The sequence below is a fragment of the Siphateles boraxobius genome, unplaced genomic scaffold (genome assembly GCF_051911475.1).
Source record: "Siphateles boraxobius isolate OS27281-9 unplaced genomic scaffold, OSU_SipBor_1 3, whole genome shotgun sequence".
NCBI classification, from domain to species: domain Eukaryota; kingdom Metazoa; phylum Chordata; class Actinopteri; order Cypriniformes; family Leuciscidae; genus Siphateles; species Siphateles boraxobius.
Window position 1 is genome coordinate 8,086,152 of NW_027508919.1, and position 288,358 is coordinate 8,374,509.

A 288,358-nucleotide genomic window follows, 5' to 3' on the forward strand; every position below is an offset into this window, starting at 1 on the left:
ACTCGGTTAATAACGTAACCTCGGTACTCTCTATAGAGGGAACGAGTACTGCGTATCTTGTCGTGCATACAACAGCGCTGGTTCGCTTCAGTGATGAAGACCAGTTTGTATCAGCCTGTCGAGCGTATCTATAGGCCAAGGCCACGCCTATTCTGGCGGGACGTGACGAAATGGGCGCAAAGCGCCCCCATTGGGTATCACGACACGCAGGGCCTCTCTCGATAGGCTGCTGCTGTTGCCGCAGGGCAGCCAATAGGCGCGCGAGCCGTCTTGCCTATGTCTGCATGCTGCCGCACAGCGTTTTACATTAATTCAAAATTAAGGATAATTTTTGGCTTCAATATCTCGTGGAAAAGAGGTTTTCCCCCATAGCGTAAGATATTACGCAGTACTCGTTCCCTCTCTAGAGAGAACCGAGGTTACGTTAGTAACAGAGTACGTTTTATTGAACTTCTTTAATAATTTAAAAATTAACATCAAATATATTTGAATGATCCTCATATAGCCATACACATCATTTATTTAGGAAATTCTTGTATTCTTAGATTTATTTTTAGTTAAAATCATTATTAATCATTGCATTCAAGTTATAAATTTTTTCAGTTCATGCATTGCTTCGGAATCCCATGATCTTGCATGACCTTGAGCACATGCTTTATTGTTTGAGCAATTATGAAGAATGTGTGTGATATATGTGCAGTTTGTCTAAATGCTAAAAAATTACCTGTAGCAAGTGAATGAGAAAAAGTGAACTAATCTACAAAAAGCATGGCCCCATTAACCCCTCCTAGTAGATTTCATAATTATACCATCTGGCAGCAGAAAGCATCATATACAGTTTTGGGGAAGGTTACTTTTAAAAAGAATATGTTACAATAATGCATTACTCCCTAAAACGTAACTAATTGAGTTCCCTTTCAGGAACGTCGAGCTGCGTGAAACGCTATGGCAACGACACGCAGCGTCTCGTTCCTTCAGGGAACTAGGGTTACATACGTAACCCGGGACGTTCACTTTCAGGAACGTCGAGCTGGGTGGAACGCTGCGGGAACGCCTCTTGCGTTGTGCGTCATGAAGCACGTATGGAATCAGCCCAATGGCGAGACGGAACGTCACGAACGTCACGTCAAACTATAAAGCACACCCCTGAACACAATAGCGACTGCTTCTGTTGTCTTCAGCAAGCGCTCTGTGTGTGAATCTGTCCCTGTGTTTTTGTCTGTTCTTAGTGATTGCTAGGCAGGAGTTTTTCACTTAAAAAAACTATATATATATTCACATATATCAGTATGACGAGCGAGCAGCAATACAGAAAGTGTGTTCCCCCCTGTACTCGTTTTCTCACGGGTGGGGATACACACGATCTGTGTGTTGTTTGTTTGGGAGTGCAGCATGCCCAGTCAGCTCTCGAGGGGGCTGATTGTGAGCATTGCGAGCGTTTTCCATTAAGAACGCTCTGCTCCCGCCGATCACTCTTCGAGGAGAGTGGTTCGGTTCGCGCTCCCCACGGGTCGGGTCCTGCTTCTGTCGAGGCAGAGCGGCTGTCCCCAGATCCCCTGTCGTGGGGATCGCAAATGGATCTGTCAGCGGGGTTTGAGACGGGCTCTGCCTTATCTCAGCCTTTACCTGCCAGTTCCAATGCCTCAGTTCCGGGTGTGGAAGCACGCATTGCAATTTCTTCCCCCCAGGCTGAGGCACCAATACTGCAGCTATCCAGTTCTGAGGAGCTGGATGTTGTCAGTATTGAGACAGGGGATGTTGAGGACTCGCGATGCCCAAGGCGGAGGAGACTCTAGCTAGCCATCTTTCTGCTGAGTCTTCCTCGTCTCTTAAGGCACCAGCTTTACCCACCAAGCCTCTCAGAAATACTTCGGCTCTGGTGGGTAAGGCTTATTCGGCGACTGGTCAGGCTTCGGCGTGTCTGCACACAATGTCAATATTACAGGCATACCAAGCCGATCTTTTAAAAGATATGAGTGAGTGTGAGGAGGTCAGCACTGACGTGGTTCGAGTACTGCGTCAGGCTGCAGATTTATCTCTGCGTGCCACCAGGGAATCGGCTAAACTAATGGGCCGTTCTATGGCAGCCCTGGTGGCCGCAGAGAGACACTTGTGGCTTAATCTGTCTGATATGAAGGATAAAGAGAAAGCTTTTCTTTTGGATGCTCCACTTTCTCCATCTGGTTTATTCGGTGACGCGGTAAACACGGTCATAGATAAATTTCAGGAAGAAAAGAAACAAGCTGCAGCTTTTCAAAAATTCCTCCCACTTAAAGTTCATGTCCCAGGGTCTGCTGGGCGAGGGCAGACCAAGCCGTCGACTAGCTCCTCACATAGGGCGCAACAAAGGCAGAGTGTCGCGTCTCGTGGCCCCCCTTCTAAACAGTGGGAACAGACGCGACAGTCTCAGGCGAAGCCTTCTAGTGGTAAGACTGATCTGAGGACAGTCATTATGGCAAGGAAGGCTTCGTCTAAGAAGTCCTGACGCCACTGGTGTCAGGATGCTGAGGGTGGTCCCCACCGTGAGAGGGAGGTGTTCACCGCTTCAGACGGTGCCCGTTCTCTCACGGTGCCCTCAGGGGTCCCTTCTGCCAACCCCGTCTTCGTGTCGGGGCGCAGACGGGCCCAGCGAGCGCTTTCCCGAGGGACGCTCGCCCCCTCTGAGGAGGGGTTTAGAGCAGTCAGACCAGTTGTCCCCTGCCGGTGCGCCGTTACAGGGCGCTGTGTCTGCTGCTCAAAATATTTCAGAGGCCAGCGTCGGGAGGCTGGTACCCTTAGTAGATTTTCTGGCAGAGTGGAAAAGTCTTCCAAAAATATCTCAGTGGGTTCTGCATTCGATAGAAAGGGGTTATGCGATTCAGTTCAGATCTCCTCCTCCTCGATTCAACGGGGTCCTGCCCACCGTGGTGGGCCCCGAGCAGGCTCTGGTAATGGAACAAGAGGTGAAAACGCTCCTTCAAAAGGAGGCTATAGAACGGGTTCCTCCTCCCAGCGAGGAGTCAGGTTATTACAGCCGATATTTCATCGTTCCAAAGAAGGATGGGGGGTTGCGTCCAATTTTAGATCTGCGCCTATTAAATCATTAAATCAGGTCCGAGGACTGGTTTGTCACAATAGATCTGAAGGACGCATACTTCCACATCTCCATCCTTCCGCAACACAGGAAGTTCCTGAGGTTCGCTTTCGGGGGCGAAGCGTACCAATATCGTGTTCTTCCGTTTGGCCTAGCTTTATCTCCCCGCACGTTCACGAAGTGCATGGACGCAGCGGGACTAGCCGCTGCGGCTCCAGGGCGTTCGTATACTGAACTACATAGACGATTGGTTGATTCTCGCTCAATCGCAGCAGCAAGCGGCTCGGCATCGAGATGTCGTCCTCGCACACATCAAAAAATTGGGGTTGAGGCTGAATGCCAAAAAGAGTGTTCTATCTTCATCACAGATAACATCTTTTCTGGGGGTACTATGGGATTCTGTGGCAATGCGGGCTCGCCTGTTGCCTGCCCGCACTTCTTCGATTCTCTCAGCTGTAAAAAGAGTAAAGCTAGGCCAGTTGCTCACTGTAAAGCAGTTCCAGAGACTGCTGGGTCTGATGGCAGCAGCGTCCAGTGTTATACCCTGCGGCCTGCTGTACATGAGACCATTAAAGTGGTGGCTCAGGACCAAGGGGTTCTCCCCAAGGGGAAACCCCCTCCGCGTGATCAAAGTTACACGGAGTTGTCTCCGTGCTCTGGTCATGTGGAGGGATCCTTGGTTTCTGTCCCAGGGACCTGTGTTGGGAGCTCTTTGTCGTCGTGTAACGCTAACGACAGGCTGAGGGGCGATCATGAGTGGTCGCCCAGCCCAGGGTCTGTGGCAGGACCATCATTGATTTTGGCATATAAATTGTATAGAGATGTTGGCAGTGTTTCAGGCTCTGAAGCACTTCCTTCCAGACCTGAGAGGTCATCATGTTCTTGTCTGGTCCGACAACACATCGGTGGTCTCTTACATAAACCATCAGGGGGGTCTGCGCTCTCGCCCGTTATACAATCTGGCTCGCCGGATCCTTCTATGGTCCCAGGGGAAGCTTCTCTCATTGAGGGCGATTTATCTCCCGGGGTATTTAGATCAGGGAGCGGACATCCTGTCGAGGCAGGGGCCGAGGCCCGGGAAATGGAGACTCCATACGTCATGAAGCACGTATGGAATCAGCCCAATGGCGAGACGGAACGTCACGAGTGACGTCATCGACCAGGAAACTATAAAGCACACCCCTGAACACAATGGCGACAGCTTCTGGAAAAAGTCTGAAGCAAGTCGATCAAGGGAATGCCGGGAGTATGGCAACGACACGCAGCATCTCGTTCCTTCAGGGAACTAGGGTTACATACGTAACCCGGGACGTTCCCTTTCAGGAACGTCGAGCTGCGTGAAACGCTACGGGAACGCTAATACCCACGTCGCCATAAGAGCAAGTGACCGACTGTGTGAATCAAAGATTAAATTCAGCCGAAAGCACCTGTGCCCCAGGGGTGGACCTGAGGTCTAGGTCATAAAACCTGACGAAAGTATGCAGTGAGGACCAGCCTGCCGCATCACAAACGTCCTGGAGGGAGACTCCTGACAATAAGGCTTTGGAAGCCGCCATACTCCAGGTAGAGTGAGCTCGGACAGCCAAAGGTGAAGGCTGACCAACCGACTCATAGGCAAGTGAGATGGCCTCAACCACCCACTTGCTCATCCTCTGCTTAGACACTGGGGACCCCTTCTTAGGTGGTCCAAAACAAACGAACAGCTGTTCTGATTTTCTCCACAGGGCAGCTCTGTGGACGTAAGCATCTAAAGCCCGAACAGGGCAGAGCAGAGAAGGTCCCCGGGCCTCGGCCCGGGGAATGGAGACTCCACCCCGAGGTGGTGGAGCTCCTTTGGATGCAGTATGGTCGTGCCGAGGTAGACCTATTTGCGTCCAGGGAGACATCACACTGTCCACTGTGGTTTTCTCTCAGTCATCCAGCCCCGCTGGGGTTGGACGCTATGGTGCAGGCGTGGCCAAGGTCACGCCTGTACGCCTTTCCCCTGATTGCTCTGCTCCCAGGAGTTCTGGAGAGGGTTCGCCGGGACGGGGTCAGTCTATTATTGGTAGCCCGGTTTTGGCCGGCCCGAGTATGGTTCACGGACCTAGTGTCTCTTCTAGACGGCTCTCCTCTGGAGATTCCGATCAGGAGGGACCTTCTCTCTCAGGCGAGCGGGTTGATACTTCACCCCCGCCCAGAGTTGTGGAAGCTATGGTCTTGGCCTCTGAGGGGGCCCAGCTCGTAGGGGCTGGTCTCTCAACCCAGGTTGTTGAGACCATCCTTCATTCCAGAGCTCCTTCCACGAGGAGGTTATATGCCTTGAAGTGGAGGCTCTTCACTTCTTGGTGTGGAGAACACCTGTTGGACCCAGTTAACTGCCCAGTGGGTGCAGTGCTGGAGTTCCTGCAGGAGAGTTTCTCCTCAGGGCTATCCCCCTCCACACTAAAGGTGTATGTGGCGGCACTTGCTGCTTACCATGTCCCTTTCAGTGGAGTCTCTCTGGGGAGACACCCATTTATAACTCGCTTTCTTCGTGGTACTTCTGTCCTCCTCCTTTTACATCATCTGATCAGGAAAAACTTAATCTGCTCTGCCCTGTTCGGGCTTTAGATGCTTACGTCCACAGAGCTGCCCTGTGGAGAAAATCAGAACAGCTGTTCGTTTGTTTTGGATCACCTAAGAAGGGGTCCCCAGTGTCTAAGCAGAGGATGAGCAAGTGGGTGGTTGAGGCCATCTCACTTGCCTATGAGTCGGTTGGTCAGCCTTCACCTTTGGCTGTCCGAGCTCACTCTACCTGGAGTATGGCGGCTTCCAAAGCCTTATTGTCAGGAGTCTCCCTCCAGGACGTTTGTGATGCGGCAGGCTGGTCCTCACTGCATACTTTCGTCAGGTTTTATGACCTAGACCTCAGGTCCACCCCTGGGGCACAGGTGCTTTCGGCTGAATTTAATCTTTGATTCACACAGTCAGTCACTTGCTCTTATGGCGACGTGGGTATTAGCGTTCCCGCAGCGTTTCACGCAGCTTGACGTTCCTGAAAGGGAACGTCCCGGGTTACGTATGTAACCCTAGTTCCCTGAAGGAACGAGATGCTGCGTGTCGTTGCCATACTCCCGGCATTCCCTTGATCGACTTGCTTCAGACTTTTTCCAGAAGCTGTCGCCATTGTGTTCAGGGGTGTGCTTTATAGTTTCCTGGTCGATGACGTCACTCGTGACGTTCCGTCTCGCCATTGGGCTGATTCCATACGTGCTTCATGACGCACAACGCAAGAGGCGTTCCCGCAGCGTTTCACGCAGCTCGATGTTCCTGAAAGGGAACGTCCCGGGTTACGCATGTAACCCTAGTTCCCTGAAGGAACGAGACGCTGCGTGTCGTTGCCATAGCGTTTCATGCAGCGTCTCGTTCCTTCAGGGAACTAGGGTTACATACTTAACCCGGGACGTTACTTTTTATGGACAGTAATGCATTACATTACTTAGTTTTTGCTTATTATTATGGTGGAATTGTATCATGTAAGGTCAGCAGCAAAGATGTTGTTCATAAAGGAAGATTAAATACATATTATATTTGTATAATACGTATGTTTGTATTATTTAACATATTTTTAAAAAATTTTATTACTGAATCTGTTTTTGTGCAAGTGAGACGAGTAAATGCATGCATCATATTTAGTCTAGAACTACAGTAACCATCATGTTTACACAGTGCAGTGAGCACATGAAAATATATAGTAAAATGTTTTAAATTGTGGAATGGATTATTGAGATTTTAGAATTGAAATCTAAGGTTGGAGTCTATTGAAACGTAATGAACACTAAATCTTCACATAGTTGTTTGAGAGCTGTGTTTGGATGCTATAACCATTTCAGGAGACCTGGCTATGGCACTTCTAACCCCTCAGAGGTGTCCTCACCTCAAAAGCACCTGCTGCCTCTGAAATCACTTAAGATGTTGTGATCCCTCAGTCTCCAGCGGTTGAGCCGCTACTTTCAGCTTGAGTGATGCTTGAGATCCCATATGATGTGATCTAGTTAGCTGTACAGCTACCAAGCACATGGTTAGCGATGCTAATTACACTGAGAGACAGGTATGAAAACAAATGATGAGGCTGTAAAGCCCTTTCTGTTTTTCCATCAGTTAGAATAAGCCTAAACGTCTGAATACTAAATGCATTTCTGCTTAGCTGTATACTTTGTGTTTGAATCAAGAGCCTTGGGGGACATTTGATTTCTTGAACATTGCTTAGCAAGGTGGTAAACTAATTCAGAAAGCACTGTTCATAAATCTCTGCAACATGCAATTTAATCTGGATCAGATTTTAAAGATGTACAAAGAGCGAGAATTTGATGCAATGAAATTGAATGGTATAGTTACGAACCGCTAACCCTTCTTTTCCTCTGTCTCGGTTTTTTCCCCACCCGCAAGCATGAGCTGTCAGTGTACACTACCAATAAAGCTCTTCTAGTTGACTACAAAGGGATTCACACTATCAGAGACTTCCCACTCACACATTTCTATCGAAAGCTCTGCCAAGTCCTTCGCTCAGAGGAGCCAACGACCCAAAGCTCACTTCAGCTCTACAGGATTGCAGCAGACTGTCGAGTGGCCTTGCATCAAGCAGTTATCTTATGGGGATGATGGTTACAACCCATTTCTGATGGGGGTTGGATGTGCAAGAATGGCTAGAAACATTTTGTTTAATTGAATAAGTATTTAAAAAAAAGGAAAAGGGATAATTTAGGAAGAACTTGGGTCATTCCGTGTCGGGGGGGGGGGGGGGGGGGGGGGGGGGGTGATTACTTCATTCCATTTTTTGATGAAGTATCCATTCAAAAGTTTTTTGTTCTTGTTTTTTTGCAGTGCAGCTCTGTACTCAGTGTTTTAAATGAGTAATCACCCTTGAAAAATCATGGGTATGTTCCTACAGGACCAGATTGAAGCCGGCTTGGTAAGATTGTATTAATGGGATCTGCTTTCCTGGGCAGTTAATGAGAGAGTGTGCTACTAATGCAGGACAGTGATTCGGTCATTAATGAATGTTTGTTAGGGCAGGAGGGAGCAGGAGCACTTGCAGTCAGTGTGTCCCCTTTGTGTGGAGGCAGGTGGCCTGCAGCTGGCCAACCGTTTCACATCACAGTCACTCCTGACCAGTGTTGGGGGAAGTGCATTACAAGTAACTTGAGTTACGAAATCAGATTACTTTTTCAAGTAACTAGTCAAATAATGCATTACTTTTCAAATTTACAACAACATATCTCAGTTACTTTTTCAGATAAGTAACGCAAGTTACTTTGTTTTCTCATTTATTGACTGACCGCTTTCTTGTCCCCATGCTGAGACAAATCGTAAGTGCAGAGGCGTTGTATGTAAACATGATGGTTATTGTAGTTCTGTCACCATGCATTTACTCATCTCACTTTCACAAAAAAGATTCAGTATTCCTCAAAATGAATAAAATCAGTTATATGCAAAATCAGACTATGCAAACCTCCAATAATTAAATGTTAAATAAAACAAATATGTCTATGCATTTAATCTAACTACTATTGGTCAACTATTGACCAATGTTTCAAGATTCAAAGGTTTTTATTTGTCACATACTCATACAAGATGTGCAGTGAAATGTTTTTGTGACGTACTGTACTTCTGTGCTCAATTGAAGTAAAAAATAAAAATACAATAAAAACACCATAGATACAATACAATAAAGTTATAGCGGAAGTTATAATTAAGTTACTATTAAATGATAATTAAATTATACTTATGACTATTTTACATGTGCAATAGTAATGCAGTCAGTGTGCAGTGGTTAAAAATAAAAATTCATATTTTGTCTATGAATTAAAACTAGACAGGCAAATGTACAAATGTTAAAATTGAGTGACTGGGTTAAAAATGTTGAAAGTGTATTCGAAATTAAAAAGTGTTCAGAGTGCAGAGTTCAAGGCTCTGATTGCCGCAGGGAAAAAACTGTTCCTCATCCTCTCTGTATGTGTTTTATGGCAGCGCAGACGTCTACCTGACCTGAGGGTTACGAACAGTTTATTGCAAGGGTGATGGGGGTCCTTGATAATCCTTCTGGCCCTGTTAGTACAGCGTGTGATGTATAAGTCATGCAGAGGAGGGAGTATGATGCCCATAGTCCGCTCAGCGGTCCTCACCACCCTCTGCAGAGCTCGCCGGTCCCGACAGGAGCTGTTACCGTACCAGACAGAGATGGCTCCAGTCAGTATGCTCTGTACAGCAGCATAATAAAAGGAAATCAGGATCCGTTGGGAGACCCTAAATCTCCTGAGCTGTCTGAGGTGATAAAGGCGCTGTCTTGCCTTCTTCACCACAGTATCCGTGTGTAGAGTCCATGATAAATCCTCGGAAATGTGCACTCCAAGGTATTTAAAACTGCTCACCCTCTCCACTGGTGTCCCATCTATCAGAAGAGGGGTGTAGGTCCTGCGACGTTGTGGGCAGAAGTCCACCACCATCTCCTTGGTCTTCTCCCCATTTAGCAGTAGGCTGTTGTCCTTGCACCACGTTATCAGGTCTGACACCTCATGTAGATAGGCCCGCTCGTCGTTGTTAGTGATCGGGCCCACCACAACCGTGTCGTCCGCAAATTTCACGATGGTGTTGGAGCTTTGCCTGGCGGCACAGTCGTGGGTATACAGAGAGTACAGCAAAGGACTCAGCACGCAGCCCTGAGGGACACCAGTGTTGATGATGAGGGGGTGTGATGTGTGCCCTCCTGCTCTGACAACCTGAGGCCTGGCAGTTAGGAAGTCCAGGATCCAGGCACACATTGATCGATTCAAACCCAGGTCATACAACTTAGTGGCCAGCCTGCTGGGGACTACAGTATTGAAAGCTGAACTGTAGTCTACAAACAGCAGTCTGACATAGCCCCCTCCTGCGATGTCAAGGTGGGAGAGGGTGGCGTGCATGACCTGGGAGATTGCGTCGTCTGTGGATCTGTTGGAGCGATAGGCGAACTGCAATGGATCTATGGTGCTTTGAAGAGAGGAGCAGATGTAATTCTTTATCAACCTCTCAAAGCACTTCATGACCACCGAGGTCAGTGCTACTGGACGGTAGTCGTTCATACCAGCTGGGGAGGCGTTCTTGGGCACAGGGATGATGGTGGACATCTTGAAGCATGTGGGGACTGTGGATTGTGCAAGAGAGAGATTGAATATGGAAGTGAACACTGGAGCCAGAAGGTCAGCGCAGGTCCTTATGACTCTTCCTGAAATCCTATCCGGACCTGCCGCCTTCCTGGTGTTTACCTTTTTCAGCTCCCTTCTCACGTCGTGCTCAGAAAAAACGGGGCTGAGTGCTGCCTCACTTGTAGAACTCCATCTATCTGCATTAATCAGGCCCATGTTCACATTGCCAGCGTTAGTATTGCTAGATTCGAAACGTGCATAAAAGGAGTTCAGTTCGTTCACCAGCGTCACGTCTGCACTCACCATGCGGGGGCGGACCCCTTTATAGTCCGTGATCTCATGTAATCCCTGCCATATGCTTCGTGTGTCCTTTTCCTGGAATTTTGCTTCCATCTTGTCCCTGTAGCGCCGCTTAGCATCCGCTATGTCCCGCCTCAATTTGTAACGTGCAGCCTTATATTCCGTCATATCACCCGACAGCAGTCCAGCATTGTAGGTGATGGTGCGTTCTTTCAGTGCAGCACGGATGGATCTGTCGACCCATGGTTTTTGATTCGGAAAAGACTTCACCATCGCCGTGGGTACAACATCATCCATCAGTGTGACCACAAAGCTCATAACTACATCCGTAAACACACTGACATCATTGTCTGCGCTCTCCCGGAACATTTCCCAGTCCACGTCACTCAATGCGTCGCGTAGCGTCTCCTCTGATTCGGCTGTCCAGCGTCTGACCTCTCGCGTCACTACCGGCTCTCGCATCATTCTCTGTTTATAATCCGGGATTAAAAAAATGGCCTTATGATCCGATTTCCCGAAAGCTGGAATAGGAATGGATTTATACCCTTTTTTAAAGGGTGTATAGCAGTGATCTAGTGTCTTGTCATTCCTAGTGGGAAAGTTGATATGTTGGAAGAAATTAGGCAGAACTTTTTTAAGATTTGCCTTATTAAAGTCCCCTGCCACGATAAGTGCAGCTTCCGGGTGTCTGGTCTGTAGTCCAATTGTCACGTCGTGTAACACTGACAAAGCCTTGTCGGTGTCTGCTTGTGGTGGAATGTATACTGCCGTGGAAATAACTGAGGTGAACTCACGAGGAAGAAAAAAAGGACGACACATAATCGTCAGATGTTCCAAGTGGGGCGAACAGGAACTCGAAAGGATTTTGATCTCCTTCGGGCTACACCAGTTGTTGTTTATCATGAAACAGACTCCTCCACCTCTTGTTTTACCGGACTCTTCTGTTCGGTCCATGCGGAAGACAGAAAAGTGCTCAGCTGGAGTAACCACTGTGTCCGGTACGAGGGAAGATAGCCATGTTTCCGACAGACAAAGAATGTTACAGTCCCTTATGTCCCGTTGGTACGTTATCCTAGCTCTGAAGTCGTCCAACTTATTTTCTAAAGATTGGACGTTTGCGAGCAGGATACTGGGCAAAGGTGGTCGATGGGCCTGAGACCGTAGCCTGTTCCGTATACCCCCTCGACGACCTCGGTGCTTCCTTTTTCGCCTCCATCGGGTCTCGCCGCTATTGTTGTTAGGATTGTTGTTGTTGCTGTCCTCATCCCTCCGTATTTCCACAGGCCACGACAGAGAGTCGGATAAAAGGTCAGTAAAACTGTTTGTTTGCAGTATTCTGATGCAGCAAAGTGTTTCTCGGTCGTATTGTAACATTCCAATTATTGTAAAACAACAACGGAAAAAAAGAAGAAAACAAACGGTCCTGAAAAGGTACAAACAGACAATAAAGCACAGTCATACGAGAGCAGTCACGGCGGCGTCCGAACTCAGTCGCGCCACCCAGCGCATATTGGTGTGTACTTGCTGCTAAAGCAAAAATGTCTTTATATGTATTGTTTTTATTGGTGAAGTGTTAACTTTTTTCTCCGGCAATCCTGAAAGTGTGGTTAGAGCTGCGCCCTCTACTGTACACCTATGAATTTGCACTTCCTACAGCCTGAGGCTTATTATTTCAATTTTGGTGTGAAAGGGTCTTTACATTTGCCAAAAAAATAGCACCTTTGGGTTATAAAAAACAAGTCCAGCCCAGGTGAGAAAAAGTAACACAAAAGTAATGTAATGCATTACTTTTCTTAAAAAGTAACGCAATTAGTTACTTTTTAAGATAGGTATGCAATATTGTAATGCATTCATTTTCAAGTAACTTTCCCCAACACTGCTCCTGACACAGGGGAAAACACACACTGCTCCTACAGTTGCACACATCAGTTTTATTTTTCATATACACATTTGTATATGTATATTTAATGCGTCCTTACCGTGTATGTGAATACGGTCACCGTGATTTTGCCAAGTGACATTAACATATTTTGTTGTTCCTGGAACAACGTACCCGTCCAAAAATTTTGTCCTAACCCTATCCATACCCCTTAACCTAACCTTTACCCATAATTCATCCCTAAAATTAGAGGGAAATGATAGGTACATAACACTGATGTAGAAGCACTTAACTTAAAGGTACAATATACAAGGATTTTTCGCCACCAAGGGTCGCTAACCTCTTACAATAACAAAGGCTTATACTGATGACGTATATTCCACATTAAGCTGAATAATGGATCTTGTCGTCAAGCTGATGGATCTTTTATGGATGAGTGAATACATTAATGTTTTTAACATGACTGTGGTATGAAGCAGGGCGCGATTGCTAGATGTATACCAGCGCCACACGCAACGCGAGTCCCGCGGTTATAAAAGAATAAGGACATTTCATTCTACCGAACTACACACAAGTGCCGAATTAATACTCACACAGATCAGTTTATTAGACGAATCAAACTTGAGGTAATGCAGCGCTGTTTCACTAGCTCTAACAGTTACACTATCACACTAAACGGCATTTGAGTGTGTTGAATGTTGTTAGTTAGGTTGTGTGTTGGCTGTATGAGACTAAGTACATTAAGCTAGATCAACATTAGAATAACATACAGGTCATATTCTAACATTTCATCATGTTGAACTAAATAACATTGATTAACATTGATAACATTTGTTTTATGTACATTTGCAAACCTGTCTAAAAGTACATGCAACACTCTGTCAAGTCGAAGTTAGTCGCAGACGTGGAGCTCTCGACATCTCGAAAGATTTTGATCTTTGTTTTAGCCCTCTTTTGTCTCAAAGTCTGCTTGCCATGATCCAAAATGTTTCAACAAAACAACAACAGCGTGAGCGTCCTGCTAGGCATAACAGGCCAGTTGTCAATTTCTGTCACCATGGTTACTACGGAAACTGAGGGTAACGCGGATATGACGCCATTGACTGGCGACTCCTCACCCCTGCTCACACGCCCCGTTTCCTTGGTTAAAATCGCAATTTTCTCACGATTTACAAATTGTTTGAAACATTTGGGATATTGTAAGTAATCAACTAAACAAAATATATAACATTGGCCTAGTGGTTTTTGCATATTTTACTGCAAAAATCCTACATATTGTACCTTTAATTGAAATCTCTGACTTTTGATTGTAGACATTTTTTACATTTTTAGATATTTTCTGAGACTCTAAAGGCAAAATTGTAGATTAATGGGGTCTCAAAAGAAAAACTTTTAAAGCTAATTTGCACATTTGCACGTTATAGCTCTATATTCTAACACCTTGTCTCATTTGTTCCTATTTTTATTTGTCCTATATAAACCACTGAGACAAAGTTCATATTGCATGAAAAAATAATTGAGAGGTGAAGTTTCCCTTCAGGAAAATTCACCTGTCTTCTAAATTTGTGGCCCACATGGTGTAATAGAAAGAGCTCATAGAAAGAGCTCACTGTACCTGCTAACATCAGGGTGCATATTTAATAAGCCATTGGTGTCTGAATAACCTGTCCCTCCACAATGCTGACATATAGACTATGGATGTAATAGGAATCAGGATGTGTTTCATATGAAGTAGCAGAAGTGTGATTTCACCTAAATGAGGGTTACAATGTTTTTTTCTGTTTGAAAGACTTGCATATGCTCAATCGCATTCTCGGCTGTTTCACACACGTAAGTAATGCTCTGCATGTGCTATTCTCAGGTTTTCTTCTGATGTTTTTCACATAGTGTCCTTTTTTATCCTTTTTCATTTTATTTTTTTCTTTCTTGATGAGTACTTGCATCAGTGTTAGGGCTTAGAGTTGATGCTAAAAATAATTGATTCTTTGAGGCCTTGGGAATTGAGAGTGGACTCCAAATTCCTGACTACTACTAGAAGAGCCTTAACATTTAGTAGAACGGATTAGATTAGGATTTGAGTAATCCCAGTGACTCAGATCTTTTGATTCTGTTCAAAAGACTCACTGATTCATTCAGTTTCTCTTTCTGTAGGTTACATCATTACACCAGTAGGCAGGAAAAGGTGAGTGAATTATTGATTTATTCACTCAAAAGATTCACTCAAATACACCAGTAGATGAGGAATGCCAAGTGTTTTTGATTCAGTGATTCAAAATGCTATCTTATTACCTCAAAACACCTAGAACATTGTGCATGATTTATAAACTAATAGATTTTGATGTTTTCATCACATACCAAGCTCCGTGTGTATGGCTTTTCTGATGTTGTAAACTTGCTTGGTATACAGATTCGCACTTGCAATGTAGAACGTTCGATTATGAGTTTTGTGAAACACGACACTCGTTACGACCCTCGATAAAAGAGCTAAAAGCTATGAAGCTAAAACGCAAGGTTGCTTCAGCAATTGTCTTTTTTTTTCTCAAGTTAGTTTTTGGTTAGGATTAGGGTGGGGTTTGGGTACTTGAGTATTAGCCTTTTAGAACGCAGTTCATTTCTGAACTGTCGTGATAAGTACAAAAACCAACATAAAATGTTTTCACAGTCACATTTAAGTGTTTCGAATTGACGTTTAAGTGTTTTGTTTTTATATTGAACACACTATTTAGAGCCAGTCTCTGGATATTTTACTTTGAAACTGCTACGCTGCAAGTAACCAACAGACGTTTTTAGTGCCACATATTTTGGGTTCTGCAGATATGTTGGCAGGACGTATTTCCAATTAGCCTTGGGAATCTTCAGACTGACTGAAAATGTTTGAATTTAATAAAATGTGTGAATTATTAAAGAGATAGTTCAGATAAAAATGAAAATCCTGCCATCATTTAAGAAGAATGCGGTTAAGCAAACAGTTGATGGGCCATATTTACTTCCATATGGAAAAAAATACTATTGAAGTCAATGTGCCATCAACTGTTTGGTTTATGACATTCTTAAAAATATCTTTTTATGGAACAACTTGAGGGTGAATAAAGACAGAATTAAAAAATTTTGGTGAAATATCCCTTTAACATGGCATCCTGAATCAGATTACTATTTTTATTTTTATTATTTCTAATTTGTATATTTTCTAATATTGCACTGTTACAAGATCTCACTTCACCTTCTATAAGAATCAAGGGAAAGTAGTCTGAAATTGACTCTTGAAATCCATTGCATTCATTTTGAAATTGTAATTAAACAACCCTAATTGGTATTTGCCTTGCTACACACAATTGTCCTGTGATTTTACCATTTTAGCAATTGTTAAACTCTGATAGTTATGGATCTTCTTCCGATAGTCAATTTGACAGCCATGTTGACACGACTGGCATCATTTGTTCCACAACAAAAGAGAAGCCATGATGATAATTTGATCACCTTATCAACTGCAATCTAATAGATTACAGGAGGTCATTCTTTCAGATAGAAGGTCAGTCTGTCATCCATCGTTCACTTTCTGTCTTTCCTTTTTTTCTCACATCCTAAAATTCTCTCCCTCTTTCTTATTCTCTCTCCTTTGTGTGTCTGGCACACAGCTTTGACAGACAGGCTGAAAGGTAAAGGCTCATCAGTGTTATCAGCAGGGGACAGAAAGACACAGGCAACTATACAACTGTCTGTGCTGAACTGTCTGCCTAATCATCCAAACCCATCACACATAAACACTGGCCTTGTGATTTGAGGGGGTCAAGATCATGTTGGTTTATTTTTATTATACCAAATAAAAGGGTGCAGCAACTACTAACAATCAGTCCTATGGTTTTTAGGCCAAGAAATTAATTCATAATCTGTTCCAGAGAGACGACTGTTACATTTGTTCTAATATTACAATCTGCTGTTTTCACTGCTTATGCTCCCAGTTGGTTTCAAAGGTGCGCTGAGATCAGCCAGCCTAATTGTCATCATATTTCTCTATTTAAATGAGCTATACAGACAATGTATCCTAGAATACCCACTTAGAAGTTTCCTTGATTATGCATAAGGTATTTATCTCTTTTTAAAATTAACAAATTGGGAGCCTCATTCTGCTATTCGGCTAACTCTTTTAATTGAGAATGAGTTAACTTCCTTGAAAAAATTATGATATCTGAACGAGTCAGCATGCAAAATCTTTTTTCAAAGCGTCAACGTGGTGGTATAATACACCACGTTGACACTTTGAAACAGATTTTGCATGCCGACTCGTTCAGATATCATCATATGCATTTTATGTTTTGGTTGTTAAAATCATTTATAATGTTAAATGTTCATAAACTGTATTTATTAGCAAGAGCATTTTGTCTGAATCTTGTCGCTCTGGTAGGATTAAGCATTATTTAGGGGAATAAGGTTTGGCTGGTTAGTAATGCCATATAAAAACACCTTTAACTAATATATATATATATATATATATATATATATATATATATATATATATATATATATATATATATATTAGTTAAAAGCAAAGTAACTATATATTAAGAAATGTCCATCTTTCGGTGTCCATCTTATTTATACATGTCCAATGAACCATAAACAAGTATTGCCCATCCACCTGTGGAACAGTTCTTAAGACAAAAGTTTACATGCGGAAGACTATTCAAGTCACAGTTCCAATAACTTGTTGTCACGAACACACACGGGGAAAGACAGATCCAAAAGCAGTAAGTTTATTAAAGGGGTAATCCGTACTCACAATCCAGTCCATGCAAGGTTCAAAATCCAAAAGGCAGTCCAAAACATAAAACACCAACAAGTCACAGGCAAAGGCAGGGCACAGAAGTGTGAGGACATAGAACAACGACTCCGTCAAACACTAAACAGACCGGGTATATATACACACAGAACTAACAAGGTGATGGGAAACAGCTGTGTGCAATGAACAGATGAGTGGCAGAACAGAATGCTGGGTAAGGTAGTCTATAGTGAATGACACAGTGAAAACGAGGACCTCTAGTAATCCCCAGGGAAACACAACCAGACACTGTGAAACTTGGGCACTAAAGAGTCCTTTCTTCTCACTCTGATAAACAACAGGAGAAAGATGCTCAGGGTCTCTGATCACCTGCGTGAAAATGCCGTAGTCCTTGTGGGTGTGTGTGCGTGTATGCATGCGCGTGCGTGTTTGTTGTGTACTGCGTCAGCTCAGCTACTGCCATTTTAGGTGGATGAGAACGCTAATATGATAGCTTTCTCCAGGTATCATAAACCTCCTTGGCACTACTACATAAACTTGATGAATGTGTGACCTAAAGGTGTTTATTACACAGCCACGTATTATTGTCATATCAGGATTACACACTCATAATCCTCAAGTAGCCAGGGTGAAATGAAAGTCAGCATTTAGCCTTAGTGAAGTTTCAGTTAAGTGTTTGATTGCATAGTTTTCAGTTTTATTCTTTTTTTTGTGGAGTCTCCAATGAGTAGTATTAACAATGATGGAAATTATTTTTTATCATCTATAATATTAGCTAGGTTGTACAGCTAAAGGTGAAAACCAGATGGTTTTAATAGTTGAGTGTTAATAGTTGTTTTTAATAACATAATTATAACAGAAATGCAGATGAATAACAATGATTTTTGTGCAAGTTGTGGCATGATTATGTACACAAAGCATGAATGAAATTGCATCAGAAGCCTATTATGCTCTTCATGCTGTGGTGCTACAGGTTGACTGCCAAAGCAAAGCCTGCCAGTAACATGAAGGAAGTAATCGCAGAGAAATGGCTTTATTTTTAATTCCCCCTCTCCCCTGCTTTGTGATAAAAAGATTATAGTGTTGCGAATTACTTTAGGAATACATTTGTTTCAATGACCTTGGGGAAAATATTCTTTTAGAAATTGATATTAGTATTGATGAATAGTTGGAAGCCAGGAAGGTTGGATAAGTGGACAAAGCAACATCCTGAACATTTCATTGTCAAATGAGATTTGTGCCGGGGACACACTTAATGAATAGCTGAAACATAAACTGAACTGAACACACTTACAGACAACTTGAGCGGATTTTAAACACCGACTGTGAACACCGACTGAACACAACTGTCTCTGACTCGGCACGTTTGGGCATGATCAGTTGTAAGTTTCAAATTACATTCATAATCGGCCTTACAGTTGTTAAGTGTGTCCTCAGCTTTAACTAGTAGCCTGCAAAATTTTTCACAGGCCCTCAGAGTGAGATTCAAGTTATGACAGAAGTAATTAAAAGAACTGGACCAAGGAAGCTGGGATTCATGTGAAAGATATTTTGTTCTGTTTTGTAAAGAGAATATTACTCATCAAAATCAAAGATTGATTACAAAATGTAATTTCCTTTTTCACAAAGCCAACCAAAGACCATTTTCCAGCCGATATAGGTTATCAGTCAAACAACAGCAATGTTTTTAAAAGCTTGAACACTAGCGGAGAAATCCGTAGAAGTCGGTATGTATATTTTTTGAAGATTTTAGTATCTTTACTTTTTTGCTGTTTTCATCTCCCCATATATATGGAAGACATTTTCATACATATAAGCAGTATGGTTCATAAAGTTTGCTTCATATTTTAGCTCCATACATTAATGCTCATATTTTGTCTACAACCAAAGTCATGCTCTTTCTCTTGGATAAAATATAATAATTTATTTTCTAATAGCTTTCCCTTGATTTCCCCCATGTACAGTATAATAAGGATTTCTCTGTAAATATATTTAGTGTCCTAAAGTTCTAACTAAAATTCCAGTTCCTAAACATATAGGGGTTTTGTTTTTGTTATTGAAACACATAGTAAGCTCATATAAGTACCAAACTCTATTAAAATATTAGTATTCAATAGAAGACAATGGCAGTCATGACACTTTTTACTTTTACTGACTACACATTGTCACAAACTTTACTGGGGAAAGTTTCTGTTACACTTTACAATAAGGTTCCATTTGTTAATTTACAGTCGTAACCTGAGACATTCTTAGAATATAATTCAAATCTCAATATAGTGTATATCTGATCTTTGCTTTATTTAATGCTGGTCTGGTTTTATTATGTTCACTTATTTGAAACTAACATATTGTAAGGTCCTTGGGTAAATGAAGAGGATGACGGAAGGCGAAGATACGATATAGCAAATGTTTTAATTCAAAATAGAAACGATTCAAAACAACAGTACAGTGTGCTAGTGCACAAACAATAACCAGCAAAGACAAGCGTGAGAGGGGAACTTAAATATACAGATAATGACAACAGGTGACGGTGATGATGATGATGAGGGTGATGAGGCGTAGGTGTAGGTGATGATGACAGGGGATGCTGGGAAGTGTAGTGAAGACACAGACGAAGAAGGTGGTGAATGTGACATAACTCCCCCCTCCCACTAGGCGCGACCCGCGCCGTACAAGACAGAACACGGGAGGGGGGGTGGGGATCCTGGATGGTTCATGGCGGAGCAGACAGGTCAGGGGGCCATGGCGGAATAGGAGACCACCCCTTGGGCAGCCAGGGCGGAGCAGGACGTGCAGGCGGCCAGGGCGGCGCAGGACGTGCAGGCGGCCAGGGCGGCCAGGGCGGCGCAGGACGTGCAGGCGGCCAGGGCGGCGCAGGACGTGCAGGCGGCCAGGGCGGCGCAGGACGTGCAGGCGGCCAGGGCGGCGCAGGACGTGCAGGCGGCCAGGGCGGAGCAGGACGTGCAGGCGGCCAGGGCGGAGCAGGACGTGCAGGCGGCCAGGGCGGAGCAGGACGTGCAGACTGCCAGGGCGGAGCAGGACGTGCAGACTGCCAGGGCGGAGCAGGACGAGCAGACTGCCAGGGCGGAGCAGGACGAGCAGACTGCCAGGGCGGAGCAGGCCCTAGGAGCGACTACGGCGATGAGGACCCTTCGGGCGGCCGTGGCGGGGAGGACTCTTCGGGTGACCGTGGGCTCTTGGGCGCCCACGGCAAGGGCCTACTGCCCCCCCCCCCCCCAAAACCAAAAAAAAAATACTTGGGGTGAGTGACAGTCTCTGAACAGGACGGACTCATCGGTGAAGAGGACTCTGGATTGGTCGGCGGCAGCGGTGAAAAAGTCTTTGGGCTGGACGGCGCCAGCGGTGAAGGGGTCTATGGACTTGACGGAACCAGCGGTGAAGCGGTCTCTGGACTGGACGGAACCAGCGGTGAAGGGGTCTCTGGACTGGACGGAACCAGCGGTGAAGGGGTCTCTGGACTGGACGGAACCAGCGGTGAAGGGGTCTCTGGACTGGACGGAACCAGCGGTGAAGGGGTCTCTGGGCTGGACGGCGTCAGCGGCGAGAACTCTGGGCTGCACGGCGTCAGTGGCGAGGGCTCTGGGCTGCACGGCGTCAGCGGTGAAGAAGGCTCTGGGCTGGACGGGACCAGCGGTGAAGGCGGCTCTGTGCTGGACAGGACCAGCGGTGAAGGCGGCTCTGTGCTGGACGGGACCAGCAGTGAAGGCTCTGTGCTGGACGGGACCAGCAGTGAAGAAGGCTCTGGGCTGGGCAAGACCAGCGGTGAAGAAGGCTCTGTGCTGGACAGGACCAGCGGTGAAGAAGGCTCTGTGCTGGACGGGACCAGCATTGAAGAGTCTGTGAAAGTCTATTAAATCCAACTCCATCAGATTCTGGAAGAGGACCAGCGGTGAAGACTCTGGACTGGGCGGCACCAGCGGTGAGGGCTCTGTGCTGGACGGAACCAGCGGTGAGGGCTCTGTGCTGGACGGAACCAGCGGTGAAGGGGTCTCTGGACTGGACGGAACCAGCGGTGAAGGGGTCTCTGGACTGGACGGAACCAGCGGTGAAGTGGTCTCTGGACTGGACGGAACCAGCGGTGAAGGAGTCTCTGGGCTGGACGGCATTAGCGGCGAGAACTATGGGCTGCACAGCGTCAGCGGCGACAGCTCTGGGCTGCACGGCGTCAGTCGCGAGGGCTCTGGGCTGCACGGCGTCAGCGGTGAAGAAGGCTCTGGGCTGGACGGGACCAGCGGTGAAGGCGGCTCTGTGCTGGACGGGACCAGCGGTGAAGGCTCTGTGCTGGACGGGACCAGCAGTGAAGAAGGCTCTGGGCTGGGCAAGACCAGTGGTGAAGAAGGCTCTGTGCTGGACAGGACCAGCGGTGAAGAAGGCCTCTGTGCTGGACGGGACCAGCATTGAAGAGTCTGTGAAAACTGGACGAGGACCAGCGGTGAAGACTCTGAACTGGACGGGACCAGCGATGAGGGCTCTGGCGGGCCGGCGACTAAATTCCGGATGAAGGCGGATGGCGTGGTGAAGATGGGTGGTGTGTGTGATTGAGTGGTGATGTCATCCTCAGCCTCACCAACGGTGAACGCTGACCCACTCAACCACAACCCGTGATCGAAGTAACCGGCGAAGTTTCCTGGAAAACCCGCTGCTGGGGCTTGCTGGTGCAGATGACTGTCCAAGTCCAACCAAAAGACAGATTTAAAGGTGTCATCTGACCACCTTACCTCAGCAGAGAGTTCCAGAAATTCAGCGACGTAATCCTCTAAAGACCGACCGTCCTGGACAATGGTGAGTAGTGAGTGAGCTGGGTTAGCCGGGACGAAAAGACTCCCCATGCTGACTCTTTTTCTTGGCTGGTTATTCTGTAAGGTCCTTGGGTGAATGAAGAGGATGACGGAAGGCGAAGATACAATATAGCAAATGTTTTAATTCAAAATAGAAACGATCCAAAACAACAGTAGAGTGTGCTAGTGCAGAAACAATAACCAGCAAAGACAAGCGTGAGAGGGGAACTTAAATACACAGATAATGACAAGGACAACAGGTGACGGTGATGATGATGATGATGAGGGTGATGAGGCGCAGGTGCAGGTGATGATGTCAGGGGATGATGGGAAGTGTAGTGAAGACACAGACGAAGAAGGTGGTGAATGTGACACATATATCCTCTGCTATAGGGAAAACAATAATTTGTGTAATATAACTTCTGTCTAAATGCGCCCTTTGTGACAACTAGCCTCAGTCTCCTACGTGTACTGTACCTCATACAGTATATATTATGAGCTGTAGTCCAATTGGTTATCTGTTTCAGTCTCCTGTAGCTCAGAGAGAACAGTGGGCGCTGGAAAGAGATAGCCATGTCAGAAGTGAAGGCCTCAAAGCCTCTGCCTCCGAAAAGACTCTTTACCAAAGATTTTACTTCGAACTCAGTAAATACCTCCTAGTGGTCTCCCTTTCTCTCCCTTTGGCTTTCTCTCACTCTCTCAAGACAGCAGGCTCATCTATCTTTTATTTTCTCACACTGTGTTTTCGTGGCAGAAAGTGGGCAGAGAAAAGAGAGATGGCTGAGAATGCAGTACTCATCTCAAAGTGCCACACCTATTGGATTTCCTCAGATCTTAGTTTTATTTTTACTATAGTGAAAAGCTCATATACGCAAAGATATCAAAATTATATCTAAGTATTTAAATTGTGCAAGCTTGATGTGTGAATGCACGTTCCATTTAGTAACAATAAATAATGCTTTTTAAAGCATATATGGCCTTTTCAATTAGTAAAGATAAAGGCATTTATGGTGGTATAATATGCTTTGGTTGTTAAAATAATTTATAATATTAAATGTTCATAAACTGTATTTATTAGCAAGAACATTTTGTCAATCTTGTCGCTCTGGTAGGATTAAGCATTATTAAGGGGAATAAGGTTTGGCTGGTTAGTAATGCCAGGTGTATAAAAGCACCTTTAACCGATATCAATTAAATCATGATATATATATATATATATATATATATATATATATATATATATATATATATATATATATTAGTTAAAGCAAAGTAACCATATATAAAGAAATGTCCATCTTTCGGTGTCCATCTTTTTTATGCATGTCCAATGAACCATAAACAATTATTGCCCATCCACCTGTGGAACAGTTCTTAAGACAACGGTTTACATGCGGAAAACTATTCAAGTGACAGTTCCAATAACTTGGGCACTAAAGAGTCCTTTCTACTCACTCTGATAAACAACAGGAGAAAGATGCTCAGCGTCTCTGATCACCTGCGTGAAATTTGCCGTAGTCCTTGTGGGTGTGTGTGCGTGTGTGCATGCGCGTGCGTGTTTGTTGTGTACTGCGTCAGCTCAGCTACTGCCATTTTAGGTGGATGAGAACGCTAATATGATAGCTTTCTCCAGGTATCATAAACCTCCTTGGCAGTTTTCAGTTTTATTCTTTTTTTGTGGAGTCTCCAATGAGTAGTATTAACAGTGATGGAAATTATTTTGTATCATTTATAATATCAGCTCAGTTGTACAGCTAAAGGTGAAAACCAGATGGTTTTAAATAGGAGTGCTAATAGTTGTTTTTAACAACATAATTATAACAGAAATGCAGATGAATAACAATGATTTTTTTGTGCAAGATGTGGCATGATTATGTACACAAAGCATGAATGAAATTGCATCCGAAGCCTATTATGCTCTTCATGCTGTGGTGCTACAGGTTGACTGCCAAAGCAAAGCCTGCCAGTAACATGAAGGAAGTCATCGCAGTGAAGTGGCTTTATTTTTAATTCCCCGTCTCCGCTGCTTTGTGTTAAAAAGATTATAGTGTTGCGAATTACTTTAGGAATACATTTGTTTCAATGACCTTGGGGAAAATATTCTTTTAGAAATTGATATTTCTATGGATGAATAGTTGGAAGCTAGGAAGGTTGGATAAGTGGAAAAAGCAACATCCTGAACATTTCATTGTCAAATGAGATTTGTGCTATAGGGACACGCTTAACGAATAGCTGAATCATAAACTGAACTGAACACACTTACAGATGACTTGACCAGATTTTAAACACCGACTGTGAACACCGACTGAACACAACTGTCTCTCTCTCACGACTCGCCACGTTTGGGCATGATCAGTTGTAAGTTTCAAATTACATTCATATTCGGCCTTACAGTTGTTAAGTGTGTCCTCAGCTTTAACTAGTAGCCTGCAAAATTTTTCACAGGCCCTCAGAGTGAGATTCAAGTCATGACAGATGTAATTAAAAGAACTGGACCAAGGAAACTGTGATTCATGTGAAAGATATTTTGTTCTGTTTTGTAAAGAGAATATTACTCATCAACATCAATGTTTGATTACAAAATGTAATTTCCTTTTTCACAAAGCCAACCAAAGGCAATTTTCCAACCGATATAGGTTATCAGTCAAACAGCAGCAATGTTTATAAAAGCTTGAACACTAGCGGAGAAATCCGTAAAAGTCAGTATGTATATTTTTGAAGATTTTAGTATCTTTACTTTTCGCTGTTTTCATCCCATATATATGGAAGACATTTTCATACAAATAAGCAGTATGGTTAATAAAGTTTGCTTCATATTTTAGCTCCATACATAAACACTCATATTTTGTCTACAACCAAAGTCATACTCTTTCTCTTGGATAAAATATAATAATTTATTGTCTAATATTGATTTCCCCCATGTGTAATAAGGATTTCTCTGTAAATACATTTAGTGTCCTAAAGTTCCAACTAAAATTCCAGTTCCTAAACATGTATGGGTTTTGTTTTTGCTATTGAAACAAATAGTAAGCTCATATAAGTACCAAACTCTATTAAAATATTGATATTCAATAGAAGACTGGGGCAGTCATCACACTTTTTACTTTTACTGACTACACATTGTCACAAACTATACTGGGGAAAGTTTCTGTTACACTTTACAATAAGGTTCCATTTGTTAACTTAACTTAACTATGTTAATTAACATGAAATATAACAATGAAAAATACTTTATAAATCTTGGTTAATATTAATTTCTACATTTACTAATACATTATTAAAATCAAAAGTCGTATCTGTTCATATTTAATGGGCCTGAACTGACATGATATAATAAGGAACAGTTGTTGTCATGTGGAGAGAGAGAGAGAGAGAGAACCCAAACGCAAAGGCAGATCAAATGTCTCTTTAAATAACTCAGGGGAGCCTCTTGGCAATAATCAGAAAACAGGAGCCAACAGGCAAAAACAGTTCAAACAGAAAGATGAGTTGAAGGACAACTGAGGAGCGTCCGCACACAAGGCTCAGGAAATCCCCTGGAGGATGCAGCGAAGAGTCCGGGTTGCTGATGGGCAGCGTTAGACCTTAGTTGGACCCGACAGCCAGAGACAGGGCAAGCAGATGATGGTCAGGTAACAAATCAGGAGACGGCACATACCACAGTAGACACGACAGGACTAGAGAATGACAGAGACACTGGTACGTAACAAACTTCTGAAAATACTCCGACAGGTAACAAAGGAAAAGAGGGAGAAGAAACAGGGCGAGGAATCAGAAGGAAGAGAGAACAGGTGTGAGCGATTAATGAGATGAGATGAAGAGCAGCTGAGCGAGGAGAGAGAAAAGGAAAAAGATGTAAAGAGGGGGGAACCCCAGGAGAGGGCGTAAGAGAGAAAGGAAAGGGAAGGAGCTCGACTCATGACAGTACCCCTGGTGCTCCCGAGGAAGAGGACTGGCTAGAACGGTAGAAGTCATCAATCAGCGAGCGGTCCAGGATGTTACGGGCCAGGACCCAGCTTCTCTCCTCAGGACCGAAACCCTCCCAATCGACCAGAAACTGGTGACCATGGCCAAGGGGACGCACATCCAGTAACTTACGGACTCTGTAAGTGGGGGAATCCACGACGCGGACAGGATCGGTGACAGGACAGGACGGAGAACGAACAACAGGTTTAATGCATGAAATATGAAAAACAGGATGAATACGACGGAGATCAGAGGACAACCTCAATTTGACGGCGACAGGATTGAGCACCTTAAGGATGCGAAATGGCCCGACGAATCTGGGGGCTAACTTACGCGACGGAAACTGGAGTTGGAGATTGCGAGTGGACAACCAAACTCTCTGGCCGGCTACATACCGGGGACCCTTAACACGTAAACGATTGGCAGCCCTGCGTGTACAAGCACGAGTCTTACATAGGGCGGACCTAACCCTTCTACAGGTACGTTTAGCGCGTTGGATAAAAACCTTGATGGAGGAAACGTATCAGTCTCCTGAGAGGCGAAGAGCGGAGGCTGGTAACCAAGGCAACACTGGAATGGAGATAACCCAGTAGCGGAGGAGGGAGTGGAGTTATGGGCATACTCTGCCCAGGGAAGCTGTTCTGACCAAGAAGCCGGACTACGAAATGCGAGACGGCGTAGAATGCGACCCACGATTTGATTGGTACGTTCGGCTTGACCGCTGGTCTGCGGATGAAAACCGGATGACAGACTGCCAGAGGCCCCGATAAGTCGACAAAACTCCTTCCAAAAAAGGGAAGGGAATTGAGGACCCCTATCAGAGACAATGTCAGAAGGCAGACCGTGAATCTTGAATACTTTGTCAACGACAATTTGGGCTGTCTCCTTGGCGGAGGGCAGGTTAGGGAGAGGAATGAAATGAGCGGATTTGGAAAAGCGGTCGACTACCGTGACTATTACAGTGTTCCCCTCAGACGGAGGGAAGACCTGTAATGAAGTCCAGTGCGAGATGAGACCATGGTCTAGACGGAAGAGGAAGGGGTCGCAGCAAACCTGCAGGAGGCGTGTTGCTAGACTTGGTCTGTGCGCAGACAGAACAAGACGCAATAAAACGACGAATGTCGCGCTCACGAGTTGGCCACCAGAACTTTTGACGAATATATGCAATGGTTCCCCTAACACCAGGATGGGCGAATAATTTAGAAGAATGCCCCCACTGAAGGACAGCGCGACGAGCGACTGGTGGGACATATAAAAGACCCCGAGGACAAAGGCGAGGAGTGACAGCGTGGGAAAGAGCGTGTCTAACGTTTCGTTCTATTTCCCAGACAGCCGAACCAATAACCATGGCAGGAGGGAGAATAACCTCCTGTGTGGGAACTGCTTCTGAAGAGGAGAACTATCGCGAAAGGGTGTCTGGTTTGAGGTTCTTGGAACCGGGACGATAGGAAATAGTAAAATCAAATCTGGCAAAGAAGAGTCCCCAGCTCGCTTGACGCGCGCTGAGCCTCTTGGCGGAGCGAATGTATTCGAAGTTACGATGATCGGTCCAAACTATAAAGGGGACAGAAGTGCCCTTCAACCAATGGCGCCATTCACCGAGAGCCAAACGAATGGGAAGCAGTTCGCGATTACCGACATCATAATTGCGCTTGGCGGGAGACAAGCGATGGGAAAAATAGGCGCAAGGATGGACCCTCTCATCGGACACATAACGTTGGGAGAGAATGGCTCCCACGCCCACCTCGCATGCTTCGACCTCAACAATAAACTGTCTGGTGGTGTCAGGGGAAACAAGAATAGGAGCGGTAGAAATTAAGGACTTGGGCCGATCGAAGGCGATTTGAGCAGAACTTGACCAAGAGAAAGGAGATTTGGCACACGTGAGTGCAGAGAGCGGAGCGGCGACCTGACTAAAATTCTGAATAAAACGACGATAACAATTAGCGAACCCCAGGAAACGCTGGAGCGCGACTCGGGAATCGGGAACGGGCCATTCTGTGACGGCGCGAACCTTGGAGGGGTGCATAACAATCCCCTCGAAGGAGATGACCGAACCAAGGAATGTGACGGACGTAGCGTGAAACAGGCACTTCTCTGCCTTGACAAATAAACGATTTTCAAGAAGATGCTGGAGAACCTGACGAACGTGTTGAGTATGAATCTGGAGAGAGGGGAAAAAATTCAAATGTCGTCGAGGTAAACGAAAACAAAGATGTTTAACATGTCTCTAAGGACATCATTGACCAGAGCATGAAACACGGCAGGAGCGTTGACCAGCCCGAAAGGAAGAACACGATATTCAAAGACGATGGGGAGGGAGAGAAGTGGCCCGGGAACGACTGAAAACCGCCCGCAGATCATGGTACTCCTCCGGGACTCCGGACAAATCACCGGGCTCCTCCTGTAACACAGAAACAGAAGAAACGGGAGGGGAGTCAGACGGTAAAGGTAAAGAAGGTAAAGACCACCTCACACTGATTCAGGAATGTATGGAACTCGGCCGGCTCACCAGCGTAACAGGACGGATTGTTGACTCTAGGCTCCGGTGAAATGTGGGGCCTGGCTAGGGGCGCTTCAGCTCGAAGATGCAGAATCTGTTGAGTTAAGTCGGCCACCTGGGCAGCGAGAGTCTCCACAGCATGACGAGAAGCAGCGAGCTCGTCCTCGTGACGGCCCAGCAAGGTCCCCTGAAGCTCGAGGGCGGACTGAAAATGACTCTCCTTTGCTGGGTCCATGAACTGGTCGGAGTATTCTGTCATGTGGAGAGAGAGTGGATAAATCACCAGGCTCCTCCTGTAACACAGAAACAGAAGAAACGGGAGGGGAGTCAGACACTATACAATTCATATAACAAGATAAATTCCAAGAGAGAATGGAACCTCTGGCCCAATTTATCTGAGGATTATGTTTGACAAGCCAAAGATGGCCCAAAACAATAGGGGTAAAGGGAGAGTGAAAAATTAAAAAAGAAAGATTCTCACGATGATTACCGGAGACAGTGAGACTCACCGGAACCGTGGAATGGCGTACCCTGGCAAGAACACTGCCACGAGAGCGTAAACAGGGGTGGAAACCTTTAAATCAATAAGTCCCCTGAGTGCGAGCCCACGTCTCGTCGACAAAACTCTCCTCGGCCCCAGAGTCAATGAGTGCAGAACAGGTTACAGCCGAGCCCGGCCAGCGGAGATGTATCGAGAAAGTAGTGCGATAGCAGGGCAGAGGGACTAATGTCGAAGCGCTCACCAATAGCCCTCTTCTTACTGGTGAGCTCTGGCTTTTACTGGACAAGATGAGTGAAAGTGACCAGCAGATCCACAGTACATACAGAGGCGTTCGGTTATCCGGCGCTGGCGTTCTGCCGCGAAAATCCGTAATCCTCCTATCTGCATGGGCTCCGTGCCAGTGTGGACAGAGGATGAAGAGACAGGAACAGAAGGGGATGATCTCTCCGAGCCGCGAGCCCGGCGGCGTAAATCGAAGCGCTTCTCTGTGCGGAGGGCAAGATCAATAAGAGGATCTAAGCGTGAGGATGAATCACGAGCAAGGATCTCATCTCTTAAATCGACATTCAATCCCTCTAGGAAACGGTCCTCTAAAGCTGGTTCATTCCACGCACAGGAAGTTGACAGCGTGCGAAATTCGACAGAAAAGTCAGCTACAGACCTCTTGCCTTGACGAAGTGATGAGAGAAGTCTAGAGGCCTCAGCACCATGGACAGAGTGGTCAAAGACGCGTAACATCTCCTCCTTAAAATCGTCATAACAATCGAGACATCCCGACCCAGCGCTCCAGACAGCGGTCCCCCACTCCCGAGTGCGTCCGGGGAGGAGAGATATGACAAAGGCGATTCAGGAGTGGTCCTGGGCATAGGTGGTTGACCGCAAGGTAAAGACCCCCTCACACTGATTCAGGAATGTATGGAACTCGGCCGGCTCACCAGCGTAACAGGACGGATTGTTGACTCTAGGCTCCGGTGAAACGTGGGGCCTGGCAAGGGGCGCTTCAGCTCGAAGATGCAGAATCTGTTGAGTTAAGTCGGCCACCTGGGCAGCGAGAGTCTCCACAGCATGACGAGAAGCAGCGAGCTCGTCCTCGTGACGGCCCAGCAAGGTCCCCTGAAGCTCGAGGGCGGACTGAAAATGACTCTCCTTTGCTGGGTCCATGAACTGTTCGGAGTATTCTGTCATGTGGAGAGAGAGAGAGAGAGAGAGAGAGAACCCAAACGCAAAGGCAGATCAAATGTCTCTTTTAATAACTCAGGGGAGCCACTTGGCAATAATCAGAAAACAGGAGCCAACAGGCAAAAACAGTTCAAACAGAAAGATGAGTTGAAGGACAACTGAGGAGCGTCCGCACACAAGGCTCAGGAAATCCCCTGGAGGATGCAGCGAAGAGTCCGGGTTGCTGATGGGCAGCGTTAGACCTTAGTCGGACCCGACAGCCAGAGACAGGGCAAGCAGATGATGGTCAGGTAACAAATCTGGAGACGGCACATACCACAGTAGACACGACAGGACTAGAGAACGACAGAAAAAACATCAGGTACGTAACAAACTTCTGATAATACTCCGACAGGGAACAAAGGAAAACAGGGAGAAGAAATAGGGCGAGAAATCAGAAGGAAGAGAGAACAGGTGTGAGCGATTAATGAGATGAGATGAAGAGCAGCTGAGCGAGGAGAGAGAACACTTATTTGAAACTAACATATATCCTCTGCTATAGGGAAAACAATCATTTGTGTAATATAACTTCAGACTAAATGCGCCCTTTGTGACAACTAGTCTCAGTCTCCTACGTGTACTGTACCTCATACAGTATATATTATGAGCTGTAGTCCAATTGGTTATCTGTTTCAGTCTCCTGTTGCTCCGAGATAACAGTGGGCTCTGGAAAGAGATAGCCATGTCAGAAGTGAAGGCCTCAAAGCCTCTGCCTCCGAAAAGACTCTTTACCAAAGATTTTACTTCGAACTCAGTAAATACCTCCTAGTGGTCTCACTTTCTCTCCCTTTGACTTTCTCTCACTCTCTCAAGACAGCAGGCTCATCTATCTTTTATTTTCTCACACTGTGTTTCGTGGCAGAAAGTGGGCAGAGAAAAGAGAGATGGCTGAGAATGCAGTACTCATCTCAAAGTGCCACACCTATTGGATTTCCTCAGATCTTAGTTTTATTTTTGCTATAGTGAAAAGCTCATATACGCAAATGATATCAAAATTATATTTAAGTATTTAAATTGTGCAAGCTTGATGCATGAATGCACGTTCCATTTAGTAACAATAAATAATGCTTTTTAAAGCATATATGGCTTTTTCAATTAGTAAAGATAAAGGCATTTATAAATAGATGGAATAATAACTGAAAACTTCTGGTTGTCATTATTTAATACCAATTATTTACAGTTTTTTCCAATTGCTAACACACTAAACTGACATGCACAGCTCAATTATTTAAACTGACACACAGAGAGCAAAACCTCTTCTCAAGTCTCCAAAAGTCTAAACACATTTTCTGCTTTACACACATTTTGCAATTCAAAATGGCACTTTTTAAATGCACTGAACACGGTTCTCTGCATAAGACACAACAATCTGACATAAAGTCACATGTTTGCCATTTCAAAACAGTGCCATTTAAAATGACACTACATGAGCTAATTGGTTAATACATGTGCCAGCTGGCCAAACACCTCAATGGTTAATGGTTAACACTTCAATCAGGATGTAAGTACTATGAAAAGACCACAGGTGAGCAACTTTTTTTTTACAACAACAATGGAAGACGAGGAAGAGGAGGAGGAAGAGAAAGAGAAGGAGGAAGAGAAATAGGAGGAGGAGGAGGGAGAAGAGGAAGAGGAAGAGGAGGAGGAAGAGGAAGAGAAAGAGGAGGAGGAAGAGAAGGAGGAGGAGGAGGAGGAAGAGGAGGAGGAAGAGAAAGAGGAAAAGGAAGAAGAGGAAGAGTAGGAGCCCCTAGAAGAGTTATTTTCAGCATGGCGGTGGAAGGTATACGACCGGCAGCCCTTTGTGCGCATGCCTCTTGTGCAGGCTATGGAAGAGGCATGAGTAGATAGATGTGGGTGTGATTCAGGCTTTTGTACCATTTCGTGCAAAAGTTTGATTTTGATAATGCTATATGTAGTTCCCTTTCAAGGGAACTCGAGCTGCGTTGAGACGCGGTGGGAACGCTCTGCGTGATTGCGTCGTGAAGCACGTGTATAATCAGTCCAATGGAAGAGCGAGACGTCATAGGCGGGTGACGTCATAGACCAGGAAGCTATAAAGCACACCAGAAAACAGACCGCGACAGCTTCTGTTGCCTTCAGCAAGCGCTCTCTGTATACTGTCCTTGTCTATTTACTGTTGTCTGTCACAAGCACATTATCTATTTATATATATATATATATTATGGCGAAACAAGAATTCAAGCGTTGTGTGGTCCCTTGCCCTCGTTTCATCACGGATGGGGACACACATCAGCTTTGTGTTGCTTGTCTGGGAGTGGAGCATGCCCAGTCAGTTCTCGAGGGAGCTGACTGTGAGCATTGCGAGAAGCTGTCCGTGAGGACGCTCCGCTCTCGCCAGGCGTTCTTTGAGGAGGACGGTTCGGTTCGTGCTCCCCGAGGTGCGGGTCCCGCTGCTGCCGAGGCACAGCGAAGGCTTTCATCTTGGGGTTCGCATATGGATCTAGTAGCGGGGCTTGAGACGGGCCCAGCCCTTTCTCAACCCTTACCTGCTGGATCCGGTGCCTCTGCCCAGGAAGGAGCCCGCGCTGCGGCTTCTCCTTCCCAGGTTGGGGCACCATTGCTGAGGCTATCCAGTTCTGAGGATCTGGATGTCGTCAGTGTTGATATGGGGGATTTTGAGTCTTCGCCAGCTCATGCCTCCGGTAATGATGAGGAGCTTAGGGAGGTTTTATCTCGTGCTGTAGCTAGATTAAATATTGAATGGCCAGCCGATGATTCTCAGAGTGTTACTAAGAAAAGTTTATTAGATGAAAGATTTCTACCATCTAAAACACAGCCTCCACGTCGGGGACTCCCGTTTTTTCCCGATCTCCACAATGAGATTTCGAGATCGTGGAATAAACTGGCGTCATTCAGAGTATTTAACCCACAAACTTCCAACTACAGTAATGTTTTGGGTGCATCTGATTATGGTTATTTGACGGTGCCTCGGGCTGAAGAGACGCTCGCGAGCTATCTCTCTCCCGAGTCATCGTCATCATTAAAAGCCCCGACGTTACCCACCAAGCCATTAAAATCTACATCTTCGCTGGTGGGTAAAGCTTATTCGGCAGCAGGTCAGGCTGCGTCATGTCTGCACGCTATGTCTATACTATGTCTATACTATACTCATGTCTGTACTCTATGTCTACACGCTATGTCTATACACGCTATATATACTGCAGGCATACCAGGCTGATCTGCTGAAGGATATCGATGAAAGTGAGGAAGTCAGTGCTGACGCAATTCGAGAATTGCGTCGCGCAACAGACCTGTCTCTCCGGGCCACCAAGGAGACGGCCAAATCAGTGGGCCGTTCTATGGCAGCCCTAGTGGCCATGGAGCGGCATCTTTGGTTAAATCTGTCTGATATAAAAGATAAAGATAGGTCTGTTCTTCTGGACGCACCACTGTCACCTTCAAGTTTGTTCGGCGACGCTATCAATTGTGTCGTCGATAGGTTTCAAGAAACGAAAAAACAATCGGCTGCGTTCCAGAAGTTTCTTCCTCAACGTTTCGATGTCCCCGAGACTGCTGGGCGGAAAATGATTATTAAATCCGAGCAGTCTCGTCCGAGTACAAGCTCCTCACAGCACAGAGTGCATCAAAAACAGAGCGTCGCCACTCGGGCTCCTCCACAATCTGGGGAACCTGGGTGGTGGTCGCAGCCCAGGCCAGCTAGGGGTAGGCAAGATCTGAGGACTGTCATCTCTAAGAAGGCTTGGGCTAAGAAGAAGTCCTGACGCCCAAGGCGTCAGGCTTCTGAGGGTGGTCCCCTCCGAGGAGGGACGATTTCGAGAAATCGTTCATCCTCGGCACCCTCTGGGGGGCGATTCTCTGAGGAGAGTCGCAGCGCTGCCACATCGGTTGTTCCCTGCCGGTTCGCCGCTTCAGGGCACCGAGGTGTCAGCGTCCCCATACGATTCTCCGAGGAGGATCGTAGAACGGTCAGTTCGGTTGTTCCCTGCCGGTTCGCCGCTTCAGGGCACCGAAATGTCCGTACAACCGAATCCCGAGGCCAGTCTCGAGAGACTGGTCCCCTTTGTAGAATTTCTGGCAGCGTGGAATCTACTGCCAAATATTTCTCAGTGTGTCCTGCATATAATAGAAAAGGGTTACAGAATTCAGTTCGGTTCTCGTCCGCCCAGATTTCAAGGGGTCCTTCCCACAGTGGTGGACCCAAGGCAGGCTCGGGTCATGGAGCTAGAATGAATGACGCTTCTGCGAAAAGGGGCTATAGAAAGGGTTTCTCCTCCCAGCAGAGAGTCAGGGTTTTACATCCGTTACTTCATCGTTCCCAAGAAGGATGGGGGGTTGCGTCCTATTCTAGATCTGCGTCAGTTAAACAGCAGAGTTCAGAAACTCAAGTTCAAGATGCTTACACTCAAACAGATTGTATCACAGATTCAGTCCGAGGACTGGTTTGTCACAATAGACTTGAAGGTCGCTTGCTTTCATGTATCCATTCATCCTCATCACTGGAAGTTCCTGAGGTTTGCTTTCGGGGGCGAAGCATACCAATATCGGGTCCTTCCATTCGTCCTAGGTTTATCACCCCGCACCTTTACGAAATGTGTGGATGCAGCGCTGGCTCCTCTGAGACTCCAGGGCATTCGCGTATTAAACTATATCGACGACTGGTTGATCCTGGCTCGTTCCGAGCAGTTGGCAGTTCGGCATCGAGATGTCGTTCTGTCTCACATAAAGAGGTTGTGGTTGCGGCTAAACACCAAGAAGAGTGCAATCCTCCCAGCCCAGAGGACCACTTTTTTAGGGGTGATGTGGGATTCGACAACTATGCAAGCACAATTGTCTCCAGCACGTATTTCTGCGATTCTCACAGCCGTAAAGATGGTAAAACTAGGCCAGTCACTCACTGTGAAACAGTTCCAGAGACTGGTGGGTCTCATGGCAGCTGCGTCCAACGTAATTACTTTTGGCCTTCTGCACATGAGACCCCTGCAGTGGTTGCTCAGGACCAAGGGGTTTTCTCCGAGGGGAAATCCGTTTCGCACAATCAAGGTCACGCGGTTATGCCTACGTGCCTTGGTCATGTGGAAGAAACCTTGGTTCCTCGCCCAAGGACCAGTATTGGGGGCTTCTTGTCGACGAGTAACGCTATCGACGGATGCTTGCCTCACAGGCTGGGGATCGGTCATGAGTGGCCGCTCGGCGACAGGTGTCTGGCAGGACCATCAGCTTTCGTGGCATATAAACCAACTAGAGATGATGGCGGTATTTCAGGCTCTCAAATACTTCCTGCCAGACCTGTGAGGCCATCATGTGCTTGTCCGCACAGACAACACATCGGTGGTCTCTTACATCAACCATCAAGGGGGTCTGAGGTCCCGATTATTATGCAAACTGGCTCATCAGATCCTCCTATGGGCCCAGTGGAAATTACTGTCACTCAGGGCAGTTTATATTCCAGGGTGTTTGAATGTGGGAGCAGATATCCTGTCAAGACAGGGGCTGAGGCCCGGGGAGTGGAGACTTCACCCCGAGGTGGTGGAGCTCCTATGGGAGAACTATGTTCAAGCTCAGATAGATCTTTTCACATCTTACGATACAACCCATTGTCAGCTTTGGTTCTCCCTCACATATCCAGCTCCTCTCGGACTGGACGCTATGGTACAGGTGTGGCCGAGGCTGCACCTGTACGCATTCCCCCCGATATCATTGCTTCCGGGAGTTCTGGAGAGGGTTCGCCAAGAAGGGGCTCATCTATTATTAGTAGCCCCGCACTGGCCGACCCGAGTGTGGTTCTCGGACCAAGTGTCCCTTCTGCACGGCTCTCCCATGGAGATTCCTGTCAGAAGGGACTTGTTATCTCAAGCAGGGGGCACGATATTTCACCCTCGCCCAGAGTTGTGGAAACTGTGGGCTTGGCCTCTGAGGGGGCCCAGCTCTTAGAATCCGGTCTCTCGACTGAGGTCGTTGAGACCATCCTTCAATCCAGAGCTCCTTCCACGAGGAAACTATATTCATTGAAATGGAAACTGTTCTCTACATGGTGTGGAGAACATTTTTTAAATCCTGTTAACTGCCTGGTTGGTACAGTTCTCGATTTCCTACAAGACGGTTTATCTGCTGGATTATCTCCCTCCACCTTAAAGGTGTACGTAGCGGCTATATCTGCTTATCGCTCTCCTCTGGGGGCTTTTTCTCTTGGCAGAGATCCTCTTATTATTCGTTTTCTCCGTGGTACATTGAGGCTGAGGCCTGCACTGCACTCTAGAGCACTGGCTTGGGATTTGGCCTTTGTACTTGAGGGTCTGGCCCTGGCTCCCTTCGAGCCTATTGAAGAGGTTTCAGAGAAGTTCCTTACACTAAAAACTCTATTTCTTCTCGCTATTTCTTCTATCAAGAGAATTGGAGATCTGCAAGCCCTGTCGGTGGCTCCTTCATGTTTGGAATTTGCACCTGGTATGGTGAAAGCATTTTTACACCCTAGGCCGGGTTACATTCCTAAGGTCCCCACTAATGTGGGAGGACCTATTGTGCTTCAGGCTTTTTGCCCTCCACCTTTCATTACCCCAGATCAGGAAAGTCTCAATCTGTTATGTCCCGTTAGGGCTTTGGATGCCTACGTTCACAGAGCTGCCCTGTGGCGTAGATCAGAGCAGTTATTTGTCTGCTTCGGTTCAACCAAGAAAGGTTGCCCTGCATCGAGACAGGTAATGAGCAAGTGGGTAGTTGAGGCTATCTCACTTGCTTATGAAGCGGCCGGACAGCCTTCACCTATGGCTGTCCGCGCCCATTCTACTAGGAGTATGGCTGCCTCTAAGGCTTTAATTTCAGGGGTTTCCCTTCAGGACGTTTGTAATGCGGCAGGCTGGTCCTCACCGCATACATTTGTCAGATTTTACGACCTAGACCTCTCCACTCCCGGGGCTAGGCTGCTTGTTTCTTAGTGTGCGCAAGGACTCCACACAGAACGGGCATTTCTCTTTATGGCGTAGTGGATATGGGGTTCCCACCGCGTCTCAACGCAGCTCGAGTTCCCTTGAAAGGGAACGTCTCAGGTTACGTATGTAACCCTGGTTCCCTGAGAGGGAACGAGACGCTGCGTTCTCCTGCCATACTTCCTGCATGCCCTGATCGACTTGCTTCAGGCCTTTTCAGAAGCTGTCGCGGTCTGTTTTCTGGTGTGCTTTATAGCTTCCTGGTCTATGATGTCACCCGCCTATGACGTCTCGCTCTTCCATTGGACTGATTATACACGTGCTTCACGACGCAATCACGCAGAGCGTTCCCACCGAGTCTCAACGCAGCGTCTCGTTCCCTCTCAGGGAACCAGGGTTACATACGTAACCTGAGACGTTTTGGTTGCAGTGCTTCATTTTGCAGGAGATATGAGGTATTTTGCAGTTTGTGGTTTTGTGAATTGTGTTAAGTATTTTGATAAAACCAGCATAGTTTGCAAAATTGTGTGTTAGCAATTGTAAAAAAACTGTAATACCAAAGTTATAGAATATGGTCTATCTACATTTCTTGCAATAAAGTATTAAGGGATTTTCACTGTTAAAAAGTATAATTGTAAGAGAGGAAGCAGCAAATGTTTTACACTATAGAGAGCAGCTTATGAGAAAAGCAGTGCATCTGTATAGGGTAAAGTGGGGTTTGACTGAGTTTGGCACAACACCAAGTGTCTGTGTTTGTTTGTGTGTGTGTGTGTGTGTGTGTGTGTGTGTGTGTGTGTGTGTGTGTGTGTGTGTGTGTGTGTGTGTGTGTGTGTGTGTGTGTGTGTGTGTGAGAGATGGGGGGGGGGGGGGGGGTTGCATTCAAGTGGCAACAGAGCAGATGGCTGACTAGTTTCCATGTCTCAATGCACAGGAGTGCTGATGAATATATTTCATAAGTACCACTGTATGGAATTTACTGAATATGCTTTGGTGAATTGAGTCTTAAACTAATGCATTACAATGAAAATGTAATAAACTCAAAGTCAATTGTTGCTGCTTATAGCCTATCGGTCTGATTTATTATATTGATATGTAAGACTATCTCAAAAATTTTATTATACATCTAAAAATTATAATATTTATTTATTTATTTAGTCTTTCCTTAATTGCTTCCAACCTCCCTACCTAAGGATTTATTTATTTATTTTAGTGATGTCAATGTCAACGCGTTAATGCATGCGATTCATATTTCCAGTTTTAACGCAAAAATTATTTATCCTGTGCACAAACAGCGCACCAGAATCGAGTTTTCTTTCGTGCTTGAACAATAACACACACATAATTGTGCTGAAGTGTCCATTGTGTATCCTCTTAGTATCCTGATAAGAGTAGGCCTAGTCTTAAATGACGTGACCATGAAGAGTTGTGAGAGAATGAGACACACGTCAGAACCGCGTCATGTGCAGCAGCGGCAGGTCTTAAAGTGACAGCAGCGACTAATGCAGTCTTTTGTAGCTTTAATAAGGATTAATCTATATTTAAATGATAATTTATGCAGTGCAGACTGTTCAATTTCTCTTAAACAGGTATAGCCACAGGTAACTATGACATTTATTATGGGTTTATGTGGGGATGCTTTTAGGTTCACTTAAAAGTAGTTATATTTTTCTAAAGCCTATTAAATGTGAAACTTTTTTTATAGCTTTCAATTACAAATGACTATAATTAATGTTTTAAAATGGGCGAGGGGGGGGGGGGCGGCATTCTCATTGAGACATCAGTAGCTGTATTAGTATCAGTGATACTGGCCTTCATTCATAAAAAGAGGCCATTAAACAAGTATTTAAAATATACTGTATGTTGTTTCTACATTAAATCGGAGATTAACTGTGAAAATATTATATTATATATATATAAAAAATATATAAAAATTTAAATGTTTTAATCACGATAAAATGTGTGATTTAATCTAGTGACAACACTTATTTATTTATTTATTTTTACACTTTTACAATTTCCCTATTACTTCATGTCTATATACCTTCAACCATGTAAAATTTGGTACATTTGTCATGTGATACACTCAAAGTACTGAACTTAATGTTGCTCAGCAACTGTCTAAGTGTGAGACAAAGGGGTTGACAGAAGACTAGTTAATCATTTGATGTAAAAAAAAGAGTAATCTTTGTGTTGTTTGTGTTGTTTCTTTGTGGTTTTAGACTGTAAGCTGGAGGCCATTGTGTTGGGGTGTGTGTGCAATGACTGGTAGGGTATTGGTAGATTATCGGTTCACATGTCGCCAGGCGCTAGCTATCTGTCACGTCACATTTAAAAGCGCCAAAACGGTATTTATTGTTTGAATTTCGTAATAAAATTGACAGAATCTCAGGATCTGAGAGCTGAGAATTGGTTTCATATCAAAAGTAACCTGCTCTATCTTGTCTGTCACGGTGTCAGTGTCCTCTTTGCTTCACAATTTTTCTCAGCGTGAGAAAATGGATGTGTGGTGCGACAGCGTGTGAAAAGGGTCAGTTGGGTGAGTCTCACGGTGAATGCGTGAGGGTTGGCAGCTCTGTGCAAGTCAAGTCTGATTTAAGGTCAAAATGGATGGTGGTTTGCCCGTGTAACCTAGTGCTCATTCTAATGGTCCATTATAACCATGGGCAAGAGGTGACTGATGTAAGGGCTTTTTGTTTGGCTCTGTAGCTACAAAGGTTTGAGTTTCACTTCATCATTAGGCTGAAGGACAGATAGAAGGACACAGAGATGACCCACAGTATTTCCTTTCTGTCAGCATTAATTTGCTGTTGCACATGATAACTTTTGTCAGCATCAAACTGCTCATTAGCTCACACTCTTTACTTGTGCTGCTGTAGACGCTTGGTTACAATAGGGGTGCGCCGATCCGATACATTTTTGCCGAATCGGATAACGGCCAGACGAGACCATCCAAATCCGATATTGTGCTATGTTATTGTTATACAACACAAAAGGCACAAAAACATTATAAAGCACCATAATGTTTTCGTGCACTATATTCCAAGTTTTCTGAAGCCATTTCCAATAGTTTAATGTGAGGTACAGATTTAAGTCGTTAAATTCAAGTTCACCTAAGCAGTCATTCTCCATTTGGCACTTAAAGAGCGTGTCGCGCTCGGTTACGACAGTCAACACGATGAAACTCTCTCCAAGATGATTCAATGTTCCGATTATTATACTGTAGATCTGTAGATAAAGGTCTATGGTTTTGCATAAAAGGACGTTATCTTGCTGGAGTTTCACATGTTACTTTCTCCCGGGTGTCTGTTAGATCACAACCAGGGGCGCCGCTAGCAAATTTGGGCCCTATGAAAGAGGTTGGTATACCGCACCCATTCCATTAATCTCTGGGGATCCCAAAAGTGCATGGGCCCTTAGAATCATCCTAACTTTCACCCCCTTAGCGGCGCCTCTGATCACAACACTGAGTAGAGAGTGATATAATTGTTCTTCACGTGCACAGTAACTGAAATTTAAACTGTTAAAAGGCTCAAACTATTGAATACATAAATATATATATATATTTATATACCAAAAAAATGTGCCACCCCTAGTTACAATCAAAGGTGATAAGTGTGACGATCTGTGGCTGGAGTGCCCGCTTGAGCCTCTGGAGGGCACTCCTTCCTAGTTTATTGTTTCCATTATGTTTCACCCTGGACTGATTATGGTTTATTTGTTGCACCTGTTTTAGATTGAGCGTCCCTGATTTAAGCCTGAGTTTTCCCTTTGTTCAGGGCTCAGTATTGTAAGTGTTTGTATGTGTCTGACTGCATTACCTAGCCTTGTTCCAGTTTCCTTATATTCTAGTGTTTCGGTTCCTTGATTATCTGCCTGTTCCCGGTTTCCCGTTTGCCTTATCCCTGCACGGATTTGATGTTTGTTTGGACTGCTTACCTGGTTTTGACCCCTGCCTGTTTCCTTGTACCTGTCTCTGGATTCTCCTCTTAATAAAGCCCGCGTTTGGATCACCTCTGTCCATGTTCCATGTGCAGTTTCATGACAGAATACTGAGCCACAACTGATCCAGCGGCTGAGAGGAACACGGACCTCGATATGGATCCCACAGCGCAGATCGTAAGCCTCCGTCAAGGAGAACGTCCTCTCAAGGTTTTTGTGACAGATTTTTTGAAGCTCTCTCGTCAGTCCTACTTGAATGATTTCTGTTTGATGATGCTCTTTCGGGGAGGACTGTCTGAACCGCTCGGCTCTGCTATACCATTTCCGTGTTCAAGCTGGACTCTAACCCAATATATTGACCTGGCCCTTTCCATGAGCGGTTCGGCTTTTACTGTGGATTTTTTGAAACTTTTGCTTCACAAAGGACCCGACGATTCGCCACTTTACAAGGTACCCACTGAATCCACGCATCAATTGTCTCCCGGTGAACCAGCGCATCACACGTGCTCCGCCGAGTTTGCGCTACATGAAAGCCCAGTTGAACCAGCGCTTCGTAAAGGGTCCGCCGTATCCACGCAACATGTGAATCCCGACGTTCTAACACTTCACGTAAGCTCCGTTATATTCCTGCCTCAAGGGTTTTCTACTGAGTCTGAGCGCGTGCCAGCTGAATCTAGTGAGTCAAGTGCCGATTCAAGTGAGTCAAGTGCCGATTCAAGTGAGTCAAGTGCCGATTCAAGTGAGTCAAGTGCCGCCTCAAGTGAGTCAAGTGCCGCCGAGTCAAGTGAGTCAAGTGCCGCCGAGTCAAGTGCCGCCGAGTCAAGTGCCGCCGAGTCAAGTGCCGCCGAGTCAAGTGCCGCCGAGTCAAGTGCCGCCGAGTCAAGTGCCGCCGAGTCAAGTGCCGCCGAGTCAAGTGCCGCCGAGTCAAGTGCCGCCGAGTCAAGTGCCGCCGAGTCAAGTGCCGCCGAGTCAAGTGCCGCCGAGTCAAGTGCCGCCGAGTCAAGTGCCGCCGAGTCAAGTGCCGCCGAGTCAAGTGCCGCCGAGTCAAGTGCCGCCGAGTCAAGTGCCGCCGAGTCAAGTGCCGCCGAGTCAAGTGAGTCAAGTGCCACCGAGTCAAGTGAGTCAAGTGAATCTAGTGCCGTGTCAAGTGAATCTAGTACCAAGTCGAGTGAATCAAATGAGTCGAGCCAAATGAGTGAATCCAGTCAAGTCAGTGTATCAAGCCCAGTGACTCGCCGTCGCAGGAGGAGGAGGACTCGTTTGGTTCGCCAGGCTCCGGTGGGTGTTCCCAGACTCCTCGCCCTGCCGGCTCCGCCTCTGCGCCTCGCCCTGCCGGCCCCGCCTCTGCGCCTCGCCTTACCTGCGCCTCTCAAGCTTCGGGAGCCTTTTCCAGTAGCGGTTTCCAGCCCGGAGGCTTTAGCTTTCAATTTCCCCATGAACTTTTTGGGGGGGGGCAATAGGTACCCTAAGAGGGCCATGGAGGTGGCATCTACGTGGACCCTTGCACTACCACCTACACCTGAGAGGGTCATGGAGGTGGTGCCTACATGGACCTTTGCACAACCACCTTCGCCTGAGCTTACCATGTCACTGGTCCTGTCCAGCCCTGTGCTCCCCACGTCTTGGTCCCCTGTTAAGTGTACTCTGCCCTGGTCCTGTGTTATGTGTACGCTGTCCTGTTCTCCTGTCACTTATGCTCCAGCCTGTCTTCCTGCCAAGCATGCTCCGCCCTGGCTACTTGCGGAGCGTGCCTCCCCGTGGTCTCTTGCCCTGCTCTGGTCTCCGGGCCCCGGGTCTCTCCATGGGCCTGGCCCCCTGCCTCTCCACGGGCCTGGCCCTCCATCCCATCCCCCGTCGACCTCCCTCCGGAGCTCTTGGGAGCGTCTGGAAGCCGCTCCTTGGAGGGGGGGTTATGTGACGATCTGTGGCTGGAGTGCCCGCTTGAGCCTCTGGAGGGCACTCCTTCCTAGTTTATTGTTTCCATTATGTTTCACCCTGGACTGATTATGGTTTATTTGTTGCACCTGTTTTAGATTGAGCGTCCCTGATTTAAGCCTGAGTTTTCCCTTTGTTCAGGGCTCAGTATTGTAAGTGTTTGTATGTGTCTGACTGCATTACCTAGCCTTGTTCCAGTTTCCTTATATTCTAGTGTTTCGGTTCCTTGATTATCTGCCTGTTCCCGGTTTCCCGTTTGCCTTATCCCTGCACGGATTTGATGTTTGTTTGGACTGCTTACCTGGTTTTGACCCCTGCCTGTTTCCTTGTACCTGTCTCTGGATTCTCCTCTTAATAAAGCCCGCGTTTGGATCACCTCTGTCCATGTTCCATGTGCAGTTTCATGACAATAAGTAGCATTTAACAGCACATGTCCTGTTATATTTCTTGCTTGCTTTATTCTTTTCTTTTTCTTTTTTCTTTAAACAAAAAGCATGCTGTACCAGTAATTCTCTACCTGAGATGTGTTTTATTAATGCTACTTTAATAATAGTAAACTGATATTTATTTAACAATAATATTGGGATGGTTTAAATGTTACAATAATCATTTTTATCATTTATTTTTTGTAATTATTTGATTTTACTAAAGTTATCCTACTTTCAAAGATTAATCTATTTGATCTATTAAATCTATTTATTTAAGCTTAGACACAACCATACAGATTGGTTAAAAAAAATACAGACTACATTTTATTTTGATTGTTTGTTTAATAATGTTATTATTTTTTAATAAAATTAATGATCATTTTAAATTATATCCAGTATAATAATCCTGGGTACCCACTGCATGATTTTTAAAGTCGTTTCACAACAAGTTATACAGGGAATGATGTAGGATAACGTGAGACACTGGATTTTTTCTTGTGAAAATTATGCACACAAGAAGCTTATGATTCAATTTGTCTGTCAAAACACATTTCACACTGCATGACTTCGGCTACTTCTGAAAACGTTAGTCAAAAACATACATTTACACACAAACTGACCATCAGCTACAACTTTGAGACAGCGTCTTTATTTTTTAGCTCAATTGTCACAGAATGGAAAACACAGGATTGTGGGATATCAAATGCAGCGAATGATATATGCTGCCTTCAAAATTCGACCAGATGAAGTTGTCTCAGGAGTCAGGAAGTCAAGCTAACTTTGGATTCGGACGTGCCTTGATGCCTTACATTATTACGTTTTTCGGTCGCAGCCTCTGAGTCGTAGACTGGTATATTTAGCATGCTAAATATTTCATGGGCATCAGCGACACATCTGCTCTCAAATTGCATCTTTGATTTCTGCAAAACTGACGGCAAGTAATAATCGGGGCTAAAATCGAGCAGTGTTGTACCCATCATAAGAGTTAATCTACACACAAACAAGAGAAACCTATTTCTGGATTGTTAGGTAGTTGAACCCTATAGGTACATATAACCAAAAGGACTGAGAAACACTCTTATGTACCACAAAAACTCTTCAGGCAAGTGTTTTGAGTAACAGTCAATGGCAAAAGTGTTTATTTTTCAGTCATGCTGGTGTAATATTTTTGGAAAGGCAAAAATAGCCATGCAACTAGCCATTAAATCTACATGAAACAAACTGTGTGTGATTTCTGACTACACTGCTGACTGAACTCAGCATGCTCTCCTCAAGTGCACCTGCGATTGCCATGTGAGAGTCAGCGGTTCATCTCCACCTGTTCTACAATTTATGGCTCGCAGCGGTTGGACATTTCATTTCATGCGTGTCACTTGCTCATTACAAAACAAGTTAGCAATTCATACACGTTGGCTGAATTAGGCTTCAGTGTAAATTAAACTCAGCACATGCAGTGTATATAATGATGATGTTAGATGTACATTATTATCAGCAGTTAGAGATGTCTACAGAAAGCAGAACCTATTGAACATGCTCTGAATTTTGCAGCACTAGGGACTATGGGTAGAATGAGTAAACTGCTGAGGGCCGTGGAGATGTATCTTATTGGTGTTAATGGCTAGAACTTGGCTTTACTGTGAATGTTGAAACTCTTGCGGTAGAGCCTCTGAGCGCTGTAGATCCAGTCTCTCTCTCTCTCTGTCTCTCTCTCTCTCTCTCTCTCTCTCTCTCTCTCTCTCTCTCTCTCTCTCTCTCTCTCTCTCTCTCTCTCTCTCTCTCTCTCTCTCTCTCTCTCTCTCTCTCTCTCTCTCTCTCTCTCTCTCTCTCTGAAGTGTGTCAGCTTCTGAGCAGTGTCCCTTAAACAGGATTATGGAGAGATTTTTAACTTGTGGCCATAATCTGTTGGACCTTTTTCTGGGGATACAAAATATATTACAAGGGCATATGGAAATAAATTGTGCTCCATTTGTTGTGTTATATTATTATTATTTATATGTAATATTATGTAGTATTTATATTTTCCAGATTTATTTATGTATTTATAAATGGACCTTGATACATGAAACAATATGCAGTATCTGACTTATAGGAGGGAGTCCCATGCAAAGACATCATCATATTCCGAGGTCGGTGGCATCAAAAAGATTGAAAGCCCCTGGTCTGGCGTAGAAGCTGAGTAGTAGAGCCTTCATTTTTACTATTATTTTTTTTTATATATAACTGCATAGGTTTGCATACACAGGGCAGTGAATCAAAAAAAAAAAACTGATGATGTTGTTGTCGGAGAGATTGTACTTTCAGTGTCCAGGAGAAAGAAAAAAAAGATTTCGGAGATTTTTTCGGAGAATTGGCCAGTTTGTAGACCATGTATCAAATCATAAATTAAACAAATGATCTGTGGAGCAAGTGGACGGAAATATGTATGGCATTTAACTTTAAAAAATTTGGAAATTTGTCAAAAAAGGGAGGGAAATTAAGTATTACAGCCTGATCTCGTAATGTATTTATGCCCTTTTTGTACTATTTTATAACCCATTTGTAACTTGTTTTGTACATTGTAGATTTGGATATGCACTAAAGCACAATGTCAAAACAAACTTATAAAATTGAGGTAACAATTTTCGCTCACTTTTATTCTGTAGATTTCATTTCATGTGTTGAGTAAAGGCTACACACTAAAATAAACTAGATAAAGTCTTCCTAATGTATGTCAATATAATTTCACAGGTTTCCAACTCTTCCAAATTACAGTAGTTATGGTGTGGACGCAGCATAAGCTTGTTGTTTTGTTTCAGGTGGAACTGTAAAAGGTGGCTGCTGTTTCGGTTATGGTGCTTGCTTAAATGCTTACAGAGTCATCTGTCTAACTCTGCATAGCATGAAACGTGTTAATGACGTGATGTCTGCGGAGGTATACATACATTGACAGACTGGTAGGACATTGCATTACTGCATTTGGAACGAATGCAAGGATTGGACGAACATTTTATGGTCCTACTCCTTCCACAGATTATAGATGGATGGATGGATGGATGGATGGATGGATGGATGGATGGATGGATGGAAAAGATACATTTGAACCACTGAACATAGTGATTGATATTAGATAGATAGATAGATAGATAGATAGATAGATAGATAGATAGATAGATAGATAGATAGATAGATAGATAGATAGATAGATAGATAGATAGATAGATAGATAGATAGATAGAGATACATTTGAACCACTGAACATAGTGAGTGCTATCAGTATGTGAAGAGATTTTCAATGTTTCTGGAAAAAATCACCTACCCTGCCTTAAATATGTCAAATTGAAGTTTACTTAAAGTAGATTGGACACAATTCAATTAAATAGAAACTAAGTTGTCAATAATTTTGCTTTAAATGTAATCAAATAATTTAACTAGCAGTTTTACAGTGGATATAGACATATTAACAGAATCTAAAACTTAAAAGTATTTTTGACTGCATAGATCTCGTGAATCTTTATGAAACATTTGCAGTATATTGATATTATAAATGTTTTGGTATGGTTAATTTTACTATTATGTACCATGTTACTGCCTGTCAATATTGTTGCATCAGTGCCTGCCAAATGCATAAATATCAAATCAAATCAAATAGAATCTGCTAAACGCTGTGTATCATCAATACTTCACTATACTCGCTGTTCCTTTTTGTCTGATTTGAACCCACAGTACTCCTCCGGGTCTAATTACCTGTCCTGTCTCCTAGGTTACACCGGAATAATTGCTGCTGTTGACTGCAATTCTGTCTCTTGATAATTATTTTGCTTTGTTGACTTACTGATCCTGAAGGGGTTAGGCTAGAGGTGACATCATGTCACTTGTTGTTAAACCTGTTATGTTTCTCAGGTCGGGTGAGAGGGGAAAGTGAAAACCTGGAAAGTCACAGGCTGATGTAATTAAAAGGATCGCTTCATGGATATCCACTGATCAGAAAACTCAGTTTAAAATTTAATTAAACACCTGGATATTTATAGATCAGAGGTAATTGATGTTACTAAACAAAGAAAAGGGTTGTGATGAAGCAATTAACCATCAAGTGCATAAAGAGGAACAAACTGAACCAACATGGTATTTTTTCTGTAAATATAACATATTTTGTATCAGGCATCATAATGGGGTCAAAATATATTAATTTTCAGGGGAATTTTGACTCACAAAGGCAAAGGTATCATTTTTGTCAATAATAATACATTGTATTGAATCATGGGTTACACTTTATTTTGATTGTCCACTTTAGACATTCTACTAACTATAAGTAACTTTGCATCTAAATGTCTAATAACTCTCATTAATTTGCAACTACATGTCAACTAACTATATTAGGTTAGGGTTAGTAGAAAAAGTTGACATGTCCTTGCAAAGTTACTTAGATTCAGAATGTTTGTTGGAATACCATCAAAATAAAGTGTTAGCAGATATTAAGCAGACAGTATACTAATACTCTAATGACTGATAGTTTACATGTAGTGTACTATCAAATTAAAGTGGTACTGAATCATGTGATTTTGGTTTATGACAGTCAGTTTAATATTTTGTTTACACAAAAAATAATAGTACAAAAATATATATTTGTAAAAGGATCAAGGTATGATACATTAATTATAATTATTATTATTTTTTCTTTATCATAGTGATTTAGGTCGGTTTGATACCTACACTCACTGGCCACTTTATTAGGTACACCTTGCTAATACCAGGTTGGACACCCTTTTGCCTTCAGAACTACCTTAATTCTTTATTGCATTGATTCAACAAGGTGCTGGAAACATTCCTCAGATATTTTAGTCCATATTGACATGAAGCATCACTCAGTTTCAGCAGATTTGTCTGCTGCACATCCATGATGCGAATCTCCCGTTCCGCCACATCCCAAAGATGCTCTGGATTGAGATCTGGTGACTGTGGAGGCCATTTGAGTTGAGTGAACTCACTGTCATGTTCAAGAAACACGTTTGAGGTGATTTGAGCTTTTTGACATGCTGCGTTATCCTGCTGGAAGTAGCCATCAAAGATGGGAACTCTGTGGTCATAAAGGAATCATAGACTGTAAAAAAAGATGGACGACGCACCTTCACTCTCTTCCATTGCACTGACATCTTGCACTGATTTGGGACCTAATTCTGCACAGTAGTGTGTGTGATGTGGAGCCGTGGTATCAAGGCCCGTCTCGCAGAATCGGTTAGTACTGCAGAACAACTCGTATGTTGGTGTGAAATGAAATTAAATTAATTAAAGTTGAAGCTCCAATCTCCTCCCAAAAATCCACCCAAAAAGTCTGTTGGTGCCTCAGTGACTACTTCACTCAGAGAAGCTGTCAATCACTGCTGTCAATCATGATGTCACACTCACGTTGTTTATAGCATCAAATAAATAAGTCCATATTTATTTCAAAAATCAAATACTTAAACTTACATCAGCCTGATAAAAACTACTTAAAAGGACAGAAAACATCTTTGGAAAAAATTAATTTGAAGTGTGTAATTTGGTTTAGTTTGGCTAACGTCCCATTAGACTACATGGAGAGGGCGTGGTTTCTGACGTATACTGAGACCAACCATATGGGGGCAATCGAGACGCTTTGGTCAGCAACAATACTCAGGTAGGCTGTGGTATTTAAACAATGCTCAATTGATACTAAGGGGCACAAAGTGGGACAAGAAAATATCCCTAAATCATTACACCACCACCAGCAGCCTGAACCGTTGATAATAGGCAGCAGTTTCTGAAATACTCAGACCAGCCCGTCTGGCAACAACAACTATGGCACGTTCAAAGTCTCTTAAATTTACCTTCTTCCTCATTTTGATGTTCAGTTTGAAATTCGGTTACAGTTCAGATACAAATTGCCAAATAATGTGTGTGTGTGTGTGTGTGTGTGTGTGTGTGTGTGTGTGTGTGTGTGTGTGTGTGTGTGTGTGTGTGTGTGTGTGTGTGTGTGTGTGTGTGTGTGTGTGTGTGTGTGTGTGTGTGTGTGTGTGTGTGTGTGTGTGTGTGTGTGTGTGTGTGTGTGTGTGTGTGTGTGTGTGTGTGTGTGTGTGCGTGCGTGTGTGTCTGTGCCTGTGTCTGTGTGTAAAGCTCAATGGTGTCCTGCTGCTGATTGAGACTGTGCAATTAGCTTCCTCCATAGTGTGGGTGGTTAAATCCATCCACAGCACCCCTCCGTCTGCATCACTCTGATTCTGTGAGTGCCTTTATCAGCTTTATTGCGTGAGTACTGTTTCCTCAGCCTATCAGCTTGAGCCATATGTGCTTTGTCTTTGCAGCTCTCTCTCCGTCATTTTTACTGTAGGTGTTTTTAGATAGCTAAGTGGGTCTGTAGTGAAAACAATTATATGAATATGCTCGCTTGCTCTGCAAGCTGTTTTGGGGCACTTCCAACAGTCGGCTGAGATATGTGGCTCTCTACCCTCCAGACTAGTTGCCCTCAGAATCCCTCTCTCATTGTCTGTAAGGTTGCTTTGACTTCCTCGCTTTCTCCGGTGTATCGTTACAGTGATTTATTGTTCCAGTCGGATACATTGTCTGATTGATATGTACTCCAATGTACAGTCACAAACATAATAACTTTTTCCATGTCAACTGGCTGCACCTAACAGGAGGTCTGTGAAGTCTAAATGGTACACCGTAGTGTAATAGCTACGATGGCTGAGGCGTTCATGTTAATATTTGTGTCCAATAGCACTACAGAGATAGACAGAATAGCAATTTAGAAAAATAGAGGTTGCTGATTTGTTGTGTGGAAATGCAGAATAGAGCTCTCTTTTTAAAGCAGCATCAAACCCAATGTTTACTTTACCCGAATCCAGTGAGTGAAATAAGTGACATATTTTTCTGTCGTGTTCACTCGACAAAGCCCCTCTGAGCCACATAATTTTTGACACCATGATGAACTGATGAGTGTAGAAATCAGAGAGATGCTTGAGACAGATATTAGAGTCCCAGCACAGATGTGAAGATGCGCCTCCAGAACATGGGTGGAATTCTGAGTGGAAGTGTCGCTGAGCAACACTATTGGTGGTTCTCAGTCCTGGTCCTGGGGCTGCACTAATGCTGATTTCATTAAAAAAAAATATTTATATTTTATAATTATAATTATATTATTGAAGGTATATACATGCAGCTACATTTGAGTGTTTTTATTTCATTGTATGTTACTTAATCATTATTTTAGTGTAATGTATGTTGCCTTTTCATTGTACCATCTATGTTGTTACTGCATTTTACAGTAACAAACCAATTTTAACAACTCAAATATATTAACATTATATGATTTAATAACATAGGCAGTTATTAATATTTTTCTACCTTTTTTACAGGTCAGAAATCAATGCTGGACGTGAATCTAATGATTTACATTTACTGACCACAATATAAATCAATCTGGAAGCACACGCAAATGCACCGTGTAAGGAAGGGAGAGGAGAGGACAGGACAGCCTGCACACAAACTCTGTTCATCTTTGTCAAGGACAATTCATCTAAACGGATGAGCTCAGACAAGTCGGCTGGCTGTTTCCACTCGTCGGTTTTTGCGCCGGAGTTTTTGATTGGCTGATTGTATTATTGTATGCAAATCTGGTCGGGGTTGCAGCCAGTAGGTGAAAGGCTCGCGCTGGTGTGGCTCTCGAGACCCGAAGCGCGAGGTGAAGCCGCTTTCTGTTGAGCTGTCCACTCGATGAGGTGCTGAAACCAGGATTTTCACGTCAACCGACAGTTGGAAGGAATGGACTAACTCCGAGGACGCTTTACAGCAAAACCAAAACGGGATTGGATTTACTTCGCAGTTAACATTATTGCTCAAAACTCTATCGGAAATATCTTTCTGGATGACTTGTAGTTGGATTCACAGGTATGTTTTCTTCTTTCTATGATGTACTACATATCCTGTTGTGATGTAAGATCAAGCCTCGGGTCCGTTGATACAGAACGGATTAATTTCAGTGTGATTTAAACGCATTCACTGTATTATTTGTGCTTGCTTTTAGACTGGTATGCTGTTTTTCAAAGGGATTTAATAGAGAGGCACTGTGGAAACCACTTTCGCTGTAGAGTGTGAATAATTTAGCATATTGTGCAGTGACATTCAGCGTAGCGGGCACAACTGACTGAATGCCAGTAGCCGTGCTTGATGGAGCTTGATGAAGTTAGACGAGCTTTTTCCATCGACCGTTATCAGGGACAAGTTCACTCGTCGGTCGATCCGATGTCATGCTCCTTCAAACGGTGCTGCGATATTCCTCAAATGAACAAAGTAAATGTTAAGCGATCGTACGGGACCCTGGGCAAAGCTCGTGGCCGTTTAATTTAGCCGCAGGGTACTTAGCAAGTTGTTTTTCTTAGCACGCAAATCCTTGAGTGACACCGTGCGCGCGCGGGGGATTATACTCCTGTTTGCCTCGTGCAGATTAAATCTGGCGTGTGTGTGTATGGCGATCGCTGGTAATTGACGTGGCTGGCTGGAGACGGGCGACAAATTGGTGTCTGTAGTGCAATTATACGGAGCCGTTCATATAGGACGTGTTCTTGCGTTCAAAAACAGATCGAAGCGGCGCATCGCAACACAGCACAGGGCTCTCCCTACGCTTTTTAAGTAGTTTAACTGTTATAACTTGACAGCTGGATGAGATGATGCAAACAAAGACGTCTGTTTTACGTAGCCTGTTTGTACATAATTCGACTTTTTGAAAACATCGAGGATTTAATACAAGGACGCGTCCTGTGTAAACGGTTCAAACGCTTTAACGCGTTCAGACTCAAATTATGTTACATATATGACCATACTTTATTTGGGTGCAGCCATAAATTATGACAAATCAGTATATGATAATTTTACAGTTATTTCTAAGGTCCATTTTAACCAACATCGAGATTGTTGTGGTTTGCACTTGAGATATTACAAGAAACTTTGTCGATTATAAATTAATTAAAAATCCTTGTAAATATTGTTGTTCAGATTGTGTGATGTGGCACTCATAGATCAAATTAGCAGCATCTAATAATCCTGATAATTTGGTTGGCACCAAATTACATAACCAAAACTTCCAAGAACATTTGAATGTGATGTCCGTTAGAATGGACACTGGGTCTAAATGGGTTAAACATGACATGCATCACATCACTGTAAGATATGTATCACCATGTTCACAAGGTAGGTATAGATTTTTTTTTAACTGCCTATTTTCTAATCGAAAGTGGTCATCAATCAATAGTTCTTGTTTTCTTCAAAGTTGATAGGTTGTTGGTGTAATTTTAAAATTGTATTTCATTTATTGCAGCAACATTAGACAACAAGACCTCAAGAGACAGCATTTTAGATTTGAAGCCAAGTTGTCACCATTTAGTCTGTGCCATGTTTTCAAGCTCTCCTGTTTTTTTTTTCAGCTCCTGTCCTGTTGGTTTGGCTTTGCAAGGAATATTTTGATTTTTTCCTTGATTTCGCAGTCAGGCATTGACATCTGCTCTTCCAAGCTTTTGTTTGAAGCCAGTGATTTGTGTACACTGTTTGACTCCAGTTTATTTACAAAGTGAAAGGTATAACAGCTAAACTTGACTTTATATTATAAAAAATCACAGCAAAGAGTAAAAACAGAAAGGTGGGTGGAAATGCACGGCACCACCTTCTCAGCGTATGACTGATGAGGCTCATAGTTAATGTATGAGAATTCAGTGAGGGTCAGCTACTATATGAGCTCCCATTGCTTTTCTGCTCGAGTCATTCTAATGCACACCAAATTCTCCATCAAACAAGTATAGGTGCAATCCTGGCACTTTTTCTATAGCGCTTAGTAGCAAAGGATGCATTTTAGACAAAGGCTCTACAGGGAACTCACACAGTGCAGAAAGCGAGAGGAACAACACACATTTGCTTCTCCCACAAGATCCAAACATGCATACTTGCACATATAGAAACAAAAATTAAGCCTCAGATCTGACAAACACATATTAAAGAGCACTGAGTAGGCCATTAAATATGCCTCGAAAGCAGATGTCCCTCAAAAAATCTGTAAGAAACTATGAAACCTAGCCAGAGAGATTGAGGGAAAAAAAATACTAATTGGAAATATATCAATTTACATCGGCAGAAGGGAAAATGTACTGCAAGTACATCCTCAGCACTCGATTTTCTCGTAATACTGTACATGAGACCACATTATCCTTCCTCATTCTGTAGCAAGACCTCACCCTCTCACTTTTCTCCAACTCTCTACTTTGAATGTTTCAGCTGCAGGTAGAAGAGCTACTGTAATGCTGTGCTGTGAACTGATGGGAGAAACGCTGCTCATAGTGGAAATAAATGTTGGCACCATTACGCATGAGAGTGGTTTTGCATGCGAGGCGGGAAGGCTTCCGTTACATCATCTAAAACAGGAAACTACTTAAAGGGACAGTTTAGCTAGAAATTAAAAGATTATTCACCCTCATGTTGTTTTCCTCCAAACCTGTTAGACTTTTTTCAGAAGAAGATTCTGCTAAATGTCCATATAAACAAAAATATTTGGACCCCAACATTCTTTAAAATATCTTATTTTGTGTTCTCTGAAGAAAGTGTAACAGCTTGGGCCCTATCATACACCCGGCGCAATGCAGAGTCAGACGCAACGCAAGTGTTTTTTGCTAGTTTCAGCCCAACACAGTTATCATTTTCACGTCCTACGCCACGTTGTTTAAATAGCAATTTGCGCCTATTTGTGCACCCATGGGCTGCTGGTCTGGAAATGAGGTGTGTTCAGGTGCATTGTTGGTGCGTTGCTATTTTGAGACAACTCAAATAGACTGAGCCATTGACCAACTGAAACCTGGTCTAAAGTCAATGGCACAGAAATTTTTATTTATTTATTTGAGTGCGTTAGTAATGTGCGCCTATAGGCGGGTCAACAACGGACATAGACTCATAGACTCTGCTTATTACACATGCAGGGACCTAAAGTAGCACACAAACTTGGCAAATATTAAAAATAAAAGGATTACAATGTAAAAGATTTATACTGTGTACATAAAGATGGTGGAATCTGGATTGTCCCGTAGATGGTCTGCTTGGACGCTTTAACCTCATGCAGAGGCAGATCCGTTTCCTCTCTGGAGAAGCGTTCAGTCTTTCCGCTTGCAAATTCCGCCATGTAAATAGCGAATCCACCATGACGTGAGCGCAACTGGCTTTTAAAGGGAATGGGAGATGAGACTCAAAAGTTACGCCCAAAACACACCCATTACTCATTAAGAGAATAGGGATAACCGACCATTTTTCTAGTTGTTAAACTAGCAAAAATGGATTCGGACACACACTAAGTGCACTTGCGCCGTGCACTTTAGACCAGTGGTTTTCAAACTTTTTGTGTGTGTGGACCAGTATTTGTAATCAAGAATTTTTCGCAGACCACCTCATAATACACATAATAAAATATGTCTACACACAGTCCTACCTGAATTAATCCGCACCTCTAAATAGGCTTACTAGCACTAAAACTATAACTGATCATCACATCAGTAGTACAACAGGCTTGTTAAAAGAAAGTTTACTGGACTCAACGGCTGCCACATATTTCATCTATTTATTTACTCAAGCGCGTTCATTTGAAGGTTCATTTGAACAACAGGCTTATTTCCATAGCAAAGGAGTATGAAATCTATACAGTAATAAGAACACTTGGATATAGTCATCATTTCAAAACCTTTGGCAATTTTAGGGGATTATTAATCTTCAGAGTTTTACAAGTCCTCAAAAAGTAGGCTTGAGTTTGTCCACTTAACAGCACATCCGCAAAACATTTCAGAAACGCGAGATCAAGAAACTAACTGGAAATTAAAATAATAACAGGCCTTATTCATTCCATTTATAAACATTTCGTTACCTCTGCCTCTTTTCTCTTCAGATAACCTGTTGCTATCCACTGATCCATGTTGTGGTTCTAAACTTGAACGTCACGGCCGAGCAGTGTTGCCAGATTGGACTAAAAACTTCCAGCCAAACTACAGCTTAAAACACGCCCATTTAAAAAAATACTAGCCCAAAATACTGTTATTAAAACTGTTATACAATAAAACTTATATTGTTTATATTGTTATATTTTAAACTTAATTTATTTTCTTATTAAACAAACAGATTAACAAATCGCAGAGCATCATGCTCACACCACAGTTCCAGTGCATCTTTTTTAAAATGTAAATAATAATTTTAATAAAACACAAGGTCTACATCGGAAACCTAAGAAGGGGACAACAGTTTTTATTGTTCTTGTGCTCAGGGATTAAAGTTCTCCGTCGCTATGACGGATTTCCGTTAATTGCAGCGAGTCTATGACGGATTTCCGTCAACTGCAGGGTTCCCGTCTGTCCTTAATATCTTAAGTTCACTTTTCATAATTTTAAGGCTGTAAATAGGCTTTCATTTCTCAAATAGTGTGATAAATGTCTTAGTTTTAGTTTGAATAGGTCTTAAATTAAGGAAAGACGAGGTGTATTCACCCTACTGAGGGGAATGTGATAAAGCCTGGATTGGAGCGAAAGCACGTTCCTCTATCCACTCTAAGCATTCTGTAACCACTTTCGCTTATGGGCCAGTCCGGGTTTTCAATTCCCTCTCACGGAAAAACTGCGCCATGTTCACTCAATTAATCTTAGTTTTGGAGAAGTGCATGTCAGGCTACAGCTGGTTCACTGTGGTCCGAATCCAAGCGCGTTTGTCCCTGCGCCCCCCGCAGCGTTGGTCTGGTTTCACACTCAACTTGATTCTATCGAACCCTGGTGCGTTTGCGTGCATATTACGTCATCGCAAACGTGCACGGCGCATGATAGAAAACAGAACGTGGGCCAATATTGGCCGTTCCTCAATACCAAGTACGCAAACTTCGGACTTGCGTCCTTGGTAGTTCAGACTTGCCAAGTTCGACTCAGGAGAACCGAACTCCCGAGGATGAGAGGACGTGAGTCAGGTTATTCTCCAAATGGAACAGCGCGTTCTTGATCGCGTCACTCAGCTCGCTCTGGCTACTCCGTTTATATCTTTATGTATATTTTAAGGCAACAATAAAACGAAATATGGTATAAAATAGGTACAACTCTGCCTCTTTTCATCAACAATAAAACGAAATATATATAAAACACCTCTTTTCATTTATAAATGAACATATTAATGGCCACACAAATGTGGTTCAGGCAACGCACATTGATTATCTTCGCTGCATATATTTATAACAACACGAAATATAAAACAAAACCCTGCTTCTTTTTGTTTTCATTTCAAAAATATGAAACATTATTGATCATTAAAACGATACTCGGTTACTAAACGTAACCTCGGTTCTCTCTAGAGAGGGAACGAGTATTGCGTAAGTTTAGCTTACGCTACGGGAAAGATTCATCTTCTCGAGATATTGAAGCCAAAAAATTATCCTTAATTTTGTATTCATTGTCAACGCAGTGCAGCAGCTAGCAGACCTAGAGCAGGCCATCTCGCGTGCTCATTGGCTCCCCTGCGGTCAACTGCTGCAGCCTACCAGTCAACACGTCAGCCCGGCGTGACGTCACGCCCAATGAAGGGCGCCCGCGCCTTCATAGCGTCACAGCCCGCCGGAATGGGCGTGGCTTAGCGTCTATAAAATTAGGGGCTTTAGGCTGACTTCCCTAGTTTTTCGTCGACTGAAGCGAAGTCGCTCGTGGCGCGAGCACGGCCGGTTAAGCAATACTCGTTCCCTCTCTAGAGAGAACTGAGGTTACGTTTAGTAACCGAGTATCGTTCTCTTACGAGAGGTTCTCTCGTTTTGCGTGAGTTTAGCTTACGCTATGGGAATACTTTGTCAATGCCGTGCGCGCCAAGCATCCACCATGAGACCCTGAACTTTCAGGGGAACCCCATTAGTGGAAAAAATAAGGTGGCCAGCCACGCGGGCCATCACTTGTACATAAGCACACATAGGGAATACAGAGCAGCGCGCCGGTCTGTATAGGCACATGGCACATTCCCTACTAGTGCAGCTCAACCAGGAGAGCTGAGTCACGTGAGAGTGATCTGAGCATGAAGATCTGGGCAGAATACACCTCTCCTTCAAACTGACAAAAGTTTTAGCCTGCAAGGCAGGAACTTCTAGGTTATAAAACCTGACAAAGGTAGATGGAGAGCTCCAGCCCGCCGCTACACATATGTCATGGACAGAAATCCCACTGGACCATGCCCACGATGAGGCCACGCCTCTCGTGGAATGAGCCCTGATGCCCAGAGGGCATTGCAGACCTTTTGACGCGTAAGCAGCTGCTATAGCGTCCACTATCCATCTGGACAGGCTCTGTTTCGAGGAGGCGAGACCCTTGGTGCGCCCACCAAACGAAACAAAAAGCTGTTCTGAACGCCTGAAAGAGGCGGAGCGCGTAATGTAAAATCTCAGCGCCCTGACAGGGCAGAGGAGATTCACCTCGCTTTCGCTGTCAGATGCTGGCAGAGCTGACAGCGAAATAACTTGCGCTTTGAATGGAGTGCCCATCACTTAAGGAACATAGCCATGTCTAGGTCTGAGGATGACTTTAGAGTCATTCGGCCCGAACTCAAGACACGACGCGGGTCCCCCACACGTTTTACTGACGACAGTGCAGTCAGAAAAACGGTTTTCAGTGATGGATATTTCAACCCCACGGAGTCTAGTGGTTAAAATGGAAAGGCTTTCAGGGCCTCGAGGGCCAATGAAAGATCCCACATAGGAACCGAGGGGGGGCGCGGCGGGTTCATCCTTCTATCTCCTCTAAGGAAGCGGATGACCAACTCATGTCTTCCCAGTGACTGGCCATGCGTCGATTCTGCGAATGCTGCCACGGCCGCCACGTATACTTTGAGCGTGGATGGGGACCTCCCCTTATCCAACAGCTCTTGTAGGAAGGTGAGCAGATGCGCCACCCCGCATGTCCGTGGGTCCAGACTTCTGTCGGTGCACCATCCGGAGAACACCGACCATTTAGACGCGTAGAGCCTTCTCGTCGCTATGCGTGCAGAGACCAGCGCTCTGGATGGGGATGCCAGATCGCGCCGCGAGCCCCAGAGAGGAGATCTGCCCTCACCGGAATCGGCCACGGAGCTGTAAGTGACAGCCGTGCTAGTTCCGGGAACCAAATCTGATTCTCCCAACGCGGGGCTATGAGGAGCACTGAGTGGCGCGTTTCCCTGATTCTCGTGATCACCTGTGGTAACAGAGAGACCAGAGGGAAAGCATATAGCGGGAGGCTGGGCCAAACCTGGGCCAGCGCGTCCCCGTCCTTCGAGAAGAACGTCGGGCATTGAGCGTTGTCTTTTGACCCAAATAGGTCGACTTCCGCTCTGCCGAATAGGCGCCACAGCTTCTGGACCGTTTGGGGGTGCAGGGACCATTCCCCTGGGAGAACATTGTCCCTGGACAGTTTGTCTGGGCCGTCGTTCAAATGGCCAGGCACATGAGCCGCCGTCAGCGAACGCAGGTGCATCTGAGACCAAATAAGGAGGCGTTCCGTCAGATTGCAGAGATTTCTGGATCTGACACCGCCCTGACGGTTTACATAGGATACCACAGACATGTTGTCCGAGCGGACAAGAACATGTTGGTCCTGTATGAACGGGAGGAAGCGTTTCAGCGCGTTCTCGACCGCTATCATTTCCAGACAGTTTATGTGAAAAAACTTCTCTTAGTCTGACCACTGGCCGAAGACCGGTCTGCCCTCGAACAGCGCGCCCCAACCCGAGTTGGACGCGTCTGTCGAAATGACTTTCCGATAAGAGATGTTTCCCATCATCACTCCCTGCTGGTACCAGTCGGCTACTAACCAGGGCTGCAGAGTCGCTATGCAGGTCTGAGTCACTCTGATTTTCTGGCCGCCAGAAACCCAGGCTCGGCGGGACGCGCGAGCATTCAACCAGCGTTGGAGCGGGCGCATGCGCAGTAGGCCCAGCTGAAGCACCGCTGCAGCTGATGCCATACAGCCCAACATCCTTTGAAATGTTTTCAAAGGCAGAAAGCTGCCCTTCTGGAAAGATGCGGCTAGGTGGCGAACACGGCGCGCACGCTGTGTCGATAAACGAGCCGTCATGATCACCGAGTCCAGTTCTATTCCTAAAAAGGAAATTGACTGGCTGGGCAGTAATGAGCTCTTGGTCCAGAAGCACTGTTCTGTGAGATAGCAGTTCTGTCTCTGACTGTGCCAATATCAGCCAATCGTCCAGATAGTTCATTATTCGCAGCCCCTGACTTCTCAGGGGGGCGAGCGCCGCATCCATGCACTTCGTAAATGTACGGGACACTAGGGACAGGCCGAATGGCAGGACGGTGTATTGATATACCTGACCGTCGAAGGCGAATCTCAAAAATTGCCTGTGACAGGGTATTATCTGAATCTTCAGATCTAGAGAAATAAACCAGTCCCTCGGGCGAACGTGCGCGAGGATTTTCCTGGTCGTAAGCATTTTGAATGGTCTTTTCGCAAGCACTTTGTTCAAATGTCTCAGATCTAGGATAGGTCTGAAGGCTCCGTCCTTCTTGGGTACGAGAAAATATCGGCTGTAAAAACCTGACTCGCTCAGAGAAGGCGGTACCTTTTCTATAGCCCCTTTGCACAGCAGCTTTGCTATTTCTGCGTGAAGTAGGTGTGCTACTTCCGCATTCACTATCGTCGCGGTCCGGGCTTGAAAGCTCGGGGGACGGCGAATGAATTGAAGTGTATAGCCCTGCTTTATTGTGCTCAGCACCCATTCTGAAATCCCTGGGATAGTTTCCCACGCAACTATGTGAGCCGCTAGGGGGCGAATGGCCTCCGGGTTCAGATAGCCGCCATTTATGGGCTTGTGAAACTGAACCGGAGCCGAAAGCGTGGCGCGCGCGCTCTCAAGCAAGCGTGAACGCTCTCTGGAGGGCACGAGACTTACATTCATAACCTGCTTTTTTGATTATGTAACAGAGCGGGCAGATAGTGGGATCAGTTTATACTCTTTCTGAGATTTTTCTGGGTCGCCGTGAAAACAGCGTTTTTTGTGCAGGCAGGAGGGTGAACAAACCGGCTCGTTGGCTGCTAAATGAACCACTGCAGTAGCCTGTTGAAGGGGACTGACGGGGAAATAAACTTTGACGGCGGTCCGGCCGTAGTGGGACAATCACGTCTTTTCTCTCTCTTTGTTAGGAGGGCTTTGCGTGCTCAGACTTCAGCGCGATCTTCTGCCGAGGCCCTCTGGGGGGCGACGGTCTGTGATGGCTGTCTGAGCGCGACCTAGGGCGGCCGCCCTGACGTCGCTGCGAAGGCTGAGGCTGTGCTGGACGCTGGGCGCTGGCTCGCACAGGAGGCTGGGTTTGTCTCTCGCGAGAGCGGCCTGTAGCGGAGCTCGAGCGTCGCGGCAGGAAGAGGTTCATGGCCTGAGTGGTCTTCTGTACCTCAGAAAAATGGTCAACGATCCCGTTCACCGCTGGGCCGAAGAGACCAGTGGGGGAGAGCGGCGCATTCAGGAAGGTGGCTCGCTCAGTTTCCCTCATATCCGCGAGTGTCAATCAGAGGTGCACCTCTGTTAGTCAACGCAATGGCTTGAGCTGCGGTTTTAGTGGCGAGGAGAGAGAGATCCGTCGCACTTCTCAGGTCTGTAACCGCAGCTGGATCCTGGCCCTTCTCATCCCATTCACGGAGGAGGTCGGCTTGCAGGATCTGTAGCACAGCCATGGAGTGGAGAGCAGACGCTGCCTGGCCAGAGGTGGCATATATGCGCGGCATATATGCTGCAAGGCGGAAGTGGCTCTGCAGGCTTTTGACGGGAGGGCTGACCGTGACCGTCATCTCGCGGAGGGCGGGCAAAGGTGCGCTGCGACCGCCTCTTCCACAGGGGGAATAGCCGTGTACCCTTTCTAGGCGGCGCCGTCCACTTGGAAGAGCGACGCAGAGGCCTGGGACTGAAGTCTCGAGGAGAATGGTGCATTCCATGACTTCGTCAGCTCCGAGTGAAGTTCAGGCAGGAATGGAGCGGGCCTGCTTGCTGAAGCTGCATGGCGGCGACTTTGAAGGAAACAGCCGTCGAGCCTGTCCGGCGCGAGTTCCTTCAGCAGCGACCACTCGAGCCCGAGACGGTCAACAGCCTGTGTCAGCAGGCGCATCAGTTCCGCATCAGCTCCAGCGCGAGTACGGGTGGATTCCTGGATCGACGAGGAGGCGGAGTGAAGCGACCATTCCTCGATGTCTGATGCCAGGATGGAGCAGCAGTCTCTCGTGGCGTGTCCCTCGGCCTCATCCTCAGATGCGACGGCAGTGAGGCTCGTGAGGAGGGGCGGGGAAGGCGAAAGCGAGGCTCGAGGGAGGTTCTCCGGTGAGCGCGTCGCTGTGGCCACAGGTTCCGGCTGTCTCAGGGAACGGCGCTTCTTCCTGCGCGGTCCCACAGAGGGCGGATTGACTGTTGCGGTGTTGAAGGCTTCGAGTCGAGCCCGCAGGGTCGACAGCGGAAGCGCTTCACAGAGCTCGCAGCCCCCGGATGCGAGGGCGAGCTCTGCATGTTCCAGGCCCAGGCAGAGAGCGCAGATCAAGTGGCGGCCTCCGGCGCTGAGCGGGGCTCTACACGAGCCGCAGGAAGCGTGAGGCATCTTTAAAAAGACATTCGCTGCTCTTTTAGAATAGGTTAGCAAGGTAAAGGATACGTCGCCAGATAGCGTAGCTCGCACGGATGGCTGAAGGTGGCAAAGACGGCCGGCTTCCTCAGCGCTGGGGGAAGCTGGCTGTTCGCTGTTCGACGGCGGCGGTGCTTCTCTCAGATCCAGCGACGCGAAGAACTCGCTGAAGAGACGAAAAATCAGGGAAGTCAGTTAGAATATATAACATTACACAACCCTGTCTCTTTTTGTTAAATGTCAGTTTTAATGATTAATAATATCCAGTATAAAAGTATAAGTAGCCTAATAGGTAGGCTATAAGAAGCTATGCAATGAGAAATAAAGCAAACAATTCAGTCAAACATTAGTCAGCTCTCTAATAGGCTACAAACTTAAAGTTAAATAGCCTAAATATAAAGTTATGAAACTTCACTTTGCCCTCAGCCAAAACGATTTGCCATGGAACAAACTATATATTAATGTAGTTTAGCATTGTTTGGTCTTATAAGATAAATAAAAATATGCACTAAAAAGTTATGTAGATGGTTGAGTATTTGTCAAGCTAAGTAATTTTTTTTCATAGATTAAAATAGCTTTTAAAATATATAAACTGGCAAAATTAAAGCGGTTTACAACATCTCCCCTTAAAACGCTATTGGTCTCGACTATTTAAATAAAGTTAAAGGAATATGACTTGGCCAGAAAAAAATTTCAGTCAGAAGAATTTTTTTCACTTTAATCCCTGTGTGCTACTATTGTCAGAACTACAGTTCTTCTCTAATAGGCCAATTCTCAAATAATTTCATTACACTTTACTTTTTGTATTAGTGCTTAAAAATGTGTGCTTTATTTACAACTAATTACATTTTTTATATTATTATTAAAATTATTATTATTATTATTATTATTATTATTATTATTATTATTATTATTATTATTATTATTTAACTTATAGGCCACTGGGCAAATCAAGATGAATTCTCATTTTTTTCCTTCTTTTAATTTTAAATAAAATAACGACTGTGTAGCAATGTACAGGGAAGAAGGAGGCGGGAACCGGCGAACAATCAAATAAACTTTATTTAAAATAAAACAAACAAACCAAAATACCGCCAGCAGCCCCTCGCGGACGACTGCTGGCTAAAATAAAATACAAAAACAAAAACCAAACACAACTAAAACACAGGCCTGTTCCTCTCTCCATCATCAACGTCGTCGCTCCCCCTTTATGCTTCCGCTCCTCCGTGAGAGATGCGAGACCGGTGTGCTTCACAGGTGCTGCTCATTAGCAATCGCACCACCGGCCTCGCGCCGTTCTCTCACGTCCCTCGGCCGTCCTGTTCGCCACAGACTGAATGATACACTGAATTGTCACTAGACACTACATCAGCTACCTGTAGCCTATATGTTATTAGGTTTAAAAAAATTATCAAACATGACATCAGAATTATACAGCAAAATAAAAGTGTGCTATAAAAGCATAAACACGCTTACCTTTTAATATGGAGTCCTCCGCAGAACTGATGAAAACGTATTTACAAAATGTCTTTGACTCATCGCCTACCACGGGTACAATCCATGTTTTCAGAGACGGGTCGCTCTCTCATTCCTTTCTGTAGGACTTTTTATATTTACCCCACTTTGGCATGATGATGATGAATGATGATGATAAATTCAGTTTTGACAATATAACGAATAGAACGATTAGCCTACAACAACCCGCCAATCAAGCTTGAAGTCCGATTGGACAGGATTCCCCTGAACCTTATTGGCTAACCTGAACCATACCTAATTTAAACGTCATCCTACATTAAATAATTTATTTTATAGTTCGTTTTCATGAAAAATATAAAAACATATTGTTTATAGTTAAAAATAAAAACCCGCCCGTTGCATCAAAAACCAGCCCAAATTTTAAAGACCCGCCCAATGCATTTTTTTCCTGACGGACGTGACCAAAAGGAGGCCAATTGGGCGGGAACCCACCCAATCTGGCAACACTGCGGCCGAGCGCCACTAGCCTATTTTAGTAATCAGTAACTTGACAATTTAATTTAAATTTTATATCAATATATGTACATTTCCGAAATGCACTTTCTGTAAAGCTGCTTTGAGACAATGTGTATTGTGAAAAGCGCTATACAAATAAATTTGAATTGAATTGAATTGAATAGGCCTACATATTATTTAGACTTTTTATTTTATATGAGAATTTTTCCTGGTAAAATGAAGGTAAAAAAATATTTTATATTTTATTTTGCCTTTCCACGGACCACCTGCAGTACCCTCACGGACCACTAGTGGTCCACAGTTTGGAAATTGCTGCTTTAGACCATGCGCTTAGATCGTTAAAATAGGGCCCCTTGAAGGTTAGTAATTGATGGCAGAATTTCTATTTTTTTAGGTGAACTGTCCCTTTAACATGCATGCCAGTAATGGATCAGAATGAGGCATTAATCATTTTCCTTAGAAATAACAGCCTTGTTTTTCATTTTCATCATCACTATCTTCTTCATCATCAGCAAAATCGGCAGCCATAGCTGCATGTTCATCATCATCATCATCATCACCACCATCATTGTCTTCCTGATTTTCTCATTTTCCGCCTTCATCACAACTCGTGGAATCGTTACTGTGCGAGCATAATAGTAGCCTGAGATTTGCAGTTGTTTACTGCGCTGAAAGGCACTGCACTCACACGATTAGGCATGTGCCGGTATCAAATTTTCATGCTGCGATTAATTGATTGAGCTTTTATCACGGTATACGGTATTATCACGATATTTTAATTGCACAAGAGAAACAGACGGATTGGGGGTATCTAAAAAAACTTGCATCACAATGTGTAATTGTGATTGTCAAAACATTAATTTTATTTTTTAGTGACAACATGTTATAATGTTTACATGGTACAGTTACTGAGGCTACTGTTTGTATTATTGCTTAACACAATTTTCATGATTTCAATTAAATTCTTGGATTTAATTTCAATCTTGATTCAATATTGACTCATTTGGATAAATATTAGGTAGGCTACAGTAGATAGCCTGCATTTAATTTTTTATCAAGAAAAAATATATCTCACATAATGCTGTAAACATACAGAGAGAAATTAAATATAATGCATACAATATAAATATAATAATAATATAAATATAAAAATGTAATATGCCGTAATTTTCATCATAATAACAATTATATAATGACAAGTAAACATATATTAAAATATGTAATATAGTGCACATATTTAGCAAAATACTCCTCTCTATAGCTATTTTCTTATAGTCAACTAACATTAAATGGCTTTCCTGAGGTAAATGTAACGTTCTGTGACATAATTGTTCTCCTGCAGTGTTATTGACCTCTTTCCGTGGTTGAAAAACACTGATTGATCGAAAGTACGTATACCTTTCTGTGGGTTGTACTGTATCTTTAATAAAAAGTAACAGATGATCTGTTTACTTGAACTGAGGCGCGCGATCTGTCACGTCATTTACAAGCACCAAAACAGTATTTATTGTCTGAATTTCGTTATAAAACCTGAGAGCTGATATTTTTTAATATCAAAAGTAACTTGCTCTGTCTAGTCTGTCGGTGTCAGTGTCCTCTTTGCTCCGCGATTTTTCTCTGCGTGAGAAAATGGATGTGTGGCGCGAGACCGTGTGAAAGTGTCAATTGCGTGAGTCTCAAGCTGCTGAATGCGTGAGAGTTGGCAGCCATGCGGGGGATAAATAGTCGCCAGCGTTCCTCCTTCCGCCGTGCTTCTTTTCCATGTGAGGATTGTTTACATTAGACTAGAGTGCACACTGCATTCACACAGTGCTTATACATGTGATGTGGGGATTGTTTACATCAAAGTGCGCACGTGTTTTGCGCAGCATATACGCATTGTTTTTTTAAGCGGTTGATGGAAAATAAGCTGATGCGCGTTCTAAAAATCTAAATTCGGATCTATTATTTTTCACGGTATTTCGAAGTCCCCGCGATAACAATATCGTGCATATTCATTACCGCGATTTATCGCATTACCGAATACCGGCACATGTCTACACACGATACAAAAAAAATGAAGAGGGGCAATACAAACACTCTAATGGCTTTCAATAATTAATCTCCTCAAATGACTGCCTTGCCTTTTCAGCCTCGACGTGAATAGCATCACCCCGAGATACACATTCAAATAAAACACCAGCATTATTTTCACAGATGCATGTGCCGAGCAAACTTTGTTCCTGGTGTCTGTGGATACCCCAGTCCATAGATATGTTCATCACAGACCTGAGTGAGTTCTACTGTTGCACTAATGAATCCTGACACCACCCACAGATTGGACAGGTCAGTGCAATCCTCCGTGACCAGCAAATAACACAGTTCACTGCTCAGTGGACATAGAGCTGTCTCATAGACTGAGCTCACAAAAGGCCTTTCTGACTTGCTCTATGTATCCATCTAGCAGTGTGAACTTTGAGTTTAGGGCAACTTTGTTGTATTTGTTAAGTTTTGATAGAAGTTATGGAACCCAGTTTAAAATCTATAGGGCAATCATCTCCATTAACTTTTAATGTTGAGTTATGGCAAAATGTATGGCAGACTTGATATGTGCTTGATAGGGAAGATTTGGGTTTGACAGGGCATAGTCACAACTTACTGGATCTGGCTTTGGGCTTGGAAGAAATTAATTATATTGTACAACTGCCGTTTTGAAGTTGAATAGATTAAAGAACAAAGCCAAGCTTGGAAAAGTGATTTGAACTCGCATAGGGAAATTGTCAGGATATTTTCAGCTTGTTCTCATCAGGCTTGTTCCCAGATTGGTGGGCTGGCTGGCTGATCCTGCTGATGCAGTGTGTGTGTGTGTGTGTGTGTGTGTGTGTGTGTGTGTGTGTGTGTGTGTGTGTGTGTGTGTGTGTGTGTGTGTGTGTGTGTGTGTGTGTGTGTGTGTGTGTGTGTGTTGTGCCCACATTGCTCTAGGTGTGAGCTCTCGAGCATGTCTGCACACAGACAAAAGACCTATCTTTGTGAAGGAGGATTGTTTTTTAAACTCTGGCCAATGAGGTCATATTCTCTTAGACTGCCTTTGTTTATTATATGTGTATTTCTCTCTCTAGCTCTTGCTCTCTCTCTTTTGTGCGTGTTTGTGTGTTGTGGGATACGCAGAGCCTCAGTATGACAGTCTGAGCCGACTTCCTGAGCTGTCGTATTTTAATGGATACAGGTGCCAGTTTCACAAGGTAGCGTCTGTCCCGAAACACAGGTACAGCTCTAGAAAGCAGTGTATCTGTTGCATAACGAAACGTGTCTCTCCTCTCAAATCTCACCTCTGCTGGCTGCTAAGGTTGTGTGTGTGCACCACATTTAATGAGTCCAGATTACCCGGGGAGAAATGCTAAGCAGCCCAGCCATGTCATGACAAACTAAACTAGAAGATCAGGATGCTTCTTTGTAGGTCACAGTGTTATAATGACACCGACTCAGACTATGAATAAAATAAATTACTTTAAATTGCACTGTTAATTGCAGTAGGTTTATACAGATGCTTTTGTTTAAATAATAAATAATTATTCTTTTTTTGAGTCAGAACTTTTAAGTGAACCATTTGTTTTGGATGAAAAACGCTGGTTCGGTTCTCAAAATTCACTGATCCGGTTGTGGAAGTTAACAACGCACAGAAACATTATCAGAAAATCACAGTTTTAAATTCTGTCTGTCTATCACACAATTTTTTTGTATACACTTGCAGTAGAATATAGCACACAAGTTGCATGAACTGCTTTTATGAACTACTTTTTATAGTACTTTTCCTTCCTTTCTAAAACTTATTTCGTAAAATATACTTCAAAATATCTGAAACAGAAAGTCATATAGGTTTGATCATAACATGGGGGTGAGTAAATGATGGCAATTTTCATTTGATGGTGAACTATCACTTTAAAATCTCTTCTTTCCCATAAGGCTACACCCTTCAAGTGAATTTAGTGAAATGTAGGTTGAGATGGACGTTTTGGGGATGGTTTCGGTTAGAGGATAAAGCACTTGAGGGGGAGTGCAAGCAGGAGAGCTCCCTCAGGCATGACTACTTTACGACTGTTTGGTCCCGTTGTTACGCCTCTCATCTTATTAGATTTCAAAGAGCAAGACCACACATGCTCAAAAACGAGAACAGAACCATTTAGAGAAATCCTTATGCTCTGCCCAGGGGACTGCCTTACAATCTAGACTCATTAGCATATTACCCAGCATGCTCAGAGAACTCATGTTAGTGGGTGGGGAGACTGAGAAGTGAGTCATTCAAGGTGGGAGAACCCCTATGGGAGTTATTCCAGAATGCTCATAAGTATGTTTGCACATTAATCTAGTTTTAGTCCAGCTGAACATTGGCTTCAAAAGGGACCAAATGGTTTTATCAAGAGAAATTGAGATGTGAGCCCTTGTACTTGCTCTCCCTTCAGCAATGTAGCGCAGTTGTGATAGTCTTACTTCTGAGGTTGGTGGCTCAATCGTCTCAATTCTGAATTTGATTTGAAACTTGTTTATCCTCCTGGATATGTAGGTCTGTGCTGGATTTCGAGAAGGATTACCTCTAAAGAGTGATTTAGCTCTGAGCCCAATTTCCACGTAAAACGGGAAGGATTTAAGCATTTGTGTCTCCTTTCTGTGTTAGACCCTTCTGAGCTGAACAAGAAAGGAAACTGGAAAAGTAACATCAAATGAAAGTTCAAGTTCAGACTTGAAAATGTTGAACTTGTTGTTTTTTTAATACCTACAATGGTTGAATGGTTGATGTTCCCCATTTCTTGCACATAAATTCTTCTTCAGTTGTCGTGCACATGTGTTTTTATAATGCATTATATACACACACACATGCAACTACAGAGCCCCTAAAGGGACATGGGGAAGGGAATAAAAATATTTGTCAATGTTTTTGCATTTTCTCGCAAATATTTTGCATTCCTCTGAGAAACTTTGCGTTCACTTGCAAAATGTTTGAGTTCCCCCGAGAAACTTTGCGTTCAATCCCAAAGAACATAAAAGTTTTGCGAGGGAATGCAAAGTTTCTCGGGAAAACACAAAACTTTTGCGAGTGAATGCAAAAGCATTAAAACATATTTTTCTTCCCATCTCATATTTTTCCCATTACCATATCCCTTTAGGGGCCCAAAGAAAACTGTGGTTCTCATTGGAAAACAAAAAATAGCATAAAATAGCATAGCATAAAATTAAATTAAATAAATTTTGAATTTAAAGGTATTATTGTTTACCTTTATTCCCTTATAATTAGGTATTTTAGTATTTATTATTATTATTATTATCATTAATATTATTAAGCAATGTTGGTACTGTGTTGGGTCAGCACTTGGTCTAATGGAAATCTGAGATAAAATATCGTTTAATGGATATTTTCAGATGCAAAATGTGCTTTAAAAAATAGCCCACTGTTGACACACAGATACATTCATGAGCACACACACAGATACACCTTCCTCAACTTTTGACATTTCTTTATCAGTGACATTTCTTTAATGCACAAATGACTTACTAGGAGATATGCAATAAAGAACTGTGTTCAAAGCATGCAGCAATTCACGCATTTTGTGATTAAAGTGCTGCATTTGGAGAGATATCTGTATAAAAAGATTACGCGTCTATGAAAATGATGAGCAACAATAAAAAATGCCACCAGGTGCACATGTGCAGAGCAGTGTTTACACAAGTCCTGATCTCTTTTCTCATCTGTGATTGCATGTTCCTGCCAGCGTGTTTTTATCTTTGTTTTTCAGCAGAACTTCGGGTGTAATGAGTCAAGGATATTTATGTACCCTACACTGGGATGGATAAAGCTTACTCCTCTCATGCTAATCTGGTTAAAGAACCAGCACATGGTTGACCCACCCGGCTAAACCCTGGTCATGTGATGTTTATCTGGTCACATGATGTCCTCTACAGTATGTGTAAGCTTGAGTGTTTTTGTAAAATGTGGGATGTGATTAAAAATATTTAACTCATTGATAAAGAAATTATCTCTTTGTTAGTGCCTTGTCTTCTATTTGAAGTAAACTCAAATATATGCCTTTAGCCAATGGGTAAATTTATTATCTTAAGAGATGTTGCACAGAAACAAAATGTACAGATGGAATATTATATATTGAGAATGATAGACCTTCATTAAGGAAGGACATTCACACAACTCTTAAATGTTTTGTGCCCACTGATTTCCCTATTTTTCAAAACATCTAACAAAAAACAATGCAAAGTCTTATACATGACTCAGAAACATGATGTGATGCTGCTTTGTTTAAAACCATCCCTTGTCATTTTAAGTTTTTAAGGCTAAATGTACATGACAATTGTTGACTCTTTTTTTCTGCTCAAAATACTCACACATGTGTATAAAGTAACTTTTTTTTTTTTTACTTATTTGGATCCTTGTAGAATGAGATAGAAAATAGATAATTTGTAGCTTTTTATACATTTTGCGATATAGCTACAACAAATAAAGTGAAGCATGTGGGATTACCGTATGGTGTTCGACCCGATGAGTTAATTCAAGTTAATTGTAAATCACTTTTCTTGTGGTAAAATGTAATTCTCTTTGAATAATTAAGTGCACAGAATGCATGTGTTTGCTGTTGTTGTTTTGTGTACTCACTGTTTAAGAATGTAGTAGCATCATAAATTGGGTATATTGAATAATTTAATGCGTCTTTTGTTTGAAAAAAAAAACTTTACCTACCCCATCATATGACTACATTTCTCTAAATGTGTACGGTGCTTCTGGACTAAAAGCCCTTGACATAACAAACCCATTAGAACTTGAATGACTGCATTGGTATGTACTTTTTTAAGATCCTAAACATCCTAGATTTGTACTTGTGACAAATTAATATATTACTGTTGCTGAACGATTTCTGTTACAAAACAGTGATTAAATATTAAAGTTAACAACTTGATACCTTGAAGTTGAAGTATTCTGAATTATTGAAGTTGAAGACTTAATAAATATAGTTTGTAAAAATGTATGTACAAATTTGGCATGAGATTGGGGATCCTGCATGTGCACCAACAGGTTTGAATCACTTCACTTTTTTCCAGCTCTGCTTTACAAATTCAATAATGAAGCATTCCACTTAGGAGTGGGTTTATGAGCATTGCAGATGCTCACACTATAATCTCACAGTTCACCTGGAGGCCTGACATAAAAATTCCCTGATCATTGTTGTTTTGGAGTAGCAGTGATGATGTATGTTATTGCAAAAATATGCTCTGTGATCAACAAAAGTTTATGATACCAAGATAATTTTCACAAATGAGCATGACTTTTATTAATTTTGAAGCCTAAATACAATCGCCAGAAATAAAAAGCTAACCTATAAAAAAACTATGCGTGGTCGCTCCACTACGTCACCACAATCACCAAGCTTCCGACACCTCTTTCAGTCTTTAAAAAAAAATTTAATTGGAATAAAAAAATTATATTTTTTCCCTGAAAGTTAAAATAGTTTGCAAGAACGTGATTATAAACACAACAAGGCTGTGAAAATGGACTAGTGAGTATGAGTTTACCTGTTCGGCATGATGAGGTTTTGCAGGTTTTCATTTTGTGAGGTGACATTTAAACACTGATTTCCGTTTAATGATATTGAAACAACAGTGGAGAAAGATATTTTGCATGACCTTTAGGACACTCATGAGGTTTAACAATATTGCAGGCAAATTCTCGGTCTTTTTTTAACACAAGCTTTTCTGTACAGTCCAGTATAATTAGAGTTTCTGCTGACAGTTTACACGATGACAGAAAAGTCACGTTGACACAAATGGCCAACATCTGTCACTGCCCGCAGCCCAACGGTTTGACAGACTGCACAATATATAGACGAGATTTTCACAGGGATTTGTTAGTGGAGCATTTCCAGACTTTAACAGTCACTGTCACTTCTCTCGACATGGCGCCGTAAACAGTTACATCTCAAATTCTCAGGATGAGACATAGAAGGGAGCAAGATTGCAGAAAGATCTGGGTTACCAACCCTCTACGCACACCTTGGCAATAGAATCACCATTGTCTAGTACATTTTTTAGTTTACTCGCCAGACTGATATACCATTTTACACACACACACACACACACACACACACACACACACACACACACACACACACACACACACACACACACACACACACACACACAAACACATATAGGCCTACACATATATATATATTACATTATATTATGATAATCAAGCACTTTTTAATGATAGCACTTTAGTAATTATAAGTAAAAATTGGTAACCATGTATGAATGCATATTTGTAATTTTAACTGAACTAAGGACTGGTGGTGGTGCTTAAGATATTGTTGGTCATTTAGTTACTGTAAAAAAATAGATAATAGTAATAGATAATATAAATTATTATTAAAAGGTAAAACTACTACTAATTCTACTACTAATAACAATACAATGCACTGAGGATTGATGAGCTGCTGGGTTCATGAATATTAATCAAGTTGTCAGCGTTTGCTCAAACTGATTTGCAGAAATCAAAACAACGATAAGCGCCAGTCAATGAGATTGCCATTTGCGCATTAGTTAGAGAAACCGACATATCTACTGCTTGTTCTTAAAAGCTGAATAATTTGAAATGACTTCCCTCCTTTTGACAGGAGAATACAACAAATAATATTGTTTACATGTAACACATTGATTCTGCGTGTTATGTAAAACTCTAGCTCTCTCTTTCTCTCTTTACGCTGTTAAACTCTTATGTATGTACAAATAAATTACACTATTCCACTGTCCAAATTTGCTGAGAACAAAAAATAGCAGCCACAATGAGTGTAGGAAACAATTATGCATATTAATTAGACAACTGAATGAATATTAATTAGGTTGCGCGACATGTCAGTGACTGATTTGCTGAAAAGCAGGTAAAAGGGACTACCTGGATTACCATTAGGATTACATTTTCATTTGTTCGATTTCAGAAGTTGCTTTTAGTTGGCAGAGACTTTTGCTTGCTCTTAAATCGCTGATAATAAATGTGCAGAGTTTAATTGGGTCCAAAATATACATTTAAAATTCACAGATATGAGCAACAGGACATGGAATAAAAACAGGCGGAGAAAGTAAGACAAAGGCATTTTTTTCTGACTCTCTCTGTACGCCTTGTTGCATGATAAATGTTGTATTAAGTCTTCAAATCACCCCAGCTGGTCAGTTTAGTTTGATGTTGAAAAGACCATTTCAGCTGAAAATACATTTGCACAAATGACATCAACACATAAATGTTTTTTCTTCTTCCCCAAAGCTAAAAATTGTATGCACAGTAAGTGCTAATAGAATGTTATGTTTGTTATTGTTGTAGCTGCCAGCCATGAAACCCAGTAACCAGACCTTTGGGACTGCTGAACAGATTTTAGCCAACAATAAAATAGGGTTTGTGTGTTTTACTGTATATACTATTGCTACACTTTTCTTTTGTGATATACAGTGTAATCCAAATATTTATGCATCTTTTGCAGCCCTGCATGTTTGCGTCACAATTCACAATTCAAATAGTCAGAGCTTTTTACCTCACAGGAGAATAACAAACAGTTGCAAGCTCTGCTGTTTTCCTAAATGTACATGGCCTGATGCAGATGTCCATCATAGTTGACCAATATAAATGCTGAATAGCCATCAGGACATAGGTGGTCATCACCTGCAAAAGGACCTTCATGTCGGAGGTGACAGTGATGTTTTTGGTCAAGATGTAGGCCAGAGTTTTTAACCCATGAGGAAGTGGAGATGTTGTCTAATTATTTCTTCTTCTTTCTTTTTTTTGCCCTTTGTTTATTTCTATGATTTCTCAAGAACTGACTCTTTCCACGTCCCCCTGATGGAAATCAGATTGAAATCTGTGTGGGATGCATAATATATCATGAAGTCAGTTGCAACAATAACTATTTTAACTTGTTGACGTTAAGCAATTGTTAGTCTTTTATAGCCAGACTTTTTTTTCACATTGATTTCTGGCCAAAAAGCTTCACACTGTGCCCAGTTACTAATTTTTTTTTTTTTTTTTTTTTTTACTATTTTTTTTTTTTTTTTTTTTTACTTTATTATTTTATTTTATATTTAACACTTATTTTAAATTTTACACTTATATTTTATTTTTGCTTCAAAAATAGCTGTTAATTTCTGTAAAATAGCTGTTAATTTTGTAAATACCGCTAATTTCATTTAGTCATTTTTGCAGTCGATGAGCCACTTTGGCAACCTTGCCAATCTATTATGGTCAGTTTTGGATGACCATTAGATGAATTAAATACTTTATAGAGGGTGGCATAAATTGTTACAACAAAGATTACAAATATCTGCAATGCCAGTGTTACCAACATTATTCCTCTAGTCTACTCGAGCATGGGGGTGTACCGAGAGACGGAAATAGAGAATGGTTCAGAAGATCATGCTCTGAATACATGACAGTACTGATCCGTAAACAATCACTGCAGGTACAGTTTAGATGCAGTAGGAGACAATCGTATCGCTCTGCCTGCTGGGAGACTGTCACACGATGATCTATTGTGAACATTGTGAGTGATAGACAGCCCTCATTTGAAAGTCAAAGCCAAGACACTTGGCATGGATGTGGGGTAGACGATTTATGGCCACCTGATAAAGTTATGATGACTGTCCCTATAGGTGGTTGCACAGCTTTCAATCTTCCTTCTTAATGCTCCCTCTCTTCTTGGCATACAGGCAGCCTGAAATATGACAGTCATGGATGGCAAGATTGAAATAAAAGCACAGATGGGTAGCACAGGTTTGCATCGAGAGCGCTTGATCATTTTTTGGGCCAGTCATGTGCCTGACTTCAAACCGATTATGTAAAATGTGGATGGTGTTTGGACATATCTCTTCTGAATTGCTTAGTTTTGAAAACCAATGGCATGTCATTCTAAACTATTGTTTCGATATCAAATCCCTGAACTCTTGCAGGACAACTCTCTCATACAGTAATCGTCCCTGGACCTGTGACGAGGGGGGCCTCGGAGTACATCCTACTCAGTTGAACCCATAACAAACTGCTCTGGTCCCCATTGCTTTGTACCCTCATCCATATTTATTATTTGTTTTATTTATTTTTCTATATATATTTTTGTAATGTTTATGAGCTGACTTTGTTTGCTTCGTTGCTTTCTCTGACAGAAACACTCTTTCTTTTTTGCATTGAAATACTGTGTGCAAAAGTGGCACATTTGTGTTTAGTGAATTCAAATATATTTTTAGATGCCTTATTGTGTCACATGGGAAGGGGTTTTCAGTCTTTTAGATGCCACTGAACCCCAAATTCTCAACTGTATAAAATGGACATTGTAAATGGGTGTACAATAATAACAGTTTCTATTTCATTGCATCATTACTTTTTTCTACTTTAGTACTGAACTCTGTCAGATTGATTGATTGATATTTTTTATTTCTTTTTTTAATAATTTCTTTATTTTTATCAATGTATTTCTTTATTTAATACATTATTATTTATTAATTTCTTTATTTTAATCATGTATTTATTTAAATCTATTTTTGTATTATTTATTCATTCATCTTTAATATTTTTTATTATTTTGAATTTCCTTAAATTAATATTCTTTATCATTTGTTTATGCTAACCAATTTTATTTATTTATATAGTTAGGTTAGTTAGTTAGTTTAATCTAATTTTTAATTTTTTTTTTTTTTTTTAAACCACTGATTTAAGACATGAAAATGTTCCATATCACATCTTAATCTAAATGTTACCTCAATATGTGTGCCTGACTTAAAAACAACTGCAATCTAATGCACTCTCTGTCATCACGGTAATATATGGATCCTTTTTCTCAGCTTTATCTTTATTTCCTCATGGTGCTCATTATTGCTTAATTGATTCAAAGCAGATTTAATCTTGCCATTGAGTGTGGGCTTCTTATTGAAAGCATTAGTTTTAAACCCACAGTAGATTGGCATCCTCCTTTGTCTGCTCTAATTAGCTGAGCTGTGATGCATTGTTTGTTTCAAAAGGCTTCAAATGCTCCGCTTGACTTAACCTAGACAGTTTGTTGTTTATTTGTGTATTCATGTCTTTTGTTTTATTACAGGAGGGTAATGAGAAACTCTAAAAGATGGTGGGCAGCTGTCCTGCTCTGGGGGGTAGCGCTCATCGCAGAGGCACGTCCAGGCAAAGAAGGATTTAGCCCTCTGGCGTATCGACCTCTCGTCAGATTCCGTCACAAGGTATCGATCTTTCCTATTTCATTAGCCATCCCTTTACAAGAGGAGACTCCTGTGTGGCCGGTTATGATGCTAATTACTATGGAAATCTGCATGGCATCGAATGTTTCTGGTTTGATTATTGTCACATGACGATTCATTATTATACTTTTGTTCATGAACCACGTATCAGATATGCATAATAATATTTAAACTAAAAAGTATTGGATCTATGCCACTGGACATTGCGAACTGCAGGCGAAAACTCCAGCTGCGCTGACATCATGATGAAACAGCACAGCGTGATTGTGTAATTGAATGTTTATTGACTGGCCGTTGCAGCGAGCTTTGTGGACACACACAGTCAGATACCAGCAATTGAGGCGTAATGCAGCACTAACAAGCTCCACTGGTTCACTCTTTTCTTTTTACTTCATCACCTCCATGAGCAAACGTTCATATTATGTAACAAATCAATTAGGCCTAAACTCCGACTGAGGGAGGGCACTGACTGACAGAACGGGGACTCATGGGAACACTTTCCTTTTATATCAACATAAACAGCTGGGAAGGGGGTCACAAAAATCATCCCTTTAAGACATTATTATCTTTCAGTTACCTGAAACTCTTGGAGTGTTTTCATACAAAACCTTTGGTGCAAAGTCTGTTCGACGTTTGACGAGAGAGTTCTTCTTGGAAATGTGGTCTGGAGTAAATTGAGTAAATAAATCGTTATTGATTATGTAAATGATACATCTTTGCATGCTCCCTGTCACACTCATTACACTATAATGCATTTCTCATAGCTTCTTGTCTTCAAAGAAATGATCTTTGGAGAGCATCTTTCATTATTTTCATCTCTTGCAATACGTCTGCAGCTTACAAACAGACAAACTGAAGTGACGTTGTGTGCATGTTAAGTTTAGCTGGTATATCTAAAGGGACAAGTACTTCAATAACACTGGTGTATTCTCCTCCTGAGTCATTTACCTAGCTACAGTAAACAGCTGCCATTAGAGAATTACTGTTTGAGATGATGCAATCATTCCACTGCCCTGATCCAAATGTACAATGTGGAAAGAACCAAGCAATTCAACCAAATGTGAAAAAAAAACAGCCTAATGGTGCGTTCACACCGGACGCGAATAGAGCGTCTAGCGCGAGTGATTTCAATGTTAAGCCAATGCAAAGACGCGTTACGCGCGTAAAAGATTCCTGCGGCGCAAATGAGGCGTGTAGCGCGACGTGGTAGACGCGAATTCGCCTCATTCGCGCGTCAAGTTCGCGCGAATAGAGCGAATTGAGCGTCTGGCACGTTACGCGCTAATGATTTATTTAGTGCTTTTTGTGCATTTGTAAGCCTGTTTATTGGTCCAATGAGGGTTTCCAATAATACAGGTGAAGGTCTCTGCGTGTTACTGTCTTCCCTTTTACGCAACACAACAAGATTAAATGGAACACACTTTTCTCATATGTATTGACTCGTTATTTCATCTGACTCCATAAATGAAAAAGGATTTTAATGATATCTGGGTATCATTAAAAGTGAGCGAATGTCTGATTATTCTTTTGAAACTCTTTAATTATGTTTTACCCGTTCAGATTAGGAAACTATGCCGCTTAGAGGTCCTCACATCTACTGCGGGTCTCACGATCACAATCTCGTCAGTTTCGTCACTAAACAGAGGTTTTGACTAATATCTCAGACGGTCGGATTCACCCAAAACACAATCAGAGATACTTTTATTTTAGTCCCCTTGAATTGCATACACTTGAACTTAATTTAATAGTTATACTTTAGTAGAGGTTTTGGCCCTATTATAGGTATGAGTCGACCAACGATACTTTCCTCATAATAGTTTAGACTGGCCAAGCCCGTGATCTCTCACGTACACTTATCTAAAGTTACATTAAATTAAGACAGAGGTAAAATAGACGTACCCAAATTTAGGCTGGTCAGGCAGCGCGTTAGCTACCCCTAAACGGAATGCCCCGTCTCTACAAAGCAAGTACACTTGAACTAGTGACAAAGTAATAGCCGTCGCCAATCTGACGCAGAATTGCGGGAGCATACGAATCCGATAATCTCCTTGGGAGAACAAACTCAAGAGTCAATCAGAGTAAAATCAAACGTTTACAATTTATTTACCAGGTAATGAAGCAATAATTCAAAATCCAATTCATGAGAATAAAATCATCAGTTGATCATATCATAACAGAAATCAAGGAATTTGTAGAAAGTATTACCTGGCAATCAGAATTACACACAGCGATTGTGTGGGCAGTCAACCTACAGACTCCTCGAACCTTTTGCCCATTTTCCTTATAAACCCAGATAATTCAATTTGCTTACCAAATGGTAGTGTCTGCCATTATAATTAGATTTGGTCCCCTAGTGAGGGGCTCACAACTGTGAGATCAGAATGGAGGATCTGGGGGAGGGAACACCTTAGAGGGATACACTACTTCTCATATTTTGTAACTTCTTTTAGCTTTCTATTATGGTTGGGAGAATGAGACCATTTTACCAGGCGCACTGAGATACTTTAAATGATACCAAACATGCATAGTTACTTATTTTGTACACATTTAACATTTCATGGGTTTTCAGTGAGTTTCAGGTGAGCAGGAGAAGGGGGGGATTGTTCAAGTGAGGTGTGAGGTGTGAGTTGCACTGTGTGCTGCGTCTCGGATTCTGCTGTTATATCATTATGCAAGGGAGGGTTCAAATGTTAATTCTCAGGAGCCTTTTGTTTCCACCAGGGGTGGCCCAGACTTTTCGGCACCCGCCTTACAGTTCCCCCATTTGGCACCGTGGGCCACTCATAGGGTTTCCTGCGGTGTCACTTCAGTCTTTGTAAGGTGGGCTGCTGTAGGGGGCTGAGAGTTAAGATCGTGTTGGTGGATGCTTTGACTGATCTGATGAGGTGTCTGAAGTAACAACATTGGAGTAGCGTGAAGGAGAATATGAGTGCGCTTCCAACCGCACAACCTCGAAGTACCCAGTCCCACCAGGTGTATGCCGTCTGTGCCGATCGAGTAGATGAGCTAGACAGGATCTGTGCAGTCTTTCGCGCCAAGTTTGTCTCTACTTGCGCTTGAGAGAGGTGGTACTCTGTTTGGAGGATGACGTTCTGTACCAAGTCCATTGTGTCGACCAAAGCTTGTGTTCCGTGTTCATAAAAGGTGTCGTCCCACCATGGGGAGACCTCGGCGTCCTTTGGCATCCTTCCGAGGATGTCGATTTGACCCATAGAAAAATCCTCTGTCACTTCCAAGCAAAAGGAGTGATTAGCAGGACAGGTCAGTCCTCCATATGTGAACGAATTCATCTCACTGATGACGCACCACTGTGTATGAGACACTTGAACAGCATTTGAATGGCCATGCAAAGATTCAACATTTATGAGTTTGCTATCATTGGAAGAGAAAGGCTGCAAGGTGTTACATGTACAAACAACGTAATTGTGAGTTTCATGGCAACAAGTGCGGCTGGTAAATAAGGTCTCAGTACCCTTCAAAGTCATATATCCAGTGAGGTGATCCCATTTAATTACCTGATCTTTAACTACCACGCCAATGGACCGAATAGTAGTGGAATTTGGATAAACTTGATCTGGGTGGATTAAAGGAAAAGTGGCAAAAAACCCAATACAACCAATACATTCGTTTCCTGTATACATCATAACTGTGGATAACAGTTCTGAATACTTAATATTTTTCATTTTTTCTGAAGAGAACCATCTATGCAAGTCTAAAACCTCAATTAAATCATTCAAAACATGTCTAGGGGTCTTGTGAAGACGAAGGTCTAAAATTTCCTGTCTTGTTGCAGTGAACAAATCTTGTGCATATGATCTGCAGGCTAAGTCACGTTCGATGGTACGGGTCTGATTGAACAATTTGTGGCTGATCGTTAGAAGCGCCTGCGCCTCGGAACGAACTGCTTTGATAATGTTATCATTGCTATTGGTGATGTGTTGAAAACCAGTGGCCATCTGATCTGTCAACCATGTGGAGAATTGGGATTGTTTGCTTATTTTATAGGTGTTGGCTGCTGAATTAATTGATCCAAACAAGCCGGCTATACTGCTGAGTAGGTCTCGCTTTGAGCGAGTAGGTGGAATTTGGACAGCAAGTCTGTCTTTGTAATCAGAAATTAAATCATCGATTCGTGACTGTAGCCATTCATATGACTCATCATTAATATTACAATGTTTTGTGTAGGCAGAGAATATGTTGGAAATGTTGTATGTTACATGTGTCATTATCAAATTTACATCATGTAATAAAGTCTTGTTGATGTTTCCTCTAATCAGTCCACCAGGTGGAATTGAGTGCAATTCCGGACACTTTTTGGGTTTAGTGTATCCACAGGTGGTCAAATTAAAACAATAAGTAATAGTCCATGTACAGTTGTGGGGATTGGTGAAATTGTCTATGCTATGTGAACATTTTCCGACACAATATGTTCCTTCCTTCCGGTTGGTCCACACAAAAGTTTTTGGTTTTGGCTCGTTAGGTGTGTACGATGTGAGATTATACATTAATTCTGTGAATCTTATATGGGTGTCATTATGTGTTTCAGTATGTGTGCACCTATATGTTGCAGGTTCCAAATTTTTTACATAATAGCACAATTTTGGATCTATGCCATTGTTGTTGTTTTCGTGTAGAGTGTGCATGTTGCCTATTGTGTCGCCTGTATCTATCTTAAGTTGATACCAGGCAGTGAGATTGTGCATGAATTTTGGTGCTTGAGTGTATCCCGAAATGTTTTCTGAAGGTGGGTGGGTGCTACCTGAACTACAGCAAATTTGTGGTGTGCAATTTGGATCCGGTACTATACCGGGAGGCCATGTAGCTGTCTCTTTAGGTGCGACTGTGATTTTTGGTGTGGATGGCCCCTGGGAGAATTTCCACACCCACCTCCCACATTTCAGGTTGTGTGTGAGTGAAACCCTTTGGCCCAGTCTGATGCACGTGGGCCCGGACACTTTCCTTTCATCCGGCCTCCATGGGATCGCTGCAGTCGACCTGGAAGGCAGGAAGAGAAGACAGTGACAGTTAGTTATTTATTCTGCAAACTTTTAAATGATTTGCACTGAGACATGTGATACCATCGCAGTTTCCCTTTTACGGTTGTGGCCACACAGCTGTTGCATACAGCTTTTATTTCATATGGCCCATGCCATCGGGGTGTGAATGCACCTTGCTTCACAAAAACGCGTATCATTACCATGTCTCCTTCTGAGAATTTTACCTCAGAGTTTGGGTTGAATTGTGTATCATTTATTAAGTCTGATTGCTGTTGTTTCAGAGCAGCATGTGCATGTAGCACTTCCAGTCTGTCTCGTAATTGCTTTAATACAGACTGTTGAGTTGCAATCACGAGAGGCCCCAGGTCTGCTGGGGTAATTTCTGGGTCGACGGGCAGCTTCATGACTCTCCCAGTCATGAGTTCAAATGGACTGATACCTGTGGCTTTTGAAGGAGTTGCCCGCAATACTGTTAGGACCGTGGGTAGGGCATCAATCCATTGGTTTTTGTGTTGTGCAACCTGTTTCGAGATGCTTTCTTTTATGGTGCGATTAACGCGTTCCACCATCCCGGAGCTCTGCGGCCTGTATGAAACGTGAAATCTTTGTTTGATGTTTAGCATCTGGCATATATGTTTCATTATCTGACCTGTGAAGTGTGTGCCCTGATCAGATTCAATTTGGATTGGTGCTCCCCAGAGTGGGAGGATTTGGTTCGCTATCACACGTGCCACTGTGTTTGCATTGTTATTGCGAGTAGGAATCGCTTCGACCCATTTGGAGAATTTGTCAATTATCACAAGGCAATAACGATATCCCCCTTTGGCACTGGGTAGTGGACCTATAAAATCCAATTGGAGCGACTCCCAAGGTCCTTTGGGTGGCTCTGGTCTGCACAGTTTTGTACGGCCAGTCCTACCTTGATTAATGGTAGCACATACGATGCATGTGTCACACCATCTTTGAATGTCTGATGCCATCTGTGGCCACCAAAAGTTCTTTTGTATAAGCTGTTGTGTTTTGGGGGCTGATACATGTGCATAATCGTGGTACAACTTTATCACTGGTTTCTGCAGGGCTTCTGGGACGATGTATTTGTCGTCTCTTAAAATCATGCCTTCAGTGACCTTGACTAATTGGTCCTGCTGCAGGTGCGGTGTCAGCTCCCCATCAGAACTCCACAGTTCTTGTTGGTACTGTTTCAAGTCAATAGGAACAGTCTGAATCGCACTCACAGCAGGAACAATCAGTCTGTCAGGCTTCCATTCATCTCCCTTTTGTGCTGCTAATTTAGCTAATTGATCTGCGATGTTGTTGTTTTGTTCGTTTTCATTTGGATTTTTGTTAATGTGTGCGCGCACTTTGACGACGGAGAGTGTGGAATCACGTTTTTTAATCTCCTGCCAAATCGAAGTTATGATGTTAAAATGTTTTATCGGCGTTCCGGCAGATGTGAGGAATTTTCTCAACTGCCACTGTGCCATAAAATCATGGACTGCACCAAAAGCGTATCGACTATCAGTGTATACACACAGCGGCTCGTGATGTGATCTGATTGCTTCGAGTAATGCAATAAGTTCAGCTTCTTGCGCAGATGTGTTTTCGGATAGTTTGATTAGCAATTGGTTAGTGCCGGAATTGGGAGAGTGAGGAGTCCACACCGCACATCCTGTGTGGAATTTGCCATCATGCCAATATCGGGAACCATCAATGTACACCAGTGTCTGATTTGGAAGTTCTTGATCATGAACTGGGCTCTGTGCTTCCGGTTTGGTTTGGCATGTGTGTGGGTGGCCCTCTACATCTCCCAATAAATGAGGTAATATTCGGTCGTTAACAGTTGTGATGTCACGTGCCTGTATGTCTGCTAGCCATCTTGCTAACCTTTGCGACGACACACCTTTTATTCGGCCCTGCAACAGCATTTGTACTGGCGTGTGCACTGTATGCACAAGGATAGGTTGAAAACCTACAACCGGTTCAGTTGTTGTCAACATCCAGTGAACCGCCAGCACGTGCTGAGTGCATGGGTCGAAACCCTGTTCGACCGTGGATTTCTTTCGGCTGTAATAGGCGATCGGACGCAATTTTCCCCCATGGTCTTGAGCTAAAACGCCACTTAGTGTGTTTTCATTCACATCCACTTGTAAGTGAAAGGATTTTTTGGGGTTCGGCAGACCGAGCGCGGGAGCACAGCATAAGTTTTCTTTTAGACTCGTAAAGGCTTTTTCGTGTTCCTCTGACCATTCAAGGACGTCAGAGGGCTTTGATTTTCCTTTTAAGAGAGAATATAATGGCGTGACGATGTTTGCGAAGTCTGGAATGAAGTCTCTTAAGTAGTTTGCTGTTCCTAGCACTTTCTGCAACGCGTTCAGCGTGTGTGGTCGGGGAAGTTCAGCAATGCATTTTCGCCTATCATTTGTTAATGCTCGGTGGCTTTGCGTTATTGTGTAACCCAGGTACTGGACCTCGCTTTGTGCGATTTGAGCTTTTTCTTTGTTTAATTTGAAGCCAGCTTTGCCGAGTGTTAACAATACTTCATCAACGAGTAACAAATGATCATCAATTGATCCCTCGGTCGCGATAAGTATATCGTCAACGTAATGAATCACGTTTCCGGTCCCTGTCAGTGGATTGAGCGCGTCTTCTAATGCCCTGTGAAAAATCGCAGGACTGTTATGGAGACCTTGTGGCATACGTTCCCACGTGTACTGTATTTGATTCACAGTGAAGGCCAATTTCCACTGATCAGCGCGTTTGATTGGGATGGACCAGAAACCGTTCTTTACGTCGAGCACTGTAAACCAAGACGCTTGTGTTGAAATCTGTGATAATAATGTCGACGGATTTGCCACTATAGGTGTAGCCTTGGGCAAAACTTTGTTGAGACGCTGATAATCAATGCAAAGACGCCATTTACCGTTCGATTTTGGTACTGGTAAACACGGAGAGTTCGTGGTTGAACTACATCGACGGACTATTCCTCTGATTTCAAGTTGTTGTACTATTTCATGAACAGCCGACTCGGCCTCTGGTTTGATGCGGTATTGTTTTTGTGGGGGAGGGGGCTCCCCCTCAATGCACACAACAAAGTCAATGAGACCGCAGTCATGTTCATGTGTAGCCCAAATGCAATCATGTTTGTTTACCATCTGTTGAATGGGATCTGGGGTGGATATGGACATAATGTTCGTTCTGTTTTTTGGTGGGCACTGTTTTACTGCTTTGTCTGTTTTCAATTCAATTTGTTTTTCAAAGCAGTGAATTACAAAGCCATATTTTCGCATAATGTCCATTCCCAGCACAGTCCCTTCACTGTTATTAGGTAAATACCAGAGGGGTTCTTTCAATACGGTCACGCCTAAATCGAGTTCAATTGGCTGTGTTTTTGTCGCAATCATTGACGTGTCGCCGATGCCTGTGACCTGAATAGTTTCGTTGGTTAAAGGTAGGGGAATGTCTGTACAGGAGCAAGATGCGCCAGAATCAATAAGTACGTTAGCTAACCGGCCTCCTAAATTAGCCCTTATTTTTATTCGGTTTCCACTCTTAATTATGCTCCCTACGGCGATGGAGGCCACGTACCCCTATTGGTTATGATGTTTTTCAGTCGTTCCGCTCGCGCTGTGGGCGTCGCCATTTTGACTTTTTCGTTTTTTAAACTCCGTGATGAAATTCGCGAATTGTTTGTACAGGTCCGAGTCGTCACTAGAGGGCGTTTTTTGGCAAAGTTTTGCTTGTTCTTTTAAATCTCTTTCTCTTTTTTGGCAATCTTTCATTAAATGGTTAAACTTTTGGCAATAGTGGCATTGCATTTTGCTTGGAGATCTTTGGTTAAATTTGCCTGGGCTGTTCCCTTCTGTTAACCATTGTGCGGACGCAACGCTACGGGGTTTTGATCTCCATCTGCTTTCTATCCTAGTACCCCAGTCTACTATTGCTCTGAACGTGTTTTCGGCCGGGTCGACGCCATTTGACAGAGCCTTTTGAACTGGAATGCCAGCATTGTTCTTAACAAGTTGTAGTAACACGTCATGGTTGCGCTCTACATTCTCTATGCCTGAGTGTTCTCTGTATGTTACCCATAACCGTTCAGCGTATGTTTCAAACGACTCATTACTCGCTTGTTTGATTTCTAATATTTTGTTCCAGTCTGCATGCGTCGGTCCCCTCATGTCTAACAGTGCCTGTTTAAGACGCTCGTAGATTATTTCGTCGGTTTCATGAACGTTTCGGTTCATTATGTTGCCAGATTTCATATCTGCGGTGAGTTTCGGTCTAAGCTCCTCAGGGATAGTGAGGAGAGCTATTTGCCATACATCTCGAATTTCTAATTTGTAAACAGTGGCCTGTAACATTAATGCTTCCCAGTAGGGTTGAAACGGCCCTTTTCTCGGCATAACTCCTACGACTTGTTTATGTCTAGAACATTCTTCGCATGTTAATGGGCGGCTGATTTTTGTGATTTCATCATCCGCATTCGTCATAGTTTTAATCACAGCCATTTTAACTGATTTCTTTGGCAAGTCATTCGATTTTGTTCGAGTCTTTACTGGGCTTCGCAGGTTTCGCTCTTCGGGCCACAAGCTCACGAGAGCTCGGTTACGAGGTTCTCTCCGTGGCCTGTATCCTAATGCGGCGTCATCATCATCGTCACTAATGTTATCATTTATAGTCTCTAGATCAGAGGTTTCATCCAGTGCTGCTTGTTTAACTGCGGCTACTGGAAACCCTGATTTATCACAGCAATCTTCGAGAGCAGATATGTAATTACTGCCGGTTTGAAGTTTTCTTTGAATTTGATCAATTTTCGTGGCCATTTCTTCGCGCTGTCTAGCCCACCCTTGTTGCTCGTACGCGAACGCTTCGACTTGTTTTCTTAACTTTTGCAATTCGTCAGATCGCAATCTTTCTATTTCTTGGATATTTGCTATCGTTCGTTCCTTCTCGGTTATGGTCTCGAGGTCGTTACGACGAAGCAAATACACAATAGCAGCCGGAATTTTCTTGTATTTTGATTTGGATGTTAGTTTCGCACCCTCGGCAGAATACCAGGATATTATTTCGTTGTTGTTCCACTTTAAGTTTAATCCCTTGTCGCTTAATCGAACAAGGAGCTTTTGCAATTGCACGCCTAAAATCTCCATTATCTCCTCATCTACGCTGCTGCTGTTCTTTCCCTGAAAAGACATGTTTCCCGTCTAATTCTTCCCCACCGGATTTTTCGGTTCCGGTCTCAACAGAGGGTATTCCGACCCGTACTAAAAATGTGTCTATATGTGAAGTGCAAACAATCTCTCCCTCAACGCTTCTAAAAGGCAAATTAGATTGACTTACCACAGCAGCTGGAGATGGATGAGAAGGAGCTCAAACCTCATGTTCCGGGCAGAGTTCAAGTTGAATGTCGCGCCAGAAAGACGTTGCTCGTCTGGTTTCGAGATCACGTCGAGGTCACCACTTTGTAAGCCTGTTTATTGGTCCAATGAGGGTTTCCAATAATACAGGTGAAGGTCTCTGCGTGTTACTGTCTTCCCTTTTACGCAACACAACAAGATTAAATGGAACACACTTTTCTCATATGTATTGACTCGTTATTTCATCTGACTCCATAAATGAAAAAGGATTTTAATGATATCTGGGTATCATTAAAAGTGAGCGAATGTCTGATTATTCTTTTGAAACTCTTTAATTATGTTTTACCCGTTCAGATTAGGAAACTATGCCGCTTAGAGGTCCTCACATCTACTGCGGGTCTCACGATCACAATCTCGTCAGTTTCGTCACTAAACAGAGGTTTTGACTAATATCTCAGACGGTCGGATTCACCCAAAACACAATCAGAGATACTTTTATTTTAGTCCCCTTGAATTGCATACACTTGAACTTAATTTAATAGTTATACTTTAGTAGAGGTTTTGGCCCTATTATAGGTATGAGTCGACCAACGATACTTTCCTCATAATAGTTTAGACTGGCCAAGCCCGTGATCTCTCACGTACACTTATCTAAAGTTACATTAAATTAAGACAGAGGTAAAATAGACGTACCCAAATTTAGGCTGGTCAGGCAGCGCGTTAGCTACCCCTAAACGGAATGCCCCGTCTCTACAAAGCAAGTACACTTGAACTAGTGACAAAGTATTAGCCGTCGCCAATCTGACGCAGAATTGCGGGAGCATACGAATCCGATAATCTCCTTGGGAGAACAAACTCAAGAGTCAATCAGAGTAAAATCAAACGTTTACAATTTATTTACCAGGTAATGAAGCAATAATTCAAAATCCAATTCATGAGAATAAAATCATCAGTTGATCATATCATAACAGAAATCAAGGAATTTGTAGAAAGTATTACCTGGCAATCAGAATTACACACAGCGATTGTGTGGGCAGTCAACCTACAGACTCCTCGAACCTTTTGCCCATTTTCCTTATAAACCCAGATAATTCAATTTGCTTACCAAATGGTAGTGTCTGCCATTATAATTAGATTTGGTCCCCTAGTGAGGGGCTCACAACTGTGAGATCAGAATGGAGGATCTGGGGGAGGGAACACCTTAGAGGGATACACTACTTCTCATATTTTGTAACTTCTTTTAGCTTTCTATTATGGTTGGGAGAATGAGACCATTTTACCAGGCGCACTGAGATACTTTAAATGATACCAAACATGCATAGTTACTTATTTTGTACACATTTAACATTTCATGGGTTTTCAGTGAGTTTCAGGTGAGCAGGAGAAGGGGGGGATTGTTCAAGTGAGGTGTGAGGTGTGAGTTGCACTGTGTGCTGCGTCTCGGATTCTGCTGTTATATCATTATGCAAGGGAGGGTTCAAATGTTAATTCTCAGGAGCCTTTTGTTTCCACCAGGGGTGGCCCAGACTTTTCGGCACCCGCCTTACACATTCATGCACTTGATGCGAATTCGATTCTGCCGCACGAGTTGAAAAATCTGAGCTTCTGCGTCAAATTCGCGCCGCGTTAACCAATCAGGAGCCAGCTTGCTGCTGTCACGTGGTGAAGTAAATATTTTACCACATAAAAACTTGATTTTAATATATGAGACATTCATTTTGTACATCGATATCATGTCAGCCAGTTTAATTAATTATCTTATGTGGAGTGCAATTTAAGTCTGATTTATTTACAATGACTTGGAGGAAAATAACAAGTTAACAGGCTTTACATTTGTTTTGCATCTGAGAAATCGAGATAGTAAGAAGATGATGATATATTATTATTATTTAATATTTTGGGTATCTGAGAAATTAGGATACTACTGCTATTATTATTTATAAATTGTTATTATTATTATTATTATTATTATTATTATTATTATTATTATTATTATTATTATTATTATTATTATTATTATTATTATTATTATTATGAGCAGCAATTGACATTAAACATGAACCACGTCTTAATGTGACCCACTAATAAAAGTGGAAGATCACTACTACTGTTGTGTAAATGTGTTTAAAGTGCACATTTAACCTAATGACACTGTCATTAATTATCTGAAAGTAACCTTGAATATCCCACTCCACTCAAGTATCAGTGTTGTTTGCTAATGCTCACAACCCTCTTATGACATTCATTTAATAAAGCTGGATATTATAAATGAAGATGCCCTTCGCTCTTCTCTTTCACTATTAATTGCTAATGCTCTCATATGTATCAGGAGGCATACATAGTTGAAATGTGGGAACTGTGGGAACACGTAGTTGCCATTTTTCTTGCAATAACTTCCTTATCAGGCCACAGTGTGTGGAAAATCCATTAAGTGCAAAACAAACAAACAAACTCCAGCCTCAGATAAGAATGTATTTGATGGCACAAACCAGAAACAATATTAGTAATTATAATTATGCTTAGTGGTTGTGTTATATATGAATCTTATATCAAGGGTCACATCATGCCCTATGAGTGGGGTTATTATGGAGTTTTCCAGTAATATGAAATCATAAAGATGTCTGGCTAGGGTAAGGCAACTGACGTAGCGATTCAAATGGGGGAAGGTGTGTTGGACGAGGGCTGCAGGGTTGAGCCTGTTTTTCTGGCACGGGCACAGAGATAAGCGGTGACCCCATTAGCTTTCCCTCAACTCGGCCTGCTTCAATCATCATGAGTAATTCAGCTTATAGTATGAAGCTTTGTCCTGCTCTGCAAAAGCCAATCTCTTGTCAAAGCCAAAGGTTTAATTCACAGTAGCCCCATCCTTCCTCAACCTCCACTCAGATTATGGCCCAAATTTAGCCCCACCCCACATTTAGACCAATCAAAAAACTAGATTTTTGAGTGACAGATGAAGCACATGTAAGATAAAGCAGGTAGGGCGGGGTCTTGTAGGATCTTATTATAGCTGGGATTTCATTTCTGTAGTTCAGTTGCATAATTGATGTACAATTGATTCCAGAAAGTTAATCTATTCACCAAGCCTCAAAAGTCTTCAGAGAGTCACAGCGGAATATTTGAGCTTTTACCATGAGCTAAATGCTTCCTCGACTATTGCAGGAATGTGACTTTAAGATAACATGAAATGAATAACAGTTCAGGGCAATTATACTTCTTCCTCGATACATTGAATCAAGAAATAACCACTGTATGCTTAACCTTACCAGTCGCCCCCCTTTTGGCAATCGAGTGCAAAATCACATACCCATAATAAAATGGTTGTTGCTAAGGAGTCCTTCTGACTACACACAAAACCATGGTATCATTTAAAAGCTAACACTTGACAGTTTACTGTGAAATACTCAGAAGTGCTCTAGCAATTACTAATAGAGAGATAAAGCAGCTCAAAAACAATGCACATTTTTTTTTAATGTAAAATTCGGGATCACCAGTGATCCCTGCGGCTCAAGGGGTTAAATTTTATTGAAGCCATTATTTTAAAAAGCAGTGCAGCTGCACAGCGAACACAGAGCATCTAGCTCGCTCATTGGCTGTGCTGCAGCAATTGCACGAACCTATGGCGAGGCAGCTGAGACGTGTGAACCAATCGGGTCGCTTCTCGCCCAGGGCGCATCAGTACCTGCCAGAATGGGCGTGGCTTATGCCTATATAAGTAGACCATTTCGCCATAGAATCAGGTTAAATCGACAGCACCTTAGCCAAGCGTAATAGCACGGCAGGCTATACAATACTCTCAGGGGAAAGAGGTTACGTAAGTAACAGAGTACGTTGCCTTTCGAGAACGTTCACTTCGTATTGCGAACCCATTTTTAAACGCCGTGCTATTAGCTAGCGACTTTGCCCTGAACTATTACCTGGGGCTAAGTAGCCCGAGGTCAACAGTAAAGTTTGAAAGTCACAATTCACCCTAGGACCAGACAAAAGTCGGGCCCTTTATTAAGGTATAATGTTGCAGAGGCTCGGGGCCGAGGCCTTTAGATAGAAAGTACCCGTGCCTGCAGAGCAGGGACCTCTAGGTTATAGAATCTCACAAATGTGGATGGTGTGGACCAACCTGCCGCCGCAGGTGGACAGATGTCTTTGATTGGTACACAACTGGACCAAGCCCATGAGGAGGCCATGCCTCTAGTGGAATGAGCTCTAAGACCTATGGGGCATTGAAGGCCCATGGAGGTGTAGGCTAGAGAGATAGTGCCAAGATCCATCTAGAAAGTCTCTGTTTTGTGACCGGCAGACCTTTAGCGCAGCCACCAAAACACACAAAGAGCTGTTCCGATTGTCTGAATATGGCGGAGTTTTAAGAGAATCTGACCAAAAGTTTTAATTTTGGGTTGGCCAAAGCTTCTGGTTTACAATTTTGTTACCCCTTTTCTTTTCTTTTTCATATTATGACACTGTTGTATGTCTTCCTTAGAAGCAAAATGATAGCTTACATTAGCATTTCCCATTTGTCTCTAACGGTGGAATGTGGCATTCTTTGACCTTTAGAAATAGACTCGTTGAGAGACTGCCGTACCCTGGCTGGTCTGAATAAATGAATCATTTAACTCATACTGACAAATAATTCAGGCAACAACATTTTAAAAGAATATTTAGGCTTTCTATGGAAATATGCCAGAGGAATTATGTATAACATACTTTGAAAGAAAGGAGCAGCAGTCGGTTAAATAAAGTCACATTGTTCATTTAATAATACAATTTTATGAAGAAGGGAATCAGATGTGTGTGGGGTTCTGCAAAACATTACATTTCAAGAGTGTTTTTATATGTGATCAGGACTCATTAAGGACTCATAGGACTCAAATGACATTCTATACTGTGAATGTATTGTAAGTATTGTTTTTCTCTCTGTTCTTGTTCCAGCAGGATGGGATCTCAGAGAGTTTACGGATTAAAGGTATGTACAATCACCACTTCTCTCTCTTCCCATCTTTTTTAGACACTCATAGCAAATATATTTAAAAAAGGACCAAAAGGTACCAGTATTTTACCATTGTGGACTTTGAAGTACTTGAAGTGAATATGGTTATGATTTCGTGCTTTGCTATACAGTATCTGTATTGAGAATTGAGAATTGGTTAGCTTTGTAAATTTGTAAGCATTTTGAACTAGAGACTTTGTATTAATTAATGTATCCCTTTAAAAAAAAGCTGCATGATGCCAGTATTTGGGCTGAATTCATGTTTATTTTGTGTGGAGCAGTATCGGGTACTCAATCAGGCAGCATACAGTATAGCCACATTAATTATCATGTTAGCAAACTGTCTGGTTTAAGGTGTAAATCATGTGTTGGCTATTGCCCAGCAGTCATCTGTAATTAGGATGGCACAAGAGTTAGTCAGATGATGCCAAGAACCTACAGAGAGCGCTGAGATGTGAAAAATCCATCTCACTCCTCAGACACTGTGTGAGGTGAAGTCCCACTATAAATTTTATCTCAGGTCAGATCAAAGGTGCTTGTGTTAGCAGCTCCTTTGGCTACAGGTAATATAATCAGACTTTAATAGAGAAGCGGGCTGTATTACTGCAGAAGGTCAAAGCTGAGTTGGCATTGTGATAAAAAAAAAAGGATCTCACTTATCTATAGCTGTTCAATCAAATGGATGCTCTCTGTTTTGTATTCTTTGCCTTTTTAAAGTCAGTGAGCTAAACATGCACATCGATATGCTGATAACTCCCAATAATCAGCTTTATTTATTTATTTATATTATATGTACATAGCGCCTTTAACTAAGGCGCTGAACAATTTTTAAACTAAGCAGCGCATTGAAAAGAAAAGGCTGAAGGAAGAAGGTACGTTTATTGGGCAAGGGTGAGTAAGTAGAGTGGTGCTACAGTGAGAACAGAGGCTATGGCAGGGTTGGGCAAGCAAGCAGAGTCCTGACCGGGGGTTAGGAGCTAGGATACGCAATGGGATGGGCTAGAGTGAAAAGATGAGTTTTAAGGGAGGAGTGAAAACTGCGTAGTGTAGGGGACTGTTTTATATGGAGTGGGAGTTTATTCCAATGAAGGGGAGCCAGAAGGAACGGCCAGAAGGAACAGAAACGGGATTGGGCCAGGGCGAGGGTGGGACGGAGAGGGAGAGCAGAGATTGAGAGCATAAGGGACGGGAGGGAACATAGTAGGTGATAAGTGCAGCCAGATAGGGTGGGGCAAGACCGCGGAGAGATTTGTAGACTAGGGTAAGGAATTTAAATAAGCAGCGATAGTAAACAGGGAGCCAGTGTAGCTGATGGAGAAGAGGGGAGGTATGAGAGGAGTGCGGGAGGTTGAATATAATACGGGCAGAGGCGGTATGGAAATAACTTGTTGTCCTGGTTACATGCAAACCGATAACCCGGCAATGCAACTAATCTATGTTTACAAGACTTTATTCATAAATCAGGTTATTTTGCTGTTCTGAATGTAATTATTATTGAATCGGACTAGTATTCCATTATGTTATGTCAGTTATGATGTTAAATAAATCATTAAAAACTGAAGAGTATACCAGTGGAATACTTACAGACTCATATATTGTCCTCTCATGCAGTTACACATACAGAATTTTGATTGAACCACTTCAGGGGGTCGCACACCGGACGAGGGGCGCAGCGCCACGCCGCGTCGGGTCTAGGACAACTCGAGGTATCGCACACCGGACGCGCACTTTCTCGGTTTATGGCCAGCAATATTGTTATGTTTAAGGAAATTATGGAATTAAGATAATGTCTGTACTATGTTATGATTGTACTGTACAATTAAATACAATCGTTGCTAAGTCTGCAGTCTGAACACTAACCTCAGAGCGTCCGTTAACTTAATTAGCGTATGTTAAAATCCGATAACATCAGCAATTTTCATTCAAGCTGCTGATTTCTGTAAATTAATTTAAAATTAAATGTATATTACAGCACAGAGTGAAGTCAGTATACATTAACGACAATTTGAGACATTAATGCAAATTTAATATAAAACTATGTAAATGACGCTCTGTGGCGCGGCAAGCTTTTGAACAAGGTCCTGAGCCGTTGCTGGGTGCCGCGGACAGACGCCGAATGGTGCCGCTGGTGTGTGTACACTCATAGAGAATAATGTGTTCAAATTTTAAGGACGTGGCGCAGCACGACACGGCGCTGCGCTTCTTGTCCGGTGTGCGACCCCCTTTCTACTTCGGCTGCATGAGATGAGAACGCATTTTTAGAATTACTTGGGTCAAGAAAGAGTCAGAGTTTGCAATATATTTCCTCGAAATACTCTGAATGCGCTTAAAGGGTTAGTTCACCCAAAACTGAAAATTCTGTTTGCACAAATGAAGATATTTTTTATGAAATCTGAGCAATTTCTGTCCCTCCATTGACAGATTACACAACTACAACTTTTAAGTGTCAAAAAGTTCATTAACACTAGAACTACCGGAATTCCATAACTACTAGAACGACCATTGAGGTAATTCTGACCGCTCATACTTTGACGTTCATATTGCCGTACTAAACGTCATTTTCGTCATGCCACAACTACATTTGAACCTTCTCTTTAAGTTTTCCGATGAAACATTTAATTCCTGTCGTCATGTTATGACGTCATCGCCATTAAAACCGCTTAAAACAAACACGAAAGAAAGATTGTCCCGACACGTGCTGCCTCTCTATGTGAGGAAAGTTTTGCGTCAAAAAATGTTTTTTTCACCGCACTTACCACATGATAAGACATGCAAAAAGTTAGGAAACGTCAAAGCTGTTTAGTACAGCCCTGTTTGTAAATAAGTTCAATAATCAATACAAAATCTAAAAATAAATGGATTCAAAATGCTACGATGGGTAATAATAAAGATCAGGACCCAACATTTAAATTCAAATGAATGTGAACATTTATTTTCCAGCCTAATTGATACATATTTTCTTATTTTCTTTGTACAATAAAAACAAATATTATGATACAATAACTTATAACATATATACCATAACAAAAACACTACCTACATTTGAATACACTGTAAAAGACTTTCATGGACAGTATGCAGCACAATACAGTACAAAAAAACAGCAACATTAGCTAAAAAAGAAAACTGCTTTAGAACTATTAGTTTCAGTAAACAAAAAAACAAAACAAAAAACTTAATGAACAAAATCAGGTTGAAAAGTTTTCCCCAAAGCTCATTTGAACGGCGCAAACACCCCGCATCATTCACTGACGCTTATGCACAGTCCACACAGGTAAACACCGCCTTTCGTGTGCAGCTCCCACACACCACTTTACGACATTTGGCACATGTCTCTTTGGTTTTATTTTGTTTGCAGTTCCTCCTTACTTGGCACTGCCGCCTTTTCTCCATCTTCTGCTGCTCCTGCCCGGGTCCTGGCTCTAGCACCACCAGTTGTGAGGTTTTTGATCCCATGTGGTCGGAGCGAAGTTCGCTCGCCAGTCGCATGATGAAGTCCCTCCGTGAAACTTGCTCATTTGTGCACTTCTTGTACAATATGTGTGCGTTGATTGCAGCCAGGTCAAGGATGTTATAGAAAACAGCTACTGGCCTTCTACGGGAGGGTGCTTTTACTGAATATTTTCTAGCCATTTGATCTAGAACGTCTACTCCTACCTTGGTCTTGTTGTAGTATGTTACCGTCTCTGGCTTTCTTTTCTGGCCACTTGTGATGCCAACAGCTGTGTGGACAGTGCTGAGGATGCAGACATTCTTTTTTTTTTTGCCCTGATACACGGTCAGTGTTGCATCGCCACTTTTCAACACCTCTGTGCTGAACAGAGGAATTTGCGCCTTTATGCACGGGGGGAGCTCTCGTCTGCTCTTGTTTAACGTGCCAACCAAGCTGGTTTTCTTGGCCTGAAGTGCCTTTGCCAATTCAAAAGAAGTAAAAAAATTGACGGTGGTGACGTTTCTTCCCTTCCCCAGGTATGGCTCGACCATTTTCAGCACCACACTGTCTGCAAGTCGTTGACCTGGCCTCCTCGTCTCATCTTTGCCCAGATAAGGCGCACCGTTTACCATATATTTGGTGTCGACATCCGCAGCAAGCCAGAATTTGATTCAGAATTTGTCCGGTTTGTTTGCAATATACTGTATGAAACTGCACCTTGATTTTGTAGGGAACAGCTGCTCATCCACAGTGATGTCAGCACCAGGCTTGTAGCAGGCGATGCAGTTTTGGACAAATTTATCCCAAACATCACTCATAAGGGCAAACTTGTTGTCTCGCAGGCGTGTGCGTCGGGTTTCCCTTCTGTCGAAACGAAGGAATAGCATTATTTCCTGAAACCTGTTTCGGGACATGGTCTCCTTGAAAAAAGCGCAGCCCCAGTCGGCTGACCAAAAGGTCGCCAAATCCATCCCTTTTCCACCTTGCGCACCATGAATGTAAATTAAACTAATGAAGGCTTTCAGCTCTTGAACTGTAATGTCCCATAGGTTGTCCTCCTTGACTCAATGGGCCTCAGCCACAGTGCAGTCCCTGATGTGTTTCAGCATGCCATCATCCACCAAACACAAAAAGGCTGTAAGGGCATCTTCAATATTGCGCTTGGCGTGCGCTGTGGGGCCTGCCGCTTCTGTTATTACATTTTGGCATTGTCGCCTTCCTCTGTCTTCACCCAACTTTACATAGGTCCACACTGTGCCGTCTGTCACCCGTTTCACGCCTTTCGGCTGAAAGTGTGTTTATTGGGCCAGGCTCGTCATCTCGTGGCGGACTGCGTTGTCTTGGCACAGAAGGCACATTTGATGGATCAGGATTTTGCACTATTGCCAAAAAAAAAAAAAAAAAAAGAACAGAACAGACTATTTATTTTTTAGTTCATGAAATCATAATCTTGATAGGACTAATTAGCCCATATGATTTCTAATAGCCTGACAAATAATAATAGCAATAGAATAATAATAATGAAAAGGTGTGTGTGCCGGTGGAGGTGTGTGCCTGACGTAAAAATGTGAATGACTGGATCGGTCATCAGGAAAGTTGCGTGTTTGCGTTGGTAACAGTGGTGGGTGTGTGAGGGGAAAATTAATATGATAACCGATCCGATCGGTAAAGTTATAGCCTACATTAGGTAGTTAGAGATGGATAACTTTACTTTGAAGTTACGTTACAACGATTATTGAGCTAGTCTGCCTCGCAAAGTATAAAAAGATAGCGAAGAGAAATATACCTGGAATATTATCCGATGGAACAAGGTCAGTTCCAGGATCGGAGATGTCCAGCCGGCTCTTTTTTCGACGGGGAATTAATTCATTATCTGAATCACTCTCAGCGCTGGATGAACTGTCCAGGGACCAAGAGACATCGCTGTCCCTATCCGTATCTGCTCCTCCATCAGACTCCTCATCGTCAAGCATTCTAAGCATGGCTAAAACCTCTGTGGCTGTCATTGTTCTTTTTGATGACATTTTGTTAGCTCAAATGTATAATATTTATTAGCGTCGGAATAGCGTGAACAAAAAAAGACAAATCGTTGCTATGCAACGGGGACACTCATTACAGAGGCGGGAAATGTAACGAACGTTTTATGATATCTAATGCGTGCGGTCAAAATGACCGCCATGGCCATTCTAGGTAGAAATACTCAGAACTGTTTTGTGTTTTCTGATTTTAATAAAATAACAGTGTCAGAATAAAATATACACATATTTAGGAAAAGTCAGAGTCATACAGCCAGATGGATTTTATTTTAAAAAAGTTATTACACTGTACAATTCAAAAACGGTCAAAATGACCGCCTTGGTAGTTCTAGTGTTAAAACGAATCCCTATGAATATAGCGGTTTAGTCAAAATTAACAGATTTAATTTAGGATTTTATTCACATACTAGCACTCATCAACGCACACATCAGTTGTGGTAAAAGGAAGCTCAAGCATGCTTACTTGACGTGGGATAGATAACTAATAAGCTTCGATCTCGTGTGTTACGCAGCACGTATGAGCTTCCACAAGAACCCGGTTTGTTTTTCCTTGTCAAGCAGGTTCGGTTGAGCTTCTGTTAATGTCTGCTGAGGAATGTTTATATGTCAATACAACCCTTTTTTTTTTCTTTTTTTTCTTTTTTTCTAACCCTTTAAATCCACATGTAAGGATGCTTTTCTCTCACATATCAAAGCGCAGTTCAATAAGCCGAAAGAACGCCGGTTAATGTGTTTAAATACTAGGAGAAATCGGGGTATGGGGCAGAAATCTAGTTTTGATGATCGGTTTATGCTTAAGCCATTTATGACCTTAGTCCGATAAAGAGGTAAGCAGGTTAATGCGTTTACATGACCACGTACATGTTGGCTTAGTAAGCATAATCAGGTTAAGAATGTGCATGTAAACATAATCAATGTTAAATCAACATTGACCCTCTTTACTTTTTTTTCATTCATGTTCCTTATTGTGAAGGTTAATCTTTGTTTGTTATCAAAATGTTCTTCATGAATTTGAATTTGAATTTAATAAGTTACTCTTCCTCTAAAATAACTTATGTTTTGATTTTTATCACCACACAACCTATTGGATAATGTTAGCCAACAACCTAATGGCTAATTATTAGTCATTGTTGTAGCAAACTCACATTCAGTCTATCCAATCAGTTTTATATGGTTAAAATCAAGCCCTGCCCCTATGTTTCTCATATCTGAAGTGAAATGTGTTGCGAACAAGAATGCACTTTTAATTTAATACTTAGTACATATATTTTGGACACATTTGAAAATCTTCATTAGCCAAACAAAAACGGATTCTCATAATCCTATATATATATATATATATATATATATATTGAGCAAGAAAACCAATGTGGAAACACTCGGACGGCTTGTTCTCCTCTCCACTTAAGATTCTGTCAGAAAATTATTTTTGAGGGGCCGTTTCAATTATTTATTAATCATTTTAATTATTCAGGCTAATTACTCCATGTTTAAGTGGATTAAATTCTGACTTAGGTATATTAACTTAATGAAGGTTTTGGAAGATCCCTCCTGTGACTGTGTGAAAGTCTTTTGATGAAGTTGATTTATTTCTTTTGATGAAGCTCATCTATTGAATAATTATTTCACATTTTGAAGTACATTAAGCTTTAGTGGTGAATACATTCAGTACAGTCAAGACAAACCGCTTTCGGCTTAATTTGTGACATGGCAAATGTTTCCTGCTTTGTGAATTTTCCTGCTTTGTGAATTTAGTGTGCAGAATATAAAATATAGCTGGAATTAATATGAAGCCAACTGAAATTGGCTGTCAGAATTTGGAAAAGAGAAAAACTAAGAAAGCCTGCACAAGCGCATAGCAGAATGCCCTGTAATTGGAATCTTCAATGAAGTGGTTGGCATATCCAGCTGAACTCAAAATATCTTACTACTGAGGGTGAAATTACATCTTTTTGGGTTGAAGAATAGCTTTTTTAAATAGTATGAAAATTGGAGGTAGTGTATTTGGACCACCAGCAACTCGACACTATTACTCAAACCCAGCTCTCATAGCATGCTGGCAAGTTCTTTACTTCTCACACAAAAGCTTTCAAAGACAAAAGCTTTCTTTCTTTTTTGTACTTTTTTCCAAATACGAATATAGCTCTTAGCATGCTCATAGCACAAAAGCAGGCCTGGTTCCCTGATCATAGCTTTCAATATTTTGTCTCAACTTTGTCATTACGATACGATGAAATAATAATGTGCATGCAGAGACACCACAATGGTCTGCAGTCGATGAAACATTTTGAAATGATAAAGGCTTTAGCTCTAAATTGTATGTTAATCCTGAAATTGGGATTCATTTTCACATTTTGAAAAGGAAAATTACATTGTGTCTGGTGAGAATGGTGCTAGACTTACTGTCAGGCTGCAGTAGTTCACTTGACTGAATCTCTTATGGGCAACTTCCCACCGTTCATCAGCTACTGAACATCCGATGTGTACTTGAAGAGCTCTTTTCCAAAACGCAATAAACGCCATTAAAAAAAAAAAAAAAGAGTTTATCATGTAATTTTGCTGTGTACTGAACCTAGTCACTGCTCCATCAACATTTCATGCCAAATCGCTATATTTCCTTGTTTAAAATGTACTGCAAGATGCAGTTTCTTTCCAAACCGCGATAAGCGCCAAACCTATTTTTAGCCTAAATGCATTAAATCCTCTCCTGAGCGTTCTACGCAATCCAGCACGGCGGCACTCTGAACAGAGGTTTGTTTATGTTCATTCATTCCTCAAAAGGAGTGCTAGTTTTCTAGTCGACTAGTAGTGGTTCCTCTAAGACATTAGTTTAATCACATATTTATATTGATTTAATTAATTAAATATATATGGGAGAGAAACCATAATGAGCATTTTTAATTGCCTATTCCGCATCTCATTGCAGGCATTAAGCTTGCCACAAAGAACCGACAAAAGTAATGATTATACATGAAACATTTGAATTGTTTGTTTTTGAATTTAACTAGTGTTTACCGTCAGTGTCAGCTGCAAAGATAAATTTGACGATGCTGACTCGCCATCTTCGCAGTAGTGAACGCGCATACAGAGAGAAATGCACACTTCGAATTAGCCTACATACGCAGAGAGTAGCCAATTTCTTTTAGTTTTATATTGTTATGTTTAAAATTAGACATTTCAAGCTTTTTATAGATATACTTCTCAGGACTGTGAGGCAAGTTGCTGTGTTTCGGTTAATTTATGAGACGCGCTCCAGTTCACGTGCGGGCGCCTCCGTGTCCAGATTATATGTCTGCTATATTTGCTTCTTATTTATTAATCCAGTCAATTTGTTGATGAAACATTGATTACAATGAAGATACAATTTATATAAAACGAAATTCACTTTAAAGAAAGGCTTTCTACTAAAAAAAACTTAATGGCCCTCATTTATCAAAAGTGCGTACACCAAATTTCCAGCGTACACCTGGCGTACACCCATAACCACGGTGACTTTGATATTTATCAATATGGACGTTGGCGTACGGCACGCTCAAATCCTACGCCAGGTCAGGAGGTGGTGTACATGTACGCACGTTTAGAGTTAGTGCGGAAATGCGCAGAAAAACAATTCCTTACACCACAAAATGCACTGACAAACTAAAAGATATGAGGAGTTCTTTTCCAAAACGCGATAAACGCCATTTTTAAAAATAAATTTGTATTTTATTTCTATTAATAAACTAGTGTTGTGTCTGCAAAGATGAAATTGATGATCACCATCTCCGTAGTAAACGCGCCTATAGAGAGTACTTTTCGACAGCACTTGATTCAGTAGTACTAACACTTTCTCTTCACTTTCTCTTCTCTTCTATTCTATAAAAAAAAAAATGCACTAAAGTTAAACTGAAAGGGGTTATAGCACTTGCATATTGTTGTCCTACTGTTAGTTTAACTGCTTCTATTGTTTTCTCATTTGTAAGTCGCTTTGGATAAAAGCGTCTGCTAAATGAATAAATGTAAATGTAATGTAAATGTAGGGAGAGTAGCCTATTTCTTTTCGTTTATAATTGTTTCGTTTAAAGACATTTCAAGCTTTCTTTATAGATATATTTCTCATGTCTGTGAGGCATATACTGAGTTTTGGTTAATTTGTGATGAGATGCGCTCCAGTTCACGTGCAATGCAAGGGACCGCACCTGCGCCTCCATGTCATGACTCATGATTATATTTTCTGCTATTTGCTTATTTATTAAATCCAGGCAATCCAGGTTGATGAAAAAAATATTAAAATTAAGATACAATTTATACAAAACGGAATTCACTTTAAAGAAAGGCTTTCTACAAAACAAAACTTAATTAAGTGGCCAAAATCATGTCTGAGCATGTCTCCCGATATATTGCGCATCCTATCTTAGCCTATGTTCACTTTTCATAATCAACATAGATGGGGAAAAAATAACATTATTATTTTTTTACAAATATGAAACTAAATGCACTTAGTTAATGGTTACAACACGTAGCCTAATAGTAGGCCTGAATATTGTTAGCATTACTTTTCAAGTTCGGCACGAATGACTATTAGCCTAAATGTGTTACTAAATGATTTGAATGTATTTTTAACATTGTTGTATTTAAGGACTGTATTTGTGTGTTATTTTTAAATTATTTGTTTTATGTGGTGGACAATATTGGAACGTGACATTGGAAATATTTATTTTCATTTTTACTATTTAATTTATTTTACTATTTATTTTGTTTGGCTTTTATTTATTTCATGCAGTTGCACTTATTTAATTTATATTAATTCATAGTATGAGTCCCTGATTATATGTTGCATGTTCTCTTGTTGTTGTTTTTGTTGTTGTTTTTTTAGACAAAAAATGGATGGATTTATAGCGTTTTGAAAAAAATATAATTAACTTTGAATTTATCATCAACAATATTGTTGTTTGATTTAATAATAATTTTTCATGATGGTGATGGTCTCGATCTCCAGAGAAGTGTCTCCTCTTTGCCGTCTTCCGTGTGTCCATGGCGTAAAATGAGGGCGTGGGGGACGCGGATACTTGAATATATAGGGGCGTGTTATTCTAATGACGATCGTTTTCAGCCGCGGCATTTATCAAGGGCAGGTATTGCGTACACCTGGTTTTCAAAGGTACGCACAGCTTCATAAATCAGGCGGTGAGAGGAGTGTAAGCATAATCTTACGCCAACATATACGCCCGTTTCTACGCAAGAATGATAAATGAGGGCCAATAAGTGGTAAAATCATGTCTGACCCATTCCAAATGTTTTCCGATATATTGGGCATCTTATGAACCTATCTTACTCATCTCATGCGGTTCCCTTTTCATATAATCAACATAGATGAAATAAAAAAATAACATTATATTATTAAACATAAATATGAAACGTATGTTTAAGTTTTTTTTAACTTATATTTAAGCATCACTCCGCTCCGCTTTGCTCGCATGCTGTGTAGCCTATTCATGAATGTGTGTGTGCATGTGTTGGAGGGGTGCCCATCACTACTTTTGAATATCGTTATCATTATTGAATTCATTTTTTTTTTTCATGCATATGTAGTGGACAAATTGGTCTTACTTATTAGAGGTTTGACACTTTACTAAAAATGACTCTGAATGTATTACTAAATAACTTATTGAATAGCTATTGATATCATTACTATTTTCAGGTTCTGCACCAAATGACTATTAGCCTAAATGTGTTACTTAATTTAATTTATACTAGCTTATAGTATGAGCCCCTGATTATATGTTGCATGTTCTCGTTTTTTTTTTTTTTTTTTTTTTAAGACAAACCATACATTTTTGGAAAAAATGTATGGATTTATAGCGTTTTGAAAAAAAATGATGGATTTATAGCGTTTTGAAAAATAAATAAATTAACTTTTAATTTATCATAAACAATATTGTTGTTTGATTTAATAATCATTGTTCAACATGTTCAGACTGAGCCAATAAAACATTTTAACAGGATAAATTGAATATTCACAAAATGTGTGGGTCTAGGTAAAAAATGTAATTTTCCTGAAAACTATTGAAATGGATTTATAGCGTTTTGGAAAAGAACACCTCACTTGTTCATGTACGATCACTTAATGTAATTGAATTCTATTTATGCAGATTTTTGCTAAGTGCTGTATTATTTTGCATACCTAAAGAGGAGAGAAAGATGATATTTTGTAATTGGATGCTTGAAGGAATATTCCGGGTTCAGTACAAGTTAAGCTCAAACAACAGCATTTGATTTCCACAAAGGACAATTTCTGGTTGCCTCTCAATCTGGGTTGCAATGAAGTACTTCCAATGGAAATCAATGGGGGCCAATCTGCAAATGTTAAAATAACCCACTTAATTTGTTGAATTGTGAAAACATTGCATACCAATGTTTTTTTGTTTTTTTTTACAACTTTATTGCCACGCGAATGCAGTGCTGTAAACACAAATGTCCTAAACTAACTGTAAAAATTATGATTTAAACAGTTTCACAGTTCAAATAATGCACACATCTTAACAGAAAAGTTACTATGCACGTTTTTATAAAATTATAAGCTTTACATTTCTGTTTTTAAATCCCCCCAAAATTTGCCCCATTACTTCCAATGTAAGTGCCTGACTGAAATCTTGATTTTTGCTTCGACTTCTTTAAAAAAAAAAAAAAGATGAATCTAAATGATTGTGTGAGCAAGTCAACATAATATCACAGATTAAGCTTAAAACTGGAATATTCCTAAGAACAGGCCACAGCGCCCAGTGTGGTAAAAATCTTTTATTTCTCAAATTTGTCTTTAACCATTAAGACCTTTAATTTATTTTCAGAATAAGTGTTCAACTTAGTAGGAAAAGTTAATATTGAACATCATGAATATTCATTAGCGAAAAGAGCCAATAAAGCATGAGGGTGTCTAATTTCAACAAAGGGATTTGCACATGGAAGGTAATGAATCAAAAAAGACTCATATGGGAGATGAATGCTTCTGTTGTTGATCTTAACAGATGTTGTCTTAGCGACATCGCCACAAAAGCCAGACACCTCTTGCTGAGAGTGTTTTTAAAAGTCCCACTTAAGCGGTTCTTATAGCCCATATACATATAATGCTAATAAATTATTTAAACGGGTAGCCTAGTTCTCCTAAAAATTAAAAGTCTGTCATGATTTACTCACCCTCAATTTTTTACAAACCTTTCTGAGTTTCTTTGTTCTGCTGAACATAAAAGAAGATATTTTGAAGAATGTTGGTAACCAGACTGTTGATGGTAGCCATTGACTTCCATAGTATTTTTACTTCTACAACAGAAGTCAATGGCTACCGTCAACTGTCTGGTTACCAACATTCTTCAAAATATCTTCGTTGTGTTCAACAGAACAAAGAATCTCATACAGATTTGGAACAACTTTAGGGTGAGTAAATGATTACAAATGTATCCTTTTAATGCTTATTTAGTATTCAGCTAAAAGCACAAGTAATTCCTTCAACAAAGTACAAATAAGACTATTTCAGACAAATTGGATTTTAATTTTTTTATTATTATTATTTCTCCTCCAAATGTGGAGTTAAATTATCGCCAAAAATTTATCTCAGTTTTTCTATTGTTGCAGTTCTGATACATCTGGCCTGGACTGAATCTTGCCAACTCAGTAAAGTAAACTGCAGTGGTTGCATACTATAAAAATAGACAACTAATTTAATGGTAGACTATATGAATAAACAAGACAGTGATATTTGCTCATTTAGACCTAAGGCTGAGAATGGTTAGCTGTGTGGTGGCTGAAAGTGCAGAAATCTAAAGTAGTTTTTTTTTTTCTAAAGACTTTCTAATCTAAAGACAAGTTTTTTTCCGTAGTAATGGGTGCCTGCTGCTCTTTCTATCCCTATCACTCTGACACTCCTTTACACACTTTGTTTTTACCCCACATTTAAAGTGGCCGTTTTGGAAGTTGTTTAAGAAGCCACATGGACTCTTTTCGAAAACTTAGTGAGCTGTCTGCTGCCTACATTGGCAGCTGTCTTCTAAGGCGGCATTCTAACTGAAATGGAACCTCATAAGTGACTAATTTGGAACGTTCTGCATTGGCAGCAACTCAGTGTGCTATACAAATGGCACATAAAATGCACAAAAGACTATTGATTTCAATAGAATTTGATGTGGGCATGTTATTTTACCTAAATATTGGGTTAAATAGATCATTTTAATTAGATTTAAATGTATTTATCAGTGCTTTTCAGCATTACATAGTTAATGTTTCAGTGCACTATGGGAGAGCTTCTATTACCCTACATGGGTAACTCACTAGATTTAGCAGTATTTTATATTGTGAAAAATGTATATTGTAATATTAAATTTGTATCTGCAATAGGGCTACATACTGTTCTATTTATTTATTTGTATATTTTTATTAGTTATGTCGTATGTCTTGGAGTTTTATTAAACTTCCTGTTTCCTACTCTGTTTGCCATTTTTGTACGTGTCAGGGATCCATGTTATGTTTATTTATTTATATTTGCACCTTTAAAATTACATAAAAATGACAATAATAATAATAAACAAAACATAAAATATAAAACAAAATAAGACAAATATTAACAATTTATATGATGTGCAGGAAGAGTCAAAACACCCCAAAAGGGCTTGACTTTTGTTTCTTACATTAAAACCACAGCAGTTAGATCCATATCTCTGCCTGCCTTCTAATTAAATTTGTTTTATTATTATTTATTTATTTAAATTATTAACACAATTTTATTTTCCACAGACCCCCTTGTTCTACAAGAAACTCTTGAAACAACCTGAAAGAGTATAGATGATGCATACAGTGATAGTCGGTGGAATTGCTCAATGACACAGAAATGGTTTAATGTTTAAAATATGAATTAGCAGGGTGAGGTTTCTGTGGGGTGTACAATTATTGAAGCATGGTGGTGCCTCATAAATAGTGTAACTCAGTGGGACTTAATGACTGCTGCTTTTTAATGGGGTTTAACTCCACTCGCTGTACAGATCTTAACACTTTACAGATTCCACGTCCTGAGCTTGAATTGATCTTGTAACCATTGACTTTGGCACAGGGTTGCTTTCTATTGAACACTATATCTACTGCTTTATGGGAACTAGTCTATAACAGCAACTGGCTAGTCATTAGCTGTAGGATGCCTTTACGTCAGTTTGTAAGTTCAGGCAAAAGTCGATTGGACTAAATTTGCATTCAAACAATCATTGGGTCTGCATTGTTTTTCATAGAAGATCTTTTGAGACCGATTGAAGATAAACAATGTTGCCATCTAATGGTTGTTCTTTTTTTTTCATTTGATTTAAACACTAACAAGGAAGATAATAGTGGTAGAATAAATAGTGGTCTTCAACCTTACAGAGGGAATCAAATTGTCCTTGATCCTTTGAAGTCTTATACAGTGCACTATGAAAGCTTTCTGTAACCTTCAGAACTTAAAGCATCATCCCCAGTTAATAAAGACAATTCATTGAAACTAAGTTATATATTTGGTAATATGCTTTATATATTGTGCATTAATGTATAAACATTTATAAATGTATTATATAATATATAAGTGTATTTATAATGATAATGTATCTATTAATTAAAAAATATAAAGGTGTGTAGAATATACAATCTCTCATTGGATATAAGGGAAACATTCAATTTCTCACCCTTTCAAATCCACATAGAAACATTCACATTATTGACTTTGAGTTTGGCTTAATCTCAGAGCTAAAAGGATGAAAAAGAAATGAAAATTCAGCATTTGTTTCCTTTGAGAAGTTTATTCTCTTTGAGGCACAGTATGTTGCTTGCATTGGATAAATGTGATTAAAGGCCTCTATGAGGAAACATTATTGAATACTTCATTTTTATATGAAAAGCTCTCTGTTCAATCACTGGAATATACCAGCATTACGATGTATGAGAGAACATCTTTACATCTCCTTGAGATATCAAATAAGCTTGACTTAAAATTACTATAAATAGTAGGCTACTTTTGAACTAAAATTTAAGGGTCAGAGTTTAAGGGTCAAACTTTGTTTGAAGCGCTTCATCATAGAGTGATATTTGTGTTTATTAATAATTCAAATATGCAAATTACAGTGCATGCAGTAACACTCTTCTTGTGTTTATTGTCCTTCTGAGGCATCTCGTTGCAGTTTGTTATTGTGTTCCGTAGCTGCTCTCGTTCCTTTCGACAGATTTATTAGAGCTGATCAGTGTCAGGTAATAAAGGAAAATAAAATAATAAATGAGAAATAATGCCACAACTGATTCATAGTGACGCGTCTCGGAGGAAGCAGATCGCAGATCATTACGCCTGAGATGCTGTGCCGTCTCACTTTAATTTAGCCAGTGCTGAGACGTGAATCGGTGTGCATAGTGATTGTACAGAAGAATGTTTAATGAATGAAAACTGGGAGCACATCAAACTTAGTGTTTTTCCACCTTTTCCATATCGAAGCGGTCTATAAATATGGCTCCTCTCAGCCAGGTGCTTGTTAATACAACCCTCATATATGAGAACCCATCGTTTTGTGATATCTCAGTCTGCACTCCGGCAACGACTCCGGGAGAGATTTGGTTTGTTTAATGGAATCGCAGAGTAGTTGGTAAAGAGAGAGCTGATGGAGGAGGCAGGTGAGCGCAGCGTGTTTCTGTGTCGTCTTTCATGAGGAGATTGAAGCGTTGTTTGAAGGCTGTTTATCCGGATGTTTCCTCTGTTTTGGAGGAGCAGAGTCCACAGAGGCTTCTTAAAGGGCTGCAGCGAGCCGAGCTGAAAGCTGCCGAGTGTTGTTTACTACATTACCCAGAGTCCCTAAGGACCGGCTTCTGTGCTGGAAAACATCAGATGGTCTGGGACTCGCACCTTTGGTGGTGACAAGAGAATGAAACGATGACGCAGTGTTAAGAGGAAAGAGACAAAGCCTATGTGTTTAAACAAAGACTCTGAAAGTTTGGCGTGTCACCGCTCATTCAAGCGCTGCGGTGTCAGTGTTTAGTTGAAAGCCTTTACGTAGACTTTGAAAACACTTTAATGCCAAATTCACTGAGAGCAACTATAGTGAGAGTTTTTTTTTTATGACCAACATCATTAATCTTAATGTTAAGGATGTATTCGGGCTATGTTTTTTATTTATTTTTTATATCTATTTAAACAAAAGTAAAAGTAATAAAAAGTGGCCAGTGGCTATATCCAAATTCATTATTGTTTGAACATGTGAATAAAACAAAGCGCTTTTTTTTTCAAAGCACAAATGTAAAACACAGCTCTGACAAAAGTATATTCTGTATAGTCAGTGATGTTTATTGTACTTGTTACTAACAGACTCAAGGCTCTTATATTTAAAAGCTTATATCATTATTTTCATTTTTAAAGCAGCCCTTGTAATGCATTAAGAAAACATGTCTCACTGCAGACCAATTTTGTGCATCTAGCTCCAAGTTGTGTAGCATTGTGTGTAGAAAATAATTATTGCTGTCTTTTTATCAGTCTAATTCCAGAGGTATTTTTTACCATTAATTTTACCACACACAAAAAAAAACATACACATGTTGCGTTTTCATGTTTTATGGGGGGATAATGACATAATGGTTTTATACTGTACAAAATGTATTATCCCCTTACACTAACCCTACCCATAAACCTACCCATCACAGTTTTCCTCATGGGGACCAAAAAATGTCCCCACAAGGGCAAGGATTTCGGATATTGGTATCTTTGTGAGGATATTTTGTCCCCATAATGTAGGATTTAGCAGCCCACACACACACACACACACACACACACACACACACACACACACACACACACACACACACACACACACACACACACACACACACACACACACACACACACTCACACATAAACAGAATAGTAGCATTGATTAATAACCTCGGAGCTTGTGGTAGGTCTGCCTTGAAATAATTATGAATGGTTTAAAATCAGTTTCTCTATGGAGAAAAAGAATGGGATTTTTTTTCTTCTGAAACCAGACAGTGCTCAATTTATCACCACAAATGGCTTTGTGCAGATGGATATCAATTACAATTGCTAAGATATGACAAACATTCACGACTCTTCTCCACTGTGTTGCTCTTTCGCACAGCTAATAGAAAATACTCAAATACAGAGTGACTGATGTGCTCGTCCTTTATTTTGTCTGACAGTCTTCGGATGTACATCTGTATGAATAGATATGACTGTGTCTGACTCTGAAGCCCTGTGGTGTGCTCTTATTAGTTATCATGCATGTCATGGAACTGCTATAATCAGCACCTAAGGGCTGACACTGGGTTCAAGGAGCTCAGTTATTGCTCAGTCATGGCTTTGCTGTCGGTGTCAGGTAGAGGAATCGTTCCCCGATGAAGACCGCTGCAATGCTTTGACCCTTCCAGGTCATCGGAATTTGTCTTCTGTTTCTGCTGCTGTCAACTTTTTGTTGGCTCACTTTTTTGATTACTACTTCTTTTGTACTGTTACTTCAGTGCAGACATTGATAATTTTTCCATTTTTATATGGCACTCGCGATGGCTTTTACTGGGATGAAAAGTCCATGTTTGATGGTGGGCAGATGAAAGCTGGACACCACACCTTCACCCAAACCCTTCATCAGAATCAAGCGTTCCTTCTCTCACTCTCAGACTCTCTCTTTTCTCTTTGAAAAGCTGACTCATCAATAACAAATCGTTGCGACTGAATTAGTCATTTGTCTTTGATGTCACCGTGGTCACGGCGAGGCACTGTGTGCATACCAATCAGACACTATCTTGGCTTCTGTCCACCCTGCTGCAAAGCCAATTTTCTCTTTTTACTACAACAACCTGCTGGGAGAAGGTCGTCATTATGTGGTACTTGATGAAAGAAGTCATAATTTAATTACACACATCTAAAAGGTCTCTAACTCTCTAAAGGACAGTGTGCCTAAAAGCTATTTATTTGGTTTTCTGTGATGTATTGAACATGATTGTTGTGAATTTTGCTATAGAGTTTTGTGTTGGGAATGCTGTGGAGTTTTGTTTAAATTGGAGAAAATGCAACACTCATTCATGAAGAAATCCAACTTTATTGATTAAAAAAAAGTGTGACGTTTCGGCCAGTGTCAAGGCCTTCATCAGACAAAGCAGTATGTGATATTGTTGCTCTTGATCTCTGATGAAGCCCTTGACAATAGCCAAGACATCAGCCGTTTTTAATCAATAAATTTGGATTTCTTTAAGAGTGAGTGTTGCACCTTTCTTAAATTTACATATATTTTTGATTTGTGGTTGCACCTCCTCTTTTGTTGGTAGAGCATCTCTTTTAAATTTTTTTTTCTATATTTTGCAGAATATGCCACCCTTTACCTGCAAACATTTATGAATGTATAGCTCTCATCAAGTTTCTTAATACATACACAATCATTTTCTTACTGTGCAGTCAATGCAACCAATATTTATTTTGTTTATATTTTCATTTTCATAATTTTCACATGTGTGTGTGTGTGTGTGTGCGTGCGTGCGTGTGTGTATGTGTGTGTGTCCAATATATATTGATATATATATATATATATATATATATATATATATATATATATATATATATATATATATATATATTGATTGAAAAATATATATACAATACAATCAAAAGGTTATGCACATTTTAGGCTATGTTCTAACTTTTCAAACAAACAATAGTCCTTATTTCATTTTTTTTTCATTTTTTTTATAGAATCCATGAGTTTTTATTAATGGCTTTTACAGACTTCATTTATTAAGTTCCCTTACTCAAATGTAACTGCCATTGTCTAACAGTGGAACATGAACATGAACATGACATGTTTCTTTGTGTAACATTACACATTAACATGATTTCCAATGTCTTTGCCGTGTCTTTGCAGGGTTCCCTGGTCAGAATGGCTTTCCTGGGCCCTGTGAACATAAGTACTGTGGTTTGGGGAAGCACTGCGTGGTTGACCGAGAAACAGGTGAAGGAGAATGTCAGTGTCTGGATCGCTGCAAACCACATTACAAACCTGTGTGTGGATCTGACGGCAAACTCTACCAGAACCACTGTGAGCTTCACAAAGCTTCGTGTATGGTCCATCAGAGAATAACCATCATGCACAGCGAGGAATGCTTCTACAAAGGTATAGAACCAATATAATCTGTTATGGTATATTGTCCATCATTGTCCAGCTGCAGCTGCATGAGTACTTTTTATATTAACTGCACACTTTTTATATATAAATTAATACTTTTTTTCAGCAAGGACGCATTCAATTGATCAAAAGTGATTGTAAAGACATTTATAATGTTACCAAAAAAAAAAATCTGTTCTCAAATAAATTCTGTCCTGTTGAACTTTTTATTCATTAGAGAATCCTGAATTGTTTTCAACATTGATATTGATCTTAGAATGATTTCTGAACTTTCATGTGCCACTGAATACTTGAGTAATGATGCTGAAAATTCAGCTTTCCCATCACAGGAATACATTACATTTCAAAATATATTCAAATGGAAAGTTATTTTAAATTGTAATAATAATTCACAATATTACGGTCTTTACTGTATTTTGTTTCAAATAAATGCAGCCTTGGTAATAAGCATACGAGACTTTTTTCAAAATCATAAAAAATGATGTTTTAGTATTGAAGTGTTTGTGCTTTATTTGCTTGCTGCAATCATCTTTAATTGTTTAAAGGTTTTGTAAATTCTGAAAATGAGTTATAAGAACAGCACATCCTGATGTGTGCAGCAAGGCAAAGGACATGTATTTGACAAATTGATTTTCCAAGAAAGAGAGAGGCTGTTTTGGTTTGCATATTCACGATTCTCTGAAATGATGTCCAGCTCTAATGGACTAGTAATGGCCACTAATGAATGGAACGTCCATATTATGTTGTGCTTGTAAAATCTGATTTAGAATTAGGAACTTAACTTTCTTAAACCAGGATTCATTTAGAAAACAGTACAAATATCAGTTGTTGCTCATTTGGATGATTATTGCTGTTCTACTGGCTAATTTATTGGAAGATTAATTTTTGGATAAGAACCAAAGTTATTGAGAGAACTTATCAAATGTTCCAAAATAGTTGGTATATAAAAGATTTCAAAACAATGCCGAAATTGTACATTCCCATACCACTGTATATCATCACTTTTTGGGTTTTTTTGTCAAGTTCACTAAGCCCTGACAACCCTGATGCAATACACCACCCTAACTACTTGTGCAGGAAAATTCTTCAAACTCTTAATTTCTCCACTTCCACATTCTGACCAAGAAATCAAACCTCTAAACGCCCTCTCAAATCAAATCTCAGTCAAAGCATTTGGTCATCATATGATGATATTGACTTGCTGAGGCCAATCACTGTAAGTTTGGGGAGCCAGAGAGATTAATGGTTAGTGTAAAATAGTTGATTGTCCTGCAAATCTGTTTCACAGAAGACAACACAATGACGGATTAAAAGATTGCCCTCTAAAGATTAATTTTTTTGTTTGTCGTGCAGTTACTTAACGCTATTGCAGGATATTTGTCTAATTCGTTTCGTTTTATCTTTTAGTTTCAATAATGTAAGTGGTTTTAGAAAACGGTTGGTTTGTTCTCCTCAGTTGAACATTTTAAATATTAAACTGTATAAAGTTGATAACTAGAGAGATGATTGGATTGGATAAGTAGGCGTTCTAATTATCAGAATTGTATCAAATAGGTCCTAATGGTTTTCATAACAGCAGGTGCACTCACAGCAGAGTTGTTGTACTTATTTTCAGGAGTTTTAAGAGCTTTAGGGGAAAATGTTTATGTTCTTATCATTCTGGAAGCAAAATAACATTCTGTACTGGTGACTATTAAATTAACTTTAAGCATTGTGTTTCTTTGTTTTTTTCCCTTTTTTTTCTTTATTTCTCTCTCTCCCTTTAAATGAAAACAAGTGTAGAGCATTCAGAATTAAATCAGATTCTAATGTGTATATATATTAAATAAAAAATATTGCAAATTAATTTAATATAGACATTTCATTTAATATATTAGAGCTGCACGATTCTGGATAAATTGAGAATCCCGATTTTTCAGTGTAAAATGGAGATATATATTCCAATTGGGAAAGAAAAATAAACATCATGCAAGATATATTCTCTGAAAAAAAAGTCTTGTTTCTCAGGAAAATGTATTTCGCCTACAGATATTTGGATGTTTGTTTGTTTGTTTATAAAACAGTAAATGCATTGGATTTGATTGGACTACAGGTACATCTAATGTAAACATGTATAGATCAGTGAATGCAGAAGCATTTGTACCTTTTCATAATTAAGTAGACTGATTACTGTAAGTACAAAAATAGTGTTTGTCTTCTTTATGTGTGTAGAAATCAGTCATCTCTGCGCTAGTTGCACACAGCAGTGCCCAATTAAGTGCCAGAGTCTGCATACTATTCTTCTTTAATGCTTCATTTATACTCCACATTTCCTTCGCTGTGCCACTCCAATATGTTTTCCTGTCTCTCAGGGCTTTTGATTGTCTGGCTAGGCGGTGTTTACAAATACTGATATTGTCGGAGTCTAGTGATTTGGGGCCTGTGCATACGCCAGAGCAAATTAACCAAAAACAGCAGGATGAAAGCTTCACAGAACATCTAGAGACTGCTGATTCTTCCCAAACTATGTGCTGACCAGGGCAAAAGATGAGAAGTAGAAGGGTAGATGCCATAATGCTAAGTAATAAAATATCACAGAACATATGCTTTAGGCTGCAGAACTTCCATTTCCCAGTGGGAAGGCGGTGAAGGAGTTCTCTCTAGCCAAGGAAGAGGTTTCAGATTTTGTGTGCCTGTAGGGCTATATGGTTTGGCATGAGGCGGTGGGTTTGGATAACGATGGGATGCAATCTGTTGGGTTGGCAAAGCAAACTGTAAATGCTTTTCTAATTGCTATCACACATTCGAGCCCAGCAGTACATCTCGTGCAATTACAAAGCATTACTTTCATAGGAAACTCTTTTGTTCAGAGTTGCCGTACGGGACACCCACCGGTGACAAGGGGCCTGGCCCATCACAACATTACATTTGTTAAAAAATTGTTTTTCAAAGTTGTAAATAAACAATAAATTTCAGTGTTTCTACTTCAGAATTTCATGATTAATGTAATGTTACTGGTAGTTTGTATGTAATTAATTGTGAACCATCAATCAATCAATCCATCCATCCATCCATCCATCCACACCAGTTATTTCCCCACCAGACTGACACTTTCTAAATGACAGAAATCTACAAAGATGAACAAAAATCAGAACTGAAAAGTATAAAAAGGAAGCCGTGTCCGATAGATTTAAGTTGGACCCCCAAGATGTATGGTATCCTGCTGCTCCTGTTTATTACATTAAACAAAGGAAAAAATATTATGTGACAAAGTTTAAAACTTTAAAAGTATTTATGACGAATAATCATCAGACGTCTCAAAAGACAGCTTTACTGTCAGTAGGAGCAAGGGAAAAAGTTTCCTTTTTTGCCGCGTTGACTGTTAGGGAAAAATATCCCCCCATTAAGCTTTCCTCTGTCTGTTAAGCTTCAATTATGTCCCTTATTCCAGTGACTCACCCGCCACATCACTATTTGCACTGGGGAAATTAAATGGCTCTTTCAGAATTCTGCACTTTGCTCCACACACTGTGTAAGTTTGAGTTGTTTTGAAGATGATATATTCATCTCATTCTTTTCTCCCCATTACTTCAATTTCTTTTATGAGGATGAAGAGTTAATGACGCTTGTGGTCTGTCTGATGGAACTCCATTCAGCCTTCAGTCAGTCTTCCGCATGTCTTGTGTTTTCGTGTTGAGCCGAAAATAACAGCATACAGGTTTAAAACAATATGAGGAAAAAAATAAGTGAATCGTCCTTTTTCTGGTTATTTATTACATTTAACATTAGAGTGGCTACAAGATATTTTAAAAAAAAGTGCTTCCAGTACAATAAGAGAAAAAAAAAAAAGAATGTATAATTTTTCTGTAATGACCCAAACGAGGTGCGAAAGCGCCTCAACTTCAAACAGCATCTAAATAAGTATGGCATGAGTGTATTTAAAACAAAACAAACAAAACATTTCTGAAAATACTTATTGGGGAGAATTAATGAAGGTGTCTGTTTTTAAAGTCGGTGCGAACACATCAGGGAACAGGCCAGGGAAGGCAAATGTATCATCAGTGCATACTCATTAGAGTAAATCAAGTTTCCCTCTCTGTTCCTCATGGCCTTAGTGTTTTTTCTTTTTCTTTTCTTCTTCTAATTCTCAGTTTATCCCGGCCGTTAAGCCATGTCTCAGGCTCCAACAGGTAGTGCGGTGCCTAATAGGCTCATTAGCAGTCTGAGCTGCAGTAGGAGGGATGTCCAGGGTGGGTCTCTCTCAGACACCACAGCTGTCCCCCAGGGAGAGAGAGAGCTTTAATTAGATGTCACACTGCAGACTCTCTCAATACTCTCTGGTACAGGCTGTCACTCGAAACAACTGACATGTCTGCTCAGGTGCACCAAGCCATGTGTGAATTCAAATATTTCAATTCTGTGATAATGTAGTTGGGTAAACAGGTTTTATTTTGCAATAAATATTGTAAAAGGGTCAATTATATAAATGGGGGTCAAACAATAAAGAAATGGAAAACTATTTTAATACATTTGAGTGCACATCATCTCCATCATGTTTCTAAAAACATGTTAAATATATTTGTAAAAAGTGTTATTATTTGTACTTATAAATCATGACTATCATTATAATATTAGGAAGTCATCACATGCTCATCTAACAGTTGTATTCAAGTCACTGTATGTGTGCACTGAATTTGTAGTGTATTTCTGAAGAAATGAATAGACAAAAAAGTGACCAAATGTGCTTCGTATTACTGACTGAATAAAATGTTTTAGATTTTACACTACCCTTCAAAAGTTTTGGTTCTGTAAGATTTTCAAAAGTTTTTGAAATATTTTTTGTATGTTTTCTATTTTATTCTATTTTAATGTAATGTATTCCTGTGATGGCAAAGCTGAATTTTCAGCATCATTACTCCAGTCTTCAGAATCAGATGATCCTTCAGAAATCATTGTAACATATGCTGATTTGCTGCTCAAGAAAAAAATATTATTATTGAAAACAAAATGTTGAAAACAATGTTGACAAATACTTTTGTGGAAACCATGATACATTTGTTAAGATTATTTAATAAATAGAAAGTTCAGAAGAACAGCCTTTAAAATAAACTTTTTTACTGTCACTTTTGATCACCAAAAAAAATCCAAATCCCAGACTTTTGAACAGTAGTGTCTCCACACTTTTATCCTACTTCCATCATGACTTAACCATAACATTTAGTAAATTTGAAGGAACTCACATTTTAAGTCTATCAGTCTTTTCTAATTGTGAGCAAAATGAAAAAAAAATTCAAGGAGCTTTTCCATACGACCACATATTATTGTTTTAATTATTATTATTTTAATAAAAATAAATATCTAGTAATGTATATAAATAAATAAAATATTTATAAATATTGTGTCTGTTCCTTGAACAATGGCTTCAGAAGACACGGATTATTGCATGCAAGTTATATTTTTGGTGTTTTATGTTGATAGATAAACTATAAACTGAATAAACATCTGTGTAAACATTATTCAAAATTATTATTCTAGGATCAAACGTGGTTCACGTTGTACCATCCCAAACTTTACAGCTTCCAATTTTAAGAAAACAGAACTTCTGTCAATACAGTTCAAGACTGATGTCTACTGTCAAGAGAATTGACATCCTTTATGAAACTAGATGTTTGAGCTATAAGATCCACTTTACACAGAGCCAGACTGTTGCAAGAATCAAGAAATGTTATGATGTGTAAACAACCTTACACCCCTTTGACCCAACTGTTTATTTTCTGGTATAGAGCACTGTTTTCAATAGTCAAGATTTTAGGAAAAAATAGCATAGATGAGATGCACTGTAAGCTGTACTCAGATTTTAATTGCTCAGTAATTCTAGTGAAGCTGGGGAGGTAAAGATGAGGTCATGCATGGCGGAGCTCCAGGAGGTGTGATTAAACGTTTCAACCCGCCCCCGCGGGATTATCTGATCATCCGCATGCAGCGTGCGCAGGATTAGAGCAGCATCACAATCACATCTGCACCGAAAAGGGAACCTTATTAAGACCCTAAAGTCATGAATGTAGACATCTAAGCACAAGGTTTGATGCTTTGTTTGGTGCAGCTTGATGAAGATGGTAATTTATTTTCATTCTATAAGCTATTTAGTGAGAATATAATTAGAAAGTCAGCTACAGTCAAAGGACAGATTTTGGTTTTTCAGGCTTGTTGGGGAAATTGACAATTTTAAAGAAAATCTTACCAACCATAAACTTTAAAATGGTAGTGTAAAATATACAACTATAATTATGCTTCCCTTTCAGTCGATAACGTCGGACGTAGTCGACGCGACTGAAATGGGATCACGCTAGGGAGCCTATCATCTTCGAGTACTATTGAACGAGCCAATGTAATTGGCGTGCGTGATTCGCATCACACACTCCGCCCCCGCGGCGCGGGTATAAATACGGAAGTGGATGCACGCACTAGTTGCCTTTCGCTTCGGAGCCGATCGTTTGATGTCTCTGAGAGTGCTGTTGTCTACAACGAGCGAGTGTGTCGGTGTTCTTCAGGAAGACTCTCCCAGTGCTGGTGTTCTACAGCGCGAGTGCAGCGGTGATCGCGAGCTTTGAGCTCTCAACTGCTGTTTTAACAGCAACAAATTTCTAAATGTTTGTGTGTGTTGATGGCTGGTTAGAGGGCGGAAAAGTGAGTGCTTCACTGTTTCAGTTCTCTGTTCAGTGTTGCCGCGGTCATTTCCCTGTGTGCTCCGGCACTGGTGACGGTCCTATTTTCTGAAAGAGCAACACGGGTGCGTTTGCGTCTTTTTCAAGATGTCATTCCGCCCGTGCGTTTCTGGGTGCGGTCGTTCCCTGTCTCTCTCTGATGGTCACAACTGTTGTGTCACGTGTTTGGCTTACAGCACGCTGAGACAGCTTTTGTGGACAGCTCATGTTTTCACTGTGGGAACATGACTGTCGCAGTGTTGAGGGCGAGACTCGCCTTCGTTCGCGGAGAGCGAGTCCCCATTACCATGCCCCACCCTCGGGTGCTGTGTGGGATGGGTGACCGGAGGATAGTGTTGGATGTCCCGCCCGGTAACCATTCCCTGTGGGCTCCTCACTCCTCCCTTCCACTGCAACCACTGGAGCCTCCTGTGTTCTCTGCTGGTCCATCTGTAATGGGTGGGCCAGCGGTTTCACTCGGGGCTCCCCTGGAGGACAGGACGCCGATTGCAGCATCAGAGGGTGAGCTGACTTCTGGAGATGATGACTCGGCTGCATTGTCTCCCTCCGGGAGTTCAATGTTGCCCGAGCCGGATCCAGAATTATCAGCTATGCTGAAACGGGCCGCCGAGGCTGCCGGGCTCGAGTGGAACCTCCACCGTGTCCCGTTCAGTCTCGGTTGGAATCTGGAGTTTGGTATCTTGGGGCGGGCCGCGCTGGTTCTCAGCTCGCCGCCCCAGTGCCTTTCTTTCCCGAAATGCATGGAGAGCTTATCAGGTGGTGAACAGCATCTTTCTCTGCCAGAAACTGCCTGAATAGCTTTTCCCCCTCATTACCCTTGATGGAGGAACGGTGAAGGGTTGCGAGGTGTCCCTCCATTGGAGCGGTCTGTCGACACAGGTGCACCTGTGTCCGGCGGCCGCTGCCTTTTGGGGGGATCCTCGTCTCCCCCCTAAGGCCTGTGAGTTTCATCCGTTCCGACGGGCAGAGCTTACAAAGCCTGTGGGCAAGCCCCTTCCTCTTGCGTGCCATGGCGTTGCTGCAGGCTAGGGCACCCATGGCATGCACGAGGGTAATCCAGACCGTGCGCTCATAGGTGAGCACCGCACTGCATCCGACCTCACCCTCCGGGGTACGGGTGTCGTAGCGTGCGTGATCGGTCTGGCGATGTCCACCTTGGTGGTCCAGTAGCGCCTTCGTTGGCTCAGCCTGGTTGGTATGGCGGATGCGGACAAGGTTCGGTTCCTGGTCTCCCCAATTTCCCAGGTTGGGCTGGTCGGCGACGCGGTGGAGAACTGCATCAAACAGTTCTCTGCCGCTCAAGCGCAGACGGAGGTCATCCGGCACATCCTGCCCCGGTGGCCAGCTGCTGCCTCCACCCGCCGCCGGTGGCAGCTCCTCCGCCTGCTCGTCGCCGTGGGCGTTCTCCGGCCGCCGCTCCTGCTGGCCCTCCGCAGCAGCCTCCACCCAGGCCTCAGCAGGGAGCCGGCCGCAGTAGAGACGCCCAGCCCGCTCCAGGCGCTGCCAAGCCAGGTGGCAAGCGACAGCGAAAGCATTCCGGAGCGGGCCGCCCAGGAATGGATGAGATGCTCTTGGAGTGGCACGATCACTCCCTCCCCCCGGGTGAGGGCCGGGTGGAGCCTTTGTTTGTGTGTGTGTCTGTTCCGCCGCTGGCTCCCTAAAAAAAAAAAAAAAAAAAAAAAAAAAAAGCGGAGCAAGCGGTACCCACACTTCAAAGAGAGAGCAATTTCATCTGTTCCTGGGTCCCAAGAGGGCCAGTCTGGCGGGTGTGACCCTGTATAGCCTTACACCCCTCAGCTCCCCCTTGGTCGCCAGCAGGCAGCTTGGTGCGTTCGAGGACCCGGTCATCCGCCTTCTCACGCGCCCCCTGCCGCTTGTGGAGACAGGTAAGTGTTGCACAGCACACTAACACCACTCTCTCTACTTTGCTGCCCCACCTCAGGCTCGGCTACCCCGCTCAAGTCAGTGATAGTCATCACATTAGGTGTTGAGCAGACGTGCTCCTGAAAATTCAGTGATATTCATCACACCGAGTGTGGAGCAGTGCTCCTGACTTGTGCGTGCTTATCTTATCCTGCTGGCGAAGGATTTGATATAGCCGCTCCTCCAGCCGGTACGAAGGCCAGTTGTAAACTCGTTCTTCGTGCTACTAGGTGGTGGGTCGTGACCATCTTGGCCCAAGATTGGTCTGCAGCTTTGACCTGAAAGACATGTGCTTCAGATCTCTACCTCCCGCACCGCAGGCCATCCTGTGTGTTGCGTCTAAGGGTGGAGTATCAGTACAGTGTCCTTCCCCTCGAGTGCTCCAGAGCCCGTTGGGTCTTCAGGTCAACTGGAAGAGAGTAATCTCGCCCACGGGCTGAGTATCTCTTTTCTAGTTTTGGAGAGGTACTCGGTCCAACATGTCTCTCCAATGAGAATGTGTTCAGCTGGTGTTGAAGTGAGAAAGGGTCCCACTGAAAGAACTTTCAGAGGCTCCTGGGGTATATGGTAGTCGTAGCCTTTGGCTCCCTCCATATGTGACCGCTTCAGCGCTAGCTTCACGATCGAGTCCCGAGGTGACCGTGGCAGAGCAGCTCACCCTGTGTGACTATAGTTCATCCCGGTCTGCTGCCAAACCCTCTTCAACAGAGCGGCCATGTACAAAGGGCGTGTTTTAACGGGGGCCTGGGCGACCCCCGACTACACGGGCATTTGTGCCTCGAGTTGTTAGACATTGCGACCGTTGCGCAAGCTTCCCTTGCATGTCACAAACTCACCCGTCACCTCCTCCTTGGAGTCAGACGCTTCTGAGGGCGCCTTATTCCACTCCTCCCGCTTACTCAATCGTGCCGCCATCGAGCCTCACGACAGTTATAGCCAGGGCAAGTGGAGACTCCATCCCCTGGGTCCGGCTGGGTCATGACCATTCCGGGGCCGCTCAGTTGCCCCCCCGGTTTTATTTTTCCGCCAGTGTTTGGGTAAACCGAGCGGACTACCCTTGGACAAACACTGGGACTCAGCGGCCCCAGGGGCCCGCAGAAATGCGTTTAACCCCAGTGAGCCTTCTAAAAGTGACTGCGACTCATGGTCGCCTTGCGCCTGCAAGTCAGTGAAATCATCACTCTTCATGTTGAGCAGATTTGCTCCTGAAACTCAGTGAAGTTCATCGCACTCTGGTGTTGAGCAGCAATGCTCCTGTAGCTCAGTGAGTCCATCACAGGTAGCTCAGTGAATTCATCACACGCAGTGCTGAGCAGAAATGCTCCTGGTGCTCAGTGAAGTTCCTCGCACTCAAGTGTTGAGCAGAAATGCTCCTGAAGCTCAGTGAGTTTATCACACTCAGGTGTTGAGCAGTAATGCTCCTGAAGCTCAGTGAACTTGTCACACTCAAGTGCTGAGCAGAAATGCTCCTGTCGCTCAGTGAGGTTCTTCGTACTCAAGTGTTGAGCAGAAATGCTCCTGAAGCTCGGTGAGTTTATCACACTCAGGTGTTGAGCAGGAATGCTCCTGAAGCTCAGTGAACTTGTCACACCCAAGTGCTGAGCAGAAAATGCTCCTGAAGCCCAGTGATCTTCACATGTTGTGTTGAGCAATGCTCCTGTCTTTTGCGCCCGTCACTTGCACCTACGTGCCATGTCAGGAGAGGAACAGGTCTTCATAGTTGCCCCTCATTGGCCCAACTAGACCTGGTTCCCTTCAACAGCCTTCCTGACTTCCCCTGGATTCGGGGACGGGGCACGATGGCACACGCGTTCTTCCCCCGGAGATTCCGGGCGGTCTTACATCCGAACGCGGAGGTTCAGGTGGCTATCACAAGAACATGTGTTAGTTACCATCACTTCTGCGAGCACCCCCTAGAATTGGGTAGCGTGCTTACGCCTTTAGAAGTGGAACCTAGTCGTTGAGTGCGTCTTCTCCCCTGAGGAGATCCTGAAAGCTTTCGATCACTTCAGTGCTCTCTTTCCTGCAAAATGGGTTGCAGTAGGCTGTTTTCCTAAATCACCCTCAAAATGATGTTGCCTCGGTGTTTAAACGACGCTCATCGTGTTGCAGAAGTATGCAGAAGCACGTTCTGATCGTCAGGTTCCTGAGAAGCAAGGTCTTGTAAATCCTTGTGTCCCTCTTTATCCTCTTGGGCCTTGTCCCTGGTGCGACTGCACTGCAGAGACCGCCCCTGAGCCACTGCAGGTAGGGAGTTAAAAATTCTGTTATATCAGTTCTCCTGCTCGCGTGGTCTCTACTAGAGGGTAGGGACTTGCTCGCTTTCGGTCAACGTATTGTGCCTGGAGTCTGGGCCGGCTAACTCTCACAAGCTGAGACCCCGGCTCGGATTGTGCCCAAGGTTCCTACCTCTCCCGTAATAGGAGCAGGTGGTGAGCCTGCAAGCGCTGCCCTGGAGGAGGCAGATCCAGCCCTGGCTTCTCTGTCCGATTCGCTTGGACGTGTACAGAATGCAAGTCATAGACCTCAGACCAGCTCTTCAAATATCTGTTGGAATTCAGCAGAGAGGGAAGGCTGTTTCCATGGAAAGTTGCACTTAGTGCTTGCCTTCATTTCGGCAAAGATCCGAGATGCAACATGTCCACTTAGGTGTTGAGCTCCTCTATGATGAGTGTAAAGTGCTCCGCCTGGGCGTTGACGATATACTTTGCTAAACAGATTCTAGAGTTGGGGGCTGGACGACACCTAGTTGAACCGCTGCTTCCCGTGGGCTCCCTTCTCATGAAGCCAGTTTCACCGTGAGCCCGGGTCAAGTGTCGGCTTGCTGCGCCATTCCCCTCCTATGGACTGGATACGTGCGCCTTTCTACTCCAGTTGAGTTCCCTTAAAATTGAACCCTGTTGAGTTCCTCCACACCCCTCCGACGTCGGACGTGCGGAACGTCTGGTGTTAGGCCTACCACTCGTAAGCAGTGTGGAACCTGTGTTAGGCTGGGTCCATATGTTGCGGTCCCTTCGGTGACCCCATATGTGTATTCTTCCACGATACGGCTCCCTGTGGTGAGCCCGTGTCTTCCCTCGGCAGAGTCTCTCTGCCGTCACTGTCCGGTGTGTCTCCCCCCGTCTTAGGCTGGAGCCACCCCAGTGACATTCCATATGTTAGACTGCCCGGTTTCCGCCCAGTTCATATGTGTATTCTCCACATTTCCTCCCTCGGGTTGGATGTGGCTTCCGCAGCGTCCCTTCCTTCCAACGTACGGGGAACGCTTTCCCAGTGGTCCTGTAGGAACAGCAGTGACTTCCCTGGCCTAAGCCCTGTCCTTCCCCGCCTTAAGTTTGCGGGGGCATCAGGAGGCTTTGGTTTAGGCACTGGAAGGTGGCAGCGTTAGTGGCGTGTTCAATGGTTGATCCCATTTCAGTCGCGTCGACTACGTCCGACGTTATCGACTGAAAGGGAACGTCCTGGTTGCGTATGCAACCCACCGTTCCCTGAAGGAGGGAACGGAGGACGTAGTCCCCTTGCCACTACCGCTGGACCACCGCTGACCCCGGGTTACTCTCGGCTCCTCAGCGAAAAGCAACTAGTGCGTGCATCCACTTCCGTATTTATACCCGCGCCGCGGGGGCGGAGTGTGTGATGCGAATCACGCACGCCAATTACATTGGCTCGTTCAATAGTACTCGAAGATGATAGGCTCCCTAGCGTGATCCCATTTCAGTCGCGTCGACTACGTCCTCCGTTCCCTCCTTCAGGGAACGGTGGGTTGCATACGCAACCAGGACGTTATATTTATATACAAAATGAACAATTTATTGAAGATCAAATGTTTTGCGGTCAATGATATAAACACATTTTTGTATTTTTTTAATCTATTAATTTATTCAAAAATACATTCAATGAAATTCAATGCATATGTGACTTGAATGCAACTCTTTTATGATGAGCAATGTGCTCAACTTATTTATTTAAGGTTGTAGTTTGATTTCCTAAAATATGATATTTCTGAATTAACAATTCATGATATTTGTTAAAAATATATATTGTTCACACTTTTTACACAAATTTATTTACAACATTTTTGGAAATATGATTAAGATGAAGTTCACTCATATGTAAAAATAAAAGAAAGTTTCTCATTTTCGTTATTTTTTCTCTATTTCACCTTATTTCACAACTTCGCCTTTTATGTCATTGACCCTTTTATATAATTTCTATTAATTTCTATTTAAAACCATGAATAAAGACACACAAGCACAGGGTGTGATGGTTTGTTTGCTGCAGCTCGATAAGGGTGTTTGTTTTTATATATATACAGTAAGCTATTTAGTGAGGATATAATAACAGATTAAATATGAGCTCACGTGATAGGAGTTTCCAGGATTTCCTGTAATTGTAAATCTCATCATCAAGCTATTAATGATAATGCTGAATGTCGTCTGCTTTTTGAAGTGCTCTCTTCACGTCTGATTCTGGAGGCTTCGAAGTCCTCATCCTCAATAATAAAGGCTGGTGTAGTCAACAGGTGTAGTAGCCACTTTTAGGCATGAGAAGGTTTGGACTCCTTGATGTCCCCTTTATGATGAAACATGTAGGAAAATGAGAAAAAATGTCTTGGTCTATTAATTTTTTTTTTTTAGATTTATTTAATACGACAAAAGGAGTGGAGACATATCATTCAAGATAATTGACCCATTGTCTTGATGGAGAAGCTCCGTCCCAATTTAGATCTCTTAATTTGGTTAGCCGCCCAAGAAATATGATATTATTTCGTCACGGACATACTTTGGTCTACGGTTAGATGGATGGGACATCTCACCTCTCTTATTGCGCTGGGATGAAGATGAATTCTGTGCATTTAACCATGGTGATGTTTGGTTGAATTGGACTGCTTAAAGGAAAAAAAGTCAATGGCCCATTTTGTGTTGAATTGCTGTCATATGGGGAATTGAGGTTCGGAATTGTCTCATGGATCTTTTCGTCTAGAACCCGACGGCTGCTGTCATCAATCTTAGCAAAGCAGCGAAATAAGCTTGGGGAGGACAATTGCTTCTGTCTAGCTAGAATGTCGTAACACCCTGCTAGCTTATCAGTGGAAAAGATGAATGTTCTGAGTGTTACACGTTACTGTCAGATGATGAAACCTCTGGAGATTTGTCGGGGTATTATTGTGAGCTTGACTTGTTAAGATGTCTTTTATTCTATAATGATCTCACTTTTAAGTTGAAATGCTCTCTGTGCAAAACCTATAAATCCAGAATTGTTCTAAGGGTTGAGCGTTATGCAGAATTTAATTGGGAATACGTTTTAAATCCTTAATCACTTCCAGAATTTGATTCGAGGTAGCAAAGAAGAAACATTTGAATCTGGAATGGATTAACATGCATATAATTAATGCATTAATTAACTAAATTTATTATCTGGGACCCAGGAATAGGCTTTTGTCCTCTGTAGTGGACATGATATTTGAGTGAATTTCTCTGACATCATAGATGTCACATGTCACACCTGGGTGTTCTGTAAAGAGCACATTCAGGGCTTTTCAGAGATACCAAATGTTTTGTGGTTTCACCATGAAAACAACTTCTCCTTGGTCTTTAAAAATGTCTGACATTAATTTAGTCATCAAATGTAGCACTCTTATGGAAATATGATAATATATTATAATTATAATTTAAATTACTACTTTTCAAATTGTATTTCATAAAGCAACATCTCAGGAAACCGTTGTGGGGTTTCAAATAAAAAAATGACTTTCTGTTACAGAACAGGACATTGATTTCATTCATGTCCACTGTAGAGGACATCAGGACTTAAATCATGTTCATCAGGCATTTTGGGAGACACAACAAGTGAATATGGAAATAAATTATACATCAATATTCCTATGAAATATTAGATATTATTATTAAAATGGTGCTAATTATTACTCCACTTATTACACTTCTTTTTTCATTAAATGTTACTCCAAGAACACATTAATGTGCACATTAGATACAGTGTATAGATACATTGCATTGAATGGGAATATTTATTTATGGCCATTTACCCACATATTGCATAAAGTAAAATGGTGTATCAATTCATTTCGTTATATCTTTCATAACGTAGTTGAGAATCATCTTTATACAAATTTTGCTTAAAAAAAATCCTGAAACCTACAAATTTTTGGGTGATTGAAAGAAAAATACCATTGTTTTTGCCTATACATATAATTTCATGTCATTTTATTTTTTAAACAACTGAGTCCTGGTGTCCACTACAGAATGCATAGCATAACATATGAATAAAATATCATTTTTCAAACATGTTTTTTTTTACCATTTGTTCTTATGCTATAAACAATGTGATGACATGGAAAAATGTCTTTTTTTCTGGGTCTCAGGAGGATATAATGTTTAATACAGTGCCCACCACTATTACAGTATATGGACTCTTGGTAAATATGGGCAAAGGCGGCTGTGAAAATAAATCTGCATTGTTTATCCTTTTGATATTTCATTTAAAAAAAAATGCCATCCCAAACAACTGGTGGTGATGTAGGTGCTGTTTGATTTAAAAAGAAATTTGATTTCTGACCCCAAGACTCAACTAATCTTTGCAGTTCACCAGCTGTGATCCTTATAAAGATATAGACACATGTCCTCTTCCAGGCAGATTTGTAACATCTTTAGTTGATTGGAATTACTTTCGATGCTTTAGCTATTTTCTTACAGCCACTTTTTATTTTGCTGCACATCAGAACTATATTCTTTGGTTTTGCTCATTTTGATGAATGATTAAGGGAATTTGGAATTTGTGTTTCCTCATATTTATATTCCTGTGGAACAGGAAGTTATGGCTTGACAATTTCATGCTCCTAGTCACCCTGGTGTGCTAAAAAAAACTTACATATGAATGGGAATATACTTTAGCGATATTTTACTCATAAGAATTCTAGGCTGCCAATAATTGTGGCCAACATGCATTGGTTAAAAACATTTATTCCATGAGGACCCCAGACACACACACACACACTCAATTGTTTTACTTCAATGAAAGGTTAGGATTTTGTGCTTTTTTTTTGATGAAATATCGAATGGATACACATTACAGATATGTTTTCACAGTCACCTTTGCTCATTTTTACAAAGGGTGCCAATATTAGTGTAGGGCACTGTGCATTTACTTCCCAAGTCTTCAAAATAGACACATCTCAAAAAAGAACACTTCAAGTTTCTCTGTTGTGTCAATGTGTTGCATTTCTTGCAATTCAGTAAATTCCTGTTACACTTGTGCAGCTCTACACAATCAGAGAGAGGTCATGTGTTCATTTCCCTTACTCCAACACGATGCTAAGTGCTCGAAGGCATTCACTAACCTCTCAGATTGTGCAGAAATGTTCAAGGAGATAATGTATATTTGAGGGAGGGAAGCAATTCTTTTTTTTATCTATAGAATCACAAACTGTCCTCCTACAGTATATGGAGTGGAGGAGCTCCGATTAGATAAAACTGTCATACTCTTTTTAAAGGGCAAGGGATTGTAGTTTTGTCATCCGTCACGTCAGTCAGTATTACATTGGCTGTGATAGCTAAATTGCCATTGTAAGGAGGACTTTAGAAGATCTTCTGGTGACTGTTTGTCTTTGTTCTTATACCATGGCCTCCACGTCACTCTGTAATGGCAGCCGTTCAATGTTTCAGTCCCTTTTTCCATCAAAGAAACATTGTTCGGCACATTACAGGTAACTGAATATCAAATATCTGCACTGCCAGCATGAAAATACTGTAGAGCCTTTAATGTTTATGAGGTGATATCAAGCACTGTGACACGTGACATAGTTATTATGATCTTCTGAGATAAAACACTTCTGCTCCCCTTTGATTGTGGGCTATTTCATGTTTTTATGGCAGCCTTTAGAGTGCATTAATGGTCACGTGTTCATTACTCTGTCCATATGGGCCATTATTTTGCAGAAAGGTCAACATGGACCCTTGAATTAAAATAACAGCACAACACATTATGAAATGTTCATATATATATGTATATATATGTATATATATATATATATTAGGGCTGTCAAAATAACGCGTTAATTTCGATTAATTAATCTGAGAAGAAATAACGCGTTAAAAAAAATAACGCAGATTAATCCATTCCGTTTTGACCTTTGCGGAGCCGTTCTAGCGTTCGTGTAAAAAGAAGGAGGGAGACAAGAACGCGCTGCTTGGATCATTGTTTGGAACATTTACTTATAACAAACGGAGTTCGTCAAACTCTAAAGTACCACATCAATGCAAAGCATCCAGGAGTGTGTGCGTGAGTCGGCGAGTGTGTCTGAGAGAAAGCGCGCTTGTGTGTGTGTGTGTTGTAACTTTTCACGCGCTCTCACGTCACACAACCATTTTCTCACGCACAGAAAAATCGCGCACCAAAGAGAGGACACGGAAACAGACAAGACAGAGCACGTTAATTATGATATTAAAAAAATCTCAGCTCTCAGATTCTTTTAATTTTATTACGAAAATCAAGCAATACCGTTTTGGCGCTTGTAAATGTGAAATGACGGATCCCTATAGCGGCACGTGAACCGATCATCTCTAGCTAATAGTAAATAAACACGAATGACCAATGATGAAAGATACAGTAGGGCAGCCTAAAACTTACCGAAATGTATATTCCTCGATCAATCAGTGTTTTTCAACCGCGAAAAGAGGTCAATAAAACAGCTGGAGAACAATTATGTCACATAACATTTAGCCCTAAGTTACCCCAGGAAAGCCATTTCATGACCATATATCATGTTATAGTTGGCTATAAAAAAAGAGCTATAGAGAGTATTTTTCAAAATGTATGTAGCCTACTACTATATTACGTATGGATTATATTTTTACTTATATCAAAGTTGTTATTTGTAATAAACACGCATTATATTTAATTTGAGCTATTTTTAACCTTAAATACTACCAGCTGATATGGCTCTCTGTATTTTTACAGCATTGGGTGAGATTTTTTTTTCTTGAGAAAAATGAATGCCTATCTTGTGTACCTAATATTTATCCAAATGAGTCAATATTGCATCAAATCAGAATAATTAAATTAAATTGAAATCGTGAAATTTGTGTCAAGCAATAATAATTAAAACGTCGCTTACCAGAAATTGTACCATGCAAACATTGTAAGATTGTGTATGTGATTAATTTAGATTAATTAATTACAGAGTATGTAATTAATTAGATTAAAAATTTTAATCGATTGACAGCCCTAATATATATATATATATATATATATATATATATATATATATATATATATATATATATATACACAGTATGTATGTACATTATTTCAACTTCTCAGTTGTGCATTATTTTCATATATCGTTGTTTGTTGACTGGAATAGTGATTGCTAAAAATGCAGCTTTACTATCACAGGAATACAATTCATTTTAAAATAGGGCTGTAAAAAGAACAATTAATCACGTCCAAAATAAAAGTTTGTGTTTACATAATATATATGTGTGTACTCTGTAATTATTTTGTGTGTATATATATATATATATATATATATATATATACACACCCATGCATGTACAGTATATATTTAAGAAATATTTGCATGTATATTCTGTATATTTATATATAATTTATATTATATGTAAATATTTTATATATAAATAACACATTTTTCTTATATATATATATATATATATATATATTCATGCATGTGTGTGTATTAATGAACACAAACAAACTTTTATTTTGGATGTGATTAATCGTTTCTCAGCCCTATTTTAAAATATATTGAATAGAAAAACATTATTTCAAATTGTATTAATAATTCACAATGTTACTTTTTGATTAAATAAATGTAGCCTTGGTGAGCATAGGCATTCTTTTAAAAACATAAAAAATGCATGCCAACTCCAAACTTTTTAATGATAGTGTGAATATATAGCAACTGTGTCTAATATCAACCTCGTTATTAGCCACTTCTCACATTTCACATAAGACTGTTGTTAGGCACACAATGTCAATTTAAGACATTACAAAGAAGCAAAGTGGCTGGTATTTTGATTAAAATCCTGGATGTTTGTTGCGGTTCTCCCATAAGGAGGCTGTGAAGAGTGTCTGCTGGACAGGCCTATCAGTTTGACTGACAGTCCTTCCCAACCAGCCAACACAAAAAGAAAGCATGAGTGAGCGGGTTGCCAATACCACAGATTACTTCGTTTATCACCAGCAGTCTGATTACACACAGGCCCAATGCCACAGTGGGCCGAGCCCATTTTTGGACACACATTAAATGAATGGGGTGTCCTGTGATCGTCAAGAATGCTGAGATACATAGTGACTTTTTAGGTCAGCTTTAGTTTTGAAGGTAAAACAAGGACAACCTATAACCACTAAAGTTTTGAATTGCATCTTTAGAGACATGAACCGTCAATCAAATTTTTTTTGACAGCTTGAGAACTGCTGACTGTTTTATTTGTTTCAGTTTTCTTGTGGATGCACACGGATATTAATGAAGCACATGTCTGTCTGTGTGTGTGTGTGTGTGTGTGTGTGTGTGTGTGTGTGTGTGTGTGTGTGTGTGTGTGTGTGTGTGTGTGTGTGTGTGTGTGTGTGTGTGTGTGTGTGTGTGTGTGTGTGTGTGTGTGTGTGTGTGTGTGTGTGTGAGTGCGTGCGTGTGTGTGTGTGTGTGTGTGTGTTTTCTTTTATATATAGTTTGATGACACAAATATGTATGATGATATGGGTAATGTATACATGGTTTACAATATAAACATGGAGTCCTCATAAACCTAAATTCAAAAATGCCAAATGCTTTCTGTGATAAGTAGGTTTACGGAATATAATATACAGTTTTTACAGTATAAAAAAACATTACGCCTATGGAGAATCCCGATAATTATATATATAAGATTAATATATATATATATATATATATATATATATATATATATATATATATATATATATATATATGATTAATAACGTCCACACTAGGAACCAGAGTTGTGTGCCTTTCAGGATTTAATTGAGATTGCTTTTTAAATTGATATTTAATCCCTGAATTAGAACTGAAGAATCATTTCCATCAAGAATGAAAAATTAAAGTAAAATTAGAAGAATTAAATTGAATTAGAATAAATTCATGAATGAATTGAATGTATGAATGTAATTTTCAACTAACTACATAAGTTAGACCTATATATTCACAGTAAAAAAGTAATATGTGAAATGTTATTAAAATGTAACACATTTAAATTGTAATTATATGTATTACATTTATTTTTAAATTGAATGTTAATAATATTTCACAAAATTACTGTTTTTAATAGTTTTTATTTTTATTAGCAGTAATATTTTATATTATTTATTATATTTCATAAACATACATTTGTAAACCAGGGTAGAGTAACTTCATTTCCCAGAATGCTCTGTTGGATTTCTGTGAATTGCAGTTCAATAAATTCCTTTTCCTGTCATTCCTATTCAAATTATCATACTACTTTCCAATTCAATTCACATTCCAACTCAAGAATTCAAAATTTTGCTGATTAATATATATTAAGAATGTATATACATCCGTGAATGTAAGAGGTACTAGTGTTAATTAATATCAAAGTGAGCATTTACAGTTGCATACATTTTTCTACAAATGAATATTATACAACTGAAGACAGCTGGTTTGTCGACCAGGGCCCCGGTTCCCCGATAACGCTCACTCTTAGCGCGCTAAGAAGACTCGAAAGATATATCTTACCAAAGTTGTTTAGGTTCCTAAGTGTGTTCCCCGAAGTGTCCCTTAGGAAGCTTCTTAGCACGCTGCCTCTTACGTTCGACGTTACAAAGGCGCTGTCCCAAGTGAAGGTGCTGAATTAGTTGGCATGGATTGCTCAGGAATCGATTTTCCACTTCACGCGAAGGAAGGTGCATTACGGCGTTAAGAAAGACAACACGTTCTAAGCAAATGAAACATTCCTCAAATTATTCCAGTAACATTTATTTTAACATAGTTTAAGTTATCAGTAAAATATAGACTATTAATTAAATCATCCAATTGTCAGTAATATGTTCACACGATATGTTGTGACGGGTAGACGAACCGGGTATCCCTCGCTAATCATCCACCCTCCTTATCCCGATGTGCCACTTGTGCCGCTTCTTGACATGGGTTTAATGACTTCTAAAAATTATGTAATACACTTTTACATTAATGGTAAGGTACTTTACAATCAGAATTGATTGGCAAGCAGCTGCAGTTACTTCTGTTTAATGCGGTATTGATTGCCATTGGTTAATGTTTTCAATAAAAAGCAACCTATCTACAATAAACAGAGAGAGAGAGTTAGATACAGAATATGGTGGGGAAGCAACGTAAAAAAGGGCACCAAGCTTCTCGTCAGAGGAACGTCCTGGTTGCGTATGCAACCCACCGTTCCCTGAAGGAGGGAACGGAGGACGTAGTCGACGCGACTGAAATGGGATCACGCTAGGGAGCCTATCATCTTCGAGTACTATTGAACGAGCCAATGTAATTGGCGTGCGTGATTCGCATCACACACTCCGCCCCCGCGGCGCGGGTATAAATACGGAAGTGGATGCACGCACTAGTTGCTTTTCGCTGAGGAGCCGAGAGTAACCCGGGGTCAGCGGTGGTCCAGCGGTAGTGGCAAGGGGACTACGTCCTCCGTTCCCTCCTTCAGGGAACGGTGGGTTGCATACGCAACCAGGACGTTCCCTTTCAGTCGATAACGTCGGACGTAGTCGACGCGACTGAAATGGGATCAACCATTGAACACGCCACTAACGCTGCCACCTTCCAGTGCCTAAACCAAAGCCTCCTGATGCCCCCGCAAACTTAAGGCGGGGAAGGACAGGGCTTAGGCCAGGGAAGTCACTGCTGTTCCTACAGGACCACTGGGAAAGCGTTCCCCGTACGTTGGAAGGAAGGGACGCTGCGGAAGCCACATCCAACCCGAGGGAGGAAATGTGGAGAATACACATATGAACTGGGCGGAAACCGGGCAGTCGAACATATGGAATGTCACTGGGGTGGCTCCAGCCTAAGACGGGGGGAGACACACCGGACAGTGACGGCAGAGAGACTCTGCCGAGGGAAGACACGGGCTCACCGCAGGGAGCCGTATCATGGAAGAATACACATATGGGGTCACCGAAGGGACCGCAACATATGGACCCAGCCTAACACAGGTTCCACACTGCTTACGAGTGGTAGGCCTAACACCAGACGTTCCGCACGTCCGACGTCGGAGGGGTGTGGAGGAACTCAACAGGGTTCAATTTTAAGGGAACTCAACTGGAGTAGAAAGGCGCACGTATCCAGTCCATAGGAGGGGAATGGCGCAGCAAGCCGACACTTGAACCGGGCTCACGGTGAAACTGGCTTCATGAGAAGGGAGCCCACGGGAAGCAGCGGTTCAACTAGGTGTCGTCCAGCCCCCAACTCTAGAATCTGTTTAGCAAAGTATATCGTCAACGCCCAGGCGGAGCACTTTACACTCATCATAGAGGAGCTCAACACCTAAGTGGACATGTTGCATCTCGGATCTTTGCCGAAATGAAGGCAAGCACTAAGTGCAACTTTGCATGGAAACAGCCTTCCCTCTCTGCTGAATTCCACAGATATTTGAAGAGCTGGTCTGAGGCCTATGACTTGCATTCTGTACACGTCCAAGCGAATCGGACAGAGAAGCCAGGGCTGGATCTGCCTCCTCCAGGGCAGCGCTTGCAGGCTCACCACCTGCTCCTATTACGGGAGAGGTAGGAACCTTGGGCACAATCCGAGCCGGGATCTCAGCTTGTGAGAGTTAGCCGGCCCAGACTCCAGGCACAATACGTTGACCGAAAGCGAGCAAGTCCCTACCCTCTAGTAGAGACCACGCGAGCAGGAGAACTGATATAACAGAATTTTTAACTCACTACCTGCAGTGGCTCAGGGGCGGTCTCTGCAGTGCAGTCGCACCAGGGACAAGGCCCAAGAGGATAAAGAGGGACACAAGGATTTACAAGACCTTGCTCCTCAGGAACCTGACGATCAGAACGTGCTTCTGCATACTTCTGCAACACGATGAGCGTCGTTTAAACACCGAGGCAACATCATTTTGAGGGTGATTTAGGAAAACAGCCTACTGCAACCCATTTTGCAGGAAAGAGAGCACTGAAGTGATCGAAAGCTTTCAGGATCTCCTCAGGGGAGAAGACGCACTCAACGACTAGGTTCCACTTCTAAAGGCGTAAGCACGCTACCCAATTCTAGGGGGTGCTCGCAGAAGTGATGGTAACTAACACATGTTCTTGTGATAGCCACCTGAACCTCCGCGTTCGGATGTAAGACCGCCCGGAATCTCCGGGGGAAGAACGCGTGTGCCATCGTGCCCCGTCCCCGAATCCAGGGGAAGTCAGGAAGGCTGTTGAAGGGAACCAGGTCTAGTTGGGCCAATGAGGGGCAACTATGAAGACCTGTTCCTCTCCTGACATGGCACGTAGGTGCAAGTGACGGGCGCAAAAGACAGGAGCATTGCTCAACACAACATGTGAAGATCACTGGGCTTCAGGAGCATTTTCTGCTCAGCACTTGGGTGTGACAAGTTCACTGAGCTTCAGGAGCATTCCTGCTCAACACCTGAGTGTGATAAACTCACCGAGCTTCAGGAGCATTTCTGCTCAACACTTGAGTACGAAGAACCTCACTGAGCGACAGGAGCATTTCTGCTCAGCACTTGAGTGTGACAAGTTCACTGAGCTTCAGGAGCATTACTGCTCAACACCTGAGTGTGATAAACTCACTGAGCTTCAGGAGCATTTCTGCTCAACACTTGAGTGCGAGGAACTTCACTGAGCACCAGGAGCATTTCTGCTCAGCACTGCGTGTGATGAATTCACTGAGCTACCTGTGATGGACTCACTGAGCTACAGGAGCATTGCTGCTCAACACCAGAGTGCGATGAACTTCACTGAGTTTCAGGAGCAAATCTGCTCAACATGAAGAGTGATGATTTCACTGACTTGCAGGCGCAAGGCGACCATGAGTCGCAGTCACTTTTAGAAGGCTCACTGGGGTTAAACGCATTTCTGCGGGCCCCTGGGGCCGCTGAGTCCCAGTGTTTGTCCAAGGGTAGTCCGCTCGGTTTACCCAAACACTGGCGGAAAAATAAAACCCGGGGGGGCAACTGAGCGGCCCCGGAATGGTCATGACCCAGCCGGACCCAGGGGATGGAGTCTCCACTTGCCCTGGCTATAACTGTCGTGAGGCTCGATGGCGGCACGATTGAGTAAGCAGGAGGAGTGGAATAAGGCGCCCTCAGAAGCGTCTGACTCCAAGGAGGAGGTGACGGGTGAGTTTGTGACATGCAAGGGAAGCTTGCGCAACGGTCGCAATGTCTAACAACTCGAGGCACGAATGCCCGTGTAGTCGGGGGTCGCCCAGGCCCCCGTTAAAACACGCCCTTTGTACATGGCCGCTCTGTTGAAGAGGGTTTGGCAGCAGACCGGGATGAACTATAGTCACACAGGGTGAGCTGCTCTGCCACGGTCACCTCGGGACTCGATCGTGAAGCTAGCGCTGAAGCGGTCACATATGGAGGGAGCCAAAGGCTGCGACTACCATATACCCCAGGAGCCTCTGAAAGTTCTTTCAGTGGGACCCTTTCTCACTTCAACACCAGCTGAACACATTCTCATTGGAGAGACATGTTGGACCGAGTTCCTCTCCAAAACTAGAAAAGAGATACTCAGCCCGTGGGCGAGATTACTCTCTTCCAGTTGACCTGAAGACCCAACGGGCTCTGGAGCACTCGAGGGGAAGGACACTGTACTGATACTCCACCCTTAGACGCAACACACAGGATGGCCTGCGGTGCGGGAGGTAGAGATCTGAAGCACATGTCTTTCAGGTCAAAGCTGCAGACCAATCTTGGGCCAAGATGGTCACGACCCACCACCTAGTAGCACGAAGAACGAGTTTACAACTGGCCTTCGTACCGGCTGGAGGAGCGGCTATATCAAATCCTTCGCCAGCAGGATAAGATAAGCACGCACAAGTCAGGAGCACTGCTCAACACTCGGTGTGATGAATATCACTGAATTTTCAGGAGCACGTCTGCTCAACACCTAATGTGATGACTATCACTGACTTGAGCGGGGTAGCCGAGCCTGAGGTGGGGCAGCAAAGTAGAGAGAGTGGTGTTAGTGTGCTGTGCAACACTTACCTGTCTCCACAAGCGGCAGGGGGCGCGTGAGAAGGCGGATGACCGGGTCCTCGAACGCACCAAGCTGCCTGCTGGCGACCAAGGGGGAGCTGAGGGGTGTAAGGCTATACAGGGTCACACCCGCCAGACTGGCCCTCTTGGGACCCAGGAACAGATGAAATTGCTCTCTCTTTGAAGTGTGGGTACCGCTTGCTCACCTTTTTTTTTTTTTTTTTTTAGGGAGCCAGCGGCGGAACAGACACACACACAAACAAAGGCTCCACCCGGCCCTCACCCGGGGGGAGGGAGTGATCGTGCCACTCCAAGAGCATCTCATCCATTCCTGGGCGGCCCGCTCCGGAATGCTTTCGCTGTCGCTTGCCACCTGGCTTGGCAGCGCCTGGAGCGGGCTGGGCGTCTCTACTGCGGCCGGCTCCCTGCTGAGGCCTGGGTGGAGGCTGCTGCGGAGGGCCAGCAGGAGCGGCGGCCGGAGAACGCCCACGGCGACGAGCAGGCGGAGGAGCTGCCACCGGCGGCGGGTGGAGGCAGCAGCTGGCCACCGGGGCAGGATGTGCCGGATGACCTCCGTCTGCGCTTGAGCGGCAGAGAACTGTTTGATGCAGTTCTCCACCGCGTCGCCGACCAGCCCAACCTGGGAAATTGGGGAGACCAGGAACCGAACCTTGTCCGCATCCGCCATACCAACCAGGCTGAGCCAACGAAGGCGCTACTGGACCACCAAGGTGGACATCGCCAGACCGATCACGCACGCTACGACACCCGTACCCCGGAGGGTGAGGTCGGATGCAGTGCGGTGCTCACCTATGAGCGCACGGTCTGGATTACCCTCGTGCATGCCATGGGTGCCCTAGCCTGCAGCAACGCCATGGCACGCAAGAGGAAGGGGCTTGCCCACAGGCTTTGTAAGCTCTGCCCGTCGGAACGGACGAAACTCACAGGCCTTAGGGGGGAGACGAGGATCCCCCCAAAAGGCAGCGGCCGCCGGACACAGGTGCACCTGTGTCGACAGACCGCTCCAATGGAGGGACACCTCGCAACCCTTCACCGTTCCTCCATCAAGGGTAATGAGGGGGAAAAGCTATTCAGGCAGTTTCTGGCAGAGAAAGATGCTGTTCACCACCTGATAAGCTCTCCATGCATTTCGGGAAAGAAAGGCACTGGGGCGGCGAGCTGAGAACCAGCGCGGCCCGCCCCAAGATACCAAACTCCAGATTCCAACCGAGACTGAACGGGACACGGTGGAGGTTCCACTCGAGCCCGGCAGCCTCGGCGGCCCGTTTCAGCATAGCTGATAATTCTGGATCCGGCTCGGGCAACATTGAACTCCCGGAGGGAGATAATGCAGCCGAGTCATCATCTCCAGAAGTCAGCTCACCCTCTGATGCTGCAATCGGCGTCCTGTCCTCCAGGGGAGCCCCGAGTGAAACCGCTGGCCCACCCATTACAGATGGACCAGCAGAAAACACCGGAGGCTCCAGTGGTTGCAGTGGAAGGGAGGAGTGAGGAGCCCACAGGGAATGGTTACCGGGCGGGACATCCAACACTATCCTCCGGTCACCCATCCCACACAGCACCCGAGGGTGGGGCATGGTAATGGGGACTCGCTCTCCGCGAACGAAGGCGAGTCTCGCCCTCAACACTGCGACAGTCATGTTCCCACAGTGAAAACATGAGCTGTCCACAAAAGCTGTCTCAGCGTGCTGTAAGCCAAACACGTGACACAACAGTTGTGACCATCAGAGAGAGACAGGGAACGACCGCACCCAGAAACGCACGGGCGGAATGACATCTTGAAAAAGACGCAAACGCACCCGTGTTGCTCTTTCAGAAAATAGGACCGTCACCAGTGCCGAAGCACACAGGGAAATGACCGCGGCAACACTGAACAGAGAACTGAAACAGTGAAGCACTCACTTTTCCGCCCTCTAACCAGCCATCAACACACACAAACATTTAGAAATTTGTTGCTGTTAAAACAGCAGTTGAGAGCTCAAAGCTCGCGATCACCGCTGCACTCGCGCTGTAGAACACCAGCACTGGGAGAGTCTTCCTGAAGAACACCGACACACTCGCTCGTTGTAGACAACAGCACTCTCAGAGACATCAAACGATCGGCTCCGAAGCGAAAGGCAACTAGTGCGTGCATCCACTTCCGTATTTATACCCGCGCCGCGGGGGCGGAGTGTGTGATGCGAATCACGCACGCCAATTACATTGGCTCGTTCAATAGTACTCGAAGATGATAGGCTCCCTAGCGTGATCCCATTTCAGTCGCGTCGACTACGTCCGACGTTATCGACTGAAAGGGAACTTGAAGTTTTGCTGGATGAGTTGAGCTTGCACAAGTTGACGCTTTTTTCCAGCTTTCGGTATAACTTGTGCAACAGCAACAAAAAAGAGCTATGGAGGGACATAGCAAGGAAGATGGCTGCCTCCGGATCAGGCACACCAAGTTCCTGGCAGGACATCAGGCAAAATGTCAAAAGAGCTTAAGTTTTGCCGAATAAAAAAATTGACATGGACTAAACGGCTCCGCGGCCGGCGCCGTCTTTGATTCAATACAAGGACACGTTGGATCGCTGCCATAGTTGGCCGCTTACTGGACACCACCATGCTTACCCATTTATAGATCTTAGCCATTTAGAGCCAAATTGTTTGATTTTAATTATCAAAAGTGATTGCCATTTTAAACGCTTTAATGACATTACGAAATAGCCTAGGCTAATAACCACCATATTAGTTCTGATACCAAATAAAGTTCACTTCATAAATACGCCTGTATCCATTGCGAACATATTTTATTATTAGTCTTAAAATATCCATAACATAAAATCATTGTTGAGCCACAACATTGTCAACATAGCATAGTTTGACTTGTACTGCGCTGTGCTGATATCTAAAGACTGCTGCACAGTGGCGGCGACTAGCGTCTTGAGCTCAAACAACGCTAAGAGAGAGCTTACGAATGGTCCAGACCAACCTTACGAATGTGCGACTTACAGAAGATATACTGAGCGTACGAACGTGTCGGGAATCGTGCCATCACGTTAAGAGATAGGTTAAGGAATAGGTTAAGAACTACTTAGTGATAAGAACGTTTTGGGGAACCGGGCCCTGATCATTCATAATGATTGTTTCTTTCCTTCTGCTGGCAAAAACTATACGATCTGGATGCTTTTTGTTGCTTCTTCTGTCAAAAATGCATTCTAAATTCAATAGATGGTCTTTCTTTGTCCTGTTTATCCTTTCTTCTGCTAATGTTATCAGGTATTATATTTCTTCTGTTCCTCAATGGTAGCTACTGCTACCATTGAGGAACAGTGTTTACCACTCAGTCTGATTCCAGTGCCAAAAAAGGGCCCTACATTGAAGAAAAGAGTGGCAGAGCCTTTAGAAATCTCGCTGTCCTCCTCTCATATCTACTGTAGTGTCTCTCTGTCACTGACCCTCAGGCTGGCCGGCTCAGCCGAGCCTTGCCAAAATATTGTTCTTCTTGACGAGGTGGCCTTGTCAGCCTCTTACTCGTTATATCTGTCAAAGTCAGTTCCTCCGAGTGTGTACGGGACCCTCAGCACTTAAACTGAGTTTCGCTTCCACCAACCTTGCTAAAATTATTGACTGTAGTATGTATGCATTACTTGAGTCTAGGGCTTTGCAATCAAATTAAAATTGATACTGTGATGCGGTCTTACACATTATAAAACTGCAAATGTTGAGATTTAATTAAATAAATATAAAGCCTGCATACATTGCATGCTTCAAAATTAAGCTCTGTTTTAGTATATGGTGTTGAATGCCCCACACAAACCATCTCAGCAGGTGCTTTGACCTTGAATTCCATTGTAAAATTCACTTTTGCATCATTACAAACAATTTTGCTAAAGTTTCTATAGCAATCTAAGGTTTCCAAGTGTGTTTGTTCTAGTGTTAATTTCATTAACGGAAACTATGATGGAAAATGTTTGTCGGCAAGCTTTTTTTCCCATGACTAAGTTGAGATGATGATGACACCATGGTAAATAAATGATAACTGTGACTATATCAACATGCAATATCATTGACAAAAAAAGAAGAGTCGACTAAAACTTGACTAAACAAAAACAGGAAAAAGGTTGACTAAATATGATAAATACTAAAAAGTACAAAAAAAACTGATTCACTCAGGAACAAAAAAAGTGACTCTTTATGAATAAGTCACTGATTTCATTAAATAAATATAAATTTATATTATATATAAAATATTTAATTTGGTGTATTTAAATTGTATATTTAAGTTATATTTATGTATAATGTATATAATGAGATGTTAATTGTTTATCATATCTTTTTTTTATTGCAGTTACTATATTTGTCAAAATAATCAATTTAATTTTACCAATGTGTGCAGCCTACTTGACATTTCAGAACATTCCCAATTCAAAAAATAAATAAATATATATATAAAATTGTTACAGCTCAAGACAGAGGGAGAAGGAGAGAGAGATTGTTCTGTTGCGGTTTTAGAAGAGTGATAATAAGACCCTGAGCTGTTTTAATGTCACTGTCACCTCCAGTCTGAAGAGAAGCCACATCCGCGTCTACCGGCTGGTAATGAGCTTCTCAAAGGTGTACCAGTGCCTTCGAAAGTGAGAAATCAGAGATAAAAGGACAGGGGTAAGAATAGAGAATAGAAAGAACCTGTGACAGGAGAAAAGAGAGTGTGGAAATCAAATTAGAGGTGAAACGGGAGGTAGACAGCTGGAGAAGATGACTTACTTTATGTAGAATAAAGCAGCACTACTGAGACACAGTGAGAGACAAAAACAATGAAGACAAAAGTTTAAAAAGGACAAAACACTAAGGCAAATGCAAAGTTTTCACTCGCACATCACACTGGGAGAGCCTGAATAATAGCCTGCCAGAGAGTTGTAAATTTGTCATTGCAACATTTCATATGGATATCCAGCAGCAGGTAGATTGTTATTGAATGCGCTCCCTGTAAAATTCTCCTGCGAGATGTTAGGTGGTCAGGCGCAGAGAGAGAGAGAGAGAGCGAGAGAGAGAGAGAGAGAGAGAGAGAGAGAGAGAGAGAGAGAGAGAGAGAGAGAGAGAGAGAGAGAGAGAGAGAGAGAGAGCAGACTTTACAGCCCACTGCGTTCACACGTCCATTTCTGCAGCGCCAGAACTTGACAGCAATGGCACTGGCCCTGTGCCCTTAAAGACTGGAATCAGTGACCTCAGACTGAAGCAGAGACTGAAGCCGGTGTGTATTTGATGTATAGAGCATGTAGAGCGATGTACTTTGAGAACAGTCAGCACACAGAGACCCTGATCTACTGCTGTTGCACCGATCTGGGATGATCACAGGGCATCAATACAAGAGCGTAAATTTCACTGTGGTGATGTAGAAAATGTACAGAAAAATAGACCGACCTAAAGAATGTACAAGAATGTAAAAAGAGTGTACATAGACAACTTTAGCTGATTTTAGGGTTCATTAATGTTGTTGCAATCCTAAGAGCAGATTTGTTTTTATATCCCAAAAGAGGTTCATTATTTTATGTGATATGTTGTTATATTCATATTATGCTTAACAATGTTTCACAAAGAGAAACATCTGGCATTGTTAAAATTTTAAATCTGAATAAAAATCACATACAATCGAGTGATCTCAGCTGAGAATTTTTTTTTTATCTGTAATATTCCCCCAAAATAATGACTCGCAGCTTCAGCACTTCTCCAGGGGACACATGCACTGTCCTGCAGAGTTTAGCTCCAACCAAACACCTGAAACTAACCAAACTCTTCAGGATGGCTTGAAAAATCACAAGCCAGATGAACTGAAGCAGGTACCCAGGAGCCGTGTTGAAGAATTTACAGCATCTTTTATGCCCGTTTTATTATTATTTCTTAATGAATTATCTAAATGATACAATTGGCTTGTTAATGTTATGAGCCCTCAAGCTGTTCCCTTTCGAGGGAACTCAACACTGCGTCGAGAATCGACACTTTGGGGACGCTCCCTTAGCGTTCGCCTCTGAAGTAAGAATGAAACTAATCCAATCCTGATTGGTGTTGCGTCGTGATGTAACATGTGACGGCATAACCGGATGCATAAAAGTGACGCTGACACACACACACATCAGCTTTAGCTCTTCAGCAAGCGCTCTCTGTGAAACTGTCTGTCTTATTTGGTGTTGTTTGTCTGTGCAAAGCTCTGTATTATGGCGAGTGAACAATACACTAAGTGTGTGCACCCCTGCCCAAGATCCAGCCCTTCCGGAAAAACCCGCTTCAGGGGGTCGAGAACGAATCCCGATTAATACCCGAAGACAGGCTCGAGAGCCTGGTTCCTTTGGTAAAATATTTAGAAAAGTAAAGGTCAGGCTGGTGCGTGCCTGCACTCTAGGACGATTTTGCAGGCGTACCAGGCCGATCTTCTTAAAGATCTAAGTGAGGCAAATATTTCCTGTTGGCCGCTCCGCTATCTCCTTCTGACCTGTTTTCCAACGCTGTCACTACAGTCGTTGACAGGTTTCAGGAAGCAAAAAAAAAAAAAAAAGAGAGAGCGTTGCCTCTAGAGGCCCTCCTGCGGGAGTTTGGCAAACAGAGGAAGCACTCTCAACCGAAGTCCTCCAGCCAGAAGGGTGACCTGAGGGCCGTCCTTCAGGCGAAGAGGTCCTAATTGTAGGACCTCTGAGGGCTGCCCCCCGGTCTCTGAATGGAGACTCCATCCAGAGGTGGTGGAGTTCATATGGCAGAGGTTTGGACCAGTGGAAGTGGATCTGTTTGCGTCTCGAGGGACGTCCATCCCACTGTCCACTTTGGTTCTCCCTCACTCATCCAGCCCCGCTGGGGTTGGATGCCATGGTACAGGCCTGGCCAAGGCTTCGCCTGTACGCTTTTCCCCCAAATCGCTCTGCTCCCGGGGGTCCTGGAGAGGGTCCGTCAGGAGGGCATCAGTCTTCTTCTGATAGCCCTGTTTTGGCCAGCCCGAGTATGGTTTTCAGACTTAATTTCACCCCTGATAGCTCCGCCATGGCAGATTCCTCTGAGGAGGGGTCTGTTGTCTCAGGCGGAGGGCACTATATTCCATCCTCATCCAGAGCTGTGGAAATTGTGGGTCTGGCCTCTGAGGGGGCTCAGTACCTAGATGCTGGTCTATCATCTGGGGTGGTCGAAACCATACTTATCTCTAGGGCTCCGTCTACTAGGAGATTATATGGCCTCAAGTGAAATATTTTTCTACTTGGTGTAGAGAACTTGAGTTAGACCCAGTTAACTGCCCAATGGCTTCAGTTCTGGAGTTTCTTCAAGATTGTTTCTCTGCGAATCTCTCCCCTTCCACATGTAGGGTGTACGTGGCTGCCATTGCGGCGTTCCATGCACCACTAAATGTTGGGCCTTTAGGGAGGCACCAACTGGTCATACTATTTCTCCATGGTATTGGAGGATGAGACCGACAGTCAGGTCCAGGGTTCCATCCTGGGACCTGGCGGTGGTTCTCGAAGGGCTATCCCTGGCTCCCTTCGAATACCTCCAGTCGGCTTCGCCTAGGACCTCACGTTCAAGATAGCCTTTCTCTTAGCTATTTCTTTAAAGAGACTGGGAGATCTCCAAGCCCTGGCATTATCGCCAGTTTGCTTGGGGTGTGCCCCCGGCGGAGTTAAGGCCATCCTGCATCCGAGACCCAGCTATGTGCCTTAAGTGCAATTTATCATGGCTAGGTCCATGGTCCTGCAAGTATTTCATCCTCCACCTCATGTGTCGGCAGAAAAGGAGAGGTTCCTTGCTCTGCCAGTCAGAGTTCCGAGTATTACCTTGAGAGGTCCTCTTCTTGGAGGAGGTTGGACCTACTGTAGTGTGTTTTGGATCACCTATTAGGGGCTCCCGGCTAGACAAACCATAAGTAGGCCTACAAGGTGCGGAATTTCCCTTCACCTTTGGCCGTTAGGGCTCATTCTACTAGAGGCATGGCGTCCTCTAGGGCCCTCCTTTCGGGAGTTCCCATCAAGGAGATCTGTGAGGCAGCCGGTTGGGCTACCCCACACACTTTTGTTAGGTTCTATAGTCTGCACCTCCCTAGTACGCTTGGCGCACACGTGCTCTCGTCCTAGCTGAGTGCCTGAATCAATTTCACTCCGGGGCAGGCCTGTTTTCGGTGCGTGGCTTAGTGGGCATTCGTTCCCCAAAGTGTCGATTCTCGACGCAGTGTTGAGTTCCCTCGAAAGGGAACGTCTCGGGTTATGACTATAACCCTTGTTCCCTGAGAAGGGAACGAGACACTGCGTCGTCCTGCCACGCCCCTCGAGGCCTTAGAGCGTCTTGCTTCATCGCGGAGCTGATGTGTGTGTGTGTCAGCGTCACTTTTATGCATCCGGTTATGCCGTCACATGATACATCACGACGCAACACCAATCAGGATTGGATTAGTTTCATTCTTACTTCAGAGGCGCACGCTAAGGGAGAGTCCCCAAAGTGTTGATTCTCGACGCAGTGTCTCGTTCCCTTCTCAGGGAACAAGGGTTATAGTCATAACCCGAGACGTTTTTATTAATGCCACCATATTAGAGCCACCTTCTGATAGGACTGAATTTCATCTGATCTAACGAGATTTACCAGTGTGGTTTTCAAAGTGACGCAGGGTCCCATACATCACAGGAAGTGGATCAAACATGCAGATATGAATGCAGGTGGCCGTCTAAACCAATTTCAAACGAAGAGAGATCAAACCTGCTTTTCCTGTGTCATTCATCTGGGCAGCCTGGACGTGTCAAATTTTGCTTCAAAGGGAACCACGCAGGCCACTTGAGTGGTTTTATGGCTTGTACTAAATGACTTTGTGCTTAATGCTGCATTTTTGTAATTCTTGTCAAAGAATACGGATATTGTGAACAGTTTTAAGAGGCTCTGGCACATAGGCAAACGGTGACGTGCAGGGTTGTGTGCTGATGTCACATTAAAACTGAATTGAGAATGCTTTTTATGTTCCAGTTTTTTTTCTGAATTTGAATTGAGGTAGCAAACAGGATATAGAATTTAAATTTAAGGACATCAAATTAAAGTTAAATTCAAAGACTGCCATTTTAACAAGAAATGTCAGGACAAACTTTGAATATAGGCTAGACAAAGCCTTGTTTTAAAGAAAAATCATTATAATATTCTGATTTTGTGCCAAAAATATATATATATTTGGGGGTGCGAAGGAGGGGGTTCAAGGTTTTTCTAATTTGGAATGAGATGAGGGCGAGTACATATAAATAAGTAAACAGAGTTTTAATGAAAGATTTATTGTGTGTGGTCTGAGTGAACTATCATTGTTCATGACTATATTTAGGTGAATGCATATTGTGACGTCATTTCTTAGCGCTCTATCCTATAAATTATTATCGCAATTATAATTAACAGCAGCTTGCCACAGCTAGACACATGCAGCCTAACACTTTTATTTCTCTACGTGTCTTGAATTGCCCATCACAAAGTTGTTTATCACAGCTCCTCACTTTTGCGAAGTAATATAATGACCCAAAATTCCCATCAGAATGGGTAACCAGCCGTAGCACCCTTCTCGCTGCCGGGCCACGGGTCACAACCATCAACTGCATGTCCTATGTGAGCAATACCATCATACTATAATTTATTCAGGAACACAAAAGAGGATGAATCTGGGTTCTTGTTAGACATGGATGGAGTGCTATTACTACCGGACCTGGGGCTCACACGTGTGTTTACTGAGATGAGAAACAGTTGCATGATGGGTTCATTAGCAGTGACCTTCTGTAGTACTAGAGGTCTCGGTTGTGTCGTACATTGGAGGACGGATATATATTTAATAGCTTTCATCCATAAGAAACTCTCTGAGGGATGAAGGTTGAACAAATAAAGACAGGAAGGTCATTGAAGAACTTCGTAAATGTGCTTCTCTTTGGGAGAAAGTTGGAGAGAGAATGCATAAATAGATCAGTTGGAAACAACGGCCTTTCTGATTTTTGTTCTTGCTATAAGTAAAACCTATTTCTGTTGTGTAGATGTTTCATCACCCTACATACCTTATGTACTGGCTCACACTTTGGCATTCTTTACAAAATATGAAGCATATAAGCATCTAATGCAGAACAGATTATTTATTTCGTTTATTATGCTTTTTAATCCTATTTTTGTTAAACAAATGTTTCCACAAGTAATTTATCAGTATTTAATATACCGTTTTTTCCTTCATATTGAGAACTTGAGCATTTGAAGCAGCATATTCCATGAAAAGATGCACAATCTCATGAACAGAGGACCGGACACATTTTGAATGTCATGACAATGGTACTTTTGGTGTTTATCCAGTCACCCATGTTCAACGAAAAAATAACTGCCAGTCTGAGCAATTAACACTGTTCTTTTTTTAAAGCTGCTTTGAAGTCATTTATTTTGTGTGGTATACAAATAAATCAGAATGGAACTGAATAATTACTTGTGATTGTATCCTAGGTAAATCAGCAGTCTTGAAGAGAATGTGGATTCTTAATGATTTACGCCGTTTTCGTTTTTTTTTTTTTTATATTTACAATACATATAAAAATATTTTTTTAAATTATTTAGACAATATAGTATACCATTTTAATATCTGCATTTATTGGATTTATTATCCAATTTTACCAATATTATCCAATATGTATTATCTGCAAACTGTTTCTGGGAAAATAAATGGACCTCTTGAAACTCTTTGAAGACTTTTAGCCCTGAAATCCTGTTACAGTAAATATACAATAGATGTTGCAAATAATTAATCTTTAACAGAACAAAAGAAAAACACTTTTTAAGTGTTCAAGTTAAGTTAAGATCACAAGAAAAATGTGTTTTTAAGTAAACAAAAGCCCAAAGAAATACTGTGGGTTTCTGTTTTCGGAAATAGTCGTTATTTTTTCAATAACCATTTGTATCACTATTATATATGTACTGCAAATTAATCTTTGGTGCGTTTTCACAAACACGGTTTCTCACAGCTTTAGTCCACACTAAAAATCAAAGGACACGTGGATGGGCTCCTGTTGAAATGCTGCTCATTCATGTAGCTCTGATTCCAGAAATCTCCAGTTTTCCACACATTTCAGAGTTTTGCCTTTTGCACGGTATAACAACATTGCTGGAACTCTACAGCTGTCAAATCACAGGTGGATGATGCAGTATAAATATTCCCCCAGTCACACATCTGCAATTCTGGAATATGATAGAAGACATGCAGTTCCTCATTTGCCACGAGCCAAAATATGGGAATGCTAATGTGCCACGTGTGCAAATGTGCACGCACACATAGGTTTGACGACACTGACCTTCATCTCCTCTGGGCAAGGTAGTCGGTAGACAGCTATTTATCTTTAATTCATTCTGCCATTTCTAGGGAAGGAAGCTTTCCTGCCATGGTGGCTTGTCAAAGTAGAGGCCATTTTGTGATGTGTGGCACGCTTTGGCTGATCAGCACACATGCTCACACCACCAGGCTCAGACAAGTATATTCATATCTCAGTATATCACACACACATTGCAGTTAGTGATGCAGTCATGTGGAGATGAGCTGTGAATGACTTGACATATGTCAGTGAAACTAGTTTGACAGTCTTTAAAACCAGCTGCTTTTCCTCAACCTCTTTATTTCTCCCTCTTTTGCTTTCATTTCTGTTTCTGCCTTTCATTTTCCATCTCTTATGCTCCAGAAACAACATCAGTATTCTCACAAGAAGCCACACTGCACCACCTGAGCTACATATAACGACAAAAACATCTCAAATATTGTCAAATGCTTTTTGACAAGGCTTCCCAGCCATTGTTTCCCACAACTGTTTTAAGTCCCTATGCCACCTTTCCAGTGCTTTTCTCTAACACGATTGCTAGAATAATGTGCAGAGTCTGTCCTCCTCTGCTGTGTTTGCGCAACACCGAACGATATTTCTTCTGCAACCCATTAGCATTGTCGAGACAGCAGTATGGTGTTTTGTCATTTTATTGATAGACATAATGAATGATTGAGCTGTTTGAACATTTATACTAGCTGTTTTTAATCATATATACTACAGTACCTCTAATTTATGCATTATGTTCTTGTGATAAGGAAATTCATATAAAATCAAAGATAATTTGAATGTTTAGTTCACAAAAAAATCAACAACAGTTCAGAGCAACCGTTCCAGCCTGTATGTTTGTGGTGGGGTTGTTCATTGACTCTTTCTGCAAGTTACATAGTTACACCAGTTGGTAGTCTTCATTAGAGAGTCATTGAATCATTCATTGAAAATAATTGTCCCTTCATATCCTCTGGGAGTCTGATGTATCAAATATGATGCATAAAAACATTAAAACAATTACTGCATTTTTTACTATTGTTTTGTATTCAGACTTTGAAAGAGCAGAGATTTTGTTTTAAATGTTTACAGTCAAGAATGCATTTCGTTCAGAATCACTATTGTCATCTATTTAGAGTTTATTGTCATTCTTCATTCCTGTATCTTGTATCAGTGTGCTAAACACCAAGGTTGAGGGTTTGATTCCCAGGTAATGCAGAAGGTTAAAACATATGCTTCGAATGCACTAATAATTAACATTTGATGAAAGTGCCTACCAAATGTATACATGTAAATACATTTGGAAATCTTCAAGTTCGTCTGATTCTTCTTGTGAGATCCACAAAATCAAATTCTCATAATTCATTTATATGACAGACCTGTTAGAATTCCTCACATGACCATTTGTAAAAATGGCTTCATATTGCCACAGTATTGATGAATTAGTAATGCTGCAGAACCGTGAATCCATCTCCATATCCCTCACTGATCTGACCACCATTTCTCTCTTCACAGATGATAACTGTCGTCTGGGAGATTATAAAAAATTGAAGACCAAGATGTTGGACTTACACGCTCAGAGGTACTTGACCTCTGGTAACCATGGCAGCCATGAGAAGGATATGGCAACTAGGAAGCATCTGGTGGACATGATGTTCAAGCGCTTTGATGCAGATGGTAGCGGAAGAGTTGACAGCAGCGAGCTCTCACAGGTAAGACAGAACAAGAGCAGACCAAAATCAGTCTCTTTTCTTTCACCCGTTTAATTGACGTAATTAAGTGGGGTCTTTTGACCTTTTTTAACGTGTATCTGTCATTTTACTGACCATTTTCAAACCAATAGAAGAGGTCAGTTTTCTGATTAAAGAGAAAAATAGAGATGTTGCAGGGTTAAACAATAGGGATGGATTGAGGCCAGAGTCAGAGTGTTTTGGGCCTGTTGAGCTGCCATTTATCATTTTAAACCTTTGCTGTTTTAATCTTTCATACATGTTTTTATGCCTTGCAAATGAAAACATCAGAGCATTTATGATATGTTGAATGATATTTTGTTCAGGAATTATGCTGAATTATATGTCACCAAGGTAGCATCTAGCTGCTAATTGTCTTAACCACAAATTATTGGTCAGGAAATTAGCCAAATTTAAGCAAATGCACTACTTAAAATGCCATTGATGCCTGTCTCAGAAAAACATCAAAGACAGAATGAAGTTTTTGGCAGAATATGGTAAGTTGTGTGTGAAGTGAAGAATCACGATGAAACAGGAGTTACATGGTGATGCTCCTGAGCGGTGTCTTCAAAAATCTGCTGTGAAATATAATAATAAATGCATCTAATAATAAATGCATCTCTACCATAGTGAAGATTGGAGAAAGAGCTGTCATTGTGTAGGGAGTCTTTTTAGCTACTGGTATTGGTGAGCTTCACTCTGAAAAGTCATTTAACGCTTTGGAGTACAGGATAATATTGCAAAATGGCTTGCTTCCCAAAAATTAAAAGTTGTTATCTAAAGCGGAATGATCAAATATTATTTTTCAACAAGACAATGTTCCTGCCCAAATTTCAAAGACAACCAAGTAGTCGCTGGAGAACAAGTCCATCAAGGCCGGCCTGGTCAGATTCCAGATTTGAACCCTGGTCTCACAATAAACTCAAATGAAATGGGAGGCATTTTTTTCACTTCTCATGAACTGTTTGAAGCCATCAACATTAAGTGGAACAACACTGGTTCTTCATTCTCTAAAAAGCTGTCTGCAAGTATACTCACTCATCTTAAACATTTAAAGAAAACAAAGATATGTTACTTTATCTACAGTATTTTTGCAATTATTGCTCATTTCCTGACCAGTGTTTTGTGATTAAAATGGTTAAGACCATTAAAAGACCATTACATATTTTTTCATTTTTGGCTTGACAGCCCTTTTTTTTTCAATAGTGTAAATGTGATTTTATTGAAATTGCAAGAGGGAAGAAAGGGGAAAACATAGAAAATAAGGGCTTGTGAGACCAAAACAAACAAAAATAATATTTCCTGAATTTCTCAAAAGCAGCTCAAATGTTATGGGTTTTCTTGATGAAATGTACTCACCCTCATCTCTTTCCAAACCTGTATGACTTTATTTCTTCTGTACAACACAAAAGAAGATATTTTGAAGAGTGTTGCTAACTTAACAGTTTTTGTTCCCATTGACTTTCTATTGTATGGACAAAAAATACAGTGGAAGTCAATGGGAACAGACTGTTTGGTTATCAACAGTCTTCAGAATATCTTCTTTTGTATTCCACAGAAGAAATAGTCATATAGGTTTGGAAAGACATGAGGGTGAGTAAATTATGACATAATTTTTATTTTTGGGTGTACTCTTTTAAGTTTAAAAAAAGGGAAAAGAAATTATGAAGTCCAATCAAAGCCTTTATACGAATACATGTTGCTTTGGTTTGTTTACAATAATACCATATCTAATGCTTAAATCTGATCACTTTTTACCCACGTTCTATTGCATTAATTTGAAATGGCAAATGAGCAGGCGAGCTTGTCTCTTTTTTTAATAACTCGTTCATAAACTGATCCCAGGTCAGTTGGGCTTTATTTTGTCTTGCGGCAGGAAGATTACACCTGTCCATAGAGATACTGTGCATAGCAAAATGAGCAAAATATGAATTTATTCATATTTCTCCAGAGAGAAAACTCTGAACGCACTTTCACTCTTGGTTACAGGCGTGAGCCATTTCAATTTCATTGTGCAATATTTTCATGTCATTTGCATTTTTCTTCATTCTCAGTGGAAGAAGAATAGATCTCTTTTCATGCATGGCAGATCGAAGACAATGTAAAAAGTGAAAATTCGGACCGGCCCTGAATACAAAAGCTTGGCCTTTTGACATGAAGCTACCGCAAGGTTGAAAAGGTGTTAGAGGAATAGGAACATATAGTGAAATGGCTTGCAGCGAAATCAAACCATTCTGCTTTAATAGAGCAATTAAACCCCATCAGTATTCTGCTCAACTCTGGAGCTCTTCTGGTACACTTGGAATGATCTTTAGGCCGAAAGTAAAGTGACAGTCCATGAACCCTTTATGACTTAATGAATGAGTATTGTTATTGATGTCATGTCATATATTTAATAATGTCAATATATTTAATAATACATAGTGTCATTCTGGAAACCACTTAATGCAATTTTAATAAATTTAATACCAAGCCTTGAAATATACAGTACATGGATTAAAATACTAATGCAAAACATATCTGGATGCTTAAGACACTTTAGAAATATGTGCATCACTACATCCGATGCAAAATATCAAACAAAGTTGCATCTTCAAACAAATTATGCTCAAAAACTTTTTTCTAGAACTAACTTTATCCTGCATTTTTGTGCATCTAGAAGTGTTTATATTTAAAAGTGATAGAATAAATACATGCCTAAAGCTGTTCTGGGATTTCATTTAGCATGGTGGATCAGATGTAGAGAGTCGTTTATTATGGAAAACTTTGCTGACATCGCCTGTAGCATGCGGCATGCAGATCAGAGAGGTACATCAACAAATTTCAGCATTTGAAAGTTTGCTTGTTTGTTTGGTTTGTCTTCGAAGTAAATGGTAAATCAACACTGCAAAGCAAAAGGGGTAAAAGTAAAGGTTTTGAGTCAGTTTCTGTGCTGGTATCAAGTCCCTAAGAGGATTAGAGTTTGCAACAGATAATAAAAGGACAGGATTGAATCTGAACGCACAGATCGACTCGGTTACTAACGTAACCTCGGTTCCCTGAGAGGAGGAGTATTGCGTAAGTAGCTTACGCTATGGGAAAACTCCTTTTCTCGAGAATATTGAAGTCTTTATGTAAAACGCATTGCAGCTGCACAGCAGACAGCAATGAGCGAAGGAGCTCGGTCATTGGCTGTGCTGCGGCAACTTGCTCGAACCAATGACGGGGCGACTCTGAATGCGCGACCAATGAGCGCGCCTCGCGACCGCGCACGTCAGAGCCCGCCAAGATGGGCGTGGCCAAGAGCTATATATTGGGCTCCCCGTCATGAGAGTTCTTTAGGTTAAAACGACTGAAGCGAACTAACCAAGCACAAGCACGGCAGCTTACGCAATACTCGTTCCCTCCTCTCAGGGAACCGAGGTTACGTTAGTAACCGAGTCGTTCCCTTTCGAGAGGTCTCTCCTATTGCGTAAGTAGCTTACGCTATGGGAACACCATGCAAAACGCTGTGCGTGCTGAACTTCGCCTTATGATAGCCAGAGGCAGGTGCCTGAGCTAAAGAGCAAAGTTATCATCCAACCAGCCGGCAGAGGCGAGCTTTATATGTGGGAAAAAAATAAAGAGCGGCCAGAAGGCGCTCAGTGTGACACAAGCACATACATAATCTAGATACGAACTCATAGTTCTACTAGCATCATGCTGATAGTACATTGAATGCAATGTCGGGACCTGTAGGTTGTAAAACCTGATAAATGTGGACGGTGAGGCCCAGCCTGCCGCCGCACAAATATCCTCGATCGGTATCCCGCCAGAGCTATAGTCTCAACTATCCAGTGAGAGATTCTCTGCTTTGAAACGGCGGAACCCTTCGTACGGCCGCCAAAGCATACAAACAGTTGTTCTGTCTGTCTGAATAGGGCAGAACGCTCCAAATACACTCTGGAGCCCTAACGGGGCAGAGTAGGTTAGCGTCGTGTTCGTCTGCTGGAGACGATAGCGCAGTTAGGGAGATAACCTGTGCTCTGAAGGGAGTGGTAAGCACTTTAGGAATATACCCATGTTTTGGCCTAAGGACGACCCTGCAGTCGTTAGGTCCGAATTCCAAGCAGGCAGCGCTTGCCGAAAGCGCGTACAGATCGCCCACTCTCTTGACCGAGGCGAGTGCCAGCAGGAGCGCAGTTTTAAGCGAGAGCTGCTTAAGGTGCACGGTTCGGAGTGGTTTAACGCCCTTTAACGCCCTTTAAGAGCGTCTAGGACAGTAGCTAGGTCCCAGATCGGCACTGAGGGGGGGCGTGAAGGGTTCATCCTCCTAGCACCCCTTAGGAAACGAATGATTAGGTTGTTTCTTCCCGATGGACGTTCCATCACAGGGTCGTGTGACGCTGTGATGGCCGCCACATATACTTTGAGCGTGGAGGGGGAGCGGCCCGCCTCCAGAAGCCCTTGTAGAAAAGCGAGTACGTTCGTAATCTCGCATGTTTCAGGGTTCAGGCCCTCGGCGTTACACCAGTCACTGAACACTTTCCATTTCTGGGCATATAAGCGTCTCGTGGAGGGCGCCCGCGCCTCAGCGATGGTTTTTAGCGCTCCACTCGTGAGGTTCCTGGGAACCCGTTGAGGGGCCATGCATGAAGGGCCCACAGATCGGGGTGGGGATGAAATATCATCCCGCTGGCCTGACTGAGGAGGTCTGGCCTCAGTGGAATCGGCCGTGGTGCAGATTGCATTTGCATCAATTCTGGAAACCATGTTTGGTTCTTCCAGAGTGGGGCTATCAGGAGCACTGCGTTTTTCTCCTCTATGACCTGACTGATGACCTGTGGCAGCATCGCGATCGGGGGAAAAGCATATAAGGGGCGGCTCGGCCAGCTCTGGGCGAGCGCGTCCGTGCTTTTCGTGAAGAAAATAGGGCAGTGTGCATTCTCCTTGGAGGCGAAGAGGTCGACCTCCGCCTCGCCGAAGATTTTCCATAACCACTGAATCGTCAGCGGGTTGAGAGCCCATTCTCCTGGGAGAATCTTGTCTCTGGTAGCATGTCTGCCCCTTGGCTCAGCGCGCCTGGCACATGCGCTGCTCTCAGCGAGCGCAATTTGTGCTGGGACCATAAGATGAGTCTCCTGGCCATTGAATGCATGGAGCTCGACCTGAGTCCACCCTGGCGATTCATGTACGACACTACCGTCATGCTGTCCGTTCGGACCAGGACGTGTTCGTTTTTTAGATGTGGAAGCAGGGCTCTGAGAGCCAAAGCGACCGCTTTCATCTCCAGACAGTTTATGTGTAGGCGCTTCTCCGGGTTTGACCAAAAGCGGAGACAGGCCTGCCCTCGTAAAGGGCCCCCCAACCTATTTTGGAGGCATCTGTTGTGATCATCTTTCTCCTTGTGTTCACACCCAGGCTCACGCCTGACTGGTACCAGTCGGCGGCTTTCCAGTGCGTCAGGGCTTTCATACAGCCGTGGTTCGCTCTGATTAAAAGGTGGCCCGAACGCCACGCGTGAGCAGGGACGCGGCTCTTGAGCCAGCGTTGGAGTGGACGCATATGCAACAATCCTAGCTGGAGTAAGGCCGATGCTGAGGCCGTGAGACCCTGCATCTTCTGAAACCGCTTGACGGGGGCGCGCGCGCCCGCCCTGAATGATGTTGCAAGGCGCCGGATGGTGAGCGCGCGCTCTGATGAGAGACGAGCTGTCATTTGCATCAAGTCTAGAACTATTCCCAGGAAAGAAATCTTCTGGCTGGGAGATAGTATACTTTTTGCAAAATTGATTCTTAGACCCAGGCATTCTAGATGGCTGATAATCCAAGATCTGTGTGTTATTAACTGACTCTCTGATTGTGCTAGGACCAGCCAATCGTCGACATAATTCAGTATTCGCCCTCCCCTTCATCTCAAGGGGGAAAGTGCTGCATCCATACATTTCGTGAATGTACGGGGAGCCAGGGACAGGCCGAACGGAAGTACTGTGTACTGGTAAGACTGTCCCTCGAACGCGAATCTCAGAAAAGGCCTGTGATGAGGCGCTATTGGAATGTGAAAGTAAGCATCTTTCAGATCCACTGAGAGAAACCAATCTCCTGGGCGTACTTGCGCGAGGATATGTTTGGTTGTTAACATCCTGAACGAGCGAATCATTAGTGCTTTGTTCAGGTTTTCTGAGATCTAGGATGGGGCGGAGACCGCCATCCTTTTTCGGGACGAGAAAATAGCGGCTGTAAAAACCTGCCCCGCTCATAGAGTGGGAAACAGTTTCCACAATGCCCTTTTCTATTAATTTGGGCACCTCGGTGCGTAGAACATGCGAACACTCCTTTCTCACTTTCGTCTCGACCACAGTCGTAAAACGTGGTGGTCTGCGAGCGAACTGGAGCGAGTATCCGTGTTTTATTATATTCAACACCCATTTCGGCATATCTGGAATGTTTTCCCATGCCGCTGCGTGTACAGATATGGGCTGAATACAGGCTAGGGGCGGGCCGCTGTGACCCGGCCAGCGAATTGCCTGAGCTCGCAGCTCTCAGAGGCGCGGGCGCGCGCTGAGCAGCCGAGTGAATGGGCGCGTGTGTGATTACAACAGCGCGCGCTATGTCTGTAAGACTCGCAGCCTGAGCTGGGGTTGTGTTTGACACTGTAGGGACAGTGTTTATAAGTGGGGGTGCATAGACAGTGGTAGGCACACGCGTCACTTTTATAATGTTTCCCGCTTTTACTGGGGATGAATTCATAACTGTGTGAACAGTGCTTGTGTGTAGTGGTGCGTACATGACCGTAGGCACGTGATCTACATTCATGGGGCGTGTAGCCTGAGCTGGGAATGAATTTAGCACTGATTTGACAGTATCTGGGAATGCACACTTTGTGGACATGTGAACCCTTAGTGACACAGGCAGAAAAAGACCCTTTTTGTGTTTTCTGTGTGTCGCCGTAAAAACGGCGTTTGTTTGCAGGTGAGCGAGCTCTGTGACTGGCCCATTGACTGCTGTATAGACATTTCCAGCCGCCTGTACGGGGACTGGGTAATGTTTGAGATTTTGCAGAGAGAGTGGTCCGGCTTTTGCGAGATACGCACTCTCTCTTCTCATTCCTGTGGCTAGGAAGGCTTTCGAGGCTCAGGGTTCAGCACGATCTTGGGCCGAGGACCCCGTCGCTCAGGAGGCGACTTGCGGTTGTGGGAGCGCGAGCGGCGTCGAGCGTCAGTCTGAGGCGCGGGCTGAGAGGCGGTGGGGGCTGCTCTAGCCCGCTGCCGCTGTGGCGGCCTCTGTCTGCTCTGCGATGAGCTGGAGCGTTTAGGCAGAAAATGGCGCATAGCTTGTGAAGCGTTCTGGGCCTAAGTGAAGCGTTCGGCGAAACCTTTAACTGCCGGTCCAAACAGCCCGCTGGTGGAGATAGGCACGTCGAGAAACGGGGCTTTATCCACGTCTTTCATCTCCGTCAAAGTCAGCCACAAATGGCGCTCGAGAACAGTCAAATTAGCCATGGCGCGGCCAATAGACTGGGCGGTGGCCTTCGTGGGTCGCAGGGCTATGTCAGTCGCGCTGCGTAGGTCCTTGAAGGCTTCGGGTTCGGGGCCAGACGGAGCCAGGTGGAACACTTGAAGTACCGCCATTGAGTGAAGCGCTGACGCAGCTTGGCCTGCGGCGGCGTAGGCGCGACCAGCGAGAGCTGAGTAGTGCGGCAGGGCTTCGAGGGGTGGGAAGCCTTGGCTTTCCATCCAGTGGTGGAGGGCGGGCAGAGATGATTGGCCACGGCGTTCCCTCGTAGCCTCTTTCCTTTGCGCCGTCCACAGAGGAGAGCGACGAAGAAAAAGAAGGCTTCAGACGCGCAGAGTGGGGGGCTTTCCATGACTTGGTGAGTTCGTCGTGAACTTCCGGGAAGAAAGGAGAAGGCCTTTGCCGAGGGGCCTGCTGGCGCCCCTGCAGAAACCACTCGTCCAGTCGGCTTCGGGTTGGTTCTTCGGGAGAAGAAGAGGATGCGGACAATCTCTGTATCCACGGCCTTAGAGAGGATGCGGACAATCTCTGTATCCATAGAGGATCCCCCACTCGTGTTAGTTAGCGTCGACGGGGCGGGGTCGAAAGTGGAGCCCGGCCAGTCGTCAGATGCAGCGTCGATGGACAAAGAGTCATCTACTCCCCCATCGTCCTCGGACGCGCCGAAAGTCACAAGGCCCACCGCTCTGCTAGAGGGGTGTGGGTCCGGCTGGGTGAACTGAACCGGCGGTGGGGAGGACAAGAGCGGCGGTGAAGCACGCGGAGACTGGCTTGGCGTGACGTCACTGAGCTCAGGTTCAGGAAGCCTCTGTGAGCGGCGCTTTTTCTTAACATGCGGCTCAAGCAGAGGGGTGTCGGCGATGGGCTCGCTCACGGTGAAAGCGGCGAAGCGAGCCCGCAGTGCGGAGAGACCCAGGTCGTCACATTCCGGGCATCCGCCCTTGGTCAAAGCAGCTTCTGCGTGGTCCCGGCCCAGGCAGCGAGCGCAGATGATGTGACGATCCCCGTCTGGAAGAAGGTCTCTGTCAGTGTCAGTGTGGGTCAGCCTTAGCACTACGTATGCCTAAGCTTTCAGGAGATGATATATATATATATATATATATATATATATTATGTGGAGTTATATCACTTCCAATAAGTTTTGAATCTATTGACCACCAGTCTCCAAATTAAATATGATTGTTCATATCGCATATGCTCAAGGCATTTTCCAAATCTTAACTGTGTATCTAACCCCTAACATGTATTATCAACAATCCCTCCAGCTTTCTTTCTCTAACTGTAATTACCAGCAGATATTTCTGGCATGGATGAATGTATGATAGAACGTTTTACAGTAATCCCTCATGTTTTCCAGCATAAGGCTGTTATAAAATCTTGCTCAGTTCTGGATGTTTGCCAGCCGAGGACGCACAATGTCTGATGCAGATAGGAATCACATCTTTAATTATTCAGAATGGTACACTAGAGAAGTTTTGCTTCAGGATGGAGATTTTACATCAGACGTCATGTGGAGGCCCAGGATGGCACCAAAATTGTGTAAACAAACATGTCCTTAAATTTGAACATCCTTTGTTAGTATTTCCTTGAGCTACTGCTCAAAACACATTTGCTCTGGTAAGTAATCATTTTAAAGTGTCATACAGTAGGTGCTGCTCTGGATTTAATCTCTTTAATGTTTTGATCTTTAATCTTGTTGTCATGCAGGTCATCAAGCAGGAAGATCTGAGCAGGACGGCATCAGAGTGCACCCTGTTTGACCTGTTTAAATTTAACGACGTCACCGATGACGAACACCTAACTAGAGAGGAGTTCTACGCAGCTTTTGGTGAGTGTTGGGTTTTGATAAAGTGATGAAAGTAAGCAAAGCTGAGAGAAATTTTCTGCTGCATAATTAGCACCTTCATGGCTGAATGCACATTCAGTAACTGTGACACTTATTTTTAGTGTCATTTGTTAATAGCACAATGGATAATTGCAGTATCATGAAGAAACAACACATTTTCAGTCTTGGTTACAGATGTGAGCAGTTTTAATTTCATTGTGCAATTTTTTCATGTTTGGATATTTGTTCATTCTCAGAGGATGTAGATTAGTCTTAGTAGGAAGTAGGATTCTTAGTAGGATTCTCACAGCGAGTAGATTAGTGGGAAGTTAACTAATCTAGTTCTGATTCCAATTGGACATGATGAAAGTAATGACTTGCAGTTCAGTAAGTCGAGTAACACAGATTTAGTCAAGTTAAGCTTGTTGTTGACCGATTTTTACGTTTTTTTACTTATTCAGCTGACTCAGTCAATTGTTCACGAATCAAACTGCAACTACTGAGGACTGAAATGAATAGTTCACTTAAAAATAAATGCTGTCATCATTTACCTGTTTCAAACCTGTATGAATTTATTTCTTCTGCTGAACACAAAGGAAGATATTTTGAAGAATGTCATTAACCAGACAGTCGATGGACCCCATTGACTTCCATAGTAGGAAAAAAAATGTTTCAGTTCCGGCACAGTGCTCCGTCTATGCATGTGGAAGAATGTAGCAGTTGAAAAACTGTGAACAGAGCCAAACATCATGAAAATCATTAGGTTCCACTAAAAAAATTGCAATTTCCAGGTTCTTGGATCCCAGCCCTGCTCTTCATGGCAAGTTCAGACCATTGGCATGACATGTAATGAAGTGACATTTCTCTGTTAGTCCATTCCACAAGGTCAACGGCCTCTGAAATAGACTGTGACTCCGACAACCCACTGTTAGAAAGTCAGATCTTGCGGTCATTGTAAAGGTGAATGGATCCTAATTAAGTTCTAATTGAAGTCTACAGTCATATTTTTCAGTAAGCCACTGAACAGTGGCGGCCTGAGTACCATATTCCTCTTTCGTGTTCTCATTAACGGATTTGCTGAAGAGAAACTGAGGCACACTAATTAACTGCATGACTCAAGATGCAAGTAACATTTGGTATAGAGCATTTGTGTCAGCCTGGAAACTAAGTTATATTACTAAAGTAGATGAACGCCCAGACTCCATGGAGTGCCTATAGTAATTAAGCTGATAAAATATGTTCAATGTTGAAGAGGTGGACATGACTGATCTCACCAAACTGAGACTGTCCTCTGGTTTTATTTTACATTTTTCTATTTTACAGAAATATATTTCTAATGTATACACACACACACACACACACACACACACAGACACATTGGGTTTCCCCATTATTATATCATTAATATTTTTAAAAAGGATCATATAGAATTATGTATAAACTGTTTTCCTCACGGGGACCAAAAAATGTCCCCACAAGGACAAGGAATTTAGATAGTGTCATTTTCGTGGTGACATTTTTTCCCCATAACGTAGGGTTTACTAGGACCACACACACTGCTGTTCAAAAGTGTGCGGTCTTTACGTTTTTTACATGTTAATGTTTTTGTTTTTGTTTTGTTTTTTAAATATATTATGCTAACCAAGGCTGCATCCTTTTTTTGTACTTTATAAATGTATTTATACACGTTTTTGTGTATTACTTATTTAGCAGCCATTACTCCAGTCTTCAGTGTCAGATGATGCTTCAGAAATCATTCTAATATGCTTATTCTATTAATAATATGTTTATCGAAACATATTTGTGTATGTACTTATTTAGCAGCCATTACTCCAGTCTTCAGTGTCAGATGATGCTTCAGAAATCATTCTAATATGCTTATTCTATTAATAATATGTTTGTGGAAACTGTGATACATTTTTGTTTCTGAAATACGGAAGTGGATGCACGCACCAGTTGTTTTTCACTGAGGAGCCGAGCGGAGTCAGAGGTGGTCCAGCAATAGTGGCGACGGGACTACGTCTCCGTTCCCTCCTTCAGGGAACGAGGGATACATACGTAACCGAGACGTTCCCTTTCAGTTGCTCACATTCGATGTAGTCGACATGTCGACTGATTGGGATCCCAATTAAAACGCCACTAGTGCTGCCACCTTCCAGTGCCTAGACAAAAGCTACTGATCCCCCCGCATTATTGAGGCAGAGATGGGACAGGGCTTAGGCCAGGGAAGTTACTGCTGTTTTTCGTAAGACCCACTCAGTTAAACTTGGATAACAATGGGAAAGTGTGCCCTTTCTATGGAAGGAGGGATGCTACAGAAGCCACATCCAGCCTGCAGGGAGGTAACACGTGGAGATACACAAATGAACTGGGCGGTGGAGATACCATATGAGTGGTAGGCCTAGCATCGGACACTCCGCCCCGTCCAATGCCGAAGGGGTGTGGAGGAACTCAACAGGGTTCCGCTAAAGGGGAACTCACCTTGAGAAAGAATGGCGCACGTATCCAATCCATAGGAGGGGAATGGAGCAGCAAGTCGACACTTTGAGCGCGGCTTACAGTGTTAACTGGCTTCTATGTAAAGAGCACACAGGAAGCAACCAGCTCAATACATAGGCTATAGAATCTAGCAAACGTGTTAGGTGTCGACCAGCCCGCAGCTCTACAAACATCTGTCAGTGAGGCACCCTGCGCCAACGCCCTGGAAGCGGCTACACTCCGAGTGGAGGGAGCTCGCAGTCCCGGGGGACAAGGTGCATCTTGGTACTCATACGTCAAGATGATGGCATCCAATATCGAGTGGGCCAAGCTCTGCTTGGAGACAGCCTTTCCCTTCTCCTGGCCTACGTAACAGACGAAGAGCTGGTCTGAGGTCCTGAGGCTTTGCGTTCTGTCCACATATAGTCCACACTGCAAGAAGCAGACGGGACAGAGAAAAGCCAGGGCTGGGTCTGCCTCCTCTGGGGGCAGCGCTTGCAGGTTCACCAGTTGGTCCCAAAGGGCAGTGGCAGGAACCTTGGGAACATATCCAGGCCGGGGTCTCAGGATAACGTGAGAGTTATCCGGCCCGAATTCCAGGCACGATTTGTCCAAAAATGCGTGCAGGTCCCCTACCCTCTTGATGGAGGCCAAAGCAAGCAGGAGAACTGTTTTTAAAGACAGGATTTTTAACTCAGCTGCCTGCAGAGGCTCAAAGACAGGTCTCTGCAGGGCAGTCAGCACCAGAGATAAGTCCCAAGAGGGTATAGAGGGGGCGCGAGACAGATTTTGTCTCCTCGCTCCCCTCAGGAACCTGACGATCAGGTCGTGCTTTCCCATGGATCTCCCATCCACTGCATCGTGATGTGCGGCAATAGAGGCAACATACACTTTGGGGGTGGAGGGAGACAGCACTTGCGCCAACCCATCTTGCAGGAAAGAAAGCACGGAACCGATCGAACACGTTTGGGGGTCTTCTCGGTGAGAAGAACACCACTCAACAGGTTCCACTTCAGGGCGTAAGCATGCCTGGTAGAGGGTGCTCTCGGGTTGGGCCAATAAGGGGCAACTAGCAAGACCTGCTCCTCTTCCTGCCTGACTTTGCACAGAGTCTTTGCAAGAAGGCTCACTTGGGGAAACGCATACTTGAGGAGGCCCGGGGGCCAGCTGTGTGCCAGTGCATCCGTGCCGAGGGTCCCCTTTGTCAGGGAGTAAAACAACTGGCAATGGGACAAGTCCGGAGAGGCAAACCGATCTATCTGTGTGGCCCCGAAGAGGTCCCAGATCAGCTGGACCGCCTGGGTATGGAGTCATACTCTCCCTGGGACACAGGCTGTCATGAGAGCTCGTCAGTGGCACGATTGAGCTGGCCGTGAATATAAATGGAAAGCGACCTCAGATGCTTCTGACTCCATAGGAGGAGGTGGCGGGCAAGTTGCAACATGCGACGGGAGCGTAGACCACCTTGATGGTTGATGTACGCAACGGTCGTAGTGTTGTCCGTACGGAACCAGTACATGCTTGCCGAGCACCGGCGTTTTGCAGCGTTTTCTTGTCTCAAAGCAAGGTGTACTGCAAACAACTCAAGGCAGTTGATGTACCAATGCAGTTGGGGGCCCATCCAGATCCCTGCTACTGCATGCCCATTGTACGTGGCCCCCCAGCCGGTGTTGGAGGCATCTGTGGAGACCACTGCATGCCTGGACTCTTGTTCTAGGGGTGGACTATGTGGAACGTGAGCGACTGAAAGGGAACAGCATTTATAAAACATATTTAAATATTTAATCAAATATTGGTAACACTTTACAATAACTTTACACACGTTAACATTAGTTAATGTATTAACTAACATGAACTAACAATGAACAATATATTTGTTACAGTATTTAGTTATAGTTAATAAAAATACAGCTGTTCATTGTTTGTTCATGTTAGTCCACAGTGCATTAACTAATGTTAACAAATACAACCTTTGATTTTAATATTAATATAATATAATATTAAATTTAGTATATGTTGAAATCAATATTAACTAAGATTAATAAATGGTGAAGTATTGTTTATTCTTAGTTCATGTTAACTAAGGTTGTTAACTAATGAAACTTTTTGTAAAGTGTTTCCCAAATATTGTGTAACATTTTAATTTAAGTCTTTCCAGTAACTTTTTTATCAATTTAATACATTGTAGCTGAATAAAAGTATTAAAATATTCCTGACCCCAAACTTGTGTGTGTGTGTGTGTGTGTGTGTGTGTGTGTGTGTGTGTGTGTGTGTGTGTGTGTGTGTGTGTGTGTGTGTGTGTGTGTGTGTGTGTGTGTGTGTGTGTGTGTGTGTGTGTGTGTGTGTGTGTGTGTGTGTTTTGAAATGAAGGTCATATTAATGAAGGTGACTTGACTGACTTGACTTGACTCATGCGTCAAGCAAGTTTGGTTGACCATCTGTTTATGTTCAATTTTTATATTTGAATAAAACCCCAAATTCATATGGATTCATTTTACGATGTCTTTATGAACTTTGTGAAGCGTTAAACTGGTAGTTGCGTAGCTGCCAATGGAGGGACAGAAAGATCTTCATTTGTTTTCCGAAGATGAAAAAAACTCTTATGGCTTTGGAACGACATGAGGGTGAGTAATTAATGACAGATGAACCATTTAACTAATGTTAACAAATGTAACTTTTGCTTTTACTAATGTTTTACATGTTTAATAATGTATATTATATTATATTATATTATATTATATTATATTATATTATTAGTGAGGACTTCTTATTCAGGGGTTTTGCTCTTTGTATAAACATTTTGTGAAATGTCTATCCCAATAGAGAATACATTAGTGTTCCCAATATAGATAAAAGCATCGAGTTCTTGGCTCTAAATACAAGCTCCCTATGGAGCATTCCTTTTGTCACAAGAAATGACATATATTGAAAGATTCGAAATAAAAGCAAAACTTGCTAAATGAGTTCCAACCTTTTACTCTAGCATTCAGCATGTCTGCTCGGTCTCATTTAGCTTTTTAGTTTCATCTTCCTCTGACATTTCAATTTGACTCAATTTGCACTGACATTCAGCAAGGGCGGACACATTTGTAAGGGTCGGGATAGGATAAATTAAAAAAAAGGGACAACAATGCATAGAGCACTTTTTAGAGAATTCCAATGTTACAACTGTGTTTTTGAGCAAAAAGCAGCTTTTCAGACAGGAAGTAGGTTTTAGAATGAGAATCACTGCCTTTGTCTGCCTCTGTGCATTTACTCCGATCTCAGCGGGAGTTTGGATGAGGCGGGAACAGCCCTACAGGCAAACAAAAAAATTGTATTGCTACTTTTGCTATTCTTCTAAACTTAAAGATAAAAAGATTACAAGACATTTTGTCAGACACCTTCAGAGAACTCCTTCACACTGTCTGTTTTCAGCTCCTGATGCTTTGAACAAATGTTTTTGAAGAGTTTGAAGAATACTACTTTATAAACAGTGCATGTTGGTTGTACCAACAGCATTGGAGTTCATGCTGTGAGCTGGTGCTTTATATCTGCCACAACGTGTATGAGAATGTGAATATGTGAATGCGTTTAGTCAGTTCGACCTTCAGTGTGAAATTTACCCACTGATATGAGCTTCTCGGATTCACCAGATCCTGGCTTCTTTTTCCATCACATGGGCACCTGCTCTAAACCATTTTCTCAATATGTTTTCTCAGTCCTCTTCTACCCTCATTGACACTGTTCACTCCATGTATATTCACACTGATAGCGACCTTCAACATTAAAGCAACACGGAATCGTTAATTTTTATGTGGGCATGTCCAAGAAAAGTTGAGTTGAGATAAGTTTAACTTTATGCAAATGAGCATTGATGTAAAATGGCAACTTTTGATAGAAACAAAGGCATTGATCTGTCTCCTGTGAGATAGTAGTCAAGTGTAGGCAAGATAGAGAGGTTAATGCTACTGTGAGCAGTTTCACCGTTCTATGTAATTTGTTTCAGCCCACATACAGCGATATAATACAAAATGCTGCAAATAAACCATATCAGAAATTGTTGGTATTCTGAGTGAGTTTGATTCGTAGAATTAAACTCATTAATCTTGTTCATGATGTGATGTACTGTATTATGTGTTGCAATTTATACACAAACACTGCAGCAAGAAAACTGATTGATTTCCAAAGTAGAATGGTATCTTATTTTTATCATTTACAAGATTAAAAAAAAACTATGCCTAATTATATACAGCCCATCAATAATGTATTACAATAATGGTCAATAAGACAGCTACCTAGAGACCTCCAGTGATAAAATCGCTCTGTGTGTGAGTCAAGCAGCTGTTTCCCAGTATTCATTGTGATATTTGATCTGGCTTTGTCTGTGGTGAGGGATTGTGATGCAGGAGATGCAGCTGAAAATCTGTAAACAACATGATTTATTGGCTGGTTTTAACATTAATTTGTTGCATGAATGATTTATTATTTCACATGAATAACTCAGACATACTCTTGCATGATTTTGATCTTGGTGGTCCTTGGGGTAAATGTAAACTATGGTGTAGTAGACTCTGGTCTGATGGGGTTAGCACACTTTGGTATGATAAGGAAGGTTGAATCTGGTCTGATGGGATTTACTGATGTGAACAGAGCTTGTCAGTGTTGACTTGTGTTGTTCAAACTCTCCAGGTCCGGGTGTACATTAGTCACATGGGTATATATCTCAGTCCTGATAGAGAGTGACAGGCCATGAAAGAATGAAACGGTCCAGTTTTGGTTTGGAGAGTCTCTGGTCTTCCTAAAGTAAGATGGAGGGCAAGGGAATCTTAAAGAGCTGGGCAAGGTATCTTATGCGGTGTTTAAGTACATGATGCAGCCTAAAAACTTTCTAATTGCACTGCATCTAAGTTCATTACTGAAAGATGTTGTCTGGGTTCTTCATGCCCTCTCGATTCCATATTGCAGCAATTAGCACATGGTCTATGAGAACATGCTAAATGTGTTTACTCAGATTCTGGCCATCTTCTCTAGCATTAGAGAGGATTTTCATTTCTCAATTATTTTAGTAGTACACAATTTTAAGGATAAACATGTGAAATTTTTATTCATAGCAGTAATTATAATTATTGTATACTCATGTTTTTTTATCAGGCTCGGTTCCCAACATGCATGAATCTCACAGGCTCTGCGAGCATGAGGAAAATCGGACTGGTAATATCTTGCATATATTTCAGCATCAGTTTCTAAATAAGTTTTCCAAAATCTGAATGATGAATCTGCTGAACCAAAACTGGACGGAACGATTGGGTTGAGTCAGTCAATCCATTTTGCGAACAAATCATTTAGTCTGGTTTTGTGAACTGGTTTAGTCAAAAAGAATTTGCTCACAAATTGGTGCATTAACATGTTTATGCTTGCACTGGTAAAATATACCTTGACTTATGATAATGATATAGTTCGTAATTACTTCAGGGTTTCTTATAATGTCTGAAATACAAATTAAAAGGAAGTTAAAATTGTGTAAAATTCTTATATATTGTATTGGGAAGTTATTGAAGCCAACAATGACAAATCTTGCTGTCATTCTTTTGCTTTTGACTCTTGTTTACTCATGCTCCTACTTGTGATTGGTGTGTCTACGTGGTTCTTTATCATGATTGGTTTCTTCAGTTGGCATATCTGTATGCTTCATGCTCCATGCACTATTTACATCCGCCAGTGGAGTCAGATCGCAATTACTTAACGCCACGCCGGCCCACAATGCCGTTCCTTTCACCTGTCAGGGCTGATATGCCTCCGGAGAAAACGTCAATCCACCTGCTCTGTCTGCTAAACAGACAAACACTCGCGCACACACACAGAAATACAGGATCTGCTCAATATCATTGGCAGTGGAGAATTGTGTGATAAGAAAGGGCCTCACTTGAAACAAAATTGACTTCGGTGAAAGGCAATACAGACTTTTAAAGATTGCCATATGGGAAGTGAGAAAAAAAACAAGTTGGCGAGGTAGAGAAAGATAGATTAAAAAAAAATCACAGTTTTGTAATCCGGTGTGAAATGCACTTTAATTTATCAAATTTAACCTGGAGTCTATCCCATTTTTTTTTCTTGAACAGTCCCTCTTGTATACGAGCTCCAATTAGCTCAATTAGAAGTATGTGTACTGTGATGGCATGCTAATATAAGTGTGTCTCCAGTGTCTCTACTGACAAGTGCCATGGAGATGGTGTTTTTCACAGGTGGTGTGAAGTGAGCCTTTCTTCAGCTTCTATTACTGCCTGTCTCTCACATTGATTGGGTCACAGTAAAGGTTTTATTCCATCTGACTTCAATGACTTCAACTTTTAAAAGATTCTGCAGCTATCACAGAGGCCTTACAGACTCATAAATGTACTAGTGGATAGGCGGCGGAGAGCGGAGCATGACTTTTGATGAGAGGGCAGCTGGTAATTATGATTGAAGACTGTTGACGGCATCGCTCCTTGTTTTCTTGAGCTTTTATATTGTATATTGTAAACTATCCTAAAGTAGCAGTTCTAAAGTCTAATGACTGAAATCTTGGTGTTCCTCTGGTTTTCTCTTTAGCTGTGTTATAGTGTTTGGGACTGACAGGCGTGACTCTCGAATTGTTGTGTTAATTACAGGGTTGTGTGCCATTCAGAATTGGGTTGACTGAGAATGCTTTTTACATTCCCGTTCAATTCCTGAATATTAATTAATTTAAACTGAGGTTGCAAATCGATACGATAAGCATTTCAAATTTGAAGGTAAGGTAGAAAATTTAAGCTGGGTTTCCACTTCAGGAACATGTCACAGGAACTAGGAACTTTGGGGTGGTACTCTGTGTGTTTCGACCACAGGAACCAGAGTCTAAATGAAGTTCTGGGTAAAGACTTCCCCCTCAGAAAGTCCCTGCTTGCGAGATATAATTTTTTCAAAGTTCAGGAACTTAAGGGGAGGGGACTTGGGCGCTGAACATGCTGATTGGTTGAGTTCATGCCGCATTTCGATTGGTTGACTCCACACAGCATTTCATTAAAAAATCTGTTGCGGTGCGTGCTTTCCTACGTCACCGGACTAATTTGCTTAACCTTCACGGTACTTTAGACCGCGGTGGAAACAGAAAGCAATAGGTCTTGGGGGGGAAAAAAGTTCCTGGAACAAATTGTTCTAGGTAATTTCGGTGGAAACGCAGCTTTAGTAACACTTTATTTTAATGGCCTTTCACACCTACCTTGTTTGTCCAGACTTTCGGACTTTTCAGTTTGGTCCGAATCAAAATTACAGGTGTGAAACCTATCCCGGACCACGGTCCGGACCAAACAGATAAAATTTGGTCTGACGAAAAGAGGTAGTCTCGGTCAGGATCAAACTGAACAAAGGTAGAGAAAGGACTTTCAGACCTTTTACAGGAATTTCCGGTGGTTCCTGCATAGCCGAAAAAACAGAAGGTGGCAGGAAAAATGAGCCCTGGTAGCACATGGGGAGAGGAGAAAACGAGGTTTTTAAATGAAGTATGGTCTGGTGACATAATAAGAAGTCAACTGGAAAAAACGCACAAAAATGCAGACTCTTTCCAAATATAGTTGCAACGATATGCATCTGTTCATTCATGTTGTCAAAGTTACCCGCCGAATTGACAACACGCTGACGTCAGACGCACATCCATTTACAAACCAATCAATGTCAATATGCAGCCCACATAGATGATGACGACAGGACACAACGTATGTCCTGTCTTCATGTCGTATGTCACGTAAAGTTCTTTAGTGCGCTCACATAATTGCTGTGTGAAACCAAACCAAAACTTTCTGAAGGTATAAAATATATCAAAACGTGGACTTTGGTTCGGACCTTGGTGCGGACTTTCAGGTGTGAAATCGCCCTTAGTAAACTGCTTAATATACTATGCTAACACTTTATTTTGATGGTCCCCCAACAGACATTCTACTGACTATAAGTAAATTTGCAAGTACGTGTCAACTTATTCTACTAACCCTACCAGTCTAATACTCAAATGAAAGTTTGTTGACATGTAATGAAAGTTAGTTGACATGCGCAATGTTACTTTTAGACAGAATATTTAAAGGCGTCCATCAAAATATAGGGTAACCGAAAAATTCTAATAAATTGAAATTCAAAGAAATCCCCTTAACTGACGCTTGCAGCTAAAAAAGTTTCACTACTGTTCAAAAGTTTGGGGGAGTGGCATAGCGGGCAGGCGTGTTGGGGGACCCTGCAATAAACGTATTCTTCTGCTGTGTGCATGGGATTTCTCTAACTGAGTTGGATTAACTGTAGCTCTGCTTGCAGTAGAAGCATCACCACGCTGTAATGGGAAAGACTCATGCTACTGCTGTGAGAGATGGTTGAGCCCTGATGGAGAGTCTACTCATCTGCTACACGCTCTAAATGAGGGGGCAAAACCTGTACTTGCTGCACTGTCATTAATCACAAATGTTGACCGAGGATTACATTGAATGCCTGGACAGCACCTGCCATAATATTTCCACATTATATGTAGTCTTGCATTGTGATTGGTGCACCATATTTGTTTAGGCTGCATCTGGGTGTTTTTAATACCATATTCTCTTTCTCTCTTTCTGTTTCCTACACTGACATCCGCCTAAACAAATACTCATCTTCTCACTTGTATTCCTCGTTCTGAAAAATCCATTTGTCTTTCAATCCTACAGGGAATTGTAAAACGCAGTGCCTTGCCTTGGAGCAAATTCCAAATCTACTAAGACACAAAAGAGTGTAATTGAATGGCTTGAAAAAATATTACTGAATTCTAGAGCTCACTCATACACATGGTCTGTTTTGAAAAGTAGTTGTACTTGTACTGATTTACTGCATTCAGGCTTTATTTTTGTATTCATGAGAGTTCGGATTCATTTTTGCCAATGACAATAGGGTAAAAAGATGAAGATGTAGCCATGCTTAAAGGAATAGTTCACCCCAATTTGAAGGTCCAAAAAGGACATGATATAGCTGTGTGTGTGTGTGTGTGTGTGTGTGTGTGTGTGTGTGTGTGTGTGTGTGTGTGTGTGTGTGTGTGTGTGTGTGTGTGTGTGTGTGTGTGTGTGTGTGTGTGTGTGTGTGTGTGTGTGTGTGTGTGTGTGTGTGTGTGTTTCAGGATTCTAAAATGTACACCCAAAATGTACAATAATACACCCAAAACTTTTGAACAATTGTGTAGCTCAAGTCACATGGACCACTTGCATGATACTTTTATGTCACTTTTTGTCCTTTATGGTGTCTGGCAGAAATAATCTCTACTTTTTTGTATGTAAGAAGGCAGATTTTACAGTTGTTCTGTAAAATAAAATGTTGTGTTTCGTAGAGATAAAAAAACTTAATTAATGACAAAAATGGAAATATAAGAATCCTAGAAAAATATATCAAGAGTGAATTGTTGCCTTTTGTGTATTGTCTATACACTCCATGAGCAGTATAATAGTCATGAATAGAATTTTGATATTCATGCAAATTTCCCCATCAATACTGGAATTTCCTGATATAATGTGGCATGAGCTGACATCACTATCATAAAATGATTGGTTGACAGATGTTAGATGATTAGAAAAGGAATAGGTTTGCCTTGATACACATTACATTTACTGTCTAACATTAGCTGTTTAGTTTCTCCAAATGCAGTCTGCTATTTTCTGTTCTGATTTCTTAGTACCTCACATTATTCTCTCATTTCCCCATACTGTTAAAAAAAACCAATCTGATAAGTCAGCAAGAGTTCATTCTCTTCGTCCACACGACTTTTTGAAACCGCTTGAGCTTGCCTTTTTGTTTTTGTGTTAGTGGTGCTGAAATGGAAATGTTTGAATGTTTTGCTGAGAGTCACTGCATTCTTAGTGGAAAACAACAATGTCAAATTCAGCTCACACATGCTCCATATTGTCTAGTTTGTCCATGGCTCACTGTCAGTTCTTCTGAATTCACAAAAGAAATGCAAATACAGGGGTCCTTACTTCTAATGTACAACCTCTGGTGTAGAGCTGCAATTTTGTTTTATTAAAATTAAAAAGTAATATTTTCACATATTAGAACCCAGAACCCTTTGAACTGAACAACTTCACAATCAATGATGAATTCACAATCAATTGATGATCCTCGCATTAATTCATTGGCTTACAAAATCCCAGGATAGACTGTGACAGATAAATATGTTTGAAGTTCCTTTGAACACTTGAATTGAAGTGGAGCCGTGGAATCAAGGTGGTACCACACTCCCGCAGAATCAATCACAAGAACCATCCTCTGTTTTTTAAGAAGCCTGACTGCTCCAATTTTGATGTCTGCTGATTGTAGCAAAACGGAAGACTTGTTAAAATAAGATAAATACAACTACAGCGCTAACCACATATTCATATTTAAAAAATAACATATTAATGTATTGTTTACTGTAAACATTTTTTACTGAAATTAAACAACCATCACAATTTGGTGAACAGCAACATCAACAATATTTAGCTCATGTAGTCTGTTTTAGCTAGGTTAGCATCCTAGAATTGATGGTTAACACCTGTTTAACACATACATTCAATATGTCAGCAACTAGTCATTTTTTGCAACAAACCTCTGCTTTTTGCACAAGCTCCAATCTCCTCCCGAAGATCCCGAAAAAAGCCCGTTGGTGCCTCCATGACAATACATCACTCAGAGAAGCTGTCAATCACAACTGTCAACTATGATGTCACATCCCCGTTTTTATAGCATCAAATAACTAACTAAAACCAAACTTATTTAAAATATGAACTCTTGAACTTGCATCAGTGTGATAAAACTGCCTAAAATGAAAGAAACCATCTTTGAGACTGACAGAGACTGAAATTGTTGAATAAAGTGGTTTTAAAATATATATATATATATATATATATATATATATATATATATATATATATATATATATATATATTATTTATTCTCGTCGCTTCATAACATTTAAGGTTAAACCACTATTACATGGACATTACATGGACTATTTTAATAATGTATTTACTACCTTTCTGGGCCTTGAAAATGGTAATTGAGCTGTTGTCTATAGGGGGTCAGAAAGCTCTCGGATTTCATCAAAAATATCTTAATTTGTGTTCCGAAGATGAACAAAGGTCTTGCATGTTTGGAATGACATGAGGGTTTTTTATTAATGACAGAAGTTTCGTTTTTGGGCAAACTATCACTTTAACTCAGCTGTGTAAAGATGTCTTTTAAATGCCATTTCATAAGTACTTCTCTGCCACCTTTGCAGTGTAAATTTGACAACAGACAAGTTAAGGTTGTTCTGTTTCTGCTCAAAATTCAGTGTAAAGATGCAATGCCGCATTAAAAGCCAGTATAAATTGTGCTTGCTCTGACCCAACTCATCTCCGAATATCAAAGTATAGAGTTATGATTGCTGTGTAAATGCCTTTATGCCACCTCTGAGCAGCATTACACAGTCTGTGTTAAATCCCACTTCAGAAGCATGTGTCACCTTTGCAGTGTAAATTTGGCAACTGAAAAGTTAAGACAGCTCTGTTTCTGCTCAAAATTCGAATACATATCTGATCTCTGGATAAATACATAAAAAGTGACTCATGTATTTGTGCTATGGTGTATATACTCTCAGATCCTCTCTCTCTCATAACTGTTCCACAGAAGTATTCCCCTGAAATCACTCATGAATGCAGAGAGTGTGCCATACAGAATGAGTCTGACATTAAATGAGGGTTGCTAAAGGTGCACCAGCTCTACACTGCTGTTATCCACTATATGAGCTGAGAGCAACACAATGAATAAGAGACATTACCGACTAATTTGGTGAATTAGCTTTAAATGAGAGCACAGCGCTGAAATGTAAAATTGCCGCTTGCGAGGCGAGAGGCATGTTTGTCTTGCGTGCAAGCTGGTTATAATTCCCAGGATCTTTAATTGCATAATCATTTGAGATATCCCAACCCATGCACTCATTTGTTTTGCCGCAGCTTGATTGTGTTTTTCACTTGTGTGCATCTCTGTGCATCGCTGTAATTAAAATAACTGAAAAAACATTTTAGAATTCACTAACTTGATCATGGGAAGGAGATCAAATCAATCAATATTCAGTGCAATTTTATTGAGGAAGCTACTTTAAAACTAGCATGTCAGCCTGTTATAAATTAAAGTTGTTAAAGTACTGTAAAGGTAGTCTTTTCGCTGTAAGCTAGCAATACAAAACTACACTGAAGCCCCCTATGGAAGAAATCTGTTAAATAAATTAATACATTTCACCTTGGTTAATTGTTGCTTTTTGGAATGAAATTAGCTGCTCTCACTCTACAGAAAAATTTATTTAACTTAAAAGCATAACTACTTTACCTTGCTAGTGCTGACGCTTTTCTTGGAAATCTGATTTTAACATTTTCCTTATCTTTCTCATTTAAAGGCTAGTCGCTGTCAGCTTTATTAGCAGGTGGCCTTGGTTAACCAAAAAGGTCAGGGTATAGTTCCACTGAAAAGCAAATGAAGAGACTTTACCATTAATTAGACCAACAGAAGTGTTTGGCACCTGGCTCTATTATTCCTCTCACGCTGTTGAAAAACTGAGAAATGATATATGCAGATCTTTCAACAGCTATCCTATAATGACTGAATGCTGTTGAGTCTTGGCTGTAGAGATAATTAAATTCAAACTAGATGTTACGTTGAGTAGTTTTTAGTTGAAAAGAAGCCTTCATAATGGACTGCCGTGTTTGGTTGGCCTTTCTGCTGAGAGGCTCGTAGGAACAGCTGTTAATTCTCACCGTCATTAAAATCTTAATTTCAAAACTAAGTGAAACTATCAGGAGATGCGTGCTTAAAGTAGCACAAAGCCTATCAAGATCATTCTAAAACGTGTTGTGAAGCTAAGAGTCAGATTGTAAAGCCATCTCAGCTCTCGCCTTGGGCAGTACAGCGATTTCAGTCGTATTAGATGCTCATCAGATTCTCTGAAGAGTCGGAGCTGATAGATGGGGCTCATAAATTGAATTGGGGTTTGGGGTTTATTTGTTATCCTTGTCCCGCTCCAGGTGTGTGTTTGCTTGTATGTTATGAGAAAGGTGACATTTCAGAGCCAGAAAACGTAGCATTTTTAGGCATTATATGCATGCTCCTGTTTTGGCTCATTTTCCATGCAACTTAGCTTATATCTTTCACAGTGAAGACAATACAAGAATGTATTCAAGAATGTAATCAAGCTCAGTGCAGAGTTATTTTAGTATTATTTATATACTATTATGGTATTTATTAATATTTTGAATTAAAATAGATTTTGTTTTCCTGTTTTCAGTTTTCATTTTCATGATGTTAAATTGTATATGCTTTTGTCATTTTTATCTTTTATTACACATTTGTTATACATTTATTACAGATATTAGTTGATATTTAAAAATCAACTAATATATGTAATACATGTGAATAAATAAATATATATATATATATATATATATATATATATATATATATATATATATATATACATTTCTATTTTTTGTTTACGTTTTTTAAGTGTAATTGTTTTACTGGAAGCTTGTTTCCACCACAGAATAAAAAAATGTAGCCTGAAAGATAATTGTGACTTTTTATCTCTCAATGCTTGTTTACATCTAGCAAGTGCGAGAAAAAATGTCAGAATTGTGCAATATAAATTCGGAAATTGCGAGCATTAAGTCAGAATAAAGTCTTTCATCTTATTTTATTTATATTATACCAAAAATTATCTTTAATAGTTTTAGTTTTGGTTTTAATATCTTAATATCTTAATATTTAATATGTTTTAATAGTAGCACAAAAATCATCATACTAAAAAAAACAAAATGCAAAAGCCTCCTTTAAAAATGGGTATTACCTATTTGCACATGTGGCTATTTGTGCAATTGTAATTCCTATATAGAGATCTTAGCAAAACATGGCCTTTGAGAATATTTTTGCTACAAAAAACTTTTTGAGCCTTGAATTAAACCTGGACTGAATACTGACTGTTAGCTGAAAATGTGCAAAACCATGACTTTTGATTTGCTGTGCTATCTTTTTTATCCAAAGTACTCACAAACAAATAAAGAGATCAGATATATTGCCCTAAAGAGGCTGTGTGTGTGGGGGTTGGTGCTGGTTTCGACTTAAACTGGCGAACTGGTTTGGACTTGGTTCATGGTCAGGTCATACCAGGAGCAGCTCTGTATTTATTCTCTTTTCACTTTAAATAATGATGCATCTGTGTTACCTTTGGACCAGCCTGATTTATAAAACCTCCATTTAAGTGTCTGCAGTACTGTTTGTTGTTTTATTGGAATTTTATTTGTCACAGAAAGTGACATTCACACTGGTAATGTGGCATCTGAGAAAACTTGTATAACCCATAAGTTATACAAGATCCAACTCATTTTTTAAGTCAGCTTAATGTAATCTAAGTTGAAATTACTTTAACATTCAAGTTGATTGTGCTTGAAAATATAGGGCAGCAACTTTTTTTACAGTGTAGAAATATATTTTAATGGCTGATGTTGACACCTACTGAACAAATTTACTGGGAAAAGAAATAAATCAAGCCGATATCAATCACACTTTGTCTCCCTTTGTTTCTCAGAGGTCTATCAGCTTAGCCTTCCCGAAGACCAAAAGCTGAGCGTCACCACGGTAACGGTGGGTCAGAGCGCTGTTCTCACGTGTGCCATCACTGGAGACCAGCTGCCGCCAATCATCTGGAGACGCAACAACCATGTCCTCAACATGCTGGAGCTGAAGGACATTAACGTGAGTGACATGCGCCTTTTCCCTAAATTTGTCTCCTTCACACTCTGCTTTTACTCATCAAGCGTGTGTGTGCATGAGCCATCTGGAAAGTTTTGCAATCATTTACCTTTTTAAAGCTGATGAAAAGTGAGCGGCAACATTTTCAAGCCAATAAATTGCTTGACACACAAGTGCAAACGTACATTCAACAGCGACCTTGTTTTGAAAATGATACGACATGGTGTGAGATCATTCCATGTTCAATCTAATCTACTTTGCCTCTCTCAATGTGCTTTCTGCTCAGTTTAGCTTTTAACGTAATGGCGTTTGGACTGAAACATTCAACAAAGAGATCGAGGTCAGGTGAGATTTCACAAAAGAAACCTATAAATAACACTAAAAGAGCTCAAATGAAGTTTTCAGATGTTCCACAGTTGTGCCATGCTCCAAATTGAGATATGAGTGATGTTTTAAATGCTCGCACTGTAACGCATCATCACTTAACGTGGCTACAACTCAATAGAAAGCACATTAGTGTAAATGAGAATTGAGAGAGAAAATACTCAAGAGAAACTAAATGGGTTTGGTAGTCAGTTATGATGCTTGATTAAGCCAATATGAAATGAAGTAATTTAAGAAAAAATAGTTAACAAAAGAATTTAACAGATGTACTTAAATAAATCAAAGCAGTATAGAGAACATGTTATGTCTCTCGTGGGATATGTTACCGGCTAGAAATTACGTTTGTCTAACATAAATGAGTACAAATTCATTAAACGCAGTGTTATATATTTATGAATAAATATATGTGCAGTCTACCAGAGAAAATGTTTTTGTTTTTTTTCCTTTAATACATTTTTGGGGGGGGGGGTTGTATTCCCAACACACTACAGTTTATCCTACAATATATTATTATTATTTTATTTTATTTTTTAGATGTAAAAATACACAAAAGAAATATTATTTTTAGTGCTATATTATGTAGAAGAACTCTTTTCATGCTTCTGTATGGTACACTGTATTTTTATTTCTATTACTGTGCATATATTTGATCAGCCAAAAGCCGTTCACTGGGGTATTTATTCAATTGAGTCAACACGTGCCTCTGTTTCATCCTCGATACATTAAAAGTTTATGAGGCCTTTAAATGAGGAAGGAGTCCGTGGCTGCCAAGATCCATCTCTAGAACCTTCGCCCTGCAGTCCCTTCCACAATATCAGCCAGACGGGACATACACACTCACACAAGATGGTAGCATCTACATGAATAATCTACAGCCTCAGAGGGAAGCTTGTTTAAATGTCAGCAGCTTTACAGACAATCCTTTAGGACAGCAAAGCTGCCTGACCTAGACCTGAAGACTCTCGTAGGCAGAAAAACATTCACAAACCGTTGGGGAGCAATTAATGTCATCATGTCTGACACAACCGTCCCACGTGAAGCCATGTTGTATGAACATTTTATTTTATTTTATTCTATTTTTTATATTATAATGCATTTCTTTCTTTCTTGTGTCTACTTTTTAGTCTTCTTTCAGATAGAACCTCATATATACAAGTATAGTTGGGGCTATATTGTTAAGTTCAGTAAATTTTATTTTTATTGTTATAAATGTTTGATTTGATTTTAATCATTATGCATTTCTTTTTTTCTTGTGTCAACTTTTTAGTCTGCCTTCAGAGAACCTAATTTTTAGAGTTGTTTTTTTTTGTGTGTGTGTTTTGTTTTTGTTTTGTTTCAATTCGTTTCCTTTCGTTTTGGTCTTCTGTCAGATAGAACCCCATTCTCCAAATATAATTGAGGTTATATTGTTAAGTTCAGTGAATTTTATTTTTTTTATAAATATTTTATTTTATGCATTTCTTTCTTTCTTGTGTCTACTTTTTAGTCTGCCATCAGATAGAACCTCATTAATACAAGTATAGTTAGAGGTAATATCGTTAAGATCAGCGAATTTCGACTTCATGTAAGGAAGCATCTAGTGCACGTTAATGTGATAAAATGAGGGCGCTTGCTAAGCGTTGCATCATGGGTCGCTACTAAGTCCACCACATGGCCATTATAAAACGGCTCCCTGAATACATAAAACAAAAGAAGAGGATTTAAAGACTAAAGTAGAAACTGTGGGGAAAACTTTACTAAGGATTAGCAAGAAGAACCGTTTGAGCTAGCATATGGTCTCAAACTGTTGAATATAATGGCCTTTAAAGGTGAATGAAAAAATTAAAAAACACTGCACAAGTAGATGTCTAATTATTAGAAAGTGACAGTTGTTTCCAATGCAACAGAAATCTGATAACCAGCAGTTCACTATCTCTGTATGTTGACTTTCTCTTTTGCACCTAAAATGGTTTTTGAAACTGAAACGTTGTTTCAATTGATTTCCTTTCTGCAGATCCCCTCTCAGGTTGGTTCATGTTTTTGGGTTTGCATGGCTGTAAGCTGCTAGAGTCTGAAAACCCTAAAGCTAATCAGTTCTAACACCACAATTGACCCTTGGTGACTCACAAATCTGAAGACTGGGTTACGGTGCCTGCACTATTGAGCTGGTTCAGAGTCAAGGGAAATGAAGGAGCGGATGGTTTGCACTCTTCAATGCCTCTTCAAGACATCCTATTTCTCTGTTCATTTACCATGAGCTTTATGATGCCATATCCTAGACTTATATTATGCAGTGGTTTGCTGTATGTCATATCCCTTATATAGCATACTGTACATCAGTTTTGGGGAAATGCTTTAACTTTCCAATCTTCAAGCTACCAGTCAAGCTTTAGTAAAATTAGTTACACTACAAGTTACTAACAAAATTTGTATTTATGCATTTTTGTATTAAACTGATAAATGCAAACCTAAATACAGTTATAGTATACATACAGAATCAATCAGGGAATCAAATAAATCATCTGAATGAATTCACATAAATGAATCACACTTCCCAACAGAACTTAAGAGTATGGGGTTTGAGAGCGTGTTTGATTATTGCCTCAGTTTGTTAGGTTTTAAAGCTGCATGCACAATATAATGTGACATAAAACCAGCTATGTACCATCATGCTACACTGGCACTCATTGGTAAGTTGCTCATTAAGTAGAAATACATATTCACATTGTACATATTCATTGTGGTTTTGTGTGCATACATGCGAGTGTCCATGTATATTCAATCTAACTGCGTAGTTCTGGCTTTATCTGGATTCTGCTGCATAATCAAATCAAAATTTACATATTTAATCAGAACCATCTGAATCACCCTTGAAGGAATACTTTCATGTTCCTGGGCATCGGGATGTCAGGAAAGGCCAGTTGACCTTGTAAAAACACTGGCGTTTGAATTTATTAGCTTCATGGGGTTTTGTTTGGACATTGATGCCATTTCTCTTCAGCCTTTGTCGTCTCTGATGCTGCTTGTTGCTGAACGCACTGATTCTTCTTTTTTTCTATTCTTATCATTAGACTTTCAAATGACTTGGTACGATCTGATTTCGTTTCATATTCAGAGGCTCCTCTGATTTGCCTCTTTATAAAGCACTTTTTTTTACTGTACTGCGGTTTTCACTCAATAAGAGCACATTGTGACGAAAAGGGCTTGTTTATTTGTTGATTTTCACGATCAAGGTCGTGGCCTGTAGTGAGCAGTTTTGCATCCTTATTAGTGCATATTAACAGCCAAACTGCCGTTCTTCATTGATTGTTCTATTACAAGTAGGCTATGTCTAACGGCCAGTTACGGCCCCCAGCTTGTCTATTAAAATATATCATATGTGGCCCGTTACTGTAGTAACGCTAACTGAAATCATGAGATTGTGGCAGAAATGTGGGATATTCATATAAAAATGTATTATATTATTAAACCACTGCGCAATGTGACGTCAGAGTGACGTCTTTTCTATGTAATTTTTGGACGTCCAATTTCGGTCCACTGAAGGGGTTGTTTTTGTAATGACAGGCGACGTCTTTATATGACGTCTTTGGCACGTCTAATATTGAGGTCGGTGGGACCAAATATGGTCGTTTGTGGACGTCTTTTCAACATCAAATTTAGTATCTTCTATAACTGTAGTCCCATGTTTCAAGAGGGTAGAGGACGTTTTCTGTACCATGTATTTACATTATGCATTTGGCAGACGCTTTTATCCACAGTGACTTACATTGCATTACACATTTACATTCCTACTTTCCCTGGGAATCGAACCCATGATCTATGCTTTGCACTAGGTGGCCGTTACACATGTGCCAACGCTCCACTGTTAGAGCTACAGCATTACATGGAGAAAAATGGAGTTTTTGGAAAATTATCTTAAATAATTATAAATAATCTGTATTCATATGTATTAATCATGTTGATAACAACAATGTTGATATTTGTAAATAAAAAAAAATATTGCATATGCATATAAATTTCCTGCACCTGTAATAGACGTCCAAATGAGGTCCAAAAAAATTACCCAGTTCAACGGTCAAATGTTGAACGTCAACATGACGTCCAAGTTGGGTCATGGTTGGACGTCCAAATAGTGGACCTAGTTTGGACTTCGAATAGATGTCCAGAATTGGTCATGGACCGACGGACCTAATATAGACATGATCTGCAAGTCTATCCGACGTTTAGTGGGAAGGTAGACATGTAGGCTATTAAAGGACTATTGATATAGGCCAAATTACATGAATTTTTGTTATAAGCTAGTAGTTTTTGAGCATTTGAATTTATACTAAATTTGTTTGTAGAATAAGTATACCATATAAAGCCATTCCATAGAAACCATATAGTTACTTTTTTGATACCACTGGTTTCAAATATTTATATGTATAATTATCTTTATTTCAATTGAATCATATAATTGACAGCCCTAATAATTTTTTAGTGGAGTTTAGACGCATGTTTTATACCTTCTGCATAAATACTCATGAATAAATAAATATTTCTCTCTTTCTCTCATTTTTAAAGAGATAGTTCACCCAAAAATAATACTCACTCGCATGAAATGAATATGTATGTATATACATATTCATCGTCAGTGTTACAGTAACACTGACGATGTGTCCAGGTTGCACCACAAGGTGTATTCAAGTACTAAGCCAGCATGGCATCGCCATTGACTTCCAGGAAAAGGCTGGATGACGACCTCGAAAGTGTGGTGACTGCTGGAGAGACAGTGGACAGCGCGGAGAGACGGCAACCGGGGCAGGGCGGGTTAGCACCCCAAACTGCAGCTCCCGAGAGGGAGCACCCAAAACACGCTACGGAAAACCCTAAGGAGAAATACCCCCAGGGGCGCCCGAGAGGGGGGGAGAATGAGCGCCCCGAACGGACTGTTTTTCTGGAAACGACTAATGCAAATGGACAATCGACTACGAGTGCAGTCTGCAAATGTGGCAAGGTCTTCAAAAACACGACTGGTCTAAAAATACACCAGACCAAGATGGGCTGCCTAAGGAAGCTTGTGACGCAACGCACAGTGCCAGTACTCAGTATAGCACCTGGTGAGACGGAGGAGGAACCAGGCCCGGATACATACCACAGTGCCCAGAGCCTCCAAGCACCACAAGCTACACCCCAAAGCAGACCATCAGAGCGGTGTCGGTTTTTGTGGCCTGCTGCCAACAAAGAGTCAGTGTGGCGACAGTTTGATGAAGATGTTGATGCAGCCCTTGAAGTAACAGCCAAGGGTGGTGTGGACCAGAGGCTCCGAACCATGAGCACGTTCATAACCAGCATCGCTTCAGAAAGGTTTGGCGCCAAGGAACAGCGCGCCACCAAGACGTCTACTGCGGCACCAATTCCGAACCGACGAGAGGTCAAGATTACCCAACACAGACAAGAGCTGAGGTCACTCAGGAGACAGTACCGGAAGGCAAGCGAGGAGGAGAAGGTAGCCCTGGCAGAACTTAGGGGTGTGGTAAGGAAAAGGCTAATCACCCTTCGGCGGGTTGAGTGGCACAGGAAGAGGGGCAAGGAGAGGGCCCGTAGGCGCAGTGCCTTCATTGCAGATCCATTCGGTTTTACAAGGAAGCTGCTGGGAGAGAAACGCAGTGGTCAACTCTCATGTCCTGAGGAGGATATCAACCGCTATATCCGTAACACCTATAGCGATGGCATGAGGGAGCACGACCTTGGTCACTGTGCAGCCCTTATTTGTCCACCTGAACCTAGCACCCTCTTTAACATCAACGAACCCACCCTGAAGGAAGTCAAAGAGGTTATCAAATCGGCCAGAACATCATCAGCACCGGGCCCAAGTGGAGTTCCATACAAGGTCTTCAAACATTGCCCCAGGCTTCTGGAACGTCTTTGGAAGATTCTAAGAACCATCTGGAGAAGAGGGAAAGTACCTCAGCAGTGGAGATATGCAGAAGGCGTGTGGATTCCCAAGGAGGAGAATGCAAGTAACATCGAGCAGTTTAGGACAATCTCCCTCCTCAGTGTTGAATGCAAAATCTACTTCAAGATTGTTTCCAATCGTCTGATGGGGTTTCTCCTTAAGAACACCTACATAGACACCTCGGTGCAGAAAGGAGGAATCCCAGGGGTCCCAGGGTGTATTGAACACACAGGGGTGGTGACACAGCTGATCAGGGAGGCACGAGAGGGCAAAGGGGACTTGGCAGTGCTGTGGCTGGACCTTGCCAATGCTTATGGATCGATACCACATCGATTGGTGGAATTGGCCCTGAGCAGATACCACGTCCCAGAGAAGATTCGAAATCTCATCCTTGACTATTATAACAACTTCAGTCTTAGGGTGTCCTCTGGGACTTCAATATCGGAGTGGCATCGTCTGGAGAAGGGCATCATTACAGGCTGCACAATCTCTGTGACTCTGTTTGCACTGGCCATGAATATGCTCGTGAAGTCTGCAGAAGTGGAATGTAGAGGTCCACTGTCCAGATCTGGCACCCGACAACCCCCGATTAGAGCATTCATGGACGATCTCACGGTCACCACAACCACAGTGCCCGGATGCAGGTGGCTTCTGCGAGGCCTCGAACAGCTCATCACTTGGGCAAGAATGAGCTTCAAGCCCGCGAAATCCAGGTCCTTGGTCTTGAGGAAAGGAAAAGTAGCTGATCAGTTCCGCTTCATGTTGGGAGACACCAGAATTCCATCAGTGTCAGAAAAGCCAGTGAAGAGCCTGGGCAAGCTCTTCACTCACAACCTGAAGGACACCGCTGCACGGAAGGGAACCAGCGATGACTTCGACACATGGCTCTCGGCAGTGGATAAGTCAGGGCTTCCTGGTAGGTTTAAGGCCTGGATCTATCAACATGGCATCCTCCCTCGTCTCCTCTGGCCACTGCTGATATACGAAGTCCCAATTACCACCGTGGAGGGCTTTGAGCGGAAGGTCAGCCGATTTCTGCGCAGGTGGCTGGGCCTGCCACGGAGCCTAAGCAGCGTTGCTTTCTTTGGCCATAACACCAAGCTACAGCTTCCCTTTAGCAGTCTGGCAGAGGAGTTCAAGGTCACCCGAGCCAGAGAAGTCCTGCTCTACCGAGACTCAGTTGACACCAAGGTCTCTTCAGCAGGGGTAGAGGTCAGAACAGGAAGGAAGTGGCGCACCCAGGATGCAGTGGAACGGGCGGAGGCAAGGCTGCGGCATAGCACCCTGGTGGGTACGGTGGCTACTGGGCGGGCCGGGCTTGGTAGCAATCCCAAGCCATGCTACAGCAAAGCCAGAGGAAAGGAGAAGCGGAAGCTTATCCAGGAGGAGGTACGAGCCGAGGTTGAGGAAGCTCGCTTCAGCAGAGTGGTGGGCATGTCCAAGCAGGGGGCCTGGACAAAGTGGGAGCAAACAGCTGGCCGTAAGATCACTTGGGCAGAACTCTGGAAGGCGGAACCACACCATTTCAAGTTCTTGGTCCAGTCAGTGTATGATGTCCTTCCTAGCCCTGCCAACCTGTTCACCTGGGGCCTGGTGGACTCACCTGCTTGCCAACTCTGCCAGAAAAGGGGATCATTAGAGCATATCCTCAGCTGCTGCTCAGAAGCCTTGGGAGATGGGCGTTATCGTTGGCGCCATGACCAGATCCTGAAGGCAGTAGCAGACGCCATCTGCACTGGAATTAACATTAGCAAGCAGCATCATCCAACCAAGTCTGCAATTGCCTTTGTTCGAGCAGGAGAGAAGCCTCAGCCCCCTAGAAAGACCCAAGGGGGCGTCCTCGCAACAGCAAGAGACTGGCACCTCCTGGTGGACCTGGGGACTCAATTGAGGTTCCCAGAAACCATTGCAGTTACATCACTACGACCGGACATGGTCTTGATGTCCGCAGCAAGTAAGCAGGTGGTGTTACTGGAACTAACGGTCCCCTGGGAAGATAGAATGGAGGAAGCCCAGGAAAGAAAGAGGGCCAAGTATGCTGATCTGGTAGCGGAGTGTCGGAGGAATGGGTGGAAGGCCCGCTGTGAGCCTGTTGAAGTGGGCTGTAGGGGCTTCGCAGGCCAGTCTCTACACCGGGTCCTGGGACTCTTAGGGATTTGCGGACTGCACAGGCAAAGAGCCATCAAGAACATCCTGGAAGCCGCTGAAAAGGCAGCACGGTGGCTCTGGTTAAGGAGGGGGGACGCGTGGCGTAGAGCGCTACCTGGACACAAGTCGGGGCTTGATCACCCCCGGCTGGGTCGCCCGGGTGAGGGTGTCTGATGTAAGACCCGAAACACCCTATGACCCCGGGAGTATCACTGACGATGTGTCCAGGTTGCACCACAAGGTGTATTCAAGTACTATATATATATATATATATATATATATATATATATATATATATATATGTATCCATGCAAGGAAAGTCGATGGGGTCAGATGTCATTTTGAAAAAATCATCTTTTGTGTTCTGCAAAAGAAAAAAAAAGTCATACACAAAATTAGAAGAAAGGGAGGTTGAGTAAATGATGCCAAAATTCAGATTTTTTGGATGAACTGTTCCTTTAAGTTTGTTGTTTTTCTCAGAAGCAGTGTGTTGAGAATAAATGGGGTGTGTAGCGCTTTAATGACGGCCTGCAGCAGAGCTGATGCAAATGTCCGCTGCAATCTGCTCCTATTGATTACCTTGTTTTTTAACTGTGCCCATTCTCCTTTTCTTTCTTTCTCTCTCTCTCTCTCTCAGTCCCTCTGTATTTTCTTTTCACTATGTCACAGAACAGTTTCACTGCAAGCTGCTCTCTTTTCTCTCTGCAATCCAGTATCTGGATGCTTGATTGCACTCCCACTTTTTTATTTGCAGATATACATGTATGCATTCAAACTAACGTTGGTTATAGTAGTTCACTCTGGCACTTCCAGCTCTGGGCTGCTGTTTGCAATTGTGTGTCATAATCTCTCACTCTTTAAGGTCATGTTGATGTAATTTTGTGTATTTTTAACAGGATTTCGGAGATGATGGTTCACTGTACATTACCAAGGTGACCACTACACATATGGGCAACTACACCTGCCATGCAGACGGCTACGAGCAGCTATTCCAAACACACATCCTGCAGGTTAATGGTATGTAATATACAAGCATATTCACTAGTGTGATGAACAGTCAGAATCAAGTATTCGAGAGAGCATGAATTTAATCCAAAATTTAATATGCACTGTTCTGTACAGTAGCTTGTGCAATGTATATGTTCATAGCAAACACTGATAGTGAGTACTTGACAACAAGAATTATCATCTCACATGTTATACTGTAGGAGGCACGTTATATACCAAATGTTACACACTTTAATAATCACTAAATAAGTGAAAAGTAATAGCTGAAATATGTTGATCCACAAGTATGTAAAATGAATAGCTGAAATATGTTGATGAAGTTCACACCAAGGACGATAACTATGGTGATAGTAAAAATATAGTTCTAAAAATCGTTCTACATATAAAAGAATAGCAGAGTCCACACCACACCTACAAAGGCACAGAGAAACGGTATAGTTGGAATCACTTTAAAAACAATGACAGCCAATCAAAATGTTATCATCCGCTGTTGTTGAAGCTAAGTTGTTGTTATAGTTATCTTTACATTTATCATTCTTAGTATGTACGGACCTTTATATCTGTATTTTCAATCATTTTTTTTAGCAATGAACAGTATATCAAATGAAATGCATACACTTATTCTATATTTATGAAATAATATTTATAAAATGAATAATAATAATAATAATAATTAACAATATTTTTTTTATTTTATTAAATATTAGCTGTTACATTTTACTTACAGTAATTATTACAGCATTAATTATTATAATTATTATATTTTTTACTTATATTTATTTAGAGTTAATGCAATTTATACATAATAAATCATATAATAAATTATTATTATTAAATAATACTGTTGTTAACAGAGTACTCAGAATATGGTCCATAACACAGAGAGATTAAAAAGCAGGGGGACAATTAAAAATGTTTTTTTATGATTGGAAATAGTGTATTTTGCATCTTTCTTGTTCTCTGCGGATACTCTACGTTTTTCACCATTCCTTGATCTCCTGCTACCTTTTCCCTTGTTGTTTCTCATTGACACATGGAACACGTGGCAATCAAATGGCCCTAAATGATAACATCACAATGTAATTGAATGAAAAACAATTGAATTTGCCTCCGGAGCCGTTGCCTAGCAATTAATCGTGGTCAGAGCTGGGAGAAAATGAGAAATTAATTAAGGGATGTGACACGTTCCTTTTTTGTGTTTTGAGCCACAAGGGCACTAGTGCTCCCCTCTACCTAATTATGCTTCCTGATGACCAAGAGCAATGGAATATTGCTTGTTTTTTTTTTTACAGTCCACTGTCAGTTTGCTAATTTATTTTACTGTTATTGCATCTGTGTAGATTAATTTCAAGCAAAAACAATTTTTAATTAATTTCCTGCACGGCACACGTAAATGACGGCTAACCTTTTGGCTTTAAATTGTTGTCCTTAGCGCCTTTTTCATTGAGAATAATGATAATATAATGTTGTTGCTTTATTTTTAAGGCAGGGTTTCGCTTGATGGTTAACCAAGGTTAAAAAATCAGGCAAAAAAAGAGAAACAATAATAACCATCTCTGTGATGTAGTATGTATCCATTGTGTGAGTGGGTGTCATTTTTCGTTATTTGTTTAAGAGCAGTGTTAGCTGTGAAAATGAAAGGGGTCGGACAGGTTCACAGAGACCCGCTGAGTCTCCGAGATGGTGAAATGGAGAGGAAACTCTAATTGAGGACACTGAAAGCTCATCAGCACCGACGCACATACAAAAGTACTAGAAAAACACACAATTCTCTGTGCCGCATGTAATGGACATGTCCGCACACCAAGAGAGACAAAGACAAACATAAACTAATAAATCTGACTCTCAATTTCACGGAGGAACAAATACACACAGAGAATTTATCCGGTCCAGTGATGGCGGACTTACACACTACCGAGCCAAAACACTTGCTTATTCTCACAGAAAATCAACACTGATGAAAACAAAGAAAACGAGGGCAGAGAAATAAAAGGAGTGAGATTGGAGGAGACGAGGGGCCATGAGAATTTTGTGATAGAGCTGTCAGCTTTGATGTGTTTCACACAGGGGACTATCTCGAGTCGATCCCCAGGTTATAAAATACACACAAAGACAGATAAAGGTACACACACACACACACATACACACACACAGAAAGAAAAGTCATTTCGTAGGGATTTTATATCATTTCTAGTTTAAGCTTAGTAAAGAATTAGAACGAGAGAGTGCTGTTTATATTCTAGTTTCATTTAACCAAAATTCCTTCACTTGGTTTTTCTAATGTAATTCTCTAGCTATAATATATATATATATATATATATATATATATATATATATATATATATATATATATATATATATATATATATATATATCAGTTAAAATAAAATAAAATAAAATATATATATATATATTTTTTTTTTTTTTTATGATAAATAATGGGATAATTCACCCAAAAATGAATCGCCTCATTATTTTCTTACTGTCATGTTTTTTTTTCCCCAAAATGAGGGTTTTTGAAGATTATCCTTTGTATTTTTCTCCATCTAATTAAAGTATTAAATATACAAGCATATTCACGCTTACTTAATGACAAATTAGAATCAAGTATTTAAGAGCATTTAACTGACATTCAAGAATGACTGTTGAATTCAAGGAAGCATCTGCTTTATCCTGTTGTTTTTTCAAAATTAGTGTTTTGAAGATTGTCCTTGTAATTTACATTATATTTTTTCCATATATTACAACTGAAAGGAAACCAGATCTGTCAAGCTGTAAAAATAACGTTGACACACATCCATATAACTTTTTAAGTACATTACAGAGTTTTGATGGAATATTTGAAGAATAATGACTTCAGGAAATAATACAATTTGTTTATTATTACTCCGGTTTGTTCCTCACACAAATCTATTTTAATGGCTTAATACCACTTTTCAGAACACAAAGCAGCACTTTTCTTGTAATATTAATATTGAAATAGGGTAAAATGTTTATTTTAAACTTCTTTCTCAAAATTAGTATTACACTGTAGATATGATTGTGTGTTTTCCTGCATTTCCTTCATGCTTCATGGCTTTGTTTTCACACGGTTTACTGTTTATCTAAATCTGCTCATTAGCAATGAGCTGATCTTGGAACACCACAAGGACCTGAGCTCGCGATTTTTACACTAAATGATTTCTGCTTTTCAATCGTGAGTTGAACTCCACAGTCCCAGGGAGCTAAATGCTCTGATTCCACTCACTGTGCCTTGAAGCTAAGCATTTCATTAAATCAACCCCCTTGCATGCTACAAAATTGGTCACCCTGCCAGCACTGTCCAAACATTTCCTCTCATTTCTCCCATTTCCTCACTTATAGAGTTCTAAATAAAGTAAACGGTAAATAAGCAAAATTATATGTACTTTCTTGTAGAATGAAAAAAACTCTTATTTCACCATTCAGACCATTTAGTAGTGCTGGGTCCAAGTCTACCTTTATCGAGTCCGAGTCGAGTCTTTAACAATCGAGTCCGAGTCCAAGTCCGAGTCCAAAGAGGGCCGAGTCTGACTTGAGTCCGAGTCCTTAACATCCGAGTCCGAGTTGAGTCCGGCCGAGTCCACAAAGATTTAAATGATTTGAAATTGACCTTTCACAAAGACACACCCCTCTAAGTTACTGTTGCTACGTTCAACAAGCCATTCTGCTCTCTCTCCACATGTTCTCACACAGTGAAAAATATATTGCGGAGCAAAGAGGACATTGACAATGCGCCAACATACAATTCAGAGCAGCATACTTTTGTTATAAAATAAAGTCTCATCTTTCAATTTTTTATAATTATTATGAAATTCAAACAATAAATACTGTTTTGTGGTGCTTTAGTGTAGGCCTCAGTTCAAGCAGCAAATGAACAGAAAATCTCTTCTAGTTATAGCACGAATTAAACATGAATGAAAATCAGAAACTGCAAAAAGAAATCAATACACACCATTTTTCAAGTTCAAGTCCACTGACTTTAATCTACTAACTGGTTTGGTTTGTTTGTTGGACAAAAATGGCTGGTATCTGCATTATGATTGGTCAGATCGCCTGTCATGTAAACTTATGACTAAAGTGTAAATGTAACAAAAATCATAAAATTATTAGACGCCAAAATGTTGCTATGGTTATCACTTTCTCATGTTGCTATGGTACAATGTCAATCATTGCAATTTCAAGACTGACAGGTAAATTTAGCGGATTCACTCCCACTTTTAAATGCATTTATCACTTTATAATTTACAGTGAGAACGTAACCACTGGTCCTCTTGAAGCACAAAAAACAAAACTATTATTTAGATTGTCAATAGCGCTCCCTTTAAGCCATCACTTACTTACCGCGTTCTGCACTCTCCCAAAAACTCTCATCATAAACACTGAAGTTGTCCACACTGCACAGTGAATCTCTCATTTATATCGCAATTATACCCCAACTCTACCATTTAGGGCTGTGTTTCCCAAAAGCATTGAATACATAAGCAGATTATAAAACAATGATCTCTACGATCAACTTGGCTCACAATGCTTTGGGGAAACTCAGGCCAGAATGTGGACTGTTTGTTCATTCATTATCTTTGCTTACACTTTGTCCTTTCCTCTGTATTATTATTTTTTTTCATAGTGCCCCCTGTTATCCGAGTGTATCCAGAGAGCCAGGCACGCGAGCCGGGGGTCACAGCCAGTCTGCGGTGCTACGCTGAGGGCATCCCTGACCCACAACTCTCATGGCTGAAGAACGGCATGGACATCACCACGAAACTCTCCAAACAACTCACACTTCAGGGTACAAACAAATATGTACAAAAAAATATACTTTTTATGCTTTATGATTGTGATGTGGCAAATGGCACAGATATAACACTTCACATTTAAGGATACAAGCATTTAAACATGCCCTATCTATATGACAATTATGAATGTCAATCTTAAAGATTTACACCATTTGAATTCTTGTTCCTTTCATTTAAACAATCGTTTAGTGCTATTAAGGAATATTTGTGGGAAAATGCAATTCCACTGCCAAATGATAAGAGAAAAATCTAACAAGAGTCATTAGCCACTTTCTCACCATCGAGCCAAACCATTCTCATTGCTAAACCATTCCATTTCGTGCTGATCTGGCCCAGCCTGAACGGATATGGTTCCATGTTCCAGTGTGGGGCTGATAACAAACCTCTCTGGAATGTAATACAAATGTGCCAGTCGTTGCCTTCGAAAGGCAAGACTTTAGAGACGGTATGAGATGTAAATAGCGACCTCATTGTGGAAGATGATCATGTATTTCTTTTAATTTGACTATTAACTTGTGTTTACTTCGCTCATATAGTGCACTTTGCTGTAAATAAACTGTTAGCCAGGCAATAGATAAGCGACCAATCCTGAGTGGCGAGGTCACGTTACGCATTCTACCGGGCTGAAACACAGAATTCCTGGCCGAGAACTGGCTGTAATCGTGCCGTGCTGAACCAAGCTCAAATGGAAATATAACTGGAACTTTTCCTTACCATTCTTAGCAGTGTTCAGCATGACGGTTAAAGGGGTGGCTATCCATTCCATAATCAGACTGATCTGTTTGATTTCATAGGTTCAGTAACAGTTAACATGGTGTTAAATAAGTAGTGAAGGAAAATCTGGCTAAATATTTTAGTATAGTATTCTGCATAAACAGAAGAATGCATGTGTGAGAACCGTTAACAGAACATGTTTTTATCAATGCAAGCAGTTCTGGAATTCAGGGAAGTCCCAACCCTAATGGCAGTAGAGTCGTCTGTTCTCAACAAAAGCCTTTACACTAGCTGATTTCACCTTGGAAAAAAGTGCCTATATCTTTATGCAAGCAGACATTGATCTGAAGGAGCTTTATTTAGCCGTGATGCCTGCTGGTTTCACTGTAGGAGTGATTGACGTGTTTGTCATAATCTAGATCTTTACTCAATCCCACAAATCCCCCCTGTGGGGCCTCTCATCAACAAACGTTCCTCAAGTCAGCTAAAGCTAACATGACAACTTGAGAACACTATAAATGTTTCAGCCGTTAGCAAACACATTTTCATGATCCCATTAGAGGAACTTGCATAAATGGAGCCATTTCTTTCACAAGTGATTTAGAGAGGTGATGGAGGAAAAGTTCACTTCAGTTCTTCCTTTGTTCTTTCTTTCCTTTCCAGCTAACGGGAGCGAGGTGCACATCAGTAACGTTCACTTCGAGGACACCGGCGCCTATACCTGCATCGCGCGGAACGAGGCGGGTGTGGACGAGGACATCTCCTCGCTATTCGTGGAGGACTCCGCTCGGAAAACGTGTATGTATAAGTCATGATGTGCAGTCCATCCCTCCCTATGATGGAACTTCACTTCCTGTTTCTTTGCATTATTCATCAGGCTGAACATTAATAGTTCATAAACTTCAGATAACTTCAGATAATAATAGTACCAGAAGGAGAGAAAATAATGGAAGAAGAGTCCCAGTGGCCTGATTTTTCAATATTTCTCAGTAGGTTTATGGTGCTATGCATTGAAATAAATGGAAAATAAGATTTGTTATAAGATTATCTGAAGGAATTTCGTATTGAACTTTGAATACAGATTTAGCAAGCCATTAACTCATAATTAGAATTATTCTTTTGTCCAGTAAATTATTACTATTATTTTTATCTAAAAGTTATGACAATTTGAAATTAAAAAAATGAATCTTTCATTCTTCATTTAATCCATTTTACCTTTGTAGGGTAGGAAATATTGCTTGTTTTGTTGATGCAAGTTTTTGTTGTATACTCTACTAAGTCAAGATCCACTTGGGATTGTACTTGGGAGTGTTACTATGGGAACACTGAAAACAAAATTGTATTGAATGTTTCAATATCATTTTTAGATTTTTCCCTTGCTGTCACCATTTATTAAACAACCGCAACTAGTTGACCAAAAGAACTCCTATAGTTAACCAGTGGATGTAACCCTTAGTACACTACCATTCAAAAACTCCTCAGGTTACGACTGTAACCCTAGTTCCCTGAGAAGGGAACGAGACGATGCGTCGATGACGCTTTGGGAACGCCTTTGCATGACTGAGTCTGAAGCACTACTGTCAACTAGTCCAATGGAATGAATGAAGCGTCACGGGCGGGTGACGTCATGACCAGGAAGATATAAAAGCACATCCGGTCCAATGCTCGCGTTAGCTTATAGAGCCGAAGCAAAGTCGATCGCAGGGATGCAGGAAGTATGGCAGAGAGACGCATCGTCTCGTTCCCTTCTCAGGGAACTAGGGTTACAGTCGTAACCTGAGATGTTCCCTTTCGAGGGAACTCGCGATGCGTCGATGACGCTTTGGGAACGATAATACCCAATACGCCATAATTACAAAATGCCAGATGATAAAACTGTCGGCAAATTAAGTAAAAAGCACCTGGGATCCTGGGGCAGCTTCCAGACCAGGCTATAAAACCTCAAATGTTAGCGGCGAGGACCAACCCGCCGCATCACAAACCTCCTGAAGGGAAACTCCTGATAAGAGGGCTTTAGAGGCCGCCATACTTCGGGTAGAGTGAGCTCTGACCACCAAAGGACATGGCTGGCCAGAGGACTCATATGCAAGAGAAATAGCACCGACTATCCACTTACTGATTGTCTGTTTAGAAGCAGGAAGACCTTTCTTAGGTGAACCAAAACAGACAAAAAACTGATCAAATCTCCTCCACAGGGCAGTCCTGTGGACATAAGTGTCCAGTGCTCGCATTGGACACAAGAGATTCAGTTTTTCCTGGTCCGAAGTTGTAAACAGAGGAGGACAGAATGCCTGCAGTACAATAGGCCTTGGAATATTGGTTGGCACCTTAGGGACGTAACCCTGAGTTCGAACTGCAGGCCTCAACCTCAAGGTGCCACGAAGGAAACGAATAATCAGGGGGTCTCGACCCAAAGATGTAATACCCACAGGGGCGTGGAAAGCCGCAATGGCCGCCACGTAAACCTTTAAGGTAGAATGACATAAACCTGACGTGAAACGAGACTGGATAAACTCAAGTACTGTGTTGACTGAACAGTTAACTGGATCTCGCTGCTGTTGGTGACACCAAGACGTGAAAACTTTCCACTTAAGTATATATAATTTCCTCGTGGCTGGAGCTCTGGAGCTAAGAATAGTCTCAACGACCTCAGTCGAGAGACCACTCTCTAAAAGTTGGGCCCCCTCAGAGGCCAAACCCATAGGTTCCAAATCTCCGGTCGGGGGTGAAATATTGTGCCCCCAATATAGAGGGCCGTCTAGGAGATGAATTAGGTCCGCAAACCAAAAACGACTCGGCCAGCGTGAAGCTACTAATAATAGACTTACTCCGTCCTGGCGGACTCTCTCCAGAACTCATGGGAGCAGAGCAACAGGGGGAAATACGTACAGACGTAGCCTCGGCCACGTCTGTACCATAGCGTCCAACCCCAAGGGGGCTGGTTCCGTGAGGGAGAACCAAAGTGGACAGTGCGTCGTATGCTGAGACGCAAACAGATCCACTTCTGCTTGGCCGTAAAATTCCCAAATGAGCTCCACCGCCTCGGGGTGGAGTCTCCATTCCCCTGCCCTCAGCCCCTGCCTCGACAGGGTGTCTGCTCCTATATTCTGGTACCCTGGGATAAACACTGCCCTCAGGGAGAGAATCTTCCCTAGGGACCACAAGAGGATCTGGTGCGCCAGTTTGCAGAGTGGACGCGAACGCAGACCCCCCCGTCGATTTAAATAAGAGACCACCGAAGTGTTGTCTGTACGGACGAGCACATGATGGCCCCTCAGGTCTGGGAGAAAATGTCTCAACGCATTGAAGACGGCCATCATCTCCAGGCAATTTATGTGCCAAGAGAGATGATGGTTCCCCCACAGACCCTGAGCTGAGAGGCCTTCCATTACCGCTCCCCAGCCGGTGAGAGAAGCGTCTGTCGAGATAGCAACTCGATGGCAAAGAGCTCCCAACACCGAACCCTGGGACAGGAACCAATGTTTCCTCCATATAATCAAGGCACGGATGCACCGCCGCGTGATCTTGATCATACGAAGTGGGTTTCCCCTCGGGGAGAACCCTCTGGTCCTGAGCCACCACTGCAAAGGTCTCATGTACAGCAGGCCAAAGGGGATCACATTGGACGCCACTGCCATGAGGCCTAACAGTCTCTCGAACTGTTTTGCAGTGCGTGACTGGCCTAGCTTCCTAGCTGTGGCTGTGATGATAGCAGCTACACGAACGGGCGATAGTGTGGCCCGCATCGTGACTGAATCCCATACCACACCAAGGAAAGTGGTTCTCTGTAGTGGAGAAAGCACACTCTTCTTGGCATTTAGTCTCAACCCCAATTTCTTCATATGAGCGAGAACGACATCTCGATGCCGAACCGCTGACTGTTCTGAATCCGCAAGAATCAGCCAGTCGTCGATGTAGTTCAGAATGCGTATGCCCTGCAGCCTGAGCGGAGCCAGAGCTGCATCTATGCACTTCGTGAACGTGCGGGGTGACAGAGCTAGCCCGAATGGAAGCACCCGATATTGGTATTCTTTGCCCCTGAAAGAAAACCTCAGGAACTTCCTGGCTTGAGGGAGGATGGAGATATGGAAGTAAGCGTCCTTCAGATCTATCGTGACAAACCAGTCCTCGGATCTGATTTGAGTCACTATCTGTTTGAGTGTGAGCATCTTGAATTTCAATTTCATGACCGCACGATTCAGCAAACGAAGATCTAAAATTGGACGCAACCCCCCATCCTTTTTTGGAACAATGAAGTATCGGCTGTAAAACCCCGATTCTCTGTCGGGGGAGTACACCTGTTCTATAGCTCCCTTTGCTAAGAGAGAATGAACTTCTCGCTCCATTACCATAGCCTGCTCGGGATGTACTACCGTGAGTAACACCCCGTTGTAACAAGGTGGAGGAGAACCGAATTGGATTCTGTAACCTTTCTCTATTATCTGCAGGACCCAAGTAGATATATTCGACAGATTCTTCCACTCTGTTAGAAAATCTACTAAGGGTACCAGTCTCTCGAGACTGGCCTCTGGTGTTAAAGGAACAGCCACTTTGGCGACCTGAAGCATATTGGCAGGAAACAACCGAACTGACTGTTTTTGAACCCCCCTCAGAGGGCTCACGTCCGACGCAATGTCGAGTCGACACTGCGCCGAACTTTCACTGGATACCACTGCGCCCTGAAGCACCAAGGGTGGCGGGGTTGGCAGACCAGTCCCATGAGGACCCCGAAGTGGTCTGAGGTGTACACCGCTCCACCCCGGTTGGGGCTGTCCTCGATGGCCTGACGTACATAGCGTCAGGACCTTTTCTGAGCCGAAGCCTTCCTAGCCATAAGTACGGTCCTCAGATCCGGCTTAGACTTAGCCGACTTCGGCTGAGAATGTTGGCTCGGTCCCCAAGATTTATTCGGGGGAGCAAGAGACGCAACACTTATTTTTTGTTGCACACGGTGCGAGGAGCTTGGCTGGGGGTGCTCACGCCCAGCATCCCCAGGGGGATGGACTCGGCGAGGAAGGAATTTTTTAAAAGCCTCAGATTGTTTTTTATTTTCTTGAAATCTTTCAACAACCGAATTCACCGAGTCACCAAAAAGACCAGAGGGAGAAATAGGGGCATCTAAAAGAAAAGCCCGATCTTTATCTTTCATATCTGTCAGATTTAACCAAAGATGTCTCTCAGTAGCTACGAGGGCTGCCATAGACCGCCCAATAGCATGGGCGGTCTCCTTCGTAGCTCTGAGAGAAAGATCTGTAGCCCGACGAAGTTCTTGAATTTCGTCGGGACTAACTCCCTCACTCCTATCTACATCCCCCAGCAGATCTGCCTGATAGGCTTGGAGCACTGCCATCGTGTGCAGACAGGCTCCAGCTTGACCTGCTGCCGTATAAGCCTTACCCACTAAATTAGATGTGGTCTTTAGTGGTTTATTCGGCAACACGGGATCCTTCAGGGACGATGCTGACCCAGGAGACAGATAGCTCGCGAGCGTCTGTTCCGCTGGGGGCATCGACCCATAACCAAAATCTTTCAGCCCCTTTATATTTGAATACGTTTGAACATGGGGACTAAAAAGACGTGACGAACATGGTTTATTCCATGATCTACATAGCTCACTATGTAGATCAGGAAAGAATGGAAGGGCCCGTGATTGAGATGAAACATTAGAAGTGAGAAAACGCTCGTCTAATTTGCTTTTAGGACGAGAATCTCTCTTTTCTGCTGGCCAGTCAATACTCAACTTATCTACAGCACGAGTTATCACCTCAATAAGCTCCTCATGTGCTGGGGAGAGGGATGGCGAATCCTCTCCCCTTATTGAACTTTCTTTATTTGTGTTTGTCACTTTCACCGATGCTCAGTAACTCTACCTCCTCAGAATTAGAGCACTGAACAACGGGCTCTCTTCCCGGGTGGAACAAGCCGCATTGCGGGCTTCCGACACCGGCAAGAGAGCAATGGATCCTTCGGGTAAAGGAGGAGATAAGGCAGAGCCCGTCCCCAACCCCGCCGAAAGATCCATTTGCGAACTCCAAGTGAGCCTTCTCAGAGCTGCCTCGGCAGCAGCGGGTCCAGAACCCCGAGGATCATGAGCCTGTCCATCATCCTCAAATGTGGACAGTAGGGAGCGGAGCATTCGGAGCGGGAGACGCTCACATTGCTGACAGTCAGCCCCTTCGAAGGCTGACATAGCATGCTCCACTCCCAAACAAACTACACAAAGCTCATGTGTATCTCCACCCGTGATATAACGAGGGCAAGGAGAAGCACAGGCTTTGAATAGTTGTTTCGCCATAATACAATATAATGAGAGACAGACAACAATAAATATAACAGACAGTTTTGACACAGAGCGCTTTGCCTCGGCTCTATAAGCTAACGCGAGCATTGCACCGGATGTGCTTTTATATCTTCCTGGTCATGACGTCAACTGCCCGTGACGCTTCATTCATTCCATTGGACTAGTTGACAGTAGTGCTTCAGACTCAGTCACGCAAATGCGTTCCCAAAGCGTCATCGACGCATAGCGAGTTCCCTCGAAAGGGAACAAAAGATTGGTAAGATTTTATTTTGTTTTGTTTTTGATAAAGTATAAAGGCTGCATTTATTTGTTCAAAAATGCAGTAAAAATAGTATCTGTAAAATAATACAATTTAAAATAACTGTTTTCTATTTTAATGTTATTTAAAATGTAATTTATTTCTGTGATGCACAGCTGAATTTTCAGCATCATTACTCCAGTCTTCAGTGTCACATGATCCTTCAGAAATCATTCTAATATGCTGATTTGGTGCCCAAGAAACATTTCTCATTATTATCGATGTTAAATAATTTCTTTCAGGATTTTTTTGATTAATTGAAAGTTCAAAAGAACAGCTTTTAATTCTAATAGAAATTGTTTATAACATTACAAATGTATTCACTGTCACTTTTGACCAATTTAATGTGTCCTTGCTGAATAAAAGTATTAATTTCTTTTTTTTAAATCTTACTGACCCCAAACTTTTGAATGGTTGAGTATGTGTTTTTATGTGTTTGTTGATACAGTCTGATGGTTCATTGTATTGTAAGCCATGAAGTTCTGGGCAGTGAAGGATGCAAAGGAACCTCACAGGTCACCGTACAGCCATCGGTGATGTTTCCTCTAATAGTTTTGTGAAGGTGTTGGGATACATAGTTCAGAGTTCTGGGTATTGTAGTTTAGCGAGATGTGACCGCTCAATGCACTGTACAGACAGAAGGCCAGAGTTTCCTCACAGGTCATACAACCAGAGCCAGTGATGCCTGTGTTTCCCTTGCATGCATAAAGATGACCATATTTTTTCAGATTCACTACAGCATGCCCACTGATCTGGAGTCATTTTATCCAGAGCCTTTGATCTCTGCTCCGTCAGATGAAATCAACACTCGCTTTAGACCATCTCATACACAGTTTCTCCTCAAGCAGACTATGATCTCTGCGTGTGAGAATATTCTCATATGCGTCACAAATAATTTGTATTCAGTTTGGATACAGAGTTAATGGTGCTTTTGCATCCTTAAAAGCTTCAGCCCCATATTCATGCCATTATTAATTGCATAGAAAAGAGCATATGACTACATTAATAGAAAGAACGTCATACAGTTTTTGATCAACATGAAAGTGAGCAAATGTTTTCATTTTGGCTTAACTGTTCTTTTAATAGTTCTGATTCATCTCTTGTGTTGAAACCAGGCTAAATAGTTGGATTTGATAGTCTGTGCTATTGCTTTCATTGAGAATAAGAGCAACAATCCTGCACTGTCAGCTGGGATTTCCACTTACATTAGTCCTGGAATGGCAGGTCTGAACTCATAAGCCTGGGATGATACACGGCTCCCTGCTTCCACAGAACGCACCAGCCTGGCAAATACATTTACATATTGTGCCCAATCACTACATGTAAAATCTTTTTTATGAATATCAATGAGCCTTTAATACGCTGCCTCAGTTTTGTGCAATGAATTTGTCCAACTTATTTATGGGAGATATGTTTTCATATATATTCTATACATAAAATACAGAAATAAGCTTTCATTGGTGCCTGGCTACACAAGATGACCATTGATACAGAACAGTAAGCTAGAACTTATAGCAAAGTTGTGTGTTGTCGTTTGAATGTACAGTAAGTATTACAGCTTCTGAAAGGTTGCAGGGGGCGTGTGATAAAAGTAATCTTACATCTAAAGGGCAAAACAAGGTGAGGTTGGTGGTCAGCCATCAGTAGCTGGGGTCAGTGCCATTCGACAGGTCAGCGGGGGAAAACACACCACACTCAGATGGGAGATAATGATCTTGGTCCCATCCCTCTCTCTCCTCAAGATTTAAAGGTCAGACAGTGTCCCTCAACCCAGCCACGGTGCTCTAGAGATCATGAAATTGGATGTCTGCCAAAAAAATTCTAATCTTCAAGGGCCACTGAGTAAAAGTCCACTACAATGGTGGTACACTATCTTCCAATTTTGTTTCTAATGGTATTAAAGTTGAAGTGTGTATTTTTGTATTTATTTTTTCTTGTCATACTTCCACAGGCTGTGTTGCTGAACACTCTGGCCCAGTGTCAGTTTCAAATGTTGTTGTTTATATAATCGGCGCAACATGTCTGGCTTAACAAATAGGATTCCAGAAGTAAAAAAAATGTAATATATTTTTGCATATAGACTACTGTACAATTTTTGAATGTTTTTGAATAAGTCTCTTAACACCAAGGCTGCATTTGTTTGATCAGAAATACAGTGAAAACAGTAATATTGTGAAATAATCATTTTCTTTAAAAAAAGATTAAAAAATGAATTCATTACTGCAATAGCAAGGCTGAATTTGCAGCAGCCATTTCTCCAGTCTTCAGTGTCACATGATCCTTCAGAAATAATACAGATTTGGTGTTTTAGAAACATTTCTTGTTATTAACAATGTTGAAAAATTTTGCTGCTTAGTATTTTTGTCAAACAAGTCCACTGTAGGCAAGTAGTCCTAACCCATGTGCAGTTTAAACAAATACAAAATAAACAAAGACTTGCCTTGTGCATGAACAGGGAACAAACTCACAAACAGCAGTAACACATAACAAGGCTAGAAAAGATACAATGGGAACATGAGCGATATATATACACAAAGACTAATGACTAGCAAGATACGCCGCTCAAGTTGAACACACCTAATGAGAAAACTTCAAAATAAAAGACATGAAAACATGACTAATACTCAAAACAGGCCTGACACTTTTGTGTGATACATTATTTTTTAGAATAAATAGATACATATTTGATGAATAGAAAGAACAGCACTTTTTTTAAATAAAAATATTTTGTAACACTTTTAAACAATTTAAGGCATTGTTGCTAAATAACAGTATTATTTATATATATATATATATATATATATATATATATATATATATATATATATATATATATATGAATATGATATGTGTGCGTGCGTGTGTGCGTGTGTGTGTGTGTTATATATAGTCCCTTACTTTCTAATCAGAGTTTGCATTGTACCCTTATAAAAGTCACTAAATACTATTTTGTGAAACCATTTTGGAAATGATCTTTAATTTTGCACTTCCTTTTAGTACTGCTTGTTGCCCTGAAATTACACACTTCCCCTTTTCGAAATACTGCTTTTACAGCAAATACTGTCGCAGGGTTATACTGCTCTCATCAAATATTTGAGTACATCTCATGTCCCAGAAGATATATTTGCCATGAGAATGTCAGCAGATGTGTGCTATGGGAGGAGGATTTAAACAGGCGAGTGATTTGAGGCTGGTGTGATGTGAAGCACTCAGGTGTGATTGTGCTCATCATCTATAAGAAGAAATGAGACAATGTGCCTTTGCTGTCTTATCAAGGGGAAAAGTACTGCACAAGTATTTAAGGCTGTCGGATAAACACCACCTGCTGCAAACATACAAACAACAGTAGTGCTGATCTCTCTGTGGTCTCACACAGCTGTGGTCTTGTTGGATTATGGGATTCCATTTTTGCTCTGGTGTTATCATGAGAGATGGGGAATGGAAATAAAGGAACAGATGCAGAGTGAAACAAAATGTGACTGAGTACCCACATTTCATCAGTCAAACACAAAACTCTCATATGTTAGCAAGTGCCTTGCCAAAAGCCAAATGGGATGGTTACTTTGTCCTTTTTTTGTTTTGTTTTGTTTTTGGATCAGGAAGTCTATGCTCGACTGTATAGAGAACTTGTCAGAATTATCATTTCATCAATTTTGTGTTCTGCTCTGTCACACACTAGGCCCATCAAAACAATGTAGGCAGTGGCGTCATGCCCATTCAAAGTGAGGGGGCACGTGCCCCCTCATATTTTTCCTCCCTGATAATTTTTTTGTCACAACTTTAATATTAATAGGGGGCACGTGCCCCCTCACTTTGAATGGGCATGACGCCACTCCATAATTACCAGAGCCTATAACGACTCAAATGTATTCTTCTGGATGTGTAATAAATCGGTCAGCATCAGCCCGCCCCTTTTTCCTAATATGGTGTCTGTGTATATCAAATCTAGAGCGCTACACACGTAGCGCTCTAGAATCTTTGCTGTGTATGTTCGAGCAACTCGCTCGTCTCGCACGTTGAGCTGGCAATGTTTTACAGATGGTCTTGAAGTGGTAAGTGGGCAAAGCAACAAATCGGCATTGAATTAGTTATCGGATGATATTAAAAGGTAGTGGGATTATTTGTGGTTGACCTGGAAATTTTAACTTGATCAAAAAGTTATGGAATTGATATTAGCTGCGAATTCAGAGCATTAACTTAAGTTGTGTCAGTGTAAAGCTATCGATAGCTAGTCTAACCATAAACTAGTTGGCTAATGTTACTGCCTGCCATACAATTTGTACTCTTTACAAGTTCCTTATTTAAAATATAATAATGAGCAGTGTAACTACAGTATTTCAATGATTTTACTAAAGTAATGTTACATATTACATTTGATTTGATTACTTTTTTACATTTCTGTCAAATATTAACCATTTTCAAATAAACGGGGTAGTGTTAACCTTATTCAGCACTGAAATCTGTCAAACTTCTTCTTTCAAAGTCCTTCATCATATTAATATTAAAATAACTTAATTTCAGAGTACCACAAAGTCAGACCTCAGCACCTTTATGTACCTTTAATGTAAGATCGTTCTTAGGTCACATACCAATTTAAAATCATAACATAAAAACTGCAATGGTACTGTTTTTAAAATCATGTGTAGTAGGCCTAAGTGTACAGTAAGTGTGTGTGTAAACATGCTTTAATGAAGTACACTTCAAAAGCTTTTGAATTTGAGCTTACAGTTCTTTCATCAACCTGTCTTTTACATAAACTTACAAAATTGATACTTTAACTTAGTCCTCAGATAGAGGATTGAAATGGTATGTTTAGCAGCCAGAATTTAAAAAAAATTCAGGGGGAGAAACCCCCTGACCCCTCCTAACATGATCCATATCACCGTCAGACAACAATTGCAACGTCTCAGATTGTGCCCCCCCAGAATTTTGGCTTGCATGACGCCCCTGAATGTAGGCCTCTCTTTGCTGTTGCATGCTGGGATATGCCAGTGATCATGCTCACCTCTGCCATTCAGTGTTCCACTAGCAAAGTTTTTAAGTTAACTGTGGACAGCTCTGATCTAAAGAAATGTTGAACTGTATGTGGCCATTTCCTTGCTTCTATTCCTTTTAATTTTTTTGTAATGAATAGTTGTTCAGAAAAGAAAAAGAATCATAGTTCAGAAAACTTGTCTAAACAATTTGTTCACTACTCTCAGCCGTCATTTACACAGCAGGCTTCAGTCTTTTGTGGTCTGTTTTCACACAGGGATTTTTTTATTACTTGAAATCTCAGAACATAGCATATTAGTCACATAGACTCAGTCTGAAACCTCTGGTCTTCATTCATTGGATTTGGAGCGACATGAGGGCGATTAAATTATAAGAGAAATTGTCATTTTTTAATTATTTATGTACTATCCATTAACAAAAACATTATATTTGTATAAAGATGGCAACATTGAGTTTGAGCAACACAAAGATGGCATATTTTCAGCATGAAATACCTAAATTGACCCTATTTTGTTCTTATTGTGCACGATAATTGGCTTATTTAAACTAGTGGTAGTTTAAAGTGGTAGTGCAAGTGAAAGTGGTATTTGCTTAGGCTAACAATGGAAAGACCGAAATCGCACAGATTTTATAAAAAATATCTTCATGTGTGTTCCGAAGATGAACAAAAGTCTTACAGGTTTGGAACGACATGATTGTGAGTAAATGACATTTTCGTTTTTGGGTGAACAAACCCTTTACGCGGCACAACTGTTTTTAACACTGATAATAATAAGAAATGATTGTTGAGCACTAAATCAGCATATTAGAATGATTTCTGAAGGATCATGTGACACCGAAGACTAGAGTAATGATGCTGGAAATTCAGCTTTGCATCACAGGAATAAAATACATTTTAAAATATATTCAAAAAGATAACAGTTATTTTAAAATGTAATAATACTTCACAATATTACTGTTTTTAATGTATTGTATATTGAATAAATGCATAAATACAAATAAGTAGTGAGCATGAGACCATTTCAAAAACACTAGAAATACTTTCTGACACCAACTGTGTATATATAATTTCTGTTTCATGCAGACAATTTTAGTGTACACTTTTAGTGTATTGTCTTGCGTTCGTTTTTTTTCCCTCTTATTAATTTAATGTAATTAATGATCAACTTAAACACTGTGTGTGCAAAGATGTGTCTAAAGGCCTGTTTTCTTGGACAGTTTAACCTTACACTCCATATTACCGCTCTAAGGCAGAAATTAGTGGCTATTTTCTTTTTCCTTCTTTCATCAAATGTATTTGAGTCTATTTCAGCATCAGGCACTCTCTGAGGTGTTGCCCTATACCTGAGGGCATTAACCTCAATATCCAAAAGACTGTAGGAGTTTGTATTAAAGTTTAAAGAAAGCAATACCAGCAAAATAAGATAGTGCACTCATCTGTAAGGTAGCATGACCTTCCAAACATACTGAATACACAGTAATTTTCCATATACACACTACACACAATGTAGAAAGTAGGAAAGGTTACTTCAACAACTCATTCAGTAGTATAGAATATTCACTTATTGAGTCTTCATAATTGTCATAATTAAATCATGTTTGCTCTTTTAATTATGCAGGAGCACCAGGTATTTGCATAACAGAGCATTACCGCGATAGACACACAGTTGCATTCTCAACTCATGAATGCTTTGATAGGTCCATGAATGATTCAGAGAGGCAAAGCTGAAATGCGCACCCCAGGCATTTGTCTTGATTAGTTTTCTGTTGTGTTGGAGACCTAATTAGAGTCCAACACTGGCCTTCACCTGTTACACTATCGCGGTTGACTCGTACCACTGCTTTATCTCCCACTGGCAGCTTGAAATGTGACTCTGCTGTCGAGAACATAGCATTTCGGACAGAGTACACGTTTGAGTTTAGGTTTGTGATTTCTCACAGCAGTGAGCCTGTAGCCTGTTCCACTAACCTGAACCATTTTGATGGATGGTTGAGACAAATTATGTAATATAATGTACAAACTGGGCTTTTGTATTGGCTTTTTCTATAAAGATTTATGCTTTTTCTTCGAAAATCCAAAATACGACTTCAAATAGTGAATAAACTATTGACAGCAACACCAGTGGATAGAGGGAGGCAGTGTCTCTTTTGACCATTGCATTCAGGTCACTGTGATTGGCTGACCCTGTCAGCGCAATAATGATCGGTGCAAAATATTGGTTACACTTTAATTCTATAGTCTACTATAGACATTCTACTATCTATAAGTAACTTTGCAACTATGTAAACAAACGCTTATTAATTTGCAACTACGTGTCAACTAACTCTCATTATAGTATTAGTAGACTGTAGGGTAGGGTTATGGTTAGTAGAATGAGTTGACATCTATAAGTTACTGTAGTTAATAGAATGTCTAAAATGTTTTTTAGCAGCTTTTGGGCCAGATTTACTAACAGCTTGCGTCAGCGCAAACCCTTTTTTTGTGTCAATAAACTACTGTCAGGATTTAACTTAAGACACGCAGTGAAAATTGAAAAATTAACACTGAAAAGGCATGGGCACAGTTATTTTTGTGGCTGACCTTATTGCATAATATGCATAGAGGAGTTTCGCTTGTCAATTTACTGGTATTTGCGCCATTACTTACCACTCAAAAACACTTAAACCAGACGCTAATTTGAGCTGTTCTTGGTAGATAGTGTTGGTCATTATATGTAGATCACTTATATGTAGATTTATTTATTTATAATATTCAAAACACTGTAAATAGGTTCATAATCTGTAAATCTGAAAATGTCTATTCTGACTAAACCCAACTGTGATAGTTTTATTCTCATATATTTATATTTTTTATTCTTATAATTTGTAGTATTATGTTTCATGTTGTATTTGTATTTGTATATGTCCACTGGAAGCCTCAGTACCAAAACAAATTCCTTGTGTGTGCAAGCACACTTGGCAATAAAGCTCTTTCTGATTCTGATTCTGATTATGGAAAGGATCCGGCTGCATTTGTGTTCTATAATTTGCACGTCGTCAGTAGATCATGCACAGAACTTTCCAGTCCTAGCGTTCTTACGCTAATTTGCCCTGTTTAGTAAATCTGGCCCTTAATCTTTTATTTAAATTGTTATTTATTTTTAATTATTTTAAAGGTTTTGAGAATGTTAAGATTAGTAGTTTAGCATAAACATACAAAATGTTATGGTATTTGGTTGCATGTTGAGTCTAAAATGTAAGATAAATAATGTTCCAAACATCAAAAAAATGAATTTAATTCGAACGAAGACCTAGAGTGACGCCACTGAAAGAACCTCTTATTCCCGAGGTTCTTTATTCTCCCTGCTCAGTGATATTGTGTCAGTACACTGTGTTATAGGAAAAGACAGGGCTTATTTCTTCCAAACCACTCCCTTCTGCCTTCATTCTGCAGCGGAGCTCCGTGTTTCCCCAGTCTTTTTTACATTCCTCATCAATTGCTGATGCAGTGGCAATATTTTTCACAAAAGTCTTTTAGATTGCGCCAATACATTAACTTATAGAAAAAGAACTTGACTAAGGACTTTTTTGAAGATTAACTCTAGCTCCATCACTATTCTTGAAAGCGTTACTCTGCTCCCCTGTCTTCTTGATGAAGTGAGAGTGGAGAATGAAAATCGCTTGGCGTAGGGATTGTAGCACAGGTGAATTGTGGGAGATTGATTCGCAGTCTGTGAGAGATTGAATCAGATTGCTGAGGAATGGTTAGAGGTCACATCTTCACTACAAACTGCACTAGTGAACAGTCAGAACGTAATAAGGAGGAGAATTTGGTTGTTACTGGAAAAATGTGCTGTTCTTTAATGCTAATTTATTTATCAATAGATCCTCGGTGACGAATATTGCGCAAAGATAAATAATGGCACAACTATCATTTGAGGGTAATGGCCGTCATTTTTATTTTTAGCACAAATGCTGGGGCCATCAGGGATCATTTCTTTCTAATGGAGGGGTTTTATTGTAGTTATTAGCCCATTTATTCTGCTCTAAAATGCTTTTGGAATTAATCTAGAGTTAATTGTGTGATCTTTTTGGTTATGCTTTGCTAAGCTGCTTGATTGCCATAAGACCCATTTTAAAGGTATTTGATCATTGTTAGTAAGGCATTGATCTCAATCTACAAAGCTTAAGTGTTTTTAAAAGGTAATACTATTCACAGCAGTTATGGGTAAATAATCATGCTTAATGCAAAGATAAGCTCCGACTTTCACCCTTATGCACATTGTTTCCTCTGTGGTTACACTGTGGTTGGTGGCTCTGCGTCAGTGTATAAATCCCCGCAGGCCGACCTCAATGTATAATGCCGACACAGTATTGATTACACATGAGCGAGTCAAATCAATAAACTCCTCGGGTTGCAGAGTATAATTACTTGGCCAAATCAAATACAACTCTCCATAGCTTCAAACTACGTTAGAAAAACCAACCAGAATTACAAATGTTGTTGCAATAATCTGTGGGAGGTTTATAGCCGGATGTGTGAGTTCATCTTGTATCTCTGGTGTATCGGATTTTAAAACTTTCAGATGAGTAAAGTGCATCAAACTTCTCTCATGTGAGTTTTCTTTGTGTTCTCTTACAGTGGCAAACATCCTGTGGAGAGAGGAAGGTAAGCATGGTGTTTTAATACAATATTAATGTGAAGTGTTTGTCTGGATTGTGTTAATGCTGCGGTCCACCTTGTTTTCGGGGGATCTGAGCCCTGATAACACTCTAATTTATGTCCTTCTACAGGTCTGGGGATTGGAAACATGTTCTATGTGTTTTATGAGGACGGTATTAAAGTCATCCAGCCAGTTGCCTGTGAGATTCAGAGACACATCAAACCCAGCGAGAAGCTTCTGGGCCTGCAGGTGAGCTGTCGTATAAAATAAATGTTAAGTACTTTTAAATGTACAATAGAAACCCTCGGTTTTCCCTCCTGCTTGCTCTACCCAAAAGCAAAGACTGAAGTTTATGAGTTCTTTTTATTCATTAGCTTTTTTTACATTAATTCCACAACAAGAATGGCTGATGTTTGCTACATGCTACCAGAGTTTTGCTACTTTAGCTCATTGCTACATACAGCATGGACGGCGCTGCATCCATCCACCCTTCCAAGGGTGATGAGCTCTGTACTAATACAATTGTATGTCTAGCTAACTTTTTCATTCACAAATGTAGAATTGTGAAATCATCTCCCAAATTATTTATTTTTTTAATGAGTTTAAACTGTATATAAAATCCTTAAAAACTCTGAAAGGTCATAAAAGCACAAAAAAATATATGATACCCTAAAACACTTCCCAACTGAGGTAAATAGCTGAACAAAGACTGAATTCTCACCTTATGTTATGTTATAATTTCTTACTGTTTATTTACTTTAATTTATTTATTTGAATGTTTCTTTTTCCTTTTAAAAATCATCCTTATTTTTGTTACTAAGAGTACATTTATATTTCTGTTTGTATTATGAGCTGCTCCCTCTGGCTATATTTTCTCTGTATCCTATTCTGAAGAAACGAATTTTATGCAGCCATGTTTGTCTGTAAATCTTGATATTTTCAATAAAAAAAAAATCCATCCACCCTTCCTTCCTTCCTCTTTTTCTTTCTTTCCTTCCTTCCATCAATCCACCCTTCCTTCCTTCCTCTTTTTCTTTCTTTCCTTCCTTCCATCCATCCACAATTCCTTCCTTCCTCTTTTTCTTTCTTTCCTTCCTTCCATCATCCACCCTTCCTTCTTTCCTTCCTCTTTTTCTTTCCTTCCTCCAATCCATCCACCCATCCTTTCTTCCTATATTTTCTTTCTTTCTTTCCTACCTTCCATCCATCATCCACCCATCCTTTCTTTCTCTCTTTCTTTGTTTCTTTCTGTCCTTCCTTCTCTCCATCCAGCCATTCATCCTTCCTTTCTGCATACATCATCTTTCCTTCGATCCATCAATTCTTTCTTTCTTTCTTTCCATTCATCCATCCATCCTTTCTTTCTTCCTTCCTTCATGCCTTCCTTTCTTTCCATCCATCATCTTTCCTTCAAACCATCAATTCTTTCTTTCTTTCCACTCATCCATCCATCCTTTCTTCCTTCCTCCCTTCATGCCTTCCTTTTTCTTTCCTTCCTTCCATCCACCCGCCCGTCTTTCTATCCTTCTTTCTTTGTTTCTTTCTTTCCTTCCTTCTCTCCATCCATTTATACATTCATCCATCTGTCCTTTCTTTCTTTCCTTCTCTTATCCATCCATTCATAGTTCCTTCCTTTTCTTTCTTTCTTTCTTTCTTTCCATCCTTTCTTCCTTTCTTTCTCTCTTTCTTTTTATTCCATCTCTCCATATATCATCCATCCATCCTTCCTTCCTTCTTCTTTCCTTCCTTCCTTCCATCCATCCGTCCATCCACCTATCCTTTCTTTCTCTCTTTTATCTTTCTTTATTTCCTTCAATCTCTCCATCCATCCATCCTTTCTTTCCATCCATCCATTCATTCAACCTTCCTTCCTTCCTTTGATCCATTCTTTCTCTCTCTCTATCTTTCTTTCTTTTTCCTCCTTCATTCCATTTACCCATCCACCCATCTATTATTTCTATATTTATTTCCTTCCATCTCTCCATCCATCCATCCGTCCCTTCTTTCCATCCATTCATCCTTCTATCCATTCTTTCTCTCTTTCTTTTTCTTTCTTTCTTTCTTTCTTTCTTTCTTTCTCTCTTTCTTTTATTCCATCTATCCATCCATCCATCCTTCATTCATTCCTTCTTCTTTCCTTCCTTCCTTCCATCCTTCCATCCATTCACCTATCCTTTCTTTCTCTCTTTTTTCTTTCTTTCTTTCCTTCCATCTCTCCATCCATCCATCCTTTCTTTCCATCCATCCATTCATTCAACCTTCCTTCCTTCCTTTGATCCATTCTTTCTCTCTTTCTTTCTTTTTCTTTCTTTCTTTCCATCCCTCCTTCATTCCATTCACCCATCCACCCATCCTTTATTTCTCTATTTCTTTCCTTCCATCTCTCCATCCATCCATCCATCCTTCCCTTCTTTCCATCCATCCATCCTTCTATCCATTCTTTCTCTCTTTCTTTTTCTTTCTTTCTTTCTTTCTTTCCATCCCTCCTTCATTCCATTCACCCATCCATCCTTACTTCTACCTGTTCCATCCATCCATCATTTATTTTACGTAATTCTTCTTCTGCTGCTTCTTGGTTGCATATCAGTATAAACAGCAATACTAAACTTTCTTTTCATTCAAGACCAGTGCTTTAACCCCGTGAAGTTTGATTCTCAGCACAGACATCAGTTGAGCTCCTCCCTCCATCTCTTACATCCCTACACTGCATATCATTTCTCGGCTCTTTCTGATATGTAGCTGCTAGATTTACACAAGCTATTAAATGATTGCCTTCCTCTTTTCTGCTGTTCCATCGGAGCTGGGTATGCTGATGAGACAGCTGTGTTTGTTTGAAGCTCTGGGCGGTGAGAGCTTGAGTTTCCAGCCTCCAGAGAGGCAACAGGCCTCTATTAGGACATCAATCAAATGCCAGGACCTAGCGGCAAGCCCCAGTGCAAACTCTGTCTGGGGAAGAACATTTAGAGAGCATTACAATATGTTTTTCCTATGTTCTGCTTTTGGGAAATCACTGTCACATGTACTTCCCTCTTTTTAAAATATTCGTTGATCGTTTTGAAGATCTTACAGATCATTGCAGTTAAAATAGTGGCAGTTGACACTATTTTATAATTGGTAAACACTACGTTTTGTTAAAACGTCAATAGCAAATGTGCAACATTGTTGGTTAATTGCACAGAAGAAACATCGGAGCAATGCAAACTAATCTATACATAAGCTATAACAATAACCCCCAACTAAATGTGGTATAAATATGGAGGACAAAACCTGGAACTAGACTAGCAAAGGATGAGTGTAATTGGTAACTAAAACAAACTAAGACAAGAAACCAAGGCAAAAAAGCAACATTCTTTGTGATCTCAAGAGTGAGCTTTGTAATTTACAAGCATTAAAAATAACCTTAAAAGCCAGTGGCTGTTGCACCAACTAAAACTGTATCTGAGTCGTGCAAGAGTGACGCTAGACCTGACGAATCCAGTCACATCCGTCTGAGTCTCCGTCTTGATTGTCGTTGGCAGCCCTTGAGTAGCCCAGTCAACCGCATCACCACAGGAGATGCCCACTTCTGCACAACCTCTGTGGCCATCCATCAAACCAGCTCTCAGCTCTTTAACCACAGCACATTCAGCCTCCGGTCTGACAGACACTCACATTTAGACCGAGCTTGCCTTCATGATGACACTTCTGCCCACTATCAGTCTCTTCCTCTGAGGCAGACGCTACAGAGTCTTATAGCCTACTGTTTTCTTTCACATTTTAATTTTTTCTAAAGAACTAATTAATTTATTAGGCTTCATTGAAAAGTTTAATAGCATTGTTGAATAGGCCAGCAGTGTATATAGTAAAGAGACCTTCAACTCAGAAATTAGCCATTTTTGAGATGCATTCACTCACCATAGTATTTCTGTGTGTGGCCAGTTTTTATGACCCTTTTTTTTTTATTCCTGAAGGAGGAGGTCTGTCCACAAATGGAGGGAGTGAAGGATCAGATATGTATGTGGACATCAGCTGTCAACGTGAAGGACAAGTTCATTTACGCCACACAGCCGTTGCTGAATAGGCTGCTCATTGTAGACATCCAATCCCAGAAGGCCGTTCAGGTAAGCCAGTTAATCAGTAACCAAAACAGTATTCTGGTGAACATACCTTAGACATATGATCAAATTTGAAAAATGTTGCAATTTAATGTCTGTAATGTGGCATGTGTACTGCATAATTCATAATCCTCAAATCCAAATTTTAATTTTTTTTAAATACAATTCTACATTTCTAGTTGGCATATTTTAAAGTCAGCATTAAAGTCTTCCCTATTTTTATATTTTAGAGATAGGGAAATTGCAATGTTCTTTTCTTCCATATTGTGACGTATATGAGAGTGAAGCAGCTTCTTGAACAAGAAAAATTGTTGGGCGGGACTTGATTTTGTCCATTGGCAATTGATTAAATGGTTGTGGTTTGCATTTGCTGTGATATCATGTGAATACATCACCAACATAAAAAAAAGATTAAAAAACATAATGAAGTAACTGAGTAAATGATTACGGAATTTTTATATTTGAGTGAATTATTAATTCAATTGTTGAAAAGTAGATACTTTCTACAATTTGATCTATGATCTAGACATGAGTTGCAGTGAACGGCTCGTGTGCCTGGCTGAAAAGTGGTTTTGTTTAGAGTGAATGTCAGGACAAGTGCCAGCAAGACATTTTCTCCATGCCAGGCCTCACTTGGGTATCCCATGATGCCTCATGATGCACTGGCACTCATGATTCAGTCATCTGGGAGTTTGGTTTTCATTACCCCATGCAGATTAGCAAGTGCTAAATAGTCACCTGATCTTTTAGAAACTGAAAAGCAGAGAGAAGAATCCAATATTTGTCTACAAATCACATTTAAGCCAGAGCATTCACTATTTATCAACCAAAACGTTTTATGCTGAAAATTTAAAAAGTTACAGCTTTTTGTAACTGCTAAGGATGGTGTTGAGAACTCGTTTATATGTGCTGAAGAGTTTCTATTATTCAATCTAATCCTCGGAAGAAGGGGAAGGATGTGCTGGGATAAAAATTCAATGTGCACATCTGCTCCCACAGATTATTGCACACATGGAGATTGACGATGAAGACACCAATCAGCCTCCTTCATCATAGCTAAACACGAATACTGGTTCACTCTCGGTTTCTTTTAATGCTGTGTGTTGTCGAAACAAGCTGTGCACATGCTCACATTGTGAAGAACTTAACAGGGAATTCTGCACCAGATGTATACAAAACACTTTTGAAAACACATCTGAAGTTGGAGACATAAAAATAAAAAAAATAAAAACTCTGCCCCACTGAGAGTAAAAGAGAGTGTATAATCATTTTTGCGATGCTCAATGTGCAAATTGACATTTATTTTTCATTGTCGCGTGCATCCATGTAAGCACAATGAGGTGTGAAAATTGCACAGTAAGGCTATCACTGCACAAAATGAATCATTTGTTTCCCGGTGGAATATCTCCAGCCAGGTGACAGAGAATGGATATGGATGCAAAGCTATAATTGCAAACTGGCTGAGCTATTGTTACTGTCAGCACTCTATTTAAAATGCACACCCATAACCAAACTCTGCATGTGCAAAAACCTACTGCTGTGTTTTCGGAAGCAACACACGTTCTCTCTGTCATGGATAGTTGCTTTGGTGGACTTGTAAACTTTTATTGTGACTTTTGTATAATGTCAAAAAGCATTGAGCTTTTAGCACATGGTGTGAATCAGCCTCTTGAATTAATATAATGTGTTCCAGTGATTTTATTGAATTCTCACAGGAACTCTTTAGAAGCAAACAATGTGGAAAATTGATACATTTTTCAAAGAAACTCTGCTGACCGGGGGCAAAAATGCTGAAACGTCTGTCTTAGTTGTGCCTAGCATGAGATAATTATAAAATTTCACTCCGATGAATACTGTTTAGCTCATTTTGAATTTGATTGTGTGCCATTTAGAAGTGAATTGAGTATGAAAATGTGCATTAAATTATATTGAATTAATAAATGTGTTTTATGATTAAAAATAAGTATCTCATGCTCACAAATTCTTTAATTTATTTGATCAAATATACATTCAAATTGACATAAATATTTTTTGTGGAAAACATGATTTTTTCAGGATTCTTTGATGGATAGAAAGTTCAAAAGAACCACATTTATTTAAAAATAAATATATTTTTGTAGTAGTGTAAAAGTCTTTACTGTCACTTTCGATCAATTTAATGCATCCTTGTTGAATAAAAGTATTAATTTCTTAAAAATAAATAAGTAAATAAATCTTGCTGACCTTAAACATTTGACCGGTAGTTAATTTATTAAATGATATATAATTTCATTATAAAATTTAATTTAATTAATTTAATAATAAAAAATGAATGGATCATGAAGCCAATTTACAAGCGAAAAACCTTAAACAGAACAATTCTTCTGTTTTTGCTTATTTTGTTGTTGTGTTGGACTAATGAAATTCCTCTGTTGTGTGACTATTATTTGATACTTTATACTTTATTTGAATTGCATTTAGTACATTTCTCAGAGAGTTGATCTGTTGTTGTCAACAGACTGTAAGCACAGACCGGGTTCCAGTGAAGCTTCACTATGACAAGTCTCATGACCAGGTGTGGATTTTGAGCTGGGGAGATCTGGAGAAAAACTTTCCAACCCTCCAGGTAAGGCAAATCACTCTAGGATTATCTTTGAGTGTTAATCACCGCTTGATGGCTGCTTTTGAAAGCTGCTCTCAAACAAGAGCACTGGGACATTCTGCCTAACATTTTCTCTCATCTGATTATTCCAGTATATGATTGGGCCCTGCTCGGTATGTTTTGATGATTTTAGTTGACATTTTTGGAGCATTCCCGAGTGATGTAATGTTGAACCAGCACAGCAAGGAGTCTCAGTGGGGTTCCATATCGCATAATTGGCACAGCCTGTCCACAATAATCCATAGCTTTGGTTAATCACAGACAGAATACATTGAGCTCCTCAAGACAAGGGTAATTCTGGTGCCCATGAAAGCCCTAATGAAATTGCAAAACTCATGTTCCTGTTGATTGTGTGACTTTCCTATGCTTCAGGTGATCAGCCAGGCCAGTGAGAGCATGTCCCATCACACCATTCACACCAAACCAGTTGGCCATCGCTTCGACAGGGTGGAGGATTTCTTCATTCCTCCCATCAGCCTCACCATCAATCACATCAGGTAAAAGAGAGCAAGACCTCCACCATATATACAGTAAATGAGCAATGTATGAACACGTACTGACTGTGATTATAACTCCAAAGAAAACAGCTCTAGCTCTGGATAGTGTGTAAATTGCATTCAGGGACTGACATTCAGATCTTAATAAACCATTTTGTGCATTCATAGTCACTCACATGGGGAAGTACATTTAGAGGTAGTCGAGGGGGAAATGGGAGTTTAAACCCTGAATAATCAGACCAGGAGATGTTGTGTGGATATGGAAATCTCATTTGAATTGATTAAAATCTGAGTTGAAGATTACCAAGCATGCCCTGATCCTCTTACTGTCCCCCGTTGGCAGATGGATGTTTACTTACGCTATCATGTCGTGCTAATATATAAAAACAAAATGTCTCAATTCCAAACGCTAGATAGATTTACTTGTTCTCTTTGTCAAGAGAGCAAGTCAATGCTAATGACGAAAACACAGTGGCAAACAATGTAAAATGTTCCCATGAAAATTACAAATGTGACGTGAAGAAATCGTACGCTCTGTTCTGAAACATTGCTGTCTGCTGCCTACATACACAGCAAGTGATCAGAACACTTTAGAGTGCAACAGTTCCAGCCCACTTTTTCAGTGGCTTTGTTTTCAGAAGTATTTTTCCCCATTTTTTATATAGGGATTTTAAAAAAAAGCCTTTGTTAAAGAGTTATAAGCTATAAGGCAAACCAACCAGTAACAAGGTGAATTACAACATTCCAAACTTTGATACCATTCAAATAGGCGAAGGTAACTGACTGTGAAATAGCTTTTATATATATATATATATATATATATATATATATATATATATATATATATAATATACGCTACATTTTGTTACCACAAATAATTTACTGCCATTGTGTGGATAATATGTTATCATGTTGTCCATAAAAAAGTTACTGTAATCTGGTTTTGAGCATTTCAAAATGCAATAAAATCTAATTCCAAGTACTAAATGTTTGGAATCTGATTACAAGTAATGAGTTAATACGCAGAACTGTGTATATTTAAAGTAGTTTGAGAGCATAGAGAAACGTTGTTTCAGTGCTTCATGGGAGTTCGGCTACTAAAGAGCTCTGTTGCTCGCTGCGATTCTCTGATTGGTAGAGATTTCTCTGCAGAATCATCGGTATGTGTTTTTTCAACAGGAATTCTACTGTTAAACATGGTCATTAAAAAATGCTGAAATTATACAACTGGCTTCGACGAAGGCATATACCATTGATTAAAGGCCCGATTGAACAAGAACTATTAATGGGCCCCCAAAGAGGAAATATGATTAACAGTGTCTTTACAATCTAATCAAATCAAAACATATTCACATTTTAATAAGCATATTCAACCAAATCAGCATACCAGTCAGAATAGAATTTGTTTATCTGAAGCGTGAATCAGTGAAATGCTCGTAGTGAGCATTTACACTCTTTACTCATCTATGCAGAGTACTTTCAAATGTTGTTTTGTCACTGAAAATTGTCTGTATCTCTTAGTTTAGTGTTTTCTGCTGTATGAAGGTGTTGGGGAATGAACATGTACTGTAGTTCATCACAACAGCTATTGACCAGCTTTTGTTAAAAGACATGATCTTAGTCCCACAAAAGAGAGTTCATCCAGAGGATACGGAGTAATGCACAAAGACCAGTTTAATTTTCAATCCTTTCGTCTTTGAGATAATACGGCTTACACACATACCACACACACGCACAAAATACACACTCTGTCCTCATAGAGGAGTCACTGAACCCAGCGATTTGATTTCACCCTAATATTTACTAGCAGTAATACTGTGCTAGTAGATACATTCCACACTACAATTCAGTTCCTGTCACCGGAGTTCAGTGTGTGTCAGTCTCGTTTTTCTTGAATAAACTGCAGGACGGTCAGCTGAGGGCATGTACACTTTTTTGGCGCTTTGCCCCAATAGACTGGTGACATTTAGCAGTGCTGTCTGCTCTCTGATGGAGTAATGTGTTTCAGTGCTCTGAGTCAACAGAGTGCAACATCAGCGCTCTATACTGAAATAGAGGTTAACTCCAATGTAAAGTACTGTAGCCCTCTGATCTTTGCCGATATGGCAAAAATTTGGATTTAGTGCATGACATTAGCTTTTGAATAGTGAAGTTGTGTTTTTTTTTGGAAATGCTGTTATGTAACCTGTTTGACAAATTAAATCATTGATCTAAAGGGAATAAGATAAAGATTGAGAGGTTGATTATGTAAGAGACTCACAGATCAAGACCAGACATGGTGATCTCATAGGTATTTGTATGTAAAGTGTACACAATTATTGACAGCATATGAAACATCTAAATCCCTTTTACGCTCAACTTTAGAGAGCTACAAATCCTCTGAATTTGATTTTACAGCACCTTAAGCTCAATAATGAATTCCAGACTCGCATTTATTCAGTAAATGATGGAGAAGATACTTTGTCTGAGAAATATTTTTTTTATGGTGAGTTTCTTTACTGATAAGTACTTGGTTAATTAATTAGTTCTCTTTCATTTGAATCAAAGCTTAACAGAGTATGAAATATGAGAAACACCATATGGGGCCCTATTTTAACGATCTGAAACGCAAGTGTTAAAGCGCAAAGCGCAAGTAACTTTGTGGGCGGATCCCGGCGCTGTTGCTATTTTCCCGGCGGGATAAATTCCTCTTGCGCCTGGCGCAAATCTAAAAGGGGTTGGTCTGAAGTAGCTTCATTATTCATAGGTGTGGTTTGGGCGTAACGGGAAACAAACCAATAAGAGCTTTATATCACATTCACTTTAAGAGCATGATGAACGAGGTGCGCTTGTTCCATGGCGCAATACTATTATAACGGCGCATTTACCAGGCGCGCTTCAGAATCGGTTCACAGCCGAGGAGATCGATGTTCTCGTCAGGGCCGTAAAAGAAAGAGAAGAGACATTGGGTTTGGGACAAACCCACCAAAATTAGCTATGGTTAAACGTGCATATAATAATTTAAGTAAATCTGTAAGCTTTATGCCTATTTTCCCCATCGTCATGGATACAACAATGATTTCCCTCGTGTTTTAATATTTTTCCTTATAATAATGTATCATTTGCAAAAAGTTAAATGCATCTGTGTAGATGAGAGAATCATCTACAGTGTATGCACGTTGTTCACACTCTGTTTTATGGCCAAGCATGCGCGCTTAAAATAGCATCTGAATGTACGCGCAACGCGCCATTGACTTTAGACTAGGTTTTTTCTGGTCAGTGGCGCAATTGTTTTATAGAACAGCAAAATAGCATGAGGGAAAGTTTGCGCCGGAACACGCCTCCTCTTTGCGCTGAACCGCCCCGGGGAGCGCAAGTGTATTTCTTAGTTAACCGACGTGTGTCTGTGGAGGGAAAAGTCCGCTTTGCGCGGGTGCAAAATAGGAATGATACATGCGTCAGTGTACAAAGTCATTTGCGCTGGGTGCAAGATAGGGCCCCATGTTTGATTGTGTTCAATTCATGTACTGATTTGTGTGTTGTCACAATGTCTTCAGAAATCACATCAAACATAATTAAACTGTCAAATTAAGTAAATATGTTAGCTTGCCAAGGCTGCATTAATTTGATTTAAAATACAGTAAAAGGTAATCTTCTGATGTTTGTAATAACTATTTTAATATATTTTAAAATATAATTTATTCCTATTATGGCAAAGCTGTATTTTCTCATCATTACTCGAGTCTTCGGTGTCATATGATCCTTCCGAAATCAGTCTAATATGCTGATTTGGTGCTCAAAAAAATATTACGTTTAGTTATCAATGTTGAAAAAGTTATGCTGCTCAATTTTTTTGTGGAAAGTTTTTTTTCCCCCTCATGATTCTTTGAATATATATATATATATATATATATATATATATATATATATATATATATATATATATATATATATATATGCAACCTATTTCAAGAATTCTATTAATCTCAAATGATTCACAAACATGTGTACGTCCCTAAAGTCACACATGCAAAAAGGTTTATGTTCTAGAAGTGGTTTGCATGTTGATATTATTTATGTCAGTGTTTATCTAAACCTAAACGCATGCTAGAACCACACTGTATGCATGAATACCCATGAATAATAAATAGATCAACCCGAGAGCTCAATGTTCCTTGTAAATTTATATGAATTTACTCTCGTAATCCTCAGGAGGTTATTGATTTTTGAAAATATGCTGACATAATGAGATCCATGACTGGTAAACAGCGTCGATGTCATTTGTACAAAACACTGATGTAAGGAGGAATGGTTGGTGATCCGTGATCCAATAATTACTTCATTCATTTCTCATTTGAAATGCCTCATATGCTTTGACATCACCTGTGGCAGTGAACTGTTGAGGAGGGATTTGTACAAGGGAGAGACTGCATGTGACATTTTAGTAAGGTTGTCAAATTATTTCAGCATTTAAACACCTTCACACTGGAAAATAACAGCCTACAGGAATCCCATTCGCAGCATTCATTGACTTTCTGTCATGCTTTTATCTGCAACCAGCCTGTGGGCAAAAATGTTTACGCTTTGGTAAAAAAAAATACGTAACTTTATTTGTTTATTTTATTTTATTTTAATTATACAGTAAGTCCTTTACTAATGCCAGTTACATATTTTACAAGTCTAAAGGGTTTGGTCAAATTAATATTGAATGCATTTGTGTAAATGCATGTGCCGCGATGATTGAGTAAATAGAGAGAATAAAATAAGTGAGTGTGTTTTGTTTGTTCATAAGAAATGTTGTTAGGGATGCCCAAGGTGCATGTGGAGAACAGCATTGATTTACGACAGGAACGTGCTTCTATTAATTGCCCTACAGTGCATAAACAAACCCATGGAAATCACAAAGTATACACAATGCCACAAAACCACCCTTTTGTGTTGCGTTTTTTATTATCATATTACAAAGCTGTCCTGTATACTGACTGCATGGGTAGAGGCTAGTAACTTTATAGAGTAATGAAAACAGCTTTATTCTTGTGGCTGCAGATATATCCCTGAGACAGAGCTGTGTGCGCCAACTCAAAAGATGTATGTGACACTAGTATACTCTTCTGGTGTACTAAGGGATACATCATCACATGCCCCTGTAGAAATGTTTTTATATATAGCACTAGAAAACCTGTTTGTAACCGCCATTGAGTGCTATAGGTTACCTTGTGGGTCACATCAAACATACATCTGTTTTAACAAAGCTGAATGCTGATTCTAAAAGCATTTTACCAACCCCCATAACATCACAGCCAAGTTCGATAACACCCCACGTTGTATTTTTGTGTCTTTTTGGGCCATCGATGTGAGTGCGCTTGTGAGTCCTATAGCAGAAGCTATCTTCACTGTTTTATTCATGTTTGGCCGCATTGGAATTACCACCAAAACTTCACACGCACAGAACGCTAATTCAGTTTATGCAAGGTATGAGGGGCCAAGTGTAACCTGAGTAAACCAGACTTAATGTATTACATGACATTTAAATTCTTTTTTTTTTAAACAGGTGGTAAACATACAAAGACTATACAAAATACATATACACATAAAAAGAAACAAAAAACAACAACAAAAGGGAGTGTTGAGTGTTTTATGGTATTATTTTCTTTAACATTTTTTCATCCTCCTTTCCTCTTCCACCTCTTCCCAATAATAATAGTAATAATAATGATAAAGATATTGATATGATTTACCCATCAAAATGGCTACCCGTGCATTTCATTACATGCATTTAATAAGAAAATGTTGGTACATTTTAAAATCTGCATGAAACAGAAGTCTTTTTTCCCTAATGTGACATACATCTGAGTGTAATGGCTTCTTGAACAAGAAAAATTGTTGGGCAGAACTTTATTTTGTCCTTCAGTAATTGATTGAATAGTTCGACAGTTGTGGTTTGCTATTGGTCGATCTCATGTGAGTGACAGGTTGTCCCGTCCTCGCGCCAGTAAAAGAAGAGAAGAGATGTTGCTGCAAAATGGAGGGGAAGTTATTTTGATTAAATATAAAATAATAATGAGTAAAAATAAAATAATAAATTATTTATAATAAATACTGCAATATTCCATAAAAACAAATTTTTGGTGACATCTGTGTTTCATAATCTGAAAGACATAAGCCACAATTTTGTCAATACAGTGCATATGTCGTGCACAATTGAGTTTGAATGTACGTTTCATGTTGGTGTTTTCTGTTTTCCAGTGAAATGTACATTCACCCTTATGTGCGTGAAGCAAAATAAACTTTGTGCAAGTTCGGAAAATCGCATGTAAATTAGGTCACAGCTTGGAACACTGGTTAAAGAATTTATTTTTTCTTTAAATTTTTTGACATTCTCATTTAGGGTCATAAATTTGCGTGCAAAGTTTTGACATGTACAGTAGATGTGTTTTGGAAAGGCTGTACAAAAAACTGACCACCCCATCCTTTTATTCTAGCTTGTCAAAAACTAAAATATGATATATATATTAACATAAATGGAGGCACAAATAGCTCATCAGGAGGGAATTTTTCTTGCTGGCAAAAGATTCTTATTTACTGTATCCTTGGAGAGTTGACTGGGTATTAAAACGCACACTTTTGCGTTCATGTTCCGTGATCTCAACCCCAGATGCCGGATCCATCGCCAGTCCTTCTTCCTTGCCGGATCCATCGCCAGTCCTTCTTCCTGGACTTCATAATTTAGAAATTAAGCCCAGAGCATATTGTCAAAGTCAAAACAGCCTGGCCTGTAACTAATGAACAGACACTGGCTGCCAATAGATAGAGCTCATCACGAGCAGTGATAATCTGTCCCGTCGGTCCGTGGCAGACGTGGCCTTTTGGCCAGACTTACATTCTCAAGTGCGTAAAAGAAGATGGATGTCAGGGTTTGAAGTCTGCACTAGAACTGATTGGAGAGCATGCAGATTTAATTGAGCTTTGTCAGATCCTTCATTTCACTCACCAACTTCATTTGTTCTTTGTTCTTCTGAGATTTTTTTATAGCCAATTATCGGGCTCTTTGGATTTCTCAATGGATAAGACAAAGTGTGGCTGATTAATTTTTTAATTGAAATAAATTATGAAACCCAGGCATCTGGCAGAGGATATTTAGCTTAGACTGATGAATAGAGATGTGACATTGAATTCTTTTTTCTCCCCTAAAGCTTTTGGATCTTCCTCATTAGACTTGAACCTGGACTGGATTTATTCACTCAGAAGCTTTGTTTGTTACTTTCGGTGTGGCAGCTTCTTCTTATCCAAAGCAACTTACACTTCATTAATTGCAAGCCCAGTGCCCTCAGGGTAACATTACTCAAGTGAGCAATGGAGTTAGATCCAGTTCCAGACACACTTGGGATTGGAGCTTTTATTTATCGATATAGATCCTTAACAATTACAGAGCTTCAGGGTTGGCAAAAGTCTACATTTTTGGATTGGCTTCCTTTCAATTCATGAGTTGAACTGAACTTGAGAGTGTTGAATTGGAATGGCTGGAAGAGGAATTTACTGATTTGAAGTTTGCAAAGAAATTCAAGACATGACAACACATTACATGACATATTTCTACAAACAAACAAAAATTAAGTTGTCTTTAATTTTGACTAATTACCAATTTATTCAGGTAGAATTTTGTCCCCGCCAGCTGATTCGAACATACTATTAAAACAGGTTTTAATTTTGTCATAGAGCAACACGCTGTGTCCACCACATTCTATTCAGACAAAAAAAAATTATACATTATCATTTAGAATGTAGAATAAATAAAACAATTATTGACATTGAAATTTAATTATATTATTATTTATTGATGTTTGACTGAATTTTAAAGACTTTGAGGTAAATTGTGGAAAATGATGGTCCATAAAATGAAAGTTACTTTATTAAATATAATTAAATACACCTCAACTAAATGCATATATAGAAATGTTTTGCGTGACAGAAACCATGTTTTCTGATATCATCTAATACATGTTCTCTCGTTAATAGGTTTGGTATTATCCTCCACAAGAATGAACCATCTCTTCATAAGATCGACTTGGAAACCACCTCCTCTGTGAAAAACATTAGTCTGCAGCAGTACGATTGTATCCCACAATCCCTTGCCTACACACATCTGGGTGGATACTACTTCGTCAACTGTTGGCCGGATTCAACAGGTGCCGTACGCCCACAATTAATCATCGATAGCGTAACAGACGATGTCATCGGTCCTAATAGGGATGTGAGCGGCACGCCTTATGTCTCTCCTGATGGCCACTATTTAGTGAGTGTAGATGACCGTGACGGGCTAATGCGCTTGCAGCCCGTGTCTGTGCGGGGCGAGATCGGCCAACCCTTTGACATTCACACCAACCTGCACCTGTCCGATTTGGCCTTCATGCCATCGTTCACCGAGGATAACCAGTATAACGTGTTCGGCAGCTCGGGCCGGCAGACAGATGCTCTTTTTGTGGAGCTCAGCACCGGTAACGTCAAAATGATCAAGAGCCTAAAGCTGCCCACGCCATCAGCGCAGTGGCCTTGGAACCGCCAGAACAGGGTCATGACTGGCAGCGGGCTGTTCGGACAGTATCTCATGACCCCGTCTCAAAGCTCCCTGTTTATACTGGATGGGCGGCTGGATAAACTCAACTGTGAGATCACTGATGTTCCACTGGGAAATACTGTGGTGTGGGTGGGAGAGGCGTAGACCGTCTTAAAGGGGCTTGAGAGGGAAACAAACAAACAGGTTGCACTGAATTTGGTCTCTGTTTAATTTATTGAGAGTAAAAAAGTCTCAAAGTTTGGAACAAAAAACTAAATTGACTGTTCAAAACCCTGCATTGGAAAAGAGAACTTGGGAAATGCTTGTTTTTGATAAGTTAGCCAGGTTTTCGAGTCAAATAGCTAATAAGTAGTTTCCTCAAAAATATTAGGTGGTGTCTAACTAGCATTGGTATCAGCGGGAATCACAGCGGGAAGGTGGGAATTGTTCAAATGATCAAATGGATCAACTCAACTGATACGGACCCATCTTTTAAGAATAATATCTCCTCATTTCCCCGCTATCACTTAATACATGTACAAAGCGCATTCGGCCCATTTTTTTCCAGTGCCTTGAGGGAATACTCGCTAAAAAAGAAAGCCAACATAATAATTCCCCCCGAGCCTGTGGATTAAACCCTCCTTGGCTTTCTCACACACAGAGTGAAAACGAGAGCTACACTTAAATTTCACCTGTTTATAACTCCCACAGACCCCGAGGCATATCTGGCTTATTAAAACAGCATCGTGCTGAGAAACTGTCACCTACTGTGGATATTGAGATATCGGTAATGATGTGTTTGACAACTGTAAATCTTCATGAAAAGTTTGGGTGTAAGAATGATGACACAGAGAATTGTGTGAAGTCTTTGTGTTGAAGCCCCAATTAAAACCTACACGAAAACCAACACTGGTTAGATCAGTGAACAAATGAGAATGAGTCTGTTATACAATAGAAAACATAACATACATAGGAACGGGTATGATCCTGTATAATCTTAGTAAGAGATGATGTAGAGTTTCAAGGGCACATAAAGAATCAAGTTTTAGTTGACTCAGCAGTCACAGCCACTGCCATAAAAAGTCTGCTTTCAGTAACTGGTGCGTTGTGTGGTGTGATGTTAGACATAATTTATGCATTGCAAGGGTTATATAGCTGGGAAACATTTATTTAAGAGTTTGAGTCACAATGCTACAAGAGCACTAACAAAGGAATCTTCTAGTGTCAGTAGGGAGCAGAAGCGTGTGCTCACGACGTTGAATTGTTTCCTCAATGGACAGTCTATGCATTTTCATTGACACGCCAGCCAATCGGCTGCATGAATTGAGCTTTCCCCCAAAATTAGTAACATTTATGTTTTCATGTTTTAGTTTAGATTTTGTATATTTTGTTAAAATGTATATGAAATGGCTTTTTATTGACTGTATTTTCCTTATTCCCAGAGTAACCATGACTGTTTTGTTTTTCAGTGACTTTTAGTTTTACTTGTGTTCTGTAAATAGCAGGTTGGTCTATGCTCACATGCAAAACTATAGTTAGCCGAAATCATCTTCAAATGGTTCAGGTTGATTCGTTTCCCCTTGCTTATTTTTAAGACAAAAGAACTGCACTGTCTTTGTTCCACAAATGACCAATTACATTGTGATGTCACATCCAGAGATTTCATAAGCTCCGTGTAGCCATGTACGTTGATTCTCGTGGTTGTTATTTATGTAGAAACATGCTTGACATTTTGGCAGTTAAATAAAGCCTATAACTTTGAAAAAAAAGGTTTTGAGTATTATTTTGTCTCGGTAATATGAGTTGAATTCAATACGGAAAATGAATTAAAATCCCAATCTGCATTAATTTATGCATTAGTGCATCAACAAATTGATGGATTCAGTATGAAAGTGATTCATTCAAACCACAAATGTTATTTATCTTGCAGAATGTCATAATTTACAATTCAATTATACATCATGCTCCGTTACACAGCCAATCATAATTTATTAAAAGCTTGAAGCATGCTATTTCACACAAATAATGAGCACCTTGTAACAAGAACTCAGTAAAAAGACTTGCGTACTCGACTGGGAACAATGACATCTGGGGCAATGACTGTCAGAAAAGCTTTAGTTTTCAGTTTATTTTACTGTCCTCCTTTACTCCTTCCACCACTGACTTTCTTTATTTCTTTCTGTATTCCTTCCCTCCTCTCTGACTCTGATCCATTATGTTAATAGTCTTCTTTTTCAATCTCGCTCATAATACCAAATGAATGCACAAGTTGCTGCATGAACGAGACCAAGGCGGCACTGCAATTATCTATTGTCGGTCATTTATCTTTCTTCCATTCTCTCCTTCTCTCATTATAAGCCGCACACCCACCATTTTTAAAGAGATTTGGGGATAATTTAGTGGTCACAGTTTAATATGTTCATCCCCTTCCTTTTTTAAGTCTGATCATCATCACTCATGTTCACAAATGTTCCACGGCCCAAAAATACATGCTTTTTTCGAAAGCGTTGGGGACCTTAAAGGCAGGTTAACTATAAAGTTTTAATAATCATTGTAATTCCACACCACAGCAGTAATGATAACGAAACTGCACGATATCGTTGGAATCATTTTAGAACGATTTTTCCAGCTGATGACCAATAAAAACATTCACAGCCAATCTGAAACCACACGACTTTAACTCCTTCCTCGCCAGTGACGGAATTTTCCAACTTTACTTGTTTTCACTGCTATACCGTAGGGGGTGCTATGACACATCTTCTGAAAGAGTACTGAATTTCAAAACACAGACAAAAAAAGGAGCCGATAAAAGCATTGCTTATGCATGTTGTAAAAAAATATTTTCTCTCCTTTTTGTTTAAAATATCGCTTTTAATGAGATTACCCACATTCAAATGTTGATAAAAAAAATAAGAATGAATGTAGCTAGAATAAAACATTTTTGTTGTTGCTGTTTAAAAGCAGAAGCTCTGTTCTTTCTTTTGATATATTGCTTTTTCAGATATTCATACAACCAACTATTCTGGGTGCCATGAATTTTTTTTTTGAAAATTATCAAAAACGCCCTTCTCAATAAAGGGAATTGTGCGAGCAGGTCTCTGTGTTGTACTTCCCTTACCATATTGGCTGACCCATCCCACTTCTGCTGCCTCTCACCTCTAGGCCAAAAGTGTCAAAGGAATGAATTTTAGTTATTAGCGGCAAAGAGTACAGGTCAAATTAATTAAGTCAGCAAAATCACAAAATGAAATGCAACTAATTGCGCCCACGCTACTTGGTTAATTAAAATTGCAAAATGTACTCAACCGGGATTTGAAGCTTCAGAGATACCAACAAGCATTTTTTTTTCATTGTGTTATGTAACTGTGCTATTTATATTCATCTTTGATACTTAATTGATAATTTATTGTATTTTATTAGTTTACTGCCACACATTTAAGCACTATTTCTCCGTCAGCATCAATTGTACCGCTCTGCAATGCCTTGTTTCCAAGTGTCAGGCCTCTGTGGTCAGAGGTCCCGGGGCATTAGCCCCATTGGCCTCGGTAGTAATCCATCCTTGATGCTAGCTCAGATTTCAAGAGATTTAATGATGGAGAGGTATCAGAGGTTGATTCCTGCTCTGTATCACTTCTTTTCAGCTCTCTGGCTACATTCACACAGTCAGTGTTTGGAATGTGTTAGTGTTAGTGTTAGTTTTAGTGTTAGTGTCATTGTCAGATATGACCCTCAAATTGTCCCATTCATACAAATGCTTTTCGGAGGAGCTGAACTCATACTGTCTGCATGAATGAATAACTCAAGTCAAGTACCTTTTCTGTTCTTAAGATATCTGTTAATAGTGCCTGTAACCGTCGTGACAGTAATGAAAGTAAATATCAAAGATGGTGAGTTCCATAAAGACCCATTCACACCAATATCTATAACTATAAAGTTAACCAGTGTCCACAACAGTGGTTGATATGGTTCTGTTTATTATAAATGCATGCTGCGGTACTGCTATATCGTCAGCAGCTTTAAATAGAGTGATGCTGTGATGACAGATTTTTGTAGGTCAACCCGGAAGTTAGCATCACCCTGGTTCCCTCGACAAAAGGATTTTTCCTTTTACCAACAGTGATTCAAATGATATCATTCCTCTGTGGCCTTAGCGTTGTGATGTGAATCTCACTATTCTCATAGAATTGAAACATTTTGTAGTGTGAACAGACCTTAACATCGTAGTCATAAATACACAACCTTAAAGGTGAAGTATGTAATATTGACAGCTATCGATTGAAGTGGGTACTGCAGTCCAAACTCAAAATACTGGAGAGAGTTGTTTCCCCCGCCTCCTCAGACTTGACACTCACATGGGTTGCCAGGTTGACACCACGCAATGGGAGTACCTGATTTTTTTGACTGCAATACGCTTTGTTTTCCGCCAACTGGCAACCCAGGGTGTCAAAATAACAGAATCACTCAGACCAAAACAAAAACATACATTCTGTCACGGAACGCACATTTCAAAGTAAAATAGCTTTCTGTAGCATTGTTTTTCAGAGAAACAAGTATGTGAACTTAGCATGTTTCCTAAATATCTGCAAACATATTAGGGTATTTTATACTTAAGTAGGCCTACTGTCAAAAAATTACATACAGCATCTTTAAAGGGATTGTTCACCCTAAGCTTAAAATTAAATAAATTACTCACCCTGGTGTTGTTCTAATGCTGTATGCCCTTCTTTCTTTTATGGACCACAAAAAGAGAAAAAAAAATGTCCCGCTCTCAGTCGTCCATATAATGGCAGTGAATAGAGACCAGCATTAAAGGGACTATAAGTAACTTTTTAGGTAATTTATAATCTAAAATCAATATTTTTATTCATAAATATGTCCCCAATGGTGTACAAATACCTCTGCCAATTATCTGATTTATCCTCGTAAACGAAGAATTTATTATATTTATATACATGGGATGGGTAAGTCCACGGAGGCTTCCATGTAGTTCCGCCATCTTGAAAAACTATAATAGCAGAGAGGGTCAAAAAGTACTAGGCCAACGTGTTTCCACAACATGTTTTTGTTCAGAGCCAGCGTGACGTAACTGAAAGCAGTAGAAACAGAGGGGCAGAGCAGTGAGAGGCGCTTGTCACTTTAATTTTTAATGGCGGACCATACCTATGCCGAAGCCACTGGATAAGAAATCCTCTTCGCCAAAACAGACCAAAAATGATCGTAAAAGGAAACGTGACCGGAGGATACAAAAAACACGAGTGAATGTCGGGATTGCTTTTTCCAGGTGGAAAAATTCTAATGCAAGAATTCAAAAGAGACACTGAAGTCCTGCTTTCTCCTCGACAGGTAAATCAATGTTACAGTCTTAATTACAAGTTTTTTTTTAATTGCTTGGTTGTTTACTTTATTATAGACAGAATAACATTTACAGTTAAAAGTTAAACAGGCTCTTTGATGAATAGCAGCCATTGAGTAAAGTAGAGAAGGCGCTAAAAAAAGTTTGTAAGTTTACTTTTGTAAGCAAGAAATTCGATACAAATATATTTTAATAGAGCATATGATTGTTCTTGCATTGTTTGCATAGCTAAGTCTACTTCAATTTTTATGTTATCTGATATTTTCTGTTATTTATCATTTATACTGTGACCTCACATTGAATAATACAGACGAATAAATTCTGTATGTAGCTCTTGTAGCTGCCGGGCATCTTTGTCGTCGTCCTCCTCGTCCACCTCCTCGCCTAGATCCCACTGATCCACTGCCTCTCTGTCCTCTTCCTCTACCTCTACTTCTTCCTCTCCCTACTGTTGAATCATCTGATGATGATATCTAACAATGCACGTACTTCAAAAAAACATAACGAGTAAACAAGGCATAACTACTAATTACAATAGTTCATGTTTTTGACACTCATTACTTCATACTGTAACATTCGTTTGTTCGTTGTGTCAATTTGAAGTTTGTTTGAAATAACAAACCTGTTCACCCGAAGGAAAACTCGACGAAGTGCTATTAGAAGACATCCTATCATAGCTTTTTGGTACATAACAGCTACTGTAGATGCAACACGCATTTGAAAACGTGAGGCGCTGGAGAGCACAATTCGTTTGAATGCAAAATACAATTTCACCGCTAGATGGGAGTAATTCTTACTTAATGTCCCTTTAAGCTTTTTTAAAAAGAATCAAAAGAATCACAGAATGATCCCATGCGACACATGCCATATATTCTAAGTGTTATGGGGGTATACTATATGAACTTAGGGGCCAGATTTTCTAAACAGGGCAAAAAAGCGCACTTCCAAAAAAGTGCAGAAAGCTGGAAAGTTCTGCACGTGATCTACTTACGACATGCTAATTAAAAAACACTGACGCAGCCGGATCATTTCCATAATGACCAGCACAATCTACCAAGAGCAGCTCAAATTAGAGACTGGTTTAAGACATGCTTTTTTGACCATTAAATGAGCATATAGCAGTAAATTGACTAGCGCAAACCTTAGTAAATAACCTTGCATGATTCATTTAAATACTCTCCTCCCATAAATTTTGCCTTTGAAGGGAAACTCCTATGCATATGTAATTAGATCAGCCGCAAAAATAACCCTGTCTATGCCTTTTCAGCGCTAATTTTTCACTGTGTGTCTTTAGAAAATCCCGACAGTCCTTCTTTAACACCAAAAGAGGATACACGCTGGCGCAAGCTGTTAGTTAATCTGGCCCTAATGTATTATTTAACAAAAACCCTGACCTTGGCCATTGCTCTTCTATGCACGGCTATGCGACGTGTGCGTTCATGTGCTTCTGCCATTTACTGCCATTATATGGACGAGTCAGAGCGGGACATTTTTTAGGGCTTAGGAGGGCATACGGTATTAGAACAACACCAGTAATTTTTCACCAGATTTAATTTTCATTTTAGGGTAAACTATCCCTTTATATCCATCAAAACTCATTTAACTGACAGCCGTTTGAATGCTTATACTTTTTTATTAAAAAGTGTAGCATTTAGGCCATCTGTGTATACTTATGCATATTTGCAACAATAATGTACTTTTAAAAGGTATCGCAAATCTCTGTGTACAATAGTACTTGTATTAGTTCAAGCTGCCTGGCTTCTCCCTATCTTATTCAATTCAATTCAAATTTGTTTGTATAGCGCTTTCACAATACATATTGTTTCAAAGCAGCTTTACAGAAAATGCATGTGTCTATATTACAATTTAGAGTGATCTGTTATCAGAGGTGACATTGTCCAAGTTTTGTATTTCAGAAATGTACATATACTGTATATCACGCAGTTAGCTAATAATGTATTAATTTAACAGTGTATTAATTTAGGGCAGATACAAAGAGCTCATCAAGGTAAAGAATACATGTTGTTAACAAATATTTAGGACATATGGAAAAATTTACCTTATGTGTGTAAGAGAGAGAGAGAGAGAGAGAGACAGACCCGTCGCCAGACCTCAGTCTTAAGGGGGGCATGTGAAATGCATGGGGGGGCACAATTATTATTAGCCTACAGCCTACGTATGTTTATAATAATCAACTCTAGTCGCGCAGCACGTAATCATCACTTTTAAACATATAACGTTAACCAACCGCAATATGACCAGGTCGCCTATAGCCTACACCACATTACATAGAAGCAATGTTATGAATATCCATAAAACACTTGACTATACAACATATTAGATGTAAAACCAGAAGCATCTCTCAAACATTGCATTTTAAAGCAGTCAACAGAGAGATATGCATTGCCATGAGACATACACACGCACGCACATACACTCGCACAGAGACTTTGAATCTACCGGTACTTTGAGTGGAGGCAGCGCTGTCCTCTCTCCAGTCCCTCCTGTCAGTACAGTTGGAGGCGGCGTTTCTCCGAGCAGAACCTCCTCGTCGAAGTATTCTTCCACTCGGAAGGAACTGAAGCGAGTATGCCGGGGAAACCTCGTTTTGAAACAGCTTTCCAAAATTCGCGGTAACTGTTGAGCGGCTTAGTTGTACGTCACGTACGTAGCCTAACATTATTTTTAGTAAGGCCGTGATAGGCTGTTGCAGTGTAGATTCCCATCAATCAAATAAAATCACACCATTGTTTCTTTATATTTTTAACGTTTTAATGATAAAGAATGCAACACAAAATTAGCAACTATGATAATATTAAAATTAAATTATCTGTGTCTAAAGTGGGGGGGCACAAGCATTTTTTGGGGCGGGCCCGGCCCCCTATGGCCCGCCCATAGCGACGGGTCTGGAGAGACACACACTGTCCTTTGAAATCCCATCATCATATTGCACTGACTGTCATCAGTAAGGTTACACTACCGCTGCCCCGAGACACGGGTGAACAGACACCAGTGAAGCCGCACTCAAACACACTCCTGCTAACAGGTTTTGTTTACCAGACTACAAAGCCTCAGAGCTCAAGACAGCAGCTCAGCCTGTCAAAACGCCGTCTGGAACAATGTAAATGTGTCAGTGGTCTCGAGGTATATCAGAACACCTGAGGTTTGAATGTACTTTTCCATTTTTAGCAGAATCTTTCCTTCCAAAAGTAATGTTGCAGAATGTGTGAACAATAAACCTGTTTATAGCATGAAAACAGTCAGAATTAATAGCCAAACATAGAATTAATATCTGAACATTCTTGAAATTCATTCCAAACGAGGCTGTTGTTGCAGAAGTAGGTGAAGGTGCGCTAATGTATTAGCATCAATGTCACGTCAATGTCACGGTCGTTAGCCTAGCGTACCTGTCTGAGCTTGAGCAATAAAACACCTGCCAGAAGTGATACTGAAGGCAAATAATCACTTTCCATAATGGCTTTGCTCATTTGGTCTGCAGAGGAGTCTTAATTAGACTTTTGTGGAGTTGAAAGGACTCATTCACAAAAGACCTTGCTGAAGGACGTGCTAACACGGTGATAACTACCTCGCCGACACCTGCAACATCTCTGCTATATATCAGCTACTACCCCTCCATTTTATTTCAGGAGCTTTCTCATAATTACAAATCACATGTTCCACCCATTTTTCATATGTTGTCGACAAGGGGGTGGGAACGTACAGAGATTGCTGGAGCTAGCATGTTAGCACCATCATTCATCTCTGAACATGGCTGTGAACAGAAGCAAGCTAATTGAGTCACAAATCAAAAGGACCAGGAGTGTACGAGCTCAGAAAGCATGAGAGAGTGAGCGAGTGAGGCCACTTCATCCATATGAGCCCGGGATCTGTGCCAAAGTGCCATCATTAGAGAAATGTTCCTCATCCTGTCACTTATGAGACTGAATACACTGCCAGACAGACGCATATCTCCTTTCCCTCATGTGTAGAGTCGCCATGTTTAGCCAGAGCGAATAGATATACATAGATGCATAAAGAAGCACAAATAATATTGGAACCGACATGTTGGATGAATATTTCAGGAAAATGTCATATATATATAAATCTTGTGGGAATGAGCATTGAATCAGGAGTAATGCAGTTATGCAAGCAAAGCTTATTCATATGCAGCACTGATGATATAATTACCAGCTTGGTCCAAAAGTCCAATCTAAGCTCCAAAATCTAATTTAAAAGTAGAAATAAACAGAAAGTTTGTACAAAATTTAAAACAGAGACGTAAAATAAAATGAATAAGAAAAATATGTACGATTCTGTTCCAGGTCACTAATCAAAGCAGCAGATTTGAGACATTGACCATGTAAACTTGTTAGTATGTTGTTTTCTTGTCCCAATAAGAAATAAATGAGCAATGTTGCAGTATCTATACAATATCTACAAAATGTATTCAATTAGAAAAATGCTAAACAGAACCAATTTTAAAAGTAGTCTCTGACTTTTGGCCGCACTTTGTATGTAATTTGTGTTTGTTTATTTGCTTGTTTACGGGCCAGGATCCCAGTTTAGCAAAAGCCCAATAACGTAGCATCTAGGATATCATACAAAAAACTGCACATACAAGTAACAAAAGGTGTTTTTTTTTTTTTTTTTTTTTTTTATATGCTTGGTGATATAGGGGTCTGGATACTAAGGGGAGAAATGCAATCTAGCCGAGTGCAGCCCCTCAAATAAACAGGTTTTTACAGTTCAGACGGCTGCGCAGATACACAGGTGTATCAGGAAAGCAATTCCAATGCACTGGAGCGAGTGGGTCCTAAAAACACAGATACACTGAATGGCTCCTACACCCACACTGCACAGCACTGAGAACTAAAAATGCCGTAATAAGACTCAATGCTGGAATGATTCAACATTATATCTCTTAGCTCTCAAACTAAAGGTCGTAAAAAATGTTTCAATAACATGTAAAGTTGTTAATGTCAAAATATATTGGCCTTTACATTCACTATACATACAGAGATTGAGATTTTGTCTTGTATTCTATTATATTTGCTATTGGCAATACAAGAAAAATAGAAGAAGAAGAATTGAAGAGAAGGCTAGGTAGAGGAACCCTATAAAAACTGCACTGCGATTTGAGTTTAAAATCTGATGCCACTGTTTAGTAGGCTAACTGACAAAAACACCTGGGAGAGCTTCATGCTAAAACAAAAAAAAAGTATAATGCATAAAGTTGGATATAAATTCATCATTACCGACTATAACAAGCTAACTAGTGGCAAAAACTAAATGTATGTTTCTCCCGTAGTATCAGAAATGCACTAATTAGTGCAATTTGTTGCAAACCAGTCATTTGTAAGTGTGCCAGTCTGCTCGGAGCGTGTTGTGACTGAATTCATATCACCACTTTTTTACTAATGAGAGAAAATAATAGTCTATGTTGAATGAAAATAAATGAAAAATGTGGAGATCATTTACCTCCGCTCACAAGTGGCAATGGACACACACACAAGCATATGGGTGAATCATAGGGGCCATTCACAGAATGCGTTTTTGCATTCCACTGTGCTGCTTTCCATTGTTTTTCTATTTAAATGTGCTAGACTGTAGCCTAAAAATCTAGACGAACCCTAGCGGCAGCAAATTTTATTTTTCTTTCGAGCTGGTAAAACCAAACTCTAGTCAGGCCAATCACATTGAGTATAGAGTTGGTGGGTGGGCTTAACATAATGACGGCAGAGTTGTGACGGTTCCGTGTGAATTCCTTGCTACTTGAAAACAAAGAAGATGACCACTGCTGCCTGGCGAACAGCGGTCTTTCGAATCGGCTTTGGCCGCGACTCTGGAGGACTTGGAGTTAAGCTTTTCTTTGAGAAAAGAACAAAGAACGGCACTTAATTCATTCTTATAAAAGGAAGATGTGTTCAGTATGGAAGCTTGTTTCCACCACTAAATAAATAAATAATAATAATAATTGCGACTTTTTATCTCACAATTCTGACTTTTTTTCTCACAATTGCGAGTTTACATCTTGCAATTCTCACTTTATTTATCAGAATTGCGTGTTATAAAGTCAGAATTCTGAGATATAAAGTCAGAATTGCGTGATATAAAGTCGCAATTGCGTGTTATAAAGTCAGAATTGCGAGATATAAAGTCGCAATTGCGTGTTATAAAGTCAGAATTGCGTGATATAAAGTCGCAATTGCGTGTTATAAAGTCAGAATTGCGAGATATAAAGTCAGAATTGCGTGAAATAAAGTCACAATTGCGTGTTATAAAGTCAGAATTGCGTGATATAAATTTGCAATTGCGAGTTATAAAGTCCAATTCTATGGGGGAAAAATACTTTTTTCCTCTCAGAATAGTTTATATCTCACAATGCTGACTTTATAACACGCAATTGCAACTTTATATCACGCAATTCTGACTTTATAACACGCAATTGCGACTTTATATCTCGCAATTCTGACTTTATAACACGCAATTGCGACTTTATATCTCACAACTCTGACTTTATATCACGCAATTCTGACTTTATATCTCGCAATTCTGACTTTATAACACGCAATTGCGACTTTATATCACGCAATTCTGACTTTATATCTCGCAATTCTGACGTTATAACACGCAATTGTGACTTATTTCACGCAATTCTGACTTTATATCTCGTAATTCGGAGAAATAAAGTCAGAATTGTGAGATAAAAAGTCGCAATTACCTTTTTTATTTTTCATTCTGTGGCGGAAACAAGCTTCCGTAGTTCGGAGTTTTGCCGATCGGATACAGCAAAAGTTGAATATATCAACTAGCTCCGCTGGTGGGAAAACGCATGGGACTCACTCAGCCACACCCGTTCATTGCTCTGGTTGGTTGTAGTGGTATCCTATTGCGTGCAGAGGGAATTTGAAAGACAACCGTTTATTACTTTTAAAAAATGCCTCTCTATCGCCATTTTTTTCCATTCCACTGCCCTTTATTTTATGTTTTTAACTACAAGAATTCATTGTGTGAAAAGGCCCCTTATGAAACCTGACGACCCCATATGGGTCGGCTCAGAACGTGTTTTTCTACGTAAACATGCGCTAAAATAATAATTTGTTCACGTCTTTTGCTGTGTCTCGCTTTTCAGTGTGAACCAGGTCCTAACAGGTCATTTCATTCCAAATTCTAAAAAGAAATAAAAAGATGTACTTATTACACAGCTCTTTTGGGGTTCTGATTGGTCAAACACGAAGAAAAAATTACCACAGAGGACTTCAGTATTTATATTAATTTTATATTGTAGCTGTGTTTGTCTTATTGCCTCGTCGAGTTATTTGTGCATTGTAATGAATTGCTTTTTTTCTTAGCAGAAGCTTTAATATATATAGTAAAATGCAGCACACTTAAAATTCACATCTCTCTGCATGATGTGTTTACGGTGTGATTGACTGATAATGTCTTGGCTGCCATTTTCTCTATATAGGCTACTTTACCCTTGAACTGATGCTGAACTTGTCCATTTTTTCTCCCTTCCCATGAGTATTTCGATATTGCACATCGATGCACACACATTCACCAATACACACACGCCCCTTTCTAATCTTGAATACTAATGTCACCAAGAGAGCGGCTCTCCATCGGAGACACATGAATCATCATCAAGGAGCAAAGCATTGGACGTGATGGTTTGGACTGGAATTAACCTCCTGACTAGTGTTGCCTGGCACTCTCTAATCTCTCCTCTGAAGTACAATTATTTTGTGCTTCATAGATGAGACAATGAATTATTGAGAGATCAAAGTACAACAGGGCTTTGCTTTAATCCAGGGGGCTCATTTCAGAGTGGAAATTAAGTGCCAGCCACATGTGTCTTCAACATTCATCATAAGTGATAATTATTTGCTTGATTGGTAAACTGTAGTTCTGCAGAAATATCAGATGGCTCCAAATGTCACAGTGATTCATCGCAGATGTTAATGACATGGTCAAGACCTGGTATGATTTGTTTGGAAACCTTTTTAATGTATTTATATTTACTTGTTATGTATGCATATGTAATTATTGTCCCTTTACCTATCTTTGGATATTAACAATATCAGATCTCTTTGCTGCAGAATGTTAGATCATGATTACACCTTATCTTATTCCAAGGTTTTTGGTTTGAACTGTTCATACTTCACCGCTTTAAAGTCATTGATGCTACAAATTAAGCATATACTGTATATATTTTATATTCATAAGTCATTAGGAAAGACAATTTTTTCAACAATACAGGCCTTCCTGCAATTGGCTTACACCGGAAAAACTACTAAGAATGTAATTCGTAATAATTCATGTGGTGTGCTTTGGTGGGTTTCTAGTTAGAGAGTTGGCAACATACTTAAGAAAAAAACAGAAGGACTAAATGAATAAAACATGACCTACAGCATCATAAAAAGAGTCTTCAGTAAATGCATGTCCTCAGTGATAGTTATATTGCATAGGTTTCCCAGAGATACCTCTTTATCTTTACAAAATTGAGAAAATCTTCAGAAAAAAATCTCAAGAGGGAAAATGACAATACATTCCAATAATGACACTTGCCACGTTAATTGAATCAGAGCACCATGAGTTACAGAACAGCCATGTAAACTGTAATTTGTAATTCAGCAAGTCGCTGAAGCATGAAATACATTTTCCCCTTTCCTGAGAGAAGGCTCTTCAAATTCAATTGAATATATTTTATGAAGATTTTTTTCTATGTGAATAACAAGAAAGGGTGTCTTGATGCAGGTGTAATGGAGAATAAGAAGAGGAATCTTATATATCTTGTCCCACCCTAATCAAATTAAATAATATTTTGTATTAATACTGTATATACACTACTGTACAGAATTTTGGAATCACTAAGATTAAAAAAAAATGCATCAAATTGATCAAAGTGACAGTAAAGATGTTTATAATCGTCTAAGAATTATAATTCAATTTGATGCTGTCCTTTTTTTTAAAGAGTTAGTTCACCCAAAATGGAAAATCCTGTCATCATTTACTCACCCTCATGTTATTCCAAACCTGTGAGACTTTCGTTTTTTAATGAAATCTGAGAGATTTCTGTCCTTACATTGACAGCTATGCAGCAAACACTTTGACGCTTCAATAATGTAATATTCTTATTCACAGTGATTAAAGATTATTAAAAAAAAAATCTTTTTTTTATTGCACAACAACTAAATAGGTGACGATATGCACTAAGAAGAAGATAAAGAAGAAGAAGAAAGAAGCAGTATGGCACGCTTTTTCTTAGTGATCGTTTCTATGGTGACTCGTCGATTCGTCGCTCTGTTGAGAATGCCTTGTGTGCTCGCGGATGTGTTTTTGGAACCAGCATATCTCAAATAAGCAAGGTTTGGGTTAATCAACCGAGAGTTCGGGGAATGTTTGACAGTAAGATAACCTTGTTTTCTGTAATACCACCTTTTCCCTGTCATTGTGTGTTGACTGTGTGTGTGTGGTTAGTTTGCTGAGTTAGTTCACCTTGTTCATTTAGTTTCCGTCAACCCCTGTGTATTTAAGCCATGTGTTTTAAATTCTTCTGGTCAGTTCTCGTTTGCATTTATGTGGCTACCGTTTTATAGTTTTGCTCCTGTGTGTGTGTGTGTGTGTGTGTGTGTGTGTGTGTGTGTGTGTGTGTGTGTGTGTGTGTGTGTGTGTGCGTGCGTGCGTGCGTGCGTGCGTGTATGTGTGTGTGTGTGTGTGTGTGTGTGTGTGTGTGTGTGTGTTTGTGTGTGTGTATCCCATAATACTCTGACATATATTATTAATTTCCATAATATATATGTGTAATTATTAATTTACAATACTGAGGCTTCCAGTGGACATATACAAATACAACAAGAAAAATAATACTACAAATTATAAGAATAAAAAATAGAAATAGAAATATATGAGAATAAAAGTATCACAGTTGGGTTTAGTCAGAGTAGTCGACATTTTCAGATTTACAGATTATGAACATATTTACAGTGTTTTGAATATTATAAATAAATAAATCTACATATAAGTATCACCTTGTAGGATATTGCACTAAACAGTGGGAGTATTGCACTTAAAGGCATATGCCTTGGGAGGAGTGTTAACTGTTCAGGAGGGAAATGGCCTGTGGGAAGAAACTGTTCCTGTGCCTAGACGTTCTTGTGGCCAGTGATCTGAGTCTCCGTCTTGACGGTAACAGTTCAAACAGGTGGTGTCCAGGGTGACTGGAGTCTGTGATGATTTTACCTGCTCTCTTCCTCACTCTGGAAGAGTACAGGTCCTGGAGGTTTGGCAGGGGGGCACCAATGATCCTCTCCGCAGTCCGGACTGTCCGTTGTAGTCTCCTGATGTCTGATTTGGTAGCTGAACCAAACCAGACAGTGATGGATGTGCATAAGACAGACTCAATGACGGCTGAGTAGAACTGAACCAGAAGCTCCTGTGGCAGGTTGAACTTCCTCAGCTGGCGAAGGAAGTACAGTCTCTGCTGGGCCTTTTTCACAACGGAGTTAATGTGATTATCCCACTTCAGGTCCTGAGAGATGATAGTGCCCAGGAACCTGAATGACTCCATTGCTTCCACAGTGCTGTTCATGATGGTGAGTGGGGGGAGTGCTGGGCTGTTCCTCCTGAAGTCCACGATAATCTCCACTGTTTTGAGCGTGTTCAGCTCAAGGTTGTTATAACTGCACCAGACAGCCAGCTGTTCAACCTCCAGTCTTTAAGCAGACTCGTCACCGTTTTGGATGAGACCGATGACAGTGGTGTCGTCTGCAAATTTCAGGAGCTTGATAGTGGGGTCTTTAGAAGTGCAGTCATTAGTGTACAGGGAGAAGAGCAGTGGGGAGAGAACACACCCTTGGGGGGCGCCAGTGGAGGTGGTGAGAGTCCTGGATGTGTGTTTCCCCAGTCTCACTCGCTGCTGCCGGTCCGTCAGGAAGCTGGTGATCCACTGACAGATCGAGGATGGTATGGAGAGCTGGGTCAGTTTGGCTGTGAGAAGATCAGGCATGATGGTATTGAAGGCTGAACTGAAGTCCACAAATAAGATCCTTACATAAGTCCCTGGTCTGTCGAGATGTTGCAGGATATAATGCAGTCCCATGTTGACTGCATCATCCACCGACCGGTTTGCTCTGTAAGCAAACTGAAAGGGATCCAGCAGGGGTCCAGTGATGTCCTTCAGGTGGGCCAACACCAGTCTTTCAAACCACTTCATGACCACAGACGTGAGAGCGACAGGTCTGTAGTCATTAAGTCCAGTGATTTTGGGTTTTTTGAGGACCGGAATGATAGTGGAGTGCTTGAAGCAGCAGGGAACTTCACACTGCTCCAATGATCAATTGAAGATCTGCGTGAAGACCGGGGCCAGTTGGTCAGTTCAGGCTTTTAGACAAGAAGATGAGATGCCGTCTGGGCCTGAGGCTTTCCTAGTCTTCTGTTTTTTGAAGACTCTGCTCATGTCGTCCACACAGACCTTGAGCTCAGGTTGGATGGCAGGAGGGGGGAGGAATGGGAGTGCAGGAGGTGATGGTGAATGTGTGAGGTGCAGGTCTGAGCAGGTGTGTGGTGTGAATGAGGGCTTTTCAAACCTGCAATAAAATTAGTTTAAATCATCAGCCAGGTGTTGATTGTCCACATATCGGGGGGATGGTGACTTGTAGTTGGTGATGTTCCTCAGGCCATTCCAGATTGATGATGGGTCGTTGGCTGAAAAATGTTTTTTCAGTTTTTCAGAGTAGCTTCTTTTAGCAACTCTGATCTCCTTTGTTAGTCTGTTTCTGGCCTGGTTATACAAGATTTTATCCCCACTTCTGTAGGCATCCTCTTTGGCATGACAAAGATGTTTGAGTTTCCCAGTAAACCATGGTTTATCATTAGTAAATTATAAGAATGTCCTGGTAGGAATGCATGTATCCTCACAGAAACTTGTATATGAAACTTGTATATGATGTTACAGTATCTGTGAGCTCATCCAGATCGTTGGTAGCAGCTTCAAAAACAGATTCTGATTCTGATTCTGATTCTAATGTTTCCATTTATTTACATTATTAAGATGACATGAGTGCACATTAACAAATACACACAAAAAAATCAAATATTGAAACAATTTAGCATAGAATTTCAAAACTTTTCACCACAATTTACATTAATCAAAAGCTATAGCTGAAAAAGACACATTTATCTCTGAACCGAGCTCTGGGCAGCTGCAGTGTCTTGGCAGTCTCTACAGTACGAGTTGTCCATCAGCTAACCTGACCTCAGACATTTCTCCAGCACTGGACTCTCCGGCACGCCTGCAGCTGTCGTGATGCTCCAGTGTTTGGCAGGAGAAAAGAGGGATTTGAAGGTTCTGAAGCAGTCAGGCAGGAGCCCAGATCGTTGAGCCAGCCCCACTGAGACCCACACGCACATGTGTGCACACATGCAGGTATGATTCCTGTGACCGTCTGGGTGGCCATGTGTCTGCCAGGAACCCACTTCTGAACCTCCCAACTGTTAATGCTCTTAGTTCTAATAATACTCTGATTTGCTGGTATTTTGCAGCCTTGTTTGTGAAGCAAATTCATCCTTTTGTTGGGGAATCCAGCACAGATGGCAGATGCCATTTGCACTGGTTCACAGAAAGCCGTGCCAAACATTTTCAGTGTTTTTATATGTCTGACCCAATGAAAGAGTCCAGAGTGAACATCAGAGAGCAGCAGGGCATCTCATAGCAGCAGGTGAAGGTGTGGAAGAGAATATGAAAAATCAAAAAAAATCACACAAAACAAACACGGGGACCCTGTGCAAATATTTATACCTCAGGCCAGCTATGGTTAAGCGGTTTACTGAACACACACACACACACACACACACACACACACACACACACACGGCTGAAAGTCAAGAGATGGTGAAGCTCACCTGCTCTGTATTAACACATGTGTTGGTGTCCAGTGTTGAATGTGACACATTCCAAATTAAGTAATGTGTTAACTTGTTAAACTTGCACTGATATCCGATTTACATTTGAATGCACATTGCTTTCTTGTTTATAGAATTAATTTACTGATAAATAGCCTATTGAAATACTATTGAAAGCATGCTTATATTTGGAGAAAAAAACAGAAAAACACTGGTTTTAGGACTACTTTTGCATTTAAAATCCAGCTGCTAAAAAGTCATCACTTTTTTGAGTCTTTTCATAAAGAAACGAAGAGCCTCTTGGAAGACTACTACTATAGTATGCATTGCTGCAATCTCTGACTCCCTGTTCTCTCTGGCTATGAAGCTTTTCATTCATCCAGGTTTTGCTCAAAGGCCATATAGTTTCTTTCTCCGGCCATCTCAGTTTTTTCCCTCTTTCTCTGCTCTGAGATTAAGACTGCACCGAATCAATGTTTTCAGGCCAATCCTTTAGATCCATTTCCTCATGAGTAGCTTGAGTCCATCAGACTCTCGCTCTCCCTCTAGTTCTTATTACTTTTCCTCCTTCTGTCAGCCTCATCTGATTGCAAGATATCTTACCTTAGCAGAACAGGTAGTAAAACACAAATATTTCTGTGCTGAATGCTTATGCACTCAGAGCCACAGAACATGTATTTCATAAACAGTCGGTTTTTAAATTCCAGAATTGATGTCTTGGAAATAAAGGTGCAAAAGAAGGCAACTGGATGTCTCTAGTAAAAAAAAAATATATATATATACTCATGCTGTTCGAATTTAAACTTTAGCCCTGCCATTCTCTCGTTTCTCAGACAAAACAGAGACTGATAAGAGCAACTAGAAGCACACGTGCCTGACTGATCAATTCTGATGTTCTTGATATGAATTGCATCACTGCGTGTATTTTAATCCTGTGTTAGCAGACTGTGATTGCTCAACCTATGATTCATTATCACTCCAATTAAAACTAAAAAAACATAAAATAACAGTCATTCCATAATAGTACATTCAACTTCTACACTATTCCAAGTTTTCAGAAGCCAAGAAACAGATAATATACTTAGATAATACTTATGGTATTATGGTATTTTTATTAACATGTTACCCCTCAAGTCTTCTTGGAGATACCCCTCACCATGTTGCCATGTATGGCTTAGTAACTGTGGGAACACATTATGCAGTTACCTGAGCCGTAAAATTAACTTCATTTTATAAAGTGGCCATCAAATTGTTTGTTGTTTGTGAAATGACCCAGATAAGTGTGATTTAAAGGGTTTTATCAGCTTGTCTCTGAAAAAAATCTACAAACTAAACTGTCAGCTGTGACGCATGGCGGCCGGGGCCAGAGACACATTTATTTTGCCATTTGGTACATCAGATCGATTGACTATTTGTCTCTTTGGTCAGACTCCAGAAGTGAAGAAAGAGCAGAATACTAATTAAAAGAGGATTGAAAGAGCCACTTGGTCCTCAGTGGAGCAATACAACTCAGAAAGCAGAAAAACACAATTCTGTCTTAAAAAACGTGAAATGAAAATTGCATTATTTTTTTTATTTACTTTTATGGCTTGATTCATTCTGGAAAGACTCTAAAATTGCATGTAAAGCTTTAATGTTACTTTTCTGGAGGCTTCCTTTTCTGGACTTACAGGACCTCTTCTATTTACAGTCCTAGTCATCTTACATACAGTCATATTGTTATCTTTAAAAAGGAAGACTTATGACTTATGAAGACTAACCTCAGCATCTTTATAGGCAGCTCTCTATTGGATCTCTTCCATATTCAAGAGGTTGATTTACGAGATAATGTAGTCATGAATAAGACGTGGTAAAACACAGAGGAAGCTATGTGCTAATTCCATCCTGCCTTACACAGAGAAGAGCTTGAAAAGAATTAAGGAGTTTTTAGCTGTTCTGGGACCAGTGGGTGGGTTCATGAAGGCTAATAATGCTTCCACATAATGCTAATAGCTTCCACACACTGACATTTATTAAGTTTAATGGTTATCTTAGGACTCCTCCCAAGGCCACTGGATGGATGAAGATAAATGAAATCTTTCTTCTTCGGCAGTTAGGGGGATGTTCTGGAGTAGCATTGATACAGTAAGTACTGATTGTTAAAATTAAATAAGATGAATTTGAACAGTAACCATTAAGAAAACAACAACAACTTTGTTTACCAAAACTCCTTTGAAATATGATCCTTTATAAAGACCAATTGTGTTATCGGTGAATGATAGTATCATTAAAATAATTACACATGTTAAGTGACTCCACGCCAATAGGTGGTGAAAAGAGGCTGTCTTTATGTGTGAGTCAATGAATAATTCATCCAACCGATTCGTCATTCAACCAATTCAAATGAACACTGGTTCGTTCAGGAACAAACCTGATTGCCTTTATAAATGACTCAATGACTCATTCCTGAACGAGGCACTACTACTGGCTTGGAGACTAATTTTGCTTTACTTGGAGGAGCAAAAACAGTAAATACTCTGACTATAAGTTACTTAATAGCCTATTAACTTGTTATTTATTGGACGTTGTGTCACGCTTTTTCGGCTCTTGAGAGTAATATCTTCATGTATCGAATTACATTGTGTTGTGTTTGTTTTGAGTGCAGTCCATGAAGATGTATTAGGAAAATGTTTCTTAACATTATTTCGTGTTTTATTGCATCATATTCAAAGCAGTCTGAAAACTCACATTCACAACCCAGGTAAAATATGTTTTATTGCGCTGTGACGTTGAAGATTAAGTATTGCAGAGTGTTGCAACATTTCAAAGGTAAGTAAAACTGATTTGGTAATTTAATTTATTACAGACCTAAATGGATTGCCTTCTCCACAAAATTTATATGTAATGCTGCCTAATTTGTCCAAATGAAGGTACTGTGTTAGTAGCTACTATCACAATAATTTTGTGATGATCAAGCAGTTGGTGAAGGGTCAGGAAATGATTGCATATGACTGCTTGTGTTTGGACTGCTGTTATAATTGTTCCTCTTAACCAGAGACATAGTGCTCTATAATGGTCTTCCCATGAGTCATCTGTCCTCATCTGAGAGGTGTATCATAAGCAAAGGGCAGCACTGCAGTCAAATGGCGCTTTTCCATTACCAGTACCAGCTCAACTCGACTCGCCTCGCCTCGCCTCGGCTCGGCTCACTGTTCGCTCCGTTTTCCGTTACAGATAGTACCTCCACAATAGTACCTGGTCGTCAAAGCGACGTCACAGGAAACTGCCGTGACGTAATCTTCTACGCTACCCACACACACACAGGACAATTGAGGAAATCAAGTGTATGCTGTTTTTGATCCTCGGGATCTGGCTGTTTCTCACAGCAAGAAGACAAACGTTTCAGGAGAGTCTGAGGGCAGCAAAACGAAACACTGCTGAAAAAAACAGCTCTGTCTGGTGCGTCCAATGATGACGCAGTGAATAGTGATGATTCTTTCTGACCAATCAGCAGTCTGCAGTGTTTTCACGTCACATTTTAGTATCGCCTCAGCTCGCTCAGAACCTCGCCGGAGGTGATACGAAAAAAAGTACCCGAAAACAGGTACAGGTACAACTTTTACACAGTGGAAAACCAAACAATGGTGAGTCGAGTCGAGTCGAGCTGGTACTGTGTAGTGGAAAAGCGCCAAAAGTCAGCTTCACTGAGAGGCTGCAGGCCCATTTATCATCTCTTCTCACTGTCTTACACTTGTTCACTGCTTTTCCTTTCCATTTAACCTAGACACAGACTAAAACAACAACACAGATTTCATACAGACAAACCTATGTGCTATTGGAGCTCTTAGTTTCCATAGCCCTTCTAGAAATACAGGAATCTTACATATTGCATTGTTATAATAATAAAAAAATTAAAAGCCAAATGTCTTTACCAGGACAAATACATACACACACATATACAAGAGTATTTTTTTAACTATATATATTTTATCAGTGTTGGGCAAGCTACTTAGAAAATATAGTGAGCTAAGCTATCAGTTACTCTACATTAAATGTAGCTTCATCATTACACTGAAGCTACCACTCTGGGAAATGTAGCAAGCTAAGCTACAGCAATTTGGCAAAAGTAGTTTACTACATCTAAGCTACTTTTTCAAATTTAATTTTTATATTGAACCAACTTAATTCCAAGTCAATGCTATCTCACTGATCAACAAAATTGTCAATTAAACGGGCAGGCATAATTTGTCAGTTCAGTTGTTTTTGGCCAAACCAATTTGGCCAAAAAAACAAAAACGAAACAAAACTATATAAAACCATATAACTATATATAACTATAACAAAACCAGGTGTCAAGAGTGTATGCATCTTTTTCCATTTCTAACGTGTCAGCCATTGATACTGGTACGTGATGTCACACCATACGGAGCAGAAGGTGGTGGTAATGCACCAAAAAGCTGGTTTGTAGGGCCCTATGAAATCCTTTTTAGTTTCCCCACATTCCAAATTCAGTTTTATGTTGTTTTCATTTTTCTGGACTCCCATTTTAATAGTTAAATAACATTTTAGTAATCAAAAACGTGTAATTAATTGAAATCATGAAACGTATATAATTTAGCAATAATGTATTAACATTTTTAAATAAATTACATTTTAAGGGCACTATGAAATTGTTTTTTTTTATGGTTTAAATTGTAATGACCAATTATTTAAAATGTAGGCCTAATGATTTAAGAAAAACTTTCTTCAAAGGTTGCCATATAGCTAGACCTTTGAGTCTCTCTTTTTTTTTTATATGACCATAGTTTTTCTCAAATCAAGCTAAAATGCTGCTAAAGTGACTCTCAGAGCGGCTGTGTAGATGAAGTTCATCGATCCATTACTGAAAACATCGCAAGCGTCATGGGTGCTTCAGTGTGTGGTAAATGAATCCGCGCGTCTGAGCCATTCATTCACAGAGACACGCAGAACATGCATGATTCCTTTTTAAATAGTCTTTATGCGGTTTAATATTCAGACACTAGTCTATATTGCGATTTTATTTAAGTTTATTTACCTTCTTTTCATCCAAGATCTGACAAATTCCTTGAAATTCCGCGTTATACAGTAAATTTAGTTTTTATGCATGGATATCGCGATTCAGTCCATGGTTTCCGTATTGCGGTAATGAAATCATATGGCCCTATGGTTGCCAACCACCGTAAAACAACAAGAAAAAGAAGTAACCGTCACTAACTGATCCAGCATCAGTGATACTTAGCAGTTGTATTTCCGATTTGAGCTTGAGCTTTAGAAATGCTTGGGAAAATGTAACATTAGCTTGTGTGGACGCTAACGCACTACTTGAAAAAAAAAAGAGCTTCGCTACTGAAAATAGAGCAAAAAAAGAGCTTCGCTACTGAAAAGCTATTTGATTCAGAAAACAGTGACACTACCACCACGCTACTGAGAAATGTAGTTAAACTAGTAGTGTCACTACTTGTAGCGACGCTACTGCCCAACACTGCATTTTATGCAAAAAAAATTACAAAATGATTGAGGCAGATTTCATTTACACTACCATGAACTCTTTTCCTTGCCCTTGACATCTGTCTTTTAGTCTCCTCTCTTTCTCCCACTCTCTCTCCTTCTCTCTCTCTCTCTCTCTCTCTCTCTCTCTCTCTCTCTCTAACCCTCGGTTATGTTGCATCCTGCATAATCAGCATCCATTGATATGACTGCAGTTGGATGCGCTAAGGTGAGAGGAAAGATAAGAATTCAAATAAATGGCGAAGGAGACAATTGAATGCAAGGTGCATTTCCACAGAGTTAGCAGTAATGGTTTCTTATCGACAGGCTAATTCCCTTCTGGAATTGAATGAGGCATAGCAGAATAAAAGTTGCCAGGAAAAGAGAAGCTGCATTTCCTTTTTGTCATGACTCATGTCCGGCTCCTTCCCGTCTCTTCCAGCTGTCCAACAGTCTCATCTTGATGGGTTCGGTGATGTTAAGAATGAAGAAAACTGTTATAAAGGGATTGTTCACCAAAAAATGAAAAATTCTGATCATTTACTCTGCTTCATGTTGATCCAAACCTGTAAGACTTTTCACTTGATCTGTGGAAAAATCCTTTTTAATCCTCCTGGCCATTCTCTTGAATATCATGAAAGTGAATGAGCACTGAGGCTGTCAAGCTCCAAAATGACAACAACAGAAAAGCACCAAAAGTTCAATATTCAATGAAAACCTTGAAATCTGCTACAATATAACATGAAGTCAAAGTGGACTGCTATACTTTTATGGTGGGTTTTTGAAAGCTCCAATCTCACTGTATTTGTATGCAACCAGTACATGTTTAATAAAGTTATTAAGGTTTAGGATGATGTGTGGTTTTTCAAGGATTTTTAGACAATTTCAAAACCTTCCTGCATCACTGAATGAGGTGATTACTTGAAACATATTGCATATTAGAATGAACAAAAAAAGGCATTTATTACTGCATAAAATGTCATAGAGATCATAAACTGAGTATTATGTTCATCTCCATGTTGTTCTTTGACCAATCACCTGATTGTTTAATAAAATGTGGTAGTTACAGCATAATTTATAACTAGCAGTTGTGCATAGCAAAGTGGCAGCTTTCAATGCCGCCTGCTCCCACTGGATAATAACTTGTGTCTACCGTAAACCTTGTATAATTTGACACCAAAAGCTCCAAGAACCTAATATATATCATACCAATAAACTTCATTGATCAGATGTCAAGCCAATTGTTCCCTAAAGCTTTCCCTTCGTCCGTGGCAATTCATGAGCAATGTGAGAGTGAATCATGCTTATGGTTAAAATGTAGGTGTTCGCTATTAGTTTTTAACATGATTATAAATAAGGATAAGACACTATAAAATGAATCTAACAGGGGCTCACTGATGCTGCTGGAATGCACTCATTTACATGATGTAATTTTAATGACTTGGAGAATTAGAGAACAGGTGGCCATGGATATGCCTGAACTCTCTCACCCTCTCTCTTTATCTATCTGTCACACAACCCTTCTTTGTTTCTGGCTCAAATAGTGGATGGTGGTGTTTGATTAACTGAACTCCACAGAAAATGAGAATAGACAGTTGCAGTCACAGCCAGGCAGCAAAACATCCGAGTTCTGATCATGCAATGCCTTCCTCTCTCGATAAGCAGTTGCTATAAAGCTTAATAAAGGATGTCGCAGCAGGTAAAAACAGCTTGCTGAGGAAAGCAGATGGGAGATGAAGGCAAAGAGAAATGGAGGCTATTTAGTCCTCTTTTGGGGGTATATTCTACAAGAGAGACAGGCCTCATTTACCCACTAAATATCAACAAACAATGCAACAACCATCCAAAGATCATTCTAGTATAAGTGTGTGTGGGTTGATATCCGGTTTAAAGCCCTCAGCAGGTTACGCGATTCTACAGACAAGAAGAGAATGAAGTGTTTTCAAGCGTGACCATCTACAGCCTCTGTGAGTATCGCAGCCCATCACTGCAGTCATCCAGGTGAAGACAGTCTCTAAAAAAACCAAATCTGGACTTCAATTCGTGAAACAGCTTCTTACTCACAGCAGGAGTGATACCTCAGAGGTGTGTTCATTCTTCTCTCTGTTCTCTTCTGCTATCACTTTTATCCCCATCATGCCTCTGTAGATACGCGACCGCATCTGAATGCACTTGTGACAATGTCATTCCTGCTTTGGACTTTATTTTTTTACAGTCTATGGTTTTGACTACAGTACAAGTATTGACAAAAAAATGGCCATATTCTGTAAATTTTAAGCATTTTTTTTAAATTTCATTCCTGAAGAAACTCTGTTACACCAAATTCATTATTTAGTTTTACGCCACTCTTTACATTTAGAAATTAAATAGACTGCTTGTGTTAGTGTTCCTGTAAGACTTATGTGTAATGACCACTGTTATGATTAGCTCTAAGAAAATATATTTTTATTTCAAAAACTAACTGTACTAGCAGAGTTGACTCTTCATCAGGATGGGCCAAGGTGCTCAATAAGAGACTATTAACTCAGAACACGTGTTTGCAGTTAAATACACGGGTCAGTGGAAAGAAAAAATGAGAAAATCCATCTAGCAGCACGTGTTGACATAAAATAAATGGAAAAATAGCACAATGGAATGGTAAAACGCATTCTGTGCGTACAGACACGCCTGTCTGAGACAGCAGAAGTACAGATGAGATCAAATTGTATTAAAATATTGTATTAAAAAACTTACCGGAAATAAGTTTAAACTGAAGTAGTAAAATAATTAAAATCAATTGAAGGGGTGGTATAATGCCCCTTTTTTTACAAGAGGTAAAATAGGTCTCTGATGTCCCCAGAGTTGATCCTTCTGGATCACAACAGCAACACTTTAGTATAGGGTCCAATTCTGACTAACTAGTTGCTTTTTAGTATGCATATTTCAAGGATATTGGCTGTTTATCAGTACTTATAAAGCACATATTAATGCCTTATTCTGCATATCCATTTTCAAACATCCCTTAATAATCCTCCTAATACCAAAATTTAACAACTTACTAACTACAGAATTAATAAGCAGTAATTAGGAGTTTATTAAAGGCAAAAGTTAATAGCAGAAGTTGTGTGGTCACAGTTAATAGTTAATAAATGTTAGTTAATAATACTGTATATCATATATTATAAAATGAATATATATATATATACATTTCTAAATGAATGACCAAAAATGATATTACATACAAAATATTGACTAAATTTAAAGAACATTTCTTAAAAAACACAAAAAATTAAATTAACACTGAATGAGGCAAAGCATATGGAATTAAGATTAAAAAAATATTGTATATTTTATAGTTTTCTTCTGAGAGATGCCTTAGGCACATTAAAAATGTTTTTACATGTGCTGTCATAGTCATTGTTGTAAAAGGAACATCAGGTGTTATTTATGGTATAATAATTGCACACGGAGACAGAAGGAGAACACTATGTGTCTTGTAAACATCAGAACATCAAACATATGACATTAACATTTTATTCCTGACAACCCTGAACACAGGGAGAAAAGTACAAGTGCCTTTTTATATGAAATACAATACAATAGATGGAACAACGTATTTGTATAATAGTGCACATTACTGACAGTGAGTGCCTATAAAGACTTTTTATTCCAGGAGACCTTTTCAGGATTGTCTTTATCTAATTCTCCTGTCATAAAAAGGTGATACATGCTGTAGATTAGTGTTGAACAGCCCTGCAGGAAGCATATGTCTAATCTCATCAAAACCGCAATAACAAGAGACAATGGCCAAACCCTCAGGTCACACCAGTGATAATTACTGCACTGGAGCCTTTGCAGAATGCATCTGGACAATGCTTCACAATCTGAACTTCATCAGAATATGCTAATGAGATCAAGCATGTATTTTTTGTTTGTGCACATTTGAACTGGTAACAAGCTGCTTTAACTTGTGGACCATGCTTTTCTCAAGCAAAACTTAGATGGTGTAGCTGGTCCACAACTTCCCATGCTGGTCCCAGCATGCAAAAAACATACCTTAAGCTGGTGATGAGCAATGCTGGATTTTTCAGTAGGGAGTGGAATTCCAGATGCATTATTCTGAAAACACTTGCAGTGGCAGCTTGTCAGGGGAGGCAAGGGAGGCACAGCCTACCCAAAATTTTGAGGTTAAAATAGGGGAAGGATGATTTAATGTTAATACAATTCGCAGTTATTCATTACATGTCTCAAAATGTGTATTTATTGTTTATGATTTCACCTCTGTATGTGTAACCACTGCGCTCTTCCCCCAAATGTGCCGAATCTCCGAAACGCGAGTCTGAGGGAATATAGAAGGGGAGGAAGAGACAAATCCATAACCAGAGACTTGTGGCTCCGTTGGGGGGGAGGGGGGGGGGGGGGTGTTAAGAGTGTTGAGGAAAAGTAACATGGCAGAGTAGGCTAGCTTCCCTTGGTATATCAACCAATTATCAAAGAGACGTAACTGACTTGATATTAGTCTGAACTGCTACCGCTAATGTACCAACTACTTATGGAGAGTAAAGATATTGAATATCTGATCGCAAACAAATATCAAACTACCATTCAGACAACAGCTACAAATAAAAAATGAAGCAAGACCCCACGCCTAAGCTAAGATATAGGCAATCAGCTTCACTGAACGGCCGAACATGATCTTTTAACACAGACATTTAAAGGACAGAAGGCTGGATTTTTGCTTCAAGTTATAGGCTAGGTGAGTGAGTGAGTGAGTGAGTGAGTGAGTGAGTGAGTGAGTGAGTGAGTGAGTGAGTGAGTGAGTGAGTGAGTGAGTGAGTGAGTGAGTGAGACTGTCTGTCTGTCTGTCTGTCTGTCTGTCTGTCTGTCTGTCTGTCTGTCTGTCTGTCTGTCTGTCTGTCCGTCTGTCTTGGAAAACACTGGCCTTTGATAAGTAAATCATCTTGTACCCAAAGCCTGGAGTTGAGCTGTGTCCTTATGAGCAGACACATCTCACACTGATCTCCCTACATTTATATACCACACCACATTCTATTGCTGATCGTGAATGCGAAGGAACGGATGGAACCCATTTCTTTCAGAAATGCAATTTTAGCACTGAGAGACCTTAAAGGCCCAGGGTAAATGAGACAGGGTAGGGTGCATATGAAGAATCTGGCTTTACAGAAATCAATAAAATGGCGTGTAGGGAAAGGAATTACATGGCAGTACTCAAGGTTGCACCGAGAAACATGGATCAGGTGAGCGAACATTTATAAGCACTTCTTTGTCTCACTCAGCACTAAATGGAGGGCCTAGAATTTATTACGAAAGAGAGAATGATCTTAAAGGCTATGAATATGACAGCAAGGTTGGTTTGAGAGGATGTTTTATGGGGCTGTTATGGCAGAAGTTGTGTGGTAAACAAGTCACTTCTAGATGTCAGTTCCTGGGGTGCACCTGTCATTATTCAGAGGGATCATTCCAAGTCTCATTTTTCAAACACACTTCTGCCTTTTCAGATGATCTCATGATAACAGCTGTTATTGTGCCTGTGTGTGTGTGTGTGTGTGTTTGCGTGCGTGCGCGTGCGTGTGTGTGTGCGTGTGTGTGTGCCCATGCATGCATGCGTGTGTGTGTGTGTTTTGTTTTTGTTTTTTTGCATCTTTGCAGAAAGTTTTTAGTGATTACCGGTCATCTTGATAGTATTCCAGTAAAATCAATCCATTAAATTGAGTATAAATAATCAGTTTTTTAATTTTCATAAGAGCACAAACAAACTAATAAAATGGCTTGCAGCAAATGGATTTTGCGAGGTCTTCTGTACAGTAATTGTTTTTTTTTACAATATTATTTCTCATATTCAAGTGTATTTTCTAATATTTTTAATTTATTAATTTTGCATATTTATTTAATATTTTTATCTTAAAATCAAGAAAAATTGTAATTTTGATTAAATATGATATTTACAATGGTAAATATGTTCATTAAGTTCCATGTATTCTCATAAATTTTATGATGTTAGTGTCAGAACTGTCACAGTGGTGCTAGAAATATGCTAAAGCTGTTCTGTTATTGCCTAATTTGTTTATTTTCGAATGGCTTTTTGTAAATGTGTGGTTAATTGCTTATAAATCGATTTTTTCTCAGTCCTGGCAGAATTAAGCAGCCTAAAAAGGCCAGTATGCTAAAGTGATCGATCAACAGAAAAACATGGAATATTTTCTCTACTGGAAATTTAAACAGGATTGACCAGTCAGCATAAAATAATGTGTCAGCTTCAATGACATTACACAGAAAACATCTTCAACTCGTCCGTGCCACAGTCTGTAAAATTACCTGAAAAATACCAGTGTACAGTAATGCAATTAATAAAGAAATCTGTGGGCCAAAATATTTCCAAACTGTTTCTGGAGCATCCCCGCACTTGGATGTCTCCGTTATTAAAAACCCAGCTCAGGTGCCTTGCTCAATAGACTTCTATATTGTAAATGCATTACTGTTACAGTAAATGTTTGTTACAAGACCTATTATTATTATCATGAGGAAGAATTGAGAAAAGTTTATCAGAAGTAACAGTTAAATCTGACAATGTTATATAGACAAAGTCTTAGATAGCTGATATGATTTTGATATTGTTTACATATTTTTATGATTTTTGATCTTGAATAATTGAGTTTAACTACTTATAAGCTTCAAGAAGTGTGTTTTTTGAGCTGAAAATATTAATCATTTTGACTATCGTTTGTCCTTCTAATCATGTTAAGGATGGTAATTAATTGCAGGCATGTACCCAAAATAAGAAAAGGGATATGAGCAATTTCACTTCTAAACATGAAGAAGCATAGTTAGCCTGCATGGAACAATCAAAACCAAAAAGGGCTTTCAACTCATGTCATATCAGTTCTGCATTCAAAAGAGAATGGTAAAGAGGATGACGGCAGAGAACAGAGGGATTGATTGAGACATCTCCATTAATTAAAGACAATCCAAACACTCTTGGTATGATGGTCCTTTTGAAAAACCTCACAACTCAGGCTTCAAAGTGCTTCATAGTGGACAGGGCATCGTGATATATAGATCTGCCTTTAGAGCTCATTCAACATCATAAGATGAAAAACATCATCAAAGTTCAGCAAGAGACACCAAACCAGACAGAATTATTCTCAGAAAACCCCTCATTTGTTTGTATTTGGGAAATACCTGGGAACCTACCCGGAAAAAAAAACATTGCCAATAAAATTCATCAACAATCTCTCGTGCGTGGCAAGATATGACCATAGAATCACCAATCTTCATTTGTGTTCCGAAGATGAACAAACGTCTAACAGGTTTGGAACGACATCAGGGTGAGTAAATGATGAGAGAATTTTTATTTTTGGTGAACAAGCTCTTTAAATGCATTCAGTCAGCCATCAAAGCTAAAATATCATTCCATTCATCTTTCAATTTAGGATAATAATTATGTTCTGAGATTTACAGCTGTGAAATTCAACAGCACCATTCTAAAAGGCATACAGTGATCTCTGTACCACACAATCCACAGGTGTGATCACAACCGTGACTGCAAGTGTTGCAGCAGAATTTTCAAGGAGTAAAAGATTCTTTGAGAGAAGCGAGACAGGTCCCTTTATCTGTCCATCACAGGCCATTCAAAACTCTATACTCAGTTCAGGCCAGCTGAAGGCGAGAGATGTTTCTGTCTCTTCAGGATGAAAGAATTGAAGAAGCTGGAGCTTGAAGCCCTTGATGTGGCCTGTGCAGCTCCAGTGGACCATCTAATGAAGGGGAAGTTATGGTCGGGTAATTATGATAGATATTTACCATATCTTATTTAATAACTGAAATTGAGCCAAAAGAAGATCATAGCCACTAGAAAAGTAATGAACACTTGATGAACTCCTTGACATGTTTATAATCAAGGTCAGTGGCATCCACAACAGCAAACATATATGAGGAGTGATGGAGTAAGTTTGAGCTGCTTTTCTAACCTTTCTCCAGGGAAGAGCCACCTTCAGATGTGTGTACCAAGCAAACATCACAAAATGTCATCCATAATTGCCTCCCAGATTCTTCTCGCTCTGTGCTCAACTCGCTGGCCTGTGTGGAGATCCTGGCTAGTCTGTTTCACTGAAATATAATAGCTGCCTCTTGTTACTGCTACATGCTATAGCAATCCTCAACTGCTTTGGCAAAATCATGATTACTATTGCTCATAATTGGTCTAGAAAGTATCACATTTTTGTAAAATGCACATGAGTGGAATAAGATTTATTTTTGCCTGTTTGCAAGTAGTCACTAGTAGTCTACTCACGCCACTCCGAGCAGCATTCGTTTCCAGCATGGCACTCTAATAAGGACACTAAAGACAGCAGTCCTAGGCTGCGTTTAACTCCACTTTTAGACATACACTCGCAAACTTCCCTGAGCACTTCCCCTCGGGGGAATCCCCACCACCATTTTGAAGTGCTTTCAACTTTGTCAAGTGGACGAGGGAAGTTTATTTGGAATCGAGGGAGCAAGTCTACTCAATGTGTACACTTCAGGCAGATCCATAGACCACAATGCACCATGATTGTGACGTCACAGCAGATCACACTTTATTTACCCTCACCCCACACAACTTTCCCCCCAGATTCACAAACAAGGCTTAAGCTACAGTAGTCCCTGACTAAAATGTATGTCTGAGCTGTTTTTACTGAAAGCAACTTGTACTGACATATCTTAAAATATGTCAGTGCCATTGTTTTGTTTAAAGATGCACACCAGTAATCTCAGTAAATTTGAAATCCGGAAATCAACGCCAATAGAGTTAATTTCAACACTTTAAAAGTGTATGGGAACCACCAACAAAGTGTTAATTCAACACTTCCAAAAGTGTTGCTTCTCGCAAAACCAACACAGTGTTACAATGTGAACACTAAGAGAGTAAAATATTAACACCAATGCAGATAACAACAGCACTGATACAGAGCAGTTTAAATTCTACACTGTTCTGGTGTTGACCTAACACTTGGATATCACAATCTTCTCAACCTTAGGAGTCAAATATTACACCATCCTGGTGTTGATAGAACACCAATTTACAAATAAGAACACTAAAGGAGTTACCAGTTTTTCTTATTAAGGTTCTGCATTATCTACTTTAAAGAACTGTAAAATAAACTTACAAATCATTTAATTTGAAAAGAATAAATTCACTTTGAAATAAACACATCACTCTATATTACTCTTTCAAAACTTTATTTCAAAACAATCCAGAAAGTTAAATTGTTACCTTAGTCTGGGATCATAGTAGAATTCTGTATTCATTGTAAAGTTAAAAATAAAGGCAAAATGCAAACAGTTGTTTTAACAAACTAGTTTAGTATTAACGAACAAGCCCCTTTACATCATAGGTTAACTTTTAAAATAAATGATGAAGGCACAATATAGGCATTTCTTTCATCAGAAATATATGAAAGTTGCTTATCAAATGGTCTGTAATACTTCAAGTCCTGTACATGTCAGTGAATGTAAGTCCTATGTCAGTGAAGTTGATTCAGTACCTTTGACTTTGCAACCGTTACAGCAGTGCTTGAGTCAACACAACATTCAGCAGATGAAAAACAGTTGCAGGATACGAGTGGATCAGTTTTGTCCAGTTGCTAACAGTAAAGTTCAGTGCATAGTTGTTTCACAGAGCAGGAAAGGCTGTGCAGATCCAACTTTATCGAAAAATCCTGGAGTGCTGGTTGCCTAGACAACACAAAACCAGACCAAATACAATTAATACTATTTGTGTTTTATAAATACAGCAAGTTTATGCTGGAAAAAGTTCAATCATCTTAGACTTTCATGACTCAAACAAGAAACTATTTTGGCTAGATTAAGACTTGAATTTACTGATTTCCAAGTAAATTAAAGATTTAATTCATCCAAAAAAGTGGCGTGCACTGTCATGGAGGGACAGGAAGCTCTCAGATTTCATTAAAAATATATTCATTTGTGTTGTGAAGATGAAAGAAAAACGTACATGTTTGGAATGACATGAGGGTGAGTAATTAATGACAGAATTTCCATTTGTGGGTGAACTAACCCTTTAAGAATAAATGAAGGCATGCACCTTAAGAAATCTCACTAAATAGTCAGTTGCCGGAACTTCTTTGTTCCCTTCTTGTGGCTTTGTGATGTTGGGGGCAGGTGATGGGCAGAGATTTCCCAATCAGTTGAGCAATTAAACAGCAAGAAAACATCTACCTGTCAAATCCTGAAAACAATTGGTTTGAAAACTCATTAAGTATTAATTTTAAAAAAAAATTGTCTGGACAAATTCAAAATGAGTGTTATGAAACATAGAATATCTAGTTATCCCAAATATCAGCAAAGCTATGATAATTTTTTATGTTTGTGCCCATGATTCTGTCATATGTTATCTGTTAAATCTTACCATCACCGGATTCTAGTCTCTACAGTTTTTAAACACCAAGCCTGGTTAGCCTTAGCCACTTGGTGCATCATAGAAATGCTCCTAGCAAACACATATAGCAAAATCAATACATTTAAACATGAAAGCATATACAAACATCAACCAAAAGTTAATCTGATAAGTACATTTTGCATAAATATTTAATCTGAAAGAATTACTAACCCATTCTAAGAAAATTGGTCCTCCAAATAAGGAAATAAAGTGACAATTTCACGTGCATTGTTGGTCCGCAGTTTGTGGAGTTGTTATTCTGTTTTTCAGTTATAGGCTAACGTTAAGCTAGGTGTGCTGGCAAACGAGAGTAAAAGATAGTTTGAGGACAAAATACATACTTTATGATATGTGCACATCACAAATATTGTCATAAAACAATATAACATTATAAAACACGTATTGTAAATGAGTTAAAACACCCATATTGTAAATTAGATAAAACACTTACTTTCGTCATTTCCCTGATAAAACCTCATCCTGGTCTGGTCTGCTCCACATCACGCGTCAACGGAAATGCCCCTCTAAGAGCGGTTTAGCCGTGCACAACACATAACGTTACATATTGTTATAAAACAATTTGATGTTATAAAATGCATATATAAATGCGATAAAACACTTAATATATGCGTTTTCCCTCCTCGTATGCCTCGCATCGCGAGTCAAAGGAAATGGCGTCTGTGAAAAAAGTTTCAGCTTGTTTTCTCGAGCCCAGCTCGTAAATTTCCCGGATGTGACTATACACTCTCTCGGTGTTATTTAGATTTAACTCATATTTTCACCCATAGATATCATATAGAGACTAGATGCCCTATTGGCCGCTGGAAACCGAGAAATCCGGCCGCCATCTTGAACCGGTCATATTCCTAGTTTCGTTGCGTGGCAGCAGATAAGATGCCAGAGCATTGTGGAGCATTCTCCTGTTCTAATCGCCGGACCATCGAAAATAGGGCTTTTCACAAGTAAGTCTTAACATTACCGTACTATTGGTTGTATTTTGTGAATAGAATATTACTAGATAATCGAGAAGGAGCAAGGATATTTGCTATTACTGTACTGAAATCGTTGTGAAATGCTGTTTACTGCATCAGCCTGTGTTCACCCGGCATGGAGAGGTGGGGTAACTGTTAAAGTAATAATTACAACAGCTTCTAGGTTATCAGATAAGTATTCAACTGCCCTGTTGTATAGGTTATTTGTGTTTGCGCACATGATATCAGGAAGCAATGTAATTCACGCATGACAGCGATGCGCAAATTGAGTTACCCCTCCAACTTCTAGTGTTATTGATAACCTATATCTTATCACATGCGATTTGGCTATTGATATTACAGAAGTCCTGTGGTAAAATTACATTATTAACTTACTCCATCTACCCTTGTAAAGTTAATCCGAATAGGGCTTTAGTCTCGAAATTTTCCCCTCCCACATCCACACACAATAAAAAAAGGTATAGGCTTAATGTTGTCCGAATTTAATTTTTAGAAATTACTGATGCAAACACGTTGAAAAGCTTTTGTCAGTGTCTGTTCGTGTTTGTTTGTTTGTGTTTCTGTTCGTGTGTATGTGCGTGTCACAAATCATAAATTGTTTCTTCAACTTATTAAAATATCTTACTTTACTGCCTCTATCTGTTTCTGCTTCTTTATTATATTTATAGTGTGTGATTTATAAAATACATTATATCCTTCATCACACATAATGTGTCTGGTCACTTTATATCTTATATCAGAATATTATATTACTCTTAAGACTACTATGGATATTAAAATACGCCGAACCATGTGTCCTCTATCATAGCTACATGAATAATCTTTGCAGCAAAAAAAAAACGCGTGAAAATCAGTTCAGTATTCAATGAGATATGATAAATTTAATGCGCTGACAGCTCATTTCACCTGCCATTCAGATTGCACTGAGCGGAGCGGATGACCGGTTTAAGATGACGACTCCAATTCTCGCCCGTGCCAATAGGCAGTAGCGGTCGATAGGGCGTCTACCTATATGATGTCTATGTTTTCACCAGCCAGAGGGTGCGTTTTACACTAGCAGTGTTAATCCCTTGAAATTCAACACCAGAAAATTAAGTATTTCAACACTGGAGATTTTACTGTGATGTTTTGTTTGCCACACTTGAGATTAGGGTCCAGTTCTCACTATTAACTATAACTTTTGCCTCAATAAACTCCCAATTACTGCTTATTAATAGTTAGTAAGGTAGTCGTTAAGTTTAGGTATTGGGTAGGATTAGGGATGTAGAATATGGTCATGTAGAATAAGGCATTAATATGTGCTTTAAAAGCACTAATAAACAGCCAGTATCCTAATAATATGCATGCTAATAAGCAAGGTAATAGTGAGAATTGGACCCCAAACTAAAGTGTTACTGTTTTAAAATTTTGTAAAAGGCCTAATCCTGGCTTAATCTAAGCCCTGTCTGTGAAACTGGGCCATAGTGTATGATATTGGAGTTGCTCTGCTCCGAGCAAGATTCGGATCGGTGTCTCCAGCATGGGAGGCGGGCATGCTAACAAGGTGTAACGAATCATTCCACTGGAGGTAAGTTGAAAAGAACCAAAGTGCAACTTTAATTCCAAAACATAATCAAACATAAAGCAAAGGCATGACGTGGCATGAAAACTCGAAACTAAAACTGGAACACGAACATAGACTAGAATACAGGACTATAGGAACTAGGACATGGAACAATTACGACGTTACTGGAACATTCAATACTCGACAAAGACACGGGGCAAAGATGAGGGCTAAATACACAAAAGACTAATGACAAGACAAGGGACAATGTGAAAAATTAAACAATGACACAACAGACAAGGGAACACATGGCAGGATCACATGAACAGGGGATCACATGACAGACAAGAACAAGGAACAAGAAACAAAACCCACAACGTGACATAAGGACGCTAAAGACCGCAGTGGTCAATCGCCATCAAGTCTCTTGAGGCCAGGGGAGTGAGGTACATGCACCGCTCTTACTAGTTTACCTAAGTAAATTTTTATTGTATACCTCTTTTCGAATGCTGCAAGGCTAATAATAATAATAATAAACAATTATAAGTATATATTATTGTTTATTATTATTAGCCTTGCAGCATTTGCTGTCCTGTGGGAAGGAGAAATTTATCATAACAGCTTTCCCACTGTGATGCCTTTTGCCTGTCAGTCTAATTTAATCCCCATTAAATGAGTGACGGTGGGCACTAAATGAATCAGCTCAGGTTCACTCTCTCTACCTCATCTCACCGTTCGCCAGCACCAGCAGACTCATTAAATCAGTCAAACCTCCAGCCTCCTTTGACCAACCTCTTCCATGACACTTATGAATTTAATGAACACTCTGCCTACATTAAATAAAGGGAGGTGTTCAGCATGGACAATGTCAGATAGGAGGATAAAATGTTCTGTCACTTTCAGATATGGACCATTTAGAAATCATAATTTGAAAATCATGAACTGAAGTACGCCAGTTATTATTATTAGTTATTATTATGTTGATCATTTTATAATTGTTAGGATTACACCTTCAAATGTAGGATTACATAGCTTCAAAGCTGTAACAGACATAGACTAAAAGATTTCATGAGGTCTTCTAAAGGATTATCAGATTGCATATCATCAACAGTCCACACCTCAATCCACTAGACACAATTCAAATGTACCAAGGTGATTAAAGTGTAAAGTTCATAATATTTTCACTGTTTACTCAAGCAGCAGATGTTCTTTGAAGTTCTGAGCTCTGTACACCAGCAAACAGCAGGGGTGCAATGGGCCAGTGTTTCTCTTAAGATGCAGCAGAGGACAAATATCTTGTTTTTATTGAATCTCTCTTTCTTTTCCTTCATGCCCCATTAAGATTGCACACAGCGAGAGATTTCCAGTCTTCAAGTCAGAGAGTTCATTGTAATCTAACAACCTTGTGCGTATAGTGAGCTCTTCAGATAGGATGTCGATTATACTCGCCGCATGAAAGTCTGGAGACATTTTTTGCTTGTTGAGGACTGTCTTGCTCACGTGTCAATTAAATGTAAAGTTATTTTTAAAAGTGTGCTTCAGAAGAGAACCCTGTACTGTAATTCTCCAGATTCTTCTTAAACCCCACTCACTTAGAACAGATAAGAGGATACGAAAAAATAAGAACTGCACAGCACAATGTGTACGTTGAACGCTTTGACCTCTGGCCTAATTTTCTTCTTTTTTTTGTAAAGAAACGTTTACACTTTTCAAGGTTACTTGAAATTCTGAAGACATGTATATGCGATTCATAAATTTTTAAGGGGTCTGAATATTTTCTGAATGCATTGTATGTATTGTTTTATAAACAGAAAATAATTTCAGGTATTGTATAAGATTTGTATAACAAATTTGTATAACAATTAAGATAACAAATAACAAATAACAAGTATAACAAATTTGTATAACAAATGACCTTCTGATGGCAGCCGATGCTGGCTCTCCCTCTTCTCATCCTTCTTAACGTAACCGCTGCTTTTGATACTGTCGACCACAAAATCCTTCTCAACCGCCTCTACGGTGATATAGGACTATCAAATTCTGCCTTGGACTGGTTCACATCCTACCTTTCTGGAAGGACAGAGTACGTCAGTTTGGGTGGAGCTAAATCTCACCCACATGCTGTCACATGTGGTGTTCCTCAAGGGTCGTTACTCGGTCCAACTCTCTTCATCTTTTATTAACTCCCCCCAACCTATGGGATCCCTAGCAAGAGTCTGCAGAAACTCCATCACATACAGAACAGTGCTGCTAGGATCCTGATGAGAGTACGTAAATATGAACACATAACCCCCATCCTTCAAGCACTTCACTGGCTCCCCATATCCGCCAGGATTCACTACAAAATCACTCTCCTAACTCACCAATGCATCCATGGCAATGCTCCACCCTACCTCAAGGAACTTCTTACCCAGCAAACATCAACCAGAAACCTCTGCTCACAAAATGGCAATCTCCTCCGTCCACCCAGAACCAAGCTCCGGAACATAGGAGATCGTGCTTTCTTCTCTGTTGCCCCTCGACTTTGGAACTCATTGCCAGACCACCTGAGGGATCCACAGTCAGCTGACCACTTTAAAAAAGGCTTAAAGACTTTTCCATTTAAAAATAGCTACAACTAATGCGGAATTGAACTGTTTTTATGTTTTCTTATTCTTGCCCCAGTTTTTAGTTTTGTAATATGTGAGCTGTAGCACTTTGAGATTTGTTCTCAAATGAAAAGTGCATTATAAATAAAATATTTTATTATTATTATTATTATTATTAAGATTTGAGGGATAGAATATTTAACAAAATCTATCTACCCGCCTTTGATTCAAAAAATTGATTTTCAGTGGCGTAGGCTAGACTGAATTCATCAAATTTCATAATCCTGAGGCCCACAGTGGCATGACTGTCAGCCACGACATCTTATTATCAGTCATGACAGCAAGCAATGAGCCTGTTAATGCAATAAGACAAATGAAGACGGCCATAGATATGACTTAGACCAGCAAATCCAATCCCATGGCTTTTCTTCATAACGTTTCACTTATAAAAATTCTGACCATGAGCATAGATGATCATCTCCTGCTACAGAAAGTACTAATGTGGCCACACTCAATAACAGAAATTTAATTTAGAAACTTATTGGGAAATTAGTATTTTAACTTTATGCAGTGGCCTTAAGTGACGACCCTGTATGTTTTTAATTGCTCTTAATTACATACTGACAATTTAAAGGTGCTGTATGAAAGAATAAACGGTGCTGCAGTCCAAATTCAAAAAAATAAAACAGAGACCGTTCTCCCGCCCCCTCCTCCTTAGGCTCGACGCTCACTAATATAATTAAAATATAATTAAATAATTGGTTGTATAATAAAAACATCTATCGCGTGTTGTTAAGTGAGTTGGCTCGCGTAATTTATGTGTTGCACTTCAGAACTTCTGTCAAGGTAACATAGCATTGATGCTTCCTGGTTTTCACGGTGCATTGTGAGACATTTTTGGGAGCAAACGTTTCAGTGCACTGGAAGACAGCCCTTAAAATGGATGAATCCTTGCAGTGCCCTGACTACTGAATATAGAGCTGATTGAGAAGCACACCAAAACACAATGAAACTAAACAGACTTGAACATAACCCTGACAATGTATTGCATTGTTCTTTAATGTATTGCAGACATCACTAAAAAACTGCACAAAAAAATATGTGAACATTCTTTACTACATTTTCAAAGCATGCAGCAAGAACCATTGTGGTGGTAGCAGTGATTTTCAGTGTTTCCTGCACTGTTGTTGTTGTTGTTGTCATTCTCAAAAACACAATGTATTCAGCTAATGTATTCATCACTCACTCAGGGGACCTGCAGAGCCTGAAGAAACTCTTTGGTGAATATTGAATGTAGAGAGAGCATAGGTTCAAACAGAGAAACTTCCCTGTGGGGTTAATAACTCTGCTCCGCAGCCTGTTGAGACCCCAGTGTTTGAGTATGAAACCAAAAGCCATCCATTACAATATACAGCTGAGGTTCTCTTTTGAAGATGTATAGAACATCTGTCCATCTGTAAAACATAATTAGACTTACAGCTGCAATGCATAATGTATAGTGCTTATATTATATTATGCTTATTACATAACATACTGCTCTACATAATATGCAACATCTCAGTAGAAATCGTGGCCCCATGGCTCTGGACCCCCTGTTGTCAGTCCCCTTTCACCCTGCTTGCGACGCCCCTGCTCTTTCCAAGAGCACATGGGAAGTGCTTTCACATCATCTCTTCTTCACAGGAGTAGGCTGCTCTCTTGTGGTAAAAATGGACATATTCAGTTTTAACAGGGAGCAAATGCCTGTTGTGTTTAGTGATAATGAAGTATATCAGCATCATATTAAATGCAAGGAATCAAAATGCCATGGAGATTTACATGACCTCTTTTGTGCAATTTTGAATTGGATACAAATAATGTTTACAAAGTAACCTTGCACAATTAAGCTACAATATATCACTCACTGGATTTCTAACATTATCAACAGGTTTTTCTTCATCACCATCTTTGGCCTATGCTATATCTTTTTCTTTGTTCTTCGGGTATTTTGACACGCCCATCCATTCCACAATTACCAATGAGGTACATGCATTTGATTTGCTTGCAGCCCGCAACACGGCTTGCAAAAGTTATATCACCATGACTTGGCAAAAGAGATGGGAGGACTTTGTAGCCTACTTTATTATCTGCATGCTTATTAGCAATAGTGTTGGTTCAGTTTGTATATCGCCGTGATTCAAATACGATCGTATTTAAAACAATAAAACTATTATCTAGCCTAAACTGTTATGTTAAACGATTTGAATTTATATAAATCTCTGAGGAGTCCGGTAGCCTACTTGTCCCACAGGGATGTTTTTGCTTGTTTTCTCTAGCAGTGAATTAAACAAATAATAGGCTTAATAGATCTATTTTTCGAAAATGTCAGTCGCGTGATAGCCTAGCCTACTTTTTTTTTATCACATTGGCCTATAGCCTATTAATTACAAAACATTTATTTAATATTTTAATGTTAGGGCCTACCTTTTTATATTTTTGGTACATTAATTTGTGTTTCATAATTGTTGTAACCTACAGTTTTGGTTTTGCTGAAAAGCGTATGTTGTCACAAAATAGTTCTGTTGTTGTTGTTGTTAATAATAGTGAAAATCGAAGACGTGTCTAGAAATTCACTTTCAAAAAATATCCACCCTGAAATATTAAATTAGGCCTAAGTCAAATGATATAGGCCTACTGATTTTCTCATGTGAGTTGATATTAATCAACAAATAGTCTTTATTTTCTTTACTTTACAGAGTTTAAGTCTCATCTTTTTTAAAGATGGCTTGCATTTACTGTGGAGTTTAGGGCGGAATACCGGTTTGAACCAATCATTAACCGCTACAAAAGCGCGTGTGTATCCCGCCCTCTCACTCTCACTCTCTCTATCTCTCTCTCTCTCTCTCTCTCTCTCTCTCTCTCTCTCTCTGCGCTGAGAGGATACTCATCATCTTCGCTGAAGCGTCTCACACAGCCAAGAAAAGCCATGGCAGCTGCGAACCGTGTCCTTGTTTACGGAGGAAAGGGAGCTCTCGGCTCGGCGTGTGTGAATTATTTTAGGACGAAAGGCTGGGTGAGTGGAAACGATTCTTTATTTTGATTCCATAGGAGCCGAGTCATTGTGAGTTGGTGCGAGTGCTCAAACTGACACCTGTGGATGCGACTGTAATAGGGATTTTGCTTTGCATTATTATACTTGCATAGGCTACTTATTTTAATAGCATGCATTGTTAACTTGTGTCATAGCTCTAACGTGTTTCTTTTATATTAAAGTGGGTTGCCAGTATTGACATAGTAGCGAATGAACAAGCGAACGCAAACGTCCTGGTGAAGCTCTGCGAGTCATTCACCGATCAAGCCGCTCAGGTGGGTGGAGCCAATGTCATGACGTCACATCTGCTTGTGTCTGTCAGCACATAGGGCTTATTAAATGGCCTGTCATGCTGCCATCTACTTTCCATTTACAATGCCAAAGTAATTTCCTGTCTTGCCATGACATCCCCAGTCTTCTGGAAAAGCAATCTTTTCTCATTATCGGCCTTATTGTGTCTGCCATTGACTTGCTGTTAATAATAGGGTCAGTTAAATGGCACACCGTTGGAGCTGTCCTCCTTATGGCACAGCATTGTGTCCCTCATTTTGTGGTCTTGTAACACTATTGCACTTTAATTCTTGAAATTGTTAACCCTGGGCCATTATAAACCTTCAACCTCATCACTCCAGATAATGGGTTCACCTCCGATGGTCTGCATTGTTTTCCTCAGACATAACATGAAACTTTCTGGGACTGTGCAAAGCATGTGAATCTTTAATTTAGTATTTATTGAGACAGATTATGCTAGATTGTCTGTTTTGTGAATCAAAACCTGAAATCAAAACTGACTATTTCAATATTTATGAAATATTGCATTATTAATTGTAATAATTGTCTGTGCACGTCATAATTTTTTTCAAATTCATGTGTCCTCGTAATCTTTAATCAAAATAACTTCCCCTCCATCTTTAACTGTTTTGACTTCTCTGCTCATCTCTTCTCTTCTCTGAGGACGTGTTTAATGTGTGTGACAACCTGTAACTGAGATCACAGCAATAACAAACCACAATGATCCAATTAATTCTTGATGGACAAAATCAACTCTTCTCATTTAAAAAAATGTGTTAGGGGGATTCTTGTCCCTTTAAAAATTACAAGTGTGTATCTCAGAGTTAAAAATGGGCCTTGTACAGTAGTGTAGTGTGAAAAAGCCAGAGGTCTTCATTAAGTTTGCACTGTTGTTTCCACTAAATTGTAAGCACTTACTATTGAACCAGAACCTAGTAGAGTATGGTCTTTGATTCAGGTGACGTCTGATGTAGCCGCAGTGCTGGGGGAACACAAGGTTGATGCCATTGTTTGTGTGGCTGGAGGATGGGCTGGAGGAAATTGCAGCTCCAAAGGTGAGCGCACCTCATTTGTCATCCCAGACAGATTTTGCATGCTTCATTTATTTATAGTACTTCTTTTTATCTCATTAAATGTATTTGTGTATTCATATTTATTTATTTATTTGTTACATTTTCTGTGGAATTCTATTAAACATGGAAGAAATGTGTTAAACATAGCTGAGAGTACTGCATTCTTATTGGTTGCTGAACATATTATCGAATTAGCTAAAAATGAATAAACGATCAGACGAAACAGACAGGGGATTTGTACAATTTTATAAATGACACACAGTCGTGTTCCAAAGAGGGTGTAGATACTGACTGTATCAAAACACAGGAAGCTAATAAAGATACTGTACATATATGAGAATTGCATGCCTGCTACATATTTGGGAGGCTCCTCTTAAATTGTTTTTTAGTAAATTTCAATCGGTTCATAATTTAATTGATTTTGCTGGAGTAGTATCATTTCTCTCTCTCTCTCTCTCTCTCTCTCTCTCTCTCTCTCTCTCTCTCTCTCTCTCTCTCTATCTATCTCTCTCTTACTCATTTTAGACTTGTACAAGAACACTGATATGATGTGGAAACAGAGTGTCTGGACCTCAACCATTTCCAGTCATCTTGCATCGCTCCATCTGAAGCCAGGAGGCCTGCTGACTCTCTCTGGAGCAAAGGCATCACTTGATGGCACTCCAGGTACAGTAGTAACATCCATCCTTATACTCTGAGATGTGTCGCCTACTGGAAAACCCATCTTGTAAATGTGTTTTCACCACAGGTTTACCTGAGCATACTTCAAAATTTTATGTTTATTGTGTAAAGGTACATTATACCCCAAAGTGGCTAAATAATATTGTTTATGTCGGAAACCACTTCAGTCTTCATGAGGTTTTCCCTTAGGTGGTTGAAGTCAGTAATAGCATTCATTTATAACACCAAGGATTTTTCACTGCCATTGGAAGTGTATATAGTATATAGTGAATTGGCTGTCACATCCATTGTACTTGATTAGTTTTACATATTGCCTCACATCCCAAATTGTTTCAGTGCCCCAGATGTGAAATGTTTGGTTCATTCCTTTAGTGACAAAACTCAATAAAGTACACAACAGAGGTCGCCTCCAGCCTATTCAAAAACTCCAACATCAGCAGACTGCTCTGATTGGCTGAGAGGCCTGGGAGGGTAAATGAGTCAGCAGGTTTTTTGGAGATGGGAACACATGTGGACTGTGTTTAGGAGTTTGAATTCCTTAACCACACAGAACTGATTTCGACAGGAAATGCCCTTCAGCAATGAACACTGCTTTGATATAATATGAAGGGAAACTCTAGTTTGATGTACCTTGTTCAAAGAAACAGAAGCAAGCTCTGGTGAACATTTCTGATGGGGCTGTCAGCTCTTACAACCGTACAAGATCAGTGTCATGTGCTAGTCACACCACAAGCTGAAACACTGGTTCTCTGATTGCCGTTTTGAAAAGTAGACAGTTGTTACGATAGATGCTAATGCCAGCTGTAGTATTGGTTATGTGGCTAACTGAGTAAGTTATGTTGCAGTTTCTGTGTTTAAATATTTTTATTTGCAATTTTGCAAAATAAAATTCTTTGTAATTACACATATTAAATGGTTTATGCAAAAACAAAACGTTCAATTACTTAAGAATGACTTGAAACCACATCCTAATAGTAACATCCAACTTAAATTAAAATGAAAAATTCAATACATATATAACATGGGAACTGAAAACAAGACATGTCTCCAACCCCAAACCCTCAGAACATGTAATGTGGAATTTTAAATTAATTTTAGGTGATCTTATCATTTATAAAATATTGTTATATTCTATAAAAGATGTTTTTAATCATTGACTTTAGATGCTATATAATACTTAAAATCTGTTCAAAAGCTGAAATAGCTGCAAAGTCCTGGTGTGCTGGGTATGACTGAGCTCAAAGCCAAAGTTCAGTCTGGATATCAGACATACCAAAGAGAATTTAAGCCAAAGCCGAGAGACAAAACATGTGATTAAACTGTGACCCGTAATGTTAATTCAGTCATGAAGGGTCATGCAGTGTGGCTGAATCTTTCACAAAACACTGAATTCTCTCTTGCTTTTTGTTCTTTTTCTTTTTTTCTATGATATTGAAAAGAAAAAGAAATATATGGAGCTTCTCCGACCCTCTTTCTTATTGGCTCTGTGGGTTTAAAGTTTTATTTATTTATTATTGGAACAGCTATCATGCATTTTGGGTTTGAGGGTGAAAAAAATTTGATTCTTGGAAAAAAGTAGTATTTAACCCCCTTATTACATCAAGTATGCTGGTTATTGAATCCAGATGCCAAGCCAACAAACATCTAGAGAGGAGGAGCTGGTAAGACAAGCTCTCTACTTTGAAAACAACTAGAGTATTTCCATTAATAATCTATAATCCATCCATCTATCCATGATGTAATACATTTTTTGTGCTAAAAAATTATTTACTGAAAAATGTCTATTGTACAAAATGTGTTGAAAACAATATTCCTCTTTTTCTTTTTCTTTTCCTCCGGAAGATAAGAAAAAAAATGGCACTAGTACAGACAATGGGGAAATAATTCATAACTGCTGTTTTAAAAAGTAAATTTTCACCCTCTCATTGACACCTTACAATTAAACTGAACTCTTTTACTGTGCCTTTAAGACTTCTTTGTAGGTGCCCTTTATCATATATCTCTTCCTTATTATTATTATTATTACTTATTATTATTAAATCACTGTGATATACTGTATGGGTAGTCATATTTTAACCTTTTGTGTTTTTGAAATGTTCAAATTAGCTGTTTTTTCCAAGATTGTGTTTGAACTCACGTTTTGATTTAAAATACATTGGGAAATCAAATGTAATTCCTCATGATGTGAACCTTTAAAATATACGGGTATTTATGCACATAGAGCTTCATTGGTGAGAAAAAAAATAGTCTGACTGTGTAGGAGGAATCAAATTCAATTTGCTTGCTTTGTATTGCAAAATCCATTTTATTCTCTGCTTGAGGCATCCAACCAAATTATTATTGACCAAACCTCAAAGCAACAGCTGTTGCCTGTGAGACATTGTTAGATAAATTGTGTAGTTGCCATGCTCTCAAGTGCTGTGTGCGCATGCATTGTGTCCCATAGTCTGCTGTATGGAGCGAGAGCTAGCACAAAGCATGTGAAGAGGGCTCTGTTCTCCATTCACCTCTTTGCATTTCTCTCTGGATGTAGGAATGGTTGGGTATGGCATGGCCAAGGCTGCAGTCCATCAGCTGTGCAAAAGTCTGGCTGGCGAGAACAGCGGTCTTCCATCTGGAGCTGGAGCTGTGGCCATTCTTCCGTAAGAGCATCTGTCAATCATCACATCTCTCTACATACACTGATCTGTCTGTTTTAGTAGAAATAGAAAATATTGAGCATTGCTTCAAGTAGTGTTTTAGGCTACTTCTAACTCAAATGTTACAGTAGCGTTCAAAAGTTTTATTTTTTTTAGGTCTCACCAAGCTGCATTTATTTGAACAAAACTACTGTAAAAACAGTGATATTGTGAAATATTATTACAATTTAAAATAACTGATTTCTATTTTAATTTTTTTTTTTTTTTTTAATTATTCCTGAGATGGCAAAGCTGAATTTTCAGCATCATTACTCTTCAGTGTCACATGATCCTTCAGAAATCATTCTAATATCCTGATTTGGTGCTCAAGAAATATTTATTATTGTTATTAATGGTGAAAACAGTTGCACTGCTTAATATTTTTGTGGAAACTATGATAATTTTTGTAGGATTCTTTGACGAATAGAAAAGAACAGCATTTATTTGAAATAGAAATCTTTATAAATATATATTTTGTAAATATTGATGAATAAAAGTATTAATTTCTTTAAAAAAAAAATCTTGCTGACCACAAACCTTTGAACGGTAGTGTATATATTGGTGCAATAAGGATCTCATTACATATGAAAAGGCATTCACAACTCCTTTCACTTCCATAACGTGACACATTTCACAGTGAAACAGTATATCCAAATTTTAAAAAAGATGTTTAAAAGCAATTTTAGATCCAGATAAAAGCATTACATTTTGAATGGTTAAAACAAAAAATTTTGAAATGATATGTACCAACAAATCATTCTCAATGACAGCAGGGATGTGCATTAAGGAAGTAAATCAGGTTATTTTTAAGGCCTGTATTTAAGTACCCATTAATCCATGTTCATAGATAATATAAATGAATGCTCTGTTTCTGTGTAAGCGTCTGCTGTTATTTGTAATCTTAGAGATCTGCGTGGTACACATTTGACTGTTGTCTGTTTGCATTAACTCTATGAGGTGTGAGTGTTTTCAAAAGGCCTGGCTAGTTTAAGCTATCGCCGCAGGCTCTGTTCCACAGTCTCATCTTCCACCAAGATAACAACATTATGACATCATCCTCCAGGGTTACCTTGGATACACCAATGAACAGAAAATTCATGCCTGACGCAGATTTTGGGAGCTGGACATCGCTGGAATACATTGCAGAGTGAGTGCACTTTTCCCTTGTCCACTGAGATCCAGATTTCATTACGTTTGCTTATACTGTGATAAATCGCAGATTAGACCTGTTTGGAAAATAAAAAAAAAGCCTCAAAAATACAATATGTCCTTGCTACAGCCTGAAGTGCAGTGATGTACTGCACTAAATCCAATACCAGGACAGTTTAAGGTTAGGGTGTAGGTGCAGGGTAGGTTTAGGGGTGAGTATACTTTTTTTTTTAATACTGTATCCTGAATTGTGGATAATTAAGCTATACCCTATATCATATGCTGAAGTACACTATTGTAGGCAATCAGCTCTATGATTGACAGGAGTAATGAAAATCTTAGAGTCAACTGTTTGCGCCAAACAGGTTTGAGAAATAAAAAGCATGCGTCCACCACATATTGGATATAATGCAGTACGACATAGCTCTACAGGCCGCAAAGGACAGTCTCCAACAACGGGATAAACTAAAAAGCATCCATTTCTCACCAGAAGAGGGCAGTAATGTTCTTCCAAGAGACACCTGATGTCTGCTTCATGTTATTCAGAGATCTGAATATTGTGAAATACTCATTATTAATCCACAATCCATTGTTGTGAATTATTTCAAGGTCTCATATCATCCACCTAGAATTATTGCTATCCCAGATTTGATTTCAACACAAAATCTCACTCCCATAAGATAGAAATGTTTTAGATCAAGTCTTAAAAACAATCCTCAAATGTTACATTTGATTTGATTCGGTAATATTAACCAAAAATGCCACAGGCAATTGTAAAAGCCTCTTAGAAGCAAACGCATACTGTTTGAATATTGAATTACAACAGAATTTAAGTGAATAATGTCAAGCATCAACCCAAGCACAGACCTTTTAGAGAAAGGCATGTATTTATATTCAGTGGAATTGATATTAACACAAATGCCTCTCTAAAGATTTCACGAAAACGAATGAGAAATTATCTTCCTGTTTTTGAGATATAGGGGCCATTCACACAGAACACATTTGTGTGGTTGATAAATGTGAGATGCAGGGCAGTGGAAATAAAAAGAAAAACATGGTCTAGAGAGTTTTGTAAAAGTTGAACTTAAAACCGCGTTTTTAGAATGCCGTTCCATATGCAAGATGCTGCAAATGATGTGACCGCAACTGTCAAACACGTCCATCTAATGCATAGAAAAACAGGAGAGAAAAAAACATAGGAAAAACATGCAGTGTAATTGGAAAAAAGTGTGAACGGCCCCTTAGCACTTTTTTCGAATATATCTGGCTCAGATGTGTAGCCAAATCTCTCCTGCCAGTCAGCACAGATTAGGATGAGGATTTGATGCAACTCCATAATCCCAGAGAGGAGCCGCAGAAAACCCGGCTGTATTAGAGAAGCACATGAGAGATGGAGGAGTATAAATGGTCTTTGTGTTAGAGGCAATTAATATGTAGCCTTACTTCAGTTGCTACAATGAGTTAAATTGTCTACAGTTTCTCCCAAATGTTTCAGAGTAGACAAGGCTTGCCATTCGGTTCTTAATTTCCTCTCTCCGTCTCCCTCCTCCCATCTCTGTTCTCATTATCTCGCTCTCTCTCTCACTCACTATCCATCCTTCACCACCATCACTTTACACCTGTCTCTCTTTCTCTCTCTGTTCCAGAACCTTCTACAGCTGGGCCACTGGATCAGGCCGGCCAGCCTCGGGCAGCCTCATACAGTTGGTGACGACTGGGGGGAAAACCGAGGCCTCTGCGGCCCAGTAAAGGGGGAATAGAGAAAAAGAGAAATACAAAGAGATAAAGAGTGGAGGAGAGAAATGTTTGCCAAAATACTGTGCAGCAGAGAAGAGAGGTCAAACGAAACGATGGAAAATGAGAGATGTGGCATTTCCGTTTATCCAGTCTCATTGGAAATGCACAGTACAGTATCTCGGAATGAACAAAGTAATAACTCGACATGTTTATGTTGAGTCAGTTACATGTGCTGTATATGAAAATATAGATAAGTGTACGTTTGTGTCTTCCTTCTTGACAACAAAAGATGTGCCGCTGTCATATGTGAAACTTACAGTCTTCTGTTCAGAGAAGTGGACTTAGTTTGTAATTGTGAGTGTATGTGATTACCGGTTCAAATGCAATCATGTACGGAAGTATCTCCTCTCCAGTGTGTTGAATTGCTGCTGAATGTGTATGGACCATACTTGCATAATAAAGACAAATAAACACAATATTTTGCCAACATGGATGTCATTATTTAAAAAGCTTTGTTTTTTATAAAAAATTTACATTAAGTATTTTTTAAAATGTATTATTTGCAGGAATAGATGGTGTAAAAAAAAAATTCTGTAATTTATTCCCATGTCAGTTTAATATGCTGTAATTTTTTTTCAGCTCTCAATTTTCTCTGCCCCTCATATTTGAAACTGGCACATCATGTTTATTGCAACAGAGAACAAGTGTTGTTTTTGTACTTTGTATTGATGACGTCAAAATTGGCACACAAGGTGCCTTTTTTTTTTTTTTTATCCGAACACAACCACGATTGAAATTTAGAAGCTGCAGTATGGGACACATTTTCAGTGAATAAATTACTCAATTTCAAAATGTGACTTTAAATTTTAGTTCATTCAAAGCTATCACATAACTTCAGAAAACGTGTATATATTTTGTTCTTTTTGGTCTGAAAATAACAGAAGTTATGCATGGAAAAACAAATACTTACCTTAAACTTTTACTTACCTTAAAACCATTAGCCTGCTAGCTTAGCTACCACTGCTGCAAAAACATAACCAGAATAGTATTTTGATCCAAAAGACTATGAAGATGAACTAAAATGAACAGCATTAACAGGATCTGCAAAAACATTGAGCGAATAATAAAATAATTGTATTTTGAGGTCAGCTGTTCCTTTTTATTATTAGATATTAGTTCTAGCAGATATGTGTATAGCAGATATGTGTATAGTTAAAACTAAGCCAACAGCAGTGTTGGGAGTAACGCGTTACAAAAGTAATGCATTACAGTAACATATTACGTTTTGCTGTAACGCAGTAGTGTAAGGCATTACTAATCAATTTTCAGTAATATTTTACTCGGTACATGTTCGGTAAGACTTGCGTTACAACAGACTTTTAGTTTTAATTGTAAAACAAACAAACCAAAAAAAAAAAAAAAACAGCAAGACCGCCAGACATTAACGAATGAAAGATGCAAGTAGGCTAAATTACCTGTTCGTGTTCAGTCAATAGCCGCGTGTGGTGTCCAAGTCTGTAATTAAAGACTAAATGGCAACGTCTGATATATTTGTATAGCGATTTATTTTTGACAGGAGTGACGTGAGGTATGATTTCGGCCTCTGTGCTCACGCTGGCCAGAGGAAAAGCGGCTAATGGTGAAGATGGCATGAAGAAGACTACATTCGCGAGATGGACGTATGCGCATGGCTATTCGTTCTGTGTTTTCTTTCTAAACAGTTAGGCTATGTTTATGTGGTATTTTTCATGTTTTCATCACGCAATCATGTTTTTGATGCCGTGGTGACGCGTTCATGTAAGGGCGGCGGCGCTGCCGATAAAGCACCTAAAAGCTGTCACAAAGAACCGGCAAAAGCAAATATAGCAAGGAGACATGTTGATTGTTTATTAATAAAGTCAAGATGAAGTTGACAATGCTGACTCGCGATCTTCGCAGTAGGCTAGTGAATGCACCAGAGAGAAATGCACATTTCATTTCATAAGCAGAGAGCAGTCTGTTTTCTTTCGTTTTGAATTGTTCTGTTTACAAGTAGACATTTCAATATAGATATATTTTTCAGGTCCGTACAATTAATACAAAACGAAATTCACTTTAAAGAAAGGCTTCGTGTCTTCTGTGTAAGGTGTCTGTGAAAGTTTTAAAGCAGTCTTTTAGTGCCGCTTCAGAGCGGTCGCGTCCGTAACGGAGAACTGTCTAACATTGTTTTTTCCTCATAAATGCGAACACGAAAAATAAAATAAAATGAATATTTTATGTTCTGTGGAGAGCCAACCCTTCTTCATTAGATTTGCGCAGTGTAATTCACATAATTACAACAAAAAAAATCGTTGCCTCCTAAAAGTTAGATTTTTTTTTGTCACACATGACTGTCGATTTCCCTAATATTAAATATAAAACGCATGTGTAGACTGATATTTTTCTAATGTCTGGACTCCTTTCTGGGAGGAGCCTATGGATAAACAGACGTTTCAATATTTTGGTATTAATGCATTTTCTGAGAATTTATATAATTGTATAAGTTTTGACTGCAAGTCTGCAAATGTCATGTCCATAACGCTGGAATTGCCAAATTTTAAATAATTTATCCTCAACTAGTTTTGTGGTGTAGGTCTACATATTTTATAATGTTAAGTTAACTTCAAATAATACTAATAGTAATTTAAAGATGTGGTAGCATTGGATCGGGACAGTATGGATAACGCTGGGAGTTGGAAGAGGTGTGTCGCGATTCTGCAGGTTCGTGAATCTGAGTGTCGCGATTTCGGTTTCATATCGCATATCGTTACAGCCCTAGTCATTTTAGAATGTTAAGTTCTACTTCTGTATAGTTATTTTTGTGAAAGTAACTCAAAAGTAATACAGGAGTAATGTAACGCAGTACAATTCTGAGACAGTAATATTGTAAGGTAATGAATTACTTTTAAATAACAGTAACAAGTAATGTATAATGTATTACAGTTTGGAAGTAACTTGCACAACACTGGCCAACAGTAATAGGCCTATACAAATATCTTGTCTTCTCTCATTTATTTATTGTCTATCCATTTATTTGAACAGATGGTTTGTATTCAGTCAGAATGTGCTGAAGACAAGGTTTGTCGTGTATCTTGTCTTGTTTTGTTTTGTCTGGCTGATGGTTTCTCTTTGCAGTGCTGGATTTTGTTGGCTAAATCTCCTTCTCTCCCTGCAGTTGTTGTTGTTCTGTCTGATTGCCATGTGGAAGCCATTTTGTCTGGCGAGCATGGTGACGGTATAAATGAAGACCTTACAGATGGAAGTGGTTAGTTCAGCCATGGTAACTTGAGTGTGAGGACACTGGAAGGTGTGTGTGTGTGTGTGTGTGTGTGTGTGTGTGTTTGTGTCTAAAAGAGAAAGGGCAGAGTAAATGACAGAGGACAAACATTGTCTCTTCCAAATGTTTAGCATGCACATTTTTGACATTTGTATCCTATTCACAAATGTAAACCGAGTTGTTTGATGATGCACAATTTACAACAATGTCAATATAGCATTCACCTCCAGTGCAGTATTTGCCATGACCTCAGTCACCTCTAGATGGCACTAGTAAGCAGCTTCCGCTCTGCTTATCTCCTAGTCAGTTATTAATACACTACGATTAGACTTTCCTCACAATAGAAATATATTACACAAAATTTACTACAATATCAACAATTTACCTTATAAATTATATGCAGAAAATTAAATAATGCTTAAATAAAGTAAATATAATATTTATTTGCAGAAAAGATTGCAGTCCAGTGTAAATCAAAAATTTTATTAGCACAATTTTATTTATTATTACACACACACACACACACACACACACACACACACACACACACACACACACACACACACACACACACACACACACACACACACACACACACACACACACACACACACATATATGGGTATACTGCATTACTAAGTCATTAATTAGGCTACTGTAATTTAATTAATTTTCCTTTAATAAAAGTAAAGTACTCTTAATTTCTCTTAATATATATGACAACAATATATATACACACACACTACCCCTGTTTTCTTTTAGGGGTAGTGGTAGAATATTCAGTCAAATAATTAATAAAAAATAATATTTATAAATAAATAAAAAGATGTCTACGGTATATGTCCTACTCTAGATAAGTAAATATGTCTGTTTTTGTTATTCACAGATTCACTGGTCTTTCTTTTACCTCTCCCTCTGTCTTACTCTCATTTACGTTGTTTTTTCTTGTTCTGTTTTGCTCCCACATTTTGAATGTCTCTGCTAAATTCTGCATTAGTTTCAACTGTGCTGGGCTGTCTATATATTTGGACCGAAGAGAGATGAGTACATGAGGTTGAAAACCACCACAGGCAAAAACTGGATATTTTTTTTAAGAAGCAACAAAGCATTTTCAATTAATGTTATGAATTGGGCTGGTAAAAAGACATTACAACATGTTAATGTTGCCATGACCTCTTTCAAACAGAGTCAATATCCAAATGAATGTCAACATGCTGAGCAGTTTTAAACAAATCAATAATTTCTCAAGCTACTTTCAGTTGTGTGTTATTGTGCCTCGTGGGTGGAAAATGATTCTCTATACTATAACTAGTTATGCATAAAAGGTTTTACATAGCTTTGTTACATCCTTTTATGTGCAAGTGTCAATCAAAGTAAATGACAGATTCTCTATAAGCGTGACGAGCTATAAATGGACTGAAGTCCTCAGATAATATTGTAGAGACAGTGCCTAAGAATTTCAGAATAGTTATCAGTTATTCAGAAATGCAAAAATTTCATTTTTCGGGTGTTAACTTTAAACTGCTCTGCTTTCTCAGCACTGTCAAACCCAGAACTGTTCAATGCTTTTGCTCTGTATATTTTTAAATGATTTATTATATAATTATTAGGCCTTTCTGAGAGCATTTTCTGTTTGTTTTGAGATAAAAGTTTAAATAGAATGTGAATGATCATACGAACAGTGGTTTCAGATTGTGAATGCTGGTTCACCAGTCCGTTGGAGGAATAATCCTCTCATGAATAATGTGGAGATGTGCATATTATAGCCCAATTACATATTTCTGTTCTCTGCCATTCTTTGCACCACCATGCATGCAACATTCAGTAAAGTTGCTCCAACTTTGTTTTTTACAGGTTCATTTTAACATTTTCCCTCCTTAATGTGTGTGATATGAATGTTTTCAATAATGTGCAACACATACAAATATCTTTACATCTCCAAAAAATGTGTAATGTTATAGTGTGTCATGACCCTTAAAATAGACATGCACCAGCATATTACAGTGTGACAGTTCATTTAACTTAAGCAGATGACAATCTACACTATTGTGAAACATCTGACCCAGGCCACACTTTTATCAAATGTATACTATATGATAATCTAAAAAGGAACCAAATCATCAGCACAATTTTATCTAGAAGTTTAAAGTTCAGCCCTGCATTATTCATGCTAATTTATGCAATAGAATATAAGCCTAATGATATTTTTGAATATGTAAGTGTCTCTGTCAGAGGTAATGAGATATGCAGATAATGATATGCAAATATGGTGAATTATTAAAGAGGCATAGATTCATGTTAGTTCCCATGTTTATTTCAAATACATATTTTTTAATCATTCTGTGTGCTCCTTTAGATGGTAGTTTACGCTTCAATTAATTATGAAGCCATTTATTTGAATTTAAAATGTGAGTATATTCAGGTGAAAGTGTGTAAGAGCAGAGAAACTGTCCATCACAGTTAAAACCCTTTTCTTTAAATATGTCATAATACAGTCTGAGATTATTAAAAAAAACTGCCTTAGGTTTTACTTTGTATTCAACTTTATTGCAATGTCTGGTTATTTTGAATGCATGTCAGATATGTAAATTGTGAATTTGCAGCCTTGTTAGTTCATCATTATAAAGAGAGTGTATTGTCAGATTACAGTTTAAGTGCAGTTATGGTATCTTTTTTTGCAAGCTGGCCAAATTATCTTGTTTGAAACAAGATAATGGTTGGTCTCCAAGCAATTTCAAGAGTTATTTTATTCAAAAACTACAGTAGTTATATGTTATGGTTTGATTCACTGTTGATTTATTCATCAGTCACACCAACACTCCTTCACTCATGCAGTCATTCTCTGCATGTTGGTGCTGTGGTTCCCTCTCTTTTTCTCTCACTCTCTCATTTTCTTCTCATCTTTGGATCTCAGTCTAACTCTGTCACTCTCTTTCTCTCTCTCTCTCTCCCTCTCCCTCTATCTCCCGCTTCTTCCTGTGCCTCATTTGCAATGATTATGTTATCAGGGCAGCCAGGCAAAAGGGTGGAGCAACCATAATTTCAGCGCTGGATTAGGCTGAAATAACGAGGTCACCAAGTTACTGTTGCCTTGGCAACGGCATATCCAAGAACACAAGATGCCATTGCAAATCCAGGACCCGGGAAAATCTTTTTTTTTCCTTCCTCTGTCTGTGTCCGTTTTTTTCTTTCTCTCTTTTTATTTTTTACAAATAGCATTGTTTTCTACAATGAACCTTTTTGTTTTAAACAGAGAACTGCATTTAGAAATATTCAGATTGACAGTATAAATGAATGATGATGTTATGAATTGAGTCCTGTCCTGGTGGTGTATAAATTGCACCTGTGCTAAGCATACAGAAGCAGCGAGGCTGCAATGAAATATGGAAACTTTGTTTATCCATACCAAGTGTAACAGTGAACAAACTTCTATGGGAAAATTAGTTGAGGGATAACAATATTAAATAATGAGGAGTCAAGACCTCACCTGCAATTTACTTGGACAAATAATTAAATAAGAAAATGAATGGTATTTTTATTATATAAAATCATAAAAGTCATAGTGCTCTCCCAAATACTATTCCTTTACTTTTTTTGTTTTAGAAAGTAATCTTATCACTTTTAATGTTGAAATTTAATTAAAGTTTAATCTTAATTAAAATGAAATGTTGAATAGACTAAATGATTTTGAAACGTTTTGATATCAACTTAATTTAAGCTAAAAGATTACATGAAGTAAATCTAAAATATTAGCAACAAAAAATGTGGATGGATTTTAGATGTTATTTTTCATACATCAATTTCTTTATATCTATTGTATTTTGGACATAACAACTATTACACAGATCAAACTAAAAGTAGTTCCCTTTCAAAGTGGAACTCAACACTGCCTCTGGAATGATGTTATGAAGAACGTCATCTGTATGACCGGTGTCTGAAGCACACTACACACAACAATTTCATTGGCCGACGACAGTCCATGCTACCGGGGCGCCCATGAATATAAGAGGCTGCAATAGACATCAACTTTTTTGTCTTCAGGAGATGGTTGTTTGTATGCGCATGTAAAACAAAAACTCAGAGGGGAGCGTGTTCAACTTCTCGAAGCTGGATGTGCTCATTATGATGCATTCACGACTCGTGAATCACGAGATTGACTGAAAGAGACTGGTAAGAAGCTTTGTTCTTTCTTGATACTTACCCGAAGGATAGTAGTCAGCATTTGCACAAGCACTCTCAAATTGAAGGCACTCATAGCAATGCATTCATGGTAGCAGACTCACACTTCACACTGTTCACACTTCATCCCCGACTGAGTGATAAGAATCTGGCTTTGAACGGAGCGCGTTCGGCTCTTGAGGGAATGCATGCTTTGTGATGCGGTTGCAGTGAAAAGCTCCACCTATACGTGACTCTCTCTTGAGGGATGAGAGTTGAGCACCTACACACCACGGTTCGGGTCCCACGGCCGCCGTAGCGGCAAGGTAGGAACGATGGCGGGGGTTGTACGGAGTGTGGGAAGAGTCCGACGGGAAGATCTTTTTCATCTTTTTCAACACTTTCATGTCAGTTTCTGATCTTAAAAAAAAGAAAGAAAATAAACTGTTGCTGGAGGTGATGGCCTGTGCCACGACTAGACTAGATCTGGTTCTGGGGCCCAAGAGACAGGACGCTCATGGCACTTTTGACGAGTAATTCCCATCAGGCCACAACCGACCCTCTCTGAGAACTACCTCGCGTTTGAATGGCAGAGCGTATGTGGCAGCAGGTCAGGCCGTTGGTTCCTTGCACACAATGTTGGTGTTGTAAGCTTACCAGGCGGATCTGCTTAAAGGCTTGGACCATGAGCAGGGACTGTCTTCTTAGGCGGTCACAGAGCCACGTCGTACCACATCATGGATTTGGACCTCCAGGCTACCAAATAAACTGCCGCGGTTCAATGGCAGTGATTGGGCCACGGAGAGGCTTAGGACTTAAGGCAGGGCCAGAGGCTGAGTGTGGTTGCTCATGCTCCTCCTCTGACTAGGAGTAGAGCACAGAGGTAGGACACTAGGAGAAAGTAATTGGAGGAATTGATTTGGTGAGCAAGACTGAATCGCAGAGGAGAAGTAACATCTCTCAGGGTTGTCAGAGGGTTGAGCTGCCTCTCCCAAGAGGGATCTTTAAGTAGGATGGCTCCCTGGTGGCTCCTCTCTTAGAAGGATAGCAGTGTCGAGGGTCATGAATGAATGAGGCATGTATATAGCGCTTTCATACGTAATACTGTACACCCAAAGCGCTGTACAATCATATCAGGGGATCTCTCCTCAACCACCACCAGTGTGCAGCATCCACTTGGATGATGCGACGACAGCCACAGGGTCATAACTAGCGCTTAGCAGGCTCCCTTTGGGAAGCTGTTCTTCAGGGTTGAGTGTAGAGTAGAACCCATCCCCTACTGTGGGGTTTTGAAGTAGGGTCCTCCACTCCCTGTTGAAGCTCTAGCGGTCCAGGAGAACCTAACAAGTAGAGCTTAAATTTGCCTTCAGCAGCTCTTCTTGTTATCAGGCACCTTTTGTCAGGTGCTGGAAGTAGTGGGACCCTGGACAGGCTTGAGTGTAGAGTAGAACCCTCCCCTACTCTCTGGGTTTTAAACTAGGTTCCTCCGCTCCCTGTTGGGAGCCTAAACCGGACCCGGAGAACCTAACAAGTAGAGGTTAAATTACTTTTAGCAGCTCTTCTTGTTATCAGAGGCCTTTTGTCAGGTGCTGGGAGTCTTGGGACCCTGGACAGGTTTGAGTATAGAGTAGAACCCTCCCCTACTATCAGGGTTTTTAAAGCAGGGTCGTCCACTCCCTGTTGGAGCCTCAATCAGTCCCTTAAAACAGTAGAGGTTAATTTGTCTTCTGGCAGTTCTTCTTGTTATCAGGCACCTTTGTGAGGTGCTTGGAGTCTTGGGGCCCTGGACTAGTCCAGGCAGGGTGTGAGTGCTATTCCCAGTCGTTCTGGGGTAGTAGAGCGGAAGTTCCCCTGCGGCTTCCTAGAGGTTAGAGTTTTTTGTAATGAGGAGGCTGTATACTTAAATGAAAACCCCTGTGTTTGCTCCCTCTAGGGATGACGTTTGAAAAAGGCTGGGACTTTCTTTGTCACGGGGCTTATGAGCTTTGATAATGGTCGAGGGAATACTACCACTTGACTGTCTATGAGTTGTGGCAGATTTTTCCCTAAACCTAACTACTTCGATGTCCCCGAACGTCTACAGTCGACGTTTAGTCTATCTGGTTCTTGTCTACAATCAACGTCCCCTGGGTCTCGTCTACAATCGACGTCCCCTAACGTCTACAGTCGACGTTTAGTCTATCTGGTTCTTGTCTACAATCGACGTCCCCTGGGTCTCGTCTACAATCGACGTCCCCTAACGTCTACAGTCGACGTTTAGTATATCTGGGTCTCGTCTACAATCGACGTCCCCTATCTCTCACTTGTTCCCCTACTAACTTGCTTCCCAATCTAACTTGCTGGTTCGGACAGACTTCAGCAAATGTCCTTTAAATGCTTTAATCACAGCCAGGAGATCTTCCCAAGCAGTTCTCCAGAGAATCTCTCCCAAGAAGAAGCTTTAAGCACGGCCGGGCAATCTCAGACATATTTCAGAGAGAATCCCACCAGCGAAGACGAATACAACAGTTTTATAAAATAGGGGTAGAGCAATAATGACATGAAACATTACATAATTTCCCCACAATTTGATAGGTACTTCATAGACAAGCCCTCTTGTTACTAGGTAACCACAAGGTTTCAAGTTTAGACATCTGTCTAGTTTCATTTCCCATATTTGTTATTTTTACACTCACACAACCAAAGTAACAAGTTTTCGTCAGAGGGGACACATACATCATTCAAAAACATATGATTGTTGTTCCTGCAAGAAAAATAAATGTTGTGATTAATTAAAAAATCCATCACAGAGTCTTCGGATGAGCCCTGTATGATTGAGGCTTCTGACTCCGGCTAAACAAGTCAAATGTTGTGGCCATTGTGGTTGTGCATAGGCACAGCTAATGAGGCAGGCAATCCCTCTGCATGGCGCAGTGGGTATCCCATACCATTGATCCAGACGCAATGTTGAGTTACACTTCGAAAGGGAAAGGCTCAGATTACGACTGTAACCACAGTTTCCCGAGAAGGGTACGAGACACTGTGTCCGCTGCCATGCCTCGAGCTCGACTGCATGGTTCTTTCAGACAAAGAAGTTGATGACATCTATTGCAGGCGCTTTCTTATAATCATGGGCGCTCCGGTAGTGACGTCATTGACTGTCGTTGGCTAATGAAATTGTCAAGTGATTCAAACACTGGTCACACTGATGGCATTCCCCATAGCGCCAATCCAGACGCAGTGTCTTGTTCGCCTTCTCAGGCTACCATGGTTATAATCGTAACCTGAGAAATTTTTGCAATTTTTGCTGTTTCTTGCTCTCTCACACACTTTTTTTCCCCATCGTGTGTTTGCCTCCTTGATTTTTTTTATTCTTTCCAGTATTTATTTATTTATTTCATTTCTTCTTATTATTTGTGCTCTTTCCATCTTTGGAAGACATCTGTGTTGCCATTGGACCGCAGCCAGACTCAAAAGGATGAGAAAACAAAAGAAAGAAGTCGAGCTGATGATGATGCACCATTTGCTTTCCTACATATTGTTTTTCCTTTCTTTTAATGATGATAAATGTGTCATATGCTAAATTTTAAAATGGCCCTCCAGTGACTGCCTTGTCTAATTGAATGAATTCTAACACACAATAAAATAACTTTGTGTCATGTTTTAAGCGATTGCAAAACTCTTAGTAGTTAAATACGTTGTTATATGATGAAGTGGTTCATTCTGAGCTCCGACTGGGAGAAATGAGCGAATCGGAAGCTGTGATTGGCCGGGCGCCAGTTTAACAAGCTAGCTTTTGCCCCCTAGAGTGTGGAACATGGCCCTCAAATGACCCCTGTCATGCGGTTTGTGGTCTCTGTGCCAAACCTGCATCGGGGCTGGTCACTGTGGCACAGCAATAGTGAGAAATGACCACCATGCTCATACTGGGCACTAATGAAAAACATTAAGATATATGTGACGGGAGGAAAACAAACGAGAGTTGGGTGAGAGATTAGAATTCTGGAAAAGGAGATACAGCAGGCGAAAAAGCTGGATGGATAGAGAGAGAGAGATAGAGAGAGAGCTAGAGGCAGAGAGGGGTCAGTGTTACTGTGACTGCACAGAAAAGCACAGAAAATCCCCAAAGGAATTTTTGAAGGCTTAAATCCAAAAAGAAGGGGGGGGGGGGGACAGCAAAGGAGCCATTCTTAGACAACACAGATAGAAACCTGTTTGGTGCTCAGACGCTGAAATGACTTTATGCGCATATAATGTGGATGGTCACACCTCCCCGCTCAACACATACAAGTGCCATTTATTAGAAAGAAAGCTCACACACACACTTTTTTTGTATTTGCTCAATTTTGAGTGATAAAACAATAGATTTGTTGTTCAAAACGAATGGACAAGTATTGTGACACTTTCTGTTGATAGCTAATGTGATGAACACCTGTGCTACACTGTGAAATAAGTTTATTTTTTTCTGGTAACCTCAATAATGTGCTTCATGTGTGAACATCTATTAATTGGTTTTAATTTTGAGTTCATTTTTAAGCAGACTAAATTTACCTGACGAATTATGATACACTAAGAAATTTAGTTCCCTTTCGTCCTGGGAACTCCGACGTGTCGTTGGGGGAGTTCCCTGATGAATTGGGATCACGCTAGGGAGCCAATTGCCTTCGAGAGAATTAAAAAACAAGCCAATAGACATTGGCATGCAAGATTTGCATTCCGCGACCCACCTACCAGCGCGGGTATAAAAGGCGGAAGTAAACATTGCGCAATGCTTTTTGCTTCGGAGCCATCCAGTGTGTCTCTGAGAAGATTAAAACTTCGAATCCTCTTTGGAAGGAGAAGGATCCTCGGTGCTGGTGTCACGGCTGTTGAGCGACCATCGCTTCCCGCGGCTGGCCGTTTCTCTTTTTGAAAAAAAAAAAAGCTGTTTTAACGGCTGGTACGGGTATTGAGTGCAACACACGGGCTTGCAGTTTCCCCACTGTGTTTGCCGCGGTGGTTCCTCTGTGCCTCGGCAAATAAAAAAGAGTATATTTTCCCTTCTAAAAGAGCAACACGGGCGTTTCGCGTCCTTTTCAGGATGTCGTTTCACCCGTGCGTTTCTGGATGCTGTTCACTTCTCCCTCAGGAGGATGGTCATAAACACTGCCTCTCGTGTTTGGGCTTAACGCACGCTGAGGCAGCGTTTGTGAATGAGTCATGTTCTCATTGCGGGAATATGACTCTGACGATGCTGCGTTCAAGACTGAGATCCCTGAGACATGGGGGAGTCCCTTCAGAGAATCCCCGATCTAGTGCGTCTGCCAGTTCAGTTCGGCAGACGGCTACTTCGGTGATTCCTGTTTGTGAGCGGATGAGGGTTACCTTGCAGAACGTCCCGTCTGGTGAAAGATCCTCACGGGCTTCTCACGCCTCTAGTAGCTCGTTGCCATCGGGTGTCCCGGTGGAGCTTCCGGCACCGCCTCGTGCGGTCCCGTTTGTCTCCTTTGGGGCACCGCCTGAGGATCAGATGTCGATCGTGGCATCGGAGGAAGAGCGGTCGTCTTCTGGTGACGACTCAGCGGGTCTACCCCTGAGTGACCCTGCACTTTCGCCAAACCTTCTCCCCGTGGTCAGATCCTGCGTTTCTATGGGCCGGAGTGCCCCTAGTCCAGGTTTCCAGGCATGCTGTGGTTTTCACGGATGCCACCGGGTGGGGGGCCACGTACAAAGGGCATGTAGTTTCAGGTCTGTGGATGGTGCCTCAACTGCATTTGCACATCAACTGCCTAAAGTTGCAAGCAGTACGTCTAGCCCTGCGTCACCTCAAGGGGTTTCTTAGACACAGGCACGTACTGGTCCGTACGGACAGCACTGTGACCGTTGCGTATATCAACCATCAAGGTGGTTCACGTGCCGTTCACATTCCAGGGGAGCTCAACCGTGTGGCAGACGAGCTCTCACGATTGCCTCCCCTGCCAGGAGAATGGCGACTCCATCCCCAGGCGGTCCAGCTGATTTGGAGTATCTTCGGAGCCGCACAGGTAGATCTGTTTGCGTCTCCAGACACGACCCATTGCCAGTGGTTTAACTCCCTGACCGAGGGAACCCTCGCCACGGACGCCCTGGCTCACAGCTGGCCCCGGGACCTGCGCAAGTATGCGTTTCCCCCAGTGAGCCTTCTTGCACAGACTCTGTGCAAGGTCAGGGAGGACGAGGAGCAGATCCTTCTAGTGGCGCCGTATTGGCCCACCAGGACTTGGTTCACGGAACTAATGCTCCTCGCGACAGCCCCTCCTTGGCCGATTCCTCTGAGGAAGGACCTTCTTTCTCATAGACGGGGCACTCTATGGCACCCGCGTCCAGACCTCTGGAAACTCCATGTCTGGTCCCTGGACGGGACGCGGAGGTTCTAGGTGGTCTACCACAGGCAGTGGTAGACACAATCACTTCCGCTAGAGCCCCCTCAACGAGGCTTTTTCGGTCGACGAATCGTGCCTAGAGTTCGGGCCGGGCCTTTCTCACGTTGTGTTGAGACCCCGGCTCAGATATGTGCCCAAGGTTCCTACCACTCCCTTCGTGGACCAGGTAGTGAACCTGCAAGCGCTGCCCCAGGAGGAGGCAGACCCAGCCCTGGCTTTTCTCTGTCCCGTCCGCGCCCTGCGGGTTTATATTGACAGAATGCAAAGCTTCAGAACATCAGATCAGCTTTTTCTCTGTTACGGAGGCCAGCAGAAGGGGAAGGCCGTCTCCAAGAAGAGGTTAGCCCACTGGTTAGTTGATGCTATCACCCGAGCATATGAGTCTCTGGGTGAGCCTTGTCCTCCCAAGTTTGCGCGCTCACTCCAATAGAGGTGTTGCCGCTTCCTGGGCTTTGGCTCAAGGCGCCTCGCCGACAAACATCTGTAGAGCTGCGGGCTGGGCGACACCGAACACGTTCGCTAGGTTCTATAGCCTTCATGTGGAACCTGTTTCCTCACGAGTTCTGGCTACAGCCAGTGGGTCGAGGGAATAGGTTGTGTCGACTTGCTACGCCACTCCGCCTCGCAGCGGATACGTGCATTCCTTGCTCCGTTGGCGCCCTAAGTCGGTGAGTTCCTCCTTCACCCCTCGGTGCTGGGCGTGGCAGACCGCCCGGCACCATGTCTGCTACCTCTAGTAAGGAGTTGCTAGTAGACTGGGTGCTCCATTGGTTTCTATTGTGACCCATGATGCCAGGTGCAGTTCAGCCGTGTCTTCCCCTTGACGGACTCGTTCGTCGTCCCTGTTGAGTACGCTCCCACTTCCCTTGGATTGGGACTACCTCAGGGACTGCCATATGTTTCACTATTCCTTCGGGCTAGTACATATGTGTATTCCTGGCCTTCCTCAGTCAGGCTGGGGGTTCCACAGCGTTCCCTCCTCTCTTGAGGGAACGCTTTCCCAGTGTTATCCAATATCCACTGTGCGGGTCTTGCGGAACAGCAGTGTGTTTCCCGTGCTAGCTCCCGCAACTTATTTCAAGAAACTGCAGCAGGGTAGCTTTGCCGGGCTCTGGAAGGGGCCAGCACCATGGCGTTTTATTAGGGATCCCAATTCATCAGGGAACTCCCCCGACGACACGTCGGAGTTCCCAGGACGAAAGGGAACGTCTCGGTTACGTATGTAACCCTCGTTCCCTGATTACAGGGAACGGAGACATGTCGTCCCTTCGCCATGTTGCTGTACCTTCGCGGAGGACTGGACACTGTTCGGCTCCTCAGCGAAAAGCATTGCGCAATGTTTACTTACGCCTTTTATACCCGCGCTGGTAGGCGGGTCGCGGAATGCAAATCTTGCATGCCAATGTCTATTGGCTCGTTTTTTAATTCTCTCGAAGGCAATTGGCTCCCTAGCGTGATCCCAATTCGTCAGGGAACTCCCCCGATGACACGTCTCCGTTCCCTGTACTCAGGGAACGAGGGTTTCATACGTAACGAGACGTTTTTATGGGATGAATCAATTACATTTTACATTTATCAGACGTGTTTATCCAAAGCGACTTGCAATCAAAGTATACTGTACATTTTATTAGTTAATGTATTCATAGGAATCTAACCCATGACCTTGTCATTTCAAGTGGCATGATATACTGTTTGAGTTACAGGAATGCAGAACTCTGAGGTAACGATAGCAGGTTACCACTTTTTTCAGTGTATAGTAAATCTGTATGAACTTGAGGGAAATGACTTAATACAGCCATTTAAAGCCACCTTGAGACCAATTAAACTCATTGTAAAAAGGGCTTATAAAAGTGACTGAAAAGATCTGGCATCATTTGTTTGCAGAAGCCACTCAGTTTGATATTTTATTATCTAATGCAATGAAATTCATGCATTCTATGTGGTTGTCCAAATC

General features: G+C 40.9%; 3 protein-coding genes and 1 long non-coding RNA gene across 5 annotated transcripts; 2 read left to right on the plus strand and 2 right to left on the minus strand.

Annotated features, from left to right (window-relative positions):
* The first annotated feature begins 50,718 nt into the window (after positions 1 to 50,718).
* fstl5 (follistatin-like 5) lies at positions 50,719 to 224,360 on the plus strand. 2 transcript variants are annotated; one of them, XM_077247697.1, is made up of 16 exons: positions 50,719 to 51,250; positions 76,085 to 76,220; positions 91,516 to 91,549; positions 110,935 to 111,183; positions 148,861 to 149,057; positions 158,255 to 158,375; positions 175,441 to 175,607; positions 184,950 to 185,070; positions 189,707 to 189,868; positions 191,253 to 191,387; positions 206,805 to 206,831; positions 206,957 to 207,075; positions 210,777 to 210,926; positions 213,418 to 213,525; positions 213,934 to 214,058; positions 222,054 to 224,360. In XM_077247697.1, exons 1-16 carry the CDS (start codon positions 51,228 to 51,230, stop codon positions 222,754 to 222,756), a joined length of 2,577 nt encoding a protein of 858 aa, XP_077103812.1. In that variant the 5' UTR covers positions 50,719 to 51,227; the 3' UTR covers positions 222,757 to 224,360. The 2 variants fall into 2 exon arrangements, with proteins under 2 accessions (XP_077103812.1, XP_077103813.1); XM_077247698.1 differs by having other exon boundaries at positions 91,519 to 91,549.
* Positions 79,040 to 86,613, minus strand: LOC143757092 (uncharacterized). Its single transcript, XM_077248076.1, has 2 exons — positions 86,573 to 86,613; positions 79,040 to 81,233 (listed from the first exon to the last, which is right to left on the minus strand). Exons 1-2 carry the CDS (start codon positions 86,611 to 86,613, stop codon positions 79,040 to 79,042), a joined length of 2,235 nt encoding a protein of 744 aa, XP_077104191.1.
* Positions 224,361 to 255,536: 31,176 nt separating the features above from the next.
* LOC143757093 (uncharacterized) lies at positions 255,537 to 256,963 on the minus strand. Its single transcript, XR_013210391.1, has 4 exons — positions 256,941 to 256,963; positions 256,740 to 256,820; positions 256,416 to 256,549; positions 255,537 to 256,048 (listed from the first exon to the last, which is right to left on the minus strand). It is a non-coding gene; the product is annotated as an uncharacterized LOC143757093 (long non-coding RNA).
* Positions 256,964 to 264,748: 7,785 nt separating this feature from the next.
* qdpra (quinoid dihydropteridine reductase a) lies at positions 264,749 to 273,047 on the plus strand. Its single transcript, XM_077247657.1, has 7 exons — positions 264,749 to 264,944; positions 265,145 to 265,237; positions 266,212 to 266,308; positions 266,852 to 266,992; positions 269,541 to 269,649; positions 270,749 to 270,832; positions 272,481 to 273,047. The coding sequence occupies exons 1-7, from the start codon at positions 264,858 to 264,860 to the stop codon at positions 272,581 to 272,583; spliced, it is 714 nt and encodes a 237-aa protein (XP_077103772.1). The 5' UTR covers positions 264,749 to 264,857; the 3' UTR covers positions 272,584 to 273,047.
* Positions 273,048 to 288,358: the final 15,311 nt, after the last annotated feature.

Coding starts and splice junctions, on each gene's coding strand:
- LOC143757092 (XM_077248076.1), bottom strand. CDS start 86,613: ATGAGGTTTGAGCTCCTTCTCATCCATCTCCAGCTGCTGTG. Junction 81,234..86,572: donor ATCCATCTCCAGCTGCTGTG/GTAAGTCAATCT, acceptor CCTGCCTTCCAG/GTCGACTGCAGCGATCCCAT.
- fstl5 (XM_077247697.1), top strand. CDS start 51,228: ATGACTTGTAGTTGGATTCACAG. Junction 189,869..191,252: donor CAAACAACTCACACTTCAGG/GTACAAACAAAT, acceptor TTTCCTTTCCAG/CTAACGGGAGCGAGGTGCAC. Junction 214,059..222,053: donor CTCACCATCAATCACATCAG/GTAAAAGAGAGC, acceptor TCTCGTTAATAG/GTTTGGTATTATCCTCCACA.
- qdpra (XM_077247657.1), top strand. CDS start 264,858: ATGGCAGCTGCGAACCGTGTCCTTGTTTACGGAGGAAAGGGAGCTCTC. Junction 269,650..270,748: donor GGAGCTGTGGCCATTCTTCC/GTAAGAGCATCT, acceptor ATCATCCTCCAG/GGTTACCTTGGATACACCAA. Junction 270,833..272,480: donor TCGCTGGAATACATTGCAGA/GTGAGTGCACTT, acceptor TCTCTGTTCCAG/AACCTTCTACAGCTGGGCCA.